Source organism: Salvelinus fontinalis, chromosome 5, assembly GCF_029448725.1.
Source record: "Salvelinus fontinalis isolate EN_2023a chromosome 5, ASM2944872v1, whole genome shotgun sequence".
Lineage (NCBI taxonomy): Eukaryota > Metazoa > Chordata > Actinopteri > Salmoniformes > Salmonidae > Salvelinus > Salvelinus fontinalis.
Window position 1 is genome coordinate 31,882,178 of NC_074669.1, and position 252,279 is coordinate 32,134,456.

Sequence of the window (252,279 nt, forward strand, 5' to 3'; positions counted from 1 at the left end):
GACAAGATACAAAACGAGTAAAGTCGTTCCTCGTTTTTTTTTTTTTTTATCTGAAATCAAACAACACATAAACGGGTTTGTTTTTATTTTCTAAAGGAAATCACGACAAACTAGATAATGATTTGATTATTCAAATATTGCGTTTTTAAGACTGTCACTTCCACAACTTTTACAACCTTGACGACTAAGCCAATTTATACTTGATCTGAAAATGTGATCGGAGACTCGATATGGAGGGAGTAACCCAATAGCGTAGCCTCGCTGTGCGCCTCCGAAATGTTGTAACAATGCGGAGGCGTACATATAGTTCCGCATTGACATGATTGGTTGACAGTCGGTCGGGGTGGGAGGTCCTGTATAAACACAAACTCACTTCCTTGTCAACTTCCTTTGTAATAATATTTTACATAAGACAGCGAGTGTGATTAGGGTTCGACACTGCATGGGAAGGGAGAGAGCCCCTGAGGGGTGGTGTTGTTGTTTAGTTTTTTTTGGGGGGGGGGGCGTGCGCGCGCTTGTTTGAAATTGAAAAGTGTCACATCAATACAAAGCAGCTACATTATAAGTGGGATGCACTGTTGAGGACTACATCCGAAAGTGTTTGTGCTGATTGTATGGAGATTGTGACAGCCAGTTAAATGGTAGTCGATAAACTGTATATTGATAACCAAATGTTCCGAGACACAAAGACTACTCCATGGCTATTCTAAATATTACAAAGTTCCCATAGAGGAGTCGACTAATGTTACACCCAATACTAGCCATGGTAGGGATTGTTATTAAACAATATATAGAAAATAAATAAAATGCAACAATTGTTAAAGAAATAAACTGCACTATATCATTCTAGATATGGGAATGTTGGAAAATAATTTGTTTTACTTTCCATTTATAGTATTTCATAAATTGATAAGACAGCGTTAGAAGAAAGGAGAATTAGTGAAATAATACATCTTCAAATATAAGGAACTAGAACACAAAAGTACACAATCAACATGGTACTGATAAAACACAGAAGACATAGAAGGCACACTATGTGGGTATGTGCGGATGTATTGTCATGGAAGGTGGGTTGTGTGTTTTTGTGTTTGGAAAAGTGTGGAATTAAGTGAGTGAAAAAGAATAGGGGTGTGTTTGTGAGCAGGGGTTGTGAGAGAGAGCTTTCAATTTTGTGCAGATATGGGATATACGTTTTAAAATAAATGATTAATATTTATTTATCAACTGTCCTATCATGATGGAATGGTCAACAACCCTATACCCTAGACACCCACCTGAGCGACCCATACAGTAAGGAGAAGTCCTTATCTGTTTTATGGGCCTACTGTAAGTAGTCTATACGCAGCCAAATCAGAAAGATGAATGTGGTCAGAGACCTACTAAAGCAGCACCGCCCCCTCAAGATTGTGGGCCTGCCTGGCAGGGTTGGTCCTACACAGCCAAAGCCCCCTGATGGGAGAGCATTATCTACAAGGAAATTCTCAAAGCTGCCAATGAGAACCTTGACGACCTTGTACTTAGGCGGTGGGGATTGAACGCTTCAATAGAACATTAGGGAACATGCTCAGAGCATTACCACTGAGGACCAAGCGAGAATGGCCTCAGCAGATCCAAACACTGACTTTCGTATACAATGCAACCATCCACAAGACCACAGGGTACGCAACCCTTTGCCCTATGTTCGGCCGTGTCCCCAGGCTTCCAATTGACGTCATGTTTAAGGCAGTCCTCCAAGATCTTGTTGTGGTAGAATTCAGTACTTACTCCAAGACTCCTCTCGACCTTGACCGAAGCAGCAGGAATTGCACAACACATTTGCAAAGAACAGCAACACCAGACAAGACAATACAACAAGAAGGTAAAAGGGGTCTCGCTCCACAAAGGAGATTGAGTGTTACTGGCAAACAAAGGGAAAAAGGGATAAGAAGAAACTGGCAGACAAGTGGGAGCCTGTGATGTACACAGTGGTTGAGAATGAATCTACTGCTAGATGGCATCTTCTTACCTGTCAAGGAGCCTCGGGATGATGGATCTGAAAGAGAAAGTGATCTTACCTGTGGAAGTCCGGAAATGGATGATGTCAGTGACCTGGAAAGGGAATCTTCTGTTCGATAGAACAAGTATTGCCCCTGAGTCAGTCACATCTCTTGAAACAGATCCCTCTCCAGCTGTACCTGAGACAGACACCGTCATAGACCTGGACAATGTTGACTTTTGCCCTGTTTACAGCTCAGACAACTGGTCATGACAGTGTCTAGACCCCCTTACCCATACTGGACTCAGTAGCTGCCCAAGGTCCATTTAGAACAAGAATGGGAAGGGGGGTTAGATCAGTGAATTGCCTTATTGAGTCCATGGTTCAGAGACCTTTTAGATGGAGCTGTGGGTTGTCGTCAGGGAAAGCTCAGGCCTAAGGACACGTTGCTTAAGTTCTAAGGTAATACAGGGATATAATATGTTGAGGTCTCTCTATCAAACATGAATTGATTAGTTTTATGAGACAAAATAGGAAGATGTAAAGTTGAAAGACCAAGTGTCCTGTGGTGTAGGCTGCACCACGTTGCTCTAGAAGGGTTAGAGGCCTGATCGACCTTTTAAACTCCTTTTTTAACTGAACTGAAGATGAGATCTTTAGAGAAGCTGGTCTAGTCAAGGGTCATGTGTCTCATTAACTATGCGTGCTGTTAAAGGCTAAAGTATATATTTTTTGAGTGTAGTGGTTTTGGTGATATTCAGGAGGGGTGAATGTAACAGGAGTTAGTAAACTGATGAATATTCACTAAATCACACTTTTCCTCATTTGTTTTTGGTTGAATCTCCTACTGGTTTTGTTGGGCTCTGTGTGTGACGTCAGCGCTGCGCACACAAGCTTGTTCTTGTTTACAAACGTTGGAGTAAAACAAGCTTACATTTTGGGTTTTGATGGGGCTTGACAGTTGAACTAAGCTCATGATGCATTTATAAGTTATATTCTTCAAGAATCAATGAGTACATATCATTCATTTATCAGTCCAAAAATGGATGTAGTAACTGCCGATTTCCCCTTTAAATTACAGTACCAGTCAAAAGTTTGGACACACCTACTCATTCAAGGGTTTTTGCCTTCAAGCTGTCTTCAAGGTAAAGGGTGGCTACTTTGAAGCATCTCAAATATAATATATATTTTGATTTGTTTAACACTTTTTTGGTTACTCCATAATTCCATATGTGTTATTTTGTAGTTTTGATTGTCTTCACTATTATTCTACAATGTAGAAAATAGTACAAATAAAGAACAACCCTTGAATGAGTTGTGTGTCCAAACGTTTGACTGGTACTGTACATCTCAACTGGGAAACTAGGCCCTGATCCGTCAGTCTCTCCTGGACTGTCACCTTCAGACAGTCCCGGGGAAAAGTGCCTCACACATCGAAAACCAAATTGGCAATGAGGTATGCTAGGCTATGGTTTACAATGTTTATTTTTCAAATTACAGTACATTTAGGAAGTATTCAGACCACTTGACTTTTTCCACATTTTGTAATCTTGCAGCCTTACTCTAAAATTGATTAAATAAACATTTTTCCTCATCAATCTACGCACAATACCCCATAATTACAAAGTGAAGACAGGTTTTTAGACATTTTTGCAAATGTATTAAAAATAAAACACAGATACCTTATTTACATAAGTATTCGGACCCTTTGCTATTACACTCAAAATTGAGCCCAGGTGCATCTTGTTTCCATTGATCATCCTTGAGATGTTTCTACAACTTGATTTGGAGTCACAAACCAAGCCATGAGGTCGAAGGAATTGTCCATAGAGCTCCAAGACAGGATTGTGTCGAGGCACATATCTGGGGAAGGGTACCAAAACATTTCAGCAACATTGAAGCTCCACAAGAACACAATGGCCAACCATCATTCTTAAATGGAAGAAGTTTAGAACTCCCAAGACTCTTCCTAGAGCTGGCTGCCCGGCCAAACTGAGCAATCGGGGGAGAAGGGCGTTGGTCAGGGAGGTGACCAAGAACCCGATGGTCACACTGAAAGAGCTCCGGAGTTCCTCTGTGGATATGGGAGAACCTTCCAAAAGGACAACCCATCTCTGCAGCACTCTACCAATCAGGCCTTTATGGTAGAGTGGACAGACGGAAGCCACTCCTCAGTAAAAGGCATATGACAACCCGTTTGGTGTTTGCCATAAGGCACCTAAAAACTGACCATGAGAAACAAGATTCTCTGGTCTGGTGAAACCAAGTTTGAACTCTTTGGGCTGAATGCCAATCGTCACATCTCTATGAAACCTCGCACCATCACTACAGTGAAGCATGGGGGTAGCAGCATCATGCTGTGGGGATGTTTTTCAGCAGCAGGGACTAGGAGACTATTCAGGATCGAGGGAAAGATGAACGGAGCAAAGTACAGAGCAATCCTTATTGAAAATATGATCCAGAGACCTCAGGACCTCAGACTGTGGTGAAGGTCCACGTTCCAATAGGACAATGACCCTAAGCACACAGCCAAGACAATGCAGGAATTGCTTCAGGACAAGTCTCTGAATATCCTTGAGTTGCCCAGCCAGAGCCCAGACTCGAACCTGATTGAACCTCTCTGGAGAGACCTGAACATAGTTGTGCAGCAATACTCGACATCGAACCTGACAGAGCTTGAGAGGATCTGCAGATAAAAATGGCAGAAACTCCCCAAATACAGGTGTGCCAAGCTTATAGCGTCATACCAAAGATGATTCGAAGCTATAATCGCTGCCAAAGGTGCTTCAACAAAGTGTTGAGTAAAGGGTCTGAATACTTATGCAAATATATATATATTTTTTTTAATGGAGTATTGTGTGTAGATTGATGAGATTGATGACGTCCCTCATGCGGCTACAACCAGCAACTGTTTTCTAGAATTCCACGCTTCCTAAATTTCCAGCGATTGGATAAATTACTTCTTATGGTATTTTTGCAGTATTGTGGGGAAAATGTATCATAGAAATATAGGCTATCTGGACAATAGCCTACGATTCGATTAAGCTACAAATTAATAGACCTATGGTAGCATATAGCCTATAATTGAGGGTGTATTTATGCAGTATTCCATGGTGTTCGTCTCTATATCCTACCAGTAGTGTCGGTCAAGCTGTAGGCCTAATTGCATCCATAGGCCTATTGACACTGTGCATCTGTCCCGCTGGACTTAAAGGCCACTTAAGTTCACTCACGCCAGAGTTTGAGGCAGGCCTAACTGGAAAATCGTCCCTTTTAGCAGGGCTAGAGTGTGTTATCTGAAAGGCTGCTGTCACGGGTAGTAGTGGCATTCTGAGATTCGAGGTAAAGAGCTGTGTCTGGGTGTTGGAGAGGCAGCCTGTTCGCACGTTCATAGGTCAACAGCGAAAAGTCGGGTATAAATGTAAACAGGATGACATTGCCTAAATAACTCACGCTGTATTAGTGGGCTCCTGAGTGGTGCAGCGGTCCAAGGCACTGCATCTCAGTGCTAGAGGTGTCACTACAGACCCTGGTTCGATTCCAGGCTGTATTTCAACCGGCCGTGATTGGGAGTCCCATAGGGCGGCACACAATTGGCCCAGTGTCGTCTGGGTTAGGGTTTGTAAATAATTGTAAATAAGAATTTGTTCTTAACTGACTTGTCAAGTTAAATAAAGGTAAAAAAATATATAATGGTTTGGAAATGACCGTATCTCAACATCAGAGCTCGAGTGCTTTGTATCCTATAGCCTTCCATCTCGTCCTGGGCTCGGAGCAGTGGTTATCTCCTCCCCGGAGTTGCGCGCCTCTGTTTCGAAACGTCGCCTTTTAGTGCAGATAACCAGCCAATGTATAAACGCCATGTGGTCTGCTGACAATACTTCCTTGTCGAGACCTGCAGAGGGAACAAGCTCTCCGAAACAATAGCAATGCCTGTCTCAATAATAGAGACTATGAGTCTCGCCAGTTGTCTCTCATCAGCACCTGCGTCCTTTATCAACGCTGTCCGGGATCCTGAACCTGTCCGAATACAGGTAAAACAGCTCAGTGCCAATTAGAGGCCAGTGCCTGAGATGATAAACAAATTGTTTATAAGCAAGCCTACAGTATAGCACACACGTTTTGTTCAGGCAACGCCTCCTCATATAAGCATCTTAAATTTCATAATCAGTGGACACATTGGAGCTTATTATAGGCCTAAATATATGAGTTTAGGCTGTTCCGAGTTAAGGGATTACCATTTATCAGTGGGAAAGCCAACGAATCCCGCGAATACGCATCAAACGATGTAGCGGCACCATGTTCTATAGCTTACAGACGATAAATCATTGGATCTATGAATTTGTTTCATGTAATTTTGTTAAAGTAGCTATAGGTGGGCTGGCCTATAGAAATATACTACACAAATACATTGTCACACAATAGCTTTACATTATTTAGCCCATAAAACAATGACATAGCCTATAGGCCTATGTAACCCATCTATGGTGCGCATAGGCCCTAAATCAATGTTGTATTTCAGTCAAGCCTCAAGCACGGCAGATGGACGCATTACCTATTGACCAACACCACTGGTTTAGAGCTGAACACCATGGAATACTCTATAAACCTTGTCCTCAATTATTAATATCACTAAATAGATAGGCTTTTGGCCGATTCAATAGTAGCTTTTTCATATCCTAGGCTAATTGTCCAGTCAAAGTAGCCTATATTTCTACGAAACATTTCCCTGGCAATCAAGGCTAGGCTACTGCAAAAATACTAACTTGTGAAATCGCTGGTAAGTGAATTATCTGACGTCCCTCATGCGGCTTTTTATTTATATTGCGAGCTGCTCTGCACCCCTGATTTATTTGCCAGATCTGATTTGCCAGTCCTCTGTTGGCATGAAAAATAATTGTTACTTTTATTAATGGAACATTTTTGAATAAAAGCGATCAAAGTTAATTCAAGTTGCCTCCGTTAATTCGTTAATATTTCAAATACAATCGTGGGAAAACACAGGTTGGAAAGCAAATGGATCCTGCTGAAAAGAGACGACTCTAATCCCTCCATACTCAACTGCCGGACCGCAGACTGGATCCGGACCCAGAACAGGGTTAGTTTTTAGTAAAAGTAAAAGGTAAGTTAGGATCACCACTTTATTTTAAGAATGTGAAATGTCAGAATAAAAGCAGAGAGAATGATTTATTTCAGCTTTTTTTTATCACATTCCCAGTGCGTCAAAAGTTTACATACACTCAATTAGTTAGTTCCCAAAAACAAAATAACTCCCAGTATCATATAAACACACAAAGACATGGAAGAATGTGTAGAATTGCGGGAAATTAGCTTTAAAACTGTAAAAAAAATGCTCTGCCAACAAGAGGGGTGTGAACAGTTTGGGGTTGCGAGGTGGGGGTTTGTTACTACGCCGATAAATTACATTATCCATCCGGACCATTGCCACCTTGGAAATTTGTGTGACCGGACCTTCTCAAATTGTACTTGAGTACCCCTGCTCTAATCTGTCTGCTGTAGGCTACCAAAAATATTTGATCAAATTCCAAATATTGTTTTACAAAGTAACAAGGTTTTACAAGTAAAACAAGAGAGAGAAAGGCTTTTGGCACAAAGGCATAGGCCATCATCAGTGAGTGAGCTGCGCATCATTGGGTGAGTCGGTGAAACTGGAAAGCATTTTTAGGACAAACTCATATTGTAGGCTACAATATGTCTCCACACACCTACAGTGGCTTGCAAAAGTATTCACCCGCCTTGGCATTTTTTCTATTTTGTTGCATTACAACCTGTAATTTAAATTGATTTTTATTTGGATTTCATGTAAAAAATAACTTTTTTTAAAAAATTCTAAAAAATGTTCTACATGCATATATATTCACCCCCTCTGCTATCAAGCCCCTAAATAAGATCTGGTGCAACCAATTACCTTCAGAAGTCACATAATTTGTTAAATAAAGTCCACCTGTGTGCAATCTAAGTGTCACGTGATCTGTCACATGATCTCAGTATATATACATCTGTTCTGAAAGGCCCCAGAGTCTGCAACACCACTAAGAAAGGGGCACAACAAAGCAAGTGGCACTATGAAGACCAAGGAGCTCTCCAAACAGGTCAGGGACAAAGTTGTGGAGAAGTACAGATCAGGATTTGGTTATAAAAAAATATCTGAAACTTTGAACATCCCACGCAGCACCATTAAATCCATTATTAAAAAATGGAAAGAATATGGCACCACAACAAACCTGGCAATAGACGGCCGCCCACCAAAACTCACGGACCAGGCAAGGAGGGCATTAATCAGAGAGGCAACAAAGAGACCAAAGATAACCCTGAAGGAGCTGCAAAGCTCCACAGCAGAGATTGGAGTATCTGTCCATAGAACCACTTTAAGCCATACACTTCACAGAGCTGGGCTTTACGGAAGAGTGGCCAGGAAAATGCCATTGCTTAAAGAAAAAAAATAGGCAAACATGTTTGGTGTTCGACAAAAGGCATGTGGGAGACTCCCCAAACATATGGAAGAAGGTACTCTGGTCAGATGAGACTAAAATTTAGCTTTTTGGTCATCAATGAAAACGCTATATCTGGCGCAAACCCAACACCTCTCATCACCTCGAGAACACCATCCCCACAGTGAAGCATGGTGGTGGCAGCATCATGCTGTGGGGATGTTTTTAATCAGCAAGGACTGGGAAACTGGTCAGAATTGAAGGAAAGATGGATGGTGCTAAATACAGGGAAATTCTTGAGGGAAATCTGTCCAGATTCTCATCTTGTCCGTGTCAAAGTAGCCTGTCATATGTGTGGTATTAAAAAAGATTCTGCCAGTCTCCAGTCATGTAAAATTACATAGAATTGCATGAAACGCATTTTATAAAAGGCCGCATTTTACCCAGACACTGGGCTACTAAAAATGTTCCCCATGTGTGTAACTTCTGTAAGTGCCTCTACTCTACTGCGCTCTATGCCACTACGTAGTGGTGTAAAGTACTTAAGTAAAAAATACTTTAAAGTACTATTTTTTGGGGTATCTGTACTTTACTATTTATATTTTTGACAACTTTTACTTTTACTCCACTACATTCATAAAGAAAATAATGTACTTTTTATCCATACATTTTCCCTGACACCGAAAGTACTTGTTACATGCCAAAATTACAGGAAAAGGGACCAGTTCACACACTTATCTAGAGAACATCCCTGGTCATCCCTACGGCCTCTGATCTGGCGGATTCACTAAACACAAATGCTTCATTTGCAGTGGTGTGTATTCATGGATGCCAAGGGAAGCCAGGCTTCCCAAAAACATTGACCAATAAAAAAACATAAAATAGTGTACCTTTCGTCTCTCTGTGTTTCATCATTTTCCTTCATCACATTCCCCAGTGATGTTACTCACACACAGCTACTGTTCATTTGTAAATTATGTCTGAGTGTTGGAGTGCGCCCTTGACTATCCTTACATTTAAAAAATAATAATAAGAAGAATATTGTGCCATTTGGTTTGCCTAATATAAGTAATTAGAACATATGTTTACTTTTACTTTTGGTACTTAAGTACATTTAAAACCAAAAACGTTTAGAGTTTTACTCAAGTTGTATTTTACTGGGTGACTTTCACTTTTACTTTTACTTGAGTCATTTTCTGTTAAGGTATCTTTACTTTTACTTAAGTATGACAATTGGGTACTTTTTCCACCTCTGCCACTACGCAAATGCAATGCACCTGCCAATTTACAAATCAAGCACTGATTATAACGGCGTAGCAGCCTACATATTTTGATTAAAAACATTGTAACCCATAGACTAATAGCCTTGGCAACTTGGTTGTCGAACTGTCAAGAACGTTTCTCTGTCACTGAAGGTGACGCAGTCCAGCAGAGACCGGAGAAGTCAAGTCTTAAACGCTCGATAGCGCATTGGAGCGCTTCAAAGGACACACCATGCTCATAGATCACACCTAATTATTGATGTAGTTTATAGGCTTATCAGAAGTGTCCAGATCCTGAAATTGGCTAAACTAGAAACAGTTCTCAATGGGTCATGACTGCTGTGAAGATCATTGGTCATGACGCGCGATTTCCACCAGCACATGATTAAATGCCTCTATAATGGAATATCGAATAACAATCATGCTTTCCTGTAAAAAATCGAGTGGTTATGTTGTCTAAGATCCTAGGCACTGAAGCTTGTGGGGATCAGTTGCATGTTATTGAGCCTATCGACAATTATATAGACTACAGGTTAAAGTGCTGAAGGTTGTAAAAGTGGCTTACTCGCTGACCTAGGCCAATTTGGACTGGGCACATGACCAACTACAGTAACTGTCAATCATCAATCTAATGATTAATATTTATTTATCAACTGTCCTATCATGATGGAATGGTCAACAACCCTATACCCTAGACACCCACCTGAGCGACCCATACAGTAAGGAGAAGTCCTTATCTGTTTTATGGGCCTACTGTAAGTAGTCTATACGCAGCCAAATCAGAAAGATGAATGTGGTCAGAGACCTACTAAAGCAGCACCGCCCCCTCAAGATTGTGGGCCTGCCTGGCAGGGTTGGTCCTACACAGCCAAAGCCCCCTGATGGGAGAGCATTATCTACAAGGAAATTCTCAAAGCTGCCAATGAGAACCTTGACGACCTTGTACTTAGGCGGTGGGGATTGAACGCTTCAATAGAACATTAGGGAACATGCTCAGAGCATTACCACTGAGGACCAAGCGAGAATGGCCTCAGCAGATCCAAACACTGACTTTCGTATACAATGCAACCATCCACAAGACCACAGGGTACGCAACCCTTTGCCCTATGTTCGGCCGTGTCCCCAGGCTTCCAATTGACGTCATGTTTAAGGCAGTCCTCCAAGATCTTGTTGTGGTAGAATTCAGTACTTACTCCAAGACTCCTCTCGACCTTGACCGAAGCAGCAGGAATTGCACAACACATTTGCAAAGAACAGCAACACCAGACAAGACAATACAACAAGAAGGTAAAAGGGGTCTCGCTCCACAAAGGAGATTGAGTGTTACTGGCAAACAAAGGGAAAAAGGGATAAGAAGAAACTGGCAGACAAGTGGGAGCCTGTGATGTACACAGTGGTTGAGAATGAATCTACTGCTAGATGGCATCTTCTTACCTGTCAAGGAGCCTCGGGATGATGGATCTGAAAGAGAAAGTGATCTTACCTGTGGAAGTCCGGAAATGGATGATGTCAGTGACCTGGAAAGGGAATCTTCTGTTCGATAGAACAAGTATTGCCCCTGAGTCAGTCACATCTCTTGAAACAGATCCCTCTCCAGCTGTACCTGAGACAGACACCGTCATAGACCTGGACAATGTTGACTTTTGCCCTGTTTACAGCTCAGACAACTGGTCATGACAGTGTCTAGACCCCCTTACCCATACTGGACTCAGTAGCTGCCCAAGGTCCATTTAGAACAAGAATGGGAAGGGGGGTTAGATCAGTGAATTGCCTTATTGAGTCCATGGTTCAGAGACCTTTTAGATGGAGCTGTGGGTTGTCGTCAGGGAAAGCTCAGGCCTAAGGACACGTTGCTTAAGTTCTAAGGTAATACAGGGATATAATATGTTGAGGTCTCTCTATCAAACATGAATTGATTAGTTTTATGAGACAAAATAGGAAGATGTAAAGTTGAAAGACCAAGTGTCCTGTGGTGTAGGCTGCACCACGTTGCTCTAGAAGGGTTAGAGGCCTGATCGACCTTTTAAACTCCTTTTTTAACTGAACTGAAGATGAGATCTTTAGAGAAGCTGGTCTAGTCAAGGGTCATGTGTCTCATTAACTATGCGTGCTGTTAAAGGCTAAAGTATATATTTTTTGAGTGTAGTGGTTTTGGTGATATTCAGGAGGGGTGAATGTAACAGGAGTTAGTAAACTGATGAATATTCACTAAATCACACTTTTCCTCATTTGTTTTTGGTTGAATCTCCTACTGGTTTTGTTGGGCTCTGTGTGTGACGTCAGCGCTGCGCACACAAGCTTGTTCTTGTTTACAAACGTTGGAGTAAAACAAGCTTACATTTTGGGTTTTGATGGGGCTTGACAGTTGAACTAAGCTCATGATGCATTTATAAGTTATATTCTTCAAGAATCAATGAGTACATATCATTCATTTATCAGTCCAAAAATGGATGTAGTAACTGCCGATTTCCCCTTTAAATTACAGTACCAGTCAAAAGTTTGGACACACCTACTCATTCAAGGGTTTTTGCCTTCAAGCTGTCTTCAAGGTAAAGGGTGGCTACTTTGAAGCATCTCAAATATAATATATATTTTGATTTGTTTAACACTTTTTTGGTTACTCCATAATTCCATATGTGTTATTTTGTAGTTTTGATTGTCTTCACTATTATTCTACAATGTAGAAAATAGTACAAATAAAGAACAACCCTTGAATGAGTTGTGTGTCCAAACGTTTGACTGGTACTGTACATCTCAACTGGGAAACTAGGCCCTGATCCGTCAGTCTCTCCTGGACTGTCACCTTCAGACAGTCCCGGGGAAAAGTGCCTCACACATCGAAAACCAAATTGGCAATGAGGTATGCTAGGCTATGGTTTACAATGTTTATTTTTCAAATTACAGTACATTTAGGAAGTATTCAGACCACTTGACTTTTTCCACATTTTGTAATCTTGCAGCCTTACTCTAAAATTGATTAAATAAACATTTTTCCTCATCAATCTACGCACAATACCCCATAATTACAAAGTGAAGACAGGTTTTTAGACATTTTTGCAAATGTATTAAAAATAAAACACAGATACCTTATTTACATAAGTATTCGGACCCTTTGCTATTACACTCAAAATTGAGCCCAGGTGCATCTTGTTTCCATTGATCATCCTTGAGATGTTTCTACAACTTGATTTGGAGTCACAAACCAAGCCATGAGGTCGAAGGAATTGTCCATAGAGCTCCAAGACAGGATTGTGTCGAGGCACATATCTGGGGAAGGGTACCAAAACATTTCAGCAACATTGAAGCTCCACAAGAACACAATGGCCAACCATCATTCTTAAATGGAAGAAGTTTAGAACTCCCAAGACTCTTCCTAGAGCTGGCTGCCCGGCCAAACTGAGCAATCGGGGGAGAAGGGCGTTGGTCAGGGAGGTGACCAAGAACCCGATGGTCACACTGAAAGAGCTCCGGAGTTCCTCTGTGGATATGGGAGAACCTTCCAAAAGGACAACCCATCTCTGCAGCACTCTACCAATCAGGCCTTTATGGTAGAGTGGACAGACGGAAGCCACTCCTCAGTAAAAGGCATATGACAACCCGTTTGGTGTTTGCCATAAGGCACCTAAAAACTGACCATGAGAAACAAGATTCTCTGGTCTGGTGAAACCAAGTTTGAACTCTTTGGGCTGAATGCCAATCGTCACATCTCTATGAAACCTCGCACCATCACTACAGTGAAGCATGGGGGTAGCAGCATCATGCTGTGGGGATGTTTTTCAGCAGCAGGGACTAGGAGACTATTCAGGATCGAGGGAAAGATGAACGGAGCAAAGTACAGAGCAATCCTTATTGAAAATATGATCCAGAGACCTCAGGACCTCAGACTGTGGTGAAGGTCCACGTTCCAATAGGACAATGACCCTAAGCACACAGCCAAGACAATGCAGGAATTGCTTCAGGACAAGTCTCTGAATATCCTTGAGTTGCCCAGCCAGAGCCCAGACTCGAACCTGATTGAACCTCTCTGGAGAGACCTGAACATAGTTGTGCAGCAATACTCGACATCGAACCTGACAGAGCTTGAGAGGATCTGCAGATAAAAATGGCAGAAACTCCCCAAATACAGGTGTGCCAAGCTTATAGCGTCATACCAAAGATGATTCGAAGCTATAATCGCTGCCAAAGGTGCTTCAACAAAGTGTTGAGTAAAGGGTCTGAATACTTATGCAAATATATATATATTTTTTTTAATGGAGTATTGTGTGTAGATTGATGAGATTGATGACGTCCCTCATGCGGCTACAACCAGCAACTGTTTTCTAGAATTCCACGCTTCCTAAATTTCCAGCGATTGGATAAATTACTTCTTATGGTATTTTTGCAGTATTGTGGGGAAAATGTATCATAGAAATATAGGCTATCTGGACAATAGCCTACGATTCGATTAAGCTACAAATTAATAGACCTATGGTAGCATATAGCCTATAATTGAGGGTGTATTTATGCAGTATTCCATGGTGTTCGTCTCTATATCCTACCAGTAGTGTCGGTCAAGCTGTAGGCCTAATTGCATCCATAGGCCTATTGACACTGTGCATCTGTCCCGCTGGACTTAAAGGCCACTTAAGTTCACTCACGCCAGAGTTTGAGGCAGGCCTAACTGGAAAATCGTCCCTTTTAGCAGGGCTAGAGTGTGTTATCTGAAAGGCTGCTGTCACGGGTAGTAGTGGCATTCTGAGATTCGAGGTAAAGAGCTGTGTCTGGGTGTTGGAGAGGCAGCCTGTTCGCACGTTCATAGGTCAACAGCGAAAAGTCGGGTATAAATGTAAACAGGATGACATTGCCTAAATAACTCACGCTGTATTAGTGGGCTCCTGAGTGGTGCAGCGGTCCAAGGCACTGCATCTCAGTGCTAGAGGTGTCACTACAGACCCTGGTTCGATTCCAGGCTGTATTTCAACCGGCTGTGATTGGGAGTCCCATAGGGCGGCACACAATTGGCCCAGTGTCGTCTGGGTTAGGGTTTGTAAATAATTGTAAATAAGAATTTGTTCTTAACTGACTTGTCAAGTTAAATAAAGGTAAAAAAATATATAATGGTTTGGAAATGACCGTATCTCAACATCAGAGCTCGAGTGCTTTGTATCCTATAGCCTTCCATCTCGTCCTGGGCTCGGAGCAGTGGTTATCTCCTCCCCGGAGTTGCGCGCCTCTGTTTCGAAACGTCGCCTTTTAGTGCAGATAACCAGCCAATGTATAAACGCCATGTGGTCTGCTGACAATACTTCCTTGTCGAGACCTGCAGAGGGAACAAGCTCTCCGAAACAATAGCAATGCCTGTCTCAATAATAGAGACTATGAGTCTCGCCAGTTGTCTCTCATCAGCACCTGCGTCCTTTATCAACGCTGTCCGGGATCCTGAACCTGTCCGAATACAGGTAAAACAGCTCAGTGCCAATTAGAGGCCAGTGCCTGAGATGATAAACAAATTGTTTATAAGCAAGCCTACAGTATAGCACACACGTTTTGTTCAGGCAACGCCTCCTCATATAAGCATCTTAAATTTCATAATCAGTGGACACATTGGAGCTTATTATAGGCCTAAATATATGAGTTTAGGCTGTTCCGAGTTAAGGGATTACCATTTATCAGTGGGAAAGCCAACGAATCCCGCGAATACGCATCAAACGATGTAGCGGCACCATGTTCTATAGCTTACAGACGATAAATCATTGGATCTATGAATTTGTTTCATGTAATTTTGTTAAAGTAGCTATAGGTGGGCTGGCCTATAGAAATATACTACACAAATACATTGTCACACAATAGCTTTACATTATTTAGCCCATAAAACAATGACATAGCCTATAGGCCTATGTAACCCATCTATGGTGCGCATAGGCCCTAAATCAATGTTGTATTTCAGTCAAGCCTCAAGCACGGCAGATGGACGCATTACCTATTGACCAACACCACTGGTTTAGAGCTGAACACCATGGAATACTCTATAAACCTTGTCCTCAATTATTAATATCACTAAATAGATAGGCTTTTGGCCGATTCAATAGTAGCTTTTTCATATCCTAGGCTAATTGTCCAGTCAAAGTAGCCTATATTTCTACGAAACATTTCCCTGGCAATCAAGGCTAGGCTACTGCAAAAATACTAACTTGTGAAATCGCTGGTAAGTGAATTATCTGACGTCCCTCATGCGGCTTTTTATTTATATTGCGAGCTGCTCTGCACCCCTGATTTATTTGCCAGATCTGATTTGCCAGTCCTCTGTTGGCATGAAAAATAATTGTTACTTTTATTAATGGAACATTTTTGAATAAAAGCGATCAAAGTTAATTCAAGTTGCCTCCGTTAATTCGTTAATATTTCAAATACAATCGTGGGAAAACACAGGTTGGAAAGCAAATGGATCCTGCTGAAAAGAGACGACTCTAATCCCTCCATACTCAACTGCCGGACCGCAGACTGGATCCGGACCCAGAACAGGGTTAGTTTTTAGTAAAAGTAAAAGGTAAGTTAGGATCACCACTTTATTTTAAGAATGTGAAATGTCAGAATAAAAGCAGAGAGAATGATTTATTTCAGCTTTTTTTTATCACATTCCCAGTGCGTCAAAAGTTTACATACACTCAATTAGTTAGTTCCCAAAAACAAAATAACTCCCAGTATCATATAAACACACAAAGACATGGAAGAATGTGTAGAATTGCGGGAAATTAGCTTTAAAACTGTAAAAAAAATGCTCTGCCAACAAGAGGGGTGTGAACAGTTTGGGGTTGCGAGGTGGGGGTTTGTTACTACGCCGATAAATTACATTATCCATCCGGACCATTGCCACCTTGGAAATTTGTGTGACCGGACCTTCTCAAATTGTACTTGAGTACCCCTGCTCTAATCTGTCTGCTGTAGGCTACCAAAAATATTTGATCAAATTCCAAATATTGTTTTACAAAGTAACAAGGTTTTACAAGTAAAACAAGAGAGAGAAAGGCTTTTGGCACAAAGGCATAGGCCATCATCAGTGAGTGAGCTGCGCATCATTGGGTGAGTCGGTGAAACTGGAAAGCATTTTTAGGACAAACTCATATTGTAGGCTACAATATGTCTCCACACACCTACAGTGGCTTGCAAAAGTATTCACCCGCCTTGGCATTTTTTCTATTTTGTTGCATTACAACCTGTAATTTAAATTGATTTTTATTTGGATTTCATGTAAAAAATAACTTTTTTTAAAAAATTCTAAAAAATGTTCTACATGCATATATATTCACCCCCTCTGCTATCAAGCCCCTAAATAAGATCTGGTGCAACCAATTACCTTCAGAAGTCACATAATTTGTTAAATAAAGTCCACCTGTGTGCAATCTAAGTGTCACGTGATCTGTCACATGATCTCAGTATATATACATCTGTTCTGAAAGGCCCCAGAGTCTGCAACACCACTAAGAAAGGGGCACAACAAAGCAAGTGGCACTATGAAGACCAAGGAGCTCTCCAAACAGGTCAGGGACAAAGTTGTGGAGAAGTACAGATCAGGATTTGGTTATAAAAAAATATCTGAAACTTTGAACATCCCACGCAGCACCATTAAATCCATTATTAAAAAATGGAAAGAATATGGCACCACAACAAACCTGGCAATAGACGGCCGCCCACCAAAACTCACGGACCAGGCAAGGAGGGCATTAATCAGAGAGGCAACAAAGAGACCAAAGATAACCCTGAAGGAGCTGCAAAGCTCCACAGCAGAGATTGGAGTATCTGTCCATAGAACCACTTTAAGCCATACACTTCACAGAGCTGGGCTTTACGGAAGAGTGGCCAGGAAAATGCCATTGCTTAAAGAAAAAAAATAGGCAAACATGTTTGGTGTTCGACAAAAGGCATGTGGGAGACTCCCCAAACATATGGAAGAAGGTACTCTGGTCAGATGAGACTAAAATTTAGCTTTTTGGTCATCAATGAAAACGCTATATCTGGCGCAAACCCAACACCTCTCATCACCTCGAGAACACCATCCCCACAGTGAAGCATGGTGGTGGCAGCATCATGCTGTGGGGATGTTTTTAATCAGCAAGGACTGGGAAACTGGTCAGAATTGAAGGAAAGATGGATGGTGCTAAATACAGGGAAATTCTTGAGGGAAATCTGTCCAGATTCTCATCTTGTCCGTGTCAAAGTAGCCTGTCATATGTGTGGTATTAAAAAAGATTCTGCCAGTCTCCAGTCATGTAAAATTACATAGAATTGCATGAAACGCATTTTATAAAAGGCCGCATTTTACCCAGACACTGGGCTACTAAAAATGTTCCCCATGTGTGTAACTTCTGTAAGTGCCTCTACTCTACTGCGCTCTATGCCACTACGTAGTGGTGTAAAGTACTTAAGTAAAAAATACTTTAAAGTACTATTTTTTGGGGTATCTGTACTTTACTATTTATATTTTTGACAACTTTTACTTTTACTCCACTACATTCATAAAGAAAATAATGTACTTTTTATCCATACATTTTCCCTGACACCGAAAGTACTTGTTACATGCCAAAATTACAGGAAAAGGGACCAGTTCACACACTTATCTAGAGAACATCCCTGGTCATCCCTACGGCCTCTGATCTGGCGGATTCACTAAACACAAATGCTTCATTTGCAGTGGTGTGTATTCATGGATGCCAAGGGAAGCCAGGCTTCCCAAAAACATTGACCAATAAAAAAACATAAAATAGTGTACCTTTCGTCTCTCTGTGTTTCATCATTTTCCTTCATCACATTCCCCAGTGATGTTACTCACACACAGCTACTGTTCATTTGTAAATTATGTCTGAGTGTTGGAGTGCGCCCTTGACTATCCTTACATTTAAAAAATAAGAAGAAGAAGAATATTGTGCCATTTGGTTTGCCTAATATAAGTAATTAGAACATATGTTTACTTTTACTTTTGGTACTTAAGTACATTTAAAACCAAAAACGTTTAGAGTTTTACTCAAGTTGTATTTTACTGGGTGACTTTCACTTTTACTTTTACTTGAGTCATTTTCTGTTAAGGTATCTTTACTTTTACTTAAGTATGACAATTGGGTACTTTTTCCACCTCTGCCACTACGCAAATGCAATGCACCTGCCAATTTACAAATCAAGCACTGATTATAACGGCGTAGCAGCCTACATATTTTGATTAAAAACATTGTAACCCATAGACTAATAGCCTTGGCAACTTGGTTGTCGAACTGTCAAGAACGTTTCTCTGTCACTGAAGGTGACGCAGTCCAGCAGAGAACGGAGAAGTCAAGTCTTAAACGCTCGATAGCGCATTGGAGCGCTTCAAAGGACACACCATGCTCATAGATCACACCTAATTATTGATGTAGTTTATAGGCTTATCAGAAGTGTCCAGATCCTGAAATTGGCTAAACTAGAAACAGTTCTCAATGGGTCATGACTGCTGTGAAGATCATTGGTCATGACGCGCGATTTCCACCAGCACATGATTAAATGCCTCTATAATGGAATATCGAATAACAATCATGCTTTCCTGTAAAAAATCGAGTGGTTATGTTGTCTAAGATCCTAGGCACTGAAGCTTGTGGGGATCAGTTGCATGTTATTGAGCCTATCGACAATTATATAGACTACAGGTTAAAGTGCTGAAGGTTGTAAAAGTGGCTTACTCGCTGACCTAGGCCAATTTGGACTGGGCACATGACCAACTACAGTAACTGTCAATCATCAATCATTGGAGCGAGAAACCAACAAATCAATAAATAACATTTAGCTGTTTATTCGATTACATAATATGTAAGATCAAAAACATCACAAACACCCATTTATCATGTTATGTGTTGTCAGGAAGCCACGACGATTAAACACGTACGGGTTGAACCAGAACCGATCATTAAAAACGCAACGTTTGAATAAACAAATTATTATTCCGTTTTTCATTATTTCATATTTCCTTTAGACAATAAAAACAAAAAGCGAAACCGTTTATGTTGTTTGATTTCAGATTCAAAGAAAATAAAAGAGGAATAACTCTTTACTCGTTTTTTATCTTGTCATCTAATAGGAATTATTAATTGGCCAAAAAGTACATGGACAAATGTGAAGGGGGTATATGGAGCTCACCAACTTGTAGTCCTAAAAATCTGAAATGGTTTACCTCTGGTTCCTTCAGTCATTCATATGAGCAAAATTATTAGGAAAGCACTCCAAGCAGGCTTATGAGATCTTATATGTTTTGTTCTATGAGCTAATGTTAGTCAGTGAACATGTGCGTTTATGTGCGTTACATAAATCATTCAAAATTCACAAAAAGTGACATAAGCTGATGAAGATGAGAACAAAATGTATAAGATATCCTAAGCCTGTGTTTACCACAGACTTTATTTTCAGCATTTATCCAAAACCCTGCAAAAACTCTGTTCATTTTCCCATAGACTTTGTTCAACAAACCATGGCGGAGTTGGTGTCTACAAAAAGACGCTATTACTGTTGCTCTCTATTCTGTAGTGTGTACACTGAGTGAACAAAACATTAGGAATATAACATAGACTGACCAGGTGAATTCAAGTTATAATCCCTTACTGATGTCGCTTGTTAAATCCACGTTAATCAGTATAGATGAAGGGGGGAGACGGGTTAAAGAAGGATTTTTAAGCCTTGAGACAACTGAGACATGGATTGTGAATGTGTGCCATTCAGAGGGTGAATGGGCAAGACAAACAATTTAAGTGCCTTTAAACGGGGTATGGTAGTAGGTGCCAGGCGTACCGGTTTGAGTGGGTCAAGAACTGCAACGCTGCTGGGTTTTTCACGCTCAACAGTTTCCCGTGTGTATCAAGAATGGTCCACCACCCAAAGGACATCCAGCCAACAGGACAGAACTGTGTGAAGCATTGGAGTCAACATGGGCCAGCATCCCTGTGGATGCCCCAACGAATTGGGGCTGTTGTTCTGAGAGCAAAAGGGGGTACAATTCAATATTATGATGGTGTTCCTAATGTTTTGTACACTCAGTGTATATCCCAATGACACAGCATTGATATATCCCTGCCCGAATAGTCCCTGTCTCCCCTAATCTGCATCAGATGTGTTCATAAGTGCACTGCTACTCACATAATGTTTCAGAGATATCACGTTATTGTCACGCCCTGACCTTAGAGATCCTTTTAATTCTCTATTTGGTTAGGTCAGGGTGTGACTAGGATGGTCAATCTGTTTTCTATTTCTTTGTTGGCCTGGTATGGTTCCCAATCAGAGGCAGCTGTCTATCGTTGTCTCTGATTAGGGATCATATTTAGGCAGCCTTTTCCCACCTGTTGTTTGTGTGATCTTGTTTTTGTCTAGCTGCCTGTGAGCAACCCAGAACGTCACGTTTCGTTTTCTTCTGTATTGTTTTTGGTGAGTTTCATATTTATTAAACATGTGGAACTCTAAGTACGCTGCGCCTTGGTCCATTCATTCAGACAATTTGTGACAGTTATGGTTTGGTCCAGACTGCATTCTCACCTGCAGCAAACCGCACCATGGTACAAATGGAATCAGCCTGAGACCACCCTTTTTGAGCAAATCCCAGTGAGTTGTTTAGTGCGCTTCCGAGTGCACATAGTGTTCACACCAGTCCAAACGAACCCGGGGGTAACTTGAACAGAGTTTGTAAAAACCACATCAAACCAATTTGGTGTGAAAACCCCCTTAATCTATTTGGGTGTTTTCACACTTTGTCCCTTTCAGACAATTTTTGTGAACTCACTCTGGTTGCCAGTTCACTTCCCGACAGATTTTACCCGTCGGACCTGGGATTCTAACTGGCAACCCTCCAGTTGCTGACTCGCCTCTCTAACCTCTAGGCTACCTGCTGCCTGACAGTCAAAAGTACTCGTTACATTTTAAATGCTTAGCAGGACAGGAAAATTGTCAAATTCAAGAAAACACGTGGTCATCCCTACTGCCTCTGGCGGACTCACTAAACACACATGCATCTTTTGTAAATAATGTCTGAGTGTTGGAGTGTGCCCCTGGCTATCCATACATTTTAAAAACAAGAAAATGGTGCAGTCTGCTTTGCCCCTTTACCCTTACCTACATGTACATATGACCTAAATCACCTCAACTAACCAGTACCCCAGCACATTGACTCAGTACCTATACCCCTGTATATACTGTAGTCTCGTTATTGTTGTTTTATTGTGTTACTTTTTTAAACTTTAATTTATTTAGTAAACATTTTTTTAACTCTATTTTTCTTAACTGCCTTTTAGGTTAAGGGTTTGTAAGTAAGCATTTTATTAGGCGCATGTGACATACATTTTGATTTTATTTGATTAATATAAGGAATTTTAAATGATTTATACTTTTACTTAGCAATTACATTTACTTTTGATACTTAAGTATATTTAAAACCAAATACTTTCAGACTTTTACTCAGGTAGTATTTTACTGGCTGAATTTCACTTTTACATGATTAACTTTCTATTAAGGTATCTATAATTTTACTCAAGTATAACAAATGGGTACTTTTTTCACCACTGCATATAGGCCTACTGCAGCTCTGATTGGTTATGCCGCACAGGTCTGTGTAGAGCAGGCCTCGGCAAAGGCCGGACCGGAGGCCGTACGCGGCCCGCGACCTGATTCAATACGGCCCGCGGAATCATGCTCAGATCACATAAATATTTTGTGACAGTAAAGTTTTGAAAAAAAGTATTTGTTATTCAAATTAAAAGCCCCATGAATACTCGCTTTTGTGTAATGATTTAACTCCCACCGCTTGTGGGACATTTATTTTGAAGGCAGGCATAAATAACATCTGCACGAGGACAGACAGTGACTGACAGGGTGACACGCACGTCACAGTTACAAATAGTAGCTAGCTAGAAATTGCGCAAAAATTAGTTTTTCAAAGATTTCAAAGAAAGGCAAAGTAGACAACGAATGTAGGGTGTTCCAGAAAGAGTGGACATCGAAGTATTTCTTTATTGAGGTATCAGGGAAAGCTGTGTGCTTAGTGTGCAAAGAGAGACTACAACTTGTCCGGACACTTCCAGACGAAGCATGCAGAAAAATATAGGAATATGTCTTCTGAACAGAGGACAGGTGCATCGAAATAGTTGCTTTCTCAGATGCAAAAGCAGCAAGGACTTTTCACAAACTTGACAGGAAAAAAACGTTGGCTTTTTGAAAAGGATACAAGATCAAGTAGCTGAGCTGAACCCAGATCAGAAAATTATTTTCCTGCTTCACATTATTCATTAGGAGGTGCTCTGTAAATGTGTTCTGAAAATGAGCCATGTTGTGGATACAGTCCCTAAAGTGGTAAACTTCATAAGAGCAAAATCTTTAAATCACAGGCAGTTTGTCTGTTTTGTTTAATTGCCCAGGCCTGGTGTAGAGTAAGAGCTGAGTTGTGCACAATAGAACCCTATCTTGCATAGTTTGTTTTGTTTTGGTATGTTGCATTGAAAGTGGCTAATATTGGGTTGACTTGATCACAATTGCCACAGTAAAGAGAAACGTTGATAGTGTTACTAACAGGGAAAACTTTAAGTTCAATCTCATTCTTCTCTCCGTGGGCTGATATGTCAGGGAAAGGCTTGTTCTTAATGTTTTGTACACTCAGTGTGTATGATCCATGTCCTTGTTCAGCCATGACTCCGAGAAGCATAGGATATTACTGTTCTTCGGATCCCGTTGATAGGATAGTCTCGACCGGCGCCTGTCCAGTTTGTTCTCAAGGGATTGCATATTCACCAATAGAATGTAGGGTAAAGGCGGATTATTTATTCGCCAATGTCATTTTGTCAGGGTGCCCACATGTCAGCCTCTCTTACGCCGTCTCTTCCTTTTCCAAGTCTCTTGAGATTAGGGCCTGGTCCGGGGTGAGCAGTATGTCCTGCGCCGCCGACTCGTTGAAGTAGAAATGGTAATCCAATTTGAGGTTAGTGATCGCTGTTCTGATGTCCAGAAGCTCTTTTCGGTCATAGGAAACAATGGCGGAAACATTATGTACAAAAAAACACACAAAACAGCAGAATTGGTCAGAAGCCTGTAAAACGTGAGCTATCCGTTACAGCGCTATTCTCCTATTCTATCCAGTTTCTGTTTGTCACGCCCTGGCCTTAGTATTCTTTGTTTTCTTTATGTTTTTTAGTTAGGTCAGGGTGTGACATGGGGAATGTATGTGTTTTTGTAGTGTCTAGTGTAGTTATCTAGTTATGTCTATGGCTGCCTAGATTGGTTCTCAATTAGAGGCAGCTGTGGTTCATTGTCTCTGATTGAGAGCCATATTTAAGGCAGTCATAGGTATTGGGGTTTTGTGGGTAATTGTCTGTGTCTATGTTCTATGTTGCATGTGTGCACTTAGTTCATTTATATAGCTTCAAGTTCGTCTATTTGTTGTTTCGTTTTTCTTCTTAATAATAAAGAGAAGATGTATTTTTCACACGCTGCGCCTTGGTCCACTCTCTCACAGCAAGACGATCGTGACACTGTTAATGTGTTAGCTGTAAGTATCCTGCTATGAGTACAATTTGTGTTTGGCTGTCTGAACTGTTTTATTTATTTATTGTATTTTTATTTAACCTTTATTTAACTAGGCTAGTCAGTTAAGAACAAATTCTTATTTACAATGACGGCCTACCCCGGTGTAACAACTCTCGTCGTTGGGTGGAAGAGAGGAGGACCAAAGCGCAGCGTGGTATATTTCCATATTTATTGGAAACACTTAACAAAACAATAAACAGAAAATGAAACTAACGACGCTACAGACCTGAACATGTGCACATACAGACAACAAAGAACACAATGAACAGGAACAATCACCCACAAACAAACAGTGAGAACAGCCTACCTAAATATGTTTCCCAATCAGAGGAAATGTAAAACACCTGCCCCTGATTGAGAACCATATCAGGCTAGTTGACAACCCTAAACCAAACATAGAAACACATAACATAGAATGCCCACCCAGCTCACGTCCTGACCAACTAAACAAGACTAAACAAAGGAAATAAGGTCAGGAACGTGACACCCGGCCAAACCCGGACGACGCTGGGCCAATTGTGCTCCTCCCTATGGGACTCCCAATCACGGCCGGTTGTGATACAGCCTGGAATCAAACCAGGGTCTGTAGTGACGCCACTAGCACTGAGATGCAGACTCTCAGGAGCCCATAAAGACATCAAGCAAGGTAATGCTTGTGTTTCGTCAGCTTATGTACTATTTTAATATTCATTTTTTAAAGTGCCAATCAGCAGTTGAAACAATAACAAAACGTGGTCCCCACCACTTATTGATAACCATCTGAGGGAGAAATGTAACCATTCTCAAATTCATAGACAGTGCTATGGATGCAATGACTGACCATCCATGATATCAAAGGTATATTTTTTTACAATTTTGAGGCTATACAGTGTTTGTTTACATTTAAAACAAGCTTATATATTGGTTTCAGATGGGGTACTACAGTTGAACTAAGCTCATGAGGCATTTATGTTATATTCCTGAAGAATCAATGGGTACCGGTACATTTCTTTCATTTATAAGTCAACAAAATGGATGTAGCAACTGCACATTGCCCTTTTTTAATACAATGTTATATATTTTTTGTACTACTGTGTGGTGTGCCTTCCTGGATACCGAGTACCCAGTTCAAGTCTTCATTGTCATGCCTTATCCTGAGAACCTGGTTGTCACACCCACACACACGCACAAACACGCACACACACAACATCTCCCGGAAAGTGAGTTTGCTTTCAGTAAAGACAGTCCAGAAAGTCCCTGGGCTGGGACTAAAGAACTCAGTCAGCTGTGTGATTGGAGTTTCCCTCCTATGGGCTTGGTCTGTAGGTAAAAGGCTGTGCTCTGAGGTAGGTAGGTAGCCAGGTATTTTTTTAGCAAGGCAGTAGAGTAGCTGCCTCACACACACACCACACCTGCCCCAGGGGAGACTGTAGTGTACTCTGTCCTGGAGAGAGAATCTGTCCCAGCCCAAGTATGGCCCACTCTGCAGCAGGCCTACAGACCCCATCTGAGGATGAGTGTCCCATCTGTATGAGCACCCTGATGGACCCACATCACCCTGCTGCCTGTTCTCATGTGTGAGTAACCTATTTATATTGGCATATTATCTAGTGTTATTCCACAGTGTTCAGCCTAATCTGTAACTTAACTTGTAGTCTGGTCTTTCTATTTAAATTGAGTGAATGTAAAGTAGGTACACTTCCCAGAGCTGATGGCTATAACGGTCTCTAATCCCAAATAGGTAATTATCTCTAATATGATTAATTCAGTGTCTGAACTCCCTCAAATAAGTGTTCTATGAATTCTCTATTTCTGTCAATAAAGACCATCAGCACAGCTCAAAGGCAATAGTATATGTGTACAAACTCAACATTGATGTTTCTCATTCACAGTGCTTTCAATATCACTTGAGTGATATGATAAACTACTGAGATGAGATTGACATCAAATTGTTTGTCAAGTAGACTACAGTTTAGTTACAGTTTAGTTTATGGATGTCTTGTCAAAGATTATACGATATGATTTGACCAATGACTCTAAGTAATAAAAAGGTTCTTTACTTCCTCCACCACGTCCACTGCTGGTAAATAACAATAACACATGATAGCGTGTCTTTACATGAGGGGAATTTTCCCTCACACCACAAAAAAAATCCCCTGACTTTCCCAAATATTATACTTGTATGGTAATTCCTCTTCTGCGAGAGGTAGCATATCTAAATGTGGATGAGAGTACTTTAACCTTTTCCTTTCAATGTTATGATCAATGTAGTCTGGATTTATGACATAGCTGCAGTGTTAGGAAATAGGTTCTTGCAGGTTTGATTCTGTAAGTGTATACTTCATGACTGAAGAATGTCCCCACTTTATCAGTGGACCAGTACCACAGTTATGCATGTTGCTTATGCATTTAATTGAATGAAGCAGTGTGTGTGTGTGTGTGTGTGTGTGTGTGTGTGTGTGTGTGTGTGTGTGTGTGTGTGTGTGTGTGTGTGTGTGTGTGTGTGTGTGTGTGTGTGTGTGTGTGTGTGTGTGCCTGCGTGTGTGCCTGCGTGTGTTGCAGGTTCTGCCGACTATGTCTGACGCGCTCTTTAAAGTGGTTACCCCACTGCCCTGTGTGCAGAGCTAAGGTGCAGGTTAATGACATAATGCCTGCTGGTGCCACTGGTGTCACAGTCCAGACGAGGACCACGGTCATCAGGTTGGATCAACCTCTCTCTGGCTTGACGGGGCGTTCCACCCCAGCAACTAGACCTGTGACAGGTGATATCCAGAGGTGAGTGAGGGACTGGTCTATACACAGCCAAACACACTGAGCCAAATACAGCAAAACCATGTAGAGACCATGGGGGTACATTACGTTTCTAAACCACAGGAGGCTGCTGAGGGGAGGAAGGCTCATAATAATTGCTGGAACGGAACCAATGGAATGGCATCAAACGCATGGAAACCAGTAGAATGGCATCAAATACATCAAACGCATGGAAACCATGTGTTTGATGCATTTGACACCATTCTACTGATTCTGCTCCAGCCATTACCACAAACCCGTCCTCCCCAATGAAGGTGCCACCAACCTCCTGTAATCTAAGCATCATATTCCGAGGGTTACAATGAATGCACTGACATTTTCAATAAGGACCTAAAGGTTGACTGATTGCATACCTCCGTTTTTTTTTCTTGCCGAATCCGACTACTGAAAATAGCTACTCAGGCAACAGGAAGGAGCATGGTCAATCAAAGCTGAGTTACAGTCACTGCAGCCCCTCCCCTTCCCACCCCAAGATTCTTCCCCAAACCTTCCTCCTCCATCACTCCCCCTGCCCCAGACAAAGATTTATATATGTCTACGACACATACATATGTTACTCCTCTTGTTGTTCCTACTTCACAAACACCAATCACCACACCTACCATCACCCCTCCTGCCCCTACCAATGGTGCATGCATGACTATGGCTCGAACATCTGCCCCCTCTCTTACCCCTGTGGCTGCCGCCCCTGCACCGGCACCTATCACCACACCTAACCCCACCCCAGGACTTGCTGTGCCCCAGGACCACAGCCATTGGCCCTTCCTCAGCACACACCCTCCCCAACTCAAAGACCCACCTCTATGCCCTCTACATTAACTACCCCTGTACAGGCTGATTCACAGTCATTATTGCAATGTTGAATTTTCACAATCCACCTTCCCTCTCCTTCGCTTATGATGGATAAGTCACCAGTGGTATGTGTGTTTTCATTAGTGTGCTTGTCTAATAGTGATTCAAGTATGATTCTTATACATTTGCTTCTCATTGTAGACTACTGCAGACCAGAGGAACCTGGTGGGAGGAGCTATAGGAGGATGGGCTCATTGTAATGGCTGGAATGTAATCAATGGAATGGAGTCAACCATGTGGTTTCCATATGTTTGTGTTTGATACCATTCCATGAATTCCATTCCAGCCATTACAATGAGCATGTCCTCCTAGAGCTCCTCCCGCCAGCCGCCTCTGCTGCTGACTCATCATTAAAAATCTTACATGGTTGTGTGTCACTTCTCAATGACTTACATGAACCTGCAAGGCCAGTTAGCAAAGTAAGAAAGCTACTGGTTTACTTTAGAGTGAATATTTACCCTTGTCTTCAAGATATACAACTACAGTATTACATTTCTTTGTATTTTTTCTCTAACGCTCACTCTCTCTGTGTTAATCTTTGTCTGTCTGTCTCCCCCCGCTTCTCTCTCAGTGCTGCAGTGAGGACGTTTGTCTGTCCGATCTGCCAGGAGAGTGGTCTGAATGAGCAGGATCTGGTGGATCACTGCAGTGACAACCATCACTATAACAACAGGCCCGTGGTCAGTGATAAATCTGTTATAAGTCGTCAGTTGCTTTCAATCACTGGGTTTTAAATATTATTTTGTTTTATTTTGTGTTGTTTAACCATGCTATTCCACTTAGTAACAATTGTCACTGCCTCCAGAGTGTCCTCATCCCTAGTCTCTAGTCCTAGAGGGTTGTTGGCCACTTGAGCTGAAACTTTGTTGCTTTGAGTGATTGTTGCTCTCTGGTGCCATCTAGGTATGCCCGGTGTGTGTCTCTCTACCACACGGTAACCCAAACCAAATCAGCAGGAACTTCATCAGACATTTGAACCTAAGACACTGCTATTATGCCGAGGACTACACGGTAGGTTACAGACATACACGTGCGCACACACACAGACACACACACACACTAAAAATATATTTATTTGGTCCACAGAATATCCATCAAACCGATACGTTGAACGTGCAATATGCCATCCTTGAGTCTCTCCGGGATGCCAACCGGAATCCAAGATGATTTTGACTGATATAATTTATAATCTAGCAATTTAGCAATAACAATGTCATCATGATTCGTGTACTAAGTAATATGCAAAATATTTTGATGCCAAAGCTGCTCACATTAACATTTGTGAAAATTGTAATATCAAATGTTTCTTTCTTTTGCGTGTATGAAATCTAATTTACTGCAACTAGTCTAGCTGCCAATAAATAAACACTCATTACATGTTACATACTGTAGAAATGTTTTGATAAATCTATCATAAAATCTATCAACTATAATATTGACACTAGCTTTGATATACTTTTCCATTTCATGTCTTTGTATATACTTGACTATAATAAAGGTATTTAATAAAACATGGATGTGGTTGCACGTGCACGTGTGTGTGTTTGTTTGCAATTATGTGTGTATTGCTGGTTCTGCTGTCGATTTGTTCCCTACTCTTACATAAGCTAATGGGGGACTATTAAATATTCAATAATAATACAGTTGACAGCAATTTATTATCTTTTTTTCTTAAAGGTCCCGAACAGTCAATATAATGTTTTTCATGAAATTTGATGATATTTAGATGAAACCAGATCAAAGTAGGACTACTAAAGTATGACAAATTACTGTTTCTGCTACATTGATAAAGTGTAATCATAAAGTTACTGGTCCCCATGTCAAACACTTGGATCAGGAGGCAGGATGGAGGTGGGATTATTAAGTGATTTTTGTGAAATCACGTTTTATTCTCTTACCTAATTTAAATAAATCCCGCCTTGTAACCAACATCGCAGAAGGCATGTTCGCAGAGGGGGTTGGTTTAAGGTAGCTAGTTAACTGGTGCCAAAATCGAAGTGCCCATTTAAAGCGTTTAAAACCATTGTGTCTCCTTATGTCGCGCCGGGCGCCTGCAGGCTGACTTCGTTCCTCAGCTCTATGGTGTTTCCCCAAACGGTGGTTGTTAAGTAGCCAGTTTGGCGAGTCATGTTTCGGAGGACGCATAACCTTTCCCGAGCCCGTTGGGGAGTTGCAGCGAAGAGACAAGATCGCAATTGGGGAGAAAAAATTACAATAATTCAGACCAAATTAAACTGATATTTTCTAATGATAGAGTAACAATCTTTGATTGCCAGCATTTCAGTAGTAGGCTATCTCAACACGGAAAGCGCACAGGAAGCACTCCGAGTATAGAGTTGTCCAATAATTCCAACTTTGTAAAGGCAGTCAAACAAAAGTAAAATGACCAAATTTACTAGATAGTAGATCAGCTCATGAATAATGGGGAGATGAACAGTGACCTTTAAAAAAAATCAAGGTTATCTTAACGGGGACCAACTCAGTATAAAAAAATATCCATATCTACTCTCGTATTGTTTGTTGATCACACATTCTCTATCGAAGCTCTCATATGGGCAGCAAGTATGAGACAGTGCAGAGAAGCGGGGGAAATGTTATATAGGTATTTTGACATACATAGGCAAGAGACGTGCTTTGATAATGCAACCTATTGTTAGGATTTATGTTTATGCACTAGAGCCTGTTAGCATATTGTTTAAAGATGAATATTGTTTTGTTACACACACACACAAACAATACAGATGGGTGTGTGTGTAGGTGTGTAAGGACTGACCAACATAGGCCATAAAAGCTGTGGTCAGTCTGGAGAGGGGAGGGGTGCATAACTCTAGGCCAACCAGGGAGGGTTAGGAGACTGATCAGTACCATATTAGGAATTGTTCGAGTGAAGAATCAAGGGGGAGACACAAGACGGAGCTAATCTACCCAGCAACCAGATGTGGACAAAGGAAAGCGCCAAGGGGCTTGGACAAGTCCGGGTGCCCCCAAAGGCGGAGCAAGAGTTTAAACCGTGCTCAGCCTCTACTATGATAGGCCAACTGAACGAGTTGGAACTAAAACTGTCATAGTATAAGAACTGCTATTTGAGTACATTCCACAGTTCCCTGCTTTACCCTGCATGGTGATACAGTGAACCCGTATATACAAAAATTGCATTTGCCATTCATTGCTTGCGGTAATTAAACATAATTAAAGAAAGTTAGCAGACCTTGCTTTTTATTTATCCTGATACCGAATGTGTTACACGCAGCGTTCACACTATGGATTACAGAAATTAGGAATTTCCATGCACATGAGTCAGGATTTTGGTTTGCAATGGAATTGGATAGGAAAATGGGCTCTAGGACAGGAGAAGATTACAATTTCCCTTATGCCTCTCTGAATTGTTAACGGTTAACGGTTCCCATGTAAAATAGCCTTTTGAGTGACTGAAATGCTCAAAATTTCAGAATTATTATTTTTTTCTCTCATGGCTAACTACCAGGAAATAAGAAAAGACAGGCTGAGTGGGTGGGGAGCTAACGTTGATGAGCTCCCCTTGACTAACAGCAAATGCTTAATTTGTCAATCGGGAGGTGCTGAACAAAAAGTGAGCACGAGAGGGGGCTTCCTGGGGAGCTCTGAGGTTCTTGAATGCATGAGGAAAAAAATATCCTAAAGCATTGCGTGCATATCGCATTGCATTTGTGTAGTGGCATAGAGCAGTCGAGTAGAGGGACTTACAGAAGTTACACACATGGAGAACATTTGTAATAGCCTAGGGTCTGGGTAAAATGTGGCCTTTTATAAAAGGCCTGTGTTTTCCCATGATTGTATTTGAAAATATTCCAGAAAGGCCTGTTTTGTCTGCATGCTGTTTGTTCACTGACATATTTGCCGCGCGCTCCAGCCTGTAGGCTATGCTTTTTTATTGTGCTACACACAATCCACAGCTAACGATTTAAAAAAAATGATAAACTATTGATCCTCTGTGTGTCACGTTCCTGACCTGTTTTCTGTTAGTTTTTGTATGTGTTAGTTGGTCAGGACGTGAGTTTGGGTGGGTAGTCTATGTTTTGTGTTTCTATGTTGGTTTATGGGTACCTGATATGGTTCTCAATTAGAGGCAGGTGGTTTTCATCTCCTCTGATTGAGAATCATATTAAGGTAGGTGTTTTCACTTTGTTTGTTGTGGGTGGTTGTCTCCTGTGCCTGTGTTTGTCGCGCCACACGGGACTGTCTCGGTTTGTTTGTACGTTTGTTCTTTTGTGTAGTCTGTTTCTCCGGTTCGTGCGTTCTTCGTTGTATGTAAGTTCGCATGTCCAGGTCTGTCTATGTCGTTGTTGTTTTGTAATTATTCAAGTGTTCGTTGTGTTTTCTGTTTTGTTTATTAAATATCATGTCTTATCACAACGCTGCGTCTTGGTTCAATCCATGCTCCTCCTCTTCAGATGAAGAGGAAGAGGAAAGTTGTTACAGAACTACCCACCTTACCAGAACCAAGCAGCGTGAATTCGAGCAGTGGCCAGGATTATTGGAGTTGGGAGGAAATATTGGACGGAAAAGGTCCATGGGCACAGCCGGGAGAATATCGCAGTCCCAAAGCTGAGCTGGAGGCAGCGAAAGCAGAGAGGCGGCAATATGAGGAGGCAGCAAGGAGACATGGCTGGAAGCCGGAGAATCAAGCTCAAGACCGGAGTTATGAAGGTACACGTCTAGCACGGAAGCCCGTGAAGAAACCCCAAAAATGTATTGGGGGGAGGCTAAGAGGTAGTGGGCCAAGGGCAGGTAGGAGACCTGCGCCCACTTCTCAGGCTAACCGTGGAGAGCGGGAGTACGGGCAGACACCGTGTTATGCAGTAGAGCGCACGGTGTCTCCTGTACGTGTGCATAGCCCGGTGCGGGTTATTCCACCTCCCCGCACTGGTAGGGCTAGATTGAGCATTGAGCCAAGTGCCATGAAGCCGGCTCTACATATCTGGCCAAACTCATAGTTTACAGGCCACATTATGCCTGCATGTAGGGTTGCAAAACTCCTGTAACTTCCCCAAAATACACAGATTTTCAAAATATCCTGGTTAATTAAAGGATTTCCCGGAATCTTCCAACCAGGATTTCTCATTGTGGTGGCTTACAAAGTGATGTGTAATTCCTATTGGAATCCAGTCAGAGTTTGGATACATTTTTAATGACTGCCAGGGTGAAGAACAGTGTGTGGATATTTCCAAAATAATTTAAACTGGAACAGCCATTTTAGTAATGGGTGCAAAAAAAAATCTAACTAAGTAATTGGATTAGTTTAGAAAAATGTATGTAATTTATCTTTGTGTAGCATAAGATCACTCGAAGTACATGCAAAACACAGATATTAAAAACAATTCCCAAAATGTTTTCCTGCAATAAAGCATGCTCGGAAAAAAAAAATTGTTATCATAACTTTACAAAATCTAAGTTGATGTGACTTCTCATTAAGTTTTGAGTCCGCATCACATACACATTTTAAATAATAATTACTTTTCATTGACCGAGCTCAACTTACTAGAAAAATGTAAATACAAAATGCAATAGAGTTTACAGTGTAGATGAACATTGTCTGAAAGTCAATATATATATTTAATGAAAAGTACCCTGACCTCACCCTGTAAAGTTTCAACTGAAAATGTACAAGTTGAACTTGCTAGATAGCTTGATAAAAAGTGCTGACAACTCCCTTTGGGCTAGCTTGTGATCTTTGAACCATAAATTGTATGTAATCTTCACAATCCTGCAAGCGTTGCAGTTTGTTCAGCTTCCGTATAAAACCTAGCAAACACACACACTGCACCCAGAGTAGGGGTGGTTTAGGACTGCTGTCTTTGCCCCCTTCTCTCTCTTCTCTTTATTGTGTTTGTGATTACAGGTAGTCTTTGAGCCATGACTGCCAACATGATATTATAGAAAAACTTCATTTTTGCAAAAGTTAGGTTTCAACCACTTGAAGCGTATGTCAATTGACCAGGCCCCATTTGACACTTTTGTCAGTGCATCACATTCAGTGGGGAATTGATGAGTGTCAACCAATTGATGCTTATATTAATACATTGCATTCAATGGTAAAATATTAATGTCACAGGGTTGACACTGTATGTCGATAAATTGCATTCGATCCAAAAATCTTTTTAAACCAATTGAATCTTATGTCAATACATTGTATTCAATAGGAAAAGTTGAGTGCCACAGGGGTTGATGCTTATGTCAATACATTTCATTCAATGGAAAAGAAGAACGTCACAAGGCTGATGCCTATGTCAATGCATTTGTAGTCAATGAGAAAATATGAGTGTCAACCAATTGATGCTTATGTCAATAAATTGCATTCAATGGTAAAAGATGAGTGTCACAAGGTTGACACTGTATGCCAATACATTGCATTTAATTAGAAAATGTGTTATGTGTAAATGTTAAGGTTGTCGTAGTCGTTCTCCTCCTCAGACGAGGAGGAGCATGGATTGGACCAAGATGCGGAGTAGTAGGTATTCATGCTTTAATGAACAAACAACAAACACTACAAATTACGAAAACTCTACAAACGTGACTAACCTGAAAACAGTTCTGTGTGGCCCAAACACTGACACAGGAAACAAACACCCACAAAACACCAGTGAAACCCTGGCTGCCTTAGTATGACTCTCAATCAGGGACAAACGATACACACCTGTCTCTGATTGAGAATCATACCAGGCCAAACACAAAAATCCCAACATAGAAAAACAAACCTAGACCAACCCACCCAACTCACGCCCTGACCAACTAAAACAAATACATAACAAAGGAAAACAGGTCAGGAACGTGACAGTAAACCAATTGAAGCATACAGTACCAGTCAAAAGTTTGGACACATCTACTCATTCCAGGATTTTTCTTTATTTTTGCTATTTTCTACATTGTAGAATAATAGTGAACACATCAACACTATGAAATAACTCATATAGAATCATGTAGTAACCGAAAAAGTGTTAAACAAATCAAAATATATTGCAGATTTTATATTCTTCAAAGTAGCCCCCCTTTGCCTTGATGACAGCTTTACACACTCTTGGCATTCTCTCAACTGCTTCACCTGGAATGCTTTTCAAACAGTCTTGAAGGCGTTCCCACGTATGCTGAGCACTTGTTGGCTGCTTTTCCTTCATTGTCCTGTTGAAACACAAATGATAGTCCCACTAAGCGCACACCAGATGGGATGGCGTATCGCTGCAGAATGCTGTAGTAGCCATGCTGGTCAAGTGTGCCTTGAATTCTAAATAAATCACCAGCACCCCCACACCATCACACCTCCTCCTCAATGCTTCACATGTGGAGATCAACTGTCCACGTACTCTGTGTCTCACAAAGACACGGCGTTTGGAACCAAAAATCTCACATTTGGAATAATCAGACCAAAGGACAGATTTCCACTGGTCTAACTTCCATTGCTTTTGTTTCTTGGCCCAAGCAAGTCTCTTCTTCTTATTGGTGTCCTTTAGCAGTGGTTTCTTTGCAGCAATTCGACCATGAAGGCCTGATTCACACAGTCTCCTCCTCAACCCAATTGAACAGTTGATGTTGAGATGTGTCTGTTACTTGAAGCCTGTGAAGGATTTATTTGGGCTGTATTTTCTGAGGCTGGTAACTCTAATGAATGTATCCTCTGCAGCAGAGGTAACTTTGGGTATTCCTTTTCTGTTGCAGTCCTCATGAGAGACAGTTTCATCATGCCGCATGACGGTTTTTGCGTCTGCACTTTAAGAAATGTTCCTCATTGACTGACCTTCATGTCTTAAAGTAATGATGGACTGTCGTTTCTCTTTGCTTATTTGAGCTGGTCTTGCCATAGTATGGACTTGGTCTTTTACTACCCTACCTTGTCACAACACAACTGATTGGCTCAAATGCATTAAGAAGGTAATAAATTCCACAAATCCCCTTTTAACGAGGCGCACCTGTTAATTGAAATGCATTCCAGGTGACTACCTCATCAATCAAAATAAATCAAATCAAATTGTATTGGTCACATACACATGGTTAGCAGATGGTAATGCGAGTGTAGTAAAATGCTTGATACTGGTTGAGAGAATGCCAAGAGTGTGCAAAGCTGTCATCAAGGCAAAGGGTGGTTACTTTGAAGAATCCAAAATAGAGAATAGTAAAAAGAAAAAAAAGAAAAACCCTTGAATGAGTAGGTGTGTCCTAACTTTTGACTGGTACTGTATGTCAATTGAATGCAATGTATAGGAAAAGATGAGTGTCACAGGGGTTTACGCTTTTGTCAATACATTGCGTTCAATGGGGGAAAAAAGAACATCACAAGGCTGACACTTATGTGACACTTTATGAACCATCAAACAGGCAAAGCTTCAGTATAGGACTAAAACCGAAACCTACTACACCGGCTCTGAAGCTTGTCGGATGTGGCAGGGCTTGCCAACTATCATGGATTACACAGGGTAAACCAGCCGCAAGCTGCCCAGTGACGCAAGCCTACCAGACAAGCTAAATACCTTCTATGCTCGCTTTGTGGCAAGCAATACTGAACCATGAGTGAGAGCACCAGCTGTTCTGGATGACTGTGTGATCACACTATCAATAGCCGATGTGAATAAGACCTTTAAACAGGTTAACATTCACTAGGCCGCAGGGCCAGATGTACCAGCTGGTAAGTGTCTTCACTGACATTTTCAACCTCTCCCTGACTCAGTCTGTAATATGTACATGTTTCAAGCGGACCACCATAGTCCTTGTGCCCAATAACACCAATGTAACCTGTCTAAATGACTATTGCCCCGTAGCACTCACATCTGTAGCTATGAAATGCTTTGATATGCTAGTCATGGCTAACATCAACACCATCATCCCAGACACCCTGGACCCACTCCAATTTGCGTACCGCCACAACAGATCCACAGATCACGCAATCTCTATTGCACTCCACATTGCTCTTTCTCAATTGTACAAAAGGAACACCAAGTGACAATGCTGTTCATTGACTACAGCTTAGCGTTCAGCACCATAGTTTCCTCCAAGTTCATCACTAAGCTAAGGACCCTGGGACTGAACACTCTGCAACTGGATCCTGGACTTCCTGACAGGATGCCCCCAGGTGGTGAAGGTAGGCACCAACACATCCGCCACAATTACCCTCAACACAAGGGCCCCTCAGGGGTGCGTGCTTAGTCCCCTTCTGTACTCCCTATTCACCCACAACTGCGTGGACGTGTTACGACTCCAACACCATCATTAAGTTTGCCAATGACACAACGGTGGTAGGCCTGATCACTGACAATGATGAGACAGCCTATAGGGAGGAGGTCAGAGGCAACAACCTCTCCCTCAACATCAGCAAGATAAAGGAGCTGATCGTGGACTACAGGAAACGGAAGGCCGATCACACCCCCATTCACATCGACGGGGCTGAAGTGGAGCGGGTCGAGAGTTCCTTGGTGTCCACATCACTAAGGATCTATCATTGTCTAAACACACCAACACAGTCATGAAGAGGGCACGACAACGCCTCTTCCTCCACAGGAGGCTGAAAAGATTTGGCATGGGCTCTCAGATCCTCAAAAAGCTATACAGCTGCGCTATTCTGAGTATTTTACTAACTGCATCATCGCTTGCAATGGCAACTGCTTGGCATCAGACCGCAAGGCGATCTATAGCAGGTGATGTCAGAGGAAGGCCCTAAAAATTGTCAAAGACTCCAGCCATCCAAGTCATAGACTGTTCTCTCCGATAGCGCACGGCAAGCAGTACCAATGCATCAAGTATGACCAACAGGACTCTGAACAGCTTCTACCACCAAGCCATAAGACTGCTAAATAGTTGGTCCAGGTAGCTATTTGGTTAACTATTTAACTATCTGCATTGATCATTGTTGCACTAACTTTTTTGACTCATCACATATGCTGCTGCTACTGTTTACTATCTGTCACTTTATTTCTGGCTATATGTACATATCTACCTAAATGACCTCATACCCCTGCACAACTCAGTACTGGTACCCATTGTATATAGCCAAGTTATTGTTACTCATTGTGTATTTATTATTACTTTTTTATTACGTGTTTTTACTTTTCTATTATTTCTCTATTCTCTTTCTCTCTGCATTTTTTTGCGAAGGGCCCGTACGTAAGCATTTCACTGTTAGTCCACACCTGTTGTTTACAAAGCATGTGACAAATTAAATTGGATTTGGTTTGAATACATTTACATTTACATTTTACATTTAAGTCATTTAGCAGACGCTCTTATCCAGAGCGACTTACATCACAGTCAATGGGAAAAGATGAGGGTCAACCAATTGATGCTTATGTCTATATATTTGCATTCAATGGGAAAAGATTAGTGTCACGGTGTTGACACTTATATCAATACTTTTGCAATCAATGGGAGAATTTGAGTGTCAACCTATTGAAGCTTATGTCAATACATTGCATTCAATAGGAAAAGATGTGTCAACCAATTGATGCTTATGTCAATACATTGCTGTCAATGGAAAAAGATGAGTGACATCCAACTGATACGTATGTCAATAGATTGCATTCAATGGGAAAACATGTGTCACAGGGTTGATGTTTATGTCTATACATTTCCATTCAATGGGAAAAGATGAGTGTCAACCAATTGACGGTTATGTCAATACATTCCAGTTAATGGGAAAATATGAAAAGATGAGACTCACAGACAGACAGACATGTCTCTCTCTCTGTCTCTCCTGCTCTGTTTCTATTCTCTAATTCCCCCTCTGCGTCTCTCTGTTACCTCTATTCTCTCTCTCTTCCCTCCTCTCATCTCTCTCTCTCCCTCTGCAAGACCATTGTGTCAAATGGAGGTAGAAAGAAGGGCGGTGAGAGAGATAGAGAAGGGGGAGAGTGAGGAAGGGGGAGAATGAAAAGTAGATGGTGAAGGAGGGGAGAGAAAGTAGGGAGGGGAGAGTGAGAGAGTCAACAGACATACAGAGGTTGGACAGAGGAGGGAGAGAGGGGAGGGAGAGGGGGAGAGAGAGTGAGAGGTGGGAGATAGGAGGGAGAAAGAAAAAGATAGAGAGAGAGAGAAAGAGAGAGAAGGAGAGGGATAGAGGGTGTAGGGGGTGAAATAAGGGGGAGGGAGAGAGAGAGAAGAGGAGGGGGGATAAAGAGGAGGTACAGAGAAAGAGACAAAGGGAGGAAAAGAGAATGAGAAAGAAGGAGATATTGAGGAAGGGAGCACAAGAAGAGAGAGACAGCAAGAGGGTGGATTAGAGAATATACAGTGAGCTCCAAAAGTATTTGGACAGCGACACATTGTTTGTTATTTTGGCTCTGTACTTTGGATTTGAGTGATGAGTGAGAAAGTTAGAGACGCACAAATATCATACCTCCAAGACACCATAACAATAACAGGGGAGGTTAGCATTTTTGGGGGGCATCATTATTCACGATGCATTCAGGATTATCTGTAATCATTGTAGCATCCACATTAATGTAGAAGTGTTCAGAAACATATTCTATTCTTATTTACAGCAAAACTGACACAATACATTACATACCATTCATTTCTATTGGTCTCAAAATAATCTGAAACACAAACAAAACAAACAGCAAATGCAGAACCTAAATGGTTCACCCAATATGGATGAAAATCAAATCAGATCAAATTGTATTAGTCACATGCAAATTGTATTAGTCACACTGTTGTCACACAACAGGTGTCGACTTTTCAGTGAAATGCTTACTTACGAGCCCATTCCTAACAGTGCAGAGTTTTGCTAAATAATAAAACAATAACGAGGCTGTATACAAGGAGTACCAGCACTGAGCCGAGTACTGGTACCGAGTCAATATGCAGGGGTAAGAGGTAGTTGAGGTACTTAAGGTAAAACAGTATGTACATGTGTGTAGGGGTAAAAGTGACTAGGCAATCAGGAAATATAATAAAAAGTAGCAGCAGCATATGTAAAGTGTGTCTATGTGTGTGTGTGTGTGTGGTGTCAATATGCATGTGTGTATTTTGTGTGTGTGAGCATATGTAGTATGTGTATGTGTGTGTGTTTGTATGTGTGTGTACATGCGTGCCTGTGTGTGGGGTCAATATGCATGTGTGTGTGTGTGATCATATGTAGTGTGTGTGTGTGTGTGTGTGTGTGTGTGTGTGTGTGTGGGGGGGGGGTAGAGTATAGTGAGTGTGTATAGAGCCATTGCAAGGGAGTCAGTGCAAAACAATTAAGACAAATAAATAAATAATAAAATGCGTCAATGTAAATAGTCCGGGTAGCCATTTGATCAACAGCCTCAAGTCCTCTTGGGTATAACACTACAAACTTGGCATACCTGTATTTGGGGGAGTTTCCCCCATTCTTCTCTGATCCTCTCAAGCTTTGTCAGGTTGGATGGGGAGCGTCACTGCACAGCTATTTTAGGTCTCTTCAGAGAGTCCGGCCTCTCAAGGACATTCAGAGACTTGTCCCCGAAGCCACTCCTGCGTTGTCTTGGTTGTGCGCTTAGGGTCGTTCTTCTGTTGGAAACTGAACCTTCACCCCAGTCCGAGGTCCTGAGCACTCCGGAGCAGGTTTTCATCAAGGATCTCTCTGTACTTTGCTCTGTTCATCTTTCCCTCCATTCTGAGTAGTCTCACAGTCCCTGCTGCTGAAAAATATCCCTACAGCATGATACTGCAACCACCATGCATCACCGTAGGGATGGTGCCAGGTTTCCTCCAGACGTGACGCTTGGCATCCCTTATCTCAGCTCGCTGGTCACCATAGCAACGCCCACCCGTAGCACGCGCTCCAGCAGGTATATCTCTCTGGTCACCCCCAAAACCAATTCTTCCTTTGGCCGCCTCTCCTTACAGTTCTCTGCTGCCAATGACTGGAACGAACTACAAAAATCTCTGAAACTGGAAACACTTATCTCCCTCACTAGCTTTAAGCACCAGCTGTCAGAGCAGCTCATAGATTACTGCACCTGTACATAGCCCATCTATAATTTAGCCCAAACAACTACCTCTTTACCTACTGTATTTATTTATTTTGCTCCTTTGCACCCCATTATTTCTATCTCTACTTTGCACCTTCTTCCACTGCAAACCAACCATTCCAGTGTTTTTTTTACTTGCTATATTGTATTTACTTCACCGCCATGGCCTTTTTATAATTTTATTTATTTATATATATATTTTGTTTGCCTTCACCTCCCTTGTCTCACCTCACTTGCTCATATTGTATATAGACTTATTTTTCACTGTATTATTGACTGTATGTTTGTTTTACTCCATGTGTAACTATGTGTTGTTGTATGTGCCGAACTGCTTTGCTTTATCTTGGCCAGGTCGCAATTGTAAATGAGAACGTGTTCTCAATTTGCCTACCTGGTTAAATAAAGGTGAAATAAATAAATAAAAAATTCAATCTTGATTTCATCAGACCAGAGAATCTTGTTTCTCATGGTCTGAGAGTCTTTTAGGTGCCTTTTGGAAAACTCCAAGTGGGCTGTCATGTGTCCTTTACTGAGGAGGGGCTTCCGTCTGGCCACTCTACCATAAAGGCCTGATTGGTGGAGTGCTGCAGAGATGGTCGTCCTTCTAGAAGGTTCTCCCATCTCCACAGAGGACCTCTGGAGCTCTGTCAGCGTGACCATCGGGTTCTTGGTCACCTCCCTGACCAAGGTTATTCTCCCCCAATAGACCATTTTGGCCAGGTGGCCAGCTTGGTGGTTCCAAACTTCTTCCATTTAAGAATGATGAAGGTCACTGTGTTCTTGGGAACAACCTTTATTGATGTCAAAGATGTCCCAGTTGTGTCCTTCATTTTTTGGTACCCTTCCAGATCTGTGCATCGACAGTCCTGTCTCGGAGCGTTACGGACAATTCCTTCAACCTTATGGCTTGGTTTTTGCTCTGACATGCACTTCCAACTGTTGAACCTTATGTAGAGAAGGTGTGTGCCTGTCCAAATCATGTCCAATCAATTGAATGTACCACATGTGGACTCCAATCATGTTGTAGAAACATCTCAAGGATGATCAATGGAAACAGGATGCACCTGACCTCAATTTCGATTTTCATGGCAAAGGGTCTGAATAGTTATGTAAATAAGGTATTTCTGTCGTTTAATACATTTGGTAAAAATCGCTTTTTCATTATGTGGTATTGTGTGTAGATTGATGAGAACAATTTTTTATTTAATCCATTTTTGAATAAGGCTGTAACATAAGAAAAGGTTGAAAAAGTCAAGGGGTCTGAATACTTTCCGAAAGCACTGTATACATTTTTTTCTTTTTGTTCAGCTGTTTTCTTGATTGTTTATTTCCTGCAGTAGTCAGCAACATCCCAGCTCACAGGGGATACAGGTGAGTGAAACCTCTTATTGTTTTTATTCATAACCATGACTCATTGTTGTGGTAATAATGTCAAGCAATTTTGCAGAGATAGATGTAGATGAAGGACACAACTGGGACATATTTGACATCAATAAAGGTTTGTTAAAACTTTATAACATGATTGTGTGTATGGACAGTATTTCTGTGTGCGGATTGTCTAACGCTACACTCTTAGAGAAAAAGGTGCTATCTAGACCCTAACAGGGTTCTTTGGCTGTCTCCATATAAGAAACCTTTGAAGAATCCTTTATGGTTCCAGGTAGAACTCTTTTGGTTCCAGGTAGATCCCTTTTGTGTTCCATCTTGTACTCTTTCCACAGAGGGTTCTACATGGAACCTAAAAGTGTAACGGTTTCTCTCCTCCTCTTCGCCTGAAGAGGAGGAGTAGGGATTGGACCAAAACGCAGCGTTGTATGAAGACATAATGAAGATTTATTAAAGCAAAGACGAACACGAGAAAACAACAAACGACGTAGACAGACCTGAACTTGAGAACTTACAATATAACACGAAGAACAGGAACAGACTAACCAAACGAGCGAACGAACACGAAACAGTCCCGTGTGGTGCCACAGACACAGGAACAATCACCCACAAACAAACAGTGAGAACAGCCTACCTAAATATGGTTCTCAATCAGATGAAACGTAAAACACCTGTCCCTGATTGAGAACCATATCAGGCCAATAGACAAATAACCTAAACATAGAAACACATAACATAGAATGCCCACCCCAACTCACGCCCTGACCAACTAAACACATACAAAAACAAGGAAAACAGGTCAGGAACGTGACAAAAAGGGTTTTACCTAGAACAAAAAAGGGTTCTATCTGGAACCAAAAAGGGTTCTCCAATGGGAACAGCTGAAGAACCTCTTTGGAAAACTTTTTTTCTACGAGTGTAGTGTGTTCAATTGCAGAGGCAGGGTTGGACTTGTTGGAGGGTGATATTGTGATAGAGTAGGTGAGTTTGACAGGTCATCTTTACTTTTGCTTGAAGAATGATATGGATTTCACATAGCCTGCTAATAATATATGGTCACCAGTATTCACGAAAGTTGTTGTGTCTGTCACACCCTGATCTGTTTTACCTGTCTTTGTGCTTGTCTCCACCCCCTCCAGGTGTCGCCCATCTTCCCCATTATCCCCAGTGTATTTATACCTGTGTTCTCTGTTTGTCTGTTGCCAGTTCATTTTTGTTTGTCAAGGCTACCAGCAGTTTCCCCTTGTGGCAGTGTTTGTCTAGTTCCTGGTTTCCCGGTTTTGACCATTCTGCCTGCCCTGAGCCTGCCTGCCGTTCTCTGATTGAGAGTGTTTGATTCTCTCTGTTTAAACTGACAGCAGAAACACCATTCTAGGAGAGCAGTATCGCTGGCCTCAGACAGTACCCTTCTACCTGGAGGAGAGCCTGGGTGAGAATTATTGCGCTTAAAGAAATGTAAATCATTGTTACAAAACATTTTTTAAATGTACTATTTATCTGTCTCTCTTCCTGTGTGTGTGTGTGTAGACATACTGTAAATGCTAAGGGGGTGATTCTGAAAGCCTTTGAGCAGTCCAGACTGAAGACATGCATCAACTACGTACCACGGCATCGGGTGAGATCACAGACACACACACACGCACACACATACCCCAGTGTCAGAAGCCAACACATTTTCTAACAATTATAAATTATTTCTGTTTATTCTTCAACACTTTATCACACCATTTTCCATCCCTTTATATATCTCATTCTTGTTATTTATTTCTCTCTCTCTCCTCCTCAGTAGGTAACCGGCAGGTGTGGAAGGTTGTCCATTGGTTGTAACTGTGACTGTCTCGCATCGGTTGATCATGAGTTTATGTATGCTCTGGACTTCTGTTACGAGGAGTCTAGAGCCGACCGAGATTACTATGGCAACATCATGTGGGACCACATCGAAGAAGGTAGCAATCAATCAACAAATCAATAGTAAATCAACCATATACAGTGCCTTCAGAAAGTATTTATACCCCTTGACTTATTTCACATTTTGTTGTTACAGCATGAATTAGAAATGGATTCAATTGATTATTTTTCTCATCTATCTACACACAATACCCTATAATGATAAAGTGAAAACATGTTTTTGGAATGTTTGCAAATGTATTGAAAAGAAATAGAGAAATCTAATTGACATAGGTATTCACACCCCTGAGTCAATACTTTGTAGAAACACTTTTGGCAGTGATTACAGCTGTGAGTCTTTCTGGGTAAGTCTCTAAGATCTTTCCACACCTGGATTGTGCAACATTTGCCATTTATTCTTGTCAATATTCCTCAAGCTCTGTCAATTTGGTTGTTGATCATTACCAGACAACCATTTTCAGGTCTTGTGATTTTCATATAGATTTAAGTCAGAACTGTAACTCGGCCACTCAGGAACATTCACTGTCTTCTTGGTCAGCAACTCCAGTGTAGATTTGGCCCTGTGTTTTAGTTTGTTGACTTGCTGAAAAGTGAATTAATCTCCCAGTGTCTTGTGGAAAGCAGACTGATCCAGGGTTTCCTCTAGGATTTTGCCTGTGCTTAGATTTTTCTTTTATCCTGAAACTCCACAGTCCTTAACGATTACAAGCATACCCATAACATGATGCAACCACCACTATGCTTGAAAATATGTAAAGCGGTACTCAGTAATGTGTTGTATTTGCCCCAAATATAACACTTTGTGTTCAGGACAAAGCTAATTGCTTTTGTGAAATGTGTTGTAATATTACTTTAGTGCCTTGTTGCAAACATGATGCATGTTTCGGAATATTTTTGTTCTGGACAGAGTCCCTCCTTTTCACTCTGTCATTTAGGTTAGTATTGTGGAGTAACTGCAATGTTGTTGATCCATCCTCAGTTTTCTCCTATCACAGCCATTAAAATCTGTAAATGTTTTAAAGTCACCATTGGTCTCGTTTTAAGGGATGCGTGTTGGTGGCAGTGATGTCAGGCGCAGGAGAATGAACTTGGTATAAACAAAGTTATTTAATAAATGCTGACCAAACTCCAAAACAACCAAAATAACAACGTGGGTACAAAACCCGCCGCACACCAACACTAAATAGCACATCACATACAAACAAAACAATCTCCGACAAGTACATGAGGGGAAACAGAGGGTTAAATACACAACATGTAATTGATGGGATTGGAACCAGGTGTGAAGGAAGACAAGACAAAACCAATGGAAAATGAAAAATGGATCAGTGATGGCCGCCGAACACCGCCCGAACAAGGAGAGGGACTGACTTCGGCGGAAGTCGTGACACTCATTGTGAAATCCCTGAGTGGTTTCCTTTTCTCTCCGGCAACTGAGTTAGGAAGGACGCCTGTATCTTTGTAGTGACTGTGTGTACTGATACACCATACAAAGTGTAATTAATACCTTCACCAGCTCTAAGAGTTATTCAATGTCTCCTTTATTTATTTATTATTTGTATTACCAATAGGGGCCCTCTGTGAGGCATTGGAAAATTTCACTGGTTGAATCTGTGTTTGAAATTCACTGCTCGACTGGGGGACTTTACAGATTATTGTATGTGGGGTATACAGATTATTGTGTGTGGGGTATACAGATTATTGTGTGTGGGGTATATAGATTATTGTGTGTGGGGTATAGAGATGAGGTAGTCATTCAAAAATCATGTTAAACACTATTGCACACAGTGAGTCCATGAAATTTATGTGACCTTTTTAAGCACATTTTTACTCCTGAACTTATTTAGCTTTGTCATAACAAAAGGATTGAATACTTATTGTCTCAAGACATTTCAGCTTTCATTTGTAATTAATTTGTAAACATTCTACTTTGACATTATTGGATTTTGCGTGTAAGCCAAGGACAAAAAAACTCAATTTAATCATTTTTAAATTCAGTCTGTAACAGAACAAAATGTGGAAAAAGTCAAGCTGTGAATATTTTCTTAAGGCACTGATATATCACCACCATGTTTTAGTTTATTGTATGTTTAAGATTCTTTTCTTATAGTCTAACTGTCTGTATTAATCTGAGTGTGTCACAAACTAAATGTACTTTTTAAATCAATTTAATTGACTAAACAGTATTATTTCCGTTTTTAGGCAAAGACAACTTCCTCGTCCAAGGCGAGTCAGTGTCTAGTGCTCTGAAGGTGCCCTATGACTACGGCTCTGATGCACTACAGTACAATAGCCTTCAACATCAACTCAGAGACCTCCATCATTACTAAAATACCAAGCTTCATGGATGTGATTGCCCAGTTCAGCGACAGTGACCTTCTGAAGCGCAACGTGATTGTTTGTATAGACAGTATCTCTGTGTGGAGGTATCAATCAGTCAGATGATCAATCATTTATTCAATCAACTCAGGGGTCATAGTCAGACTCACCTTTGGTTAGGGATTTTACTTTACTTGTACTAATCAAGCCATCTAATAAAGGTGATAAGAGAAGTTTTGTACAGCAAGTTAATATTCTAGATTATTTACTGAGCAGTTATGTAAACATTTTTTTTTTATATATCATAATGATTTTCACCATTTATAAAGAAAATGCTGACTTCCCCTCTCTTTCAACCCCTCTATCTCTCTCTCTACAGCAACATCCTTAACGTCCTTGGACTTGTGCGGATTTGAGAAGGAGAATATCTGTGGGATGATTCAGGATCCTGGCGAGAAGGCTCAGTGGAAACACAGACAGTGTGGCTGGGGGACCCAACACTGACTACAACAAAATGTGCCAATGTGAAGGCAAGAAACCTGGTCTCAGAGTATTTCGTATTATTCTGTACCTAAACCCGAGACACTCCATTTAATATGATATTTTGTCATGTCAAATTTTGAGCAGGGTAGGTTACTTTCTAAAACTAATCCGTTACAGTTATTAGTTACCTTTTCCAAAATTGTAATCAGTAACATTTGGATTACTTTTGAATTACTTTCCCCTTAAGAGGCATTAGAAGAAGACAAATGATCCATCAAACGCATTTGGTGTGTCATTATAGTGGTCTCTGACTGGTGGTCAGACTCACAGGTGGAACAAACTTAAAATAGCACCTTTTTCAATGCTGAATTGAATGTCATTGAGAAAACAGAAAGGTGTCATAATGTATTTTTTCTGCAAACATCATTTCTGAATTTTATAAATAATTACAGAAGTAATCATCTAGTTTTTTGAAAATATTTGTAATCTGATTAGAATATTTTTGCTGGTTTGTCTACAGTTACAGGTTTTTGTAATCAGAGTACATGTAATCAGTTTCTCCCCAACCCTGAATATGAGACATGAAGAGCACTGGGGGGAGAAGCAAATTGCACTTGGCAATCAGGGCTGTGGAGTTGGCTGTAACCCACATGAGCACTAGAGAGCGCTGCTTTCACACTCTTCGGGCTTCAGACACATAGCAGCAGATGCCCATCATTAGCACCCATTGATTGATATGGTTAGCACTCCAGCCCACAGCTGAGCACTCTGTTTCTAACACTCTCAGAGCTGAGAACAAATTCATGTAGTATATCAAATTGAGGTACCCCCGGGGCCCTCACCAATCAAACTTCCAAAGGGGGGAAATATTATTTCAGATAGGAAGTCTAACTTTCTAGAAACCTCCAAATTATCTTTCAAAAATGTGAACGTCGTCTTCAGTGGGAGAGTCGACCTAATAGTCAGGCATTTTTCTTTATTTAACTAGGGAAATTAGTTAAGAACAAATTCTTATTTACAATGACGGCCTAGGAACAGTGTTCAGGGGCAGAAAGACATATATTTACCTTGTCAGCTCGGGGATTCGATCTAGCAACCTTTATGGTTACTGCCCCAACGATATAACCACTAGGCTACTTGCAGGAGTAAGCCTATGGATGAAAGTTGAATGAATGAATTTTGTATTTTGTTGGGAGGGTTTTACTTGAGCACTACAGCTGCCAAGAGGTCTCGACCTTTATTGTTGTTGGTGCAATCTAATATGAATTTCTATGCTCGGGATCATGGCGTTAATGTGCTGCCATGGAAATACAGTTCGTGCGCCCTATGTTGAAACTACGTGACGTCAGGTCAGTGACGAAGAAGCGGAGATGCAAGCAATTCGTTCTAGGAGAGAGTGCGTGCATGATATTCCATCCAAGAGAGTGCGACCAGTTCGCTGACTGCGGCGACAGCGATTTCGGCAACATGGGTAACGTTGTGGGGATTATTACTAACGGATATTAATTGGGAGCGACCGGAAAAATGGCAGAGAGGTAAGCCAAACTATTTATATTCTAAAATCGCTGGTGTGTCCAAGGAAATGTATTTCTTAGCGATGCTTCTTCGTTGGCGAGTTTAGCCATGATTGCTGGTCGTTTTTCTTCGCTAGCTAACGTTACCGGGCAATGATTTGAGCTATCTTGCCTCTCGGTCAGTTTATTCGTTTATGTGGTAACTTAATGTTACTCCCGTTGTCATCTTTACCGGGTAACTCGATGACTTTTTCCTGTCAATCCCTTCGGTGTCTGTAACTCAAGATCCAGCGGCACGAGCCGCATCTGTTTCTGTGTGAGGGTGTTGTATCCCGGTGATTGAATGCACCTGTCTTTTCCCTCAGCCTTGAATCTCATCTGGCAACACAAGCACCTACAGGCTGTTTTGACTTTGATATGCTTTCTCCGAAACCATAGCAAGTGAAAATTGTGTTATTACGCATTTGTGGGTTTGTTATTACACCGATATGATGGGTATTTATGCAGGGCTAGCTATCTAAATCTCAGCATTTCGATGTCTAGTCAGCCACCCCGAGACGTGATGGATGCAGCACCGAGGTAAAATGTGTTTTATATTGGATATTCGGTGGTTATTCGGTTTTATCTTGTCAATCGCTATTGAACCAAGCATGCCATGACTATGAACATATTTATATTCTGAAGGAGGGGTGGATGGAGAACAAGCCACACCTTTGAAATCCCAAATTTGTTTTTAATTTTCAACAAAGCTTGCTATGACTATGGAAATTATATAATCGGAAGAATCCTGATCATCCTATGAGTTGTTGTTTAAGAAATATTGAAATCTCCCCCAAAATACAAATTCTACAAAAAAAAGGACAAGGACTTATCTTCATCCTCACCTGATTCAGAATTTACAGTGCTGTTCCACATTTGTTTTGCATTACAGCTTGAATTTAAAATGGATTGAATAGAGATTTTGTGTCACTGGCCTACACACAATACCCCGTAATGTCAAAGTGGAATTATATATACAGTACCAGTCAAAAGTTTGGATGCACTTACTCATTCAAGGGGGTTTCTTTATTTTTTTTTTTTACTATTTTCTACATTGTAGAATAATAGTGAAGACATCACAACTATGAAATAACATATGGAATAATGTAGTAACCGAAAAAGTATTAAACAAATCAAAATATATTTTAGATTCTTCAAAGTAGCCACCCTTTGCCTTGAAGACAGCTTTGCACACTCTTGGCATTCTCTCAACCAGCTTCACCTGGAATGCTTTTCCAACAGTCTTCCAACAGGCTTTTCCAACAGTCAGAGTTCCCACATATGCTGAGCACTTGTTGGCTGCTTTTCCTTCACTCTGTGGTCCACCTCATCCCAAACCATCTCAATTAGGTTGAGGTTGCGTGATTGTGGAGGCCAGGTGATCTGATGCAGCACTCGATTACTCTCCTTCTTGGTCAAATAGCCCTTACGTAGCCCTCATTCAGGCCAAGGTAGTGATGACACCATAGGCCTTGTTGATCTCTGCACCAGACAGGATGCTCTTGCCAGCATACTTGAGGTCCAACATGTACACTGCGGCGTGTATAGGCTTCAGGCAGAAGTCTTCACGTTTTTTGATGTATTTCAGATCTGCAGTTTCCTCTGCTTGGAACAACAGTGAAGTGGGAAGGGCAGTACAGATTTATTTTCTTACATCTGCAAGCAGAGTCTGAACATCAGACAGGATGGCATTGTCTCCCTCAGTCCGTGCAATGGCTACTGCTATTTTCAGGAGTTTCAGGCTGCTTACCACTCTCTCCCAAAATACATCATCCGGGAGGATCCTCTTGATGGGGCTGTCCGTTTCAGCAGACTGTGATATGGCCATTTATTGGAGAGACTCCTTCCCCCCCAGGAGACTGTCAAACATGATGACAACACCACCCCAACGGGTGCTGCTGGGCAGCTTCAATGTGGTGCTCTTATTCTTCTCACTTTGCTTGGTGAGGTAGATTGCTACTATAACTTGATGACCCTTCACAAACCTAACCATTTACTTGGCTCTCTTGTTGAGTGTATCCATCTCTTAAAAACAAGGCAAAATATTTCCTGGGCGTGCTTACTAAGACGATATTGAATGTTCCTGAGCGGCCTTGTTACTGTTTTGACTGAAATCGTCTTGAAAATCTATGGCAAGACTTGAAAATTGCTGTCTAGCAATGATTAACAATCAACTTGTTAGAGCTTGAAGAGCTTAAAAAAGAATCATGTGCAAATTTTGTTCAATCCAGGTGTGCAAAGCTAATAGAGACTTACCCAGAAAAACGCACAGCCTCCACAAAATAGAAATCATACGTAGTGGATCATGCAGGGGAATCTATTCTAAATGACATGTCGTGATTCTTTTTTTTTTTTTTTAAAGCTTGGATTTCGATTCAGAATATATTATTTTCATAGTCATGGCACACTTTGTTTAACATGTATTAAAGATTGAAATCCAGAATATGTTCTAAATAAGTTCTACCAAACCAATGCATGTATTTTTCTCGATCCTCCCCTTATTCAGAATATATAATTTTCACAGTCATGGTATGCTTGGTTTAATAGCTATTGAGGACTGAAACCAGAAGAAAAAAATTAATAAAAAAAATTAGGCCCACCCCAAAAAATAAACATTAAAAAAAGGCGTTGCGTTTTCACCATCCTTCCCAGATTCAGAATACATCACTTTCATAGTCATGGCAGACTTTGTTTGAGAGCTATCGTAGATTGAATTTGTTTCATATATATATATATATATTGTTATACATATATACATATTTTTTTAAAGATGTGGATTGTTCTCCATCCACCCCTCATTCAGAAAATAAACTTTTTATAGTCATGGCATTCTTGGTTCAATAGCTTTTGACAGGAGAAAACCGAGTATCCACCGAATATCCAATATATATATTTTTTAACCTCATCTAAGGCAGCTAGAGCTATTAAAAAATGTGGAGCAGAAGGAACCCGACACCGAGCATTCCATGTCTAGAACCCTAGAACACTTCTATTTGTCCCCTCGCTCAGCCAGCTATGAGCTATTCCAAAAATGTAAATACACCTGTTTACATGGGACTTCAAATAAGAAAATCTTACCCATACTCTACCTGCCTTGGTGTGTGTTTTTAGTGAGGTTCGCTATATGAATGGAGCTCTAACTGTTCGCTGCTCTGGCACCCCAATGGTGGAACAAACTCCCTCACGACGCCAGGACAGCGGAGTCAATCACCACCTTCCGGAGACACCTGAAACCCCACCTCTTCAAGGAATACCTAGGATAGGATAAAGCAATCCTTCTGCCCCCCCCCCCCCCCCCCTTAAAAGATTTAGATGCACTATTGTAAAGTGGCTGCTCCACTGGATGTCATTAGGTGAATGCACCAATTTGTAAGTCGCTCTGGATAAGAGCGTCTGCTAAATGACTTAAATGTAAATGTAAATGAGATTAGATTATGTTGGATGACAGAAAGAGACACAGAGCGCCAAACCTATCCATTTTCTCCCTCAGCAAGCCCACCAGGCAGAATTATAAATTGATACCTATTCAATTTCTGTTGCAGGGCTCATTCACCCGTATGTAAATCACAACTGTCATTTTTATTGTGATGGGCAGGCATAGACCTTTATGCAAATTCAAGCATATTCATCAAAGAGTGAAAGCTCACTGGCTCTGACTTGTGCTTCGATATCAGCCACCGGTGGCGGGAGGGAGGGAGGCTCGGGGATGGGAGAGAGAGGGAGACCTCCATGGCTTTACAGTTTACCGGCTCACTCGTGCAGAATTGAGTGTTCTAATGTCACAGTTAATGAGGTGAATGCATGGGATTCACTGTGGCGTGTTTGCCCAGATTGGAATGTAGAAATCTAGAGTAGATTATGTAATTTCAACGTATTTGCGAGGAGCTGAATTGGCTGTCCCTTGATATTTTTCACTGCAGTATTATGGCATTGGGTTTATCACAATATTTTATCTCTCGGCAGCAGCATTGGAATAGAAAGCCTACGTAGTGGATCATGCAAGGGAATCTATTCTAAATGGCATGTCATGCAGCCTATGGGTTCATGGTGATTATTTTTTTTAAATTGTGGATTTTGATTCAGAATATATAATTGTCATAGTCATGGCAGGCTTTGTTTTTGAGCTATTGAAGAGGGATAAGGGCAATTTGACCAAGGAGAGTGATAGGAGTGCTGCATCAGATGACCTGGCTCCACAATCACCCGACCTCAACCCAATTGAGATGAGTTGAACCGCAGAGTGAAGGAAAACCAGCCAACAAGTGCTCAGCATATGTGGCCATTACTTCAAGACTGTTGGAAAAGCATTCCTCATGAAGCTGGTTGAGAGAATGCCCAGAGTGCAAAGCTGTCATCAAGGCAAAAGGTGGCTACTTTGAATAATCTCAAATATAAAATATATTTTGATTAGGTCTGTAGCAGTTTGGGTCATTGATTTGAGGTTCACTTATATTGGGAGTAGTGCGTTTCCTCAGCCACAGTGTGTTATTTGTGCAAAAGTACTATCTCACAACTCGATGAAACCTTCACTCTTGCGCAGACATTAAGAAACAAAACATGCCAATTTGAAAAATAAACCATAGGAGTTTTTTGAGCGAGAATTAAGGCGACTTTCAAGTAGTAAGACATAAAAGCAACAGATACCATTAATAAGAAGGGGCTAGAAGCATCTTATATGGTGAGCTACCAAGTGGCTAGGACAGGCAAGCCCCATACTATTGTGGAGGGCTTAATTCTTCCTGCTGCCGCAGATATGGCTGGGGAACTGCTGTGGTAAAAGGCCCAAAAAACTATACAGACAATTACTTCATCAAACAACACTGTTCCATGACGCATCAGTGACATGGCAGGAGATGTTTTTAAACAATTACTGCTTCACATGCAAGCCAGTGAATTCTGTGTGTTACAGCTGGATGAGTCAACCAGCTCCTGGTATATGTCTGTTACGTTTATGGGGGGGCAATTAAGGAAGACATCCTCTTCTGCAAACCACTGGAAACCAGGACAACAGGAGAGGATATTTTTAAAGTACTGGACAGCTTTGTGACATCAAATGGACTTTGATGGTCAAGATGTGTTGGTATCTGTACTGATGGCGCAAAAGCCATGAAAGGGAGACATAGTGGAGGGGTAACGCGTGTGCAAGCAGTTGCTCCCGATGCCACTTGGGTACACTGCAGCATCCACCGAGAGGCTCTTGCTGCCAAGGGAATGCAATCTACCTCACCAAGCAAAGTGAGAAGAATACATCTGATGTTAATGTGACAAAAGCTGGATCCTTTCTAGCCATGACCGGCCGGCTCTGGTTTTTGTAGACAGCCATGCTTTGTTATTTTTTCAAATTATATTCATTCATGATTTATAGCAGAAAGGAAGACACAACTGGCATTGTTTTGCTTATCAATAAGCCCTGTCATGTTGGTATAAGAACATCGTTCTACTTTATTTTATTACAACTATACAGGCTAATTTCTCTTCTGTTCAAATGAATTACAATACTGTAAATGTGATTTTGAGCACTCTGGGCGGACGCTCTAATGCGCTACGCACCCAATGAATATGGATGTCCGGTAAATTAAAATCACACACACAGTATAATCATGTGGTAGCCCAGGAAGAGTAGAGGCTGCATGTGCAATAGCTAATGGGAATCCTAATAAACTAAACTAAATCATGATGCTATACAGCACTTTCAATCAATCAATCAAAGCCCATTACACACACACACACACACACACACACACACACACACACACACACACACACACACACACACACACACACACACACAGTATCACCTTAAAGGTATACAGCACTTTCATTCAATCAATCAAAAATGATTTTCTAAAGCCCTTAGTGGCCAGATTGTTTCTCAGTTCATTGTGTGCATATACGTTTGTCAGACTGATGGATAATCATACAGGATAGAGCACACAAAAATACTTTCATAAATATGTTCATATATCACCAGCAGGGTTAGATTATAACTGTAAAGGTTATATATGGTACACACACTTAGTTAGCTGGTTGCCTTTGTAGAGTGTGGGGAGGGGGGGGTGGGGGGGGGTGGGGGGGGGGGGGCAGTGAGACGATCAAGTGACAGAGTCGCGAGCAAAGCACAATGTTGCCGCCTCCACTCAACTCTCGTTTTCTTGCCTAACAGACAACTACAGAGTTAGATCATGTTAGCTGATTAGTTACAAAGCTGGGACACTTTCCAACTGAATAGCACTGTTAGAAACAGGACAAAACAAGCAACTTGTTAGATGGCTATGTAAACAAATATCACTGCAACTCAATATCATTTGAGCTCTACTGCGCAGGTTTCTACCATAACACAACAGCTAAGCAAGCTTTCAAATAATAGGTAAACGAGGTAATGTACAGCCTATGAATATCTGTAACTACCAAACATGAAAAACCATAACCTGAGTCCAGCAGATAAACACAAATGACTCTAATCTCTATTTCGTGGCTACTTAGCTAGCTGGTTGTCTGTACGGCTAATGTTTTGTAGTGAAAGTGACAGCTTGATGTTTCATGAGCGCAGCACACATTTAGTCTCAACTTTTCGAGCTAGCTAGCCTGACAGACAAACCTGACATTTAGCTAGCTAGTTAACTAGTTAGCTAGCTAGATATAACAAGCAGCTCCAGTCGTTTCCATATGAATTACTTCGGTGGACACAAGACAAAACAACCAACTAGTTAGCTGACTATACAAGGCCTACAGCTGAACACTGCTCCACATGATAGCACTGGCTAATCTGAGAGCTATTCCCCAAGTTTCACACCATCAAACATCGACAACACCAAACATATATCAACTGTTTTATTTATCGGTTTTTCATTTGTTTTATTGACCAAAAGCCATCTATTTCCGGATAACGGAAACCCTTACACACACACACAGCCGTGAGTCGATGTCCTGAACACCGGGAGGCTGGGAGGAGGATGGAGCAATGGATAGAAAAAAGAAAGAGTGATGGAGGAAAAAAAAGTGACAGGAGAGGAGGGTATGAGCGGGAGATGTGTGATAGAGAGACAAAGAAACAAGTAAGTATTAACAGAGTTAGAGTAGGTTGGAGAGAAAAGGGATAGAACAGAGAAATGATAGAGCGGCCACAAACAATGTGTGTTATCCTTAAAACTTCAGACCAAATGAAACCTGACATCCTGTAATTTTTCAATGATTAACTGCTTCAGGCTGTATCTTGAATGGAAATTATGGCAGTAAAGCTGGTTTGGGTTTGAATTAGAATTTGAGTGGAGCCGAGATCGGCTATTGACTGACAGCTAGCGAATGAAGGGAGATAGAGAAAGAGAGATGGATGGAGGAGTATTGACTGATGGATAGAGAGAGGGATAGAGAGAGGGATGGGAAAGCCCTTTCAAACTAATTGACTAATTGACTGGCATTGACAGTCAGCGGATGGAGAGAGAGGGATGGAGGGAGAAAGAGAAGAGAAAGCCTTTTCTCAGTTTAATAGGATTAGTTTGTAAATGTGTTTGTCTGAAGAGCTGTCTTTGGAGACCCTTTAATCTATCTATCTGTGTGTGTGTGTGTGTGTGTGTGTGTGTGTGTGTGTGTGTGTGTGTGTGTGTGTGTGTGTGTGTGTGTGTGTGTGTGTGTGTGTGTGTGTGTGTGTGTGTGTGTGTGTGTGTGTGTGTGTGTGTGTGTGTGTGTGTGTGTGTGTGTGTTTGTGTGGCTGAATTACAGAAGTGTGTTTGTGTTGCTGGGCTGAGAAGTGGAAGGGAAGATGGAGAAAAAGACAGAGCGATATGGAATTGGGCGCGTGAATGAGTGGTCCCGTAGTTTTAGCACTGAGGATATCTGCACTGAGGATATGTCAAAAGCACTTGGGACTGATTGGCAGGCACTTGTCTAGTGTGTGTGACTGATTATAGTGTGTTCCCTTAGTGTCAAAAGACGTGAGAGGAGAGGGTAATGTGAAGGGTTGGGGGAGAAGAGAGAGAGAAGAGAGACTTATGGAAAAACCATAAAAACCATTAAAAAAACATAAAATCCATAAAAACCATTTCACCTGTATTCTTACACTTTGGACTTCAAAGTAAATCTCAGCTTTATAAAAAAATACACTCAATTTTTTTTATTTTACCTTGATTTAACGAGGCAAGTCAGTTAAGAACAAATTCTTATTTTCAATGAATTGCCTAGGAACAGTGGGTTAACTGCCTTGTTCAGGGGCAGAACGACAGATTTTTACCTTGTCAGCTCGGGGATTTGATCTAGCAACCTTTCGTTTTCAGGAGATTCAGGAGTAACATTGAAATAGAATAATATGCCACATCAATATTAGACAACTATACAGAAAACCCTGAAATCAAAATCAACGATGAGAGAATAGTCAGAATAACTTAACTAAAATAGCAGCGCAGATGGCACTCTTTTGCTAAGGGCAAAAGAGGTAATGAATGTGTATGGGAATACTACAGACATTGTGGTGCAGCAGAAAAGTCAGTGTACTTTAAATCCAGAGATTGTGAGTTGAAATCCCAGGTTGGGTCATACTTTAGCTGAACACCGATAACACAAGCAATTGCACATGTGAAAATGTGATCACGTGAAGTTTCAAAAACACATATTTTCACATGTGAAATGCCACATGTAATGTGTTCCAAAAACACGTTTTCAAAAGTGAAATGTCACATGAAGTGTTCCAAAAACACGTTTTCACTTGATTTCACATGTGAAATGTCACATGTTTTCTCATGTGAAATTTTCCAAAGCCATCAAATAAAATACAGTTTTATTGTTCACATAAACATATTTAGCAGATGTTATTGCGGGTGTAGCAAAATGCTTGTGTTCCTAGCTCCAACAGGGCAGTAGTATCTAACAATTCACAACAATACACACAATTCTAAAAGTAAAATAATGGAATTAAGAAATATATAAATATTAGATTGAGCAATGTCGGAGTGGCATTGACTAAAATACAGTAGAATAGAATTGTAATGTCTCTCGCGGATTGAAGAAGGAGACCAAGGTGCAGCGTGGTAAGTGTTCATGATATTTTATTTCTCAAAAAACACAGTGAAAACAGTGAAAAACACAAAATTACAAAGTGAAAAAAACGAAACAGTTCTGTCAGGTGAAGACACTAAACAGAAACTAACTACCCACAAAACCCAATGGAAAAGGACAACTATTATATGATCCCCAAACAGAGACAACGATAGACAGCTGCCTCTGATTGGGAACCACACAAACATAGAAATAAAGAAACTAGAATGCCCACCCTAATCACACCTTGGCCTAACCAAAATAGAGAACAAAAGCCTCTCTATGGCCAGGGCGTGACAAGAATACAGTATATACATATGAGATGAGAAAAGCAGTATGTAAACATTATTTAAACAGTATTAAGGTAACTAGTGTTCCATTATTAAAGTGGTCAGTGATTCCAAGTCTATGTATATAGGGCAGCAGGGTGCAGGGTTGCGTAACCGGGTGGAAGCCGGCTAGTGATGGCTATTTATCAGTCTGATGGCCTTGAGACAGAAGCTGTTTTTCAGTCTCTCAGTCCCAACTTTGATGCACCTGTACTGATCTCGCCTTCTGGACGATAGCGGGTTGAACAATCCGTAGCTCGGGTGGTTGATCGAGGGCTGTAGGTGTCCTGGAGGGCAGGTAGTTTGCCCCCGGTGATGTGTTGGGCAGACCGCACCACCCTCATGCGAAGTGTTCCAAAAACACGTTTTCACATGATTTCACATGTTAAATTGTACAAAAATAGATATTTTCACATGTGAAATGTCACGTGAAGTTTTCCAAAAACATATTTTCAAATGTGAAATGTCAGGTGTCGTGTGAAATCATGTGATTTTTCACATGTGATAATGTGGTTCAACATGTGATAACATGAAACTACACTGTTAGCCATTGCTGTCATTTTACAGTACATTTCTACAGTAATAGTGTTTTGCTATTAGGGTTGCACATTTTGGGGAATATTCAGAGGTGGAAACTGTCCGTAGGAATTAACGAGAATATATGGGAATTAACGAGAATATATGCAAATTAATATTAATACCATTTAAATGTAGATTTTTTTTGCATTGGATATATTCACCATATCATATGGAGACAGAAACATAAACCTTTTACCTCATCAAGTAGACATAATTACAAATGATTAAATCCTTCCATTAGAAATAAAAAAAACATTTAGTTACAAATTTAAACTTTAATTAACTTCTTATGGCTGCAGGGGCATTATTGAGTAGCTTGGATGAAAGGTGCACAGAGGTGCCCATAGTAAACTGCCTGCTCCTCAGTCCCAGTTGCTAATATATGCATATTATTATTCGTATTGGATAGAAAACTCTCTGAAGATTCTAAAACTGTTTGAATGATGTCTGTGAGTATAACAGAACTCATATGGCAGGCAAAAACCTGAGAAGAAATCCAAACAGGAAGTGGGAATTCTGAGGTTGGTCGATTTTCAACACAGCCCCTACAGAACACACCGTTGCATATGGATGAGTTTGCACTTCCTATGGCTTCCACTAGATGTCAACAGTCTGTAGAACCTTGTCGGATGCCTCTACTGTGTAGGGAGGCCGAAGGAGACAGGAAATAGTCAGGTTTACCATGACCTGGCCATGCTCTGACCATGCGCGTTCACATGAGAGGGAGCTCTGTTCCATCGCACATCTGAAGTCAATGTAATTCTCCAGTTGGAACGTTACTGAAGATTTATGTTAAAAAACATTCTAAAGATTGATTCAATACATCATTTGACATGTTTCTACTGACTGTTACGGAACTTTTTGACATTTCGTCAGCTTTTAGTGAACGCGCTTTCTGACTATGGATTTGTTTACCAAACACGCTAACAAAAATAGCTATTTGGACATAAATGATGGACATTACCGAACAAAATTAACATTTCTTGTGGAAGTGGGAGTCCTGGGGGTGTATTCCGACGAAGATCAGCAAAGGTAAGTGAAGATTTATAATGCTTTTTATGAGTTTTGTTGACTGCACAATTTGGCGGGTAACTGTATGGCTTCCTTTTGTGGCTGAACGCTGTTCTCAGATTATTGAATATTGTGCTTTTGCCATAAAGCTTTTTGAAATCTGACACAGCGGTTGCATTAAGAACAAGTGTATCTTTAATTCTATGTAAAACATGTATCTATCATCAAAGTTTATGATGAGAATTTATGTTATTTGACGTGGCTCTCTGTAATTTCTCCGGATATTTTGGAGGCATTTCTGAACATGGCGCCAATGTAAACTGAGGTTTTTGGATGTAAATATGAGTTTTGATGAAGATCAGCAAAGGTTAGTGATTAATTTTATCTCTATTTCTGCTGTTTGTGACTCCTGTCTTTGGCTGGGAAAATTACTGTGTTTTTCTGTAATTTTGCGGTGACCTAACATAATCATTTGTGGTGCTTTTGCTGTAAAGCCTATTTGAAATCGGACACTTTGGTGGGATTAACAACAATATTACTTTTGTGGAATTTTAATTATGAGATTTCTGTTGTTTGAATTTGGCGCCCTGCACTTTCACTGGCTGTTGTCATATCGATCCCGTTAACCGTTAACGGGATTGCAGCCATAAGAAGTTAAATGAGTTGTCTCTTCACATGGGATGATTTCACTGAACAACAAAAGAAAGGGGATATTGAATGATCCCAATGATCCATCGCATCTCCCAAAAACGTTTTCAACATCCATCTGTAAAATGATAGTCTGGAAACTAAAGCTTTGGTTGTCTTCCTCTCAGGATTCCCCCTGGACCTCCTCAATGTCCACGTCTTGAACATCAGACTCTAAGGCCTCATCTTCACTGTCACTTTCCAACCTTGTTGAGGATGGCTCGTTGTCAGGCTCAAAAAGCCAAAAATTTGTCCGGATGGCCACCAATTTTTCAACCCTTGTATTGGTCAGCCTGTTGCGTGCTTTGGTTTGTGTATTCCCAAACAAGGACCAGTTGGTGATGTTGGTGGGATTTGGAGGATGATGGAGGCAACAGGGGAAAGAGCCTCAGATCCACAAGGTCCCTTCCACCAGGTGGCTGATGAGATATGTTGGCACGACTACCATATTGCATCTCCATCCCAAAGGCCTTGCTTGGAAGTGTACTTCGCCAGACTGCCAAGAACCTTGCCCTCATTCAGGCCAAGGTGACGAGACACGGTAGTGATGACACCATAGGCCTTGTTGATCTCTGCACCAGACAGGATGCTCTTGCCAGCATACTTGGGGTCCAACATGTACACTGCGGCGTGTATAGGCTTCAGGCAGAAGTCTTCACGCTTTTTGATGTATTTCAGATCTGCAGTTTCCTCTGCTTGGAGCAACAGTGAAGTGGGAAGGGCAGTACGGATTTATTCTTACATCTGCAAGCAGAGTCTGAACATCAGACAGGATGGCATTGTCACCCTCAGTCCGTGCAATGGTTACTGCTATAGGTTTCAGGAGTTTGAGGCTGCTTACCACTTTCTCCCAAAATACATCATCCAGGAGGATCCTCTTGATGGGGCTGTCCATATCGGCAGACTGTGATATGGCCATTTCTTGGAGAGACTCCTACCCCTCCAGGAGACTGTCAAACATGATGACAACACCACCCCAACGGGTGTTGCTGGGCAGCTTCAATGTGGTGCTCCTATTCTTCTCACTTTGCTTGGTGAGGTAGATTGCTGCTATAACTTGATGACCCTTCACATACCTAACCATTTCCTTGGCTCTCTTGTAGAGTGTTTCCATTGTTTTCAGTGCCATGATGTCCTTGAGGAGCAGATTCAATGCATGAGCAGCACAGCCAATGGGTGTGATGTGAGGGTAGGACTCCTCCACTTTAGACCAAGCAGCCTTTATGTTCGCAGCATTGTATGTCACCAGTGCAAATACCTTTTGTGGTCCAAGGTCATTGATAACTGTCTTCAGCTCATCTGCAATGTAGAGAACGGTGTGCATGTTTTCCATTGTCTCTGTGCTCTTGTAGAATACTTATTGAGGGGTGGAGATTATGTAGTTAATTATTCCTTGCCCACAAACATTTGACCACCCATCAGAGATGATTGCAATACAGTCTGCTTTCTCTATGATTTGCTTGACATTCACTTGAACTCTGTTGAACTCTGCATCCAGCAAATGAGTTGATTAAGCATGTCTGGTTGAAGGGGTGTATGCTGGGAAAAGAACGTTCAGAAATCTCTTCCAGTACACATTGCCTGTGAGCATCAGTTGTGAACCGTTTGCATACACAGCTCGAGCAAGACATTCATCAGCATTTCTCTGACTACGTTCCTCCATTGAGTCAAAAAAACTTCTGATTCCAGGAGGACCATGAGCTGTTGCTATTGATAAGGTGTCTGATTCATCATTTTCACCTCGAATAGAAGTAGAGGGACTTTTGTCAGAGGTTGCTTGTTGTGAGCGCTGAGGGAACTTCATGCACTTGGCCAGATGATTCTGCATCTTTGTTGCATTCTTCACATATGATTTGGCACAGTATTTTGCAAATGTACAGAGCTTTTCCTTCTACATTAGCTACAGTGAAATGTCTCCACATATCAGATAGTGCCCATGGCATTTTCCTGTAAAGATTAGAAAAAAATGAGTAAAAAAACCCAAATACAATTCCATGTACAGATAAATAGTTAAGCAGTTAGATTAAATAACTCCTTTGTAAGATAAATGTTTTTAAATGAAATATATATGGAAACAGGTGAATAAACACTCCTCGGTTAGCAGGCTCAAGCAAGCTAAAACCCACATGGTAGCAATAACTAACTAGCAGAAATTGTTAACAAGTTAGAAATTATTTAAACACACTTTGCTGTAGGCTACGATTTACTAGTTAACAAAAAATCATATATGTCATAGAAAATATATTCACCCCACCCAATATTGTAATCATCAAAACTTACCAGAAAGCATGTAGTCCTTGGCTCGGGTAGTGTAGTAGTGTGGGGTCAATAGCATCTCATTAGTGTGCAAGATCTTGAGAATCAGCTGTACATGTGATGGAAGAGTGCGCTGTGCATGCAGAGGGTTGCAATTCCATTGAATTGGGGATAGTTTAACCAAAATATTCCACAAGACCAAGAATTGCCTTCTGTTTATCCCACAAAAAAAGGTTCACTGTTATAAGCTAACTTTTTTGATGAATTTAAGCAAATTTCTCAATATTCCCGGGTTTAACTTCCAATGGAAAATTTCCGAAAATTTCCCGGAAAGTTTCAGACCCTTTGCAACCCTATTTTCTATTACTGTGAATCGCAACGCACTTGGGTACTTTTTGGCCTGTCCTGCAAATTAACTTGGCACGCCTCACTTGCAATTGCATTTAAACTTATAAAATACTTCTTTAGATGTGCTTATGGTACAAGTATTATAGTAAGTTACCGGTTACTGAGTTGCAATGAAAATAGTGGAAACAACTTTTATTGTATTTCTACAGCTGAAGTTTATTTTTGACAGTAAATATACATTTGACATTTTAGTCATTTAGCAGACACTCTTATCCAGGGCAACGTACAGTTAGTGCATTCACCTTAAGATATAGTTCCTTTAGAAAGTATTCATACCCCTTGTCTTATTGCACATTTCGTTGTGTTACAGCCTGATTTCCAAATTGATTAAATATATTTATTTCTCACCCATCTACACACAATACCCCATAATGATAAAATGAAAACATGTTTTTAGAAATGTTTAGCAAATTTATTGAAAATTAAATTCAGAAATGTCTAATTTACATAATGCTAGAATCACCTTTTACAGCTGTGAGTCTTTCTGGGTAAGTCTCTAAGAGCTTTGCACACCTGGATTGTACAATATTTTCACATTATAATTTGTATATTTCTTCAAGCTCTGTCAAGTTGCTTTTTGATCATTGCTAGACAGCCATTTTCAAGTCTTGCCATAGATTTTCAAGCCCATGTAGCCCTTTCCAGCAGTCAATGACCATAAGTGCCCTCTTTGGCCTCATGGGTGGAATGTTATTAATATTGTTCATAATTTCATAATCAATAACGATTAAAAACAAACAAAAAACCAACAAAAAATCCAGTGTATCTATGTCAAACAGTTTTGTTATATTTCAGTCTTTTGTGATGTATATAAAGTGTAATATTGGGATGCAAACTCAAAATTGAATACATTTCAACTCTATATCTGACATGGTACAGGTGTCTTCTTTTTTTAAGCCCACAACCATATGTGTGAGGTGTATATTTTTGTTTCAAAGTAGATTTGTTTAAGACTACCAAGAATTACTCTGTGTGACCTTGATTTAGCCCACTGCAGTAAAAGGTTTAAGGGAGACAAGCTTAGGCCTTGCTCTCGAGAGACCGAGAGAAATATAGAGATTTGCCCGCACCATGTCCCCGACATCAACATGTATTTCTATATACTTGTCAGTAGTGTTGCATGGTATACCGGTACCACAGTAATATCACAGTACCAAAACGTCATGATACTTATGATACCAACGTTTTAGAATACCTCAGTACCGTTTCATATGATACTACAACATTTTTCATCCCTACCGATCTGAAGAACTTGCTTGCACCTGTTATAAAATGTTTATAAAGTCAGTTTGGTTTATAAATTCAGTTGAATTTAAGCAACAGCCACTAGTCTCTTGTATGCGCAGGTCCAATATTATTCACTTCACTTTCATGCGCATATCAGGTGTGGCAGCTGTATTCAGCCAGCTGCATCCCCTACCAGCCCTCACTCACCTGTTTCTCTCCATCCAGTCTTCATGCACATCTATTCCTCCATCAGTTAAAAAAATATATATAATTATGCAGTGATGGCGAGTGGGGATGCAGACCCAGACGAGTCTTCCTTTGTTCGATTTGTTCTTTTGTTACATTGGAGCAGTGTACAAAGCCAGCAATGTTGATACATTATATCGTTCAATCTTTGTTACTAAGAGCGCAGATCAGTCTGAGTAGACTTTGCAAGTTCACTGTCATGCAGGCTCTGAGTGTCAGAGAGGGAAAATGGCAGGATTCATATAGGCCTAATATAAACTATATAAAAGATCTATTTCTTTCTTTCTTAAATTCTGTTTGGTGCCTAACATTTTAAAAGTTGGGAGCAGTGTGTGTTTATGAGAGTGAGGGAGACAGAGTGTGTGAGGAAGGGAGGGAGAGTGTATGTCTGAAGAGTAAAGGTTTTATGCAGTGTTTTCCCCTTACTGACACAATGACATGCAAATCATTATGCATGTATATTAATTCCTCCTATTCCTCCAGCCAAATCACAGGTAGGCCTTTGCAAATGTGTGAAAATCAGCCATTCTATGCATCATTCTATTATACACTGAACAAGTGTGAAGGTAAATTCAATGTGTTGTATTGAGTAGAAGTGTATTTCAGTGGCAGGATTTTAGAGAACGTTTAGAAAATGGGAACAACTCTTCCGGGGGACAGGGCGAACAGGATGCTAGGCCACTGATTTTTTTCTACAGTGGAATCGCAATACTACTCAGTATTGTGATACTTGGCCTGGTATGGTATCGTTTATAAAATGTTGGTATCGTGACAACACTACTTGTCAATTAGAGGTGTACAGAAGGAGGCTTTTAGTTAATTTTCGATCAGATTATTTTTGATAAAGATACTTCTTTATTCAAACAATATAATACTTAACGCTGGTAGGCCTAAAACATTCTCCCTCACCCCAAGTTCAACTGTTGGAGTCAGTTGGAGTGCCGGTGCACACTGCCTTCATAGGTCGGCAGTAGCTAAGCCATACCACACCAAACCTTCACAAAAGTTACTTAACATTATTAGGGTAATATCAAAAGAAAGTCAAGTCATTGTTTAAAATGCGAACAGGTTATTATATTGTGGCATCTTTTCCTCTTTGTTTTTTCCTTTTCATAGTTTGAGTGCAAGTAGCATAGTAGGCCTACCAGTAGTTCTATCATATTGCGGCAAACAGAACATTACAGCTGGAACTTAATTTGGCCAATGGCTCAACAGAAAAAAGTTTTGAACATGTTTATATTGCAGCTATTACCAACAAAGGCGATTGCCTGCCGTACGCCTACCCAACAAATGACAGCAATAGGCTAATGCTATTTATTTTACAACAGTCCTACTCTTAACCTTAAACTAAATACGGAGCACAAAATTAAAAAGACAGAACTTAATTTAGCCAACAAAAATGTCAACAAAATATTTACAAAACTGATTTAGATGATTAAATATGCCTACAATAATTATAATAATAAATGATTTACAATAATAATAATAATAATGACTGAACAATTGATAATAAATATGAAAAAAAAAAAAAGAATGTCGAAGATTACATCAAACCTGAACAGCGAGTTGCACACAGTCCATTTGGCAGCACCAACATTCTTCTCATCTTTGTCCATTACAATATTAAAACTTGTCCCCGAGGACATTCCCCTTGTCGGCTTCTTTTCACTATACTCTTTCTTCTCTAAATTTTGTTTTACTTCAGTGAAAAATAACTCCCTCTTCGCAATCAACAGTAGCCTAGGCCAAGGCTCCTTTTACATTCTCTCTCTCTCTCAATCGGTTTCCCTTTCATTTGGGACCATGTTAGGCCTGCTGATCAACATTTTCATATAAGTAGCCTATTGTTTTCTTTTATAAAAATGTGCGCTGTCTCCACTCGTGTGCCATGTAGCCAGTGTGTAGTTTCATACAAGGCAACTGCATTCACGCTATAAAGAGGAAATGATCTGTGCTGATACTAAAGGACGGGCTAATATCGGCCCAAAATATCGATTTCTATATATGAACTGTAACTCAGTCAAATCTTTGAAATTGTTGCACTTTGCATTTATATTTTTGGTCAGTGTAGTTTATCTGAACCAGCTTTAACTACCAGAGGAACTCCCCCTACTATAATGCAAAAGACAGCTATAATTATTGGTCGTTCTCTAATTGAGATGTCAGATAGCTTCTGAAACTGTGACTCACTGCCTCGATTCAGTCTTATGTAGCAGCATTTGAAATGATGTTTTTTACATTGGATAAAAGTATAGACTCAGTGCTAGAAAATGTTATATCATACACTGCAGTTGAGGAACAATGGGAAAGTAATTCTGCTTTGAAAGTTGATAAACTTGTAACCCCACTTTTGAGAAAAGGGTTCTTGAATGTTTTGGTACACCTACTGGAGAGTTCTTCTTTGTCTACACTCATTCAGCATTGTTCACACCCTCTTAAGCCTTAGCCTCACCCATCTCTTTAAGGATTCACATGTGCTAAAAAAAAGTGAGTAGTGCAGTAAACAACCAAAGATTTCAAGACTAAAAGTGGTGAAAGTAGAAGCAAAAAGTAGTAGTACAAATGCACTTTGGCCTATATGCTAATCTGATTTTGGTGCAGGTCATGTTGTTCTTCACATTACCGTCTCTGGTAAACACACACTATATCAAATAAAATCTAAGTTTATTTGTCACATGCACAGGATACAGAAGGTGTCAACGGTACTGTGAAATGGTTACTTGCATATATTTTATAATTATTTGATTATTCTTACCTGACACACTTGCCTAAATTGATGGGTCATGTGAAGGAAATGCTATAATCCCCCCCAGCCACATCTAACTAAGTGGACGGGTCACTATTGTCTAGACATGCACACATGTTAATGAAATACAATAGAAGGCCATGATCAACCCCAGACACACCTGGCTAACTTGATGAGTGTAATCAATGGCTACCCGGACTATTTGCATTGTGTGCCCCCCCCCCCCCCAACCCCTCTTTTTTACTCTGCTGCTACTCTCTGTTTATCATATATGCATCATATATGCATAGTCACTATAACTATACATTCATGTACATACTACCTCAATTGGGCCGACCAACAGTGCTCCTGCACATTGGCTAACCGGGCTGTCTGCATTGTGTCCCACCCACCACCTGCCAACCCCCTCTTTTACGCTACTGCTACTCTCTTTTCATCATATATGCATAGTCACTTTAACCATATCTACATGTACATAATACCTCAATCAGCCTGACTAACCGGTGTCTGTATGTAGCCTCGCTAGTTTTATAGCCTCGCTACTGTATATAGCCTGTCTTTTTACTGTTGTTTTATTTCTTTACCTACCTATTGTTCACCTAATACCTTTTTTGCACTATTGGTTAGAGCCTGTAAGTAAGCATTTCACTGTAAGGTCTACACCTGTTGTATTCGGTGCATGTGACAAATAAACTTTGATTTGATTTGAAACATCTGGTGAAGTGGATTATTTTGTTTAGACATATAGCTAGCTAGCTAGCTAATCAATGAAACATGATTCCCAACCCATACAGTACTAGCAATACAAACTTTTGGTCATAGCTACTAGCCACCATGCATGAATCTGCAGGTAGCTAAAGATAACCAACTAAACTCAGCAAAAAAAGAAACGTCCTCTCACTGTCAACAGCGTTTATTTTCAGCAAACATAACATGTGCACATATTTGTATGAACATAACAAGATTCAACAACTGAGACATAAACTGAACAAGTTCCACGGACATGTGACTAACAGAAATTGAATAATGTGTCCCTGAACAAAGGGGGGGGTCAAAATCAAAAGTAACAGTCAGTATCTGGTGTGGCCACCAGCTGCATTAAGTACTGCAGTGCATCTCCTCCTCATGAACTGCACCAGACTTGCCAGTTCTTGCTGTGAGATGTTACCCCACTCTTCCACCAAGGCACCTGCAAGTTCCCAGACATTTCTGGGGGGGAATGGCCCTAGCCCTCACCCTCCGATCCAACAGGTCCCAGACGTGCTCAATGGGATTGAGATCTGGTCTCTTCGCTGGCCATGGCAGAACACTGACATTCCTGTCTTGCAGGAAATCACGCACAGAACAAGCAGTTTTGCTGGTGGCATTGTCATGCTGGAGGGTCATGTCAGGATGAGCCTGCAGGAAGGGTACCACATGAGGGAGGAGGATGTCTTCCCTGTAACGCACAGCGTTGAAATTGCCTGCGATGACAACAAGCTCAGTCCGATGATGCTGTGACACACAGCCCCAGACCATGACGGACCCTCCATTAAAGGCCTCTTTAGTTTTTATAACTGTGACCTTCATTGCCTACCGTCTGTAAGCTGTTCGTTTCTTAACGACCATTCCACAGGTACATGTTCATTAATTGTTTATGGTACATTGAACAAGCATGGGAAACAGTGTTTAAACCCTTTACAATGAAGATCTGTGAAGTTATTTGGATTTTTACGAATTATCTTTGAAAGACAGGGTCCTGAAAAAGGGACGTTTCTTTTTTTGCTGAGTTTAGGTTCAATGTTAGCAAGCCAATGTTAGCTAACTAATATTACTACACAGGTCATACACATAACGTTAGCTAGCGAGCCAGCAAGCTGACGTTCGCTAGCTACCTACCTAACAGTACGCTTTAACTTGCAATGAAAAGGACTTTCTGACAAAATTAGAAACGTATAAAATATCTGAAAATGTTGCTAGACTCTTAACTTGTTTGGCGTGCAAGCCCGACGTCGGTACACTTATGACAACAGCCACTTCAAGTGCAGTGCGCGAAATTCAAAATATATATTTTTTAAATATTTAACTTTCACACATTAACAAGTCCAAGACACCGGATGAAAGGTACACATCTTGTGAATCAAGCCAGCATGTCCGATTTTTAAAATGTTTTACAGGGAAGACACAATATGTAAATCTATTAGCTAACCACGTTAGCAAAAGACACCACTATTTTTACTCCATCAGTTTTTTACTACATCAGTAGCTATCACAAATTCGACCAAATAAAGATATAAATAGCCACTAACCAAGAAACAACTTCATCAGATGACAGTCTGATAACATATTTATTGTATAGCATATGTTTTGTTAGAAAAATTTGCATATTTCAGGTGTAAATCATAGTTTACATTGCAGCTACAGTCAGAAATTGCACCGAAAGCAGACAGAAAAATTACAGACACCAACGCCAAATAACTAAATACTCATCATAAAACATTTCTGAAAAATACATAGTGTACAGCAATTGAAAGACAGGCATCTTGTGATTCCAGACAATATTTCCGATTTATCAAGTGTTTTACAGCGAAAACACAATATAGCGTTATATTAGCTTAGCACAATAGCAAACATAACAACAGCATTGATTCAAGGCAAAAATACCTATAACGTATAAACCACCAAAATATATTAATTGTTTCATTAACCTTCTCAGAATTCCTCAGATGACAGTCCTGTAACATCATATTACACAATGCATATAGAGTTTGTTCGAAAATGTGCATATTTAGCGGCACAAATCTTGCTTAGACAATGAGAATAGTGTCCATAACGTCAAGCAATCTGTCCGGCGCCATCTTGTAAAGGCACATTTTCTTATCGAATACTATTCATAAACTTGACAAAAAAAATACAGGTTGGACAGCAATTGAAAGACAAATTAGTCTTTAATGCAATCGCTGAATTACATTTTTAAAATTAACTTTACTGTGCAATACAGGCTGCGATAACGCAAGGCTACACTGCAGGAAATGGCGTCTTATGCATTTGACATTTTTCAACAGAACAATGAATTATCAGCATAAATAGTTCTTACTTTTAGATGAACTCCCATCAGAATCTTGGGAAATGTGTCCGTTGTCCAAAAGAATCGTTGCTAGGTTGGAGAACGTCGTCTTCAACGTTGCAATTAGCAATAAACAATAGCCATGTGGGCCAGAGATACCCAACTTCCTAAAACGTCACGAATATAAATACCCGAAAATCGCAATATACTGACATAAACTGATATAATTCGGTTTAAAATAACAACATTACGATGTCTTCAACACCTATATCGAATAAAAACAGAGCCGGATATATCTAGGAGCTAATACGGGAGCTTCTAAAATGACATGCCAAGACCCTTCCTGCGTCAGAGCGAAGAGTGGAAAGATGGGACACTTTGGTTCCAAGCAATTTATAACCTTTGGGACCTACGTAGAAACTCCATTTCAACTCTCCCTATTCGCTGACACCCAGTGGAAGGCGTATGCAGTGCATCTCAACCAATAGAGGACAGGCAAATTAATACACAGGTCTCAGAACAGCCAGCAAAATTCTGCATTCTGACATACACATAGGAAAATTGCTCTAAGTCGAGTTCTGTTTCACTCAGAGAAATAATTCAAACGGTTTTAGAAACTAGAGAGTGTTTTCTATCCAATAGTAATAATAATATGCATATTGTACGAGCAAGAATTGAGTACGAGGCCTTTTTGAAATGGGCACCTTTTATCTGGCTACTCAATACTGCCCCTTGAGCCCAAAGAGGTTAACCGTATACATGGATGAACGCATCATGGGCAGACTGCTACCCCTTTAACTCCATTTTGTTTGTAGTTACAGCTTGTTTGGTCTGCGTTGTATGAAGTCACTCTGGTTCACACTGACCGTAGTAGTAGTCCATCACAACTTTTTCCCACTGATCTTTGTCTATACCACCTGATAAAATTCATGGCAGCAATGTTGTTGAGAGCAGTCCATGTTGTTGCGTGCAGTCCAACATTTATATCTTTCAAAAAAGCAGCAGAAGCCAGGATTATCTTCAAATACTGAGCAGCTCACGTTATAGACAAAAGCGTGCTACATGGCAGACCAATCCGAACTCATCTCTCGGCATGTCCAGCCCATCCATTATCTCAGCCAATCATGGCTAGCGGGAATGTTCCCGTCTTTTTCCATGGCTAAACCAACTAGGCTCACATTTGAACAATTATATTAGTATTTACAGATAGCAATCACGTTTTATTACGACACATGAAAGTTCACATGTTCAAGAAGGCATTTCTGCCCCAAAAAGCGCATTACATGTTTGTTTAAAAAAAAAGTCAAATGCCTCTCTTGTGAAGTAGTGACGTGTGACATACGCCTCGTTTCTTGAAACAGGTCACAACTACAATCTGCGTGTGGCTATAGCTCTTTCTGCCTCCTCTACTTTTCTTTCTTTCCTTTCTTCTCATCTCCTGTTCTCTCCTGTCTTCTTCTCCCCTCTCCTCTCACTCTGTTTTTCCATCTATCCCTCCCTCCATATGTAGCCAGAGTAGGCCCTAAAGTGCTCTCCGTTTCAGCCTCCTCCTCCTCAATATCTCTCCTTCCATCTCTCCCTCGGCCTCTTCATTTCTCTCACTCATTTCCTTTACTTCTCTCCCTCCCCTGCTCGCTCTTTATCACTCTTTTTATAATTTCCTGCCTTCCCTATTTCACTCCTTCTTTCCCTCTCTACCCTTGTTTTTAATCCTCCTGTTCTGTGTCCACTTTCTGTTCTTTGTGTCATTGTGTGTGCCAGTGTCACAGTGTGGTGTATTTTGGAATGGATGAGAATGAGGGGTAGGTATGGGCATGAGTAGTCAAGTTCTCTAGTACTCGATCTGAAGTCAAAACTCGATCTTTGACCAGACATAAAAAAAAAATCTAATATTGTGTGGCGACAAAGCAAGTCCCTTTCCATGCGCGCCTTCCCGCCAATTCGTAATTCATTGTTTTCATGGTGTGAATTGTTTGTCCATGTTTATTAATTCCCCGCTAAATATCAAAAGTATAACCAGTTGTACATGTAGGCTACTGTAAATCATTGCCATTTCCCCATTAATCTAAAATGTTTGGTTATGGTAATTTATTTTCCATTAATGTATTAATACTGCATACTGTTCTCATTCTCATAGTGGACATATCACGTTGTTTGCAGAGCTCGCAAACTACACAGTGATAATGAAGTTGTGGTTTATTTCATTATTTTTACCAGTTTTATGTCAATTTCTTCATTGTCTCTCGTTAGGAGCACATGTCTGGTTTCTCCATCTTGTCACTATTGTGTAGTCTATACCTGGCCTGAGTGCCAGGATAGGCAGTCGTGTTAGAATTTTGAAATCTGCATTTTCAAAACGCAGACCATCAACAAAAAAAAACTTTCACAAAAAAAAACTTTTCACCCTTTCCCTTTTTAAACCCTTTCACCTATTTGTAGGACTTTGGGAGTGTTTTAAGTAGATTCTACTAGTGTACCATCTATTTAGTAGTACAATCCAGGTCTATATATTGACTTTACCATACAGTTGGTTATACATGATCATAGGGCCTAGGCCAAAATGTTTTGCCTGTCACTTCATCTAAGTTTAATTTAGAAGTATCTACCAGTAGTTTGCTGTGTGAGGGAAGATAGATCACCTGACAGGTTTCCACCTGCCCTTTTCCTTTTCCCGAGTGGCACAGCGGTCTAAGGCACCACATCTCAGTGCTAGAGGCGTCACTACAGACCCTAGTTAGATTCCAGGCTGTATCACAACTGGCAGTGATTGGTCCCATAGGCCGGTGCACAATTGGCCCAGCGTCGTCCGGGTTTGGCCAGGGTAGGCAGTTGTAAATAAGAATTTGTTCTTAACTGACTTGCCTAGTTAAATAAAGGTTAACTTCTCAGTCCTACCCACCCATTGAACCAATGTGGAATACACATTGAATTGACGTCTGTGCCCAGTGGGATGGCTCTGGCATGGTGATTGAGGCAGCCTGATGCCGCTGAATGTCCACTCCACCCACTGCTTCAGACTGGCCCACAAAGACAGAGAATCTAAAGAGAGACCACAGGGAGAAGGATAATAGACCCATTCTCTGGTCTCAGCGGCTAGCCCAGCATGTTGAAATGAGGAAGATTCTTCACCACTTTACATTATAGTAGGGGGAGTTACTCTGGTAGTTAAAACGCTGGCTCAGATAAACTACGCTGACCAAAAATATAAACGCAACATGCAACAATTTCAAAGATTTGACTGAATTACAGTTCATATATGGAGATCAGTCAATTGAAATAAATGAATTACATCTGCTTCACATAGAGTTGATCAGGCTGTTCATTGTGGCCTGTGAAATGTTGTCCCACTCTTCAATGGCTGTGCAAAGTTGCTAGATAATGTCGGGAACTGGAACACGCTGTCGTACACGTCGATCCAGAGTAGAAGTCGACCGATTAATCGGAATGGCCGATTAATTAGGGCCGATTTCAAGTTTTCATAACAATCGGTCATTGGTATTTTTGGACACCGATTGTGGCAGATTAAAAAAAATATATATATATATATTTTTTACACCTTTATTTAACTAGGCAAGTCAGTTAAGAACACATTCTTATTTTCAATGACAGCCTAGAAACGGTGGGTTAACTGCCTTGTTCAGGGGCAGAACGACAGATGTTTACCTTGTCAGCTCGGGGATTCGTTTTTGCAAACTTCCGGTTACTAGTCCAACGCTCTAACCACCTGCCTTACATTGCACTCCACGAGGAGCCTGCATGGCAGGCTGACTACCTGTTACGCGAGGGTAGCAAGAAGCCAAGGTAAGTTGCTAGCTAGCATTAAACTTATCTTATAAAAACAATTAATCTTAACATAATCACTAGTTAACTACACATGGTATATGATATTACTAGTTTATCTAGCGTGTCCTGCGTTGCATATAATCAATGTGGTGCCTGTTAATTTCTCATCGAATCACAGCCTACTTCGCCAAACGGGTGATGATTTAACAAGCGCATTCACGAAAAAAGCACTGTCGTTGCACCCATGTGTACCTAACCATAAACATCAATGCCTTTCTTTAAAATCAATACACAAGTATATATTTTGAAATCTGCATATTTAGTTAATATTGCCTCCTAACATGAATTTCTTATAACTAGAATAATTGTGTCATTTGCGTTCCGTGCAAGCAGTCAGGGTATATGCAGCAGTTTGGGCCGCCTGGCTCATTGCGAACTGTGTGAAGTCCATTTATTCCTAACAAAGACCGTAATTAATTTGCCAGAATTGTACATAATTATGACATAACATTGAAGGTTGTACAATGTAACAGCAATATTTAGACTTCGGGATGCCATCCGTTAGATAAAATACGGAACGGTTCCGTATTTCACTGAAAGAATAAATGTTTTGTTTTCAAAATGATAGTTTCCGGATTTGACCATATTAATGACCAAAGGCTCATATTTCTGTGTGTTATTATGTTATAATTAAGTCTATGATTTGATATTTGATAGAGCAGTCTGACTGAGCGATGGTAGGCAGCAGCATGCTCGTAAGCATTCATTCAAACAGCACTTTCGTGCTTTTGCCAGCAACTCTTCGCTGTGCTTCAAGCATTGAGCTGTTTATGACTTCAAGCCTATCAACTCCCGAGATTAGGCTGGTGTAACCGATGTGAAATGGCTAGCTAGTTAGCGGGGTGCGCGCTAATAGCGTTTCAAGCATCACTCGCTCTGAGACTTGGGAGTAGTTGTTCCCCTTGCTCTGTTACTATATTGAGACTGAGTTACAGACCTAGCTACAACAGAGACACTGTCAACCCAATGCTGGACATTGGCACAGAGAAGATTTTTATATTTTGTGGAGCGATGGGTAACGATGCTTCGAGGGTGGCTGTTGTCGATGTGTTCCTGGTTCGAGCCCAGGTAGGGGCGAGGAGAGGGACGAAAGCTATACTGTTACATTAGCAATACTAAAGTGCCTATAAGAACATCCAATAGTCAAAGGTATATGAAATACAAATGGTATAGAGAGAAATAGTCCTATAATTCCTATAATAACATCAACCTAAAACTTCTTACCTGGGAATATTGAAGACTCATGTTAAAAGGAATCACCAGCTTTCATATGTTTTCATGTTCTGAGCAAGGAACTTAAATGTTAGCTTTTTTACATGGCACATATTGCACTTTTACTTTCTTCTTCAACACTTTGTTATTGCATTATTTAAACCAAATTGAACATGTTTCATTATTTATTTGACACTAAATTGATTTGATTGATGTATTATATTAAGTTAAAATAAATGTTCATTCAGTATTGTTGTAATTGTTATTATTACAAATAAATAAATACATTAATTTAAAAAAATGGTCAGATTAATCGGTATCAGCTTTTTTTGGTCCTCCAATAATCGGTATCGGTATCGGCGTTGAAAAATCAATATCGTTCGACCTCTAATCCAGAGCATCCCAAACATGCTCAATGGGTGACATGTCTGGTGAGTAAGCAGGTCGTGGAAGAACTAAGCCATTTTCAGCTTCCAGGAATTTTGTCCAGATCCTTGCGACATGGGGCTGTATATTATCATGCTGAAACACGAGGGGATGGCGGTGGCAGTTGAATGGCATGACAATGGGCCTCAGGATCTCATCACGGTATCTCTGTGCATTCAAATTGCCATCGATAAAATGCAATTGTGTTCGTTGTCCGTAGCTTATGCCTGCCCATACCATAACCCCACCACCACGGGGCACTCTGTTAACAACGTTGACATCAGCAAACCGCTCGCCCACACGACGCTATACACGCTGTCTGCCATCTGCTCGGTACAATTGAAACCGATTCATCCGTGAAGAGCACACTTCTCCAGCGTGCAAGTGGCCATCGAAGGTGAGCATTTTCCCACTGAAGTCAGGTCAAGACCCTGGTGAGGACGACGAGCACGCAGATGAGCTTCCCTGAAATGGTTTCTGACAGTTTGTACAGAAATTATTCGGTTGTGCAAACCCACAGTTTCATCAGCTGTCCGGATGGCTGGTCTCAGACCATCACGCAGGTGAAGAAGCCGGATGTGAAGGTGATGAGCTGGCGTGGTTACATGTGGTCTTCGGTTGTGAGGCCAGTTGGATGTATTAACAAATTCTCAAAAACGACAGAGGCGGCTTATGGTAGAGAAATTAACATTCAATTCCCTCATCTGTGGCATTGTGTTGTGTGACAAAACTGCACATTTTAGAGTGGCCTTTTATTTTCCCCAGCACAAGGTGCACCTGCGTAATGATCATGCTGTTTAATCAGCTTCTTGATATGCCACACCTGTCAGGTGGATCCATCATCTTGGCAAGGAAAAATGCTCACTAACAGGGATTTGAGAGAAATACGCTTTTCGTGCGTATGGAAAATTTCTGCTATCTTTTATTTCACTTTACATGTTGCATTTATATATTTTTTCAGTATAAAATCAATACTATACCCTCTGATTCCCCCACCGTGTTCCTTGCTCTGGTCTTATTTTAATCTTTCTCTGTTTGTCTCTTAGTTATTTTTCACCCTTTCTGTCCTTTTCTTTCCCTCCATTTTTTTCTTTCTCATGCTCTGTTTCTCTCTTTTTCTCATTCCCTCTCTTCTGCTTGCTCTACGTACCTCCCCCTGCTCCCCCTGAGCTTGCTCTTGTCATCTTGTCATGTCCCATTTACTGCTCTCTCTCCGCTGTGTGTGTGTGTGTGTGAGAGAGAGAGCGAGAGAGAGAGAGAGGGAGAGAGAGAGAGAGAGAGAGAGAGAGAGAGAGAGAGAGAGAGAGAGAGAGAAAAGCTCTACAGAAAAGCTCTCAAATTCTCTCTCTCTCTCTTCCTCTCTGAAGATTGATACCGTTATTCCACTAATATACTATACTGTACATTATTCTGTAAATAGTTAGAAAATTAATTAGCTAATATTTATTTGCTAAATTGAGCTAAATTAGCTAACTAGTAACCTTTGGGCCAGTTTCCCGGCCACAGATTAAGCCAAGTCCTAGACCTAAAAGCATACTCAATGGTGAATCTCCATTGAAATAGTTTTGTAGTCCAGGATTAGGCTTGATCTGTTTCAGGGAAACTGGCTCTTTAGGTGTGTCTCTGTAGCCATTGTTTGATGGCCCCCCATGTCCACTTAGCCTCCGCTGTCACAACCTGTTCCCAATATGCAATGGGGCCAGCCTGCCTGCTGTGAATGACAACTCGATTAAAGGCACAACAGCCGTGCCACACGCACACACACACAGACACACACCAGGGTCCAATGTTAACTTTCGGACATAGGGTAGTTTATAAAAGCATTCGGGTCAAAGTTGGCATGTTTTCTCGATATATATTCAGCCAGTAATAGGCTACATTTGGTTATTGTTATTATGGTATATGTTAATATATAATATATTGTAAGACATTACTCTGTTCTTTAACATTTCATTTCATGAATTTAATTTAATTTAATGAATTTAAATTTAATTTACTTTTGTTTCTAAAGTATGTAATTTTAAGATATCAAAATAGGACATTGCCCCTTTAAAAAAATATATATGGCTACAGTAGGCTAGCCAAGATGAATGCTAGGTGACTTTTTGTAGCTTTCTTTTAGCAGACAATCAACAGTAGCCTCTAGCCATCCTATTGCTACTATGTTCACTATCCACTCCAGCGAGTGGATTGATGAGTGCTTCTTTTTACACTGGACAGCTCGCGTGTTGCGAGAACGCATCAGCTCATATAGAGATGTAGGATATTCATTTGAGCCAGTTTGCTACAGCAGGAAAATAATCCTGCAGCAACAGGACATGTGAATTATTATGTGGATTATAAATAATGGACATTTTTGTAGTGGTTGATACATTTTTCGTTAGGGAAAATCAAGTCTGAAATGTAAAAGTGGAAATTACAAACTTAAGAAGCATTTTTTTTAACTCAAATACACTACAAGTTTACATTTCCTGATGTATTCATACCGCACCCGCTGGCTTTCTGTCTGACTCCCACCCACTACTGCAAGAACTGGTCCAAACCCAACTGCGGTCCCGCAATGTTATTTTAGGCAGGGGCGCAACTTTCACTGGAGACGGGGAGGACATGACCCCCCCCCCCCCCCCCACATTCTGAAATTGCATATTTGCACTGTGATACACAACCATGCGGAGACCTTAGAGCGGTCGGGTAGGCTGTTTTCCGGTTTCAGCTGGCAGAATTTAGGACCGCACGGACACCAGAGAGCGTGTGGACAGGCTGTGTGAAGGCACAGTTCTGAAAGACTGGCATATAGGATCCGCACACGAGAGATGAACCAAGGCAGCTGCTGTCTGTGTTGTGCTTTTTCTCCGAGTTGTAAAAGCAAGCAGAGCAGAAACTGGCTACTCTTTAGTTTGACTGATCTAGTTAGCAAGGTAACTGCTGTTTGACAGAAAATAAGTATTTATTCTCAGTGCTGAGCTTATTAGTGTAACTGACATGTTACTTTAGCTAATGTTACATCCCCTCTCGACTGAAATAAACTAGCTACTAGTTAGGTAGCTAGTAGCTATCACAGCTAGTTCAGATCTAGCTATCTGTCAGGTAGCAGTATCTAACAGCTGCTGTGTGTATGGAAATGTTTTGTAGACTTTATTTTGTACCATTTCAACAGAAGTACATTTGATGATGTACCACTAGCTAGAGCGAGCCAAAAGTTGGCTAACATTAGCTAGCTAGATCACTAACTTTAGCTATTATTTTTTGCCTCAACCACACTAGACCTGAATCAAATGATTAATCCAGCTGCCAAAAGAATTACAGGTTAACGCGTTGTGAGTTTTTATTATTCAGTATAGCAATTTAACGTTATTGATCTGTCAGTTTCTCAAGCGAATTCCCTACTTTTCACACTGACACGGTATAAACAGCTCTACAGGCTTCACTGTCAGGGTGTACAGTCAGTACACAACACTATGCTCATGTTGTCACGGTTTTCTAAAGTTGAACCCAGAAGCAGACCAGGACAAGGAGAGTAAGACGAAGGTGAGTATTTATTTACAAGTTTGAATGTAGTGATAGAAAAATCCAAGTGACGGAGCGGGCAGCGGAGGTGAGTTGATGGGATTGAATAGGCAGATCCAATGAAGTAACTGAAGTCACCGACGACCAGGTAGGGATGAGATGAGTGTTCCGGGTGAATGACTGTAGACAGAAAAAAACAGAAGTGAGTTCAAGGCAAGCAAAATGTACAAAACAACAAAACAAACTCGATCAAACTGGAGGCTGATACACTGGCACAACATACTGTTCACGGCTAACGATCCGGCAGGGAATGTATGTCAGGTCAGTGCTTATGAAGTGGAGGGGTGATGATCAGGACCAGGTGTGCAGATAGCGAATTGGAAACAGGTGCGGTAAATCAGAGATCTCCCAACCAGCTACGTCGCCCGGCAACCAGACAGGGTGCGTTCCAGGACACCGGGAAAAACACTCCAGGACAGAACACAGGCAAAAACAGACTCAGGAAGCGGGATTCGTGACACATGTCCAAGCAGGATCAGATGGTGACATATGTGCCTGCAGGTTCAGATAGCCAGGGAAGACCAGTCTACGGAGCTCAGGTGATTTTTGCAGTATATTATAACAATCAGTGAGTTGATACAAAGTTCCATCTTGAGTTGATGGGTAGGCTATAGTCTGAGATCTGGGAGTAATGGTCATTTCAATTATTGAACCATTGATTCTATTGGATATTATAATATATAATTGTACACCAAGGTAAGTTTTTGTCATGCCTCATCTGAGCAGGATCAGATGGTGACAGGGGTCTCAGCAGGATCAGGCAACCCGGGGGAGACCAGTCTGTGACGGCGCAGAGGTGAACTTTTGCAGATACAACACTTTATTCTCTCTGGGAAGCAAACACTGGACAAGCCAGTAGCTTAAAAGATTTAAACTATTTTCAGGCAGTCTAATAAACCTTGAACGTTTATTTCCAAACTGTATCAAGGGTTGATCAAGGTTTTTCCCGATGACACAAAACATGTAAAACAAAAATGTGAGAAAGACCTGGGAGATGCTATTGATTCTGATGAATGGATACAGATGAATAGAATGCCCATGTTCATATAATCTCAGACTCCTCGACTTTTTCCACATTTTGTTACGTTACAGCATGATTCTAAAATGGGTTTTAAAAAAACACACAATTCCCCCATAATGACAAACCAAAAACAGGTTTTTAGACATTTTTGCAAATGTGTTACATATAAAAACCCTGATATATCACATTTACATAAGTATTTAGACCCTTTACTCAGTACTTTATTGAAGCACTTTTGGCAGCAATTACAGCCTCAAGTCTTCTTGGGTATGAAGCTTGGCACACCTGTATTTGGGGAGTTCTCCCATTCTTCTCTGTAGATCAGGGGTGTCAAACTCATTCCACGGAGGGCCTTGTGTCTGCAGGTTTTTGGTCTTTCCTTTCAATAAAGCCCTAGACAACCAGGTGTGGGGAGTTCCTAACTAATTAGTGATGTTAATTCATCAATCAAGTACAAGGGTGGAGCGAAAACCCGCAGACACTCGGCCCTCCGTGGAATGAGTTTGACACCTGTGCTGTAGATCCTCTCAAGCTCTGTCAGGTTGGATGGGGAGCGTCACTGCACACCTGTTTTCAGGGTTCTCCAGAGATGTTCGATTGGATTCAATCTGGGCTCTGGATGGGCCACTGAAGGACATTCAGAGACTTGTCCCGAAGCAATTCCTGTGCTGTTTTGCCTGTGTGCTTAGGGTTGTTGTCCTGTTAGAAGGTGAACCTGCGCCCCAGTCAGAGGTCCTGAGTGCTCTGGATCAGGTTTTCATCAAGGATCTCTCTGTACTTTCCTCTGTTTATCTTTCCCTCGATCCTGACTAATCACCCAGTCCCTGCCTCTGAAAAACATCCTCACAGCATGATGCTGCCACCACCATACTTCACTGTAGGGATGGTGCCAGGTTTCCTCCAGACGTGACGCTTGGCATTCAGGCCAAAGAGTTCAATCTTGGTTTCCTCAGACCAGAGAATCTTGTTAGGAGCCTTTTGGGAAACTCCAAGTGGGGCGTCATGTGCCTTTTACTGAAGAGTGTCTTCCGTCTGGCCACTCTACCATTGCTCTGACTATCAACTGTCTGACTATGCACTATCAACTGTGGGACCTTATATAGACAGGTGAGTGCCTTTCCAAATCTTGTCCAATCAATAAGAAAATACATGGAACATACTATATGCCGTTGAAATTGAATATCATGCACTCAGAAATTGTATTCTTCTGCTCGAGGTGTTAAATGCAAAAGGGGACATATGTGCACATGTGCATATGTTCTTTTATCTCAGCATGTGTAATGATTCGTCTTATGATTATCCCTTCTCCCTATTTTTGTTTGCTTGGGAATGTTGATACTGGAGACTGTTATCTGAAGAAACTGTGTAACCAAGCATTTATAGCGGCTAAGAAATTGAGTGCCATTAATTGGAAGGTTGGTTATCCTCCCACAATGGATGGAGGAAATGTGAAGTTATGTATCACTAGATTTGATTTATTACAACATTAAGGGTACACTGTGCAACTTTCATAAGGTCTGGATGCCTTATATGGAATACTGTAAGACAAAAAGAGTCTGTATTGAAAACATGCCCATGTCTGGGGAGATACCTATTTAGGCAATCCCTAGCTGCTGGGCTGCTCAGTCCTGGCCCTGGTGGTCTGTTGTCACTCTGGCCATGGCCTAACACACCTGAAACCAATAATGAATGTTTCACTAATATCCTAAAGATGAGTTGGTGTGTTGGGTTGGGGCGCTGCAGGGCCGTGGACCCCTAGGGGCAGGACGGGGTGACCGAGACTTATTTTGTGCAAAAAGAGCTCTACAGAATTATTAGGCCTATGATATGAATTACACTGAACAAAAATATAGTTCTGTCTTATAAATCACTTAAAAATATTTAATGATGATCTCTTACCTAGCTTGATGACTGTGGGCATTTTTGCTCACGTTTTGTTTTTCAAAATAGAGACGGCTAGAAGGGCCATGGGCCGTATTAGATTGTGTAGAAATGCAGGAAATGAGCTTTAGATGCCCCCAAAAATGGGAGGAGCCCCAAAACCCCTGCAAAGTTATTCCTCCCTCACTTCTAAAACCAAAGTTGCGCCCCTGATTTTAGGCTTATGTGATGCAGCTCACTTGCCAGCCATGGACCCAGCAATTTTGCGCCCTATAGGCAATATATCAAAATGCGCAAAGATAACCAAAGAAATAGGTTAAATTAGAAGAGATTATCACCATTATATTAGGCTATCGGTATTACTGTGCGGTATTACAGTAGTTTGAAGAGAGCAGAGTTGGAAAGACTTGCAATTTCTCTTGAACTACGTTCTATAGCCTACGTTTTTGGAGTGGGACGATTTTCAGATCAATATTTATTTTTAGGCAATCTATTAAACTATAGCCTAATCATATTACGGAAGTACATTTCATTGGAAAGATAACTGACCCATGCTTCTCCGCCCATAGGCTGTAGCCTACTCTCTTTCAATGAGACCAGACATATACTAGGCGCATGCCCAACTAGGAGAGGAGAGGTAGGCAAGTGAAGTTGAAGCAGCGAATTCTGGGAGTGTGTGAATAATGCGACAAAGATGTGCTTTTTTTGTGGGCTAACGCATACAAAGCAGAAAGTTTCCAAATAATCTGCCGGAAGAAAAAAAATGTATCCCAAAATTGCCTTAGGACCGCCCGCAGCATGAAAAAATGCAGACCTCACCGCAATGACCTCTGTCTCAGCCCTCTATTGCGGGGAGCATGATTGAATGACCAGCCAGTCATATTGTTCAAATACAAATAGCATGACTTTTACATGTGTAATCTTCAATGGTTTTCAATGGCAGACTGCGACAGAGCAATTAAATGTTGAACTGGAATGCCATAATGCGCTGAGAAGTTACTGGCCGACCGGTCACACTGGCCCGACACATCATCATCCGGGAAAGTAAGACATCTAATGAATTTAGTCTGCGTGTGGCTCATAAAGTGCCTCTGTCTGTGTCTCATCTTATTTAGTGTGCGTTTGGCAGAAGGAGAGCATTTCAGTGTGCCTGTCTGTGTGTTTGAGAGGGTGCATTGCATGCTAGGGAATGATTGGCTGTAAATTACCCTGCAGCAAGAGCTGGAGGTGAGTGTGACAGATTGAATTTAGTGCGAGAGAGGGGCAGGAAGAGAGAGGGATGGGGTAAAGGGGAGGATGAGGGGAAGGCGTGGACAGTGGGAGGTCGAGTCTCGGAGGTTTCTTTAATTTGCCATGCTGCCGTTGAAGACCCAATCAGCGTAAGGTGACACACAGACACAAACGCATACATAGACACTGTCAGTCTGTTAATAAGACATTCTCCATTCGGGGACAGTGGAGCAGGACGGAGGGGTGGAGGGGAGACGGAGGGGGGCGCACTTTCTTTTGTAGAGAATTAACAAGTTACCCCTTTTCACCCCTCCTTTCCAATCGCCCCACCCTATCGCTCCCTGTTCCTCCTGCCTCATCTCACCTCTCACTCTCACCTGCCAATCAACCTTTACACAATGCATTTAGAAAGAGAGGGAGGGTGGGAGAAAAACGGTCTGATGAGGGTAGACAAAGAGAGAAAACGGAGGGAATGAGAGGGACAGAGTGGAACATAGAAAGTGACGGGGACAGGGTTACACGAATAGGGTGCACATTGGGACAAAGAGCGATGCTGAGACAGAGGGAGTGAGGCATTGAGAGAGGAATGTCAGCTTGAGAGGGAGTAGGGTTGGGTGGATTTACAGTGTGTGTATGTCTGTTTTTGTGGGGGGGGGGGGGGGTGTAACCTGCTTCCTGTCTGCACATCAGTCATAACCTCCCTTTCACTCCTCCTTTTCCTCCTATCAAAGGAGTAGTCAGTTGTACAACTGAATGCATTCGACTGAAATGTGTCTTCCACATTTAACCCAGCCCCTCTGAATCAGACATCCACGTCATCGGTGCCCGGGGAACAGTGGTTTAACTGCCTTGCTCAGGGGCAGAATGACATTCTTTACCTTGTCAGCTCGGGGATTCGATCCAGCAACCTTTTGGTTACTGGCCGAACACTCCTACACGCCAGGCTACCTGCCTCATTTGATGACGCGTTTATGGAGAGGAGAGGGCTAGGGTCAAACAAAACTGGGTCTTTGTGTGAGAGAGACAGAGTGTGAGTGTTTGTGTGTGTGATGGGCAGATATGAAGATATTCAGTGCATGTATTGAGCCAGTAGCATCATACAGTGAGCACCAGAATTCATTGGACAGTGACCATTTTTTGTTATTTTGGTTCTGTACTCTAGCAGGATACAATGACAATGAGGGTGAAGTGCAGACTGTCAGCTTTAATTTGAGGGTATTTTCATACATATCGGATGAACCGTTTAGAAATGACAGCACCTTTTGTACATGGTCCCTCCATTTTAAGGTACTACAAGTATTTGTTGAATTGGCTTCACAGATGTTTGTCGATAGGCAGGTGTATTCATTTGTGTCGTTAGTGAATGCAGAAGAGCTGTTGATGAATAGTATTGATTCTAGACTTTGCTATTGCCTTTGGAGGTTGTTGTTGGCGTGTGACAACATGAGGAAGACAGCAGTGTCGATGCAAATGAAGCTGGCCGTCATAAGGCTCAATCAGGAACATTGCAAAAACCTTGGGCATGCCCAAGTCAACAGTTGGGTTCATCATTAACAAGAAAAAAAAAACAATTAACAAAAGACCCGGTAGACTATAGAGGTCGACCAATTAATCGGAATGGACGATTAATTAGGGCCGATTTCAAGTTTTCATAACAATCAGTATTCGTCATTTTTGGACACTGATCATGGCCGATTACATTGCACTCCACAAGGAGACTGCGTGGCAGGCTGACTGCCTGTTATGTGAGTGCAGCAAAGAACCAAGGTAAGGTGCTAGCTAGCATTAAACGTATCCTATTAAAAAACAATCAATCTTAACATAATCACTAGTTAACTACACATGGTTGATGATATTACTACTTTATCTCGCTTGTCCTGCGTTGCATATAATCGATGCGGTGACTGTTAATTTATCATTGAATCACAGCTTACTTCGCCAAATGGGTGATTTAACAAGCGCATTCGCGAAAAAAGCACTGTTGTTGCACCAATGTGTACCTAACCATAAACATCAACGCCTTTCTTTAAATCAATACACAAGTATATATTTTTAAACCTGCATATTTAGTTAATATTGCCTGCTTACATTAATTTATTTTAACTAGGGAAATTGTGTCACTTCTCTTGCGTTCTGTGCAACAGAGTCAGGGTTTATGCAGCAGTTTGGGTCGCCTGGCTCGTTGCGAACTGTGTGAAGACCATTTCTTCCTAACAACGACAGCCAACTTCGCCAAACGGGGGATGATTTAACAAAAGCCCTTTTGCGAAAAAAGCACAAATGTTGCACGAATATACCTAACCATAAGCATCAATGCCTTTCTTAAAATCAATACACAGAGTCTATTTTTTTTTTTAAAATATGTATGTTTAGTTAAAAGATATTCATGTTAGCAGGCAATATTAAACTAGGAAAATTGTGTCACTTCTCTTGCGTTCAGTGCACGCAGGGTCAGGGTATATGCAACAGTTAAACGTTTTGTTTTCGAAATGATAGTTTACGGATTTGACCATATTAATGACCTAAGGCTCCTATTTCTGTGTGTTATTATATCATAATTAAGTCTATGATTTGATAGAGCAGTCTGACAGAGCGGTGGTAGGCAGCAGCAGGCTCGTAAGCATTCATTCAAACAGCACTTTCATGCGTTTGCCAGCAGCTCTTCGCAATGCTTCAAGCATTGCGCTGTACCTATCGGAACATCCAATTGTCAAAGGTATATGAAATACAAATGGTATAGAGAGAAATAGTCCTATAATAACTACAACCTAAAACTTCTTACCTGGGAATATTGAAGACTCATGTTAAAAGGAACCACCAGCTTTCATATGTTCTCATGTTCGGAGCAAGGAACTTAAACGTTAGCTTTTTTACATGGCACATATTGCACTTTTACTTTCTTCTCCAACACTTAGTTTTTGCATTATTTAAACCAAATTGAACATGTTTTATTATTTATTTGACACTAAATTGATTTTATTGATGTATTATATTAAGTTAAAATAAAAGTGTTCATTGTTCATTCAGTATCATTGTAATTGTCATTATTACAAATATATATATAAAAATTGGCCGATTAATCGGTATTGGCTTTTTTGGTCCTCCAATAATCGATATCGGTATCGGCGTTGAAAAATCATAATCGGTTGACCTCTAGTAGACTGAGGAAGACCACTGTAGTGGATGACCGGAGAATACTCTCTATGGTGAAGAACACCCCCCTGACAACAGCCGAACAGATCAAAAACACTTTCCTGGATGCAGGTGTAGATGTGTCAAAGTCTACCATACGTAGAAGACTACAGCAGCAGGACTACAGAGGGTACACTACAAGATGCAAACCACTGATAAGCCCGAAGAACAGAAAGGCGAGATGACAGTTTGCTAAAAAGCACCTAAAAGAGCCCCAAGAGTTCTGGAAAAAAGTATTGTGGACAGATGAGACCAAGATTAACATGTTCCAGAGTGATGGAAAGGGGAAAGTGTGGATTAAAAAAAGACATGCCCATGATCCAAAGCATACTACCTTATCCATGAAACATGGTTGAGGTGGTATTATGGCTTGGGCCTGTAATGGCTGCCAGTGGAACAGGCTCACTTGTCTTCATCGATGATGTGACTGCAGACAGACGTAGAACAATGAAGTCTACAGAAATATTTTATCTGCTCAGATAAAACCAAATGCCTCCAAACTCATTGGATGGCACTTCATCATGCAACAAGACAATGACCCTAAACGTACTGCTAGAGTAACGAAGGGGTTTTTGATGCCCAAAAAGTGGAAAATCCTTGACTGGCCGAGTCAATCACCGGATCTGAATCCAATTGAACATGCATTTTACATGCTGAAGAGGAGGAAGGCAATAAGTCCCCGAAACAAGCAGGAACTGAAGATGGCTGCAGTACAGGCCAGGCAAAGCATCACCAGGGAAGATACCCAGCGTCTGGTGATGTCGATGCATCGCAGACTTCAAGCAGTCATTGCATGTGAAGGATATGCGACCAAATATTAACAATGATTACTTTATTCTACATTATGTTAAACTGTTCAATGTTTTTTGATGCCCGAAAATTGGGGGGGACTATGTACAAAAGCTTTCTAAACGGTTCTAAATTTCTAAACGGTTCATCCGATATGTGTGAAAATACCCTCAAATCAAAGCTGACAGTCTGCACTTCACCCTCATTGTCATTGTATCCTTTCAAACTCAAAGTGCTAGAGTACAGAACCAAAATAACAAAAAAATGGTCACTGTCCAATGAATTATGGTGCTCACTGTATCTCTAAGGACAGTGTCTAACTCTCTCTCTGAACCTCTTTGACAGGCTAGGGCTGTAGTATAGACTCCAAATGAACCAGTATGCTGTATACTAATTAAATCACGTCACAGCTGTTTTTTTATACTGTATCTCATTTGTATGCACTGCCTACCAGTTTCCTGTTACGCAAATACAGGCATCTCACTATCTATGCATAAAATATGACCCTCAGAGAATATGCATATTATCAACTCTAGAATCAGAGAACTGGGGAGAGAACTGATAGAGCAGTCTTTCTATTTTTTCTTTCTATTTTACATCCAGAGCTCTGCTCCTAATCTAGCTGCTGATTGGAGGGCACGCCTCTGTTTACATCCAGTAATCGCTGAGATTGGTCTAGGGTGGGGGTGGGGAAAGGTAGGGTCATAACATCATCTGATATTGAGTCAACAACCCATCTGGACACACACACACACACAGTAATTGACTGCAGTTAACCAGAGTCCTGGAGCACAAACAGCCTGAGGTGAAGGCAGAGAGTCACAGAGCTCATGATGGCTGTGTCTGTCTGTCTGTGTCTCCTTCTCTATCCCTCACTCTCATCCTGATGGGGAACAGGATTTGCCCCATGGGGACAGGTCAATCAACCTATCATCATGTGAGAGCTGACTTGTCAATCACTCATCAATTTGGCAGTGAGTGGTGCATCGTTGGTATTCTTGCCTGCATCATTGTAGGCTGGTGGTGTCAGACGATGACTTCTGGGGTAGGTTGACCTTTAGGATTAGGGTCAGGATTCATAAAGGGTATGTTGTTACAGTTTGATTTAATGGTGGCACTGCCAAAACATGTTCAGGCTAGATATTCAAATAGCAAGGTAGGGTTGTCATTCTGTTGCTAGCTCAGTTTGATGACATCATGGTCTGTATGTTTATTTGTCTAATTGCTTTACCACTTGTGTTTTCATGTCTGATGCTTGTCTGTGTGTGTGTGTGTGTGTGTGTGTGTGTGTGTGTGTGTGTGTGTGTGTGTGTGTGTGTGTGTGTGTGTGTGTGTGTGTGTGTGTGTGTGTGTGTGTGTGTGTGTGTGTGGGTGGGTCTGTGTGTCTGTGGGTGGGTCTGTGTGTGTGTGTGTGTGAATGAGTGTGTGCGTGTAATGCAGCAGCTCATCAATCTCGAACTTATCACAGATGTGACCACACACACACAAGGGTCAAGATATTGCAGAGGCTGCGGTTGCTAGGATACCATTTCTGGTGCCCTTTTTGTGTTGAGCAGCCTCCAGCCCCCTCCAATAAACACACACACACGCACTCACACAGACACACACCACAGCCCTCGGGACAGATTTTCACTAGCTGTAAATTAGTCAGTGATCTGATCGATTTATTCTGCCTCGGCTGTCTTTGTCTCCTCTCTCTCCTTCTCTCTAAGCTCTCTCTCTTTCACAAGCACAGATGCACACACCTGATGGCAACCTAAATGGGAAAAGTGATGGATTGTTGTGAAAAGTGTTATAGACATCTAGTTGTGTTGTGGTATCAGGGGAAATTGGCGTTTATCACATACACACAACTGCTGAAAATCTATTGCACACACACACACACACAGGGGCGTACAGGGACAATAATTCGGCCTTGGAATTTTATCCACACCTACATTGCATATGCTGCCAATTGGTTTGAGCGAGGGAAAAAAACTTATCTGGAAGTGTTTTTCTGTTGTACAGTTGTGTTTATTTTTTAAGATAACAAACATTTGATATTGTCTTAACCCATCTCGTGATTAAATGACAGTATAGGTTTGAAAAATCTTGCTAGCTAGTCTTGGAAGCCAGCCAGGAAGAAGTTACAGGAGAGAGGGGTGGGGCGGAAGTAAGGGCTAAGCATGAATAGTCATAAAAAATTGTGAAAAACAATCATTATTGGTTAATTATGGTTAATATAGCTATTATTTGATCCACTTTAGTCTGATTAATATTACCAGGCAAAATATTGTGGTTGCAACATTGTGATGTTGAAGCATGGTTCATTTTCATAAATATCGAAACTATAGCCTTATTTATTTAATCGACACAAACTTAAAATGATGGCTGATAGTACATTTGTTGAAAGTAACGAGCATTACATACCATGAACATGGAAATAAGATCGATATTGTGAACTTCTCGCCTGCCGTTACTTCTGTCCCAAGCTTGTGTTAATTCGGCCCCACCAGCAGGCACAAAAGTAAACTATGTGGTAGTTCCCTTCTTGGTCTATTTCATTTCAACTCTTTTAACATGAGTCTTCAATATTGCCAGATAAGAAGTTTTAGGTTGTATTTATAGGAATTATAGGACTATTTCTCTCTATACGATTTGTATTCCGTATACCTTTGACTATTGGATGTTCTTATAGGCACTTTAGTATTGCCAGTGTAACAGTATAGCTTCCGTCCCTCTCCTCGCTCCTACCTGGGTTCGAACCAGGAACACATCGACAACAGCCACCCTCGAAGCAGCGTTACCCATCGCTCCACAAAAGCCGCGGCCCTTGCAGAGCAAGGGGAACAACTACTCCAAGTCTCAGAGCGAGTGACGTTTGAAACGCTATTAGCGCGCACCCCGCTAACTAGCTAGCCATTTCACATCGGTTACACCAGCCTAATCTCGGGAGTTGATAGGCTTGAAGTCATAAACAGCGCAATGCTTGAAGCATTGCGAAGAGCTGGTGGCAAACACATGAAAGTGCTGTTTGAATGAATGCTTACGAGCGTGCTGCTGCCTACCACCGCTCAATCAGACTGCTCTATCAAATCATAGACTTAATTATAACATAATAAAACACAGAAATACGAGCCTTAGGTCATTAATATGGTTGAATCCGGAAACTATCATTTCGAAAACAAAACGTTTATTCTTTCAGTGAAATACGGAACCGTTCCGTATTTTATCTAACGGATGGCATCCATAGGTCTAAATATTCCTGTTACATTGCACATCCTTCAATGTTATGTAATAATTGCGTAAAATTCTGGCAAATTAGTTCGCAACGAGCCAGGCTGCCCAAACTGTTGCATATACCCTGACTCTGCGTGCAATGAACGCAAGAGAAGTGACACATTTTCACCTGGTTAATATTGCCTGCTAACCTGGATTTCTTTTAGCTAAATGTGCAGGTTTAAAAATATATACTTATGTGTATTGATTTTAAGAAAGGCATTGATGCATTGCATCAATGCATATAATAATAATCAATAATAATAATAATCAATCAATGCATATATAATAATGCATATTGATTTTAAGAAAGGCATTGATGCATTGATGCTTATTGATGCTCATTCGTGAACAATTGTGCTTTTTTCACAAATGCGCTTTTGTTAAATCATTCCCCGTTTGGCGAAGTTGGCTGTCATGGTTAGGAAGAAATAGTATTCACACAGTTCGCAACGAGCCAGGCGGCCCAAACTGCTGCATATACCCTGACTCTGTTGCAAGAGAAGTGACACATTTTCCCTAGTTAAAAGAAATTCATGTTAGCAGGCAATATTAACTAAATATGCAGGTTTAAAAATATATACTTGTGTATTGATTTTAAGAAAGGCATTGATGTTTATGGTTAGGTACACATTGGAGCAACGACAGTCCTTTTTCGCGAATGCGCACCGCATCGATTATATGTAACGCAGGACACGCTAGATAAACTAGTAATATCATCAACAATGTGTAGTTAACTAGTGATTATGATTGATTGATTGTTTTTTATAAGATACGTTTAATGCTTGCTAGCAACTTACCTTGGCTTCTTACTGCATTCGCGTAACAGGCAGGCTTCTCGTGGAGTGCAATGTAACGCAGGTGGTTAGAGCGTTGGACTAGTTAACCGTAAGGTTGCAAGATTGAATCCCCGAGCTGACAAGGTAAAACTCTGTCGTTCTGCCCCTGAACAAGGCAGTAACCCCTCGTTCCTAGGCCATCATTGAAAATAAGAATGTGTTCTTAACTGACTTGCCTAGTTAAATAAAGGTGCAAAAAAAAAGAAAAAAAGAATCGGACAAATCGGTGTCCAAAAATACCGATTTCCGATTGTTATGAGAACTTGAAATCGGCCCTAATTAATCGGCCATTCCAATGAATCGGTCAACCTCTAATTTAATCCCTGTATTGATGATGCTATGTATTGGCCATTGAGATGCTTTGGAAAGGAAAGAAAAGGAGGATACCTAATCGGTTGCACAACTGAATGCATTCAACCGAAATGTGTCTTCCCCATTTAACCCACCTCTTCTGAATCAGGGAGATACGAAACCACTGGGTCGGCCATATTGGCACTCCCCATTAAGAACAGTTCTCAATAGGAATGAATGGAATTCTACAGTATTTCATTTAAATGTTTCAAGGACAAATTACATGTATTTGTTGTAGTAGCGACAGTAACATTAGTAATCTAAAAAAAAGTATACTTTAAGCAGAGTTGCAGTAAGAGTCTGGTCTCAAGACCACATATTGAGTGCTTCGGTCTCATCTCGGTGTCGATACATTTGTACTCGGTCTTGACTCGGTCTCGGGACAGTGAGGACTCATAATTTCTTTCCGAGACCAGCGGTGTAAAAAACTTAGGCAACAATGGGTATGCAAACCAAGTATTGAAGAGGTTTAGTCCGAAGTGTTGGTTAGTAGGATATTTGTGATGCTCAATAGTCATCATGCCTGTTTGCATCAGGGACGTAGACATGGATGGGCCTGGGTGGACAGAGGCCCACCCACTGGGGAGCCAGGCCCTGACAGGCTCACCCAAACAGATTGATGTTGTTTAAGCATTGTTGTGGACTTTTGTATTTTTTCTATTTAAAAAAGTGTACATTTGAGAGTGAAAATCAGACAAATCTATAGGAAAACATAGGACACCACTGTATAGGGCCAATAGAAAGACAGCAGTCACACACAGCATGATGGTAAAGCTCCGCTACACCACTGCATAGGGCCAATGGAAAGACATCAGTCACACACAGCATGATGTCAAAGGATAAGCAGTCCATAAACTCGGACATAATAAGTCAGTAGGTTCCAGTCATAAGAATACAAAAACACAACCATTAAGCATTTCCCAATCGAACTATAATTTCCCATTGCAAAAAAAACATTTTACGTTTAGCATACAAAGTAACCGGTAATCTAAAGTTTAAAGTGGAACTGACAGCATTTCAACTACTTTGCAGATATGAAACAAACAAGACAATCATAATATCAGTCAAAAATATCAAATTCCCAGTTTATGCTATTCCCAGGTTTTAAAAATAGGTTATATTTCACTCAACGTTCCATGACATACACAAAGGTATTGTTGGCAGCATAGATGGATGCAGTTCAATGCATGATTAATATAATTCACCAATACATTTCTTGGTAGTCCAAAAAATATTGCTATCAGGTTGTAAATCACAGCTGGCCCGGTTAATTGTTTGCCGTCTCCATTCGGGATTCACTGTTTCAGTTTCAGTGACTCAATATTCTGGACAAAAACGGACGAATGTTACTAAGGCTGGGAATGTCAGTACAATCAAACTATCAAGAGCAGTGATCACAAGTTAGTCATAACGTGGTTAATATGCTAGCGTATTTTTTTAATGTAGCAAGCTAAAAACACAGAGCCTAACATTAGATAGATAGCTCGCTAGCTAGCTGCTAGGAGGATGTCATGTCATTGGAGGAGTGGGTGAGTGACTGACACCTTCCCTTCATCGTTTTTTGGTGACTATACACAGCTAGAGATATGCACTCCCTCAAAAATCGCTTGGGGAAAGATATATTTTCTATTTTATTAATGTTCAATTGTTATGTTAATTAACAGCCAATTACCGTGAGACCGGCAGTCATTTGAATGGCAATCACCGGCTCACAAAATGTAATGACCACCACAGCTCTAATTCTGAGTGATGTGAAAATGTAGAATGTTCTCTTTCTATGTTTATAGGCACCCTTTGCTTTTTTAGCGATCCATGATCATGGCTGACTAACTGATGACAGTCGGAGCAGGTCTCTTTGCTGATGCCGCGTTTGAATTTGAATGTGACTTTGCGTGACCTCAGCTCAGCCTATCAGAAAACTGGGGGCCGGCCATTGTCCACTGATCAGCCAAAGGTCCATTATAGATTAGTATAACAGAGAAATTGCCGCCCTTTTCATTGTTTTATGTTGATATATAAAAAAATATCTTCACGATACTCGATATCAAAATGAGACCAAAATGATACAACAGCAAAAAAAGAAGGTGTATTAATACGTCTCCTGTGCCACAAGAGGGGCTAAAACTCTGGACCACTTTTATTCTACCCACAGAAATGCATACAAGGCCCTCCTTTGCCCTCCCTTCAGCAAAATAGACCATGACTCTATCCTCCTGCTACCTGTTTACAAATAAAAGCTCAAACAGGAAGTACCAGTGACGCGCACTCAGTACGGAAGTGGCGAAGCGGATGCTAGGCTATGAGACTGTTTCGCTAGTACAGACTGGAATATGTTCTGGAGCGCTAATAAAGTGGTGTCTCATCAGGGCTTGCAGGACAGGACAGCCAGCTGATTGTCATTCAATCAAGCAATTACAGCTGGTATTAAGTCAATGGGAAAAGCTCCAACGCAGCGCTCGACGATCACTGTTCGGATGTAGTTTAGACAGGCCACAGAGGAGGATAGGGAGGGATAGAGGGAGGGATGGGGCAGGGATGAAGGGAGGGATGGGGAGGGATAACATGCAGGTGTAGCATCAGAGGCCATCCAGGAAGAGAACAGTAGAGGGAGAGAGGGAGGAATAGGTTAACATTAGCCCTGATTTGCACACAGTTTGGGCTGCATAGGGAAATTAGCACATTTACCCAACCATGTAAAAAGATGTAGGCCTACATAGACACTCATTCTGAGTCATAGAAGACAATACTGTGAAGGCAGATAAGAGGCTTTCATTGGTCAGAGGGAGCAGAAAGAGGGATATGTAGAGAGAGAGAGAGAGGAAGAAAGAGGAAAAAGAGCAGGGTAAAATGAGAGAGAAACTATGAGTCCTCACCTCTGCGACACTCTGCTCAATGTTAGCTAGCTAGCTTGCAACATACAGGGCTCAATACTTTTTTCATCACCTTCCCTAAATCATCCAGAAGTGCTATTGAAACCATCCCTAAAATGTAAATATATACAGTACCAGTCAAAAGTTTGGAAACAGCTACTCATTCAAGGGTTTTTCTTTATTTTTGCTATTTTCTACATTGTAGAATAATAGCGAAGACGTCAAAACTATGAAATTACACATATATGGAATCATGTAAAACCAAAAAAGTGTTAAACAAATCAAAATATATTTTATGTTTGGGATTATTCAAAGGAGCCACCCTTTACCTTGATGACAGCTTTGCACACTTTTGGCATTCTCTCAACCAGCTTCATGAGGACTGCTTTTCCAACAGTCTTGAAGGAGTTCCCACATATGCTGAGCACTTGTTGTCTGCTTTTCGTTCACTCTGCGGTCCAACTCATCCCAAACCATCTCAATTGGATTGAGGATCTGGTGATTGTGGAGGCCAGGTCATGTGACGTAGCATGACCTGGCCTTGGTTAACTAGCGTTTACACAGCCTGGAGGTGTGTTGGGTCATTGTCCTGTTGAAAAACAAATAATAGTTCCACTAAGCGCAATCCAGATGGGATGGGGTATCGCTGCAGAATGCTATTGTAGCCATGCTGGTTAAGTGTGCCTTGAATTCTAAATAAATCACAGACAGTGCCACCAGCAAAGCACCATCACACCTCTTCCTCCATGCTTCACGGTGGGAACCACACATGCGGCAATCATCTGTTCACATGTCTCATAAAGACATGGCGGTTGGAACCAAAAATCTCAAATTTGGACTCATCAGACCAAATGAGAGATTTCCAACAGTCTATTGTCCATTGCTCGTGTTTCCTGGCCCAAGCAAGTTTTTATCTTGTTGGTGTCTTTTAGTAGTGGTTTATTTGCAGCAATTCGACAATAAAGGCCTGATTCACGCAGTCTCCTCTGAACAGTTGATGTTGAGATGTGTCTGTTACTTGAACTCTGTGAAGAATTTATTTGGGCTGCAATCTGAGGTGCAGTTAACTCTAAGGAACTTATCCTATGCAGCAGAGGTAACTCTGGGTCTTCCGTCCCTGTGGCGGTCCTCATGAGAGTCAGTTTCATCATAACGCTTGATGGTTTTTGTGACTGTACTTGAAGACACTTTCAAAGCTCTTGAAATTTTACACATTGACTGACCTTCATGTCTTAAAGTAATGATGGACTGTCATTTCTATTTGCTTATTTGAGCTATTCTTGACATAATATTGATTTAGCCCTATTTCTTAAAAGACCATCTTCTGTATACCACTCCTAACTTGTCACTACACAACTGATTGGCTCAAATGCATTAAGAAAGACATTTCACAAATTCAATTTGACAAGGCACACCTGTTATTTGAAATGCATTCTAGGTGACTACCTCATGAAGCTGATTGAGAGAATGCCAAGAGTGTGCAAAGCTTTTATCAAGGCAAGGGCGATTAGTTTTTTTTGGTTACTACATGATTCCATATGTGTTATTTCATAGTTTTGATGTCTTCACTATTATTCTACAAAATTTAAAATAAAAACCTTTGAATGAGTAGGTGTGTCCAAACTTTTGATTGGCACTGTATATTTTTTATGTTTTGATATGCCAACATGGGTCATTCGCACTGATTTAAAAGGCTAATAAGAGTAGCCTACTACTGAAATAGCTACATTTCACATTTGAAATTTGGCTCTAAAAAAAGGCAGACATTGGAAAAATATTTTGAAGAAATGTATAGTATTGTATAGTGCCTTCATTCCACATTTTGTTGTGTTACAGCCTGAATTCAAAATTGATGCATTTTTCCCTCACCCATCTACACACAATACCCCATAACGACAAAGTGAAACAAGTGTTTTAAAATTGTTGGAAATGTATACAAAAAATTGAATACAGAAATATCAAATTTACATAAGTATTCACACCCCTGATTCAATACTTTGTAGAAGCACCTTTTGCAGCGATTACAGCTGTAAGTCTTTCTGGGTAAGTCTAAGAGCTTTCCACACCTGGATTGTGCAACATTTGCTCATTATTCTTTTCAAAATTCTTCAAGCTCTGTCACATTGGTTGTTGATAATTGCTAGACAACAATTTTCAAGTCTTGCCATAGTAGATTTAAGTCAAAACTGTAACTCGGCCACTCAGGAACCTTTACTGTCTTCTTGGTCAGCAACTCCAGTATAGATTTGGCCTTGTGTTTTAGGTTGTTGACATGCTGAAATGTGAATTCATCTCCCAGTGTCTGGTGGAAAGCAGACTGAACCAGGGTTTCCTCTAGGATTTTGCCTGTGCTTAGCTCCATTCCGCAAATGTTTTATCCTGAAAAACTCCCCAGTCCTTAACAATTACAAGCATACCCATAACATGATGCAGCCACCACTATGCTTGACAATATGGAGAGTGGTACTCAGTAATGTTTTTGGGACAAACCCAAACCAACACATATAATAACACTTTGTATTCAGGACAAAAAGTGAATTGCCACATTTTTTTGCATTGTTACTTTAGTACCTTTTTGCAAACAGGATGCATGTTTTGGAATATTTTTTTTCTGTACAGGCTTTCTTCTTTTCACTCTGTCAGTTAAGTTAGTATTGTGGAGTAACTACAATGTGATTGATCAAACCTCAGTTTTCTCCTGTCACAGTCACTAATCTCTGTAACTGTTTTAAATTCACCATTGGCCTCATGGTGAAATCCTTGAGTGATTTCCTTCCTCTCCGGCAACTGAGTTAGGAAGAATGCCTGTATCTTTGTAGTGACTGGGTGTATTGATACACCATCCAAAGTGTAATTAATAACTTCACCTTGGAGGAGGTGATATTCAATGTCTGCTTTTTTATTTTTACTCATCTACCAATACGTGCCCTTTGCGAGGCATTGGTAAACCTCCCTGGTCCTTGTGGTTGATTCCGTGTTTGAAATGCACTGCTCTGCTGAGGGACCTTATAATTATATGTGTGCGTGGGGTTCAGAGATGAAGCAGATTTTAGAAATCATATTAAATACTATTATTGCACACAGAGTGAGTCCATGCAACTTATTACATGACTTGTTAAGCAACCTTTTACTCCTGAACTTATTTAGGCTTGCCATAACAGATGACATTGAATGCATATTGAGTCAAGACATTTTAGCTTTTCATTTTTAATTCATTTGTAAAAATTTCGAGAAACAATTCCACTTTGACATATGGGGTTTTGCGTGTAGCCTAGTGAAAAAGGGTGTGTGAATATTCTCTGAATGCACTGTACATAAATAATTAGCCTACATGTAAAATGATAGGGTGGGTTAAATGGCAAAAGCCTCTCATGTCTACACTGATGCTGACATGAGGGAGGCACCAGAAAATGTTGCTAAACGTTCATTCAACTTTTAATTACATAAATATAGGCTAAACGCCAGTTATAGTGCATTCGGAAAGTATTCAGACCCCTTGACTTTTCCCACATTTTGTTACAGTCTTTTTCTAAACTGGATTAAATCGTTTTTCCCCCTCATCAATCTACACACAATACCCCATAATGACAAAGCAAAAACAGGTTTTTGCAAACAAGCTTTAAAAGGTAGTGGAATAGGATAATGTCTTAATATGGTGTGTGACGAATCCAATACTTTACCTTGTATGCAGTACAAATCACATTATTGTAGGAGCACCTTTGGGAAGGTTTAAATCCTAAGCAGCCTGCCTACAAATTGTTTGACGTAGTAGACCAACATAGCTACTGTAGTAGGTCAAAGCTGTGTGCTGGAATACCTTGGTAGAGCATCGGTGAAGTAGGCATTGTGGCGCTCATGTGAATATCCTTCATTTTTTGGCTTCAGACCAATGCCTTCTTCTCACTTTAAACATATCATTATGTATGGAGATGAACTTCCTCTATTCTCTAGCCTCTCTCCAATTTGAGGGTGTGAATGAATAGAACTAGAAGCATCCTATTCCAGAACCACAGGGTTCTAATTCCGTAACCTCCCAGTCTCCCACAGCCCCACTGTCCCCAGGGGAGGACTGTCAATATTCCCACATTTCCCAGTAAATTCTGAGTCTGTACCCCCCCTGGTACGCCAGCTACAAAACACCACCAAAGAGCCCCCTTCATCCCTCCTCCTAGGCTCAAAGGGGCACAGATTAAGCCAATTAACCCACATAACAACAAAACAACACCGTATAGAATGGACTGATTCATTAATTCTAGTAACGCTGTGGTGCCTCGCCTCATTTTGCTCAGCCAAGGGAGAGTAATCCTTTTTAGGATTCGGTGAAGTGGGGTTGGGGGGGGTTAAAGACAGAGTATTAACAGTTATACTGGGAGTCCCTTTTACAGCAATCTAGTTCCATCAGCTGATAGTCTGTTTGTCAGTCAGTGGGTCTCTGGCCTGGTAGATGACATAACAAGCTATAGGCCTACCAGGTCAAAAAATGTGGCCTGATGCCATTATATGGATAGGGCACAGCAGAGCGGATATTGGATACAGACACACACACACACACACACACACACACACACACACACACACACACACACACACACACACACACACACACACACACACACACACACACACACACACACACACACACACACACACACACACACACACACACACACACACACACACACCCATCCCAGTTCCTCAGGCCTGTGTTCCTCAGATGAAGGTACACACACTCACATAGCTCACACCGTAGCCTTACTAAAGAATGTGTGTCGGTGTCACCTGTCCCGGTCACCCTTGCTAACTGTGGTCAATTAAAAACCTCATAAATAGTGCTGTGAGATTGTGTGTCTATACAGCCAAGCGTTTAGTCTTTATTAGAAAACACACACTCCTCTCTGTCTCATCTTTCTCCCTTCAAACACTCTACTAGAGGCCTAACGATAAATCTGTTGACCAATATTATCAGACGATATAAGCCCGTCACAGAAATATTTATACCGGTCTTTATTCGACAGATAAAGCGCCAATATTTTATACATAGAATAAACAATTACATCTGCTCCATTTGCGTTCATAAAAAAAAAGAGTCAGTCGTTGCCTGAAGAGGGGGCTCTATGAGCGGCTCATTGAACATCATTCAGCCCTAGGTCACAATGTGAGAGTAGGCATGGTGGTTTGACTTTGAGTAGCTTGCCACAGCCAGCGTATTTGAATAAGTAAATAATCAAAAGTACACTTCAGCAAGCAAGCAGCCCTGTCCTCATCACATTCTCACTTAGTTAACATTATCTAGCCAGCAATGTAGGTAGTTAGTTTAGCTATGTGGCCAGCAAGGTATTTAGCTTAGCTAGCACTGGACTGGCACCAATGTGAACACTCGTCCATGATACGACAATAACACTGTTACTGTCTGGGCCTATAATCTTAGCTAGTGGACTTATTTAGTTTGTTTTCCGAAATCTGCAATCTGCAAAAAAGCAAGACAGTTGGCGCAGATATGTAATTCAGGCAATGTGCTTGCATTCATGATGACAAAAGTAGCTAACGTTAGCTAGGTAGCTAAATTAGAACGTGTGACTAAAACCAGTGGGGCAAGCAGTTGGTGGGAAACAGGTGGGAAAGGGCAGTCTGGAGTGCGATTGAGATTGCGTCATCTGTGGATCTGTTGGGGCGGTATGCGAATTGGAGTGGGTCTAGGGTTTCTGGGATGATGGTGTTGATGTGATCCATGACCAGCCTTTCAAAGCACTTCATAGCTAACGACGTGAGTGCTACGGGGCGGTAGTCATTTAGACAGGTTACCTTCGCTTCCCTGGGCATAGGGACTATGGTGGTCTGCTTGAAACATGTGGATATTACATACTCGGTCAGGGATGGGTTGAAAATGTCAGTGAAGACACTTGCCAGTTGGTCCGCGCATGCTCTGAGTACACGTCTTGGTAATCCGTCTGGCCCCGTGGCCTTGAGAATGTTGACCTGTTTAAAGGTCTTTATCACGTCGGCTACGGAACGCGTGATCACATAATCGTCCGGAACACCTGGTGCTCTCATGCATGCTTCAGTGTTGCTTGCCTTGAAGCGAGCATAAAGGTAATTTAGCTCATCTGGTAGGGTCGCATCATGTTAATTTATTTCAATGCTAATTTGTGAACTTGTGAACAGTGCCGTTTCAGATTCACTTTGAGACTATGTTTAATTAATTCCGCCAGCCAACCCTTGTGGTGGTTTAGCACAAACACTTTTGCATACCTCTTATCCACTGCCATAGGTACAACTTAAAAGATGAGTATCTAAGAAGGTAAACTAAACAAGTTTTCTATTTACTGGCTTAATTTATAGAGGATATAGTTGCTTTTTGGTGGATATCCTGTAAACCGCAAATAAAATGTCCTTAAATAATGTTAATTTGAATAGTTTGTAAAGAAATCATAATTTTCGGTATCTGTTAATCCTTTGGGGCACCATTTGTGTCTTTATCTGTTCTGTAGTCCTATTATCCTGGTTGGGGAGCCAGCAGTAGACTCCAATCTAAATGTCAGAGGAGAGGAGGGCCGTTTTAAAGTAGAGAGTAATCAGGGACTAGATGGTGAGGCAGGCTGGGTGCTCTGCTTCTCTATTCCCCAGGGATTAACCAACCGCTACTCTTTCTAGTAATCTTATAAAATACCACTATTTAATGGCCTTACCCAGCACAACATAAAATACTGTACATGCACACTGACTAAATGCACACAGGACTATAATCTACTTTGAAGACTGCAATGTACAGGAAATATGTTTGGAACAGGAGCAAAAGTACAAACTCAAAACATGCATCCTGCATTTTGCTCCCTCTAAGGATTGTGTGCACATTTGTGTGTGGTGAAGGGCATTGTGTGTGGAACTGGGAGGTCACTTCTGCTCCCTGTGTGTTGTCACTCATCCCTGTGTTTGCCATGAGCCTCATGGCAACAGTGTGGGCAGGGGACCAATAACATGCCGCGGGCTCCAGCTGTGCGCTCCCCCTCCTCTCGCTCGCTTGCTCTCTCTCTCTCTCTCTCTCTCTCTCTCTCTCTCTCTCTCTCTCTCTCTCTCTCTCTCTCTCTCTCTCTCTCTCTCTCTCTCTCTCTCTCTCTCTCTCTCTCTCTCTCTCTCTCTCTCTCTCTCTCTCTCTCTCTCTCTCTCTTCCCCTGTCACACCCTGATCTGTTTCACCTGTCTTGTGCTTGTCTCCACCCCCCTCCAGGTGTCGCCCATTTTCCCCATTATCCCCTGTGCATGTATACCTGTGTTTTCTGTTTGTCTGTTGCCAGTCCGTCTTGTCTTGTCAAGCCTACCAGTGTTTTTCCCCTACCCCTGTTTCTCCTCTCTAGTCCCTATTTTCTTTCTAGTTTTCCCGATTTTGACCATTCTGCCTGCCCTGACCCTGAGCCTGCCTGCCGTTCTGTACCTTGTGACACTGCCCTGGATTACTGACCTCTGTCTGCCCTGAGCCTGCCTGCTGTTCTGTATCTTTTGGACTCTGCTCTGGATTACTGACCTCTGTCTGCCCTGAGCCTGCCTGCCGTTCTGTACCTTGTGACTCTGCTCTGGATTACTGCCCTGAGTCTGCCTGCCATTCTGTACCTTGTGACTCTGCTCTGGATTACTGACCTCTGTCTGCCCTGAGCCTGCCTGCTGTTCTGTATCTTTCAGACTCTGCTCTGGATTACTGACCTCTGTCTGCCCTGAGCCTGCCTGCCGTTCTGTACCTTGTGACTCTGCTCTAGATTACTGACCTCTGTCTGCCCTGAGCCTGCCTGCCGTTCTGTACCTTGTGACTCTGCTCTAGATTACTGACCTCTGTCTGCCCTTGACCTGTCGTTTGCCTGCCCCCTGTTTTTGTAATAAACTTTTGTTACTTCAAACTGTCTGCATCTGGGTCTTCTCCTGGGGTTTGATACTCCACCCTCTCTCTTCCTCTCTCACCCCTTCTCTTCACCTCCCCTCTCTTTCTCTCTCCCTCTCCCCCTTGCTCTCTCGCTCTCTCTCTCAATTCAATTCAACGGGCTTTATTGGCATGGGAAACATATGTTTACATACATAAATCTCTCTCCTCCTCCTGTCTGGGTTGTAAAGGTCTGTCAGAGAGCACTGCATTCTGGGAAAGACCCTTCAGAGCCAGAGGGAAGCGGGAAGAGCCCTTACACATAAACACAGACAAACACACACACACACACACACAGTTGCCGTGATTCGGGAGAGCTCTTTGACTGGGGGGCAAGACCAAGACGTCAGACTGAGAGTGTGTGTTTAAACGAGGTTTGAGCCAGGGGTGGGACAGCTCAGCCACACTACACACAAAAAAATCAGGGTTCCTTAACGGTTCTTCGGTAAGGATGATGGTTCTATGTGGAACCATAATGACTCAAAGAACCCTTTGAGCTCTTCAACGGTTCTTTTACTGTTCTCAAAAGGGTTCTTTGCTTGTGCCCAGCTCTTTTTGTGCAACCGTGAGTGAGTGTCATTCCAGTACATGTTATATATGACAAAGGCCAGGGACAGTGTCTTGAATCAGTCAGTGGGCCTCAATTCTCTCCTCAGGGACACACAGCTGTTACGCACACACATTCACACAAAACATTCCGCACACATCGGGCCAAATTCCCAGAGGGGACTCCTCTCCCTTTCTTCTCCTCCCTTTCGTCTTTCATTTCCTCGCCTCCTTTTTTTCCACGTTGTCAAGGTGGTAATTGTATTCATCCGCAAAAAACACCTGTTCACTTCCCATTTACCCCTCCTTCTCTCCCTCTCTCCCCTTTCTCATCCAAACAGCATGTAGTCTCTCCCTTGTTCAGTCGTTCCCCATCACTACCTCTCTCTCTCTCTCTTTCTCTCCCTCAATCTTCTTCCACCTCCCTCTCTCTTTCTCAGCTTGTCTGACGCATGCCAATTAAGGGTTTAAAGCCCGTCTCCTCTTCCTCTCCCTCCCTCTTCGTCTCCTCCTCTCCGCTCCTCTCGTTCTCCTCCTCTCCTCTCTTCCTCCTCTGGGATGGTGTTAGCAGGTCTTATCTAAGCTGCAGCCACATGTTAAATAACTGTCAGATGAGATGAGGCCTGTTCTCATGATGAATAGCCAGTGATTTGGTGCAGTAGACCGAGAGCCATGTTGACTTTGGCACACCATTTTAGAGGGCACCTTGCTTTGCATTGTCGGTAGTGATGGGGGGGGATATCAATACAGTTGCATATCGGGATATTATTTTGACGATATATCGTACCATATCATTTTGACAATATTATTTTCGCACTAGCTGTCTGTACCTGCACCAGAACTCCAGTGTTTTTTCTTCATAGTTTGTTCTCCATCTTCTTTTTGAATAGGGAGCCAATTTGTTTTCAGCACTTCTTTCCACAATTGATCAACAATTGTTTTCTCATGCTCTCTGTTGTCCCTCTGTAGCAGACATAGGGCGAGCAATATGTTTGGGACACCGGATCGCAATAAAATTACAGTATTAAATCCAAATAAAGAGAATTGTGAGAATCGCAGTACATATCGTATCAGCACCTAAGTATCGTGGTAATATCGTGTCGTAAGGTCCCTGGCAATTCTCATTACCAGTTTATCTCAAATAGAGAACAGAACCTCATGGAACCTTAGAACACGGAACCTTAGAGAACCTAAAATACAGAACCCTCTGATTTTCTCCTTCAATTCAACATATCTGATTTGAGCCCACGGGCTACTTTTGAAGGATGGTGAGTGACGGACTAATGTTATACCATCTAGATGATGAGAGATGTCTTGGGTAGCGTTTCTCTCCTGAGCTGAACGACAACACGCGTATCAGCTCACAATGCCACCGTGGGGAAAGGCCTCCCACGGTGAAGCTACAGATAACAACATTCTGGGATCATGGAGAGGGAGGGCGGGAGGAGAGCAAGAGCGAGAGCGAGAGAGGTGATGCGTGGGGGGATAGAAGAGAGGCACAGCGTAGAGCAATCGAGAGATGGAGAGAAGAGATAGATGAACAGAGCCGAGGGATGCAATAGTTTCTTTCCGTTTCTCTCCCTCCTCTCCAACATCTAAGTAGAGGGCCTTTAACATCCGTGGGCGGGCGAGGTAGATCACTTTACCTCCAGCCTGGCAGGCAGCGTCTCTTTTTTTAAAAGAACCAACAGTAAAACAATGTTATCACAGACTACACACACACAGACTACACACACACACACACACACACACACACACACACACACACACACACACACACACACACACACACACACACACACACACACACACACACACACACACACACACACACACACACACACACACACACACACACACACACACACTCGCACAACAAACAGTAATATTATCACAGATAGAGCCACAGACAGAGATCATCTAATCTGCTTCCTGGCAGCCAGGTCCGTTACAATGGAGTAAAGATTCTGCCTGTAATGATGTAACTATTGGGCCAATCATTTTTTATACATTTTTTAAATAAACACATCTCTCTCGTCTCTGTCTCTCTGCTCTCTCCCTATCTGTCGTTCTCTCTCTGTCTCTCTCCATGCTGTGTCATATTAGCCATTATCATCTTGTATTGGTGGTGTGCCAGTGTCTCCCTGACTCCAATAGCCCGTCCACATCGTGGGGGAGTAGGCTAGCCACACGCACATGCGCGCACGCACACACACACACACACACACACACACACACACACACACACACACACACACACACACACACACACACACACACACACACACACACACACACACACACACACACACACACACACACACACACACACACACACACACACAAACCTCATCACAATGAATCACCTATCCCAGCCATCACCAGCTATCAGATCACTAGAGCATCAGATCAGTCACACTGTGATGCTATACTCACAACACTGATCCTCTCAGCACAGCAGCCTAGGCCTACTCAGTCCCTCACTGCTGTCTCTCTAACCGCACTGATCCAAGACCAGCTTTCACTCACTGCCTTCTGTCTCCACATGCTGATCCTAAATCAGCTGCTGTTTTGCTACGCTGCTGTCTCAACATGCTTCAATAGGTGGGGACCTGATCCTAGATCTGGTGTGGTGAATGAGAGAAGAGAACACACTTAGCATTGTACATAGTGTCATCTGTTAGGTTTGAGGGATAGATTAAGAAGGGAGGAAACAGAGGGTTGGGAGACTGCTCCTGTCTAAAGTAATGCCCCTCCTTGCTTTACTTCCACCTCCCTCCCTATCTAGCAACCCTCCTCACCCCTCCCCCTTACCCCTCCCGGCCTCACACCCTGATCAGCCCAACCAGGGAAGGACCAACCAGGGTCTACCTCCAGAGGAAGTGAGGCTGGGACCTTGGGCTCCCGTCACCCCAAGATCCCCCTGCTCTCTATTATTGAGGAGATTAATGGGACTCTTCTCTAATCACACTCCTCATACCTCTCCCCCATCCAAGAAGGAGCCATGGGTGAGAGGTCAGGGATTACTGCTGCCATAAATGGAGAAATGTGTGTTTGAGAGAGAGAGAGAGAGATGTGAATGGATATATAGGGGAGGTAAGTGCTGCAGACATGGAGACTAGAGAAAGGGATGAGAGAAACCGAAAGCATAGAGAGAAACCGGATAGAGAGAAAGAGAGAGGAGGGAAATGAGAGCTAGAGAGGGAAATTGAGGAAGGGAAATATGATCTGGGAGCATGCGTCAGACAGCCGTCTGCCATCAGGCTTGTAAAAGCATTCTGTCCTAGCTGCTGGCACACACACACAAGCACACATACACTCACATGCTACACACACACACACTGGGCCGGTTGTTATGAGCATTATTATCATCATCCGCTGGAACAGAACAGCAGAATGCACTCAGCTTTATTACATGGTCAACCTCCCTGTAACACACACGCACGCACGCACGCACGCACACACACACACAAACACAGCATTACTGCCATGTTACTCACATCATCATTGTCAAATCACCATGACGCTAGACATTGGCCGGAACCCCAGACAGACACGATGATGAAACATGATTTTACATAATGCATTTGACATCATATATGAGGAGGGATGATATGAAATGTGAAATGTCTGTGTTATGTTGTCACACAGGGGCGGCAGTTAGCCTAGTGGTTAGAGCGTTGGGCCAGTAACCGAAAGGGCTGACAAAGTAAAAATCTGTTGTTCTGCCCCTGAACAAGGTAGTTAACCAACTGTTCCCCGGTAGGCCGTCATTGTAAATAAGAATTTGTTCTTAACTGACTTACCTAGTTAAAAAAAAGGTTAATAAAAAATATATATATATTTAACAGGCTGGTGTCTTGAATTACATGTGATACGGCTTGTACAGTATCTGTAGGTTAGCAGCTGGTCTGTTTGTGTGTTTTTTGTGTGTGTGTTTGTGTGCGTGTGCAACTGTCCTTACTATGACCCCTTTACACATATGAACTCACACTCACACACTCTCTATATCTCTCTATCTCTCTATCTATCTATCTCAGCCCCTCTCTCTCTCTCTCTGCCCCTCAATCCATACCCATCATTGTTTTGTTCTTCTCCTCCTCTCTGGCCCAGACCCCTCTGTTTGTTCCAAAGGTGATATCTGGCTACAATGACCCCATTAGAGAGAGAGACATATAATAGAGAGAAAGGCTATGAGACTTGAGAGATAAACTAGGTTTCCATCCAACCTTGTTATGCGATAAAAAATCTCATGACAGGCCTGATGGAAACAGAATCTTTTTCAGGAAACTTTCCAAAAGTCAACAAAACAAAATACCCTAGACAAGGTTGGATCTTTTTGTTTCGGGAAAACAATTATGCAAGAAATGTCGGTGTGACACGCTTTTATGCACAAATATTAATATAATAACCATCATATCGAAGTAAACTTGGAGTCACGCGATGACATCAAATCGAATCAAATTTATTTATATAGCCCTTCTTACATCAGCTGATATCTCAAAGTGCTGTACAGAAACCCAACCTAAAACCCCAAACAGCAAGCAATGCAGGTGTAGAAGCACGGTGGCTAGGAAAAACTCCCTAGAAAGGCCAAAACCTAGGAAGAAACCTAGAGAGTAACCAGGCTATGAGGGGTGGCCAGTCCTTTTCTGGCTGTGCTGGGTGGAGATTATAACAGAACATGGCCAAGATGTTCAAATGTTCATAAATGACCAGCATGGTCAAATATTAATAATCACAGTAGTTGTCGAGGGTGCAGCAAGTCAGCCCCTCAGGAGTAAATGTCAGTTGGCTTTTCATAGCCGATCATTAAGAGTATCTCTACCGCTCCTGCTGTCTCTAGAGAGTTGAAAACAGCAGGTCTGGGACAGGTAGCAGGTCCGGTGAACAGGTCAGAGTTCCATAGCCGCAGGCAGAACAGTTGAAACTGAAGCAGCAGCACGGCCAGGTGGACTGGGGACAGCAAGGAGTCATCATGCCAGGTTGTCCTGAGGCATGGTCCTAGGGCTCAGGTCCTCCGAGAGAAAGAGAGAAAGAGAGAATTAGAGAGAGCATACTTAAATTCACACAGGACACCGGATAAGACAGGAGAAGTACTCCAGATATAACAAACTGACCCTAGACAAGTCTCTAAATGTCCTTGAGTGGCCCAGCCAGAGCCCGGACTTGAACCCAATCGAGCATCCCTGGAGAGAACTGAAATAGCTGTGCAGCGACGCTCTCTATCCATCCTGTCAGAGCTTGAGAGGATCTGCAGAGAAGAATGGGAGAAACTCCCCAAATACAGGTGTGCCAAGCTTGTAGCGTCATACCCAAGAAGACTCAAGGCTGTAATCACTGCCAAAGATGCTTCAACACAGTACTGAGTAAAGGCTCTGAATACTTATATAAATGTGATATTTCAGTTTTTTACTTGTAATACATTAGAAAAAAATATATATATACTGTTTATGGGGTTTTGTGTGTAGCTTGATTAGGGAACAACCCAATTGAATCAATTTTAGAGTAAGGCTGTAACGTAACATAAAAAGTCGAGGGGTCTGAATACATTTCCGAATGCTCTTCTACATCTTTTTCCAGCGGGAACACTGGTGTGTTATAACCTCAATATATACACAGCAGTGCGTGTGTGTGTGTAATAACCTCAGTATCGACAGAGCAGCAGCACTATGTGGTCGTTTAACTGACTAATGTGTCTTCGGCTGCCACTGGCTGCACACACAGATGAGTATTACATTAAGAGATGGAGGGAGGGTGTGGGCAGTAGCGAGAGACAAGGAGAAGAGGAAATAAGAGAATAGGGGAGGAAAGGAGAAAGGGAAGAATGTAGAGGGGAGAGGAGATGAGGGGAGAGGAGATGAGGGGGCTACAAGGAGCTGTCACACATCACTGCTTCTTAATGGAAGAACAGAGCAGGCCTCTATCTCTCTTTCCCTCCAATTCGCCATTTTGTCTTTCTCTACCTCTCTAACACTACACCCTCACTCCATCCTAAATCTGTCTTTTTGTCTCTCACTTGCCTCTCCCTTTTCTGTTAGTAAAATCAGAGAGATTTATGATGGAGAGAGGAGTGGAGGATATAGGGATGAGGCAGAGAGAGGGTTAATAGTCGACTGTGTGAATGGGCAGACTACATTTTCCACTTGAATTTGATTTGTTGAAGAGAGACGGAGAAAGGGATTCAAAGAAGGAGAGGCAAGAGTGGGTTGGGAGAGGAGAGAAGGGGAGTGGGAGGGTTAATAATTGATGTGAGCACACACACACACACACACACACACACACACACACACACACACACACACACACACACACACACACACACACACACACACACACACACACACACACACACACACACACACACACACACACACACACACACACACACACACACACACACACACAATCTCCTCTCCTGTGATCTTGTGTAGTGTCCTCTACCCTGCCTGCTGCCAACCAGACCGACTCATTTCTCCTGATGAATCTGCAGCAGTTTAATCATGATTAAAATCAGATAGTGTCACACTGACTGCACAACCCTACCGATGGTCACACACACAACACACACGCAATCACTGCACAAGTATGTCTAGGGGAGAGGAAAAGGTCAGTATTATCCGTGGTCCTTGGGACGCCCCTACCCTAAACCCTAACCTTAATCCCTACCCTTACCCTAACCTTACAGCCAGGTCACCCGTGAAACAAGTAAGTATTCGACGCCCATCCATGTCTGAGGATGTCGGGAGATGACGTGGAAACAGGCCACTAGGGGCAACAGTGAGCGCTGTTACCTTCAAGTAGGTTTCGGTTTTGCTAGGGCGTAAGCATCTGCCTCTGGTGCCAAAGGTTGCAGAAAGAAAGGAGATGCTGGTCTCACCTAATAGGTAGAATGAGAAGGGATTTTACCGTCTTCACTGCCATCTCGTTGTTGCGTGAATTCTCCGCTGCTAAACTGCCAGAATGTGAAAATGTGCATCTCATTAAAATAGCCTGCAGACCTTGGTCACAGAACAGCTCCAGTAGTTTATCCTCAAGAACCGGTGACAAGCTGTGTCTCTCCAGTGCTGGTTAATGGATTATGCATCCACTGCTTTCCCAGGCGTTGGTCAGATTGTGAGGGGAAGTAATTTGAGCAGAGTTTGGCTCCGATGTGACCCTGTCAATTTAACGCATTGTGAACCATGTCCACATCACCCTCATCAGCCAGAGTTGAGAATAGGGTCAACATATCGAAATGCCTCTATCCCACTCGGTCACTCCAGATGCCCAGCTTTTTCTTCAAAGCGGCAATTTTATCGTTTGCTTGGAAAATGTAACTTGCACGACCCTGCATGGATAGGTTGAGATGGCTGAACTGGTCAAGTATATCAGAGGTATGGCAGTTTAGCAATCCATTCATCATATTTCAGGTGCAGAGCTAGATCTGATTTCCTTTGGGTTAAAAATACCTGGATTTCATGCCTCAGTAAACCCTGCTGATCACTTTCACCCTGGATAGCCAGCTCACATCTGTATGTAAAAGCAGGTGACAGTGATCAGCCCCCATTTTCTCACATAATGCAGCAAAAATGCGAGACTTGGTAGCGTGGGCCTTTATGAAGTTGACCATCTTCACAACATTAAGGGCCTCTTTGAGTTCAGGAGATAAGAGATTTGATGCCTCACTGTGAATGAAACAGTACTTTGCCTGTACAGAGGGAGACACCGCTCGAACTCTTGCCACAACACCAGAGTGGCGCCCCGTCACGGCGGCAGCCCCATCGGTACAGATCCTGATAAAACAGACCCATTGTAATCCATGTCCCTTTATGTACTTGTTCAGAACACATCATATTTCACCTGCAGTTCTATTCTGAGGCAATTCTTTGCAATAAAGACATTCTTCATGGAAGGTTCCTTCATATATGTAGCGAAAATACATAAGAAGCTGGGCTGCATTTGAAATGTCAGTTGTCTCATCTAATTGGATTGAAAACCAATTTCATGTGCGAGCTTTGTCTAAAACCTGTGAATCAATGTAATCTGCCAGATCCTGGATTCTATGCGTGCCAGTGTCATTGGAAAGTGGGATTTCATAGATCTTTGTAGCAGCAGTTGGCCCTGAAACCTCTCGGCAAGCATCCACGACTGAGGGCATGACCAGCTTTTCACGTGTTGTGAAAGGAGCCTGGCACATGTAAATGTTATGAGAGAGTAAGTATGAAGCATTCGGAAAACTCTCGTTGTCTGTGAAGTTATTGTGCAGCATTTTTGTTGAGTTGGTCATCTCATCTCATCTTTTTTTTCTTTTTTTTTAATTGCCTGGTTTATCCTTGAGTTGTGGATGCTTTGCTTCGAAATGTCTGCACATTTTCAATGGCTTCATTTCATTGTTGCTGAGGAAAGTATGCCTATGGCAAGTATTTATTTATTTATTTATTCAAATATGCCACGGACCCCCCAAAATATAAGAATATTCAAGACAAATATTCTACGGACCGGTTCACGGACCAGGGTTTGAGAAAGGCTGCCTTAAGGGTTTTGACACAACGTTAACCCACTGACGTTCTGAGAATACCCAAGGGAACATTCTCTGGGGAAGCTTTGTCTAGTTCCCTGTACGTTTGTTCCCAGGACGTCACTGAGGACAACCTTTTTAGGACGTTCTCGGGACTTTAATTTTACTAGTCCTTATGATGTTGCGTGATGGTCCCAATGGAATGTTCTCTGGGGGTCCTTTTTATATTTCCCGGTTTTAACCTGGGACATTTTTAAGACGTTCTTGAGGCGTTGTGTCATGGTCCACTGAAGGTCACCTGAACGATCTTGGGACGTTGTGTCATGGTCCCCTGGAGGTTTTGTCCAGTTCCCGGGTGTGTCCCGATGACGTTTTTAGGACCATCCCCTGGGACCATCACGTGACATAATCTCCAGGGGACCATGACACAACATCCCAAGAACATCCTAAAAACGTCCTCGGGGACATCCTTGGGACCAACCAGGAACTAGACAAAACCTCCAGAGGAGCATTACACATGATCCTGGCGACTTCAGGCGGCCGTTTTGTGACGTCCCGGGGACATCCTAACGACTCATTATTGTTTGCAGGGGAGAGAGACAGGGAAAGGGCAAAGAGGAGAGAAAGCCCTGAAAACATTCCCTCTCCTCCCTCCCTCTTTTGCTCTCGTCTTTCCAGTAAGTGAGGATGACTGGCTGTGTTGTTAATGTGCTGTTGTTAGTTCATTATAGACCCATCCTGTCTGTCTTGTCTGTCTGCCCAGAGCCTGGAACCATGTGGCCTGTTGCCAGGAAACAAGGTGGAACTATTAATCATTTTTATCAGAGAGGGAATGGGCCGGAGAGGGCAATGCACACCTGGTTGTGTGAGCCCTGGTGAAGCTTGCTTATCGCCGGGCACTGTGGGCAGTTTAATCGCCATGGTGACAGTGGGGAGACTAGTACAGCACTAGACAGGACCAGGAGTTATTTCTGGTCAGGAAAACTCCTGGTATGTTCATCTGAAAATAATTAATTCTGTTCAGGAACTTTGATATTGTTTGCTTGGTCTGGCAATGTTGTGTGTTTGCTGTAGCGTTATGTCGTGTTTGTTGAGTGTAGTGTGTTTGTTGGTATCAGTCTCAGAGTGGACTTTGTGCTCACCCTCTAGCTAACAGCATCTGATCCCAGAGGAAGCTGCTTATCCGGACCGATGGCAGCCAGGCAGGGAGGTTCAATCTTCAGAGCTCTGTGTGTGTGTGTGTGTCTGTGTGTGTGGATCTCAAAACTCCCTGTCACATCAGCTGTACCTGTCTGCATAGAATTAACACACACAGCTATTTATACACACACACATGCGCGTACATACGAATACATACACACACACACACACACCACAAACAGGGACACACACAAACACTTTCTAAATCATCATTAGTATGTAGTCCTTCCACAGTAAACAGACTTAACATGCCTGAATGTGTCTGAAACGTTGTGCAAACATGAGTCATGAGATTAAATACCAGCACCAGATTATAGAAGCTTTACAGTGTGTTTGTGCGTGTGTGTGTGTGCGTGAGTGCTTGCGTGTGTGTGTGTAAGTGCGTGCGTGTGCGCATGCGTGTATGAGATATAGGGAGAATGGCGAGGGTAAAGGATAAGAAAAACATGATAGAGAGGGAGAGAGAGTGATGGGGAGAGACAGGGAGTGAGATAAGAAGACACACTGTAGAAGAGCGAGCGAGAGAGAAGAGAGAGACAGGGAGTGGTAACAGACAGCAGAGAGAGACGGGGAGCTGGCTGGGGCTGGATGAAAAAGAAGGAATGATGTGGAGACAGGCTCTCCTCCTCACACCAATACACATTACACACAGCACACGCACACCAACACACACACTTCGACCTCAGTATCTCTGTCCTTTGTCTGTTCGGTGGTTGTGTGACTTTATCATCGCGGAGACGTGGCCGGCAGAGCCAGGCCTGGGGGGAGATGGTAGGACACTGGGTTATTATGGGATGGCATTAGAGGAACAGACATATTTAGTTGTGTGTGTGTGTGTGAGAGTAACAGTGTGTGGAAGCATGTGTGTCAAATAGTCCTATATCTGGATTACTTCTGCAGCACAGTTAAATGCTACATGTGGTGGGCTGTGATGGTAGCCAGGACTGTAGGCTACACCCAGTATGGTTGTTTAACCAGTGATGTGTGTCTGTCCATGTACCATATGTCTGTGTAACTGTACTGTAGATCACATCTCAGTACCATAAGGTTCATAACATTGTCTATATGTGCGTTTGAGTGAGCGGTTACATCAACTTTACAGTATTGACTACAGTATTGATCCTGTGTTGAATAGTCATTGGGACAGACCTGTTGAATTCCATTATAAATCAAATCGTATCAAATTGTATATGTCACATGCGCCCGAATACAATAGGTGTAGTTGACCTCGCGGTGAAATGCTTACTTACTAAACAACAATGCAGTTTTAAGAAAAATAAGTGTTAAGAAAGCATTTACTCAAATAAACTTTTATACAGTAAAAAATACTTTACAATAAATAAAAAAAATAAGAAAATAGAACATTTTTCTTATATTCATTACATTCATGTTCTTTGTGCGTTATTACCTGCTGTGTAACGGCGGTACTGGAAGTCTACAGGAACAGTTAGCATGCTAGCTGTTCCTGTTCATCCGACTCAGGGGAAGTAGATAAATGGCTTCATTGCCAAAATATCAAACTAGCCCTTTAATATGTAGGAAATTACAGTCATTGCAGCTAAATTACAGGGGGATTTCTGTATAGGGAATGCTTAGGCGGTCATTTTCGGGATGGAAAAACTGTTTTAATGTCAACTTAAACAACCAACAGCAGATAGAAAGCATGCAGATATGGAACTATATATAGTTTTAAATAATACCATATTTGAGAACTAACAATCAAATAAAAGCTAGACAGACAAAAAATGGCATTCACGCTGCATGCCCATTGATTTTGTTATGTTTGAGCACACACAGCATTAGTCATAGAAAAATGCATAGAATTGCATGAAATAAGCTTTAAAACTGTAACAAAAAAATATCTCAGCTCCGTAACAAGCTGTGTAGAATTGCTGGAAATGAGCTTACAATCTGCAAAATGTTCTCAGCTCAATGGAAGAATTTGTAGAATTTCATAACATTTGCTTTACAACAGCAACATTTTCTCTACGCCGCCAAGATACCTTTCTAGCTAACAGGCTGTGTTAGAGTTTACACTTCCTCTCCCAATGACCTGTGGGGAGGTCAAAACAAGGAAATGTCTACCAAATCTATTCATTTTCAAATGGATTATTCTACTTGCCATTATCATCCTTCACTTTTACTTTTTAAAGTTTTTGCTAACATATTATGGGGGTCGCCGGTTTGCCTGGGCTGGTGTCCTTGAGCAAGAAAAGATTGAAAACCCCTGTTCTAATGAACATGACCTAGGCATATCAGGCTGCTACACAGTAGGTAAAGCTTACTGCAGTGCAGACATAGGAGAAGAGGGACCACGCCTTAGTCTGGGTGGCAGAGACCGGGCCAGACACACAGTCACACACACGCTAAGCACACATACACACACACAGTGGAAGACATACACGTCACACACACACAATGGAACACACACACGCGCTAAGCATACACACACGTAAACAATAAACGCACATATCATCATATTTTCTGTCATAAGGGATCGGTAATGTAATATTTTGCCTGCTCCTCCTCTGTACGCCCTCTATCTTTCTCGCTCTCTCTCTCTCTCTCTCTAGTTCTCGTTCTCTTTCTCTCTATCTGTCTCTATATTCTGAGCAGAGAGATAAATGCATTTGTAAACTGCCTATAATGTAGCCCCCTTACCTAAACCAGGCAAGGGCCATAGGGAAGAATAATAATGTGTCATACACATGCATGCACAGTTGGACACACACACACACACTGAACACACACAAGTGTGTTCAGTCTTTCTCCATCTCTTTTATGAGGATTAAACATTCTTATCTCATCCCAATTAAGCATGGAGAGTCTTTCGTGGCTAATTATTTATTTATTTATTAATGTATTCTCTGTTGTTTATCGGGAATCTAAATGAGAGTGTGTTGTGTTAAATCGTAGAACACTATGGTGGAACATCAACTAGCCTTGCATCCCAACATTTAGGCTACTCTAGTGTTTTAATTGTTCTATCGTATTTTATTACACTCTATCCTACTATCACCTCCAGTGTTTCCCCTGTATTCATTTAGCAGCGCCGAACTCCCAATGTGAAATTGTTGCCTCCACACCCAAAAAGATTTAAAAACAAATAGAAATACATTTTCAGGATGGAAAAACATTTTCAGTGTAAACTTAAATGACTAAAACCAGACAAAGTATGTAGAAAACATAATTACCTATATATTTTAAAATAATATAATCTTTGAGAAATAGAAAACAACAAAATAAAAGTTTGGGATAAATCAACAATTCAAAAAACAATGAATTTCGGAATATTTTGGCCATGGCTGGATTACTGATGCGGCGCGCAGGGTACATGTACAGGGGCTCTAAATTGGTCTTCCTATTGGTTTTGTTATAATGTTTGAACATAAAATCACAGAATTAGCCATGGCAAAATTGGTAGAATTACAGGAAACCCCCACCCCCTGCGACCGTTGCCACCGCTGCTATAAAAGAACAGCTAAGGAAACCACTGACTTCTGATCATCACCTCTACGACAGTATATCATCACCTCTACGACAGTATATCATCACCTCTACGACAGTATATCATCACCTCTACGACAGTATATCATCACCTCTACGACAGTATATCATCACCTCTACGACAGTATATCATCACCTCTACGACAGTATATCATCACCTCTACGACAGTATATCATCACCTCTACGACAGTATATCATCACCTCTACGACAGTATATCATCACCTCTACGACAGTATATCATCACCTCTACGACAGTATATCATCACCTCTACGACAGTATATCATCACCTCTACGACAGTATATCATCACCTCTACGACAGTATATCCCCCCTTCTCTGGTATTACTATTAGAGAACGACTGATAATCGGTCCGGCAGATACTTATGGCCGATTTAGCCCTTTCCATGGTCTATTGGCTATCGGCCCTTGACTAGCCGATGAGCCCTTTATAGCGCGATCGCACCATGCCTTTTCTGTCACACTGTGCAGCAAGCTACACCCGGCACTCATGTATTGCTATCCTGTCCTGAACAACCTCTGGGCAACGTCTTACTTCTATCACCCCACCCATAATGATGATAAGTTAGATAACACAATTGAATAATGCCAAACAGCATGTAGACATTTTGAAACTGTTAATTGATTTACTGTTTTCGGCAAAACATTGTAGAATAATAGTGAAGACATCAGAACTATGAAATAACACATATGGAATCATGTAGTAACCAAAAAAGTGTTAAACAAATCAAAATATATTTTACATTTGAGATTCTTCAAAGTACCCACCCTTTGCCTTGATGACCGCTTTGAAAACTTTTGGCATTCTCTCAACCAGCTTCATGAGGTAGTACTTTCAATTAACAGGTGTGTTTTGTTAAAAGTTAATTTGTGGACTTTCTTTCCTTCTTAATGCATTTGAGCCAATCAGTTGTGTTGTTACAAGGTAGGGTTGGTATACAGAAGATAGCCCTATTTGGTAAAAGGCCAAGTCCATATTATGGCAAGAACAGTTCAAATAAGCAAAGAGAAACAACAGTCCATCATAACTTGAAGACATGAAAGTCAGTCAATCCAGAACATTTCAAGAACTTTGAACGTTTCTTCAAGTGCAGTTGCACCATCAAGCGCTATGATGAAACTGGCTCTCATGAGGACTGCCACAGGAAAGGAAGACCCAGGGTTACCTCTGCTGCGGAGGATAAGTTCATTAGAGTTACCAGCCTCAGAAATTGCATCAGCGGTCTAAGGCACTGTGGCGCAGCAGTCTAAGGCACTGCATCTCAGTGCAAGAGGCGTCACTACAGTCCCTGGTTCGAATCCAGGCTGTATCACACCTGGCCATGATTGGGAGTCCCATAAGGTGGCGCACAATTTGCCCAGCGTCGTCTAGGTTTGGCCGGGATAGGCCTTCATTGTAAATAAGAATTTCTTCTTAACTGGCTTGCCTAGTTAAATAAAGGTAAAATGAATGCTTCACAGAGATCAAGTAACAGACACATCTCCACATCAACTGTTCAGAGGAGAGATGTGAGTAAGACCTTTAAACAGGTCAACATTCACAAGGCCGCAGAGCCAGACGGATTACCGGGGCATGGTCTTCTGTAGTATTATCTTCTCTTTCATAATATACCTGCAGGTGCATGGTTAGTTTACACAGTATATAATACTCCTGCTCTGGCATTGTCATTGCTTTATTGTCTCCATTACAATAGATTCATGGTGTGATACAACAACAGGTGAAGGAGTACAATAGGGAAGGTTGTGGTGTGTGTGTGTGTGTGTGTGTGTGTGTGTGTGTGTGTGTGTGTGTCTGTCTGTGTTGTTGAATGCTATGGTAAATCCATGGGTATAACCCCTCTGAATAACCATTCTGCCCATCTAGCAGAAACCCTCTCTTCTCCCCCCATAAGTTTATGTTCAGAGCGATACTGTGTTTTCTGTTTAAATATCAACATATGCTCACTGGTCAGTTTATTAGGTACCCCGTTCACAAAAATAGATCGCTCCTACAGACAGTGAGTCACGTGGCCAACGCTCGCTATATTAACGAGGCAGACAGACGTCGAGGCATTCAGTTACTGTTCGATTGAACAATAGAATGGGCAATACGAGTGACCTAAGCGACTTTGAGCGTGGTATGATTGTTGTTGGCAGGCGTGCCGGATCCAGTATCTCAGAAACCTCCGTTCTCCTGGACTTTTCACGCACAACGGTGTTTAGGGTTTACCGAGAATGGTGCGACAAACAAAAAAACATCCACTCAGCGGCAGTCCTGTGGGCAAAAACAGTTCGTTGATGAGAGAGGTCAAACGAGAACGGCAAGAAGCTAACAGGCGGGCCACAAACAGACCAATAACGGCGCAGTACCACAGTGGCGTGCAGAACGGCATCTCAGAACGCACAACTCCTCGATCCTTGTCACGGATGAGCTATTGCAGCAGATGACCACAACGGATTCCACTCCTATCAGGTATAAACAAGAAGAAGTGGCTCTTGTGGGCACTCGACCACCAGCACTGGACAAGTGGAAAAGTGGAAAAACATTGCCTGGAACATGACAGTGAGTTCAGTTTACTTGAGTGGCCTGGTCAGTTCCCAGACCTCAACCCAATGGAGCATCTTTGGGATGAGCTGGCACGGGCTGTTCGCAGCATGAATGCACCAACGTCCAATCTGCAGCAACTGTGTGAAGCCATTGCGTCAGCATGGACCAACATCCCTGTGGAACGTTTCCGACACCTTGTAGAATGCTTGAAGAATTCAGGCTGTTCTGGAGGCAATGCGGTGTCCGATACAGTTCTAGATGGGTGTACCTAATAAACCGGTGAGTGTATATGCAGGCCATTTGTTTTGTGTGTTCATAATAGATTCATGAAATCCAAGCCATGTGTTGTTATGTCAGAGAGCACTGTATGTACTGTAGCCTCTCAGAGTCAGAGTCCCAAATGACATTCTATTCCCTATATAATGCATTAAGTAGTGCACAATATATTGAGAATAGGTTGCCATTTGGGATATACTTAGACACATTTCATCTGGGTGGAAGGGTTAGTTAGTGGTAATTGTGTACCCTGTGGGTTAAAACCATCAGACTAGCACCATAATATAGGCCTACATCTTAATAGAAATTGTATTTAAACTACAGTTTTGCTCTCTGCCTTAGACCAGTGCCCTGGATCAGAAATCCTACTCCGAGACACTTTTTGGGTCATGCCCCAGACTAGTGCTACTGCTTTGATGTCTGAGAGGGCTATTGGTGAGAGAGGGAGACTCATGCTGCAGGATGGGAGAGTCGGCATAGTGAGACGATGTCATTGTTATCTTGAGTACTTCAATCTCCTTTAGGCTACACTCTGTAGTACATTCTACGAAAGGTTGCTTCCACCCCTAGCTAAAGGGTATGTCTCTCACAGATGCTCTGATGCAGCACCAGATACTCTCTTACCATCCTCTCTTCTTGACTTCTACACTGTAAAAAGTGGGACGGCACTGTTGTTCATCTGAAGTGCTTTTTCTGTTTGTGTATGATTCAAAGTTATTCTATTCAATTTGTCTGCAATCAAATAAGAATTTGACAATTCAATGTGATTTTTTTAATTGAATGAAATCTTCTGAATTGCCTTCAACACCTCATGCGCATTTGCGTTGCATAGTGGCGGGTGGAATGTAGCGGCGGCAGCCTATCAGAAGAGTTGGAGGATTGGCCTTTTGGGGGCTTGGATTTCAGTTTATTTTTGGCCACCCGTGACAGTGAATGTCATTCCAGGTAATGTGTTTAAAAAAAATAATAATAATAATATACAGTGCATTTGGAAAGTATTCAGATCCCTTCCCTTTTGGTGGGCCACCAAAAACGTTGTCGGATGAAAGCCAAGGTCCAACGGGTTTCAGGATGGCAGGTGAGTCTAGAGGAATGGGCCCATTACAGGACCAGAGAACGGGCAGAGTCCGGGACAAACATCCGGTTAGCCGGGCCCCCCCAGTACGAACCCTGCTCGATATAACCCAGATGAGTGCAGCCGCCAGACAGGAGGTAGCGAGGATGGTCTCGAGGTCAGACGTTGTAGCAGCCGGGCTATACAGGCGTGAGAGCGCGTCAGGTTTGACATTCTTGGACCCAGGGCAGTATGAGATAGTGAAATTCAAACGAGTGGATAACAGGGCCCATCGAGCCTGCTTTGAGTTGAGGCGCTTGGCAGTGCGGAGATATTCCAGGTTCTTATGGTCAGTCCACACTAAGAATGGATGTTCCGCCCCCTCTAACCAGTGCCTCCACTCCTCCAACGCCATCATAACTTGCGAGTAGCTCTTGAATACCAACTTCATAGTTCCTCTCAGCGGGGTTAAGACGATGGGAAAGGAAGGCGCCGGGATGCAGCTTTTGGTCCAGAATGCTGGGACAGGCTGGTGGAGGACCTGTCGGACGTGCTCTTGAGCTGACCGAGAAAAAACGAGGATGCCGTCTAGGTAGACAAACATGAATTGGTTCAACATGTCATGGAGCACATCGTTGACCAGGGCCTTGAACACTGTGGGATCGTTGGTCAGTCCGAATGGCATCACCAGGTAGTTGTAGTGCCCGCTAGCCGTGTTAAAGGCTGTCTTCCATTCGTCTCCTTCCCGTATCCGAACCAGATGGTAGGCGTTCCGAAGGTCCAACTTCGAGAAGATGGCAGCCCCCTGGAGAGGCTCGAAAGCCGAGGAGATGAGTGGTAGCGCATGTGACAAATGAAATTTGATTTGATTTGAAGAGGGGGTCCGAGTAAGGGGAGATTGGAAACTCCCAGTACAGCAAAGCTGTCATCAAGGCAAAGGGTGGCTACTTTGAAGAATCTCAAATATAAAATATATTTTGATTTGTTTAACACTTTTTTGATGACTACATGATTTCATATGTGTCATTTCATAGTGTTGATGTTTCCACTATTATTCTACAATGTAGATGTGTCTATACTTTTGACTGGTACTGTATGTCTATCAAAGTAGTCAAAAGTATTTGGTCCCATATTCCAAGCACGCAATGATTAGCCTACATCACACTTGTGACTGTAAACTTGTTTTAAATGAATGGCAAATAATGTATTTGTAACAGTCCTGACCTGTTTTATGTTGTTTTTACGTGTTTATGGTCAGGGCGTTAGTTTTGGGTGGGCAGTCTATGTTATTTGTTTCTATGTTGGTTTTGGTTTGCCTGGTATGGCTCTTGATTAGAGGCAGGTGGTTTGCGTTTTCCTCTAATCAAGAGTCATATTTAGGTAGGGCATTCTCACTGTTTGTTTGTGGGTGATTGTCTCCTGTGTCTGTATGTATGTTCGTACCACATGGGACTGTAGCGTTTGTTTGTTTCGTTTCGTTTCGATGTCGTCTGTTTCCTGTACGTAAGTTTATGTTTAGTTATGTAAGTTTATGTTCAGGTTTTCGTCAACGTCGTTTTCTTGTTTTGTAGTTTGGAAAGTGTTTTGTTTCGTTTCGTGTTGCCGTCGCATTTATAATAAAGATGGCTTATTTCCCAAATGCTGCGTATTGGTCTGAAGATCCTTCTCTCCTCACCTCATCCGAGGATGAGGAGAGCACAAGCCGTTACAGAATCACCCACCACGCTAAGACCAAGCGGCAAGGGAAAATTAAACGGAGTAAGGGACAGGAGAGAAAGGAGCAATGGACATGGGATGATGTTTTGGACGGAAAGGGTTGCTACACTTGGGAGGAGATTCTGGCTGGGAGGGATCGCCTCCCATGGGAACAGGTGGAGGCACTGAGGAGAGCAGAGGCTACCGGGGAGAGGAACCGGAGCTATGAGGGAACGCGTCTGGCACGGAAGCCGAAAAAGCCCGTAAGTAATTCCCAAAAATTTCTTGGGGGGGCTAAGAGGTAGTGGGCCAAGGGCAGGTAGGAGACCTGCGCCCACTTCCCAGGCTTACCGTGGAGAGCGGGAGTACGGGCAGGCGCCGTGTTACGCAGTAGAGCGCACGGTGTCTCCTGTACGAGTGCATAGCCCAGTGCGGGTTATTCCACCTCCCCGCACTGGGAGGGCTAGATTGGGTATTGAGCCAGGTGTCATGAGGCCGGCTCAACGCGTCTGGTCTCCAGTGCGTCTCCTCGGGCCGGCATACATGGCACCTGCCTTACGCATGGTTTCTCCGGTTCGCCTACATAGCCCGGTGCGGGTTATTCCACCTCCCCGCACTGGTCGGGCAACCGGGAGTATTCAACCAGGTAAGGTTGGGCAGGCTCGATGCTCAAGAGTGCCAGTACGCCTCCACGGTCCGGTATTTCCGGCACCACCTCCCCGCCCCAGCCTAGTACCTACAGTGTCTACACTACGCACTAGGCTACCAGTGCGTATCCTGAGCCCTGTTCCTCCTCCACGCACTCTCCCTGTAGTGCGTGTATCTAGCCCGGTGCCTCCAGTTCCGGCCCCACGCACTAAGCTACCAGTGCGTCTCCAGAGCCCTGTACAAACTGTATCTTCTCCCCCTACTAATCCTGATGTGCTTGTCCTCAGCCCGGCGTCACCAGTGCCGGTACCTCGCATCAGGGATAGAGTAGGCTTTGAGAGTACAGTGTGCCCTGTCCCTGCTCCCCGCACTAGTAGGAAGGTGCTTATCCTTAGCACAGGGGGCCTCCAGTTCCGGCACCACGCACCAGGTCTACAGTGCACCATATCCGGCCAGAGCCATCCGTCTCCCCAGCGCCATCTGAGCCATCTGTCTCCCCAGCGCCATCTGAGCCATCCGTCTCCCCAGCGCCATCTGAGCCATCCGTCTCCCCAGCGCCATCTGAGCCATCCGTCTCCCCAGCGCCGTCTGAGCCATCCGTCTGCCATGAGCCTGCAAAGCCGCCCGTCTGCCATGAGCCTGCAAAGCCGCCCGTCTGCCATGAGCCTACAGAGCCGTCAGCCAGACAGGAGCCGCTAGAGCCGTCAGCCAGACAGGAGCCGCTAGAGCCGTCAGCCAGACAGGATCTGCCAGAGCCGCCAACCAGACAGGATCTGCCAGAGCCGCCAACCAGACAGGATCTGCCAGAGCCGCCTACCAGACAGGATATGCCAGAGCCGCCAGCGAGCCATGAGCAGCCAGAGCCGTCAGAGAGCCATGAGCAGCCAGAGCCGTCAGAGAGCCATGAGCAGCCAGAGCCGTCAGAGAGCCATGAGCAGCCAGAGCCGTCAGAGAGCCATGAGCAGCCAGAGCCGTCAGAGAGCCATGAGCAGCCAGAGCCGTCAGCCTGCCATGAGCGTCGAGAGCCGTCAGCCTGCCATGAGTGTCGAGAGCCGTCAGCCTGCCATGAGCGTAGAGAGCCGTCAGTCTGCCATGAGTGTCGAGAGCCATCAGCCTGCATGGACCTGCCAGAGCCGTCCAGCCAGGACCTGCCAGAGCCGTCCAAACAGGACCTGCCAGAGTCCTTCAGCCGGGATCTGCCCCTTGTCCCGGTGTTGCCCCTTGTCCCGGTGCTGCCCCTTGTCCCGGTGCTGCCCCTTGTCCCGGTGCTGCCCCTTGTCCCGGTGCTGCCCCTTGTCCCGGTGCTGCCCCTTATTCCGGTGCTGGTCCTTATCCTGGTGCTGCCCCTTGTTCCGGTGCTGCCCCTTGTCCCGGTGCTACCCCTTGTCCCGGTGCTGCCCCTTGTCCCGGTGCTGGCTGTTTATTTAGGGGAAAGTAGTTTTAGGGTGGTCAGTGGAAGGGGTAGACAGAAGAGGGGAGTGACTATGGTGGTGTGGGGACAGCGTCCTGAGCCGGAGCCACCACCGTGGTCAACTGCCCACCCGGACCCTCCCCTGGACTTTGTGCTGGTGCGCCCGGCGTTCGCACCTTGAGGGGGGGGTACTGTAACAGTCCTGACCTGTTTTATGTTGTTTTTACGTGTTTATGGTCAGGGCGTTAGTTTTGGGTGGGCAGTCTATGTTATTTGTTTCTATGTTGGTTTTGGTTTGCCTGGTATGGCTCTTGATTAGAGGCAGGTGGTTTGCGTTTTCCTCTAATCAAGAGTCATATTTAGGTAGGGCATTCTCACTGTTTGTTTGTGGGTGATTGTCTCCTGTGTCTGTATGTATGTTCGTACCACATGGGACTGTAGCGTTTGTTTGTTTCGTTTCGTTTCGATGTCGTCTGTTTCCTGTACGTAAGTTTATGTTTAGTTATGTAAGTTTATGTTCAGGTTTTCGTCAACGTCGTTTTCTTGTTTTGTAGTTTGGAAAGTGTTTTGTTTCGTTTCGTGTTGCCGTCGCATTTATAATAAAGATGGCTTATTTCCCAAATGCTGCGTATTGGTCTGAAGATCCTTCTCTCCTCATCTCATCCGAGGATGAGGAGAGCACAAGCCGTTACAGTATTGTGTACTTCAGAGGATATTTCAGGAGAGGTCAGCATCATTATTCATTATTCATTCAGGATTATCTGTAATCATGGTATAATTTAAAATCCAAAGTGCTGGAGTACAGAGCCAAAACAACAACAAAAATGTCACTGTCCCAATACTTATGGAGCTTAGGAAATGTATTTAATTCCTTTTAACCCAATTGAAGACATTTGGATAGGTAATTCCAAAGTGAAAAATTTGCTTGGTACAACATGAGAAAATGGTTTGTATACAGTATATATTAGTTTGCAGAGGAGGGACCAAGTCACTGTTTTACAAGTCACAAGAAAGTCTCAAGTTTTAGCACTTAAGTCCCCAAGTCAAGCCCCAACAGGCAAGTCCGAGTCAAGTCTCAAGTCTTTAACTTTGAGTTTCGAGTCCTAAACAAGTCAAAATGTGCTCTTCACCAAATGTAATACCATTACATATTTTTAACAAGAGTAATAGTTAGTATATTTGATTTACGCAAATCATGAATGCTTTTCAAAATATCTATATATTTATTACTTTCCAAATAAATGTTATATTTCCATGGATATACATGGATAGCCATGAGAAAGACCCCCCCCCCCAATACTGATCGACTATCGAGGATCGCTATGGGCCACAATCGGGCGATGTAGGCTTGTACACAATTGCCCAACCTTGTTTTAGGAACATCAGGCAGGATTTAGGCTACCAACTGCCTAGCCAGTTGTAGCTCAATCTTGGGTGCAATGATCACATTCCCGCACTGACTGACTGTGTGGAGGCTCATTGTTTTAACGTTACGTTAGCCTACATGATACACTAGTAAAGTAATAAAATATATAGCTGTTGGCTATATTAGCCACGACTTACCGTTCTTTATGCAGCTTCAAATGTCGAACAAAGTTGGAAATTGTTGCGCCTCCGTCTGTCATTTTCTTCCCGCATGTTTTGCAAGTTGCAATACGTTTTTTGTTGATACAGCGTCGTCTTTATATCCGAAAATAATCATTTGGGGTATCAACTTTCCAAGGGCTCCATCTGAATTCACCCGCCGACGTTCCTCTGCACTGCCACGCACAACTTTTTCTCAGTTGGCTTATTTTGATTGGCTGCTGTCCGATACAAACTGTAATCCGTTAAATGGAGAGTTGATGCGCTGCACACTTTTTTTAATAGCATCATTTTTTATATTTGGGCTTGGGGAGGGTATCAAGTCAGGTCGAGTCCTAAGGCTCAGGTCCAAGTAAAGTCACGAGTCATTGGTGTTAAAGTCAAAGTAGAGTTGCAAGTCATCATATTTGTGACTCGAGTCTGACTCGAGTCCAAGTCATGTGACTCGAGTCCACACCTCTATCAGTTATTATTTGTTTTATTTGAAATAAATATGTTGCGACTTGAAATGTGTATATATTGTTAATTATCAAATAACAGTTGGCATTGAATCATATATTTGGTGTCAATAAATGTAGTTTTTTTTTCAATTGAGAAAAACTAAGTTACTTGTAACCAGTTGACACCATTTTTTGAGGTTGATCCAGAGTAATTTTTTACAGTGTATATCAATTAAATTTAAGTTGCTTTATTGTCATGGGAAACATATGTTAACATTGCCAAAGCACGTGAAGTAGATAACATACAAAAGGGAAATAAGCAATAAAAATGAACAGTAAAAAGTATACTCACAGAAGTTCCAAAATAATAAAGACATTACAAATGTCATATTATGTATATATACAGTGTTGTAACGATGTACACATGGTTAAAGTACAAAAGGGAAAATAAATAAGCATAAATATGGGTTGTATTTACAATGGTGTTTGTTCTTCACTGGTTGACCTTTTCTTGTGGCAACAGGTCATATCTCTCTCTCTCTTTCTCTCCTGCATTCTATCTATCTCTGTCGCTCTCCTCCCCCTCTCTCTCTTTCACTTTACTCCCTCTCTCCCCCCCTCTCTCCCCTCGCTCTCTCTCTTCCTCCCCTCTCTATCTTAGTAGGTTTATCCGTTTTCCCTACAGGCTTGGAGTAGCTGCAGTGTTTTCCATCTCATTCTCACAAGGCTTAGCTCAGTCAGTGTACATCTGCATACCGACTCTCTTTTTCTCTCTCTGCCTCTTGTCTCTGCTCTACCACCGTAGCACCGCATGCTGTGTTAATAATGGACTAGCAGAGGGAGAAAGAGAGGGGGATGAGAGATAGAGAACAAGATGCTGGATTCTGCCCATCATTCATTCATGCCTCATAGTCTGTCATCCCCTCTCTGTGTCATTGTAAATAAGAATGAGTTCTTAACGGACTTGCCTAGTTAAATAAAGGCATGGGTGGGGTTCGCTTTAAATGTGCTGTACTGTAGCCACTCTGAAATGAATACTGTCTAGTAGCCCACTATTTCTGCAAGCTAAACCAATGAATGTGGCTTAGCTTACAGCTCCTTCTTCAGCTAATGTGGCTAACTAGGCACCAAGCAAACCACTGATCCTCTGTGTGTAGCAGTGACTGGCTGTGGCTGTAGCAGGCAGCTTGATGCTGGGGGTGGACTGTGGACGTAATGAGGCTGACCCTATGACACCAGCTGGGTGATTGAGACAGATCAGAGAGGGGATAAAAGATGGGATTCCTGCAGCCTGCAGCAGCCATGAGGATGGGAGGAGGGAAGAGGAAATAAGGGAATGGTGAGGGAAAAGGGGGGGGGGTGAGCATCTGGCAGAGGGAAGAAAGAGGAGTTAGATGTTAGGAAAGAGGGCAGAGGTGGAAGGAGATTTTGTGATTTTGTGGAGGAGGATATGCTAAGAGGTCTCTCTCTGTGTCAGTGAGAATAAAAGTGTGAAAGGGTCGCCGGAAAGATGATTGATTTGGCAAGAGCTATGGAGGCAAGCGCTATGTGTTTGGTTCTATCACATTCTCTAGGAGGGAGGATATTATCACTTCCCCGTTAAAGGGGAAGTTGCTGAATGCTGAGGCACTGATTCTCTAACGTTTAAGTGGGATGGTCCGGGTCTGCTCTGTGGATCGTTACCACAGAAACGTCGCACTGTGTCTGCAGCTGTGTCTTCCACTTTGCATTTGGTTTCAGGCCAAATTAAACTTTGTCATTAGTTGGTGCGTTTTGGCCAACCCATGGGAGAGAACTAATTTATTTCTGAGTAGAGTAGTAGATAGGGGATTGGAAGATTACTACATTACTACAACAGCCCACTGGTCCGCTGATAACAGCACCACTGGCCAAGATTACGCACCAGTCCAGATGTTCCACCAGCAGGATACATGTGTAGCAGGATTACATTGGACTGGGAAGTTACATGTTAGTGGACGGTGGCCATACTAGGCTATGTGTCAGTGTGTATGTGTGTCTGTGAGAATGAAAGTAATCTAGATTACAGTAGCCAGTACAGTTTCCAATGTACACTATGTTCCTTATTTATTATTCACAGTGACATGTAGGCTATTGCTTGTTACCGTGAAAATGTGCTAACGTCAAGCAGATCTAGTTGTCTTTTCAAGGCCAACCGCCAGGCAAGAATAATGGTTTAATCCCAAATGACACTTTATTCCCTATATAGTGCACTACTTGACCAGGGCCCATAGGTTTCTGGTCAAAAGTAGTGCACTATGTAGGAAATAGGGGGGGGGGGGGGCATTTTGTATGCAGACAATCTCTGAAAAGAGCAGCTCTATCAACAGCATTTAAATGGAAATGATTCGGAGAGAGAAGAGGACAGGTAGGCAGATGGTCACGACATCCAATCAGAATATGGTTATTCAAATCACTTATTCATATGGAAATATGTCTATTTACAACAGTGTTTGGAGAATGTCTGACTGACGTTTCTGTCTGTTGAGTCAAATGACTCCATGGGCATTGATTGGACACTGTCTCCCTCTGTGGTACTTATTGTGGAAAGAGGTATTAAGTCATGGGTCCTCCAGCATTATGTAACATTATCATGCAAGTCACGACTTATGTTGTACTACTGGTAGCTAGTATATTTTCCCCATCCAACTACTCTCCTAATCCTTCTCTGACACACTGAATGGAGAGAATTCATGAGGCAACCGTACTAGCCTGGCATGATCTCTGATAAAAATATCCAAGTGTATTACATATTTTAGGCTGAATGTTCAGGAATCAGGACATACAGATTTTTCCCCCTGCTGTATCTTGTTGTTCTCTTTATGGCCACTGGCAGAGTTCTAAGAGCGTAAAGTTCAATCTCAACAGTATTTCCTCGGTTCCTCACGATCTCGATCTCCTCCCCGATGCTCTCCTCTCCCTCGGACATCTTGAGAAGGAGGCATTGAATGGAAGAGAGACATTTTGAGATCTGCTTGGTTCTATAAGCGCTCTGTTTGTCCTGTGTATGTAGGAGTGGAGAGTAACTCAGTGAAAACTGGGTAGTTTGTAATTGACCAATTACTCACCTATTAATCCTTATGAGTCTAAGCCGGGGGGGGGGGGGGGGGGGGGGGGGGGGGGGGGGGGGGGGGGGGGGGGGTGTTAGAGTCTCGTCTTTCCATAGAGGGATCATATTAGCTTCTAGGCCCAACCGTTCGAACACTACAGACGTTTTCGTGAGACAACCGATTTTCGGGATGTCTCATGGTCTGACAAACACAGCTGTAGCTCAGCCACCTTCCAACACATACAGAAGGCCGCCATTATCGAATGCGGTAGATTAAGATGCAGCCCATGCAAAAAAGACCATTTATCTTATGCCAATTCGATTTTCACGGCAGCGCGGACATTGACTCTAGGAGGTTAAATCTTTTCAAGTCAAATAAAAGTTTATTGGTCGCGTACACAGATTTGCTGGTGCAGCGAAATCTTGTTTTTCTAGCTCTAACAGTTAATACCTAGCAAGAAGAAGAAGAAAAAACGATACACACACACACAACCCCCACCCCCCCCAAAAAAATGTTTTATATAGGATGAGCCATGACTAGAACACAGTATATACATATAAAGTGGGTAAAGCAGTATGTAAACATTTATTAAAGTGACCAGTGTTCAATGACTCAATGTACATAGTGCAGCAAGCTCTATGGTGCAGGGTAGAGTAGCAGGTGGTAGCCGGCTAGAACAGTGAGTAAGGTTCAGGGTAGGGTACTGGGTGGAGGCCCGGCTAGTCGGGACTGTTTAACAGTCTGATGGCCTGGAGATAGAAGCTGTTTATCAGTCTCTTCGTCCCAGCTTTAATGCTCCTGTACTGTCCTTCTAGATGGTAGCTGGGTGAACAGGCCGTGGCTTAGGTGGCTGAGGTCCTTGATTATCTTCTTGGCCTTCCTGTGACATCGGGTGCTGTAGATGACCTGGAGGGCAGGCAGTGTGCCCCAAGTGGGCAGACCGCACCACCCTCTGGAGAGCCGTGCGGTTCCGGAAGATGCAATTGCCGTACCAGACGGTGATACAGCCCGACAGGATGCTCTCGGTGGTGCATCTGTAGAAGTTTGTGAGGGGCCAAAACATTTCTTCATCCTCCTGCGGTTGAAGAGGCGCTGTTGCTCTTTCTTTACCACACTGTCTGTGTGAAGGGACCATTTCAGGTTGTCAGTGACGTGCACACTAAGGAATTTGAAACTTTTCACCCTCTTCACTTTGGCCCTGTCAATGTGGACGGGGGCGTGTTCTCTCTGCTGTCTCCTGTAGTCCATGGTGTAGCTCCTCAGGGCCCTGAGCTTAGTGATGAGCTTGGAGGACACTATGGTATTGAAGGCTGAGATGTAGTCAACGAACAGCATTCTTACATCGGTATTCCTCTTGTTCAGGTGGGATAGGGCAGTGTGCAGAGCAGTGGCGATTGCGTCATCCGTGAATCTGTTTGGGCGGTTGTGCGAATTGTAGTGGGTCTAGGTTGTTGGGTAAGATGGAGGCGATATGGTCCTTAACTAGCCTCTCAAAGCACTTCACGATGACAGAAGTGAGTGCTACGGGGCGGTAGTCATTTAGTGAAGTTACCTTTGTTTTCTTGGGTACAGGAACAATAGTGAACATGTTGAAGCAAGTGGGGACAACAGACTGGGATAGGGAGAGGTTATTATGTCCGTAAACACTCCAGCCAGCTGGTCTGCACATACTCTGAGGACGCTTCTTGGGATACCGCCTGGGCCAGCAGCCTTGCGAGGGGTAACACGCTTAAATGACTTACGTTGGCAACAGAGAATGAGAGCACACAGTCCTTGTGAGCATCTGCGGCATGACTTTGTTTTCCTCGAAGCGGACGAAGTAGGTGTTTAGCTTGTCCGGGAGCGATGCTACAGACACACACACACACACAGGCACACACTCACAAACAGACACACACACACACATCTCCATTTAACACACGGGTACGAATGACCTCGACTAACCTGGATCCCCGCACATTGACTCGGTACCGGTACCCCCTGTATATCGCCTTGTTATTGTTATTTTATTGTGTTACTTTTTATTGTATTTTATACTTAAGTTTATTTCGTAAATATTTTCTTAAATCTATTTCTTGAACTGCATTGTTGGTTAAGGGCATTTCACGGTAATGTCTACACCTGTTGAATTCAGTGCGAGAGAGAACAGCAGCCAGGCCCATTATAGGTCACCACATAGCCAGGGGAACACAATCTAACACATCACCACCCTATAAACTAGAGCTGGTTAATGTCGTTCCTGGAGGGCCAAAACACGTCAGGTCACTTTACCCTTACCTATACATTTCTACCTCAATTACCTCATACCCAATGTTGCTCAAAGTTGAGCGCAATAGCCCGAGACTGCCTTCCAGCTCCCCAGGACTGCTGTGCAGAGTGCAGAAGAAATATCAACCCATGGAGAGAAGCACGAAATTGACCTTTTATTTATTTATTTTTTTTATTTTTATTTTACCGTTATTTTACCAGGTAAGTTGACTGAGAACACGTTCTCATTTACAGCGACGACCTGGGGAATAGTTACAGGGGAGAGGAGGGGGATGAATGAGCCAATTGTAAACTGGGGATTATTAGGTGACCATGATGGTTTGAGGGCCAGATTGGGAATTTAGCCAGGACACCGGGGTAAACACCCCTACGATAAGTGCCATGGGATCTTTAATGACCTCAGAGAGTCAGGACACCCGTTTAACGTCCCATCCGAAAGACGGCACCCTATACAGGACAGTGTCCCCAATCACTGCCCTGGGGCATTGGGATATTCTTTAGACCAGAGGAAAGAGTGCCTCCTACTGGCCCTCCAACACCACTTCCAGCAGCATCTGGTCTCCCATCCAGGGACTGACCAGGACCAACCCTGCTTAGCTTCAGAAGCAAGCCAGCAGTGGTATGCAGGGTGGTATGCTTTACTCAACTCTCTGGAGTTTCCCCTGTTTGTTAACACTATCAACATTTCCGTTTAACGTGGCAATTGCGATCGAATTGGGATTACCCACTTTCAATTCAACATACCGAAACAGAACAAACTAAGCAAGAGATGTTGTTGTAGGCAGAACGCATCGGAGTAGCATTATATTGTGCACGACTCAGCCTGTACTCTACACAGACTGGTGCAGCAATCAGAGCTGCAGTAAGCCTATATGCAAATAGACCATTGCCATATATGGATCTGTGCCATTTACTTTGAACTGGACTGTGTTTACAGCTGCGGTCTTGAGTAGATGAGCTTGTTTTGAGATCAAAGCAAGAGCTGCATGTAGCCACGTGTGCACATTTTGTTCATGTTCTTTGCTAGTTAGTGAGTTATTTGCCCGGTTATAGATCATTTGTACTTAGCAATAGGGGAGGGATTGCTTCCTACAAAGGCACAAAAGGTGTAAATCCTTAGACATCTTTGAAAAGCAAGTCAGGTAAATAGCTTTTTTCTGTCTTAAAGGTGCAGTGTTGTATTTTGAGACGGTCTTGAATAAGCTATAAGAATAAGCTAAGTAGCCAAGAGGGTAGCATAAATTGTCTGATTCTCTGTTATAATGGTATGAGAATCAAAATGCATTTTATTTTGTAAAGTGGTTTCTTGCATCAACAACACAACAACATGTTCAGTCACCTCCTCGTCTGAAGGACAAGTGGATAAACAGGTTCATGTCAAGCCCTGCATGTAGACCTACATTGAACACCACACATTGGCTGCTGCTGTACAGTAGGCTGAATGATAGAACAGCTATTTCTATGTCGAATGTTATGGGATGCTTTCTCTCCATTGTTTTTAATTGTAGGCCACTCTGGTAGGCCTACGATATGATCAAATAGCCACAGTAGCCTACTTGTCCACTGTTGAACTTAAAGCGGGTACAGCCTCAGCAGACCTGCATTTTGTTTTGAGGGAACATTGCTCATACGCCTGCACATTGACTCGGTACTGGTACCCCGTGTATATAGCCAAGTTATTGTTACTTGTTGTACATTCCTCATGTTATTCATTTTATTTCCCAAAAACTTTTTTACTCTCTATTTTACTCGCATTGTTGGGACGAGCCCATAAGCATTTCCCTCTTAGTCTACACCTGTTTGTTTACGAAGCACGTGACACATAACATTTTATTTGGGGTGAGTGCAATTAACTACCAGGTAGTTTCTGCTCTCCAGGACTGGAATTGAACAGCCCTGCTATAGACCCTTCAATAGTGACGGGATCTACTGTAGGAAGTCTCCCAGTCAGTCTATTCTAATAATGGCTTCTTTATGAAGGTCACTCACTGTGGGCCTTATTAGCTAGTGAAGACCAGCTTCATTTATTCAACCTAGATAGACTGTTAGTAGGCTTGAGTCTCATGTGTCTATGCGTGACTGGAGTGGATATGTGTGTGCGTCTGTGTGTATGTGTGTGTCAGTGTTTCCTCTAGCCAGTAATAGCCGACTTTTGCCCCCCCCCCCCAATATAAAAAGCCGATAAATAATAATGCCACCGGCCAATTGTCCAAGAGAAAACAAATTGAGCAAAATAATGCTTTTTAGACTAGTCATTGATGGAAATACCAGTCGATGTAAATACATTTGAGTGATCATGCTTATCGGTCTGTGGATTAATTTGCATAGGCCTAATTTAGTGGAATTAAATTGCCGGGTCTGTATTTCCGTTAGTCGTTATGTATCTTGTTCATCACACGCACACAGCATACAGACACAGAGTCTAGTTTCAGCTGAAAATCTGTCAGACAGCGTGAGAGCTGTTACTACAGCTCCTCAAACAGATTGTGTGCTGCTGCTGGAGTGAAACGTGCTTTAATGAGCCCAATCATTGTGCAACAATTCTAAATGCAATCGTCTGTTAAAAAACGTTTTGATGAGGGCCTCCCGAGTGGCGCAGTGGTCTAAGGCACTGCATCGAGGTGCTACCTGTGCCACTAGAGATTCTGGGTTTGAGTCCAGGCTCTGTCGCAGCCGGCCGCAACCGGGAGACCCATGGGGCAGTGCACAATTGCCGAGCGTCGTTCTGGTTAGGGGAGGGTTTGGCCGGCAGGGATGTCCTTGTCCCATCACGCACTAGCGACTCCTGTGGTGGGCCGGGCGCAGTGCACACTGACACGGTCGCCAGGTGTACAGTGTTTCCTCTGACACATTGGTGCGGCTGGCTTGCGGGTTAAGTGTGCATTGTGTCAAGAAGCAGTGTGGCTTGGTGGGGTCGTGTTTCGGAGGACGCACGACTCTCGATCTTCGCCTTTCCAGAGTCCGTACGGGAGTTGCAGTGATGAGACAAGACTGTAACTACCAATTGGCTACCACAAAATTGGGGAGAAAACGGGGAAACAAACTTAAACAGTTTTGATAGCTAGCATTTAAAAAGAGCTAATATTTTTATTTCTCAACTTGTAGCCTAATTGAAGTGCGCTTTCCATTGGCCATTCAATTCCATCTATATGCAGTGTTGCCAGGTCTACCTAAAATGTACAGGCCAATGACCTCTGAAAACCCCCCCACAAGGCCTGAAAACTAGCCCAATTTTTTTGCCACATTTATCCATAAAACCCTTTTTCCATAACGTTATCGCGCAAATTAAGAAGGCATACTACATACTTTTTAATGACGTAGGCTAAAAACCAAAATGTTGTTTTCCATCAAAATAATAATTCTTTCAAGTTATGTGTCACAAGAGAAGAGAAAATATAAATCACCCTTATTGAACTCTCCACACATGCGGAGATCATCTGTTCACAAAGACACAGCGGTTGGAACCAAAAATCAAACATTTTGACTCATCAGACTAAAGACAGATTTCCAGCGGTCTAATGTCCATTGTTCGTGTTTTTTGACCCATGCAAGTCTCTTCTTATTATTGTTGTACTTTAGTAGTGGTTTCTTTGCAGCAATTCGACCATGAAGGCCTGATTCACACAGTCTCCTCTGAACAGTTGATGTTGAGATGTGTCTGTTACTTGAACTCGGTGAAGCATGTATTTGGGCTGCAATTTCTGAGGCTGGTAACTCTAATGAACGTATCCTCTGCGGCAGAGGTAACTCTGAGTATTTCTTTACTGTGGCAGTCCTCATGAGAGCCAGTTTCATCATAGCGCTTGATGGTTTTTGCGACTGAACTTTCAAAGTTCTTGACATTTTCCGGATTGACTGACCTTCATGTCTTAAAGTGATGATGGACTCTCGTTTCTCTTTGCTTATTTGAGCAGTTCTTACCATAATATGGACTTGGTCTTTTACCAAGTAGGGACATCTTCTGTATACCACCCATACCTTACCACAACACAACTGATTGACTCAAATGCATGAAGAATGAAAGGAATTCCACAAATTAACTTTTAACAAGGGACACCTATTAATTTAAATGCATTCCAGGTGACTACCTCATGAAGCTGGTTGAGAGAATGCCAAGTGTGTACAAACATTTCATTAAGGCAAAGGGTGGCTACTTTGAAGAATCTCAAATATAAATATATTTAGATTTGTTTAACACTTTTTTGGTTACTACATGATTCTATGTGTGTTATTTCATGGTCTTGATGTCTTCACTATTCTTCTACAATGTAGAAAATAGTCAAAATAAAGAAAACTCCTGTAATGAGTAGGTGTGTCCAAACTTTTGACTGGTACTGTATTTATATTTTGTAAGATAAATGCCGTGGCGGCCGTGGTGCAATTTAGAAGTATCCCAATAACCCGCCACCCGCGACCAATAGATTTTCATCAGGAAAACTGTGAACCTGGCAACCCTGTCTATAGGCAACAGAAGACAGGTTTCATCATTGTCACACACCACTTTAAAATGAGCTGGAGGCGGTATGCATTTTGAAAACGTATACTTAATTGTTTGAAACTTGAACGTTTTACTTCATATTATGAGGCACGTCTTACCTGGCTTCAAAGTAGCCTATAACCAAAAATCCCACCATATCATTGAGCCAATTATTTTATAAAGACTTCCACATTGCATCCAGTTGCCTCTTTCTCTCATGTTCTATTGGTTTTCAAATCAACTTTTTGTTCATTAAGCGCGTAGCCAAAGACAACCTCCTAGTCATATTAGCAACCCATGCTCGTTGTTTTGTCTTTCTATTTCCCCTCTTTAAAATGTTGAATGGATACTTTCATCTCTGTCACGTGGATCCGCTCGCATGTGCAGAGCGTTATTGACAACCTAATTGCATTATGGAACAAAAATGTGCACGTAGCCTACTGCCTTGTGCACATTGCTGCCCTTATAATGTGAAGAAATAATCGGTTAGCAACATTTTAAGCGACATTTAAAAAAATGAAAAATAAATAGGCCTAGTGGTTGTGTGAATTTGGGATCCTATCATCATCCCAAAAACGGACCTGTGCAGGACTAACAGGGAGTGAGAGGGAGTGCAAGCTCTGTGGTAGAGTAACAGTAATCTACTGGGGCTTTGGCTGAGGTCAATAGATTCCTGGGTGATAAGTCTCCGTCTCTGAACGTAGACTACAGCAAGGGACCATGCACACATGCAGTACACATCACGCACGCACACACACACACACACGCGCGCACGTTCTGTATGTGTGCATGGTCCCTTGCTGTAGTCTACTTTCAGAGACGGAGACTTATCACCCAGGAATCTATTGACCTCAAAGACGTGTGTTCCTACAGTGTGTAATCCTAGAGAGCCCATCTGGTATGAAAGTGGAACTCATCTCTGAGTCCCGTATTGTTCTCCCCTTAAGAGTGTGTGTGTCAAATCAAATAAAAGTGTATTGGTTGCATACACTAAGCAGGTGTTATAACGCGTGCAGCAAAATGCTTATGTTACTAGCTCCTAACAATGCAGTATAATGTTAAACAATGTCATTATTTCTTTCAATAATGACTAAATAATTATGCCAATCATCCATTTTTATCAGCAGTAAGAAACTGCTAGCCATTAGCTGCTAACAGATGAGAATTGCTAGCTAACTGGCAAGCACAGAAACAGTCAACAACTTTGTGAGGACAGACCCCTATCGTCTGATCGCTCTCTAGTGGCAGAAGTAAGAACTGCCAAAATTGCACAGTCAAAGGGGAGAATAATTATTCTGTCAAGGATTTTTTATTTTTTTATTAATAGAGGCATACTAAGACAAACAAAATGTGACAGTGTGTAAATAATAACACATTAATGCAGGAAATTAAGAAAATTGTTAAAATGCTGGAAGTGAATGCTGGAATTAAAACATTAACTATGCAAATGAGCAAAAGCTGTTTGCATTAAGGAAATAGACACCTGGCTCAAATAGAAGCCTGTCTTTAATTAGCGCTTGTTGTATTCAGTGATTTATGCAAATAAATGCCTGGGCTATAATTTAAGTTTGACGGTACACTACAAAAAATGCTGTTCTGTTGTTTTATTAACATATGTTAAGGTTGAGCACTGAATAAGGCTTATACAAGAGTGAGTTCCTTACGTGCCGATGCATATCCCAATAGAGTGGTGAGGATGAGTTCATTTTCCTTTTCTGTATTTTAACATTGGTCAAAAAAGTAGACACTCGGAGCTAGAAAATGGTTTAACATACAATACAGTTGAGAAACAATGGGAAAGAAATTCTGCTTTGAAAGTTGATACACGTGTAACCCTACTTTTGAGAAAATGGCCCTTCAATGTTTTGGTACACCTGCTGGAGAGCTTTTCTTTGTCTACACCCATTCAGCATTGTTCAGCATTGTTCACACTCTCTCTTTAAGGATTCACATGTGAGGCCATGTGCTAAACAGAATGAGTACGGTAGTGTACTAAACAACCAAAGATTTCAAGACTAAATAAAGGCTGGTTTATACTACTTCTATTGACATATCTGTAGACAGTTGTCGCAGTGACATCATGAACATTCTATTGTAGTCAGACATCAAATGTGTCGTTGTCGGTCCACAAAAACAACAGGCTGCATGACAGGGGCAGTCTAGGGGTCCAGAATAGCATAACTGGTGTATTTTAACACAAATAAACCAATCTGTTTAAAAATGAATTTAGCAAACCAGGCAACTAAAAGTAACCAAAACATTGTTTAGAAAGTTGGTTTCTAGCTTGTTAGCTAGCTAGCTAACATTAAACTAGCTAACGTCTTAACTTTAGCTAATTTGAATTCATTATTACAGGAAAATAAACTTACAAGAAGATCATTATTTCCAAGTTAATGGCAGGTTAATTACAGAAAATAGCTTACGGTTGTGAGTGATGAAATAAAAGCAAGGCATTCTACCAGAGAAGTTTTGTCACGTCCTGACCATAGAAAGCCTTTATTTTCTATGGTAGAGTAAGTCAGGGCGTGACTAGGGGTTTAGTCTAGGTTATTATTTCTATGTGGTGTTCTAGGTTTGTTTTTCTATGTTGGTGATTGTGTATGATTCCCAATTAGAGGCAGCTGGTAATCATTGTCTTTAATTGGGGATCATATTTAGGTAGCCTTTTTTCACCTGTGTTTTATGGGATATTGTTTTGAGTTAGTGCACGTAGCATCTCTGTAGTCACGGTTTGTTGTTCGTTCATTGTTTGTTTTGTTAAGTTTCACTTTATAATAAATTATGTGGAACTCAACATTCGCTGCGCATTGGTCCGTTTATAAAAACGAACGTGACAATTTTGTAACTTGGAAACTGTCTCGTTGGCCTAAAATTATATCCCAATTTGACTTTGGTTTTCTCGCAGATTAAAAACATGCTTATCTATATACACTTGTAAGAAACCTTCGTTATTCATGAGTATTGTGCTAATAGCAATGTGGACATCAACAGCACAAACACTGAATCAATCAACAATGAATCACTGAATCAGCCAATAATGAATTGCATAAGATTTTGATGTGCAGAATCTTAAAAATAATACCACTACGCCAACCTCTGATCTGCATTCACACAAGGAAACCCGTCACCTGCTGACAGCTTTCACCTTTTTGCTCTCACGTTTGCCGTGTTAACGTTTTGAAATGCATTTGCTGTGCCAGCCTATTCATGAGAGCTGTGAGTTCAATAATTGTGAAATCTCATGTGTGCAATAACACGTGTCAATAAGGAATGTCCTAAATACTCACGTGTTCTATCTATTAAAGTCATTTGCAAATGACATGCTCTGACCCAAATGGAGATGCGACATTCCTGCATGCCTCTCTTTCTGCTCTTGTTTGTGCACAGGTGAAGAAAATGAACGGGACTCCCTAAAAGACAGCATGTCATCAAACTTAACTTTAGCGCCACCCTAAAACCCCTATTCAAATTCAACACAAACCTTCAAATAGGTACGTAATGAAATTGAGCTCAGGTGCATCCTGTAGAGCTCAGAGACAGGATTGTGTTGAGGCACAGATCTGGGGAAGGGTACCAAAAAATGTCTGCAACATTGAAGGTCCCCAAGAACCAAGTGGCCTCCATCATTCTTAAATGGAAGATGATTGGAACCACCAAGACTTTTCCTAGAGCTGGCCGCCCGGCTAAACTGAGCAAGAGAGAAGGGCCTTGGTCAGGGAGGTGACCGAGAACCCGATGGTCACTGACAGAGCTCTGGAGTTACTCTGGGGAGATGGGAGAACCTTCCAGAAGGACAACCATCTCTGCATCACTCCACCAATCAGGCCCTTATGGTAGAGTGGCCAGACGGAAGCCACTCCTCAGTAAAAGGCACATGTCAGGCCTCTTGGAGTTTGCCAAAAAGCACCTAAAGACTCTCAGATCATGAGAAACAAGATTCTCTGGTCTGATGAAACCAAGATTGAACTCTTTTGCTTGAATACCAAGCATCACATCTGTAGGAAACCTGACACCATCCCTACGGTGAAGCGTGGTGGTAGCAGCATCATGGTGTGGGAATGTTTTTCAGAGGCAGGGACTGGGAGACTAGTCAGAATCCAGAGCGCTCAGGACCTCAGACTGTAGCGACGGGTCGCCTTCCAACAGGACAAAGACCTTAAGCACACAGCCAAGACAACGCAGGAGTGGTTTCCGGACAAGTCTCTGAATGTCCTTGAGTGACCCAGCCAAAGCCAAGACTTGAACCCAATCAAACATCTCTGGAGAGACCTGAAAATGCAGCGACGCTCCCCATCCAACCTGACAGAGCTTGAGAGGATCTGCAGAGAAGAATGGGAGACACTCCCCAAATACAGGTGTGCCGATCTTATAGCATCATATCCAAGAAGACTTAATGCTGTAATCGCTGCCAAAGGTGCTTCAACAACGTACTGAGTAAAGGGTCTGAATTCTTATCTTAATGTGATATTTCTGTTTTTTATTATTTCATATAAATTAGCAAAATATTCTAAAATATATTTTTGCTTTGTCATTATGGGGTATTATGTGTAGATTGATGAGGGGGGGGGGAAATGATTTTTTCCATTTTCGAATAAGGCTGTAACGTAACAAGGGGTCTGAATACTTTCCGAAGGCACTGTGTATGTATATATATATACATCAGACTCCGACATTGCTCGTCCTAATATTTGTATATTTCCTAATTGCATTCTTTGACTTTTAGATTTGTGTGCATTGTTGTGTTGTTTGATTTTAATGCACTGTTGGTGCTAGGAACACCAGCATTTCGCTACACCCGCACACACACGAGTAAGACCAATAATAGGACTGCACAGTGCTTCATATGGTGCCTAATATAACCATCACACACTGCATCTGGAGCGACTGACAGAGATCTAACACAATACAGAGCACACATCACACTGATCTTCAGCCTTTGAAGCCTCGCATGGAAGAGTACACAAGCGCAATGTTACGTTCCCCAATAAGAAACCAAAAATTGTCGCTCAACAGAAAAAGGGAAGACATGAGCCACTGACAACCAAAACGAAACAGGTGGAGTTTTAAAATGGGTTCTGAAAGACACCCATGGGAGGCCTACTGAGCGCTGGACTTCGGTTGGGTCTTAAAAGATCTCCACAATGGACACCCACTGAATTAAAATAAAAACACACCAATTTAGGATACCCACATGAAAAAATCTACTATGTTATAAATTCCAAAGTATTCAGTGTTGTGTTTTGCGGACTTTTCTGTAGTACTCACTGTGGTGTCTTTGCGTACATTAGTAGTATTTATTACTGTAGTATACTGATATATTTACAGTTAACTATAGTAGTAAAATAACTAGTATATACTATAGTAATTAATGTAGTGTTTTTGCAGATTGTTGTATACTGTAGTATTTACTGTAGTGTTTCTGTTTTATTATCTTGGACATAAAGTGGAGGCTTTCCCCTTCAGGAAATCTACTAGAGAAATACTAAAATAGCATATTTCCTTAACCTGTAGGCAGGATTGGGCTCTGAACAGATAATTCAGAGCTTCTACTCTTTTCTATAACTTGTAGGTAACACAACATATGGCCTATACTTGGCATTTAGGTTTCTCACTTATGGGTGGTACAAATTGTGATATAGGGGAATGGGAATGGGCAGGGTATATGCAAATTAAATACTGTAGTATTTACTAAAGTGAAAAAGTGTAGTGATTTTGTGGACTGTAGTGTTTTTGCTAACATTACTGTAGTATTTACTAGTGTTTTCTTTGCAAATAATACTGTATTTACTATAGTATTCTACAGGATACTACAGCATTCTATAGTAAGTACTACATATGATCAGGGGATACTACAGTGTGTAGTATAGTATTTTACAGTATACTACATTTTACTATACAATAACATAGTACGTACTGTGGTGTTCTATAGTAAACTGTAGTATTTTATTTTGTGGGTACAGTAGGGAGTAAAAATAAATGTGAAGCAAACCCAAACAGGGGACAACACTAAGGTAAAGGTTGTTCAACCAAAAGCAAAAGCGCTAAACAGAGGTATAGCTCTTCCAACATCTCTTTTCCAAGCTGAAGCAATGGGCCAGCAGCCTTCAATATCAGCTGTGCTAGCACAGGTGAAACGCCTTCAGACTAACGAGGACAACAGGTGTAACACATCCTGCAACGAGGTTTTCAATCAGTACCCCACACCCAAAGAGAACCAAACGCGAAATCGAGAAATAAAACTATGCCGGTAGCACACCTACACCACACGCACATTTGAAAAGTGTACGAACAGGCCTATTTGCTGTGTCTACCTGTATAAGGGAGGGGGCTGGATTTGAGTGGTAGAAGCTTTGAAAGCCTGTTTATTTTCTTGCCAGCAGAAAGCTCTTAACCTGGTGAGTCAGTCTGACCGGCAGAGAAATGCATCCAGGCATCAACACACACACACACACACACACACACACACACACACACACACACACACACACACACACACACACACACACACACACACACACACACACACACACACACACACACACACACACACACATTGACACTAACACGCACACGCAGACATACCCCCACACACACAGCGCAACATTTACATAACTGTTAACAGTTTGACTTTCCAGTCCTCAGCTCACAGCTTATCATCTGTTTGCTTTTTATAGAAAAATTTGTCAGCTCTAAATATCTCAACTGTTAAAGCCATTTTACACTTGAAGGCATCCCAAACTCTAAACGACTTTGCAACGGGCCTATACTGAGCGGTTCAGTTTGTGTGAGTGTGGGAGAGAGAAAAAGAGAGAAAGACATAGAGAGAGAGAGAGAGAGAGAGAGAGAGAGAGAGAGAGAGAGAGAGAGAGAGAGGAGAAAGTCAATCAGCAGTCATAGTGTTGATGACTGCAGATCTCCTTCTGTCTTGTGCCTCTCTTCCCTCAGTCAGTGTGTGTGATGTGATTATCTGATGGCAGTTTGCAGGGAATCTGATCTGATTAGGGGGTTAGTTAGAGAGAGCAAAGGAGCTGATGCCCCTTAATTCCCGCTGTCTGTACCCCCTCTCTCTAGCCCCTCAAATCCTGTTTAGAGGGCTCACAAAAAGGATCACAACACACACACTTACATATGCTGTACATACCACTGAAGGAATAATCTGCAAACATTTTCATTCGTTGTCATGTCAAACAACACTGTATTCAGTGTCAACTATAATATTTGAACTATAGAATTAGAATAATCATTATATTTCCAACATCCGACCCAAATGTTTTGCTCTAAATTGCAAGTCAAATCGCATTTGCAACATTTGGTTAAAAATAAAGCCTAGATTGTTTGCCCATATCGTGCAGCCCTATGTGGCAGTGTATAGACTATCTCAAATGAGTTCAGGAAATGCAGAAATGAATGAAAATAGAGACAATTATTTTATGTTGAATTGAACAGTATAAAACAATCAGAATTGAGAAAGACCCATTGAAATCATTTAGAATATATGTTGCCACCCTAGTGTCACGCACTACTCATAAAGCAAATTTTAGAACTTTTATACCTTCAAATATCGCCATACTGTCCCATTTTCTTTCATGCCGTTATTTGATATTTTGGCCATATTGCCCAGCCCTAATAGCCCATATCCTCTCACCTGTCTGCGGGTCCCAGGCTTGGAGGGAAGCAAAAGTAATTCTGCTACCTAAGAATAGTTAAGCCTCTTTTACTGGCTCAAATAGCCGACCAATCAGCCTGTTACCAACCCTTAGTAAACTTTTGAAATAAATTGTGTTTGACCAGATACAATGCTATTTTACAGTAAACAAATTGCCAACAAACTTTCAGCATGCTTATAGGGAAGGACATTCAACAAGCACAGCACTTACATAAATCACTGATAATTGGCTGAGAGAAATTGATGCAAAAAAATTGTGGGGGCTGTTTTGTTAGACAGTGCGGCTTTTGACATTATCGATCTTAGCGTGCTGCTGGAAAAACGTATGTGTTGTGGCTATACACTCCCTGCTATATTGTAGATAAAGAGTTACCTGTCTAACAGAACACAGAGGGTGTTCTTTAATGGAAGCCTCTCCAACATAATCCATTTAGAATCAGGAATTCCCCAGGGCAGCTGTCTAGGCCCATTACTTGTTTCAACCTTTACTAATGACATGCCACTGGTTTGAGTAATTGCATTGTAAACTGTCATGGTCAAAACATATTGATACAACAGTAGCTAAGATGGGGAGAAGTATGTCCATAATAAAGTGCTGCTCTGCCTTCTTAACAGCACTATCATCAAGGCAGGTCCTACAGGCCCTAGTTTTGTCTTATTTGGACTACTGTTCAGTCGTGTGGCAGGTGCCACAAAAAGGGCATCTGACCTTGGATGTACACAGATAGCTAATATTAATAATATGCATGTCAATCTCTCCTGGCTCAAAGTGGAGGAGAGATTGACTTCATCACTACTTGCATTTATGAGAGGTATTGGCATGTTGAAATGCACCAAGCTGTCTGTTTGAACTACTGGTGCACAGCTTGGACACCCATGCATACCCCACAAGAAATGCCACAAGAGGTCTCTTCACAGTCCCCAAATCCAGAACACACTATGGAAGGCGCACAGTACTACATAGAACCATGACTACAATGAACTGTATTCCACATCAAGTAACTGATGCAAGTAGTAAAATTTGATTTAAAAAAGCAGATAAAAATACACCTTATGGAACAGCAGGGACTGTGAAGCAACTGCTAGGGCAGCAGCTAATGGGGATCCATAATAAATACAAATACAAATACACACACACACACACACACACAGCCAGGCATTCCCAGTTGAGTCAGCGGTGTGTCTGTCTGGCAGATGTGAGAACAGATGTGTTTGATGATATACAGTATGAGATCAGAATCCTATTTGGCCTTTAAAGACAGAGGAGAGGAGTGACTAGACCGATTCAGCCTGTGGTTGGCTGAGGGGTGACTCTGGGCGTGTCCTATACAGGCTGTGATTGGCTGGGTGTGTCTTATCCAGGATGTAATATGCTGGGCGGGGCTTATCTAGGCTGTGATTGGTTTGGCGGGAACTATCCAGGCTGTGATTGGCTAGGCGTGGCCCAACATGTTATAAAGTGGATTAGAGCGTGGTCGTGGTCACGGATGACCCTCCCTTTGTAATTACATGGATTGCATTAGATTCGACATGGATTAACAGATAGTTAGGGGATACAGCAGTGATCTCCTTTCGTTTATCAGCTGGGTTTGGGGAAAACCTCCCCACTCACTGTTTCACCTACACTATCTGTGCGAGCTGCCTATGGAATTGTTTAACTATGCACAAATTGGTAAGCGATTGTATACTTTACCACTACTCTCTCTTTCTCTCTCTCTTTGTTTCCATCTTCTCCTCCTTCTTCTGTCTCAACTCCTCCTCTCCCTCTATCTCTCCCTCCCTCACCCTCTTTCTCTCCCCCGTCTCACACACTCTATCTTTCCCTCTCCTCCTCTTCCATATCTCACTCTTTCTCTCTCTCTGTCATGTTCCTACTGTATTCCTACTGCATGCCACTGACTATCTACAGCTGTCAGGGATCAGCCTGGCTATCAGAGGTGTGTGTGTGTGTGTGTGTGGTGTGTGTGTGTGTGTGTAGGTGTGAATGTGTGGGACTTATCTCGGAGCTCTCCCAGTAATGGCTTCCCTGTGGGAGTATGACAGCTGCAGACTGACATTCCTGCCTGGCATGTGTATGTGTGCAGATTTCCATGTATGTACCAATTAATGCTTGAACACGTACATACAACAGATGTTTGAGTGTGTTGCTTATTTACTCTGCAGTGTGTGTGTGTGTGTGTGTGTGTGTGTGTGTGTGTGTGTGTGTGTGTGTGTGTGTGTGTGTGTGTGTGTGTGTGTGTGTGTGTGTGTGTGTGTGTGTGTGTGTGTGTGTGTGTGTGTGTGTGTGTGTGTGTGTTGTGATAGCTTAACTCTCTGACACTCCAAGGCTGCAGACTGGGCTGGGTGGTAAATAGACAAGTCTACTGCTGGGAATGGCTATGATGCTAACCTGCAGCCCTGTGCAGACTCAGCCCAGAAGGCTGTAATGGACTTAGCCTCCAGCTGGGAATAGTAGGATAATTCTACCAAGCCATGCTAACCTGCCAGCAGTATAATATTGACCATAAATAGTCTCACATAGCTACCTTAAGATGAATGCACTAACTGTAAGTCGCTCTAGATAAGAGCATCTGCTAAATTACTCAAATGTAAAACACTGAACAAAAATATAAACGCAACATGCAATATGACTGGGGAAAAATAAGGTAGGGGCGTGGATCAGAAAAAACAATCAGTATCTGGTCTGACCACCATTTGGCTCATGCAGTGCGACACATCTCCTTCACATAGAGTTGATCAGGTTGTTGATTGTGGCCTGTGGAATGTTGTTCCACTCCTCGTCAATGGCTGTGCGAAGTTGCTGAATATTGGCGGGAACAGGAACGCGCTGTCGTACACGTCGATCCACAGCATCCCAAACATGCTCAATGGGTGACATGTCTGGTGAGCATGCAGGCCATGGAAGAACTGGGACTTTTTCAGCATCCAGGAATTGTGTACAGATCCTTGCGACATGGGGCTGTGCATTATCATGCTGAAACATGAGGTGACGGCGGAGGATGACTGGCACGACAATGGGCCTCAGGATCTCGTCACGGTATCGCTGTGCATTCAAATTCCCATCAATTAAATACAATTGTGTTTGTTTTCCGGAGCTTATGCCTGGCCGTACCATAACCCCACCGCCACCATGGGGCACGCTGTTCACAAAGTTGACATCAGCAAACTCATCAGCAAACTCATGCTCGCTCATACGATGCCATACATGCTGTCTGCCATTGAAACCAGGATTCATCCATTAAGTGCACACTTCCCCGGCATCCCAATGGCAATCAAAGGTGAGCATTTGTCCACTGAAGTCGTTTACGACGGCTAACTGCAGTCAGGTCAAGACCCTGGTGAGGACGACAAGCATGCAGATGTGCTTCCCTGAGACGGTTTCTGAAAGTTTGTCCAGAAATTATTCAGTTGTACAAACCCAAAGTTTAATCAGATGTCCGGGTGGCTGGTCTCAGACGATCCCGCAGGTGAAGAAGCCGGATGTGGAGGTTTTTGACTGGCGTGGTTACACGTGGTCTGTGGCTGTGAGGCCAGGTTGGACGTATTGCCAAATTCTCTAAAATGACATTGGAGGTGGCTTATGGTAGACAAATGAACATTCAATTCTCTGGAATCATCAAACATCAAACTTTTAACAAGACACATCTGTTAATTAAAATACATTCCAGGTGACTACCTCATGAAGCTAGTTGAGAGAATGCCAAGATTGTGCAAAGCTGTCATCAAGGCAAAATGTGACTATTTTGAAGAATCTAAAATCTAAAATAGATTTTGATTTGTTACACTTTTTTGGTTACTACATGATTCCGTATATGTTATTTCATAGTTTTGATGTCTTAACTATTATTCTACCTTGAATGAGTAGGTGTGTCCAAACCTTTGACTGGTACTGTATATATATGTTTTATAAGACAAGTTACATACAAGTATTACATGTTTTACTCCAAGTACAGATCCTAACCAGGGTTGTATTGTGCTGAGTGTGCTCGTCCAACAGGCTATGATGTTTGGGCTCATAACACAGAGAGGAGTGGTACTTATGCTGTGATGTGATGATGAGAGCCGGATATACTTGAGCAGTCTAGCACACACACACTCTCCTGTACTCACAGGCTCTATGGTAGGGATAGGGAGTCTGTGTGTGCGTGCGTGTGTGTGTGTTTGTGTGTATTTTAATGACGAGGAGGGCTGTAGAGGCCCCCAGAGTGATATTTTTATCGACTGCCTCATCCATCATACTCCTACAGCAGCATGAGACCCTGGGTAGGCAGTCTACTGATGGGGGGGGGGGTCAGCCCTGTCTTATAGCTTCATACATTCATAACATTATGCTCTGTCTGACAGAGCAAGAGAGCTAAGAGGTGAGAGAGAGAGAATGAGAGAGAGGATGTGTGAAAGAGAGGTCGTGTGTCTTTTGTATTTGAGAAATGCAAACCCACACACACATACCCAGACACCGTCAGAAGCAATTGGCAGTGCCCAGCCCAGGTCCATTAGCACGTTGTCTGTGTGTTACGCGGTGTGGTCCGGGTGGTGCAGGTTGTTGTCACATCTGACCCAGCTGGCATACACAGGAGAGGAGAGAAACGCTAACAGGCAGACTCCCAGCTGCAGAGAGGCTCATACGCTGAAGCCAAAAGTCATGTCTGAAAAGAGGCTCATATAAGCTTTACACTGGGTTGTTATAGGCATATAGCAGGTCAATGATGTCATAATGCCATATTACATAGCGGTTCATTTTTACCACCGTGCAGTGGATTCAGTCCACTCTACAATGTCTCATGGCATCCAGCATCAGAAATGTGTCCTTTTCCGATTGACATTGGACAATAAAGTTATATTGTAACCCCCCTCCTCTGTCCCCCTCTGCAGGTTGGAGTGGGTTGAGATCATTGAGCCGCGCACGCGGGAGCGCATGTACGCCAACCTCCTCACCGGAGAGTGTGTGTGGGACCCCCCTCAGGGGGTGCGTATCAAGAGGACAGGGGACAACCAGTGGTGGGAGCTGTTCGACCCCAACACCTCCCGCTTCTACTACTACAACGCTTCCACGCAACGCACCGTCTGGCACCGCCCGCAGGCCTGTGACATCATCCCCCTCGCCAAGCTACAGACGTTGAAGCAGCACACGGACGTGCCCTGCCCGGGAGGGACGGGGGGAGACAAAGGAGGGAGGACGTCAGCGGATAACAGCCCAGGGAGGAGCAGTGCCGTCAGTAGAGAGGGGAGCACCTCGTCTTCACTGGACCAGGAACTGACCACATCGGAGAAACAGGGGAATAGAGAGGAGGCAGAGAGGTAAACACAGCACATACATCACACAATATAAACTACACTAACCCGAACATGACCACAACCCTAATTTGACCACAACACGAGACCAGGAACTGAATCAGAGAAACAGGCGAGGAGGCAGGCGGGTAAATACACACTACACTGACATCAACCCTGACCCTGACCATAACCCTAACCCTTAACACAACCACAACGCTAACCCTAAACACGAACAATGTACCTGACCCCTGTCACGCCCTGGCCTTAGTTATCTTTGTTTTCTGTAATATTTTGGTTAGGTCAGGGTGTGACAGGGGGGATGTTTTTGTGTATTTGTCTTGTCTTGGGTGGTTGTAGTGTCTAGGGGGTTTTGTTAGAGTGTATGGGTTTGTGTTGAGTGTAGGTATCTAGGTATGTCTATGGTTGCCTGAATGGTTCTCAATCAGAGACAGCTGTCATTCATTTGTCTCTGATTGGGAGCCATATTTAAGGCAGCCATAGGCATTGGGCTGTTGTGGGTAATTGTCTATGTTTAACGTTTGTAGCTTCACGGTCGTTTGTTGTTTTGTTTTGTAAAAGTGTTCGTTTTTCGTGTTTCGTCTTCTCTAAATAAAATATGTATTTCTCTCACGCTGCGCCTTGGTCCACTCTTCCTCAAAGTTACGACGATCGTGACACCCCAATCCTAGTCCTAACTCGAACTCGACCACAGGGAGGAGACAGAACCATGACCATAACCAGGACCTAAAATGAACACCCGCCACCGGCCAAATGCGGGTAGATTTTGGCATTGGCATGTAAGATGGTGTCACCAGCCACTTTGGCGGGTGGTCAGGGCTCCACAATGCGAGCATTTCACTTGCATTTGTGAATAAAATAGTCAAGTATGATCACATATAGTAATATAAATGCTGCAGTAGTATTTCACAACCATTTATTTCATGGTCTAATTTACTTGAAAAAAAGTCTACTGAAGTGAGTCTTGTCCTATTTTTTGGGGCTATTTACATGGTTTTGTTCACAAGCTAGGTTGTTTTTCTATGTTTGAGTTTCAACAGCTAGGGAAGAGAATACAACACTTCTACTAGTCAGACTCAATCTCACAAACATGACTTGAGTCACGCTACCACGGTAACCTACTGCCCTTAAAGGGTCAGGTTGTCACGGCTCTTGTCGGAATGAGTGGACCAAAGCGCAGCGTGGTAAGTGTTCATGATAAATGTATTCCTCAAATCACTCTAACAAAATGACAAAGAGGGAAAACTGAAACAGTCCTGTCAGGTGCAGACACTAAACAGAAAACAACTACCCACAAAACCCAAACGAAAAAGGACAACTTATATATGTTCCCCAATCAGAGACAACGATAGACAGCTGCCTCTGATTGGGAACCACACCAACATAGAAATAAAGAAACTAGAATGCCCACCCTAGTCGCAGCCCGACCTAACCAAAATAGAGAATAAAACCCCTCTATGGCCAGGGCGTGACACAGGTCAACATCTGTGATATTTTGGTTAAGACTCAGGACACCAAAAAATGTATTATCAATATATCACATTAGTTACTTTTTACTAGTAATACATTTATTGTTTTAGAAACATTACAAAACATGCTCATCCATTTTTGTAATGTTTTGTTGGTGTCATTTGGTGGTAGATTTTTTTTATCTACCTGCTACGGTGGCTGGTGGACCAAAAAGTAAATGTTATACCCTGACCACCAAGACAAATCCTGTAGGTTCTCTGTCTCTCTCTCTTTTCCCATCTCTCTCTCGTTTTATTTATCTCTCTATCTTGCTCTTTCTCTCTCTCTCTCCTCCCTCTCTATTGATTGACCCATTTCTCCTCCTCATTCAGATTTCCTCATTCTCTCACTCACCTTCAGTTTTCCTCTCTCCTCTTCCCCCTCTCATTCAATTCATCTTGTTCTCTCTCTAACGAGTCTGTCTTTTGCTTATTAGCTGTAATCTGCTGCAGTCTTCTGTGATTGGTGGAAACACTTGGCCGGGGTCGCAGTGTCCTGTAAATGTGTTCAATGCCCCTGTCCCTGCCAGAGCTGGAAAAAGACACTTCTCCACACACACGCACGCACGCACGCACGCACGCACGCACGCACACACACACACACACACACACACACACACACACACCAATACCAAACATACACACACACACACACACACACACACACACACACACACACACACACACACACACACACACACACACACACACACACACACACACACACACACACACACACACACACACACCATTACCAAACATACTTCATGCTTTGCATACCCAATTGCAATACTATTTTATGTCGGTATATCCCCTCTATGTCGGCCAGTGTGTGGTCCAGTACAAGTTGTTCTCTAGAGGGTTTTTGTGATTCCAGGTCATTAAATAGAGAGACCAGTTTGTCACGGTCACACCGGCCATCCTCCAGATGGATTGTGGGTATTGACCTTGAGGTCCACAGAAAAAGACAAGGATTCCATTTAGGAACCGTGGAGAGAGAGATGAGGAAAAGATTGAGGGAGAGAGAATAAGAGGAGTCTGAATTTACTGAAATAAGGATTATCCTTGAGCCATCCTATTCCCTACTATGTCACTGTCTGTTGACTAGTGTGTGTGTGTGTGTGTGTGTGTGTGTGTGTGTGTGTGTGTGTGTGTGCGTGCGTGCGTGCGTGCGTGTGTGTGTGCGCGCGTGCGTGCGCGCACATTCGTACTTGTGAGTGTGATCGTGTTTTGGTGTGTGTGTGTGTGTGTGTTCCAGTGCATTGCCAGCACCCTAAATATAAAGCACTCTCTTTATTCAACCACACTTTGAAGGGTGTTGGCACCTCCTCCCTCCCCTCTCAGAAATCACCCAATGTCACATGGATGTTAGTGCAATTGTCTGTCAGATTGTATATGCAAAAACTGTTTGAGTATCATTCACTACCATTAGATGGGGACAGCCTGACAGAGAGGTGTTTTGCTGCGGCGGAGTTTGAGTTGAGGTTCAGCGGAGTTGAGTCGATTAGAACCCTAACTTCCTGAAGGTCATGCATATTGATGAACACATCCGTAATGCATGGTATATACTAAGCATATATGTGTGCCTGGTAGTGTGTGTGCTTGCATGAGAAGGCCATCTGCAGTGAGGAGTGACAGACTGCAGCTGTCACATCAACCTGCCCCGGCCTCACCTGAAAAAAACAAGCACACACACCTGCTGCTGTATATAGCATCATTATTCTTATTTTATTGGGTAACTTTTATTTTTTATTTTTTTACTTTATTTAGTAAATATTTTCTTTAAACCTATTTTCTTAAAACTGCATTGTTGGTTAAGGGCTTGTAAGTAAGCATTTCACGGTACCTGTTGTATTCGGTTTGATTTGATTTTGTGTGTGTACATACAGTATGGGAAAGGAAAGGTGATACCTACTCCGTTGCACAACTGAATGCATTCAACCAAAATGTTTCTTCCACATTAAACCCAACCCCTCTGAATCAGAGAGCTACGGGGGGCTGCCTTAATCGACATCCACGTCACCGGTGCCCGGGGAGCAGATGTTGTTCAGGTTTGACTGCCTTGGTCAAGGGCAGAACGGCAGATTTTTTCCCCACCTTGCCAGCTCAGGGATTCAAACCAGCGACCTTTCGGTTACTGGCCCAACGCTGTTAACCGCTAGGCTCCCTACAGCCCATATGTGTCAGATGTCCGTCAAATGATGCTGGCCTTCAATTCCCCTTTGATTTGACTTCAGTATAAGAGTTGGTTGGTGATGGGTTGGTTGATCACATTGATTGATTGTGTTAATTAAATCATTACAGTGGCTAAAGCCATGCCCAGTCAATACACATGAGAACAACAAACCCAGCCAGGTAACCCTCCAGATAGGAGTGGAAGTCACTCACACACACAGTGTCGATAGAAAATGCAATGGGCAACCTGTCATTTTTGTGCTTGCTAAAGGCCTCTTGGTCCCTCAGCAGGAAGATAAGGGAGAGGGGAGAGAATGTGTAAATTGATTTGAAGGTCGATTGTCTATGAATAATTTATGACTGGGGAGAGGAGGAACAATGTTCACTTTGTAGTGGCTTTCTAGAGAGAGAGAGAGGTGGAGATTTAAAGAGCTGAAGAGGAGGAGACATGGAAAGAGAAGACAGACAAGGTGACTGGGAGTGACAGATTGTCCAGGAGGGAGATCAGGAGATGATAGAGGAGAGGTGGAGAGTGTGAGCGAGGAAAAGACAGAGAGAGAAGAGAGGTGGTTGTTTCTAATGGCTTCCTAGCAAAGTATGGTCCAGCCCAACACACACAACACTGTAATCTTTAATCCTACCCCCTTTAACACACACACACACACACACACACACACACACACACACACACACACACACACACACACACACACACACACACACACACACACACACACACACACACACACACACACACACACACACTCATACACACCCTCATTGGCCACTCCAGTATTCAGCTGTGGCCTTGGGCATCAGAGCATGGAACTATTGAAAACAAGGGTAGCCAATGCTGCAATCAATTTCACACCCTACTCTCTCGCTCTCTGTCTTTATCCTCGCCTCCATCTCTCTTTCTCTGGCTTTTCTCCTCCACTTCCTCCATCTCTCTCTCTCTCTCGTTCTTTCTCCCAAAACTCATCATTTATATTTCTCTCACAGTTTCTCTCTGCTGTTGACTGTTTACTGAAAAACACTCAAGGTGAAAAATGTGCCGATGTGTCCTTGAGGGGCATCTAAGATTTGAAAACATTCGGGGCTTAGTTCAAAGCCAGTAGGGGGGTCTGGGGGGCATTCTCCCCCTGCCAAAAAAAGAAGGAATTTCAAAAGCTAAATGCATGAATTTGGTGCACTTTTAGATATACATTGAGAGATTAGAACATTGAGAGATTAGACACCTTCCAACCTGCCACAGCAGACACTGCCAGTACTCAATTATAGTTGCTACTGTGGTTCTCTCTACCCTGGAACACTCTGTACTCTGGAACACATACATCTACAGTATATTGCCAAAAACCACTCAACAACTTCAAACATATAGACTCTGACCTGTCCAATGAGCCAAACTGATTTTAAAAATCCCACAGTACCCAAACACCCTCTCTAACAAACACACACACACCCACACACTGTGCAGTAATTAGAATCCATAGAGCAGCTTTCAGTGTTAGTCTATTGCGTGCTCACCCCTCCTCTGCCTCTCCATCGCTTTTGTCTGTGTCATTTGTTGCTGTCTTTCTTGTCTGCCCTCTACTGTTGCTGTATTTTAGTATTCTGTGTTGCTATCTCTTGTCTACCCTCCTCTCTCGTCCTGCCCTGGTTTTAAAAAGTGTAAAAGTAAACAATTATTTTACTAGTTAATTCACAGGCTTTTTCCTCCTCACCTGGAAATTCTTCGTAAACCATGTTTTACTTTTTCACTGTCTGTATTTCACCTCTTATTATTTGTGCAAATAAATAAAACGAATTAGAATCTATAGAGCATCTTAAAGTAATACAGTCTACTGTGTGCTCATTCCACCTCTGTTCTTCTCCATCTACCCTCTTCTGTCACTTTCTCTGGGTCTTGTCTGTTGCTGTCTGTGTCTTGTCTGTTGCTGTCTCAGGTTCTTGTTTGTTAATGTCTCCTTATCTATCCTTTACTGTTATGGCTTGTTCTATTCTTCTGGTGTCTCTCTCCATCATATCCTATTCTTCTGTTGCTGTCTCTGTGTCTAGTCTGGTGTTTCTCTCCATCATCTACTCTTCTGTTGCTGTCTCTGTGTCTAGTCTGGTGTTTCTCTCCATCATCTACTCTTCTGTTGCTGTCTCTGTGTCTAGTCTGGTGTTTCTCTCCATCATCTACTCTTCTGTTGCTGTCTCTGTGTCTAGTCTGGTGTTTCTCTCCATCATCTACTCTTCTGTTTCTGTATCTGTGTCTTCTCTTGTGTGTCTTTAGTTTTGCAATCCAAAACAGTTAAGGGGATACTGGGGTAGCGTAATTTGTTTTGGGCCTGTGTCTGGGTCACTTAAATGATCCTCTTCCCTACCAGTTGCCCCTGGCTGCTGCTGTTCTAAGTGCTCTACTGGCCTGCTGTTCTCATCTGTCCTCCTCCCTGGCTCATCTGAAAGGTAGCAAGGTAGAGGTGCAACATGTCATTAGTTAGTTGTAAAGGGCACTTCCTGATTTTGCCTCGTTTTAGGTTTGGTTCATTAATAAATGCTAGCGGCCTGCCTGAATTCAAATGTGAGTTGGTTTCGGGGTGTGGTTTGATGTGGGTGTCTTGTGTATGTGTTCGCAGGTGGGAAGAGTTAGCCAAATTATTTAGCCAATTAGCTTCAGTCAGCTGGTGTACTACCTGACTTTAGATAGCCTATCTACAGGCTAGTTAGGGACCTTCAATAAATTACACAATGTAAATGAGACAATATTTTCATGTTGCACACCTTTTATATTTTCTCATTAAATGCTTTCAATATTTGTCTATGAATTTCTACAATTTATATTTGGTTTGAGGTTTTTAAGTCATTGAAATTTGGAGCTATTTGAATTTTAACATATAGTCCCATGTACATTGTGTAATTTACCAATGGTCCCTAAATAGCCCCATATCGATATCCAAAGTCAACCACAAATTTACCACAGGCAATAAGATCAGGTCGCATGCAGCTGTACTCCGAATAGATGATTACTTGTGTAATGCCAGCTGTGGGCATGTGGGCAGGAATTACATAAAACCTACCTTAATTTACGTTGTGATGCAGTCACGACCACAAGCCTCACAAAATTCAGGTTTGGATGAGACTGACTTTATGACCAAAAAATATTCTGTTTACACTTTTTAGTCAATTTTACAGTAGAATTAATGTTAATTAATGAAGATTAATGAAGATGAAACGTGGCTGGGTCTTTCAGCATGACAATGATCCCAAACACACCGCCCGGGCAACGAAGGAGTTGCTTCGTAAGAAGCATTTCAAGGTCCTGGAGTGGCCTAGCCAGTCTCCAGATCTCAACCCCATAGAAAATCTTTGGAGGGAGTTGAAAGTCTGTGTTGCCCAGCAACAGCCCCAAAACATCACTGCTCTAGAGGAGATCTGCATGGAGGAATGGGCCAAAATACTAGCAACAGTGTGTGAAAACCTTGTGAAGACGTTTGACCTCTATCATTGCCAACAAAGGGTATATAACAAAGTATTGAGATAAACTTTTATTATTGACCAAATACTTATTTTCCACCATAATTTGCAAATAAATTCATTAAAAATCATACAATGTGATTTTCTGTTTTTTTTCTTCTCATTTTGTCTGTCATAGTTGAAGTGTACCTATGATGACAATTACAGGCCTCTCTCATCTTTTTAAGTGGGAGAACTTGCACAATTGGTGGCTGACTAAAGACTTTTTTGCCCCACTGTATATTGTATTTTTTGTTATATACTGTATAGCGCAAGTGATGTGTGGTTATGGTAACTCATATTAGACCATCAAAAGGTTCAGTGCTGGGTCAAAAACATCCGGGGCTTCAGCACTAAAACCTAAATTGCTCCAGGGGTGCCGTACTACTATAGCTGACCCTGTAAAACAACACATTTCACTGCACCTATCTGGTGAATGTGACAGTAAAACATTGTATTATTATCATATATTGCATTACAACAACCCATAACAATACACTTCAACAATATTTTATTACAATACCACGATTAGCTTTCTTGCCAGTCTCCTGAGCATCAGGTCCAGATGTTGCAGTCATGTCTTCTGTGTGACTGACTGCAGCACCAGTTCACCTGTACAGAGCAGCAGTTTCACACCCTGGTCCCGGATCTGTTTGTGCTGTCCTGCCAACTCCCAAGGTCATTGTCACGCCACAGGAGTTGGGGAAGAGAGCATCGCAGATCTGCGACCAGGCTAGGGAGTTTCACTCCTGTCTCCGACTGTTCTGTTCCAACCACTAACTCGTCGATGGAAAAGTTGAAATGCCGTGTTGAACTGCCTCACTGTGTGTGTGTCTGCGTCACGACTTTGTCAGGATTTAGTTTGGACACGACACTCTTTCTCATCAGTCACTTCAGAAACACACCTGACAGCTCCTTGTCGCTCTGTTCCTGCTGCCAGATGGAATAATGAACTTACTCTCTCCCTCCCTTCCCTCTCTCAGGACCTCTCCGTTCAGGTGGAACACAGGTACTAAGGAGAGGATGCTGATCAAGGTGACAGACAGAGAACCCAGCTTCCTCTCTCACCAGGGGAATGGTTACTCCCCCTGCGACCCCCCCACCCTCACCCCAGTCCCTGCACCCGGCACCGGCACAGCCTCCCGTACCCGCCGATCCTCTGGAGGTTCCGCCCCCCCTGATGGCGCCCCTGACGGCTCTCCCATCCTCTATGTTGACCGCCACCAGTCGCCCTTCCTAAAACGGACGGAGCTCGGGGGCGGAGGAACAGGGACCCACCGGCGCTCGTCAGCTGACTCACAGCCCTCTTCCCCCCGCTATGCCTATGAATCCCCCCTCTACGAGGAGCCCCCCTCGGAGGTAGGACACTCCAGCAACACAGTTACAGAAACACATTCATAAAACACCTTAAAACAGTTAGCTTGCTTATGTCTTGTGATTTGACTGTGTTCTACCTGCCTTTTCCCTGTATCCGCATGTATCTGTTCTGTTTCGTCCGGTCTTTGGATTCATTTTAATTGCACTTCGATTTAAATACACTAAGATTTTACTTTACTTGCACTTTTATGTTAATGTACTTTTTAATATAAGTTGCACTTGTCCTTGACTGTAGGACACAAATGTATTGTTATTATTATTATTATAGTACCAGCCCCCGCCCATCTACGAGGAACCTCCCACAGATGGGATGCGCCACCTGGGCTCTGACTCCTCCTCCTTGCTGTACGGCACAGGGAAGTCCCCCACCCGGGGAAATCCCTCCTCGGGGACGCCCCTCTACCACTCGCCCAAACAGAGCCACTCCCCCTATGGTCAGCTGGTGTTGACCAGACAGAAGTGTCCAGAGAAGACACAGAGTCTGGAGTACAGCCCTGCAGGGAAGGAGTACGTCAAACAGCTGGTCTATGTGGAACAGGTAGGTAGTCCGAAGGTTAGAGAGATGGACCAGCAACTGGAGTGTTGCTTGTTAAAATCCCATGTCTGACAGGGAAAAGTGTGGTTGGGAGTGTGATGGTAACTGGAGAGTTGCTGGCATCAGTCGGACATTTGTGTACATTGGACAATAAAGTAATCTTCTTCTTCTTCCTCCACCTACAGTCCTCCTCCAGTCCGCGTTTTAAGACGTCCGACCGGCTCCTTCGCTACGGGACCTCCACGGCCACACCCTCCTCCACGGGGGGCTATGGGGGCTCCTACGGGGGATCCTACACCCTCCAACACAGCCAGAGTCTGATCCGGGACCCCCGGCTGCTGCTGGATTACGGGGGCGGGGAGGGGGGCGAAGGAGGGGGCCAGAGGCTGCTCTACGAGGACTCTATGTCCTGGAGCTCCAGTCAGCACCACTCCCTCTCCCTCTCTGGGTCTACAGGAGGAGGGGGCTTCTCACCCGGTGGCAACCGCAAACGCAAGACCCGGAAGCCCTCCCTGCCTCAGGAGCTGGGGAGTTGTGGAGGAGGGGGTGGTGGGGTGGACCGGGAGGAAGGGCCAATGTCGGGGACCCTGTCGGAGGCGGTGATGAACCAGGCCAGGCTGGCTTGGGAGGCCCAGCAGGTGATGAAGCAGAGGAGCAGTTGGGACTCTGTCCCGGGGGGAGGGGTATCGGCTGGGGGCTGTGCCCAGGGAGGTGTGTCTAAAGACGGGTACGAGAGCGACGGTGCGGTGCCCCTCCCCCTGCCAGGCCCGGTGGTGAGGGCGTTTAGTGAGGACGAGGCGTTGGCACAGAGCGACGGGCACCACGGGCATTACCACTGGAAACGCAGCACCTTCGACAGACTGGGCTTCCCTCGGGCACTACTGGAGAAGAGCTTGTCTGTACAGACCAACCTGGCCTCGCCTGAGCCCTTCTTACACCCCTCACAGGTATACGCAGTACACACACACACACACACAGTCTATCACTGCACTGCCGACTCTAGCATTTCTATTCTATGTCGCCGTAGGTTTGTGTCTGTGTGTGCGCATGCGCACACTTGACTGTGTGGGGCCTCGCTGCAGACTAGCTCATCTTCTCTGTAACAGAGACATGCCCTGGCTGCCGTAGGTCCATGAATGTTTCATAATGTGCAGAATCAGATGATTATTTGAAGAGCCAGAGCTCAGATGGATTTATGTAATATCAATACTGCTGCTACTACCACATACCTACCAGGCAAACACACACACACACAGCCCAACACATGCACATAAATACATTGACATACCAGGCCATAAACAAAGACACACAGACCCATGCCACATTCTCCAACACCTTTTCGTTGTGCTGCTGAGACAGAGCGACAGCAGGTCTGCTTTAAGGTGTCAAGAGAGATCGGAGCCATGCTAGAGAGGGATGGGAGGCTGTGGGGAACTACAAGCCAGAATTTATTCTGCTTCACATATGCAGCCCTCCCTCCCTCTCTCATCCCTCCAATTATCCATTCTCTCTCTCTCCCTCTCTCTCGCTCTCTCTCTCTCTCTCTCTCTCTCTCTCTCTCTCTCTCTCTCTCTCTCTCTCTCTCTCTCTCTCTCTCTCTCTCTCTCTCTCTCTCTCTCTCTCTCTCTCTCTCTCTCTCTCTCTCTCTCTCTCTGTGTGTCTCTCTCTCTCTGTGTCTCTCTGTGTCTCTCTGTGTCTCTCTCTCTCTCTCTCTCTCTCTCTCTCTCTCTCTCTCTCTCTCTCTCTCTCTCTGTGTCTCTGTGTCTCTGTGTCTCGCTCTCTCTCTCACCACACACCCTTGTTGTAACACACACACACTCACTTTTTTGCCCTATGACAATAACTTATTTGCATCTTGGTGCAAACTGCTGTCACATAAGAGACATCTGCCCCTATCAAAACCATCGGAGAGAGGGAGAGAGTAGTGGGGGGTAGAAGTGAGAGAGGGGAATAGGCAGTTGGAGAGAGGGAGAGAGAGAGAGTAGTGGGGGGTAGGAGTGAGAGAGGGGAATAGGCAGTTGGAGAGGGAGAGAGAGAGAGTAGTGGGGGGTAGGAGTGAGAGAGGGGAATAGGCAGTTGGAGAGAGGGAGAGACGCAGGGGGTAGTGGAAGATAGCAGGCCTGAAAGTGCTTACAAAGAAAGAAATTGCTCTGAACACAGGATAGCAGCACTCAAACTCAGAACAGAGGGAAAGAAAGGAAAACGTTAAAAGGGCGAGAGCGATGACTGAAGAAAGAGAGAGAGATGGGAAAAATATATATATATGTAGAGAGAGAGATGGAAAAAATATATATATATGTAGAGAGAGATGGAAAAAATATATATATATGTAGAGAGAGAGATGGAAAAAAATATATATGTAGAGAGAGAGATGGAAAAAAGATATATATATGTAGAGAGAGAGATGGAAAAAAGATATATATATGTAGAGAGAGAGATGGAAAAAATATATATATATGTAGAGAGAGAGATGGAAAAAAGATATATATATATATGTAGAGAGAGAGATGGAAAAAAATATATATATATATGTAGAGAGAGAGATGGAAATATATATATATATGTAGAGAGAGAGATGAAAAAATATATATATATATGTAGAGAGAGAGATGGGAAAAATATATATATATGTAGAGAGAGATGGAAAAATATATATATATATGTAGAGAGAGATGGAAAAAAATATATATGTAGAGAGAGAGATGGAAAAATATATATATATGTAGAGAGAGATGGAAAAATATATATATATATGTAGAGAGAGATGGAAAAAAATATATATGTAGAGAGAGAGATGGAAAAATATATATATGTAGAGAGAGATGGAAAAATATATATATATGTAGAGAGAGAGATGGAAAAAATATATATATATGTAGAGAGAGATGGAAAAAAAATATATATATATGTAGAGAGAGAGATGGAGAAATATATATATATATGTAGAGAGAGAGATGGAAAAAAATATATATATATGTAGAGAGAGAGATGAAAATATATATATGCAGAGAGAGAGATGGAAAAAAAATATATATATGTAGAGAGAGAGATGAAAAAATATACATATATATGTAGAGAGAGAGATGAAAAAAAATATATATATATATGTAGAGAGAGAGATGAAAAAATATATATATATGTAGAGAGAGAGATGAAAAAAAATATATATATGTAGAGAGAGAGATGGAAAAATATATATATATATGTAGAGAGAGATGGGAAAAAAATATATATATATGTAGAGAGAGAGATGGAAAAAAAATATATATATATGTAGAGAGAGAGATGGAAATATATATATATATATGTAGAGAGAGATGGGAAAAAAAAATATATATATGTAGAGAGAGAGATGGAAAAAAAAAATATATATATGTAGAGAGAGAGATGGAAATATATATATATATATATGTAGAGAGAGAGATGGAAAAAAAGATATACAGAGAGAGAGATGAATGCATATAAAGAGAGAGATGTAAAAAGAGATCCTAAAAAGTTGACCGGGACAATTCTAGCAGGGCAGAAATTTTACGAACTGACTTGTTGGAAAGGTGGCATCCTATGACGATGCCACGTTGAATGTCACTGAGCTCTTGAGTAAGGCCGTTCTACTGCCAATGGTTGTCTATGAAGATTGCATGGCTGCGTGCTCGCTTTTATACAAGTGTCAGCATCGGGTGTGGCTGAAATAGCTGAATCCACTCATTTGAAGGGGTGTCCACATACGAATGTATATATTGTGTATACTGACGCCACACACACACACACACTTTCCCACTCAGCACATACGCTACTGCTACTGTCTACTATCTATCACTTTACCCCTACTATATGTAGATACAGTGCCTTCAGAACATATTCACACCTTTTGACTTTTCCCACATTTTGTTGTGTTACAGACGGAATTTAAAATGGATTAAATTGAGCTTTTTTGTCACTGGCCTACACGCAATACCCCATAATGTCAAAGTGGAATTATGTTTTTCAAAACATTTACAAACTATTTAAAAGTGAAAAGCTGAAATGCCTTAAATGCCTTAAGTGCCTTAAGTTAATAAGTACTCCTATAACCTCACACTCAACGTCAACAAAACAAAGGAGATGATTGTGGACTTCAGGAAACAGCAGAGGGAGCACCCCCCTATCCACATCGACGGGACATTAGTGGAGAAGGTGGAAAGTTTTAAGTTCCTCGGTGTACACATCACGGACAAACTGAATTGGTCCACCCACACAGACAGCGTTGTGAAGAAGGCGCAGCAGCGCCTCTTCAACCTCAGGAGGCTGAAGAAATTCGGCTTGTCACCAAAAGCACTCACAAACTTCTACAGATGCACAATCGAGAGCATCCTGTCGGGCTGTATCACCGCCTGGTACGGCAACTGCTCCGCCCACAACCGTAAGGCTCTCCAGAGGGTAGTGAGGTCTGCACAACGCATCACCGGGGGCAAACTACCTGCCCTCCAGGACACCTATACCACCCGATGTCACAGGAAGGCCATAAAGATCATCAAGGACAACAACCACCCAAGCCACTGCCTGTTCACCCCGCTATCATCCAGAAGGCGAGGTCAGTACAGGTGCATCAAAGCAGGGACCGAGAGACTGAAAAACAGCTTCTATCTCAAGGCCATCAGACTGTTAAACAGCCACCACTAACATTTAGTGGCCGCTGCCAACATACTGACTCAACTCCAGCCACTTTAATAATGGGAATTGATGGAAATGATTTAAAAATGTACCACTAGCCACTTTAAACAATGCCTCTTAATATAATGTTTACATACCCTACATTACTCATCGCATATGTATATGTATATACTGTACTCTATATCATCTACTGCATCTTGCCATCTTTATGTAATACATGTATCACTAGCCACTTTAAACTATGCCACTTTATGTTTACATACCCTACATTGCTCATCTCATATGTATATACTGTACTCTATACCATCTACTGCATCTTGCCTATGCCGTTCTGTACCATCACTCATTCATTTATCTTTATGTACATATTCTTTATGCCTTTACACTTGTGTGTATAAGGTAGTAGTTGTGGAATTGTTAGGTTAGATTACTTGTTGGTTATTACTGCATTGTCGGAACTAGAAGCACAAGCATTTCGCTACACTCGCATTAACATCTGCTAACCATGTGTAGGTGACAAATAAAATTTGATTTGATTTATTCAAGCCTAAATAAGTTCAGGAGTAAAAATTTGGTTAATATGCCACATAATAAGTTGATGGACTCACTCTGTGTGCAATAATAGTGTTTAACCAGATTTTTAATGACAACCTCATCTCTGTACCCCACACATACACAGATTCAATCACAAAGACCAGGGAGGTTTTCCTTGCAAAAAAGGGCACCTATTGGTAGATGGGTATAAAAACAGACATGGAATATCCCTTTGAGCATGGTGAAGTTATTCATTACACTTTGAATGCTGTATCAATACACCCAGTCACTACAAAGATACATGTGTCCTTCCTAACTCAGTTGCAGAGGAGGAAAGAAACTGCTCAGGGATTTCAACATTTCCCCATCACCATGAATGGTATCTTTCAAACAGTTGCAGAGTTTAATGGCTGTGATAGGAGAAAACTGAGGATGGATCAGCAACATAGTAGTTACTCCACAATACTAACCTATTTGACAGAGTGAAAAGAAGGAAGCCTGTACGGAATGAAAATATTCCAAAACAAGCATCTTTTTAAACAAGGCACCAAAGTAATACTGCAAAAAAAATTGCAAAGCAATTAACTTTTTGTCCTGAATACAAAGTTTTATGTTTGGGGCAAATCCAGTACAACACATTACTGAGTACCACTCTCCATTTTTTCACAAATAATGGTGGCTGCATCATGTTATAGGTATGCTTGTAATCTTTAAGGACTGTGTAGTTTTTCAGGATAAAAAATAAACAGAATGGAGTTAAGGACAGGCAAAAACCTAGAGGAACACCTGGTTCAGTCTGCTTTGCACCAGACACTGGGAGATGAATTCACTTTCAGCAGGACAATAACCTAAAACACAAGGTAAAATCTACACTGGAGTTGCTGACCAAGAAGACGATGGCAAGATCTGAAAATTGTTGTCTAGCAATGATCAACAACCAATTTGACAGAGGTTGAGGAATTTTGAAAATAATAATAAGCAAATGTTGCACAATCCAGGTGTGGAAAGCTCTTACAGACTTACCCAGAAAGACTGTAGTAGCTACCAAAGGTGCTTCTGCAAAGTATTGACTCAGGAGTGTGAATACTTATGTTAAATTAGATATTTATGTATTTCATTTTCAATCCATTTGGAAAATGTCTAAAATATTGAATCAGTTTTGAATTCAGGTTGTAATACAACAACATATGGAATAAGTCACGGGGTATGAATACTTACTGAAGGCACTGTCGCTACTTCAGTTACCTCGTACTCCTGCACATCGACTCGGTACTGGTAGTCCCTGTATATAGCCATGTTCATTTTACTCGTTATTGTTATTCACTTTGTATTTATTCCTCGTGTCACTATTTCTATATTTTTATATATATATATATTTTTTTAAACTACATTGTTGGAAAAGGACCCATAAGGAAGCATTTCACTGTTAGTATAAACCTGTTGTTTACGAAGCATGTGACAAATAAAATTGTATTTCATTTCATTTGATTCTAAATTAGGATTATTTGTGTGGTGCCAGATGTGGGCAGGATTTAAACAAACCCAACCTTCGTTGACATTGTGATGCAGTCACACAAAGTCTCACAAATCTCTGTTTTGGACGACACTGACTTTATGACCAATATTATCCTATTTATACTTTGTAGTCAATTTTCTCTATTAATTATGTTTGTACTAGGGTAAGAAAGCGTTTGAATGAGGAGTATTTCTCTGTCTTTTGCTCTCTCTCAGTCGGAGGATCTTGGAGCCTGTGCTCAGTTCGAGGCAAGTCGTAATGCTCGGAACATGATGCCCAGCGCAAGCTGTGGAGTTTTCCCAGAATTCACCCTGCGGAAGCCGTCCTCAGAGACCGACATCGAGAACTGGGCCTCCAAACACTTCAACAAACACACACAGGTACACGCACACACACACACACCCACACACACACACTTCACTTTACAACTAAACACACACTGATACATGACATACACACACAATCATTCTACTTCATAATTTAACATTCACAGGAACAGACAAACACTCTCATGTAAAACCCAGTACTCACTGTCTCACACAAACATATTTATGTAGGGCTGGTCGGTATACCATATTTTACTATATACCGATATTGATGCCCGGACCGGTTAAATTTTTTACTTTACCTTCTATAATGATATTTTAATGTTTGGTTTGTTAAATGTGATATGTGATATGCAACTATGCTAATCGCTAGTTAGATGGCTAGCTAGCTTGTACTAAGAGTCAGAGCCAACATAGTTAGTTAGCTAATACTGCCTGGTACCAGTGCTGATGTAGGACGAAGCTAGCTACATGAAGTAAGAAAACATGTAATGTAACATCTAATTAGGGTCACCTGGAAACACTGACCAACACTTTGGTTTCTACCCTGTCAATAATTCCTCACTGGCTAATTAATGCGTTGTCATGTCAAACAGCAATGCATTATAGGTGCTGCTCACTGTATTCCAACTATAGAATTAGACTATAGAATTCCAACAGTTCACCAATTAACTAGGCCTAGATTGTTTTGGCCGTATCATGCTGCGTGGCACAGTGTGGAAATCATAATTAAAGTGTAGGAAATGCAAAAATATATGAAAATGATGAAAATGATTTTGATTTGGAGTTGGATTGAACAGTATTAATGGAGAAAGCCCCGTTGAAATCACGTATAATTGATGTGTTGCCACCCTAAGGTCATGAACTACTCAGAAAGCATATTTAGAACATGTATTATTTAAAAACATCAAATATCGTCATACAAATATTGTGATGTAATATTTTGACCATATCACCCAGCCCTACATTTACAGAAGCTCTAGTATAACTACAGCAAAATATTCACCTATCACTCATCCTCCCTCTTCCCCTTCCCTTACCTATCCCCCTCCTCTTCCTCTCCCCCTCCTATCCTCCTCTCCCCCTCCTTTCCCAGGGTCTGTTCCGGCGTAAGGTGTCCATAGCCAACATGCTGGCATGGAGCAGTGAGCCAATCAGGAAGCCCATGATCGTGACGTCAGACCGTGCGGTGAAGAGGGAGGCGGTGGAGATCTTTAAACTAATCCAGACCTACATGGGAGACCGCCGAGCCAAGACTGACCCACTCACTGTCGCCCTGGAGGTCTGCAGACCCCCTGATATCCCTCTGTCATGTCTACATCCCAAATAGCACCCTTTTATCTATATAGTGCACTACTTTTTCAAAAGTAGTGCACTAAAAGGGAATAGGGTGCCGTTTTGGACTTAGCCCGTGTCTCTCCCTTCTGAAGCCATGTGTCATTTTATGTGCTGTTAAGCTTCAATTTGTCTTCCGTTTCTGATTTGTGCATCAAAATAATAATAATTTCATCCCCCTCTCATCTTCCCTCTTTTTCCCCCTCTCGCCCTCTCTGTCTTTCTCTCTCTTTTTCACGCCAAGACTGGCCCACTGAACATCGCCCTGGAGGTCTGCACAGACCCTTTTATTATCCCTCTCTTCGTTCTCTCCTTATATCTGCTTTTTCATGTCTCTTTGTATCTACCTTCAATGTGTTGCTTCTCACTCCTCTCCTTTTTCACTCTGTTATTTTATGCCTTTATGTCTATTAAGCTAACAGTTTACCTTCGGTTTTGTAATTCTGCACGTCAAGGAAACAAAATGTGACTTTTAATAATTCCCCCCTCCTCTCTGTACTTTCTCTCTTTCTCCCACCCCTCCCTCCCTCCCTCTCCTCTCTCCCCAGGTGGCAGTGCGTGGTTGGAGCAGTCAGGGTCTTCGTGATGAGCTCTACATCCAGCTCTGTCGTCAGACCACAGGTACACACACACACTCACACACACGGTCAGTTTAACACCTGAACACACACAGCTACGTGCACACACTGCATAACACTAACAGTGTGTGAGCTATTGTACACACAATTAACAAAGCGATGAATTCGTTAGACACTGGCTTGATGCGCAGTCTACCTGAAGTCAACCTTTAATCAAATGAACTCTAACCCCATCCACTACTTCTCACAGAGAACTTCCGCTACGATAGTCTGGAGAGGGGCTGGGAGCTCATGGCTGTGTGTCTGGCCTTCTTCCCCCCAACTCCACGCTTCCACTCCTACTTGGAGGGATACATCTACAGACACATGGACCCCCTCAACGATACTAAAGGTGAGAGAGAGTGTGAGGGATGCCTGTGGTTGCGTACATGCGTGTGCGGCGGCTGGCTGACCGTGGCTATCGCCAGGTAATGGAAAGACAGACAACCTGACATTTGGTCGTGCGTTGTAGAACACCTGCTGGGCATCGATGAAGGTGGCAATTTACCATGTTCAATCGTTGGGAAATGAATAGAAAATGACAGGCTATTTTTCTGTGGTCAGGGGCAATATAGGATGCTAATTATCTTTTGTGGGTGAGGTCTGTTTCCACAAATAGTCTTCCCAAGCTGTCTGTTATCTTTAATAATAATAATAATAATTTGGTTGGTACTTACACTACCGGTCAAAGGTTTTAGAACACCTACTCATTCAAAGGTTTTTTTTTTATTTGGACTATTTTCTACATTGTAGAATAATAGTGAAGGCATCAAAACTATGAAATAACGCATATGGAATCATGTAGTAACCAAAAAAGTGTCAAACAAATAAAAATATATTTTATATTTGAGATTCTTCAAATAGCCACCCTTTGCCTTGATGACAGCTTTGCACACTCTCGGCATTCTCTCAACCAGCTTTGTGAGGTAGTCACCTGGAATGCATTTCAATTAACAGGTGTGCTTTCTTAAAAGTTCATTTGTGGAATTTCTTTCCTTAATGCGTTTGAGCCAATCAGTTGTGTTATTACAAGGTGGGGGAGTAATACAGAAGATAGCCTTATTTGGTAAAAGACCAAGTCCATATTATGGCAAGAACATCTCAAATAAGCAAAGAGAAATTACAGTTCATCATTACTTTAAGAAATTAAGGTCAGTCAATCCGGAACATTTCAAGAACTTTGAAAGTTTCTTCAAGTGCAGTCGCAAAAACCATCGAGCGTTATGATGAACCTGGCTCTCATGGGGACCGCCGCAGGAAAGGAAGACCCAGAGTTACATCTGCTGCAGAGGATAAGTTCATTAGAGTTACCAGCCTCAGAAATTGCAGCCTAAATAAATGCTTCACGGAGTTCAGAGGAGACTGTATGAATCAGTCTTTCATGGTCGAATTGCTGCAAAGAAACCACTACTAAAGGACACCAATAAGAAGAAGAGACTTGCGTAGGCCAAGAAACACGAGCAATGGACAATAGACCGGTGAAAATATGTCCTTTGGTCTGGAGTCCAAATTAGAGATTTTTGGTTCCAACCGCCGTGTCTTTGTGAGACGCAGTGTGGGTGAACGAATGATCTCTGCATGTGTATTTCCCACCGTGAAGCATGGAGAAGGAGGTGTGATGGTGCTTTGCTGGTGACACTATCTGTGATTTATTTAGAATTCAAGGCACACTTAACCAGCATGGCTACCACAGCATTCTGCAGATATACGCCATCCCATCTGGTTTGGGCAGGACAATGACCCAACACACCTCCAGGCTGTGTAAGGGCTATTTGACCAAGAAGGAGAGTGATGGAGTGCTGGATCAGATGACCTGGCCTCCACAATCACCTGACCTCAACCAAATTGAGATGGTTTGGGATGAGTTGGACCGCAGAGTGAAGGAAAAGCAGCCAACAAGTGCTCAGCATATGTGGGAACTCCTTCAAGACTGTTGGGGAAGCATTCCATGTGAAGCTGGTTGAGAGAATGCCAAGAGTGTGCAAAGCTGTCATCAAGGCAAAGGTGGCTACTTTGAAGAATCTCAAATATATTTGTTTAACACTTTTTTGGTTACTACATAATTCCATATGTGTTATTTAATGGCTTTGATGTCTTCACTATTATTCTACAATGTAGAAAATAGTCACATCTAGAAGAACCCTTGAATGAGTAGGTGTTCTAAAACGTTTGACCGGCAGGGTATATTGTCCTATTTCATGTACAAGTGTGTATTATACGCATGTGTGAATTGGAAATTGGAATTGTTTTTTGAATATCCCAACTCCCCTTGAGACACCCTCGGACAGTGGGGTCACAACCAAGGTATCTGCATCCTCAGTGCTGTTATCTGGAAAATGTGTAACGTTCGTCGTAGAGAGGAGACCAAAGCGCAGCGTGGTACGTGTTCATGATAATTTATTAAATCAGAACACTTGAACAAAAATAACAAAGAGAACGAAACGAAACCCGAAACAGTTCTGTCAGGTGCAGACACAAAACAGAAAACAACTACCCACAAAACACAGGTGGGAAAAGGCTACCAAAGTATGGTTCTCAATCAGAGACAACGATAGACAGCTGCCTCTGATTGAGAACCACACCCGGCCAAACACACAGAAATAGAAAACATAGAACACAAAACATAGAATGCCCACCCCAACTCATGCCCTGACCAAACCAAAATAGAGACATAAAAAGGATCTCTTAAGGTCAAGGCGTGACAGAATGTGTCTCTCTCTAGTTTCCCTATCATGCCAGGCTCTGTGTTTGTAATGTACACGTGTGTGATGTATGTGTGGCTAGGCTGACTGGCCACTGATTTGGTTGTTATTGGAGCCTTTCGCCTCAGCATACCACAGTTGAATTCCCTCACTCAAGTTCCACCCACTAGACTAGCCAGTTACTGAACTATTTGCGATATATTCTCTCTCTTCTCTTACTCAACTTTTTCCCCTTTCTCTCCCTCCTCGCTCTGTGGCTTCCGTTGAAGCCCTTCAGATATGACTTCTGCCTTTCATCCCTCTTCCTCTCATCCTTCTCTGAAAGCTTTTCAAAATCCTCACCTCCATTCCTTCTCTATTCCCCATTCATCTTTTTATTCTCCTTTTCTTTTCTTTATGTCTCTCAGGCTCCCTCTCCTCCCACTGTCTGTCTGTTCTTACTGAATTTGTGTGGTTCTTCATGATGTACACATTGTACACATGAGTCTGTATGTTTTGTCATGTGCCTCTTTGCATGTTCATTGTTGTCTTCTTGATGTGACATGTCGTAATGGTTTGTGGCATATTGTGTGTGTGTGTGTGTGTGTGTGTGTGTGTGTGTAGTTGTGCAGTTCGACCATGGTGTTTGTTAGGGGAGTCTGTTTGTCCTAGTGGTTTACACCAAATCCTGTGTAGTCGTTACCATGGTTAATCTACGTGTTTTGATGTATGTGTGAGGGTAGTGTTTGTGGTCCAGGTGTCAGGGTGTGTGTTGTGAGTGACGGTTGCTGTGGTTATGGTGTGTGTGTGTGTGTGTGTGTTGTTGCAGTGGCTCGGCACATCAGCGGTCTGCTGGCGAGCCGGGGGGAGAGGCGAGCCAGACTGATGCGTGGGCGTCGCCCTGGGAGGGAGAAGGCGGGGCCAGCAGAGGGTAGGGGAGGAGTCAAACTGCCTACAACTGGTTAGCTACTCTCCCTGTGCCTGCTGCTCTCTCTCTCTCGCACACATCTCATTAATCACATCTCATACATCAACACACACACACACAAGGCCCTGGCTACTCTTCCTGTGTCTGCAGCAGATTACGACTTCTGCTGCCACTACCTCGTCCTTCCCATCTCCATCCTCTTCTCCTCTCTCTTCATCTCAATTGATGTCATCTCTTTAATCCTCCTCTTCCTCTCCGTCCTTCACCTTGAGGATCTAGCTCCGTATCTATCTAGCTTCTTAGGTCCTCAGCGTTTTGTGTGTCTATTTCATAGCTGTCGGCCCCCTATTGCTCTGTCTTTCTTTCTGTCTGTCTTTTTCTGTTCGTCTCTCTCTCTCTGTCTGTGTTTCTCTGTCTGTCTGTCTCTCTCTCTTTGTCTGTCTGTCTCTCTCTCTTTGTCTGTCTGTATACCTACCTACCTACTCTGTCTGTCTGTCAATCTTTGTCTGTCTGTCTTTCTCTCTCTTTGTCTGTATACCTACATACCTACCTACTCTGTCTGTGGTTGTCTGCACTCTGTCTTTTTCAATTTGCGGCATTTTTCCCCTACCACTGTGACAACTGTCTAACTCTATCTGGTGCGCGCATGTATGTGTGTGTGTGTGTGTGTGTGTGTGTCAGGTAACACACACACACATCACACATTTGTAACTGTGTATTTCCTCCACGTGTCCATGTGGTCTGCTAAACCATTTCTCTGTCTTACATCATTCTACTGTCTTTTGGGTGTCAGTCTACTCATTCATTCCCTGAGGGGAGAGTCCTGAGCATCAGTTCGGTCTTTTAGTGTAGGGTAACTCTGGTAACTACTAGGACTGTTACCTGAGTCAAATTGTGCTCTTATGTGCTTGTAGAATGTATGAACATGATGGTTGGACAGTGTGTCAATGTGGGCGTCACAGGGTCAGAAGGACAGTGTGTCAATGTGGGTGTCACATAGGGTCAGAAGGACAGTGTGTCAATGTGGGTGTCACAGGGTCAGAAGGACAGTGTGTCAATGTGGGTGTCACATAGGGTCAGAAGGACAGTGTGTCAATGTGGGTGTCACAGGGTCAGAAGGACAGTGTGTCAATGTGGGTGTCACATAGGGTCAGAAGGACATTGTGTCAATGTGGGTGTCACATAGGGTCAGAAGGACATTGTGTCAATGTGGGTGTCACAGGGTCAGAAGGACAGTGTGTCACTGTGGGTGTCACAGGGTCAGAAGGACAGTGTGTCAATGTGGGTGTCACAGGGTCAGAAGGACAGTGTGTCAATGTGGGTGTCACAGGGTCAGAAGGACAGTGTGTCAATGTGGGTGTCACATAGGGTCAGAAGGACATTGTGCTGGCTGGTTAGGACTGAGGCTGTATGGTCGGTGTGTTTCCACATTTAGACCACTGAGCTGTTACCCTCCAGTAATTAACTTGAGTGGCAGCAGAACTATCCTGTGTCACCCATATACAAATGAGTGGATTTGGCTATTTCAGCCACACCCGTGGGCAAACAGGTGTATAAAATTGAGCACACATCTCCACAGACAAAGAATGGCCTTACTGTGCCTTACTGCTCAGTGACTTTCAATGTGGCGCCGTCATAGGATGTCACCTTCCAACAAGTCAGTTTGTCAAATGTCAGCCCTGCTAGAGCTGCCCCGGTCAACTGTAAGTGCTGTTCTTGTGAAGTGGAAATGTCTAGGAGTTGCAACACTCACTACCGAGTTCCAAACTGCCTCTGAAAGCAACGTCAGCACAAGAATGGTTTGTCAGGAGGTTTCCATGTCGCAATGCCAAGCGTCCGCTGGAGGGGTGTAAAGCTCGCCGCCATTGGACTCTGGAGCAGAGGAATGAATCACGCTTCACCATCTGGCAGTCCGACGGACTAATCTGGGTTTGGCGGATGCCAATACATAGTGCCAACTGTAAAGTTTGGTGGAGGAGGAATAATGGTCTGGGGCTGATGGAACGCCGACTGCGAGCCAGGCCTAATCGCCCAACATCAGTTCCCGACCTTACTAATGCTCTTGTGGCTGAATGGAAGCAAGTCCCCGCAGCAATGTTCCAACATCTAGTGGAAAGCCTTCCCAGAAGAGTGGAGGCTCCTGTAGCAGCGAAGGGGGGACCAACTCCATATTAATGCCCATGATTTTGGAATGAGATGTTCGACGAGCAGGTGTCCACATACTTTTTGTCATGCAGTGTACATGCGTGTGTGTGTATTCTCTGTTCCCTCGCTATACCTGTGCTTTGAGTCCGCTAATCTTCGTTAATTTCAACTCATTACTGTATAATCTAACAACTAACTTGTGCGTGCGCGTGTGTTTGTGCGTTTGTGTGTGTGTTTTTCTCCAGGAGTGGCGATAAGCGGCTATGCCAAATACTGTTACCGTAAACTGCAGAAGGCAGCTCTGACCGGAGCTAAGAAGGTATAAGTGCTCTATTTCCTCTACTCTTCGTAAATTGCAACTCAGTGCTGTATGATCTAACAACTAACCTCTGTGTGTGTGTGAGTGTGAGCGCACTACAGCCTGATCCACAACCCACCATCCTTTACCATCCTTCATGAGAAGAAGAATTTCCTTCTTTCTAATATCCTCTCCCGGTATGTCTGTCTGTCTGTTGTGTCTGTACCTGGCGGGACTCCGTCTGGGGGGGGGGGGGGGCAGTCTGCTTTTCTTCCTCCTCCTTTAGCTGTAGTGCGGGGTTAGTTAGCTAGTTGTAAGTTAGCTGAGCTCACGGAGATCGAGTGCAACGAGGTCTGTGCGCTAACCACTAACTATCCCCACGGCAACCACACACCACTTCATTAACACCCCTCCTCACGCCACACACACTCACTCACACCCACTCACACCCACTCACACACGCATACACAGAGAGAGGCACACTATACACACCCCCCTCCTCACACGGCATAGCCCACCGCCGTCTGATTAAGAATCCCATATCAGAATGCTCCCAAGGATGGGAATGGGTTGGGAATATGGGACACGATGCACTACACAAACGTGCAATGCTATGTCACCACTGAGCTTTAAGCTCCTGTTTACTAAGTAGGAAATCAATAAGTAGATGCTTGAGGGGATAAGCTGAACTCCGGATATAATCATTATTTATCGCGCATCCACCTCGTTAGTTACCCTTTGTTTTGTTTCCCTTTGTGTGACAGAGGACTTCCTGTGTTTCCATTTCATTAGCCCCTCATTTGAATCATCACCCTGTGTGTGTGTGTGTGTGTGTGTGTGTGTGTGTGTGTGTGTGTGTGTGTGTGTGTGTGTGTGTGTGTGTGTGTGTGTGTGTGTGTGTGTGTGTGTGTGTGTGTGTGTGTGTGTGTGTGTGTGTGTGTGTGTGTGTGTGTGTGTGTGTGTGCGTGCGTGTGTGTCTTAATTGAGTTATTGTTTCAGCAAGCGGTGCACATAATACAGTTTGTTATTAATGTAATGTCTGGAGCAGAATTCCTGCTGAGAACGCTAGAACAACACAACAAACACACACACAAATAAACACATACACAGTCTCACTTTATCACCCCCCCCCCCCCCCCCCCCCCCCTCCACACACACACATGCTCATATTGATTTCTTAACCAGTCCACCAATTAAAGGAGCCCTTCAGGCAGATGTATCTTCTGGGTGTTTTTAAACCAGATCACATGACTTCACAGCCTGCCTCTGTTCACCAGGCTCACAGACGGAGGGTTGCGTGCGTGTGTATCTGTGTGTGTTTGGGTATATATGCGTGAGTGAGTGTGGATGTGCGCATGTGTGTTGGCATGTGTACAGAGAGTGATGGGGGGGGTCTGGGTGTCATGGAAACAGCCTCCAGGGGGACATTCCATTCCGTTGTTCATCTATCCTTCCCCTGACCTATAAAACAATATCTGACTGACTGTCTCACTAAACCGGTTCTAGTTGATACTAGCCCAGTTGGCTGTCTGTTTTAGACCAGTGCCAATCATTATAAGGCAAGTCCACTGGTTTAAATGATCTGTAATAGAACAGCCTCTCTCTACTGGTGTCCAGTGACGATCTCTTCTGTGACCTACTGACATCGGACTTTTTGAATGTTCTAGTTTTTGCCCCTAGTAACTCTCTCTATGTCCTAGTTCCTCCTCTCTCTGCCTATCTGTGTACCAAAGACTTCACCATGGGTGTGTAGTATCAGAGCCAGCAGCATTGCATCGAATGTTGCAGGAAAATAAATCAAAGTGTCTGTTATCCGTGTGTAAGTCAGACTACTAGCCAGCATCTAGCTCAGTTTTCCCGCATGGAAAGAGAATCATGTAATCATGAGGTGTATTCATGTGAAATATTAGGAACATAGAAATAGAATGAATAGAGCTGACAAGATTTCCTATTCTATCTGAAAGACGATCATATAAGCTCAACACCAAATCCTCCTGAAGATTGTGACCATGGAGGAATAATTCTACTTCATGTCATGAAATGGTGCTGTTCCCACTCCGGCCACAGGAGGGAGCCAGTGAGGCTGTCTCTCATCTGCTGTCTACAACTCTATCTGGAGAGGCAGAAACAGACAGAGGTCTGAACAGAAGGAAAGGATAGGCGAGGGAGAGACAGATGAAGAGAGAGAACAAGGGATAGAGGGATGAACAGAGCAAAGGAGCAGTGGAGAGGAATTGATTGGGAGGGAGAGGGAGAAAGACGAATAGACAGGGAATGAAAGAGGAGAGAGCGAGTGATGGATTGATAGTGGTGGGTAACGTAATTCATCGGTCTTGTGTGTGGTGTGTGTGTGTGTGTGTATGCTCCCATCTCCCATCACATGTGGTGATGCCAGTCTGTGCTAGCAGGCAATGGTGGTTGGCATTGTGTGTGTGAGGCATGTAGAGTGTGCCAGCATCTCTGCAGGGTGGTAATAGAGACAGTTGTCACTTGGTGGACTCACACACACATACACCCTGACCGCATCCCATAGCCTGAGGCCCAGTGTTTGACTGGTATTAAGCCCAGAGCAGAGCCTTTTCCAGGCGATTAATAGGACTTATTCTGCCCTAGCGCAAACCCAATGAACTGTTCTCTCTCTCTCTCCTTTCTCCTTTCTCTCTCTCTTTTTTCTCTTTCTCTCTCTCTTTCTCTCTCTCTCCTTCTCTCTCTTTCTCTCTCTCTCCTTCTCTCTCCTTCTCTCCTCCTCCTTTTTCTCCCTGCCCACTCCTTTCATACTTATTTTCGGTCTCTCAATAATTAATCTAGATACATTTATGAAGGTCATACCAGTATTTTTCAGTAAATGCACGGTTGCTAAATATATAATGTGTTGCTTTGGCTACACCTCGAGAGCTGTAGAGTTGTGTTATGTTATCATGGAACTGCACATCCCCTCGTTGATTATCCCTCTACCACACGGTATGACACAATACAACTTGTTTTGTTGGAATGATGTATGCATTTTGTCATTTTCTAAATAGATGCGTGTGTTGTTTGTAGGGCTCACTTTAAAAAGAGACTCGGGTCTCAATGTTGACTGCCCGTATAGATATAGTTACATAAACATGCGTGTCTATGTGTATTGTAATCCATGGGTTGCAGAAGCACATAGTAGTTGTGTCTTATCTAACAACCAGTGCGTGTTTTCCTGTGTGTGTGTGTGTGTGTGTGTGTGTGTGTGTGTGTGTGTGTGTGTGTGTGTGTGTGTGTGTTGTTATCCAGGGGTTGCAGAAGCCGTGTCTGGAGGAGATCAAACACGCCAGGAACGCCATATTCAGCCCCTCCATGTTTGGCTCCTCCCTGGAGGATGTGATGTCACTGCAGAAGGAGCGTTACCCCGACAGCCAGCTGCCCTGGGTCCAGACACGCCTCTCAGAGGAGGTTCTGGGGCTCAACGGAGACCAGACAGAGGGCATCTTCAGGTCCGTACCTAACTCTCAGTCACTAGTACTAGGGAGGGAAAGAGGGAGGGAGGAGTTAGTTGTAGTAGACGCGCCTGTCAGTGAATGTCCTGGTAGTCATCAGAGACCAGACAGAGAGAGAGCGATAAATGGAAGAGATAAAGCGATTGGTAAGGATGGACATGCTGTGAGGAATGATTTTCATATGTGAGGAGGAGGAGTCTAATGTGTCTCTGACCCCTGACCTGACAGGGTTCCGGGTGACATAGATGAGGTCAACGCCCTCAAGCTGCAGGTGGACCAATGGAAGATCCCCACGGATCTGGAGGATCCTCACATCCCAGGTAACACACACACACCATAGGTCCTGATCCATCCACCCACTGTATACACTCCCTCCTCCCTCTCTCCTACTCTCTACTAGCCCCAGGCCCTCTGCAGTGCTCTAATTCTCTGAGTATTAATAGCCCCAACACCAAAGCATGCTGGGAGCAATGTGCCTGCTGCAAAACTACAGTCATTTCAAAAATGATTCCTTGTAGAAGGAAGAGAGCACTCCTGTCTGTAGGTTGGAGAGAGCCAGTTCGTGCTTTACTAGGTCATTAGTTATAACTCTATTACCAGCACAGAGACACTTGGATGAACCACACACACACACACACACTCTTTCTCTTTCTCACACAAGAACACATACACAAACTCGCTCTCTCCAACAACAAACGTTCCCAGAACTTTAGAGAACGTTCCCGTAGCCCTTTACACTCATACCCCTAAACGGGTTGAAAAGGGCAGATTTGGGCACTAATAAGCACCTAAATTGGAACGTAGTGACTGTACAGTAACATGCTATACATGACATCAGAGCTCTGGCTCTGTGCTTCACAGCGCTGTATGGGTTTTGATTGACAGACGTTCCAAACTTGAGCACCGCGCACGACAAGAAGTTGCCCCCATTCTTCCTTGTAATTGGGCAACTTTTGCTGATGTACAGTGAGAAGATTACATTTTTTTTTTTTTTTTACTAGGCAAGTCAGTTAAGAACAAATTCTTATTTACAATGACGACCTAGGAACAGTGGATTAACTGCCTTGTTCAGGGGTAGAACGACAGATTTTTACCTTGTCAGCTCAGGGATTCGATCTAGCAACCTTTCGGTTACTGACCCAACGCTCTAACCACTAGACTATCTGCAGCCCCATGGTGTCATATCCTGGGTTGTTATGAACAGAATGAGCCTGTTTGTTTATTGTTAAGAAAACTTGCCGCGGCACACACACCTGAAGGGACTCAATCCTATTCTCAACAAAATTGCAATCTGTTTCTCTGAATTGCCTTGTGAAAGCCTAGCACTGTAAGATTGTATTTTATAACATGTTGGCAATGGAACAAGCTTTCAAATCGTGACCACCTGACCCAGATTGCGATTTATAATGGACCATTTTTTGATTGGGTAAACAACAACAGTAATTGTGTGATGGCGGGGACGCAGGGTTGTGTCGAAACAACTACAAGTGTGCTTGCCCTAGTTCCTCAACGGCTCAGCTAGGAGAGCTCCAAAAAGTACCTTACAGTTGAAGGCTCTTCTTTGAGTCCTAAAGGTGCATTGAAATTGCCTAGGATGTTTGCACACTTTGGAGAGGTGTGTGGCCACTTGGAGACACCAGTTAGTCTTCTCACTGAAACCCTTGTCATTTTTGTTGTCTTATGTTGCACCTACTCCACATTATCCAGGAATATTCTTATCATGTTACTTAATGTATCCAGATTATTTTCAGATTTCGTTATCAACAAATGCGGCGAAAAATACAGTACATTTAAAATGCACAGAAAATCAACAGTGTAATGTTTGGATTCAGTCTTGTGTCAGGTGAACTGTTGTGTCCTCACCTTTGCTCTAATAATTGTGCCATTCTCTCCAAACTGTTCTCTTTCAATTGCTACCATGGATATGCTTTGCATATTTCTTCTGTGGCAAACATTTCAACTTAGGCCAATTCCCACGAGAGTGTAAAGGGTTAAGAGTCTCATTAGATCATTAACTAACGTTTTCATAGGAATGTTCCCATGATGCGCAAGTAGTGTTTCCAAGAGACTATTCACTTAATGTCAAATAGAAGTTACCCAGAACGTGGTTACCATGTTCTCAGATATTAATGTTATAGATACGTTTCGTGGGAACATCGCATGAACATTCATTTGTCCAGTTTTCTGTGGGTTCGGAGAATATTCCATCAGTGTCCCACCAAACATACACAGAACATTGTTGCCATATTCTCAGAACATAAGAGATGAATGTTCTAAACACGTTTCATGGGAACGTTGCAAAAACATTGTGTCCAGTTTTCTGTCGGTTAGGAGAATATTCCATCAACGTCCCACCCCAAAACATTTCTAGACACGTTTCAGAGGAACGTTTATGTGTAAAAAAATAAAATAATTATGCATTGCACATCACGTTGCCGAGACAATTAAGACCCTGATTGGTGAACCACTGATCCATTCATAGCTCTTTGTCTGTTGGCAAGGTTAGGTATGCTCACACACACAGTGCTTTAAGCATACAGTGTTTTCAGCTTACATATTTGACACACCTGATTATATTGTGTATGTTCATTTATACAGTAAGTATTATTCAACATTATTCAACAAATCTTCAATTGGGATTTGAACTCACAACCTCTCGGTTCACTGTACTCCAATCTTCCTGTCTGGTATCAGTTCATCTGATTATTCGCTCATCGTTGATTTTATTGTTTTCAGCTATTTGAGGGCTTCCTGTATAGTTGTCTAATGTTGGTGGGGCATATTAACCTGTTTTAATGATACTCCTGGGTCACTATGATCAATAAAATGTTTTCTTGGGTGTAATTTTAAACAGAGCTGAGATTTACTTCGAAGTGCATTCACCTTATTGCTTATACCTATCTAGTTGTTTCAGATCTACACAAGTGCCCAGGGAAAAGGGGTTAGGGTTCCTTCTAGACAGGACCTAACTATACTGGCCCAATAAGCACACGCCCTGGAGATGTCCCTTATTGGTACGGTGGTTAGGGCGTTTGTTATTGGTGCAGGTGGCCGGGGTTAAGAGACCCACTAGGGGAGTGACCCTACTCTCACATTCTTATATGTTCATGCTCATTATTGCTGTTTTGAATTGCATTTATCAGATCTTTTGATTGTTTATATGGACATTTCGTTAGAACAAATGTTTTTTAAATATCTTTGCTTATTACCATAATGTGTATAGATTTCTCCTCTTTCACGCATTTCTGGAACTTTGGCTACCAGCTTTGTGCCTTTGTGCATGACCTCCATATGCTTTTTCAGGTTTGATATGGTGTTTCTGGATGAGGAGATCAATGCTGCCTTTGCCGAGTTTGCATTTGACTACAATGTTGTTCTCTTTCTCCTCGATTAACTCAAAATAATGTGAGCATTTCCACAAGGAAAAGGTTAAGCGGGGTAACACAGCTGCTATCTTCTTTTGATTTTCAGCTTTACGAAACCCCCTTTTGGAAACGGGTTAGCCTACAGCTTGAATTCCGTTAGCGTGAGGCAAGGCTTTAAAATTATACGCCTATATAACACGACAGTATAGATATACTTCTGAAAGTAATGTATGGGTTACTTGAAAAAGTAACTGTAATCATTACAATATTTGAAGACAGTAACTCGTTATATTACTCCGTTACTCATAAAAGTAATACAACTGTAAGTAATTTATTACCCCCAACATTGGTCCCAAGTTAGTCTGTTGCAATTTGTCTATTTTTCCACATTAAAACTTGGAGATGGAGCTCTGTGTTGTGTATTTTTCTGGTGTAACTGGCATCATCATCTGTTAAATGTTAGAAAGTACAGGCATGCTACTGTAAATATACACTTTTCTGATATTCTGAGAATGTGAAAACCATGTTCTAGGTGTGTTTCTATCAGAAGCAACACTACCACCTGGGCCACGTTTTCGGCAACAAATTAGGAACGTTACAGATAGAAATGCAATGACGAGAGCTGATGCAGTTCCTTATCAGAGAAACGTTTGTTCTACGTGATATATGTGGTGTGGGTTTCAAAAAGACCATAGAGTTCTCTTTGAGATGCTCACCTATCTAGAATTCTACCGATTCCCATCTTTCAATGAGAAACTCATTTTAATTAGATCAGATAGGTCTGTTGTAACTGTTTCCAAATAGTGACGTTAACCTATATTGCTAAAAATGTGAAATTAGGATGACTCCCCTAGCGGGTCTTGAACCCAAGCCATCAGTGACTAACACCCTATCCACTGTCCCAATAAGGGTTATCTAGGGCATGTGCTTATTGGGCCAGTATAGTTAGGTCCTGTCCGGAAGAAACTCTAACCCCTTCTCCCTGGGCACTTGTGTAGAGCAGAAACAATTTGATTGGTGTAAGGAATAGGGTGAATGTGTCACACCCTGACCTAACTAAAATAATGAAGAAAACAAATAATACTAAGGCCAGGGCGTGACAGAATGCACTTTGAAATAAATCTCAGCTCTGTTAAAAGTACACTCAAGAAAATATTCAGGAGTATCATTAAAACAGGTTAATATGCCCTCACCAAAATTAGACAACTATACAGAAAGCCCTTAAATTGCTGAAATCAATGAGAGAATAGTCAGATGAACTGATAACTGACGCAGACATGGTGGTGTAGCAGTAAGATCTGAATACTATGAACCAAGAGGTTGTGAGTTCAAATCCTAGATGACGGCATGTTGAAAAGGAATTACTGTATAAATGAACATGCACAATGTAATCTTGTGTCAAATATGTAAGTTTAAAAGCACTGTGTGTGAGTATCCCTAAATCTTGCCAACAGACAAGCACTGTGAATGGATCAGTGGTTGACCAATCCCGTGCTTGGAAACAGTAACATGACGCGATGTGTAATGAAACATATTTTTGGGGGGGGGGAGAACGTTTCTTTGGCACCATCAGGCGACGCATCCTGACAATTGACACACAGTGATGTTCTTGCAACTTTCCCATGAAACGTGTCTGGAACATGAACATTTTATATTTCTCGAACATGGAAACCATTTTCTGTGTATGTTTGATGTAACGTTGATGAAGTATTATCTCAACCTTCAGGAAACTGAACATGAATGTTCTTGCAGCGTCCCATAAAATGCATCTAGAACATCAATGTTGTATATTCTGAGAACATTGTAACCACATTCTGGATAAGTTCCGTTTGAAATGTTCCCCTAACTTTAACACCAAAACATGCTAAAAAAGATTCTCTATTATACAGTGCGTCCTGAAAGTATTCAGACCCCTTAACTTTTTCCACATTTTGTCACGTTACAGCCTTATTCTAAAATTGATTAAATCGTTTTTTTTACCCTGATCAATCTACACACAATACCCCATAATGACAAAGCAAAAACAGGTTTTTAGAAATTGTAGCAAATTTATTGAAAAAGAAATACCTGAAATACCTTATTTACATACAGTTGAAGTCGGAAGTTTACATACACGTAGGTTGGAGTCATTAAAACTAATTTTTCAACCACTTCACAAATTTCTTGTTAACAAAGCATAGTTTTGGCAAGTCGGTTAGGACATCAACTTTGTGCATGACACAAGTAATTTTTCCAACAATTGTTTACAGACAGATTATTTCACTTCTGATTCACTGTATCACAATTCCAGTGGGTCAGAAGTCAACATACATTAAGTTGACTGTGCCTTTAAACAGCTTGGAAAATATCAGAAAATTATGTCATGGCTTTAGAAGCTTCTGATAGGCTAATTGACATAATTTGAGTCAATTGGATCTGTACCTGTGGATGTATTTCAAGGCCTAGCTTCAAACTCAGTGCCTCTTTGCTTGACATCATGGGAAAATCAAAAGAAATCAGCCAAGACCTCAGAAAATAATTGTGGACCTCCACAAGTCTGGGTCATCCTTGGGAGCAATTTCCAAATGCCTTAAGGTACCACATTCATCTGTACATACAATCGTATGCAAGTATAAACACCATAGGACCACGCAGCCGCCATACCGCTCAGAAGGAAGATGTGTTCTGTTTCCTAGAGATTAACATACTTTGGTGCGAAAAGTGCAAAACAATCCCAGAACAACAGCAAAGGACCGTGTGAAGATGCTGTAGGAAACAGGTACAAAAGTATCTATATCCACAGTAAAACGAGTCCTATATCGACATAACCTGAAAGGCCGCTCAGCAAGGAAGAAGCCACTGCTCCAAAACCCCCATAAAAAAAAGCCAGATTACGGTTTACAACTGCACATGGGGACAAAGATCGTACTTTTTGGAGAAATGTCCTCTGGTCTGATGAAACAAAAATAGAACTGTTTGGCCATAATGACCATTGTTATGTTTGGAGGAAAAAGGGGGAGGCTTGCAAGCAGAAGAACACCATCCCAACCGTGAAGCACGGGGGTGGCAGCATCATGTTGTGGTGTTGCTTTGCTGCAGGAGGGCCTGGTGCACTTTACAAAATAGATGGCATCATGAGGGAGGACAATTATGTGGATATATTGAAGCAACATCTCAAGACATCAGTCAGGAAGTTAAAGCTTGGTCGCAAATGGGTCTTCCAAATGTACAACGACCTCAAGCATACTTCCAAAGTTGTGGCAAAATGGCTTAAGAACAACAAAGTCAAAGTATTGGAGTGGCCATCATAAAGCCCTGACCTCAATCCTATAGAACATTTTTGGGCAAAACTGAAAAAGTATGTGCGAGCGAGGAGGCCTACAAACATGACTCAGTTACACCAGCTCTGTCAGGAGGAATGGGCCAAAATTCACCCAACTTATTGTGGGAGGCTACCTGAAACATTTGACCCAAGTTAAACAATTTAAAGGCAATGCTACCAAACACTAATGGAGTGTATGTAAACTTCTGACCCAGTGGAATGTGATGAAAGAAATAAAAGCTTAAATAAATCACTCTCTACTATTATTCTGACATTTCGCATTCTTAAAATAAAGTGGTGATCCTAACTGACCTAAGACAGGGCATTTTTTACTAGGATTAAATGTCAGGAATTGTGAAACTGAGTTTAAATGTATTTGGCTAAGGTGTATGTAAACTTCTTACTTCAACTGTAAGTATTCAGACCCTTTGCTATGAGACCCGAAATTGAGCTCTTGTGCATCCTGTTTCCATTGATCATCCTTGAGATGTTTTTACAACTTGATTGGACTCCACCTGTGGTAAATTCAATTAATTGGACGTGATTTGGAAAGGCACACACCTGTCTATATAAAAGGTCCCACAGTTGACGGTGCATGCCAGAGCAAGAACCAAGCCATGGGGTCAATGGAATTGTCCGTGGAGCTTCAAGACAGGATTGTGTCGAGGCACAGATCTGGGGAAGGATACCAAAAAATGTCTGCAGCATTGATGGTCCCCAAGAGCACAGTGGCCTCCATCATTCTTGAATGGAAAAAGTTTGGAACCACCAAGACTCTTCCTAGAGCTGACGACCCGGCAATTGGGGCAAGAAGGACCTTGGTCAGAGAGGTGACCAATAACCCGATGGTCACTCTGACAAAGCTCCAGAGTTCCTCTGTGGAGATGGGAGAACCTTCTAGAAGGACAACTATCTCTGCAGCACTTCACCAATCAGGCCTTTATGGTAGAGAAGCCACTCCTCAGTAAAAGGCACATGACAGTAGGGCTGGGCGATATGGCCAAAATAACATATCATAGTATTTTTCACATTTTTGGCGGTATGATGGTATTTGACGGTATTTTATGTTTTTGATTAATAAAAGTTCTACATTTGCTTTATGAGTAGTGCGTGACCCTAGGGTGGCAACACATATATTCTAAATAATTTCAATGGGTCTTTCTCCATTCTGATTGTTTTATACTGTTCAATTCAACTTCAACCTAAAATAACTTCCTGCATTTCCATCACTTTCTGCATTTCCTGCACTCATTTGAGATCATTTCCACACTGATCTCATTTCCACACTATATGGGAAAAAATACTGGGCCTTATTTTTAACCAAATGTTGCGATTCAGATCTAAACACTTGGGTGAACTCATGGAAATTAGAATGTTTATTATAATTCTATAGTTAGAATATAAATTATAGTGGGCACTTTGATTACAGTGTTGTTTGACATGACGACGAATGAAAATGCAATGAACGAGTTATTGTGACAGGGTAGGAACCAAAGTGATGTTCAGTGTTTCCTAGGGGACCCTATAATCTTTCGCTACATTAAATCTTTATTCATATTGCCAACATATTCATGCTTCGCCTATTCCTCATTGATTTAGAAAATACTGTTGCACAAACAACATGCTGATTTAAGTCTCCACCAGTACTGGTATCAGGACGTATTAGGTAGCTACGTTTGCCCTGACTCAGTACTTTTATAAGCTAGTTTACTAGGCAGCTAACTAGCGTTTAGCATTAGTGGCTAACACGATTTAACTTAACTTGCTAAGAAAATACAAACTAGCTGTTTGCAGATGTAAGAAACACAAACTAATATTGTAATTATAGAACGCTTGTGGATTTATATTACGATCAAAGTGGAAACAACATCGTTGTCATCAACATTGTTGGATCTGCTACATTGACCATGCAGACTGAACAAAAGTGTCTCGTGGTCAAGCAACAACAAATGCGCTACTTGAGTGACGGGGTGGTACTAGGTCTGTGTGGAAAGCGGCATGGAGAGAGAGAGAGCGGAGAGGGATGACTCAAGTAGCGGAGTAAACTATACTATAAAAATGGACGTTACACACAGCGTATCACATACCGTTATAGAAGGTAAAGTAAAAACCCAAACGGTCCATGCATAAATACTGGTATGTAGTAAAATACGGTATACCGCCCAGCCCTACATGACAGCCCGCTTGTTGTTTGCCAAAAGGCACCTAAAGACTCTCAGACCACGAGAAACATGATTCTCTGGTTTGATGAAATCAAGTTTGAAGTCTTTGGCCTGAATGCCAAGCGACATGTCTGGAGGAAACCTGGTACCATCCCTACAGTGAAGCATGGTGGTGGCAGCATCATGCTGTGGGGATGTTTTTCAGCGGCAGGGACTGGGAGACTAGTCAGTATTGAGGTAAAGATGAACGGAGCAATGTACAGAGAGATCCTTGATGAAAACCTGCTCCAGAGCGCTCAGGACCTCAGACTGGGGGCGAAGGTTCACCTTCCAACAGGACAACTACTCAAAGCACACAGGCAAGACAACGCAGGAGTGGCTTCGGGACAAGTCTTTGAATGCCCTTGAGTGTCCCAACCAGAGCCCAGACTTGAACCTGAACGAACATCTCTGGAGAGACTTTAAAATAGCTGTGCAGCGACGCTCCCCATCCAACCTGACAAAGCTTGAGAGGATCTGCAGAGAAGAATAGGAGAAACTCCCCAAATACATGTATGCCAAGCTGACCACTGTGACTGACCCGTCATACCCAAGAAGACTCAGGGCTGTAATCGCTGCCAAATGTGCTTCAACAAAGTACTGAGTAAAGGGTCTGAATACTTATGTAAATGTTATATTTCAGTTTTTATTTTTTGCAAATAATTCCAGCGTGGGAATGAAAGGAATGTAGACACACGATTCCTTGGAGAGAATAACCGGATGGTCCTGCTTGAATTGACCTTCTTAGATACAGCTACTCAACCGTTGCATTGATTGTTAAGAGGTTCCTTTGTCTTCTTCAACCTCGTGTTGCGTTTTGGGGTCACGAATAGTCGTGGACCTCGGCTGCAGCGCGCGGTCAACTTAGTCTGATATGTAAATTCTTAACTCACATGTTTAATACCCCCGGGTCACAAAGGGGCGTTTCCATCTTTATAGCAAGTTCTCTGGGGGGTATCTAGTTACGAGGCAAGGTATGGATTTTACTCTGATCTAGTTTAGACAACTAAATTCACAGTTCATCTTTACAAAAACATTATCTTTGATTGGGATATTTTCTACACAATGCACAGTATGTAAAAGTCATGTACATATTATGAAAACTCTTCAAGTTACAATGTTTTCGTTATAACGTCATAATTTAACTTTTAATAACAACAAAAACAACATTCATTTTCATATTCCCCCTATTGTTGTTACCACCATTTTGGCGGATGAAATATATTGTCCCGAAGTCCATTTATTGCATGTTACCGTTCTGAGGTAGATTCTCCATAGACCCACCATACATTCCAAACCTCCACACTGAGAGGACAAAGGATTCATCTGCTGCCTTTAAGATTTACAATGGGTGTGAGGTATCATAACCTCCCCCCCCATCTATCCCTCTCCCCCTCTGTGGGAGTGAGAGATGTCTCTGTAGGACTGTGATCCACAGTAACCTGACCCAAACTAGCCAGTCATGACACATTTTACGGGTAACATTACAAAAAATGTAAATTGTCAATTCAAGGGGCTTTATTGGCATGGGAAACACATGTTAACATTGCCAAAGCAAGTGAAGTAGATAATATACAAAAGTGAAATAAACAATTCAAATGAACAGTAAACATTACACTCACAGAAGTTTCAAAAGAATAAAGACATTACAAATGTCATATTATGTATATATACAGTGTTGTAACGATATACAAATGGTTAAAGTACAAAAGGGAAAATAAATAAGCATAAATATGGGTTGTATTTACAATGGTGTTTGTTCTTCACTGGTTGACCTTTTCTTGTGGCAACAGGTCACAAATCTTGCTGCAGTGATGGCACTCTGTGGTATTTCACCCAGTAGATATGGGAGTTTATCAAAATCGGGTTTGTTTTCGAATTCTTTGTGGATCTGTGTAATCTGAGGGAAATATGTGTCTCTAATATGGTCATACATTGGGCAGGAGGTTAGAAAGTGCAGCTCAGTTTCCACCTCATTTTGTGGGCAGTGTGCACATAGCCTGTCTTCTCCTGAGAGCCAGGTCTGACAACGGCGGCCTTTCTCAATAGCAAAGCTATGCTCACTGAGTCTGTACATAGTCAAAGCTTTCCTTAAATTTGGGTCAGTCACAGTGGTCAGGTATTCTGCCACTGTGTTCTCTGTTTAGGGCCAAATAGCATTCTAGTTTGCGTGTGTATATAAGGTGTGTATAGTTTTGTGTGTGCTCTAGGGCAACGGTGTCTAGATGGAATTTGTATTTGTGGTCCTGGCCTTTTTTGGAACACCATTATTTTGGTCTTCCTGAGATTTATTGTCAGGGTCTAGCAGAATCTGTGCAGAATATCTAGGTGCTGCTGTAGGCCCTCCTTGGTTGGTGACAGAAGCACCAGATCATCAGCAAACAGTAGACATTTGACTTCAGATTCTAGTAGGGTGAGGCCGGGTGCTGCAGTCTTTTCTAGTGCCAATTCGTTGATATATATGTTGAAGAGGTTGGGGCTTAAGCTGCATCCCTGTCTCACCCCACGGCCCTGTGGGAAGAAATGTGTGTGTTTTTTGCCTATTTTATCTGCACACTTGTTGTTTGTGTACATGGATTTTATAATGTCATACGTTTTTTCCCCAAAAAATGTCTCTCCCTAGAATTTTTAGCTGGGTCTCTCTTTCTCACACAAGCACACACACACACACACACACACACATAGATAACTATAATGGTGTTCTTTTGTTCTGGTCTGTACTCTGGGTGATTGAGGCATTAGTGTCAGTGTGTGCTGGCCAGGGAGAGGGGTTTGTGTGTCTGACCAGTCAACTGTTTCTGTCTCTTGATTGGACTGTCATTGATTTTTTTAAATTGACTTACACTGTAGATAGCTAGAGCGAACAAATTACTCTTATTTTTCAGTCTCTCTCTCGTTCCAATTTCCCTGTCTCTCTCTTTCCAAGTCTACCCCCTCTCTCTTCCTCTCTCTCTCCCCCCAGCATCTCTGTTGAAGTTTTGGTACAGGGAGTTGGAGGAGCCGTTGATTCCGCATGAGTTCTATGAGGAGTGTATCACTCACTATGATGACCCTGAGGCTGCAGTCAACGTTGTCATGGGCCTGCCTCACATCAACAGACTGGTGCTCTGCTACCTCATACGCTTTCTACAGGTAACACACACACACACACACTATACTGTACATACAAAAGTCCAGTGTAAAAAGAAGCTCTCATCAATCCACTCCCTGAGCTTATTTATTTTAGGGACAATGATTTACAAAAGTAAACCTTCAATAGTGAACATAGTAGCAATAGGATGGCCAGAGGCTACTGTTGATTGTCTGCAAAAAGAAAGCTACAAAAAGACACCTAGCATTCATCTTGGCTAGCCTACTGTAGCTGTACAGAAAGTATTCAGACCCCTGGACTTTTTCCACATTTTGTTACGTTACAGCCTTATTCTAAAATGTATTAAATACAACAACAAAAATCTACACACAATACCCATAATGACAAAGCGAAAACAGGTTATTTTAATTTTTAGCAAGTTTATTCAAAATAAAAAAACAAATACCTAATAAGTAAGTAAATAAGTATTCAGACCCTTTGCTATGAGACTCGAAATTGAGCTCATGCGCATCCTATTTCCATTAATCATACTTGAGATGTTTCTACAACTTGATTGGAGTCCACCTGTGACAAATTCAATTGATTGGACATGATTTGGAAAGGCACAGACCTGTCTATATAAGGTCCCACAGTTGACAGTGCATGTCAGAGCAAAAAGCAAGCCATGAGGTCGAAGGAATTGTTCGTAGAGCTCTGAGACAGGATTGTGTCGAGGCACAGAACTGGGGAAGGGTACCAAAAAAATGTCTGCAGCATTGAAGGTCCCCAAGAACACAGTGGCCTCCATCATTCTTAAATGGAAGATGTTTGGAACCACCAAGACTCTTCCTAGAGCTGGCCACCCGGCCAAACTGAGCAATCGGAGGAGAAGGGCCTTGGTCAGAGAGGTGACCAAGAACCTGATGGTCACTCTGACAGAGCTCTAGACTTCCTCTGTGGAGATGGAAGAAACTTCCAGAAGGCCAACCATCTCTGCAGCACTCCACCAATCAGGCTTTTATGGTAGTGGCCTGATGGAAGCCACTCCTCAGTAAAAGGCACATGACAGCCCGGTTGGAGTTTACCAAAAAGCACCCAAATACTCTCAGACCATGAGAAACAAGATTCTCTGTTCTGATGTAACCAAGATTGAACTCTTTGGCCTGAATGCCAATCGTTACATCTGGAGGAAACCTGGCACCATCTCTACGGTGAAGCATGGTGGTGGCAGCATCTAGTCAGATGGAGACTAGTCAGGATCGAGGGAAAGATGAATGGAGCAAAGTACAGAGAGATCCTTGATGAAAACCTGCTCCAGAGCGCTCAGGACCTCAGACTGGGGCGAAGGTTCACCTTCCAACAGGACAACTACCCTAAGCACACAGCCAAGACAACGCAGGAGTGGCTTCGGGACAAGACTCTAAATGTTCTTGAGTGGCCCAGTCAGAGCCCAGACTTTAACGCGAACAAACATCTTTGGAAAGCCCTGAAAAAAGCTGTGCAGCAACTCTCCCCATTCAACCTGACAGAGCTTGAGAGAATCTACAGAGAAGAATGGGAGAAACTCCCCAAATACAGGTGTGCCAAGCTTGTAGCGTCATACCCAAGAAGACTCAATGCTTTAATCGCTGCCAAAGGTGCTTCAATAAAGTACTGAGTAAAGGGTCTGAATACTTATGTAAATGTGATTTTTATTAAAACATTTATTATTAACAACAACAAAAATCTACAAACCTATTTTGCTTTGTCATTATGGGGAATGGTGTGTAAATTGATGAGGGAACAAAAACAATTCAATCAATTTTAGAATAAGGCTGTAACAAAATGTGGAAAAGTCAAGGGGTCTGAATACTTTCCAACGGCACTGTAGATGTCTTTGGAAAAGCAGTTATCTTAACAGGGTAATGTCCTATTTTGAATATCTTACAATGATATATAGTACATCATCCTCTCTACACACTCATGCTCACACACTCATCCACATTCATACACACTTTTTAACTTCACACAGCACCCTCTTCCTACAGGTAACGCACACACACACCTGCTCAAACACACCCATCATCACCATCTCTCTCTTTCTCTCTGTCTCTCTAACCCTCCAGGTGTTTGGCCAGCCTACCAACGTGGTGATAACTAAGATGGATGTGAACAACCTGGCCATGGTGATGGCTCCCAACTGCCTGCGCTGCCAGTCAGACGACCCACGCATCATCTTTGAGAACACGCGTAAAGAGATGTCCTTCATCCGCGTGCTCATCCAGCACCTCGACACCAGCTTTATGGATGGACTGCTATAGCCCCCCAACTTCAACTGTACCCCGAAACTACCATACGACATGCGGCGCCTCCCTCCCTGCTATAGCCCCCCACTTTTCAACTATTCTACCCTGAAAAAAAACACACGGGTTGCCCCCCAATTTCAAATGTGCCCATAAATCCACCAAGGCTCCACCTGCCCCACAGACCCTGTTCTAACCCCCCAACATCAATTGGGATGACCAGGAAACCTCCCATCTCCAACTGCCCTCCATATACCCTGCTATAGCCCCCAAACTACAACTACTGACCCCAAAACCATCCACACAGGACAGGATGACCCCCTACCTCCCCCGACAGAGCCCCATCCCAGCCTGACCCGGACCCCTGACCTCTAACCTCTACTCCCATCCTACACACAGGGACTTGCGTCTCACACACACTGATGTACAGGGTTACACACACTCACATAGACATACTCTCACATGTACATTTACTGACGCGTACACACACACTCACTTGTATAGTACACATCCATACACACAATTTCTGAAATCAGGGTGTTGGACCACAAATCAGCTCCGGACCCAGAGCTACAGTCAAACTGCCATCAAAGAAGGTGGATAAATGAAGATGTCCCACTCAGGCTGTTTACCATTGATAAAAATGGTCACAGTTCCGGTCTGCTTAAGGGATGACATAGGTACCAATGCATTAGCAGCTGAGTCTGGTCTGTTTAGTTCATTGACTGTATACGAACCAGAAAAAAGGAGGGCGTGAGATGTCTCGCTTCCTCTCCTGTCTCTGCTACCATGAAGCCTGTCAGTCCATCTGCACTGTTGTCACCAACCAACTGATGTCAATAAAGTTTTTTATTTAGATTTTTTGGGACGGTGGGGGCGAATCCAGGTCAGGTACTAGAGGGGATCATCGCAGCACTGCCAAATCAACCGTGACTGTTGCAACCAGAAGTGATAGACACCCCTACAGCCCTTACCACCCATCCGCCTGGTACATAGGCCCTTCTGTCCCACTCACCCCTCTGACCACCCAGACAACCACACAACCTCTACCCCTAGAGCCCCTCACTATCTACCCCCAACACATCCTCAAGATGGCGCACACCTCTATACTCTCATACTGATATGATTTCTGAATGTCTAAATTAAGATCCGTCCACCTCTGTCTGTTTGTCTGTCAGAAAAACTGTACCTGTCTTTTGGACCTGTAAAAAAGTATTTTCTTTAATAGCTGATTTGACTGGGTATGGATTAAAAAAATATATATTATTATTTTATTAATTGATTTGTTGTATTTAACAGAGTTATGTTTTTTGCCCACTATTTTATATAATTTAATTTATTTGTATTTATTTCAGCAATATTTCCTTAATGCCTTCTTCTTAGACAATATACTTTAGGATTCACGTTGTCTGTGTGTGTGTCCCAAATTGCACCCTATTCCCCTTATAGTGCACTAGTTTTTGTCAAAAGTAGTGCACTATATAGAGAATAGGGTGCCCTTTGGGATGCACATCATCTTTATGTTTGAGAGAATGAGTGTGGACATGTAGGCATGTATGTGCTTGTGTGTGTTTTCAATACAATAGGACATATACATCACATGTTCATATGCACATACATGTTAATACGTGCTCTCTGAAGGGTACAGTTGGTGTGTCTCTCTGTGTGTCTGAGAGTTAAGTCCTGCTGTTTTTTTTTGTTCTGTTAAATCTGTATTTACACACATCAGAGAGCTCATTGAACAAGAGAGACTGACAGAGCAATAACCTACACCCTCTGGATCTGTAACCAGGTTTCTATCCCAAAAAAAGTATATGTCAGATAAAACATTTCACGACTGTCCTGATGGAAACAGGAAATTGGAAACCGCAAATAACCATCATATCGAAGTAAACGTCGAGTCACGTGATGATATGTTGTGTCGTCTTCCCCCTATAACAATGCAGTGATTGATGCTCCTTTCCAATAAATATTGAGGGTCTTAATCCAGAGAAATGATGATCGATACTTGGCTGCCTTTTGACATATTAAAATAATCTCGCTCTTTTGTCCATAATAATCTCATCATATAGGCTATCCTACGCGCACTGTATCTGCAAGCTGTTGGCTAGAGAGCACGTGCCAAGACCAGAGTGGGCACAGTCGCAATATAACGCAGTTTTTTGGGTGTTTATTTTTACATAACCCCATTTAACTTGTATTATTTATTCGGTACATGGTCATTTAACCGCAAAAGTTATTTTTATGTGCACTACGTCTTAAGGCACAGACTTTTTTCCGCAACAGGTCAGTTTGATGGAAACATCTCGGGTAGGAAAATGCATATTTGTGAATATTCACATGAAAATCTGTCTCCAATTGGAAGTGCTCTTCATTTACCTCTCAACAATGGCTGAATTACAATCTGTAAGTAGTAGAACTGTTCACTCAGTACTTTGGCCAATACTACATTTTTTACTGACATGTTTAAAACTATTTTCTACAATGGAAAGGAGGGCATACACTCACATGTTAACAACATAGACTACCAAGGGGCACTGCAAAAATACTACTCTCAGTTACAGAAAGAAGGAACAAAAATGTGTGTGTGTGTGTATGTGTTTGTGTAAGGGATGGCAGTAGAAAATCGACCAATCAGCATGCAGAACTTCGGGTCACCACTTTAAATAAAATAAAAATATATGAAAAAATAAACATGAAATACTTACAGAAAGGATTTACAAACATGAAGTGTTAAAAATAAATGTTTCCACTTTAAGAGATGATTTTCAATCTCTTTTTAATCTCTTTGTTTTCAATGATTACTGGTTGGTTCTCATTTTTGATTTGTTGCTACATATGTTCTTCTTACAGTTAGTGTCCATACTGTTATTATCATTATTAATGTAATTAAAATGACTGATATTGATCACAAGTAAGGTGGGAATCAGCTGCTATGTACTCTCTGCTATGTACGCTCCTCACCTCCTCCTTTTCTTCCTCTAACTTCTCCTGCTCCCTGCTCCTCAACATTTTCTTTTCTCTTTTAATGTCCACTGTCTGTCACTCAAACAAAAATCGACATTGTTTAATAAACAATTAAAATGTGAAATATTCATAGTTTGTGTGAGACTTTTTATTAACTAACACAGTGACAATCCATCATAGTTGACTCCCATGTCAATGTAACAATGCAGCATGTACAGTTGAAGTCGCAAGTTTACATATACTTAGGTTGGAGTCATTAAAACTCATTTTTCAACCACTCTTGTTTACAAGCTATAGTTTTGGCAAGTCGGTTAGGACATCTACTTTGTGCATGACACAAGTAATTTTTCCAAATATTGTTTACAGACAGATTATTTCACTTATCATTCACTGTATCACAATTCCAGTGGGTCAGAAGTTTACATACACTAAGTTGACTGTGGCTACCTTTCAGTGATACCCATCCCAGATCCGGGAGCATCCTCATCAAAAAAAGCTGACTAGCCTAGCCTAAAGGGACAGGGATATCATATAATATAATTTTCATGAAATCACAAGTCCAATACAGCAAATGAAAGATAAACATCTTGTGATTCCAGCCATCATTTCCGATTTTTAAAATGTTTTACAGCGAAAACACTATGTATTTATATAAGCTAACCACAATAGCCAAACACACAACGGCATATTTTCACCATGTTTCCACCGCATAGGTAGCTTTCACCAAACCCACAAATAGAGATAAATTAATCACTAACCTTGAACAACTTCATCAGATGACAGTCTTATAACATCATGTTATACAATTCATTTATGTTTTGTCCGAAAATTTGCATATTTAGAGCTGCAAATCGTGGTTATACATTGTGAATACGTAGCAATAATTCCCCAAAATCTCCGGAGATATTTTGTACAGTCACCGAATCTAATCAAAGAACTCATCATAAACTTTACTAAAAAATATATGTTGTACAGCAAATGAAAGATACACTGGTTCTTAATGCAACCGCTGTGTTAGATTTTTAAAAATAACTTTACCACAACATACGTTATTGTGAGACAGCGCTCACCTATTCTCCGCGGTGTTGGAGTCAACATATTACACAGAAATATGAAATAACATCATAAATGTTGTCTTACTTTTGCTGTTCTTCCATCAGAATGTTGTGCAAGGAGTGCTAGGTCCAGAATAAATTGTTGTTTGGTTTTAGAATGTCCATTTCTTCTGTCGAATTAGCAACTTTGGCTAGCCATGTCGAGCTCACGTGTCCATCATCTCTTGACGCATGGAACGAAAAATTCCAATATTCCCAATAAACGTTGAATAAACTGATCAAACTCGGTTGAAAAATCCTATTTTATGATGTTTTTCTCATATGTATCAAATAAAATCAGAGCCGGAGCAATTCGCCATGTATACCGAATGCTTTTCAGAAGACAATGTCGAGTTCCCCCACGCGCCGTCGAAAACTGACAAAATACCGGACCTGCCACTCCAAAAGCTCTTATTCGGCCTCACATCAAGCTAGACACCCCATTCAACCTTCTACTGCCTCTTGACATCTAGTGGAAGGTGTATGAAGTGCATACATATCGATAAATAAAAGCCAATTGAATAGGCAAGCACTGACACAGAGCCTCGTTTTCAGATTTTTCACTTCCTATATGGAAGTTTGCTGCCAAATGAGTTCTGTTTTACTCACAGATATAATTCAAACAGTTTTAGAAACTTCAGAGTGTTTTCTATCCAATAGTAATAATAATATGCATATTGTATGATCTAGAACAGAGTACGAGGCCGTTTAATTTGGGCACGATTTTTTCCAAAGTGAAAACAGCGCCCCCCTATTCACAAGAAGTTTTAAACAGCTTGGAAAATTCCAGAAAATGATGTCATGGCTTTAGAAGGTTCTGATAGGCTAATTGACATAATTTGAGTAAATTGGAGGTGTACATGTGGATGTATTTCAAGGCCTATCTTCAAACTCAGTGCCTCTTTGCTTGACATCATGGGAAAATCAAAAGAAATCAGCCAAGACCTCAGAAAAGGAATTGTAGACCTCCACAAGTCTGATTCATACTTGGGAGCAATTTCCAAACGCCTGAAGGTACCACGTTCATCTGTACAAACAATAGTACGCAAGTATAAACACCATGGGACCACGCAGCCGTCATACCGCTCGGGAAGGAGATGCGTTCTGTCTCCTATAGATGAACGTACTTTGGTGCGAAAAGTGCAAATCAATCCCAGCAATGAAGATGCCACTGCTCCAAAACCATCATAAAAAAAGCCAGACTACGGTTTGCAACTGCACATGGGGACAAAGATCGTACTTTTTGGAGAAATGTCCTCTGGTCTGATGAAATAAAAATAGAACTGTTTGGCCATAATGACCATTGATATGTTAGGAGGAAAAAGGGGGAGGCTTGCAAGCCAAAGAACACCATCCCAACCGTAAAGCACGGGGGTGGCAGCATCATGTTGTTGGGGGTGCTTTGCTGCGGGAGGGACTGGTGCACACAAAATAGATGGTATCATGAGGGAGGAAAATTATGTTGATATATTGAAGCAACATCTCAAGACATCAGTCAGGAAGTTAAAGCTTGGTCACAAATGGGTCTTCCAAATGGACAATGACCCCAAGCATACTTCCAAAGTTGTGGAAAAATGGCTTAAGGACATCAAAGTCAAGGTATTGGAGTGGCCATCACAAAGCCCTGACCTCAATCCTATAGAAAATGTGTGGGCAGAACTGAAAAAGTGTGTGCGAGCAAGGCCTACAAACCTGACTCAGTTACACCAGCTCTGTCAGGAGGAATGGGCCACAATTCACCCAACTTATTGTGGGAAGCTTGTGGAAGGCTACCTGAAACATTTGACCCAAGTTAAACAATTTAAAGGCAATGCTACATGTTGGATCTGGCTCAAGATGTCATACCACCTGCCATTTTGGTTGATAAATCTACTTCCTAGCTTCTGAGGTTATTCATGATCCTAAGGGACGATACGTCATAGTAACCGGTAAACTGTTTTCTACCCCTCTTGTTTCAGCTAGCGTTTATGCTCCCAATTGGGATGACACAAGTTTAATTTCTTCCTTTTTATCTGCTATACCCAATTTAGATTCCCATTTGTTGATTTTAGGGGGGGGGGGGTTCAACTGTACAATGTCCCTAGATCTTGACAATTCCTCACGAAGAACTACAGGCCCATCTAAATGTGCCCTACTTATTCAATATTTTCTTCAAAAATATGCTATGTGTGAGTCCTGGTGTTTCCTACACCCTACAGATAAACAGAATTATTTTTATTCTCATGGTCATCAAACATACTCCCGCATTGACTACTTCTTTTTGGACAAAAAACTTCTGCCTAACTTTTGGCGGTGTACTTATGAGAGTATTGTTATTTTTGACCATTCACCATTAGTGCTTAAACTAAAGTTTCCCCAGCAACCTCCTATGTGTTAACCCCATTTTACTCTCCGATAAGGAGTTTGTCAATTTCATTTCTTCTGAAATCACCTAATTCCTAGAAATTAATTCAACGCCAGGTATGTCCTGCTCTACCATATGGAGTCTCTCAAAACATACCTACGTGGCCAAATAATTTCTTATACAGCCAACCAAAACAAAGCTCGCTCTCAGCGACTTTGAGACCTGAACGAAGCCATAGCTACATTTGATGAGAAGTATGCTACAGATCCTTCCTCTGATCTACATAAAGAGCGCCAACTACTCCAATCTGAATTTGATGAGCTTTCTACCAGGCAAGCTGAACAGTTACTCTTGCGAGCTCGATACAGAGCGTATGAACAAGTCGACAAGGCCAGTAAACTCCTTGCATGTCAGATCCGTAAATCTGAGGCCTCACGTTTAATCCCACAAATAAGGACCCTGTCTGGTGCCACCACAGTTATACATAAAGAGATCAATGATCAATTCAAACATTTTTACTCTGCGCTATACACCTCTGAATCTCCTCAAGACCCTTTGCTGAGTGATTCATTCTTTAATGGTCTGAATATGCCTTCAATTGATACAGACTCCCATGACTGTTTAGAAGAAGAATTTACACCTAAGGAGATTGCAACAGCAGTGTCCGCAATGAAAAGTGATAAATTACCAGGTCCGGACCGTTTTCCAACTAAATTTTACAGGATGTTTTCTGGTCTGCTTTAACCATTCTTGTCTCGATTATTTACAGAGTGCCTTAATACGTCAAAGCTACCGCCTAGTCTCTATCAATCTTCAATTTCATTACTATTAAAAGAAAAACAAAGACCCCTGGAATGTGGATCCTATCGCCCAATCTCGCTTTTTAACTGTGATTACAAAATCCTAGCCAAGCTCTTAGCCATTCGTATGGAAGGCTCGCTGCACCAAGTAACACACTCTGACCAGACTGGCTTTGTGAGAAATAGGATCCAGACAGGGTTGTCCACTCTCCCCCTTGTTGTTTGCTTTGGCAATCGAGCCCCTCGCCATCACACTATGCTCTAATGATGCCATTCAAGCTATAATCAGGACGGGCTTAGAGCAGAAAGTCTCGCTATATGCTGACGACCTCCTTTTGTTTATCTCCAACCATGATACCTCATTGCCACGTGCCTTATCTGTTCTTAAAAAGTTTGGATCAATCTCAGGGTACAAGCTGAATCTAGGCAAGAGTGAGCTTTTCCTGTAAATAAGGCTGCTTTAAAGTGCTCTTTTGCAAGTTTTCAGTTTAGGATTGTCCGGGATCAACTCACCTACTTGGGAGTTAAAGTGACAAGGAAATATTCTAATTTGTTTCAGGAAAACATTGTTCCTCCAGCAGACCGTTTGAAACAATCTTTTACTTTTTGGAATTCGCTACCTCTTTCTTGTATTGGAAGGATTAATGTCATTAAAATAAATGTGTTGCCCATATTTTTATATTTATTTCAATGTTTTCCCATTTTTATTCCAAAATCTTTTTTAAATTCACTGGATCAAACATTCATGTATTTTATTTGGGATGGCAAGGTACCACGGATTGGTAGAAAACATTTACAGAAGTGTCACGTTCCTGACCTATTTCTGTTAGTTTGTTGTATGTGTTAGTTGGTCAGGACGTGAGTTTGGGTGGGCATTCTATGTTTTCTGTTTCTATGTTGGTTTAAGGGTTGCCTGGTATGGCTCTTAATTAGAGGCAGGTGTTTGGCGTTCTTCTAATTGAGAGTCCTATTTAGGTAGGTTGTTTCACAGTGTTCGTTGTGGGTGGTTGTCTCCTGTGTCAGTGTTTGTCGCACCATACGGGACTGTTCGGTTTGTTTTTGTACATCGTCATTTTGTGTAGTCTATTTTCCCTGTTTGTGCGTTCTTTGTGTTTAATGTAAGTTCGTCGTCCAGGTCTGTCTACTCCGTTTGTTGTTTTGTTAGTTATAGTGAAGTTCGTGTTTTTTCGTCTTTAAATAAATTATGTGTTCACAACCCGCTGCGCCTTGGTTCCATCACTACTCCTCCTTTTCGGTTGAAGAGGAGGAGGACTACCGTTACAGAACCACCCACCAAATTACCAGAACCAAGCAGCGTATGTTCGAGCAGGGTAATACACAGGACTACTGGACTTGTGAGGACGAGCTGGATGGAAAAGGTCCTTGGGCGCACATTGGGGAATATCGCCGCGCTCGTGAGGAGATGGAAGCAGCGCGAGCCCAGGAGCGGTGGTATGAGGAGACAGCAAAGAGACGTGGCTGGAAACAGGAGAATGAAGCTCAAAACCGGATTTATGAAGGTACGCGGTTAGCACGGAAGCCCGTGAAGAAACCCCAAAAATGTCTTGGGGGGGCGGCTAAGAGGTAGTGGGCCAAGGGCAGGTAGGAGACCTGCGCCCATTTCCCAGGCTAACCGTGGAGAGCGGGAGTACGGGCAGACGCCGTGTTACGCAGTAGAGCGCATGGTGTCTCCTGTACGTGTGCATAGCCCGGTGCGGTTTATTCCACCTCCCCGCACTGGTAGGGCTAGATTGAGCATTGAGCCAAGTGCCATGAAGCCGGCTCTACATATCTGGCCACCAGTACGTCTCCTTGGGCCGGTTTACATGGCACCAGCCTTACGCATGGTGTCCCCGGTTCGCCTACATAGCCCGGTGCGGGTTATTCCACCTCCCCGCACTGGTCGGGCGACGGGGAGCATTCAGCCAGGTAAGGTTGGGCAGGCTCAGTGTTCAAGGGAGCCAATACGCCTGCACGGTCCGGTATTTCCGGCCCTACCTCCCCGCCCCAGCCCAGTACCACCAGTGCCTACACCACGCACCAGGCTTCCAGTGCGTTTTCAGAGCCCTGTTCCTCCTCCACGCACTCTCTCTATGGTGCGTGTCTCCAGCCCAGTGCCTCCAGTTCCGGCACCACGCACCAGGCCTACAGTGCGTCTCAGCCGGCCAGAGTCTGCCGTCTGCTCAACGGCGCCTGAACTGTCCGTCTGCCAAGCGCCGCATGAACTGCCCGTCTGCCATGAGCCTACAGAGCCTTCCGCCAGACAGGAGCAGCCAAAGCCTTCCGCCAGACAGGATCAGTCTGAGCCATCCGTCTCCGCAGCGCCATCTGAGCCATCCGTCTCCGCAGCGCCATCTGAGCCATCCGTCTCCGCAGCGCCATCTGAGCCATCCGTCTCCGCAGCGCCATCTGAGCCATCCGTCTCCGCAGCGCCATCTGAGCCATCCGTCTCCCCAGCGCCATCTGAGCCATCCGTCTCCCCAGCGCCATCTGAGCCATCCGTCTCCCCAGTGCCGTCTGAGCCATCCGTCTGTCCCGAGCCATTAGAGCCGCCCGTCTGTCCCGAGCCGTCAGAGCCGTTAGTCAGTCAGGAGCCGCTAGAGCCATTCGTCAGTCAGGATCTGCCAGAGCCGCCAACCAGACAGGATCTGCCAGAGCCGCCAACCAGACAGGATCTGCCAGAGCCGCCAACCAGACAGGATCTGCCAGAGCCGCCAACCAGACAGGATCTGCCAGAGCCGCCAACCAGACAGGATCTGCCAGAGCCGCCAACCAGACAGGATCTGCCAGAGCCGCCAACCAGACAGGATCTGCCAGAGCCGCCAACCAGACAGGATCTGCCAGAGCCGCCAACCAGACAGGATCTGCCAGAGCCGCCAGTGAGCCATGAGCGTCCAGAGCCGTCAGCCAGCCATGAGCGTCCAGAGCCGTCAGCCAGCCATGAGCGTCCAGAGCCGTCAGCTAGCCATGAGCGTCCAGAGCCGTCAGCCAGCCATGAGCGTCCAGAGCCGTCAGCCAGCCATGAGCGTCCAGAGCCGTCAGCCAGCCATGAGCGTCCAGAGTCGTCAGCCAGTCATGAGCTGTCCCTCAGCCCAGAGCGGCTATTTATCCAGAACTGCCCCTCAGTCCAGAGCTGTCTCTCTGTCCGGAGCTGCCTTTCAGTCCGGAGTTGCCCCTCTATCCTGAGCTACCTCTCTATCCTGAGCTACCTCTCTATCCTGAGCTACCTCTCTATCCTGAGCTACCTCTCTATCCTGAGCTATCCCTCTGTCCTGAGCTATCCCTCTATCCCGGTGCTGCCCCTTGTGTCGATGTTACCCAAAAGATTTAGTGGGTGTAATATGAGGGTGGTCATTTGTAGGGGGAGATGTAAGCTGGGATTGACTATGGTGGGGTGGGGACCTCGCCCTGAGCCTGAGCCACCACCGTGGTCAGATGCCCACCCAGACCCTCCCCTAGACTTTGTGCTGGTGCGCCCGGAGTTCGCACCTTATGGGGGGGGGTTATGTCACGTTCCTGACCTATTTCTGTTAGTTTGTTGTATGTGTTAGTTGGTCAGGACGTGAGTTTGGGTGGGCATTCTATGTTTTCTGTTTCTATGTTGGTTTAAGGGTTGCCTGGTATGGCTCTTAATTAGAGGCAGGTGTTTGGCGTTCCTCTAATTGAGAGTCATATTTAGGTAGGTTGTTTCACAGTGTTCGTTGTGGGTGGTTGTCTCCTGTGTCAGTGTTTGTTGCACCATACGGGACTGTTCGGTTTGTTTTTGTACATCGTCATTTTGTGTAGTCTATTTTCCCTGTTCGTGCGTTCTTTGTGTTTAATGTAAGTTCGTCGTCCAGGTCTGTCTACTCCGTTTGTTGTTTTGTTAGTTATAGTGAAGTTCGTGTTTTTTCGTCTTGTCTTTAAATAAATTATGTGTTCACAACCCGCTGCGCCTTGGTTCCATCACTACTCCTCCTTTTCGGTTAAAGAGGAGGAGGACTACCGTTACAAGAAGCCTATAAAGCATTTTTATTTTATTTTTAATTTCACCTTTATTTAACCAGGTAGGCAAATTGAGAACACGTTCTCATTTACAATTGCGACCTGGCCAAGATAAAGCAAAGCAGTTCGACATATACAACAACACATGGAGTAAAACAAACATACAGTCAATAATACAGTGAAAATAAGTCTATATACAATATGAGCAAGTGAGGTGAGATAAGGGAGGTGAAGGCAAACAAAATATATATATAAATAAATAAAAATATATATAAAAAGGCCATGGTGGCGAAGTAAATACAATATAGCAAGTAAAAAAAAATAACACTGGAATGGTTGGTTTGCAGTGGAAGAAGGTGCAAAGTAGAGATAGAAATAATGGGGTGCAAAGGAGCAAAATAAATAAATACAGTAGGTAAAGAGGTAGTTGTTTGGGCTAAATTATAGATGGGCTATGTACAGGTGCAGTAATCTATGAGCTGCTCTGACAGCTGGTGCTTAAAGCTAGTGAGGGAGATAAGTGTTTCCAGTTTCAGAGATTTTTGTAGTTCGTTCCAGTCATTGGCAGCAGAGAACTGGAAGGAGAGGCGGCCAAAGGAAGAATTGGTTTTGGGGGTGACCAGAGAGATATACCTGCTGGAGCGCGTGCTACGGGTGGGCGTTGCTATGGTGACCAGCGAGCTGAGATAAGGGGGGACTTTACCTAGCAGGGTCTTGTAGATGACCTGGAGCCAGTGGGTTTGGCGACGAGTGTGAAGCGAGGGCCAGCCAACGAGAGCGTACAGGTCGCAGTGGTGGGTAGTATATGGGGCTTTGGTGACAAAACGGATGGCACTGTGATAGACTGCATCCAATTTATTGAGTAGGGTTTTGGAGGCTATTTTGTAAATGACATCACCGAAGTCGAGGATTGGTAGGATGGTCAGTTTTACAAGGGTATGTTTGGCAGCATGAGTGAAGGATGCTTTGTTGCGGAATAGGAAGCCGATTCTAGATTTAACTTTGGATTGGAGATGCTTGATGTGAGTCTGGAAGGAGAGTTTACAGTCTAACCAGACACCTAGGTATTTGTAGTTGTCCACATATTCTAAGTCAGAGCCGTCCAGAGTAGTGATGCTGGACAGGCGGGCAGGTGCAGGCAGCGATCGGTTGAAGAGCATGCATTTAGTTTTACTTGTATTTAAGAGCAATTGGAGGCCACGGAAGGAGAGTTGTATGGCATTGAAGCTCGCCTGGAGGGTTGTTAACACAGTGTCAAGAGAAGGGCCAGAAGTATACAGAATAGTGTCGTCTGCGTAGAGGTGGATCAGAGACTCACCAGCAGCAAGAGCGACATCATTGATGTATACAGAGAAGAGAGTCGGTCCAAGAATTGAACCCTGTGGCACCCCCATAGAGACTGCCAGAGGTCCGGACAACAGACCCTCCGATTTGACACACTGAACTCGATCAGAGAAGTAGTTGGGGAACCAGGCGAGGCAATCATTAGAGAAACCAAGGCTGTCGAGTCTGCCGATGAGGATGTGGTGATTGACAGAGTCAAAAGCCTTGGCCAGGTCAATGAATATGGCTGCACAGTACTGTTTCCTATCGATAGCGGTTAAGATATCGTTTATGACCTTGAGCATGGCTGAGGTGCACCCATGACCAGCTCTGAAACCAGATTGCATAGCGGAGAAGGTATGGTGGGATTCGAGATGGTCGGTAATCTGTTTGTTGACTTGGCTTTCGAAGACCTTAGAAAGGCAGGGTAGGATAGATATAGGTCTGTAGCAGTTTGGGTCTAGAGTGTCTCCCCCTTTGAAGAGGGGGATAACCGCAGCTGCTTTCCAATCTTTGGGAATCTCAGACGACACGAAAGAAAGGTTGAAAAGGCTGGTAATAGGGGTGGCAACAATTTCAGCAGATAGTTTTAGAAAGAAAGGGTCCAGATTATCTAGCCCGGCTGATTTGTAAGGGTCCAGATTTTGCAGCTCTTTCAGAACATCAGCTGACTGTATTTGGGAGAAAGAGAAATGGGGAAGGCTTGGGCGAGTAGCAGAGGGGAGGGCAGTGCTGTTGACCGGGGTAGGGGTAGCCAGGTGGAAAGCATGGCCAGCCGTAGAAAAATGCTTATTGAAATTCTCAATTATAATGGATTTGTTGGTGGTGACAGTATTTCCTATCTTCAGTGCAGTTGGAAGCTGGGAGGAGGTGTTCTTATTCTCCATGGACTTTACAGTGTCCCAGAACTTTTTTGAGTTTGTGTTGCAGGAAGCAAATTTCTGCTTGAAAAAGCTAGCCTTGGCTTTTCTAACTGCCTGTGTATACTGGTTTCTAGCTTCCCTGAAAAGTTGCATATCACGGGGGCTGTTCGATGCTAATGCAGAACGCCATAGGATGTTTTTCTGTTGGTTAAGGGCAGTCAGGTCAGGAGAGAACCAAGGGCTATATCTGTTCCTGGTTCTAAATTTCTTGAATGGGGCATGCTTATTCAAGATGGTGAGGAAGGCATTTAAAAAAAATATCCAGGCATCCTCTACTGACGGGATGAGATCAATATCCTTCCAGGATACCTCGGCCAGGTCGATTAGAAAGGCCTGCTCGCTGAAGTGTTTCAGGGAGCGTTTGACAGTGATGAGTGGAGGTCGTTTGATCGCTGACCCATTACGGATACAGGCAATGAGGCAGTGATCGCTGAGATCTTGGTTGAAAACAGCAGAGGTGTATTTGGAGGGCAAGTTGGTTAGGATGATGTCTATGAGGGTACCCGTGTTTACGGAATTGGGGTGATACCTGGTAGGTTCATTGATAATTTGTGTGAGATTGAGGGCATCAAGCTTAGATTGTAGGATGGCTGGGGTGTTAAGCATGTTCCAATTTAGGTCGCCTAGCAGCACAAGCTCTGAAGATAGATGGGGGGCAATCAGTTCACATATGGTGTCCAGAGCACAGGTGGGGGCAGAGGGTGGTCTATAGCAGGCGGCAACAGTGAGAGACTTGTTTTTAGAGAGGTGGATTTTTAAAAGTAGGAGTTCAAATTGTTTCGGAACAGACCTGGATAGTAAAACAGAACTCTGCAGGCAATCCTTGCAGTAGATTGCAACACCGCCCCCTTTGGCCGTTCTATCTTGTCTGAAAATCTTGTAGTTAGGGATGAAGATGTCAGAATTTTTGGTGGTCTTCCTAAGCCAGGATTCAGACACGGCTAAAACATCTGGGTTGGCAGAGTGTGCTAAAGCAGTGAACAAAACAAACTTAGGGAGGAGGCTTCTAATGTTAACATGCATGAAACCAAGGCTATTACGGTTACAGAAGTCATCAAAAGAGAGCGCCTGGGGAATAGGAGTGGAGCTAGGTACTGCAGGGCCTGGATTCACCTCTACATCACCAGAGGAACAGAGGAGGAGTAGGATAAGGGTACGGCTAAAAGCTATGAGAATTGGTCGTTTGGAACGTCTAGAACAGAGAGTAAAAGGAAGTTTCTGGGGGCGATAAAATAGCTTCAAGGAATAATGTACAGACAAACGTATGGTAGGATGTGAATACAGTGGAGGTAAACCTAGGTAATGGGTGATGATGAGAGAGATATAGTCTCTAGAAACATCATTGAAACCAGGTGATGTCATCGCATATGTGGGTGGTGGAACTGAGAGGTTGGATATATAGTGAGCAGGGCTAGAGGCTCTACAGTGAAATAAGCCAATAAACACTAACCAGAACAGCAATGGACAAGGCATATTTACATTAAGGAGAGGCATTCTTAATCGAGTGATCATAAGGGTCCAGTGAGTAGAGGTTGGTTGGGGGCACGGCGATCCAGACAGCTGGCCGGGTAGCTGGCTATCGGTAGCAAGATAACATAGGATGGAGGTCTGTTTTTATTTTTTTTATATATATTTTTTTTTGTCACCTCGTTCGTTTCCGTCGGTAGATTAGTGGGGTTCCGTGTGGTAGAGGGGATCGATCCAATTGGCAAAATAGATATAGTGACCCAGGAAAAAAGAAAAAAAAGAAATAATAATAAATAAAATTGTCCGGTATATTTATTTAGATAGCAGCCGATAAGACAGCTAATAATTAGCAGATGGGTATTCAGAAACGTCGCAATGGAAAAGCCTGTTGAAACCACCTCGGACAATTACGTCGGCAGACCAGTCGTGATGGATCGGCGGGGCTCCGTGTCGGCAATAAAGGGTCCAGTCCAATTGGCAAAAGAGGTATTGTAGCCCAATAATTCGCTGGTAGGCCTCTTCGGCTAGCCGGCAGATGGGCCTAGCTCGAGGCTAGCTCAAGGCTAACTGGTGCTTGTTTCGGGACAGAGGTATTAGCCAGTAGTAGCCACCTGGTTGCAGCTAGCTAGCGACGATGATCCGGTGTAATTGTCCAGAGCTTGCGTCAGGAATCCGGTGATGTGGTAGAGAAAAAGCAGTCCTATATTTTCTGGGTTGATATCGCGCCTGCAGACTGGCAGGTATTTGCCCGAGCTGAAGCTGGCTGGTGTCCGAGTTAAGGGCGAAGACCGCAGCAGTGGCTAACTGACTACTAGCTAGTAGCTAGTTATCTGGCTAGCTTCTGATTGGGGTTACGGTTCTAAAGTATAAAAAATAGCAGATCCGTACCACATTGGGTGAGGCGGGTTGCGGGAATGTATATTCAGTTCCAAGATGGAAAGTGAAATTAAAATATATACGAAATGTATACAAAAAATACGAGGACTATTTACGCGGGACAAGACGGGACAAGACAAGACAAACACACGTCCGACTGCTACGCCTTCTTGGAAATACTATAAGGTACTATTGGGTGGTTTAGCTCTACCAAATATTCAGACATACATTGGGCTGCAAATTTCAGAGCCCTTCTGTACTGGCTGCAGAATGATCCTACTGGCCCTAGACCACTCTGGGTCCAGAGGGAGTCTGAGTCGTGTAAACATGCTGCACTTTCTTCTGTGTTGTGCTCGTTTCTCCCAGTGTCCCTAGGCAAAAGGTGTGTTAATCCAATTGTAAAGCAGTTTCTTAAAATTTGGAATCAGTTCCGTTTAGCCTTTAGCCTCTGAGGCTTTTCTCTATCAGGCCCAATCAATCAGAACATTTTATTTCCTCCATCTTTGAATGATGGGGCTTTTGGCATTTGGCACTCACTGGGCCTCTCCTCACAAGCCCAATTATTCTTTGATGATATATTTGCCTCTTTTGCTCAGCTACAGGGAAAGTTTGAAATCCTTCAAACCCACTTTTTCCACTATCTCCAGACTAGGAACGTTGTCAGAGCTAACACACCTGAATTTCCGCATTAGGCCTACGAATACAGCTATAGAGAGCATCTTTGAGCTGAACAAGCTTCCCAGGGGCGCAATTTCAGATGTATATGCAATCATTGTCACGACTTCCACCGAAGTCGGCTCCTCTCCTTGTTCGGGCGGCGTACGGCGGTCGATGTCACCGGCTTTCTAGCCAGAGCTGCTCCATGTTCTCATTGTTCCATTAGTTTTTTCTTGTTCCCTGCACACCTGGTTTACATTCCCTAATCACACTGCTTGTATTTATTCCTCTGTTCCCCCCCCATGTTATTGTGTGAAATTGTTTTGTTACGTGTTTAGTGTGATTGCGCCAGACTGGTTTTTCCCCGGGTATCGTATTTTGACCCGTTGTATGTATTTGTCATACATTTGTATATTTGTGAGTGTTTTCGCACTTATTGACTTTTACCTGTGGCTGGAGGAGTTTTGACGCAGTTGCGTCTGTCTTAAGCATTTTTAAGCATTGTAAACTTTCTTTTTGGTCAAGTGGATGGTTGGTCTGTGGCCATGACTGTCTGTGAGTGGTTGCATTTCTCCACCCCTATCCCTTGTCTGTTTACAGGAACAATGGTGAGGTGTCTGCTCTGTCCCTGTACTACAGATTGCCGTTTAACCTTGGTAGCCTTCTGCCCGGTGTGTTTAACTTGTACAAAGTACGCTATCTTTAAAGCTATTCTTTTTTATTTTTTCAATTTGAGTATATTATTTATATTGTGTTGTCTTGTGTGCAACACTGAATAAACAGAGTTTTCAACAACAACAAAAAAGATGTCATACCACACCACTGTACAGATGCTGAAGCGATATGATCCCACCTCCTCTGACAAGGACTGGGCCTCAATCTTCATCACAGGGTCTTTGGTTTGATCCCTCACCTCAATCAGTGTCTCTCTCACCACTGTTGCTGCCTGATACCTCAGTGGCTCGACACTCTTAACTTTACTTTACTCTCCCACCTTGTCTCAGTCCACATCGTCAAAGTGATGTCCACGTGTTTTCAGGACGGCCCAACGCTGTGTGGAGGCTGAGAACAAGGTGTACAGTTTGTGTAAGATGCCAAAGTAACCTGTGGCATCGACAGAACTTTTAGCAGCATCAGCCACAACCACGTTTGATGTGTGAGCCCCACATGGCACAAATAGCTCTTGGATACAATTACAGGAGTCTGACTTGGACACCTTTGTTTTTGCCTCTCATGTTGGCCCCATTATCCTAAGACTGTCCTCTGCAGTCCTCAAAATGAATTTGTAGCTCCTCTAATCTTTTGAGAATCAGGGATGCCAAATGTTGGCCCGTGGTCTCCTCTGCCTCCAAAACCCCCATAAAATGTTCCTTTGTGTGGGGCTCCTCCTTCAGTGACACAATTCTAATCACAACTGACAAATGTTCAGTGTGGCTGACATCTGAGGTGCAATCTAGAATGATAGAGAAGAATTTTGCCAGTTTGATGTCACTCCATTATTGAAATGACCTTAGTGCTCAACAAATCAATGAGTTCATTCTGTATTTGGTGGCCAAGGTAGCTGGTGGTGTGACTCGAGGTCCCTTTTTGGACACAGTTCAGGTGCTCTTTTATGACTGGATCAAATTATGCCATCAGTTCAACCTCTGAGGAAATGTCCATTTGATGGAAAGTACAGTGTTTGTGTGTGTCCCCTTAGTGCCAGATTTCTAATTGCCAGAGACTGCACAATAGCAGTCAGACATATCAACACCTCTGTCCATCTTATCCTCTCAGCCTCCATACGTGTCATCTCATGTTTATCAATTGTGTCCCCTTTTTAATCCTCATTGCCAGTTCTTTTCATGTTTTCATGCAGTTTATGTGTTCTGGAGTGCTGTCGTGTGAAGTCAGCAAAGAACTTGCATGATTCCAGTCTGTCGTTCCTGAGTTTTCTAAATTAATGTTCTTCTTAGAAAAGAGTTTGAAGCAGAAGCAGAAGAGGCTGTTGTTTTTTTCAGAATACACCAACCAACCACAATATTGGAACGTAAAACTTTGCAAAAGGGTAATTATCTATTTTGTTTATGTTATGCAGGGATGCACACATAAACACATGTGCGTGTACACACACACACACACACACACACACACACACACACACACACACACACACACACACACACACACACACACACACCTGAAGAATCCTGCTGGTGAGAAGTGGAAGCAAATGGGTCTTCATCCTCATCCTTAGGCTCAGACAACGTTTGTGAAGACACCTGTGTGGCTGAGGAGGTGGATGGCTCCTCTTCCTGAGGCTCCGAGATCATTTCTGAAGAGGCCTGTGTGGCTGAGGAGGTAGATGGCTCCTCATCCTTGCCAGTGCCAGAGGGTGCTCCAAAATATTTCAGAAGTGCCCCTGAATTTGCATTGAAATACAGTATATGTGTCTGAAACTCTAAATACATTTGTTGCACAATTAAATATTCATGTCATTATGCACAATTTATCAAACTTTCAGAATAGGAACCAAATTATCCATACAGCCACCTTGGCTAATTCTAGGCATAAGACACCCCAAAAGACTCAATATATCACAAAAGATACAAAATATCAGCATAATATAGACGTCTTTAAAGTTAGCCTACAGCATTGGAAATTCTCCTTACTGAGCTCAGGACCTGCAGGCTTCACACATTATCATGATGAAACTGTGTTAAATTATACCCAATGTTAGTCGGACAGAAAACGGTATGTGTAATAGCATGTGTAATAGCATAGCAAACAAAATAGCAACATAGGCTAACAAACATAAGTGTTATACTAGCCTATTTCATTAAATGCATAATATTATACTCATAATGAGATAAAGTAGCTGCGTACCTTTATCTTTTGCTCATTTCTCCTGTTCTTCTTTCCTCTTTTTCCTAAACTGGGAACCTGATGGCATAGACCTTTTCCTGGTCCTTTGTGTTGATTTGGCACTCGAGCATCAATACATTACTCATCCCCCAATACTGTCAACCAAGGGTCAAGACTGAACCAATTCACCTTGGTGGTGTGCAGACTGGTTTTATATTATTCTTAACAATTTCGCAAAAAACAGAAAACAATGCAACAATATGTCTGTGAAACTATATATTCACAGTATTATGAATTAATTGTTGTTTATTTGGTAGCATTTCGTAGTGTTACTGATTTTACTAACTGCATTAGTACTGTACAAAGTTAGAGGTGCGCTATTTGAAAGATTCCCCCGCTCCCCCTACCTCGGGCTTCCAGTGGGGAGACCTGAGGTCAACCTACCCCCGCCCCCTCCCCATCTCGTACTTCTGAGTGGGAGACTCCTGATTTCCTGATTTACTCCTGATTATTATTTGACCATGCTGGTCATTTATGAACATTTGAACATCTTGGCCATGTTCTGTTATAATATCCACCCGGCACAGCCAGAAGAGGACTGGCCACCCCTCATAGCCTGGTTCCTCTTTAGGTTTCTTCCTAGGCTTTGGCCTTTCTAGGGAGTTTTCCCTAGCCACCGTGCTTCTACACCTGCATTGCTTGCTGTTTGGGGTTTTAGGCTGGGTTTCTGTACAGCACTTCGAGATATTAGCGGATGTAGGAAGGGCTATATAAAATAAACTTGATTTGACACCACCCCATGCAGTAAGTAGCCGCCTGGCTCACAACCTAGAATCAGGGCGCCACTCCGACAAGGTTAATTGACCCACAGTCCCACACGGTGACATGATATCATTGACGTGACGTGCAAATGAGCGATAGAAAACCGATCGCGCAAATTTGTTTATTTATTTAATCAAGCAAAGTATAAGAGAGTTGTACTCCAGTCTACTAGGTGGCGGTAATACAACATCTAACAGATGCCCACATCCCTTAAACCTCATCGAAGAAGAAGAACCACGTCCTCCCTTGAGACTGGTGGAGGGTTGACTGTTCAGAATCACAATCCCATTTAATAGAAGCATCTAACTTCATAGCTAGAAGAAGAATCAAGCTCTGGAGTAACTGGTAAGTAAAACACGTTTTATGTAACTGTAGCTAGCAGTAATAATTGTAGTTTCGATTACAAAGGTTGCTATGTAAAATTCACATTTGATTGATTTTCCTTCGAAAGCTGTTCGTGACTAGCTAACTATGTTAGCTAGCTAAGCATTCTCTTGCTGACACACAAGACGGTAACATTGGTTCAGTTCAACCCGCTCAGAAAAAGTTATAGCTAGATAACATTTTCTCTTAAATTGCGAAGGCTAGCTAACTATAACATGATGTTCCTCTATGGTCCATGCTATACAGAATCCTTGGGACCTCCTAGCCCAATACTGGACTAAAAGACCGTAGCTCACTCCTTGTTAGTCCAAGGACCTTACACGTTCTGTTTAAAGGGGTAATAGAGCACCACAGTTGAGGTGTCATAATCCCCATAAAACCCAGCTGTCAAACAGGGAAATAGTATCAATCGGAATAGTTTTTCCACCATTCATTTTTTTCCCGTAGGGTATTTTAGAGACACTTCGCTATACTGAACAAAAATATCAACGCAACATGGAAAGTGTCCATCCCATTTTTCATGAGCTGAAATAAAAGATTCCAGAAATGTTCCATACGCACAAAAAGCTTATTTCTCTCAAATGTTTTGCACAAATGTGTTTACATCCCTGTTAGTGAGCATTTCTCCTTTGCCAAGATAATCCATCCACCTGACCGTTGTGGTATATCAAGAAGCTGATTAAACAGCATGATCATTACACAGGTGCCCCTTGTGCTTTGGACAATAAAAGGCCATTCTAAAATGTGCAGTTTTGTCACATAACACAATGCCACAGATGTCTCAAGTTTTGAGTGAGTGTGCAATTGGCATTCTGACCAGGAAAGTCCACTAGAGCTGTTGCCAGAAAATTAAAGGTTAATTTGGTTACCATAAGCTGCCTCCAACATTTTTTCAGAGAATTTGGCAGTACGTCCAACCGGCCTCACAACTGCAGACGGAGTAGGACTGGGTGATATGGCCAAAATATAATATTTCTGTATTATTATTTTTTTTTAACGGTATTTGTTTTTTAATAATAAAAGTTCTAAATATATATTGAGGAGTGTGTGACCCTAGGGTGGCAACATTCTAAGTGATTTCAATGGGTCTTAATCCATTCTGATTGTTTTTGGTTGAATTGAAGAGTATAAAACAATTTTCAGCATTTTATCAATTTCTGCATTTCCTGCACTCATTTGAGATCATTTCCACACTGTAGCGTAGGGCTCCATGATATGGGAAAACAATAACCATAGGTTGAGATTTTACTTACGATCTAGTGCAAAACACTTGGGTGAACAGTTGGAGTCATGTAAATATAATTATTCTATAGTTAGAAAATAATATTGGTGTAATGTACTTAAGTAAAAATACTTGAAAGTACTACTTAAGTAGCTTTTTGGGGTATCTGTACTTTACTATTTGTATTTTTGACAACTTTTACTTCTCTACATTTCTAAAGAAAATAATGTACTTTTTACTCCATACATTTCCCCTGACACCCAAAAGTTACATGTTGTATTATGTAACCACTCCCTCTTCAAATCAGGTTTGATTGGATCAAGCGTCTCTTTGTCCGTCCAATGTAGAGCACCTTGCACTATGGACATTCCAATCTGTAGATGACGTGTGGTTTTGCAGTTGATTAAATGCTTGACTTGATACTCCATTTTAGAAGCTGTGTCAACAAAATACTTTTTCTGTGCAATAAATGGTTGCACTGATTGATTTGAAATGCAAACTTTATTTGCCACATGAGCCGAATACAACAAGTGTAGACTTTACTATGAAATGCTTACTTACAAGCCATTAACCAACAGTGCAGTTCAAGAAGAAGAAAATATTTACCAAGTAGGCTAAAATAAAAAGTAACAGAATAACAATAATGAGGCTATATACAGGGGGCACCGGTACAGAGTCAGTGTGCAGGGGTACATGTTAGTTGAGGTAATCTGTACATGTAGGTGGGGGTGAAGTGACTATACATAGGTAACAAACAGCGAGTAGCAGCAGTGTACAAGGGGGTCAATGTAAATCCGGTGGTGATTTTTATGAATTGTTCAGCAGTCTAATGACTTGGGAGTAGAAGCTGTTGAGGAGCATTTTGGTCCTAGACTTGGCGCTCCGGTATCGCTTGCCGTGCGGTAGCAGAGAGAACTCTGACAATTTTATGGGCTTTCCTCTGACGCTGCCTATTATATAGGTCCTGGATGGCAGGAAGCTTGGCCCAGTGATGTACTGGGCCGTTCGCACTACCCTCTGTAGCGCCTTACGGTCAGATGCTGAGCAGTTGCCATACCAGGCGGTGATGCAACCGATCAGGATGCTCTTGATGGTGCAGCTGAAGAACCTTTTGAGGATCCGGGGACCCATGCCAAAACCTTTGTCTTCTGAGGGGGAAAAGGTTTTGTCGTGCCCTCTTCACGACTGTCTTGGTATGTTTGGACCATGATAGTTTGATGATTCGTCTGAGGGCAAAGCAGGATTTCTTATAAGTGTACGGATTAGTCTCCCGCTCCTTGAAAGCGGCAGCTCTAGCCTTTAGCTCGATGCGGATGTTGCCTGTAATCCATGGCTTCTGGTTCGGTATATGTACGTACACTCACTTATCACTTATTGATGAAGCAGATGACTGAGGTGGTGTATTCCTCAATGCCATTGGATGAATCCCGGAACATATTCCAGTCTGTGGTAGCAAAACAGTCGTGTAGTGTAGCATCCAAGTCATCTGACCACTTCCATATTGAGCGAGTCATTTAAAAGAGCCCCTGGGTTTGTGGTCTAGCCAAGTTTTTGAGTCAGCAGGAAGATGGCTGTGGACTAATCTGTATTTTAGGGTAGGACATCTCTAAAACCTTTTGACTGGTGGCTCTGGGAACACTTTACGTAGTAGTGTATCACTTTGGATGATTCCCCAATTCTTTAAAATAATTTTTAATGTTCTCTGCTTCAGTGCTGTATTTTGTAACAAAGTACACTCTCTGGTGCATCATGAGGCACTCCCCTTCGCAACAAGTTCTCTCTGTCAAGTCGTCCAGCCCTTATACCTGCATCTTTCAGGAACTGAGCTCTGTAGCCACGATTTCAAGAAGCAATTCAGCAGATTTGACACTGTAGTCTGTTTCCTGATCGCAAATACCGCGGACTCTGTGGAATTGGCCATATGGAATAGCTTCCACTCCAAAAGGCTAAAAGAAAATATCTGCCCTCAGAATGGTATTCCCATCTGTAGGCTTCCTAAAGATTGATGTGTACAAACAACCGTGGTCATTTTTACTGATGTCAAGGTCCAAAAAAGGATTATCCTTGCTGTACTCCATACTTAGTTTGATATGATTAATGCTGTTAAGGAAGGAAGTAAGTTATCCTGAGCCATACCAGAACAGGCACACATCATCAATATAGTGTCCCCACCTTATAATCTGGTCAAATAACTATTTTTTGTGTGTTTTTTTTAGAAGGATACATAGTCATTTTCCAATTTACCTACGTACAAACCAGCGTAGAAAAGGCTGTAGCAAGCTCCCATGGCACGTCCTTTGACTTGTTTAAAAAATATGGTCCTGAAAGACAAAGATGTTATTATTGAGAGTCCGTTCAGTCAGTGAGACAATGAATTCTGCGGGAGGCATTCGTCTCAGGCCGGGTACTCAAGAAATGGTGCATAGCTGCCAATCCTTGTTCATGTCCAATGGTGGTGTATAGAGACTCCACATCCATGGCGACTAAAAAGGAAGCTGTACCTATATTGTTAAATTCCATAATTTTGTTCAATACATCTGTGGTATCTTGAAGATGGACTGGGAGTGAAATAAAGTACATTGATTATAAAGTAATCAATGTACTTAGAGATGGGAACTGTCAGACTTTTATTACCACTAATGACTGGTCTGCCTGGGGGGGGGGGTTTCAACATTCTTGTGGAATTATGGAAGAAGATAAAATTAAGCCATATGTGAGCTGCCATTGGCTACATTTCAGACAATGAGTTCAAATGTATTTTCATTCTCCTTTCTGTGAGGAGCCCTTTCAATTCAGTTTTTAGGTCCTCTGTAGGGTTGACTGTAAGAGATTGGTAGAATTCATCGTTGTCTAATTGACTGTCGGGGGTTTCTATTAAGGAGCCAACTGAAAACTGCATCGTCATCAACGTTGTTGCTTGTGCTGCATTGACCGACTGAAAGCAAGTGTCTCGTGGTCCAGCAACAGCAGATGCGCTCCTTGAGTGGCAGAGGGCGGGGCTAGATCTGTGTGGAAATCTGCATGGAGAGGGCACTCCAGAAGTGGAGTAAACTATTTAAAAGATTGCCGTTATACACGGTGTATCGCATTTAAAAATAAAAAAAAACATTCAAGTACAGTTATGGAAGGTAAAGTAAAAAAACTCAAACCGGTCCATGCCTCAATACCGGTATACCGTAAAATACGGTATACCGCCAAGCCCTAGTATGGAGTTGTGTGGGCGAGCGGTTTGCTGATGTCAACGTTGTGAACAGGGTTCCGCATGGTTATTAAGGTATGGACAGGCATAAGCTACGGACAAAAAACACAATTGCATTTTATCGATGGCAATTTGAATGCACAGAGATACCGTGACGAGATCCTGAGGCCCGTTGTCGTGCCATTCATCTGCCGCCATCACCTCATGTTTCAGCCTAATACTGCACGGCCACATGTCGCAAGAATCTGTACACAATTCCTGGAAGCTGAACATGTCCCAGTTCTTCCATGGCCTGCATACTCACCAGAAATGTCACCCGTTGAGCATGTTTGGGATGCTCTGGATCGACGCGTACAACAGCGTGTTACAGTTCCCGCCAATATTCAGCAATTTCTCATAGCCATTGAAGAAGAGTGGGACAACATCCCATAGGCCATAATCAACAGCATGATGTGGCAAATAGTGGTCACACAAGATAGACTGGCTTCCTCATCCACACCCCTACTTTTATTTTATTAAGGTACTGTATTTTTGACCAACAGATGCATATCTGTATTCCCAGCCGTGAAATCCATAGATTAGGGCCTAATTTATTTCACTCTATTGAATGATGTCCTTGTGAGCTGTAACTCAAAATATTTTGAAATTGTTGAATGCTGAGTTTACAGTATACATAAAATGTATATTAGGCTAGCTGTTGATTTTGGAAAATATTTCATTTGAAATGTACATGTCATTGACCCATATACATGTATACAATTTTGAGGCACAGTCGTAAAGCCCCATTTAGTTCTTTCCTTTGGGAAAGTCCAATCCAACAAGCATTGAGAAACAGAACCCATTGTCAAGTGTTGTCTGCTTCCTCTTTCCTTCATTGCATTGTAGACTATTGGCTAATTCCTGAAACTCGAATAGGATCTGAGATCTAGAGACAAGATAAAAAGGACATGGTGTACTTTCCACTTAGGCTAAATCTTATCAGATATCATTTTACATTTGTGGTTTGTTTGCTCTTGAAATGACATCCTTATGTTACATCCTCTACCTCATCCTGTAAAAAGCCTAGGTTAATACCCTATATTCAACCTAGTTCAAATCTACCCGGATCTATATAAATACTGTTGTGTATTCTATTGCAGTCAAGCCAAACATGACAATGAGTGACAGGGAGTTGTGATAGCACAAACAGACTGGCACTCAGGCTAGTAGGAAAACAGACTAACAAGTTTAGTCCACTCCCTCTTTGATTCTTTCTTGGTTACAAAAGGAATTTAATCTGTCATTTCAAAATGCTGGGACAATGCGTCATTGCGTCTCGCTACGTGTCCCGGAACCTGTAAGTGTAGGCGTATGTATCACACACCCACCCTTGGACAAACTACATTATATTGCACCTTGAGTTCATGTTTGTTTTTCTATACTGTGTGTAACCTCGTCCCCAGGCTTGACAGAAAGAATGAGCTGGCTGTTGGAGGAGATTAGTCTTTTAGTAACTCTTGTTTAATTGATTCTTGATTCCTATTTCACTAAATTCCTCAATCAATTTGGGATAAGTCATTTCCCTGCCATTTGTATGAAGTAACTTTGTAGCCTTCTTCCAAAGTACAGTTGAAGTCAGTAGTTTACATACATACACTTAGGTTGGAGTCATTAACTCGTTTTTTCAACCTTTCCACACATTTCTTGTTAACAAACTATAGTTTTCGGTTAGGACATGTATTTTGTGCATGACACAAGTCATTTTTCCAACAATTGTTTACAGACAGATTCTTTCACTTATAATTCACTATCACAATTCCAGTGGGGTCAGAAGTTTTGAGAATGACACAAATATTAATCTCCACAAAGTTTGCTGCTTCAGTGTCTTTAGATATTTTTGTCAGATGTTACTATGGAATACTGAAGTATAATTACAAGCATTTCATACGTGTCAAAGGCTTTTATTGACAATTATATGAAGTGATGCAGAGTCAATATGTGCAGTGTTTTTCAAGACCTGCAATCCGCCCTGGCATGCTGTCAATTTTTGTTTGTCCACCCGCCTCTTGAGGATTGACCAAGTTCTCAATGGGATTAAGGTCTGGGGAGTTTCCTGGCCATGGTCCCAAAATATTGATGTTTTGTTCCCTGAGCCACTTAGTTATCACTTTTGCCTTATGGAAAGGTGCTCCATCATGCTGGAAAAGGCATTGTTCATCACCAAACTTTTCCTGGATGGTTGGGAGAAATTGCTCTCAGAGGATGTGTTGATACCATTCTTTATTCATGGCTGTGTTCTTAGGCAAAATTGTGAGTGAGCCCACTCCCTTGGCTGAGAAGCAACCCCACACATGAATGGTCTCAGGATGCTTTACTGTTGGCATGACACAGGACTGATGGTAGCGCTCACCTTGTCTTCTCCAGACAATCTTTTTTCCGGATGCCCCAAACAATCCGAAAGGGGATTCATCAGAGAAAATGACTTTAACACATTCCTCAGCAGTCCAATCCCTGTACCTTTTGTAGAATATCAGTCTGTCCCTGATGTTTTTCATGGAGAGAAGTGGCTTCTTTGCTGCCCTTCTTGACACCAGGCCATCCTCCAAGTCTTCGCCTCACTGTGCATGCAGATGCACTTACACCTGCCTGCTGCCATTCCTGAGCAAGCTCTGGTACTGGTGGTGCCCCGATCCCGCAGCTGAATCAACTTTAGGAGATGGTCCTTCTTGGGCGCCCTGAAGCCTTCTTCATTTGCATGGGAAAGAGGGACTTTGCAATTCATCTGATCACTCTTCATAACATTCTGGAGTATATGCAAATTGCCATCATACAAACTGAGGCAGAAGACTTTGAAAATTAATATTTGTGTAATTCTCTAAACTTTTGGCCACGACTGTACATTAAGTTGACTGTGCCTTCAAACAGCTTGGAAAATTCCAGAAAATTGTCAATTAGCCTATCAGAAGCTTCTAAAGCAATGACATTTGAGTCAACTGGAGGTGTACCTGTGGCTATATTTCAAGGCCTACCTTCAAACTCTGTGCCATACTTGACATCATGGGAAAATCAAAAGAAATCAACCAAGACCTCAGAAAAAAAATTGTAGACCTCCACACACGTTCATCTGTACAAACAATAGTACGCAAGTATAAACACCATGGGACCACGCAGCCGTCATACCGCTTAGGAAGGAGACGCGTTCTGTCTCCTAGAGATGAACGTACTTTGGTGCGAAAAGTGCAAATCAATCCCAGAACAACAGCAAATGACCTTGTGAAGATGCTGGAGGAAACGTGTACAAAAGTATCTATAGCCACAGTAAAAATGAGTCCTATATCGACAACCTGAAAGGCCGCTCAGCAAGGAAGAAGCCACTGCTCCAGAAACACCATTAAAAAAAGCCAGACTACAGTTTGCAACTGCACATGGGGACAAAGATCGTGCTCTTTGGAGAAATGTCCTCTGGTCTGATGAAACAAAATTAGAACTGTTTGGCCATAATGACCATCGTTATGTTTGGAGGAAAAAGGGGGAGGCTCGCAAGCCAAAGAACACCATCCCAACCGTGAAGCACAGGGTGGCAGCATCATGTTGTGGGGGTGCGCTGCTGCAGGAGGGACTCGTGCACTTCACACAATAGATGGCATCATGAGGTAGGAAAATTATGTGGATATATTGAAGCAACATCTCAAGACATCAGTCAGGAAGTTAAAGCTTGGTTCTTCCAAATGGACAATGACCCCAAGCATACTTCCAAAGTTGTGGCAAAATGGCTTAAGGACAACAAAGTCAAGGTATTGGAGAGGCCATCACAAAGCCCTGACCTCAATCCTGTAGAAAATTTGTGGGCAGAACTGAAAAAGCGTGTGCGAGCAAGGAGGCCTACAAACCTGACTCAGTTACACCAGCTCTGTCAGGAGGAATGGGCCAAAATTCACCCAACTTATTGTGGGAAGCTTGTGGAAGGCTACCCAAAACATTTGACCCAAGTTAAACAATTTAAAGGCAATGCTACTAAATACTAATTGAGAGTATGTAAACGTCTGACCCACTGGGAATGTGATGAAATAAATCCTTCTCTACTATTATTCTGACACTTCACTTTCTTAAAATAAAGTGGTGATCCTAACTGACCTAAGACAGGGAATCTTTACTAGGATTAAATGTCAGGAATTGTGGAACTGAGTTTAAATGTATTCGGCTAAGGTGTATGTAAACTTTCGACTTCAACTGTAGGTTATCTTGAACTTCACTGATCTACAGATTGTAAGCAATTCACTGTTTCTCTTTCCCGCTCTCCTCCCTCCATTTCTCTCTCTGTGTGTGCGTGCGCAGATGGGAGATCGTACAGTGGATCAAAATGGTCCTATGCGCGTGTTGGTGACTGGGGGAACTGGTCTGGTGGGCAGGGCCATAGAACATGTGGTCAAAGAAGAGGGAGGGGCCAGGGAGGGAGAGGAGTGGATCTTCCTCTCGTCTAAGGACGCAAACCTCATGTGAGAACTACACACACACACACCTGACCCAACATTCCCTCGCCTGCCTCAGTCCTTGCTCTTGGTGGCTTTGTAGCCCAGCCTCTGAGTTCCTGTGTCTTTGAAAAGTCAAGATAACTTGTGTGTGCTCCCTCAGGGACATGGGTGAGACACGGGCAGTGTTTCAGAAGCACCAGCCCACCCACATCATCCACCTGGCAGCCATGGTGGGAGGGCTCTTCAAGAACATGAGGGCCAACCTAGACTTCTGGGTAAGTGGTTCAGGAGTTGTGATGAAACGTGCTGCATCCCGATTCTCCACACTGTTCCCGAAGTGTGCACTTGCACAATTTTCTCACATTACTTTTATAAAGGTGGAAACTTTTACAAATCCTATGTCTAAAAATCCATGATGGGGATTGTGCAAGTTGACACATCCCCATTGGCACCCTAATCACTAACTATAGGCCCTGGTCAGAAGTAGTACACTACAGTATATCGTGAATAGGGTGCCAATGGGGACTCAAACTTATCCATCCATGTGTGATTTTGATCATGTTTATTTACCAATGTATTCATCCATCCATGTTCTCCAGAGGAACAATATCTACATCAATGACAACGTTCTTCAGGCAGCACACGAGGTAGACGCTGTCAGGGTGGTCTCTTGTCTCTCCACCTGCATCTTCCCTGACAAGACCACCTACCCCATTGATGAGACCATGGTAACGGCTTGTGTGTGTGTGTGTGTGTTGTAGACATGATGGTAGTAGACATGATGGGAGTTGACTATCTCTTATTTCTTTTTTTCCAGATCCACAACGGCCCTCCTCATGAGTCTAACTATGGTTACGCCTACGCTAAGAGAATGATCGATGTCCACAATAGGTGTGTTCTTGTTTTATTTAAAGCGATTCTCAGGTACTTTTTAGACAGTTATGAAACTAGCGCTCACGAGACAAAAGTGGTCCCCGAAATGTGCGTACTATGCCGCATATGTGCCGATATGTGCACCACGTCATTGCGATTTTATCTCGCTCTGCTGTGTGCATCTTCCTAGCTGTCACTCAAATGGCAAGGGGCTAAAGCTGATTGGCTGGAACTCGAATTGCAAGGGAGCTGGCCCACAGTAAAACAAATTGGGGGAAATGGCTCAGCTTCCAGAAAAAAAGTTGCTTTCAAACTAGGGATGTCGTGGCTAATTGAGGTAAGACAGTAATTCTGCTCATAGATTATGCGTGTATGAACTACACATTGACACATCCAGCCCAAAGCGGGAGGTTTTAAAAAATACTTAGTAGTCGCCAAAGTCCCGGAGCATGTCTTTAACCTTTATTACAAGGGAGACTAGAAGGGTATACTACGATTTCAAGCTAGATCTACTCACGTTTTTCTAAAGCTAGCCAGCTTCAGTTACCTTCGTGTTCCAGCTCTGGCTGCATCTGTACAACGACCATGGATATAGCTTGTCCTGCTAAAGCTAGCAGGCATGTAACTGCGTGCTTGTCGCACGTGGCTCGTCAAATGCGGAACTCTTCGTTGGGATAATGCTGAAACATCAATCCAAGAGTTATCTTGCAAATTTAGCAGGCTATGGTGTGGAATTAGGCTTGATGAAGTGCCGTCTTCATTTTTTTAGTTCATGCCGAGTGTTTTTGATTTTATCAATGTTAGTTCTGAAGGATTCGTTGCCATAGAAATGTACCTGGCTAAATGGTGAGCCAATTCAGTGGTACCGGTTATCCCGAGTTAAACTCCTCAAACCAAGTGCGTAGTATGGCCAAAAGTATGTGGACCCTCCCCATTCAAATTGAATTAGACTATTTCAGCCACACTCATTGTAGAAAATCGCGCTCACAGCCTTGCAATCTCCATAAACGTTGACAGTAGAATGCACCGTACTGAAGAGCTCAGTGCCTTTTCAACATGGCGCTTTCATAGGATGCCACCTTTCCAACAAGTCAGTTCATCAAGTTTCTTCCCTGCTAGAGCTACCTCGGTCAACTGTAAGTGCTGTTATTGTGAAGTGGAAACGTACAGGATCAACAACTTGTCAGCCGCCATGAGGTTGGCCACAAGCTCTCAGAACGGGACTGCCGAGTGCTGAAGCGCGTAGCGTCACCATGCACAATGCCAAGCGTTGACTGGAGTGGTGTTAAGCATGCTGCCATTGGACTCTGGAGTCGAGGAAACGTTTTCTCTGGAGTGTTGAATCCCGCTTCACCATCTGGCAGTCCGACGGATGAATCTGGGTTTGGCGGATGCCAGGAGAATCCTACCTGCTCCAATGCATTTTGCCAACTTTAAAGCTTGGTGGAGGAGGAATAATGGTCTGGGGCTGTTTTTCATGTGTCGGGCTAGGCCCCTTAAATTCAGTGAAGGGAAATCTTAACGCTACAGCATACAATGACATTCTATAAGATTTTGTGTTTCCTGTTTCAGCATGACAATGCCCCCGTTCACAAAGCGAGGTACATACAGAAATGGTTTGTGGAGATTGGTGTGTAAGAACTTGACTGGCCGGCACAGAGCCCTGACCTCAACCCCATCTACACCTTTGGGATGAATTGGAACACTGACTGCAAGCCAGGCCTAATCGTCTAATATCAGTGCCTGACCTCATTAATGCTCTTGTGGCTGAATGGAAGCAAGTCCCTGCAGCAATGTTCCAACATCTAGTGGAAATCCTTCCCAGAAGAGTGGATACTGTTGTGGCAGCAAAGGGGGACCAACCACATTTTAATGCCCATGATTTTGGATGGGCAGGTGTCCAAATACTTTTGACCATGTAGTGTATATGGCTCTGTGTGTGTGTTCATGGGTTATGTGTGTGTGTGTGTGTGTTGCAGGGCGTATCACCAGAAGCATGGGCGGTGCTACACAGCAGTGATACCAACAAATGTGTTTGGTCCTCATGATAACTTCAACATTGAGGATGGCCATGTACTGCCAGGTCTCATACACAAAGCCTACATTGCTCAGAGTAAGATAACAACTACACAACACTCACTAAGAGCTATAACGATATCTATTTCTTTATTCTCCAGCCAACTGTAGCCTGCTCTCTTTTTGGGGTCTGTATACTGCAATTCGGTTTATAGCTCTGAATGTGTATAACATTTATTAAATGTATAAAACCTTTACAGTATACCTCCCTACATCTAATCTCTGTTAATCCAGATTCGCAGAACTTGGTCAGCTGCGGGATTAACTCTGTGTTCATAGTGTTAGAAATTCATAGTTCTGCCAAAAACGACGTCTCCACCCTCACGAAAGGAAGCTCTTAGCCAAAGAACCTCTTTTCTGATCCGTGTGGGCACATGCACGAAGCACTCGAGGCAAAGCAGTTTTAGCACCACCTTCGCCCAGTCTTAATACGTCCAATTAACCAGTGAGAGAATTCTTAAAAATAACTGAACTAATGCTGCTCGGATCTCACACATCCCTGGTAGATTCTCTCTGTCTACACGCAGAATCTGCCCACGGGAAATTATATTTCTTCTAACAAGCCTTTACTCATCCGTGTGTTAGAGGAGGGCAGTCCGTTGGTGGTGTGGGGCTCAGGAACTCCCAGAAGGCAGTTCATCTACTCATTGGATCTGGCTCATCTCTTCCTCTGGGTGCTGAGAGAGTACCATGAGGTGGACCCCATTATACTGTCTGGTGAGCCTTGCGCACACACACACACACACACACACATGCATAAACACACACATTAAGCAAAAAATGATTTTCAGGATTAAGTGTTGTCGCCCTCTCTCGCTTTGTATTTTAGTTGGCGAGGAGGATGAGGTGTCCATCAAGGAGGCAGCTGAGGCCGTCGTCGAGGCGCTGGGATTCAAAGGTCAAGTGACTGTATCCTTTCACCTGGCTGTATGGCCAGATTACAGCGCTAACACACACCACACTCCCTCTCTCTTGTACTCATTCTCTCACTATCCACACGCACAACCTGCCAGTAGTAGTGGCAGTGGTATCCGTGTGTGTTTGATTCCCTAACTCATGACCTCCAGTATGACACTACCAAAGCGGACGGTCAGTTCAAGAAGACTGCCAGCAATGCCAAGCTGCTGCGGCACCACCCCAACTTCACCTTTACCCCCTTCAAACAAGGTACCTACTTCTCCAACGCCGGCAATTAGAGAAAAAAAAAAAAAATAGATTGGGACGATTTTAAAACATTATTTTATTTGCACATTGAACCATGTTGCACACCGTAGTTCAAAAACTGTTGTGCTAAAACAATGTATCTGTATTCGGCCATCTTTTTATTAACGTTCGCAATTGCTGATTCTCCTTGTTGTTTTTCCCTCTGTCACAGCCTTGAAGCAGACGTGTGATTGGTTCGTGGCCAATTACGACAACGCCCGCAAGTGAATATTCCTTCAATCTGATTGAGTCACGGGTAACTGCATACATGGAGTGTGTCTGAAAGTGGGAGGATCAACAGAGCGGGTGTATGGAAAGCGAATCAGCTAATTGGGCAATTTGTTGCCACTCTCGACCGTTTTGCATGGCAGATTGGGCTGCACAACCAGTTGATTGTTGACAAGTGTAGCATTTTAGCTAACCCTTTTCCTAACCTACCACCAGGGTTGGGTAGGTTACATTCTAAATGTAATGTTAGGTACCTGTCCAAAATTGTAATCAATGTGAGTGTGTTGCTATGGGTTATAGTAGTAAAAGCCAAATTCAATATTTTACCTCCCCCCAAAAATTGGTGATACCTACAGGGGTCCTACAATTCTAAATCAAATACCTAAAATAATTCACGGTATGACCGTCTTAAAACAATTCCATATGTTAGTTTAGTAAAATCCCCCCCTGATGTTACATCCATCGCTGTTGATCCACTCACTTCTTTTGAAACTCCCACTATTCAGTCACACTTCAAGTATGCAGTTATCTATACTTGATCTGACTGGCTGTCAAGCAACCAGTCCCAGGAAGACAGGAGCAGGAAGAGGAGGTCGTTGAGTCAAACCTTCAGGAGCTGAAGGTTCTAGAACTGAAGAATGTACTCGTCAGACCTCACATGAGGAACGTTAACTGCCATCTTGTCAGATTGATGTGGGCTCGTGCTGGAGTGAGGGGAATTGACAGTGTAGCTTGTAGTGTCTGAGTTTATCTCTCAGTATTGTGGAATGATTATCATGTTAAATGTAGGTGTCGGCATGCACATTACATTTGTGCGAACGCCAATAAATTACAGAAGATGAAATGTGGTCCTGATCATGTCGCTGAAATTCCTTATGTGAAGTTTGGCCTTGTCTGAACGTTCTGTCTAAACCACTTTGGATGAGTCCCAAACTGCATCATATTCCCAATATAATATTCCCACTACTGTGGACCAGAGCCCTATGGCACAATGTAGGGAGTAGGGTACCATTTGGGATGCATCCTATCAAATGATGTCTAGAGTGACCAGATGGACTCCACTGTCTCATCTCCCCTGTCCCCCTCGCTATGATCAGGCCTACACCATAGGAATAGAATTGTCCAAAAATAAACCACAATAGGAAGGCTCTGGTGAATTCTGTTCAGAGTGGGCTGTTCACACTACTCTCAATTTGTCTACTGTATCATCTGATGCATGTTGAGTTTTATATTTTTGTTCACTATACAACAATTTCGAAGATTTTACTGAGTTAGTTCATATAAGGAAATCAGTCAATTGAAATATGTTCATTAGGTCCTTATCTATGGCTTTTACATGACTGGGAAAACAGATACCTTAATAAAAATAAAAAAATGGATCTCGTCACAGTATCTCTGTGTATTCAAATTGCCATAGATAAAATGCAATTGTGTTCATTGTCCATAGCTTATGCATGCCCACACCAAAACCCCACTGCCACCATCGGGCACTCCGTTGACATCAGCAAACCACTCGCCCGCACGACTCCATATGTGGTCTGCGGTCGGGAGGCTGGTTGGACATACTGACAAATTCTCTAAAACAACGTTTGAGGCAGCTTATGGTAGAGAAATTAACTTTAAATGATTTGGCAACAGCTCTGGTGGACATTCCTGCAGTCAGCATGCTTATTGCACTCTCCCTCAACTTGAGACATCTGTGGCATTGTGGTGTGACAACCGCACATTTGATTGGCCATATGTCAACAGCACAAGGTACACCTGTGTAATGAGCATGCTGTTTAATCAGCTTCCTGTTATGCCACACCTGTAAGGTGGAAGGATTATCTTGGCCAAGAAAAATGCCCACTAACGGATGTAAACAAATATGTGCACAAGATTTGAGCGAAAAGCTTTTTGTGCGTATGGAACATTTCTGGGATCTTTTATTTCATCTCATGAAACATGGGACCAACACTTTACATGTGTTTATTTGTCCAGTGTAGAATACTAGGTGGTTTGAGAGGTTATTTTATATCTTTCTTTACAAAAAAACATTGTTTTAAAGGGTGCAGTATGTATATTGGTGGCGGGCTGAGAATAAATCAAGAATGTTTATTTTAACCACAAAGTCTGGGTGTCATTGTACAACTACTTTCAGTCTTGCCTTGGTGCAGAACAGTGAAGCAGTGTTGTGGCTCCTGGGTGATGTTCTCTAGGATCAACTTACCCTACCCCAATCCTAACCTTAATCATTAGTGGGGGAAATTCACCCCAGACCAGGGAAACTTCATTCTACACCATGTGGGGTGAGGTAAGGCATGTGGAACACCTGTCTGGTTGATCAGTGGTGTATAGATTTTAAATTCTTAGCTAAATCTGTTGCAATGCATCATTTCAATGCTCTGAGACCTGTTTTTGGTGTTTAGTGTCCCCATAAACTTACAAAAATACTTGGGAGTGACCTACCAGGGGAGTATTCATTTGTGAATTTTCCAACTTGCTAACGCATAGAACGATGATCCTGAGTTTCCGACTTGGGAAGTTTCAGAATGAGCCAATATGAAGCTCTACATAAATAATGTACATTCATTTCAACACGAAGGTTCCCAGTTTCTGATGGCATGTGAATGTGGCATAATTTCAAGTTGGATTAATAATGGATTCTCGAGCCCAGTTTCCCAGACACAGATTAAGGCTAGTCTTGGACTAAAGGAAAACTCAATTTAGAATCTCCATAGTCCAGGACTAGGCTTAATCTGTGTATGGGAAGCCATCCCCTAGTCAACTAATATAGTCAAAGCGTGTCATTGAACTTTCCTTTCACGTACTTTCCTTTAAGATGTATCATTTACTAATTGAATGTGGTATGCAGTGTCCTGCTCTTCCCAGATGACAAGGGCACATAGTATAATCATTTCTAACTTTGCATTATTGAAATAATATGCTTTTCAGGCAAAAACATTTGTATAGGTGACGTTCAAACTCAAAGTATCAAAATAGTTCAGAGAAGGAAGAAAAATCTTCCCAACCTCATGGTCCAAACCTTTAGTCAAGTCAAGAGTACCTTATTAGAGCAATTTAGTGCTTTATGGGCAAATCTTAACTGCTACTTAAGACCAATTTAATTTAGTCTCCCATTGACATCAATACATGACTAAGGGAAAATTCAACTTCAGTGAATGTTAGAATTTTCTCCCTAGTCCTATCCATAACTCATATGCCAACAACCTTAGCAAAGAGACTGGTCTATCATGCATACTGTACACACAGAGGGAAAACAATCCTGCCTCTATAATCCTTGGAAGAATATTGTAACTTTGTTTAGTACTGTAATAAAGCTTGAGACCACAGCTTTACCACAGTACTTTCACATTTGCAGCCAGACAGAGGCGAGTATTCTCCTATACAGGATGTCACAGGCAAGTGCTTTCATCCACACAGACATACGGGTAATACTCATGATAACTGGTCATTGCTTTAGAGACGGTAACAGAGAAACCATGGTAACTAAATTGGTTAAAAGAAAAATAAGAGTAGGAAAATATCCCAGGTACTTACTAGTCCTCCTGGGAGGATGATCACATGACTACTTACTGGTCCTCCTGGGAGGATGATCACATGACTACTTACTGGTCCTCCTGGGAGGATGATCACATGACTACTTACTGGTCCTCCTGGGAGGATGATCACATGACTACTTACTGGTCCTCCTGGGAGGATGATCACATGACTACTTACTGGTCCTCCTGGGAGGATGATCACATGACTACTTACTGGTTCTCCTGGGAGGATGATCACATGACTACTTACTGGTCCTCCTGGGAGGATGATTACATGACGGGAGTCGAGTAGGGCACACTAGCAAAAATGTTTGCAAAGGAAAACATCAGTGTTCTTATTCTGAAATTCCACATTCCACTGAAATTCCACATTGCATCATTGTATCTGTGCCATTCTGCATCTGAGAGCACGGCAAGCGCCATTAAGGCGATCTCTATTTTGAAGTCAATTTTCTTCTTACTACTTCTGAGTTGGCAAACAAACAGAAAGGGTGCACACTGCCACCTAGAATTTGTTTAAACAGGTATAAAGCCAAGGTTGCCGATTTACTGCCGCCTGCAGTTATGGAACATTTCCTCACAAGTATAATTCATTGGCTGATCTGTCTTGGTGACCTGAATAGAATTATATGATCCTTCCTTAACCCATAGGAAGTCCCACCCAATTAACTACTTTGAAATTGTGGAAGTCTTCAATGGGCTTTTGGGCACTAGAGTCCCCAATCTCTATTCCCTACATAATGCACTACTTTTGACCAGTGTGCCCTGGTCAAACGTAGTGCCCTATACAGGAAATAGGGTGCCATTTGGGATGCAGCCAGGGTGTTGTTCAGAGGGAGTTGTAGAAGATAAACCCACCCTCATGGACATGGCAGTACCCCTGTCCCAGCACCACCATTTTCTTACATGGCTGTCCCGTCCTGGTAGTGCCATTGCACAGCTGACCGCCAGACACAGAGCTACCAGGGGACAGGAGGAGAGAGAGGGAAGAGAAAATTAGCATGTTTGAGGAGATCAGTTTGAGCAAGGTCAGGCACAGAATAGCTAATCTTGATCACATAATGAGTAGTTACAAAGTGATTTGTAAATCAGGGATTCTGTGCAGCCCGGCTGTAATGTAGTCAATCTGAAACGTGCACTTTGTATGTCTGTCCCTCGGTCTTGTGCCTGTCAAATGGTGAAAATTATATTTCTATATTAAATTAACAGGAGAATGTGGAAGATGTTTAAACTCCAGTGTTTTGAGAGTGGACAATTGTTGGTCATTTAAGGAAATATGTTTTTTGACCTCCAGAGCTGGTCCAACTTGTATCAAATACCTCTGTGATCAAATCAGTCTACTAGCCCACCACAGTACAACACCACAGTACAAGTAACCATTTGTTCCTCTATAAACATATTGTATGGGGTGTGGCATAAAGGGATCTTATATGATGTCATCATTGGTAGGGCTGTGGCAGCCATTTAATTTTGTCAGACGGTTATTGTCACGCAAAAAACTGCCGGTCTCACGGTAATTGACCGTTAATTAACAAAGTTTAGCATCTCCAGGCCTCCCTCCACTTATACAAGCCGCCGATACGTGCTTTTGGAAGATCTACATTTTTTTATTTTATCTAATAATTCCATTTAATGTACACCATCACAATAAATCCATTATTTTAGTCAGGTCTAAAGAAACACATGAAGAAAATGCTTTTCAGAAGAACTATGCTATGTTCCATGCCATAGGCTGTAGGCTTGTTCGTTTAGCTGACAAAATGTTTTTATAAGTCCCGTTCCATTTTATATTATATAATTTTATAGTAAGAAGAATAGAATTGAACTTAGCTGAATAAAATAGAAATTATATTTATCCCATTCCGGAGCGAGTGCTCATATGAAGTGGATATGTTGAACCTAAAAGTGATCATTTGAAACACGTCTATTATGCTAGATTTAGAGTTATTTGGCAACTTTAGTTGTGAATGATACAAATCTAAAGTATTAGAAATAAAAAATATGTGCTGCATGATGTGACTATAGGTTATTGATGCTGTCTCTGTAGGCCATCTATCTGATGCTGTCTCATAAAAGAGTATGACATTGTTGCCGCCCGTAGCATTGAATGCAAGGGAAGCCAGTGAGCATTTGATCTCCCTTGATAAAACATTTTTATGATATAATAGTCAATCAACGTTGCACTAAACTGAGTGAGCTCAACTGTGAATGGTCCTAATGTACCAAAAAAGAAAAGTGTCAAGGGATTCCCTCCAATCACATCGAGAGCAACACCTCATTGACAGAAACAACTTGAAGTGTTGTCCTCTGGTGGCTAGTTAGCTAGCTAAAATTGTCCCTTTCCTCAATTAGCCATTGATGGAGATAGGGATTTGAACTTGTGGTTTTACTTCATTCTCCGTGCTGGCCAATGATTAACAGTGATTCTAATCCAACCCTAAATTCATACATTGTGCCCCTGGCCTAAGAAGATGGGGGTTCAATATGTAGCTAGATGTAGAAGGCTAATGTTGAAGAAGCCTAACTAACTTTGCCCATGAAAGGAAGTTAGGCTAGTGAGCAAGCATTTTAGTCAGGTAGCCTAGGACAACAAATACTAAAAGTGTGTACTGTATGACAGAGTACAGGATGGCATTGGCATTTCTCTACAAGTAGGGTGAGTCAACATGTTTCTTCTTCTTCCACACACGCACAAATCAGAACCATGGACTGTTTTGCTAGCACAGACTGGAATATGTTCCCATGATTCATCCAATGGCATTGAGGAGTATACCACCTCAGTCCTCGGCTTCATCAATAAGTGCATTGACGACGTCACCCCCACAGTGATCATACGTACATATCCCAACCAGAAGCAATGGATTACAGGCAACATCCGCACCGAGCTAAACGCTAGAGCTGCCATTTTCAAGAGCGGGACACTAATCCGGACGCTTATAAGAAATCCCGCTATGCCCTTAGATGAACCATCAAACAGGCAAAGCCTCAATACAGGGCTAAGATTGGTAATTGTACTAGATGGATTACCAGGGCATGTACTCAGAGCATGCATGGACCAACTGGCAAGTGTCTTTACTGACATTTTCAACCTTTCCCTGACCGAGTCTGTAATACCCATGTTTCAAGCAGACCAACATAGTCTTTGTGCCCAATAATGCGAAGGTAACCTGCCTAAATGACTACTGCCCCATAGCACTCACATCAGCAGCCATGAAGTGCTTTGAAAGGCTGGTCATGGCTCACATCAACACCATTATCCTGGAAACCCTAGACCCACTCCAATTCGCATACTGACCCAAAAGATCCACAGATGACGCAATCTCAATCGCACTCCACACTGCCCTTTCCCACCTGGACAAAAAGAACACCTATGTGAGAATACTGTTCATTGACTACAGCTCAGTGTTCAACACCATAGTGCCCACAAAGCTCATCACTAAGCTAAGGATCCTGGGACTAAACACCTCCCTCTGCAACTGGATCCTGGACTTCAAGTTCCTTGGTGTCCACATCACTAACAAACTACAGTACCATTGTCCAAACACACCAAGACAGTTGTGAAGAGGGCACAACAACACATTTTCCCCTCGGGAGATTTGGCATGGTCCCCAGATTCTCAAGCTCTACAGCTGCACCACCGAGAGCATCCTAACCAGTTGCATCACTGCCTGGTATGGCCCAATACATCACTGGGGCCAAGATTCCTGCCATCCAGGAGCTATATACTAGACAGGTCAGAGGAAGGCCCAAAAAATGGTCAAAAGCTCCAATCACCTAAGTGGTATCGGAGCAACAAGTCTAGGTCCAAAAGGCTCCTTAACAGCTTCTTCCCCCAAGCTATAAGACTGCTGAACAATTAATCAAATGGCCCCCCAAACTATTTACATTGACATATAGCTGTACAGTGCCTTGCAAAAGTATTCATCCCCCTTGGCGTTTTTACTATTTTGTTGCATTACAACCTGTAATTTAAATTGATTTTTATTTGGATTCCTTGTAATGGACATACACAAAATAGTCCAAATTGGTGAAGTGAAATGAAAAAAAATACTTGTTTCAAAAAATTACAAATAAATCAAAACCTGAAAAGTGGTGCGTGCATATGTATTCACCCCCTTTGCTATGAAGCCCCTAAATAAGATCTGGTGCAACCAATTACCTTCAGAGGTCACAGTATTAGTTAGATTGCACACAGGTGGACTTCATTTAAGTGTCACATGATCTGTCACATGATCTCAGTATATATACACCTGTTCTGAAAGGCCCCAGAGTCTGCAACACCACTAAGCAAGGGGCACCACCAAGCAAGCGGCACCATGAAGACCAAGGAGCTCTCCTAACAGGTCAGGGACAAGGTTGTGGAGAAGTACAGATCAGGGTTGGGTTATAAAAAAAATATCCAAAACTTTGAAAATCCCACGGAGCACCATTAAATCCATTATTAAAAAATTGAAAGAATATGGCACCACAACAAACCTGCCAAGAGAGGGCTGCCCACCAAAACACATGGAACAGGCAAGGAGGGCATTAATCAGAGAGGCAACAAAGAGACCAAAGATAACCCTGAAGGAGCTGCAAAGCTCCACAGCAGAGATTGGAGTATCTGTCCATATGGCCACTAAAAGCCATTGCTTATTAAAGAAAAAATAAGCAAACACGTTCGGTGTTCGCCAAAAGAAATGTGGGAGACTACCCAAACATTTGGAAGAAGGTACTCTGGTTAGATGAGACTAAAATGTAGCTTTTTGGCCATCAAGGAAAACGCTATGTCATGTGCAAACCCAACAACTCTCATCACCCTGAGAACACCATCCCCACCGAGAAGCATGGTGGTGGCAGCATCATGCTGTGGTGATGTTTTTCATCGGCAGGGACTGGGAAACTGGTCAGAATTGAAGGATGGTGCTAAATACAGGGAAATTCTTGAGGGAAACCTGTTTCAGTCTTCGAGAGATTTGAGACTGGGACGGAGCTTTAGCCTCCAGCAGGACAATGACCCTAAGCATACTGCTAAAGCAACACTTGAGTGGTTTAAAGGGAAACATTTAAATGTCTTGGAATGGCCTAGTAAAAGCCCAGACCTCAATCCAATTGAGAATCTGTGGTAAAGATTGCTGTACACCAGTGGAACCTATCCAACTTGAAGGAGCTGGAGCAGTTTTGCCTTGAAGAATGGGCAAAAATCCCAGTGGGTAGATGTGCCAAGCTTATAGAGACATACCTCAAGAGACTTGCAGCTGTAATTGCTGCAAAAGGTGGCTCTACAAAGTATTGACTTTGGGGAGGGTGAATAGTTATGGGGAGGGTGAATAGTTATGCACACTCAAGTTCTGTTTTTTGTCTTGTTTTTTTCACAATAAAACATATTTTGCATCTTCAAAGTGGTAGGCATGTTGTGTAAATCAAATGATACAAACACCCCCAAAAATCTATTTTAATTTCAGGTTGTAAGGCAACAAAATAGGAAAAATGCCAAGGGGGTGAATAATTTCGAAAGCCACTGTATGCAGGTAGCCTAGTGGTTAGAGCAGTGGTTCTTAACCTGGGTTCGATCGAACCCCAGGGGTTCAGTGAGTCAGTCTCAGGGGTTCGGCGGAGGTCAAGACACACATCCGACTCATATGATTCGTGATGACACGCCCCGCTTGGCCATCATTGGCTGCAGGTGATCACGCTACATCGCTTGGCCTATCTGTGCTGCAGGGAATTTGGTGCACTCAGTAGTCGACTTGTGACTGTCGTGATGGTATGTCTTGTGATTTCTTTCTTAATATTTTAATCCCTTCATACTTACTATGTCGAGCAAAAAAAGAAAGTGGTCGGACGAATATGTACAATATGGATCCACATGTATAACGGAACGTGATGGGAGTCAGCGTCCTAACTACATGATTTGTAATGCCAAGTTGAGCAATTCTAGTCTAGCACCGGCAAAACTAAGAGAACACTTCCTTAAGCTGCATGGAGATGGAAAATACAAGAACACAACGCTCGCTGAATTCAAGGTGAAGAGAGCCAGATTCGATGAAAAGGCTACTCTGCCTGTTCTCGGCTTTGTACCCATCAACAAACCGATCCTCACAGCATCGTACGAAGTTGCTTACCTGATCGCAAAGCAGGGCAAACCACACACCATTGGTGAAACACTCATAAAACCAGCTGTGTTGAAGATGGCAAATATCATGCTGGGAAAAGAGGCTGAAGTTAAGTTATCCCAAATTCCTCTTTCAAATGACACCATCAGCGACAGAATAGAGTACATGAGCAAAGACATCTTGGCTCAAGTAGTTGCAGATCTGATTTCAAGCCCGGCAAAATTCAGCCTTCAACTCGACGAGACCACAGACGTTTCCAATCTAAGCCAGCTTGCTGTATTCGTGCGCTATGTGAAAGACGACGTGATAAAGAGGATTTTTTATTTTGTAAGCCTCTTACAACAACAACTAAGGCAGCCGATGTGAAGAAACTTGTGGATGACTTCTTCAAAGACAACAATCTTTCGTGGGATATGGTTTCTGCAGTTTATTCGGACGGAGCTCCAGTCATGCTGGGAAGAAAGTCTGGTTTTGGTGCGCTAGTGAAAGCCGATGCACCACACATCATTGTTACGCATTGTATTCTGCACAGGCATCCGTTGGCAACAAAAACCTTGCCTCCAAAACTGGCAGAAGTATTAAAAATTGTAGTGGAATGAGTGAACTATGTGCGAACTAGCGCTCTGAGGCACCGCATCTTCAGTGAGCTGTGTAACGAAATGGGCTCTGAATTCGAGGTACTTCTGTACCATTCTAACGTTCGGTGGTTATCCCGGGGACAGGTGCTGAATCGTGTTTTTGCCGTGCGTGTGGAATTAGCCCTGTTTTTGCAAGAGCACCAACATTGTCATGCAGATTGCTTCAAAAATTCTGAGTTCATTCTCATTTTAGCGTACATGGCTGATATCTTCGCAGGTCTCAATCATCTCAATCAAAAGATGCAGGGCGGTGGAGTCAACATCATCGAAGCGGAGGAAAACCTGAAGGCTTTTCAAAAAAAGCTACCGTTATGGAAACGACGAACAGAGAACGATAACTTCGCAAACTTTCCCCTGCTGGACGACTGTGTAAGTAAGATCGAAGATGTATCTGGAATCGGAGACATTTCTGTACCCGAGGAACTGAAGCAAGCAATTGCCACGCACTTAGATGAGCTTGCAAAGTCTCTCGACGGATACTTCCCTACAAGAGAGTCATATCCAGCATGGGTGAGACACCCGTTCACGTTTAGTGTTGAGACAACAGATGTCAATGATGTTATTCAACAAAGCCAGGTTCAACAGCAACTCTTCAGAACAACAACGCTTTCAACGTTTTGGTTTCAACAAATGGTAACGTACCCTGTTATTGCTAAGAAAGCTCTGGAGATTTTCATACCGTTTGTTACAACATATCTTTGCGAGCAATCCTTTTCGAGGATGCTGGACATAAAAACGAAGAAAAGGAACAGACTTTGTTGCGAAAATAACATGAGAGTGGCACTTGCCAAGGTGAAGCCGCGCATTTCTGAACTGGTCTCTGAAAGGCAACAGCAGAAGTCACACTGATTTGCAGTAAATATTCATTATTATGTTTTTGTGTGAAAATCATGTTTTGATGATTTTGTTCTTTGAACACACGGTGTTGATGTTAATGCACGGTTCATTTTGTGCACCAGTAAAATATATACCTATGTTTTTTAATTGGAAAAAATCATATTTTATTTTTCCAATTAAGAAGGGTTCGGTGAATGCGCATATGAAACTGGTGGTGTTCAGTACCCCCAACAAGGTTAAGAACCACTGGGTTATGGCGTTGGACTAGTAACCGAAAGGTTGCTAGATCCAATCCCCAGGCTGACAAGTTAAATCTGTCGCTCTGTCCCTGAACAAAGCAGTTAACCCACTGTTCCTAGGCCGTCATTGAAAATAAGAATTTGTTCTTAACTGACTTGCCTAGGTAAATAAAGGTTAAATATATATATATATATACATATATATATATTACATTAAATATATATATATTACATTAAATGTTTTACTTTATTTTGTCAATGTTTTTTAACTCTTGTTGGTTAAGGGCTTGAAAGTAAGCATTTCATGGCGTATGTGACATAAAATTGGATTTAATTTGAAAGCCACACGCTATTTAGCTTATATTGATTGGACTAAATCGTTTTTGGTATCTTTTAGGTGTCACTGTATTAGACTAAGCACAGGTCATTTTATTATGTTGACACGATGCTGGAATAGTGGAGGCAGCTCCTGTTTTCTTTGTGACTTGCGGTAACTCTCTGTGGTTCTAACTCGTTAGTTGTTTTGTAGTCTGAAAATGTCAAACATTAACTTGCTTGACCATGCTGTAGGTAATATATCTGTTTGTTACATGCAATATGCTTTGTGAACTTCACCAGACAGAGGTTGCTCTCTGGTTTTGTGATCAAACAAAGGCGTGGTTCATTGGTTGCACTAAGATAAGCCAGGCAGTAAAGTCATTCTTTGTTCTTCCACTATAAACATACAGTTTGTGTGGCGTGGCATAATAATGTGATCTGATATTATGCATCGGACATATATAGTTGTACCAAGATAAACAGTGCATTAAAGTTGATTTAACGGTCCATTTCTCACAATTGACACAAGTAATCCTGGAGGCTGGAGGCCTCCTTTCCTCCAGTCATGCTGGGAAGAAAGTCTGGTTTTGGTGCGCTAGTGAAAGCCGATGCACCACACATCATTGTTACGCATTGTATTCTGCACAGGCATCCGTTGGCAACAAAAACCTTGCCTCCAAAACTGGCAGAAGTATTAAAAATTGTAGTGGAATGAGTGAACTATGTGCGAACTAGCGCTCTGAGGCACCGCATCTTCAGTGAGCTGTGTAACGAAATGGGCTCTGAATTCGAGGTACTTCTGTACCATTCTAACGTTCGGTGGTTATCCCGGGGACAGGTGCTGAATCGTGTTTTTGCCGTGCGTGTGGAATTAGCCCTGTTTTTGCAAGAGCACCAACATTGTCATGCAGATTGCTTCAAAAATTCTGAGTTCATTCTCATTTTAGCGTACATGGCTGATATCTTCGCAGGTCTCAATCATCTCAATCAAAAGATGCAGGGCGGTGGAGTCAACATCATCGAAGCGGAGGAAAACCTGAAGGCTTTTCAAAAAAAGCTACCGTTATGGAAACGACGAACAGAGAACGATAACTTCGCAAACTTTCCCCTGCTGGACGACTGTGTAAGTAAGATCGAAGATGTATCTGGAATCGGAGACATTTCTGTACCCGAGGAACTGAAGCAAGCAATTGCCACGCACTTAGATGAGCTTGCAAAGTCTCTCGACGGATACTTCCCTACAAGAGAGTCATATCCAGCATGGGTGAGACACCCGTTCACGTTTAGTGTTGAGACAACAGATGTCAATGATGTTATTCAACAAAGCCAGGTTCAACAGCAACTCTTCAGAACAACAACGCTTTCAACGTTTTGGTTTCAACAAATGGTAACGTACCCTGTTATTGCTAAGAAAGCTCTGGAGATTTTCATACCGTTTGTTACAACATATCTTTGCGAGCAATCCTTTTCGAGGATGCTGGACATAAAAACGAAGAAAAGGAACAGACTTTGTTGCGAAAATAACATGAGAGTGGCACTTGCCAAGGTGAAGCCGCGCATTTCTGAACTGGTCTCTGAAAGGCAACAGCAGAAGTCACACTGATTTGCAGTAAATATTCATTATTATGTTTTTGTGTGAAAATCATGTTTTGATGATTTTGTTCTTTGAACACACGGTGTTGATGTTAATGCACGGTTCATTTTGTGCACCAGTAAAATATATACCTATGTTTTTTAATTGGAAAAAATCATATTTTATTTTTCCAATTAAGAAGGGTTCGGTGAATGCGCATATGAAACTGGTGGTGTTCAGTACCCCCAACAAGGTTAAGAACCACTGGGTTATGGCGTTGGACTAGTAACCGAAAGGTTGCTAGATCCAATCCCCAGGCTGACAAGTTAAATCTGTCGCTCTGTCCCTGAACAAAGCAGTTAACCCACTGTTCCTAGGCCGTCATTGAAAATAAGAATTTGTTCTTAACTGACTTGCCTAGGTAAATAAAGGTTAAATATATATATATATATACATATATATATATTACATTAAATATATATATATTACATTAAATGTTTTACTTTATTTTGTCAATGTTTTTTAACTCTTGTTGGTTAAGGGCTTGAAAGTAAGCATTTCATGGCGTATGTGACATAAAATTGGATTTAATTTGAAAGCCACACGCTATTTAGCTTATATTGATTGGACTAAATCGTTTTTGGTATCTTTTAGGTGTCACTGTATTAGACTAAGCACAGGTCATTTTATTATGTTGACACGATGCTGGAATAGTGGAGGCAGCTCCTGTTTTCTTTGTGACTTGCGGTAACTCTCTGTGGTTCTAACTCGTTAGTTGTTTTGTAGTCTGAAAATGTCAAACATTAACTTGCTTGACCATGCTGTAGGTAATATATCTGTTTGTTACATGCAATATGCTTTGTGAACTTCACCAGACAGAGGTTGCTCTCTGGTTTTGTGATCAAACAAAGGCGTGGTTCATTGGTTGCACTAAGATAAGCCAGGCAGTAAAGTCATTCTTTGTTCTTCCACTATAAACATACAGTTTGTGTGGCGTGGCATAATAATGTGATCTGATATTATGCATCGGACATATATAGTTGTACCAAGATAAACAGTGCATTAAAGTTGATTTAACGGTCCATTTCTCACAATTGACACAAGTAATCCTGGAGGCTGGAGGCCTCCTTTCCTCTCATCTCAGAACACGTCCACAACACTAACCAATAACCTGAGGAAAAGGCAAAGGCATTACATAGATCACAACAGTAATCATACCACCCATAACAGGGCTAATCATGCATATCCCTGTCAAACAGACAGACAGTGATATGTTGTGGAAAACACACACACGTTTGTAGTATCCGGTGATGGGGCAGAAACGCACGCACACACGGGAAAATGATATCTTAAAATATATTTCAATGAAATATGAATATATTTAACTTATGCGAAAATGTATTGGTCACATATATACTGTGCATTCGGAAAATACTCAGACCGCTTGACTTTTTCCACATTTTGTTAAGGTAGCCTTATTCTAAAATGGATTACATTTTTTCCCCAGTAATCTACACACAATACCCCATACTTACAAAGTGAAAACAGGTTTTTAGAAATGTTTGCAAATGTATTGAAAATTAAAAACAGAAATACCTTATTTTACATAAGTATTCTGACCCTTTGCTATGAGACTCGAAATTGAGCTCAGGTGCATCCTGTTTCCATTGATCATCCTTGATGTTTCTTCAACTTTATTGGAGTCCACCTGTGGTAAATTCAATTGATTGGACATGATTTGGAAAGGCACACACCTGTCTATATAAAGTTCCCACAGTTGACAGTGCATGTCAGAGCAAAAACCAAGCCATGAGGTCAAAGGAATTGTCCGTAGAGCCCCGAGACAGGATTGTGTTGAGGCACAGATCTGGGGAATGGTACCAAAACATTTCTGCAGTATTGAAGGTCCCCAATAACACATTGGCCTCCATCATTCTTAAATGGAAGAAGTTTGGAACCACCAAGACTCTTCCCAGAGCTGGCAGCCCGGCCAAACTGAGCAATCAGGGGAGAAGGGCCTTGGTCAGGGAGGTGACCAAGTATCCGATGGACCTCAGACTGGGGCGAATGTTCACCTTCCAACAGGACAACGACCCTAAGCACACAGCCAAGACAACGCAGGAGTGGCTTTGGGACAAGTCTCTGAATGTCCTTGAGTGGTTCAGCCAGAGCCTGGACTTGAACCCAATCGAACATCTCTGGAGAGACCTGAAAATAGCTGTGCAGCGACGCTCCCCATCCAACCTGACAGAGCTTGAGAGCATCTGCAGAGAAGAATGGGAGAAATTCCCCAAATGCAGGTGTGCAAAGCTTGTAGCGTCATACCCAAGAAGACTTGTGGCTATAATCGCTGCCAAAGGTGCTTCAACAAAGTACTGAGTAAAGGGTCTGAATACTTAAGTAAAAGTGATATTTCTTTTTATAAATTTGCAAAAAATTAGAATAAGGTTGTAATGTAACAAAATGTGGGAAAAGTTTGTATAACTGTTGAAATACAGTATGTGAATATATAATTTTTACGTATAAATGCACATAGCCATGTCTATACCCAGTGAAAGTGTGAGCAGCAGCATGCTGAGGCTGAGCAGGTATAAGGCAGGTTGTTGGTTGACCTCGGCCACAGCATTGAGCGAAACAGTGAAGAGCAGCATGGCTCGGGAGAAAGCGGGACAGCTTAGTAATGTCAGTACTACCGCCCACAGCAGGAAGAACCCAGCATGCACCACACACGTCCACACTGCAGCCATGCTCAGACCTGCAGAAGAGGAACACAGTGAGGGACAGAACAATGGCATGTCAATTCTGCAAAATGAGTGTGTGTGTTGTACCTGATAAATGCACTGTTAACTGAAATGTTGGTTCTTACTGCAATTTAAAAAAAAATACACATGTTGACCAATGCAATAAAAAGGCATCTATCTGGTCTGAATCTAGTAGTGTGTACCAATCTACCTGATCTAATTCTAAAGGTGAGTCTACTGTATGTGTGTGTGTGTGGGTGTTGGAAAAAGTACCCATTTATCATACTTGTATGATGCAAAACTCATCATACCGGCTGTATTTCTGCCTGCTTGAACAGCAATGGCTCGGATACACATGAAATGACCCCGGGAATCAATCGAACATCACTCAAAATAATATAACATTCAAAATAGGTGAATCTATCCTTAGTAGTACTTCAAAGTATTTTTACACCATTGGTGTGTGTACACATGCCTACTCTTCCAGCACAGGCCAGGTAGCCTGGATAACATGAAGCCTCCTCTAGTTCTGCATGTTGTCAAGGTAACGCAGCATGGTTCCCAGCATTCCATTCATGCGTTCCAGTTTTCCCATTAGGTCCGTGTAGTACTGAGCAGTCCGGTTCTGATTCTGCAGGAACACAGACATATTGTGGTCTGAGGAGAAAAACTGAAATTATACAACTGATAATCCGACCCCAAAACCAGAAGTACATTTTTTGACAGCTCCTGTTAGTTACAAGGGGACAGGGTTCAGGTCTTGAAGCACAGTTGACTGCTCCTACAGTTTTGCGTCGGTACTGCAGTTTAACGGACGCCAGGCCCAGAAAGACAATTTCCACGTATGGCCATATAGAGAATTCAGATTAGAAAATTCCTAGTAAGACACTTTAGTCATCATTTTTGTGCACTAAACATCCATTGAATTATTCAAATAATTGTGGCTGAAGCAAAATTTTCCCCCATCCCTCACAGATGAAGATTTTAACATTTTACATTCAGCCAATGTCTGCCATGTTTTTGGATGACGTGATGACGTTGTCGCTGCTCCCTGTGCATGTGATGTTGGTCTGTATACCGGATGCAACCCGGATATAGACCTTTTGGACGCAGATTCCAGTTATTGTTATAGTGGTTAATTGGCTTTGCTAGAATATTTTCATCATGGCAGCAACATTACAATGTCTGGTTTTCCAATTTTGCCTTCAAAATAAAAGAACTCTGCTGAAAAACGCAATGTTTATGATACAAAATTAATCATTTTGGCACCTTTGCATAGTGCAAAATGTTCAAATTATAACTACACTGGGTAATAATCTAAACTAAAGACAATTACTACTTTATATAAGATATAATTTAAAGTTTGAGTACAATGAGAAATGGTTGGAGCTTAAGTAACGTAAACTCACCCCATTCTGTACAAATGTGCGCAACCACAACATTCAAACGAGGCTACAAAGAAAACTAATGGGACTGTAGCGACAGTGTTGACTTCAAAATCGGGGGTGTGAACTACGTTTCTATTCAAGCGTTGATCGACATGGTAATGGCTCTATAGAATTGGAGAAAAGTTGAAAAAACGGACCCTCCGTTACATCGTGACTTGTCATGTCGTAACGTACAGCACGCATAAAGCAACTATTTCTGTCTTACAATCTCTCTCCACCAGGTGTAGGACTAATCTCATCCTTTAAAAACAAGAAGTGGACAGTGACGGGGGTAAGGGGGGATAACTTGTCATTTTTTGCATCATCGTTGCATGCGATCATCATTCTCAAAGCCGCTGTTTACTTCTAAGATCACTTTAGCACCGCCCTAAAAACCTGATTCAAATTCAACACAAACCTTCAAATAGGTATGTAATGACACATTATATAAACTCTTTATAGTGTTTTATTTACATTTTAGAGGCGATAAGGTGATAAGTTGGACAGATCGAGTGAAAAAAAAGCAATTTTCCCACACATCTCTCCTTCTCACTATCACGCATTAGTTTCGTTTCCCCACCCGACATTTTTAAAAATACCCGACGGAGCTCATTGCCATCTTGAATCATGCAGACATGGGCAGCGTTTAGGTCATGTAATTGATTCTGTTGAAAAGGGGAGAAATTGTGCTTTACAATGGTATTGACATTACAGTTGATCTGGAAGTATTACATTTTTGGGGCGCTAAAATAAGGTCAATTGTACGGACCAAGGCGATGTACAAAAGTGAGTGAGTTTACGTTAATGAACGTAAAGAACATATTGTACAGACCCTTTTATTTTGAAATTTTTTGAAATTCCGTGACGCCGATGTACTTTAGTGTTGCTGACGAGACACTGATCGCTAGAATAATTAATTATTTATGGGACTACAAATATCTGCAAATCTGTTAAATGCAGTAAATGATTCAGTCCCATTCTACTTGATTTCATATAAGATATAATTGATTGATAGTCGGAGACATTTGTATATACACGTTTGAGAATAACATTTTGCGCCGAACGTGAAATGCTTACTTACAAGCCCTTATCCAACAATGCAGTTTTAAGACAATAGAGTTAAGAAAAGATTTACTAAATAAAATAAAGTAAATATATAAAAAAATATATATATAAAAAAGAACTATAAAATAACAATAATGAGGCTATATACAGGGGGTACCAGTAGAGTCAATGTGCGGGGGTACAGGTTAGTCGAGGTAATTTGTACATGTAGGTAGTGGTGAAGTGACTGTGCATTGATAAAAAAAACAGCAAGTAGCAGCAGGGGGGAGAGGGGTCAATGCAAATAGTCCGGGTGGCCATTTGATTAATTGTTCAGCAGTCTTATGCCTTGGGGGTAGAAGCTGTTAAGGAGCCTTTTGGACCTAGACTTGGCGCTCCGGTACCACTTGCCGTGCGGTAGCAGAGAGAACTGTCTATGACTTGGGTGACTGGAGCGCCAAGTTCTTGGGCCTTCCTCCTTTAGCTGGGTTTACTAGAGTTCAATTAGACTACTTTACAGTACAGACAGGAACAATCCTGGTTTCCCTTAGAAACTCACATAACAGCTAGATTACACTGCTGGTCTTACACAGTGTGTAGCCGGGGTTGTCATATTTTCTTTTGTCAGACATATTTAGTTTCTGGCGCCTCTAATGTCTCAGGGTCTCCTAGTGTTGACACCCTGGTTGACTGAGTGTTAATGAACGAGTTCAGATGAAAGGAGTGTCAACCTACATCTTAACCCCTCATTCCCCCCATGCAGATCAAGACAGACCCCAAAAACTTCTCCTGAGATGGACTCCAACCTGAGAATTGGCTTCATCGGGGCAGGCAACATGGCCTACGGGATAAGGGAGTCAACAGGGTCAGTTTAAAAAATGAGAGCTGGTTGTGTTGTGAGATCCTCGATGTCACTGAGCTCCATTGTTAGTTTTTTTAGCAACCCTGAGCCTGAACCAAACCCATCCTAGAAGTCGGTCAATTCAGCAAGTGATTTGAATATAACATAAAAAAATTCTGATATAAAGAGCTTCTCTTTAAGTTTATTGAGAAGTCCTGGAAAAGAAACGCCCCTTTTTTAGGACCCTGTCTTCAAAGATAAATCGTAAAAATCCAAATAACTCCACAGATCTTCATTGTAAAGGGTTTAAACACTGCTTGTTCAATGTTCAATGAACCATAAACAATTAATGAACATGCACCTGTGGAACGGTCGTTAAGACACTAACAGCTTACAGACGGTAGGCAATTAAGGTCACAGTTAGGAAAACTTAGGACACTAAAGAGGCCTTACTACTGACTCTGAAAAACACAAAAAGAAAGATGCCTAGGGTCCCTGTTCATCTGCGTGAACGTGCCTTAGGCATGCTGCAAGGAGGCATGAGGACTGCAGATGTGGCCAGGGCAATAAATTGCAATGTCCGTACTGTGAGACGCCTAAGACAGCGCTATATGGAGACAGGACGGACAGCTGATCATTCCTCGCAGTGGCAGACCACGTGTAACAACACCTGCACAGGATCGGTACATCCGAACATCACACCTGCGGGATAGGTACAGGATGGCAACAACAACTACCCAAGTTACACCAGGAAAGCACAATCCCTCCATCAGTGCTCAGACTGTCCGCAATTATTCTGAGAGAGGCTGGAGTGAGGGCTTGTAGGCCTGTTGTAAGGCAGGTCCTCACCAGACATCACCGACAACAACGTCGCCTATGGGCACAAACCCACCGTCGCTGGACCAGACAGAACTGGCAAAAAGTGCTCTTCACTGATGAGTCGCGGTTTTCTCTCACCAGGGGTGATGGTCGGATTCGCGCTTATCGTCGAATGAATGAGCGTTACACCGAGGCCTGTACTCTGGAGCGGGATCGATTTTGGAGGTGGAGGGTCCGTCATGGTCAGGGGCGGTGTGTCACAGCATTATCGAACTGAGCTTGTTGTCAATACAGGCAATCTCAAAGCTGTGCGTTACAGGGAAAACATCCTCCTCCCTCATGTGGTACTCTTCCTGCAGGCTCATCCTGACATGACCCTCCAGCATGACAATGCCACTAGCCATACTGCTCGTTCTGTGGGTGATTTCCTGCAAGACAGGAATATCAGTGTTCTGCCATGGCCAGCGAAGAGCCCGGATCTCAATCCCATTGAGCATGTCTGGGACCTGTTGGATTGGAGGGTGAGGGCTAGGGCCATTCCCCCCAGAAATGTCCAGGAACTTGCAAGAGTGGGGTAACATCATACAGCAAGAACGGGCAAATCTGGTGCAGTCCATGAGGAGGAGAGGCACTGTATTAATTAATGCAGCTGGTGGCCACACCAGATACCGACTGTTACTTTTGATTTTGACACCCCCTTTGTTCAGGGACACATTATTCCATTTCTGTTAGTCACATGTCTGTGGAACTTGTTCAGTTTATGTCTCAGTTGTTGAATCTTATGTTCATACAAATATTTACACATGTTAAGTTTGCTGAAAAAAACGCAGTTGACAGTGAGAGGACGTTTATTTTTTGGTGAGTTTAGATGCCCTTTTTTCAAGTATTGAATTTGAATTTCAGTTTACTTCCTGAATTGAATGCCTTCAATTGGAATTCGGCCGGGAATTTGGCCGGGGGGCCAGCAAACTTCTTCCATTAAAAAATGATGGAGGCCAATGTGTTCTTGGGGACCTTCAATGCTGCATGTTTTGATACCCTTCCCCAAATCTGTGCCTCGACACAGTCCTGTTTTGGAGCTCTACAGACAATTCCTTCGACCTCAGGGCTTGGTTTTTGCTCTGACATGCACTGTCAACTGTGGGACCTTATGTGTGTGCCATTCCAAATCATGTCTAATCAATTGAATTTATCACAGGTGGACTCCAATCAAGTTGTAGAAACTTCTCAAGGATGATCAATGGAAACAGGATGCAGCTGAGCTTAATTTCAAGTCTCATAGCAAAGGGTCTGAATACTTATGTAAATAAGGTATTTCTGTTTTTTAAGGCTATAACGTAACAAAATGTGGAAAAGGTAAAGGGGTCTGAATAGTTTCCGAATGCACTGTATATATATTCACTTCACGGATACAAAGCTCGCAAGATAAGGCAGCTTTGCGAGGCTTGATCAAAGGTGGATAAATGAATGGTGGATAAATGAAAATGTTCACTCAGGCCGTTTACCATTGGAAAAAAATGCCAGTTCCGGTCTACTGAACTGGGTGTCTCCCATAGCAGCTGGATCTAGCATACTTAGTTCAATGAGGGTATCCGATTAATCTGGGTCGGGCTCCTGGGTAAGCGTGTTTTGCACTGGGTGAAAGTTGATTGCATTTTTTGGGGAAAATTGCTACCTCCTGGGCGTGAGACAGGTGCCCCGTTCAAAGCCCATGGCGAAGTCGGCTCAAAACAAAAGTGACGTAGGAGCATGTGGAGTAATGATTAGGATTCTGTGTTTTCACATGAAAAAGTGATCGCTTTTGATAAAAATGCTTTATCTGCCTTCCCAATAAAAACTAGTTTGAAAATTCAAACATATATTTTATGGAAAAGCGATGTATGTTTCTGGAGTATGTACCATGCTTTCTTGTCGACAACATGGCAGAGCGGCGCAAATTACTGTTCGATTGGAGAAGGGCACTCCTCCCTCACCACTTTTGCCCATTCACGCCACGGGCCAAAGACCGGTGCCCCGCGGCTCAGCAGAATCGAATCTGCCCATTGACTTTCATTGAACCAAAAGAAAAATAATAAAACAGCGAGGTGGGGTGTCTCGCTTCCTATTCTGTCACTGGCTCTATTTTAGGGTTCTATATAATACTGTACGCTTTCTTGAATGTGTTCTGGATTTGGGGACTGTGAAAAGACCCCTTGTGGCATGTCTGGTGGGGTAAGTGTGTGTGTCAGAGCTGTGTGTATGTTGACTATGCAAACAATTTGTGATTTCCAACACATTAATGTTTCTTATTAAAATAAGTGATGCTGTCAGTCTCTCCTCAAGTCTTAGCCAAGAGAGACTGGCATGCATAATATTTATATCAGCCCTCTGATTACAATGAAGAGAAAAACGTACGGCTCTGTTCTGGGTCAGCTGCAGCTTAACTAGGTCTTTCCTTGCAGCAGCACTGGACCACACGACTGGACAATAATCAAGATTAAACAAAACTAGAGCCTGCAGAACTTGCTTTTTGGAGTGTGGTGTCAAAAAATCAGAGCACCTCTTTATTACGGACAGACCTCTCCCCATCTTTACAACCACTGAATCTATATGTTTTGACCATGACAGTTTACAATCTAAGGTAACGCCAAGTAATTTAGTCTCCTCAACTTGTTCAACAGCCACACCATTCATTACCAGATTCAGCTGAGGTCTAGAACTTAAGGAATGATTTGTACCAAATTCAATGCTCTTAGTTTTAGAGATGTTCAGGGCCAGTTTATTAGTGGCCACCCATTCCAAAACAGACTGCAACTCTTTGTCACGGGTTTCAGTGACTTCATTAGCTGTGGTTGCTGATGCGTATATGGTTGAATCATTGACACACATACTTTGTTTAATGCCAGTGGCAGGTCATTGGTAAAAATAGAAAAGAGTAGAGCACCTTGAGAGCTGCCCTGCGGTACGCCACACTTTACATGTTTGACATTAGAGAAGCTTCCATTAAAGAAAACCCTTTGAGTTATATTAGATAGATAGCTCTGAATCCACAATATGGCAAAGGTTGAAAAGCCATAACACATATATTTTTTCAACAACAGTTTATGGTCAATAATATCAAAGGCTGCACTGAAATCAAACAGTACAGCTCCCACAATCTTCTTCTTATCAATTTATTTTAACCAATCATCAGCCATTTGTGTCAGTGCAATCAGTACATGTTGAGTGCCCTCTATAAGCATTCTGAAGGTCTGTTATTCATTTGTTTACAGAGAAATAGCATTGTATTTGGTCAAACACATTTTTTTCCAACAGTTGCTAAGAGCTGGCAGCAAGCTTATAGGTCTGCTGTTAGAACCTGTAAAGGCCGCTTTACCACTCTTGGGTAGCATAATTACTTTGGCTTCCCTTCAGGCCTGAGGACAAAGACTTTCTTCTAGGCTCAGATTAAAAATATGACAGATAGGAGTGGCTATAGAGTCAGCTACCATCCTCAGTAGCTTTCCATATAAGTTGTCAATGCCAGGAGGTTTGTCATTATTGATCATAATTTTTTTTTGACCTCTCCCAGACTAACTTTACAAATTCAAACTTGCAATGCTTTTCTTTCATTATTAGTTTTTTATGCATGAATACAATTGCTTACTGTTTGTTGTTGGCATTTTCTGCCTAAGTTTGATTACTTAATTGGAAAAGTAGGCATTAAAATAATTGGCAACGTCAAATGGTTTTGTGATGAATAAGCCATTTGATTCTGTGAAATAATATTTTTCTAAAAAAAGTTTATAAGGGAAAACAGGACAGTTACTGTCTTAACTGTAAGTACAACAGGACTGGTAACCCCAGCTACACACTGTGCAAGACCGCAGTGTAATAGCTGAAAAGTGAGTTTCTAAGGGAAACTTCGGTAGTACTGTAAAACATAGTTTTTGTTACAATCACAACCGTGAAAAAAACACTACATTACACTACGGTTGGGCAAACAAACTCAGCGCAATACTAGAAAATGAAGCCAACAGTGTAATATTACTGTCTCTATAGTATACACTGCACAATACTGTACGATAGTATAGAATGGCACCTACAGTATCAGCGTTCGTCTCATATAGTATATCTCATATATCAGCGTTAGTCTCGCTATCTGAAGGAGAGGAGATGTGAATGGCTGTACCTTTTCCTTGTGGAAATAATTAACCCAACAGTGTAATATACTATGTTTATAGTAAACACTGCGCAATACTGTATAATAGTAAAGATTACCATGGACCCAGTATCAGCCTTTGTCTCATACACAATCTGAAGGAGAGGAGATACCAATGGCTGTAGCTTTTCGTTATGGAAAAATAATTAAGCCAACACTGTAAACTGCCTGACCGTGAGGGGGAAAGGCATTCTACCTCACACGCATTTATAACTTATTTCTTGTTTTATTCATGTGGTTCAGCAGTATCTCACGCCACGTTTATAGTTTATCTCTTGCTCTATACTTGGGGGTGCTGGTTGGCAGGACTTGAGAGAAAGTGTATTTATAACCATACTTAGTCCTGCAATGCTCTCGTTAAGCTAGCTACTGTGCATAGCTTGTTAACCGCGGGAACACACACCTGTCTCCTGTGAGAGATGAAACGTGGTGTATGGGATCAATATCATGCCAAATGTAAATGTAAATCACCAATCCACAAATGAAATTCACTATCCACAAACAAACACCTTTTGATTTGTATTTGTAAATCGATATATTGCATTAGATATTTTTTTTTTTACAACTGCAGATATGCAGGTCATTCCAAGGGCCTTATTAAGTAAAATGACTGCCAGAAAAACAAAAAGTTATCACTCATAGAAAGCGATTTGTAGTCGTAGAAAAAAAGTTGATCCCATAAAAGTTGATCCCATTGATGCTGTTGACCCGGATCACTGGTTGCTGCGGAAAAGGAGGCGGTCAAAGGGAGTGAGTGTAAGCGGTGTGAAATGGCCAGCTAGTTAGCGGTGCGCACTAATAGTGTTTCAATCTGTGACGTCACTTGCTCTGAGACCTTGAAGTAGTTGTTTCCCTTGCACTGCAAGGACCGTGGCTTTTGTGGAGCGATAGGTAAGGATGCTTCGAGGGTGACTGTTGTCAATGTGTGCAGAGGGTCCCTGGTTCAAGCCCAGGTTGGGGCGAGGAGAGGGACGGAAGCAATACTGTTACAAAGTCAGATCCCATATCCTACACCTCCCCTCTACCTTTTGCATGCCTCTCCTGGGGAAATGGTTAGAGGCCTCAGGAATACTTATATCTCCTTAATGCTCATCGTCTGTGCAACATGAGACAACGGATGGATTATAATCACGTACAATCACGTACATCCTTCACATTTAGTGGTGCTATCACACTGGACAGCTTATTCAACTATTTGGTTGATGAACAGGTGTACACCGCAATAGTGTTGCAAATCTAGAGTAATCTAGGGCTTCGATTATTTACGTTGGACATACTATGGTTACACATATGATTAACATATTATGGTTAGCATACTATAATTTCTGCAGCCTTGAAAAGCAGGCATCAACATGGCCGAACGAGAGGCTGCCAGCGAATTTATAGAAATCGCTTTCTATGGGTAGAAACCTTTTTTCTGTGAATACAAATCGCTTTCTACCGTGATAACTTTTTTTTACGTGTGAGACTTTTTGGCCGAGGTCCAAACACCCTCGTCCACTTACCCTCGCCTTATGCCCCTGGGGGAATCCCCGTCGCCATTTTGGAGGGCGGTCCAAATGATTAGCCTAGCAAGGGAAGTTTGCAGCGTAAGCCCCTCAGCCATCGTTTTTAGTCGGCTTTGCGAGTGTACAATTATGTTCACTCCGGAGTCGAAAGTCCCTATAATTCAATATGCGACGATTGTACGGACTTCTAAGAGAAGTCCGCAAAAACTTAAAAACAACATCAATGGAGAAGTCAACATACAAGTGTAAGCGAAAACAAATGCAAATAAGTTAGAAATTGTGCTACTGATGCACATGACGGCACAAACATGTCTCGTAAAAAGTAAGTTACATATATTTTGGTTTGGTTGTCTTTTGGAAATTGTATTAATAAAACATTTTCCTTCAGAAGTTCAAACTAGGCAGGCTAACGTTAGTTAGTGAATTAATTTGCTAGCTATTATACAGTAGGCGGATATTAAATTATATATTTAATATAAGTAGGCATGCACTCATAATTGACTGCAGCGCATATAAATAACCACAAGCCGGTGGCTGAAAACACAATCATTGCTGTGAACGAGTGACAAATTTCCGGCCAAGGGTGGTCCATTTAAAAATCATTCCTTCCTCCCTCGCCCCTTGTCCTGCAAGTGTATACTCGTCAGACGTCATGAAACGTCAACAGAAGGGTCCACTTAATTTGAGGGCTGAGGGGATAGGGTGTGTCTTTTAAGTGTTTGGGTTTCAACCTTTGTCTTGTCTTTTTCTTGTCATCAATTGTCAAATCCCTGCCAAAAGTGCTTCCAAATATGGAGCTGCAGGGTAGCCAATCATCAAATCCCTGCCAAAAGTCAGGTGACTTAAGTGCTTCCAAGGCTTGCAGTCCAAACACTTAAAAGACACACCCTATATCCTCAGGGTTAGGGTGTCTTTTAAGTGTTTGGACTATAGGCCGAATATAGAGTTGCAGGTTTGCCATATCACTACTATGTACAAATCTTTATGGCAATCATTTTACTTAAGGCCCTTGGAAATGACCTGCATAGCTGCAGTTATAAACAATTTATAATGCAATATATCGATTCACAAATACAAATCAAAAAGTGTTTGTTTGTGGATAGTGATTTACATTTGTGAATATTGTAACGACCCTGGGTTTATAAACGCGGAAATCGACTCTGCCGCACGAGCATGCTTTTTCGGCACTGTCGATAGCGCGCCGGACCTCGGGCTAGAAGGTCGAGACCTGCTCCCTGCTGTTTCATTATATTGGTGTCAGAAGTGATCGGACCTTGCATCCACGACAGTGCGTGTGCATGGCCGCAGAACGCGTTCCTGTAAAACGTCGCAAGCTAGCGCGAGGACGCGCTCTTTGAAAGGAGGGAGTAGTGTACCGACCCTGGGTTTATTCGCGCGGAAATCGACTCTGCCGCACGAGCATGCTTTTGCGGCACAGTTGATAGCGCGCCGGACCTCGGGCTAGAAGGTCGAGGGTTCGAGACCTGCTCCGTGCTGTTTCATTACAATATATTTGGCATGATATTGATCCCATAGTGGTGCGCCTCGCGACACCTAGCTCACTCTCAAAGGAGAACTGCAAGCCCGCTGGAGCGAAACATAGTCTCCCGATCGTGCGGGTTAGGCGAGGTCCACGAACCTGAAGGCTATAACCGGGAGAGTTCCGGTTGATTGACAAGTCATGCAGACAACTAAGACCAACCCTCAGCGCCGCAAAACTAGTAGACTAAACCGAGTATCGCCCAAATTAGTACACTATCACTAGGACGCAAACCAAACGAGATGGCACAAATCACACCGAGTGGGAGGACAGCAGAGCACCCTGATGGAGAGGCTAGCTGCTCCGAGCTATTGAATATCTGCGGGTATGCTTATGCACTCCAACATACAGCTCTTATCAAACGAATCCTTTCTGGAATGAGCAGAGAAAATGAAGAGGTGGAAGTAGTGCCCCGGTACACTGGACTAATCTGAAATTACTCGGAATGTATCCTGCCGCGCGGATGGATACCCTATTGGAGTGATACAATATAGTGCTACATAAGTGATACAGCTAATTCAATCTAGCTTCCGTTTCCGTTGAAACCTGGATGAGGAAAGTCCTCTCAGCCGTTTTCATTTACGCCTGCTACGATAGGTTAGCGTGGTTAAAACAACCCTAATGATTGGTTGACAAATAGTGCCTCTCACAATGCAGATGATGACTGCATGGTGCGGTTAGTGAGAAGCAACTGCAGCGACTTCATCAAAAACGGACCTTTGATCATATTATTTATGTAAAGTGCATGCAGTTGACATATCGTCCCAAGTCTGAAAATG

At 42.5% G+C, this 252,279-nt stretch overlaps 3 protein-coding genes across 6 annotated transcripts; all 3 read left to right on the top strand.

The window, feature by feature from the left end:
• The first annotated feature begins 25,603 nt into the window (after window positions 1-25,603).
• LOC129854772 (E3 ubiquitin-protein ligase RNF138-like) lies at window positions 25,604-29,320 on the top strand. The gene is made up of 5 exons (XM_055921921.1): window positions 25,604-25,798; window positions 26,784-26,996; window positions 28,456-28,564; window positions 28,788-28,895; window positions 28,971-29,320. Exons 1-5 carry the CDS (start codon window positions 25,695-25,697, stop codon window positions 29,049-29,051), a joined length of 615 nt encoding a protein of 204 aa, XP_055777896.1. The 5' UTR covers window positions 25,604-25,694; the 3' UTR covers window positions 29,052-29,320.
• Window positions 29,321-48,218: 18,898 nt separating this feature from the next.
• Window positions 48,219-193,516, top strand: LOC129855472 (rho GTPase-activating protein 39-like). Of its 4 annotated transcripts, XM_055923178.1 has the most exons (16): window positions 48,219-48,468; window positions 148,193-148,618; window positions 156,777-157,152; window positions 157,439-157,708; window positions 157,891-158,652; window positions 164,621-164,785; window positions 165,828-166,013; window positions 166,311-166,337; window positions 166,615-166,687; window positions 166,895-167,035; window positions 170,194-170,295; window positions 172,683-172,756; window positions 176,000-176,199; window positions 176,431-176,522; window positions 188,032-188,201; window positions 190,245-193,516. In XM_055923178.1, exons 1-16 carry the CDS (start codon window positions 48,458-48,460, stop codon window positions 190,437-190,439), a joined length of 3,270 nt encoding a protein of 1,089 aa, XP_055779153.1. In that variant the 5' UTR covers window positions 48,219-48,457; the 3' UTR covers window positions 190,440-193,516. The 4 variants fall into 4 exon arrangements, with proteins under 4 accessions (XP_055779153.1, XP_055779154.1, XP_055779155.1 ...); XM_055923179.1 differs by lacking the exon at window positions 166,311-166,337 and having other exon boundaries at window positions 48,221-48,468; XM_055923180.1 differs by lacking the exon at window positions 170,194-170,295 and having other exon boundaries at window positions 48,222-48,468.
• A 17,220-nt stretch (window positions 193,517-210,736) lies between these two features.
• LOC129855473 (GDP-L-fucose synthase-like) lies at window positions 210,737-226,261 on the top strand. The gene is made up of 10 exons (XM_055923182.1): window positions 210,737-210,867; window positions 219,642-219,802; window positions 219,939-220,053; window positions 220,378-220,506; window positions 220,596-220,669; window positions 222,631-222,764; window positions 223,313-223,444; window positions 223,557-223,636; window positions 223,795-223,894; window positions 224,103-226,261. Exons 2-10 carry the CDS (start codon window positions 219,642-219,644, stop codon window positions 224,156-224,158), a joined length of 981 nt encoding a protein of 326 aa, XP_055779157.1. The 5' UTR covers window positions 210,737-210,867; the 3' UTR covers window positions 224,159-226,261.
• Window positions 226,262-252,279: the final 26,018 nt, after the last annotated feature.

Bases quoted from the DNA above. Each gene is read 5' to 3' on its own strand.
- LOC129854772 (XM_055921921.1), top strand. From the start codon at position 25,695: ATGGCCCACTCTGCAGCAGGCCTACAGACCCCATCTGAGGATGAGTGT. The intron at 25,799-26,783 runs GTGAGTAACCTA...CGTGTGTTGCAG, and splicing joins CCTGCTGCCTGTTCTCATGT to GTTCTGCCGACTATGTCTGA. The intron at 28,565-28,787 runs GTCAGTGATAAA...GGTGCCATCTAG, and splicing joins ACTATAACAACAGGCCCGTG to GTATGCCCGGTGTGTGTCTC.
- LOC129855472 (XM_055923178.1), top strand. The intron at 166,338-166,614 runs GTCTGCACAGAC...CTCTCTCCCCAG, and splicing joins CACTGAACATCGCCCTGGAG to GTGGCAGTGCGTGGTTGGAG. The intron at 172,757-175,999 runs GTATAAGTGCTC...GTTGTTATCCAG, and splicing joins CTCTGACCGGAGCTAAGAAG to GGGTTGCAGAAGCCGTGTCT.
- LOC129855473 (XM_055923182.1), top strand. From the start codon at position 219,642: ATGGGAGATCGTACAGTGGATCAAAATGGTCCTATGCGCGTGTTGGTG. The intron at 219,803-219,938 runs GTGAGAACTACA...GTGCTCCCTCAG, and splicing joins TCTAAGGACGCAAACCTCAT to GGACATGGGTGAGACACGGG. The intron at 223,895-224,102 runs GTACCTACTTCT...CCTCTGTCACAG, and splicing joins CTTTACCCCCTTCAAACAAG to CCTTGAAGCAGACGTGTGAT.